Genomic DNA, 288,358 nt, shown 5'->3' with positions numbered 1-288,358 from the left:
AAATGCACAACCACGTATGAGCACGCAATGATTAACAGGAGGGCTTTCGGTGGAATTCTGGGATCGCTGCATCAGTCAGCAGTTTCGCTCCTAACCTCTTCATTTTTTTCATTTCTTTCCTCGTCTAACAAAGTCGTATGAATCATTATTTCACGATGTGAGAAATCACACACAACAAACAAACAAACAAAAAAACATACGTACGTACATACATACATACAAATAAACAGAACAAAACTGATCAATGCCCATTCTGACAACTGAAAAGTGGACGGGGGCAGATGTGGCCTTGGAAAGGAGCAAAGGAAGTATTTTGGCCGTCTCACATCTTTATGCTGTATATCATTATTTATGTTTATCATGTACAATTGCAAGAGGGTGCACCTTACCTGACAAGCGTTCGTTTCTTATAGGCGTTACTCAAAAGAAATCTCTGTAATTCTACCTTGGTTTTTTTTTTTTTTTTAATGTGAAATAAATGTGAATATGAATGTCAAGGCTTCACAGTGGTCCACTGCCTATACAAGAAACCTATTGACTCCTTCTGTGCTATTTAAGTCAATGGGAAGTGGAGAGTGAAGGAACGGGTGAAAGTCAAGGAGCATCTTACCACGGACCAAGCCATTCTGTGCCAGAAGCACGCAAGTAGCAGGCCTGCAAATCTAGCACAGAGACAGTGACTTGTTCAGTGGTCATATCTACACTTCACTGCATGACACATACTCTGCCTGAACTGGCATTCACTGTATACATGTACGTTACATATCATGTACACATAATGTCTCTTTAATATTGTTATAGCACAGCCTTCTACAATGGTTGAAATGCACGGGAAGCAGAGAGCATGAGCTTTATAGACAGGGGGCCATTGTAGACAGGGGGCCACTGTGGACAGGATACAGGTTTCTGTACTCATTGGAACTTGTTATCAGTGCACATGAGGAGTCCTGGGGGCAAGTACATGTACTGTATACACAGGTGGTTGCTTATAGACAGGTGGTCTCTCAGACAGGTTTGACAGTTATTTGTATTGGTGCCATTGATTCACCATGCAAATAATGATAATCTGAATGAGATAGTGAGCATTACCTTTATTTACATGCATAGTTTGATATTTTCTACAGCAACACGACTGTATATAGATTTGCTATGAACAAATCCTGACATGTTATTTCAGTGACATTATTTTCGTGTGTTGAACAGCTTTGCATGATATCATGATTAAATATTCATACCTTATACACGCATATCAGACATTTAAAATTAGTCTATGTTTGCTGTAGAGGTAAAGTCAGCATTCTTCTGACTGCAATGAATAAAATAATTCGTCTCTCCTCAGCCCCACCCCCAAAAAAATCTCAATAAAGCATAAAATGTAGGACTGAAAACAGGGAAACTGTTGAAGTCTTCATAAGAATCCATGTATGTGTAATGTTGTCATATATTGCAGATCTCTCTCTCTCTCTCTCTCTCAAAAATAAATACATATTTCAATGAGCAATATCACCAGTTTGATTCACGGATACATGCAAATCACCTTCTTTGTTCTAAGCCCATGCCACACAAGTGACAAAGATAATGCCATTAAACTTCCTCTGGGCACGCTGAATGCCTTCCACCGGCGGCATTCGGATTTCTGCCTGGGTTTGGGGCAAACAGTGCAGTGGCAATTACGTCCAATCTGCGCGGGGCCATAAATGAATGCCAGTAACTCGGGAAAACTAATCCGGTTTGATCCCGGAATTCAGACGAATTCTGCCATGAACGCAGACAAATAAAATCATGATTCATTCCCCGTGAATTCATGGTGATGGGCCCACCAATGCGGCAAAGAGCGCTCGGGGGTATATATACACACACGCTGTGGCACAGCGGCAAAAAGGGCCCCGAGTGAAAATGTCACACCACGCATGAATATTGATCATGCGAAGACTTTGTCGAAATGCCCACAAAATGTCAAGCGGTTATATCATGGTGGGCAGACAATTTTTGGGCAATTTCACCTGACGGGTGGGGAGGCGAAAGGCCGCTGGAAGAGACCACTGCGCCAACGGTTTCCATCGCTCTCACCGGAGCGCCTGCACGCCCCCACAAGTCCAAACCAATCCACCAGCAGACTGAATATATAAACATGATGCAAACTATATGACAAAAAGGAGGATTACTCCTATACATTTTTGCATTTGATAATGTGTTACTTTCAGCCTGCAGAGTATTAGCAGAGCATAGATCTGTAACTTTCCCTGGTGAAGAATGTACTGTGTAAAATTGCATATTTTTATTTTTGTTCCCCAATAATTGAACAGCGGGGTTGCAACAACACTTTCTCCCTTCACTGTAAATCTGCTCATCTCTAATTTATTTCATACCCCCCCTCCCCCTGTCATGTCACAGACTCAATAACCGCATCCACTCCACAGTGGAACATTGAGCATAAGGTGGGATTGTGGCTCTCTTTTTTTTTCTATCTCTCAGTCTCTCTGCAGTTGTGCTGGAATTCACGGCTAACCCATGCATAGGTTGTGGAGAGGTACGAGACAAACAGAGATCCGCGACCACAAGTGTAATTTGCCGTCACGTTCTGCGCATAAAATTCCGAGGCTGAGCCGGTGCTGAATCGCGGCTTTTCTCCTCCGCGACGAGATGTTGGGAGCTTTTCCTAAAGCTTTGCTCAAACTCCATCTGGCATAGGGGGTGGGGTTGGTGGCGGGGAAGTGGGGGGGGGGGGGGGAGAGAAATTATTTTCTCATGAAATTCTTTGCCTGAGTGTTCGTATGTACAGTACGTGTTCCTCCCCCTGGGCAAGGCTCTCCCAACATACACAGGGTGCTTTTACGCAGACAGAATGTGCAGGGCGTAATGTTATATCGTGCTGTAAAAATGCTGAGCTTTGATTGAAACTGTTTGCAATTAACCAACAAACGATGTTCAGCTTTTCCCTCAGTGATTGGGCATGACCATCCATAAGTATGGACTACTGGATAAAAACCATCATGATTTTTATAACATTGTCGTTGTATCTCCTCAGGCCTCGGCAAGAAAACACCTTTACTGCGATGTCTCCTATCTTCCCTTTCTGTGCAGACCAGCAAACAAGGTGGACGCACGTGGACAAGTAGATCTAATAACAGGGAAAAAAAATGCAGACTAGCGGTATCAGATATCACCCACTTTTCCTTCACAACTCACCCACTTTGGCAAATGATGAAAAGAATGCTCTATCCATTAGCAGACCCAGTTTTTTATGCTCATAATGTTTACATGGGGAGAAGGCATTTTCCCCTTGGCCAACAGGACCCTGCACGCTTTGGATAGGGGGCAACAACTAGCCTTTGCTCCATCCTGGTGCGCTTTTAATTTATCACACTAGAAGGGGGAAACAAAATTACCAACATAATAATTACATCTTAGGATGAATGAACATCTATAAAGAATTATGCATTTGTTCACAATCATATTGTAGCAATCAAATCTGTGACTATATCCTTTCAAACACAGATTTTACATTTTGGACATGTTTCTTTTTTTCTTTTTCTTTTTTGTTGTTGCTTGTTTGGTCTTACACACAACAGATAAAGGTTACATATGCTGAATATTGCTGTCTGACTGCTAGGTAATATGAATTGTATCCTAAGGGCTTAAGATTTTTCAAACTGTTGCAGAACACTTGCCCAAGTGTGAATTTTACTTGCCAGACAAAAAGACCAAAAATATCAAAAAATAATAATAACAATATAGCAAATCACTTGTAAGTCAGGGCTTAATAAAATGTAATCATTTGAATAAACAGCACACATTGATTCCCACAATTAAACACATTGGAGTCACAAACTTGGTTCGATCGAATGTTTCTGTAGCATAGCATTGCATCAGGGCTTCTTCACGTACAAGTTGTAGGTGTTGGAAAGTTGCTGAAATGAAATTAAAAGTGTGTTGCATCACTAAACAGTCATTATCTTTGGGCTTTTGTATGGCTGACTTTGTGGGTTTGTTGGGGGGGGGGAGGTGAAAAAAAAAGTTGGCTTCATAACTTTTTGCTGGCCCAATTCGGGTATGTATTTTTCCTCATTGTTCCAAAACACTTGCCCGACTCTGATCTTCACTTGCCCTGGGGCAATTGAGCAAGTGCTTACTAGTATGTAGCACCTTCACACTGTGATCATCATCTTACTCTGACTTTCATCAATGACAGTGTCATGATCAATACGGCTGTGATAAATCAAAACCACAAAACAACATATTTTTTTCCTGACAATATCAAAATCATACATACAACCGATCGAAACATACTGGCCAGTTCCTACTGAAGAACTTCCAAACAGCTGCTGCTGTGATTATACAATATCAAACACTGAAGTGGTACGTGAAGATTGCCTCTCAACTCAAAGCAACCACCATTGCACTGCACTCAAGTAATTGCTGATCAAATTCAGGTGAGCTTGGTGGGGAGGGCCACTGCATTCACGTAAGCCTCATTCGATCAGGTGGGGGTGGGGTTGGGGTGAGATGGAATGTAGAAACTGACATCGACGCCATGGCGGTAAAACCAAAAATCAATTCCGTGCAAATGTCACACGCATTACAGAAACATTTTCGGTTACATTAGCATTGATTCCTCCACAAACTAGTAGTGAGCCCCCATTCTTCGTATAGCACTTTGCCAGAACGCCAGCGCTGTGTGCAGATATCTCAACCCTGAGTTCCCCACTCCCCCCCCCCCCCCCCAAAAAAAACCCTGCCTTTTGGCTTGCGGGCATTTCTTGCATGTCAGCTCCAATATGGCCTCCCATCGCTGACGAGTCTGAGGGACACACAACGCACTGGCCTGCATCACGTGAGAGATATTTCACAATTTCTAAAGATTTTTTCGCAAGCGGAGTAGGGTTAAACTTTGGGTAGAACAGGAAAGGAAAGTTGTGTGGCATGTACAGTAATGTTCACAGATTGTCTATTACGAATGCCAGCAACAATATCTGCCACATCCGAAAGATATCTCTTTAAACCTTTTGCGGGACGGGCCATGTCATTTGTAGAGACGACCAATGCTACTGTACTGCATCTTCATTTCCCACAAGATTGCAAAAGGTAGGACTTCATACACATTTTCCCTGGGTTTTTTTTTTTCCTTTTCCCGACATGAAAAGTAGCAAATCATACTTCAAACAAAATACTACAAAGCCTTCACGGTATTCCCACCTACATGTACAGCTCTAAAAATGCTCAGTACAGAAAAAAATGTAACATCACAATGACTATAAACAGAGTCATCTACACAAGCGCACGTAGGCTGTTCCATGTGTGTATGTCTCCTGATGTGTCTCTTGCTATGACGTAAAAGCCGCCTTGCCATGCCAACCTCCCATGCGATGCAACAGGAGGTTATCCGCCACGCGCTGCACTTGTTTCCACGGCAATGCCCGGGTTTCTGACCCATATTTTTCCGCCAAAGCAAATATCAAAATCTTATTGACTTTTCATCAACACACGGTTGACCAAAGAGACAGAGAGAGGGGAAAAAATAGAGAGAGAGGGAGGGGAAGCGAAAAAGAGACCGACAGACAGACAGACACACACACACACACACACACAGACAGAGGGAGAGTTTAGTTCATACATATACCTGTTCTTGTCATGGTTTCAGTTCTAATATTTTGAAAAAAAACAAGGCAGTATATGAGCAGAAGTCTTTCACGGAACATGTTAGGCAGCATCAAGATCTCTACAGCAAGCTACGGACTGATATTACAAGGCCCTTTAGCCAAAGTGTGCTCTTTGTCTGTATGCCCAACAAAAAATAATACCCTCATGCCACTTTCAGATTCATGGTAAAATGTCCCATCACCAAAAGAGTGAAACAAAATTAACCCATTCCATACTGAATTCTGAAATGCCCACAGGCTTAAAACGCAAGTCACCAGGTTCCCGCATGGAACTAGTTAATTCCAATGCTGAACATGGATGCACTGCTTCAACAAATAAAGTGTGACTAATTGGCTGACGTCCATTTGTGCAAAAATGGGTTGGAACGGTCGTGTATAATGCAGGATTTTAAAGCAGAAAGAATCAAGAGTCACTTGTATGTGATCTGGAAGTACAGTGTAGATGCCTGAAAGGTTTAATACCGCTGAAAATTGGTTGGCATATGTTGATGACTACCTATTCATGAAAATTATGGTACAGAAACCCATGGGTGCATAATACATTCCACTTATATCTAGGGAGATAATAGCATCATCTTAGTTACAGTGGTGGTGCTGTGGCATAGTGGATAACACTCCCTACTCCAAATCGGAAGACCCGAGTTCGATTCCCGCCCAGTGCTTCCAAATAGGTCCTTGGACAAAATGTTTTTACCCACAATGTCCCTCTTGACCCAGGTGTATAGATGGGTACCTGGCAACCCTGGGGAAATAATGGCAGGGCCCTCTGGCAGAGCAGTGGCAACAATAAAGAGGTTAGCTGGGATAAATAAGACCTGACTATTATCATTATTATCATTATTATTATTATTATTACTGTTATTATTATTATTATTATTATTATTATTATTATTATTATCATTATCATTATTATTATTATTATTATTATTATTATTATTATCATTATCATTATTATTATTATTATTATTATTATTATTATTATTATCATTATCATTATCATTATCATTATTATTATTATTATTATCATTATTATTATTATTATTTTTATTATTATTATTATTATTATTATTATTATTATTATTATTATTATTATTATTATTATTATCAATATTATAGATACATTTTTTAATGTGTTACACAGTATCCTAATGCAGTGTGCAATCTCCATAGGATGCCTCTAAAACACCGCTACACATCATCCGCAGAATTTTATCCGTCCCCGACAACGGGTTTGCCCTCGCCGGGAAGTGGTTGCCAGGATGCGACCAAAGGCTCCAATTATCGCCCCCACCACACATCACTTTGGGCTGCCTCTGTCCACAGGGTGACCCAAACAATTGCAAACAAGCAAACAGACCGGCAGATTTAACCGTAAGATAAATGCAGCAAACTTTGGGGGGGGGGGGGGGTCACCTTTACCCTGCAGCACTGCGGTGCCATCCAAACTCCTCGTCCACACAATCAAAACGCAAACCATAACTGGTGAAGAGTGGAACACTACATCTAATTACCTGCGTGGGACTGTGCAAACTAATAATCTTGTCGTAGCTACTGTCAGTCTGCGCGTAGTGCAAAGTTCCAAAACTCTAGCAGCTGACTGGCAGCCATAACTAAAACAATCAGATATGAAAAATCAGGCTGAAAAAGAAAGTCTGAATTCAGAGTAAAGCCACAGATTACATTTTCATACCATCTAATCATCGTCAGCATCATCATCACCTATACGAAAAGATTCTTGTATCTGGAGCTTACTCTTCAGAAGAATATTATTGATTTTTTTGATAACACTGATGATATTGGCATATAACCAAAAGAAAAACTCCTAAAATTCCAAGACACTCTAATCTTAATTTGAGGTCAACATTAGCCCATTCTTTTATTGTTATGACACACAGGAATGTACATATTTCTGCAGAGAATGCTTTATAGAAACAGATCATATTCACAGATGTTATGACTGTAAATACTGAAGCCCATAGCATCAATGTTAATCCAGTCTTCTTCTCAAGATATAAACCTACTAGAGGTGTGACATGTACATTAGTCAGTCTTGTGTGAATACATACTATAGTATACATACTTGTACAATTGTATGCATAACTTTACGCCGCTCTATGTTGTATTCACTAGTATACATTTCCAAATGAATACATATGAATGCAATGTATTTTCATATAACATATTATTCAAATGCATCAAATTAGTTTTCATAATTTCTCTGCTTACAGAAATAAGGCAAATCGACATCTCTCTGTCCTCCCAATTCACTCCCACTTGTTTCCTCCTATCCCTTGGCTTGACCACACCGAACTTGGTGCATGGCACCGCATATTGAATGCCATCAAATCAATGGGGGGCAGGGCGGGATCAATACCCACATTTGAAAGTAATGGCCACTTTCCATAGGAAACAATTAGCACATATGTGCCGTCTCCAGGATGACAATGGGTGCACCGCCTGGACAGCACTCGCAATATCACGACGTCTTCCAGGTGATATTGTTGGTGCACATCGTTAGCATTACTCCTCTAATAGCATTCTGCATTCTGTGAGCAAACCAGTGAGAACTAAAGGAGGGGGGGGGGGAAGAATAATGCTATATCATTATGATAAATACACTGCGCAATAGCAATTATGCAGGTACAGATTTCTTAGCTCCATTCCTTTACCTTCCCTCCCCATTCTATCATCACAATTTTTATTCATTTATCCATCCAACTATATAATCTTCAAAATCATCAATATTCCCTAACCCTTACGCACAGGCACATCCCTGTGACTGGAACAATTTCTGTCAAGTGGAGAAAAAAAAAGAATGTCTCCAGAAAATCAGCTCACAATCCTGTGCAAAACCCAAACAAAAAAAGAAGCTCAAAATAAAACTATTATCAAACTTTGCAATTGAACAGGAAATATATACTGTAATTGAAAGAAAAGAAAAGGTTGAAATAGATTTCAGTCCTACTGATCCTCTTCATAACCTTGGCAATGCTATTAAAAATCTTAATCTTAACGAGTTTAGAACAGCCCGAGAAAGAATTGAAAGAAAGATATTAAGAGGAAATTAGAGCTGAGAAGCATGAGAAAAGTTCTGTATAATCCAAGGCTTGCGTAAAAGGGGCACAAAATCCAATACCTGTATCCATGTCAAGAGAGGAGCTACGTGAACAGAAATCGCACATCGCAATGCTGCCGCGCTAAAAATGCGGAATGCTCTACAAACGACTTTCCGTGCCTCAGCAGGCAAAATTGCCTATTTGCACAGCATTTTGTCGGCCTTAAACGATTCTTTACACTCGATGCTGAATGGGCACCGTTTCTTCGAGGGGCTAAAATGAGTGGAAGAGAGGGTGAGTTTGGTGGGGGAAAGAAAGAAAGAAAGAAAGGAAGGAAAAAAAAAAGTTGACAATGACATCTGAATGTTTAAAGTGAGGAAGCACTGAAAGAGAACTGCAGCTGTATAGGAAATCTCTCACTTGCGGTGCGCGGCGTCGCAGCTACATCAGCAGCTACGCGGATACTCTAACGTGAGTATTAATCTCTGTCGTGGCCATTTTCCCCAATGTACGGCAGGAATGGGTGGGTGTTAGGTTATTGCTTTTGGCTGTACCACTAAGGTGACTCGGCTCTGAACCATGGCAAAATATGGTCATGAAAATGTATTGGCAATGTAGTCGATGAAGCAAAACTGGGGAAGTGTATCCTCATTTGTATCAAAATGAACAAAGAAAATTGTCTTCTCTTTGTCACCCTTTTTTTTTTCTTTACAAGAAAACTGATTTCCAAAATATTCGGAGTGTGATCACCTCTTCAAAATTGGGCCACTGGCATGAGAGCTGCCCTGCACAATTCAATACCACCTGTTGCTTCTAGAGAATGCTCTATGAAAGACACCAACTTAACTTTGAGACCGATGGAATAAGTAACTTGGAGAAAAGAAAAGAAAAGAAAACATGAAAATTGAAGACAAAAGTTGTATGTTTCTCCTTTTGTTGTGCCTTGCTTGAAGCTTTTACATGATATACCGTTATCTTTCTTTAACACTATCAAGGTATCCAACACTACAACGTTTTTGCTTGTTCGTAACAGCAGCATGTGAACTCATTCTCACTGACCTCACAGTCTCACAAAACTTAAATTCTTTTATCTTTTTTATTGCTGACTTGTGGAATAAAACGCTATTCTGAGAGACTATTTTTCTTCCACGGAGAGCAAAAATCGATGGCCCTGAAATAGAATGTTCTTCATGGCGACTGATTTGCTAAAAAACCATCCATACGATGCAGCGCACCTTTGATCTTTTCAAAGGAGGAAACAATCTGATTTGCGCTGGCAAGTGACGGATCCCTGCCATGTCTACGCACGACTCGTTTTTACACATCGATGGACGGCAATAATACACATCACCTCACAGATGAATAAGTCCTCTTCAAAACAGAAAAAAAAAGAACAAGACAAAAAAAAAGAGATTGCACAAAGTTGTAATCATGAATAGTCCCCTGGATACAAGCACGTGCAGGACCGGTGGAGGGAGGGGTGGTAGTGGAGTTGTGGTGGTAGGTGGTGGTGGTGGTGATGGTGGTGGTGATGATGTATGTGTGTATGTGTATGTGTGTGTGTGTGTGTGTGTGTATGTTGGGGGAGGGCAGAGGAGGGAAACATTGAAGCATTGTCAGGAAGGGAAAAGGAGGACATGGGTTAAGCAAGAAAAAATAAATAAATAAAAGGCTTTGATGACGAGGGTTGCCATGGCTACGGCAGCTTCCAGACCTCATTCTTGCGCTGCCCTACAATGGAAGGTTTTTGTAAGTGATAAGTGATGCAGTGTTCTGCTCAATGTGTTGATTCTCCCTCTATTTTTTTTGTCTCATTCTCTCTCTGTCGTTCTCTCTCTCTCTCTCTCTCTCTCTCTCTCTCTTCCCACAGCAGGATTGAATGCCTGTTTTTGATTTCATCTTATTACATGTGGCAGCTTCCTTTTGGCTATTATTAGGGGGCACATTAGTCCATGAAATGTGCGGCTTTATTTCGCATCAAATTTGGTGATCCACACCTGCTCTCATCACCAGAGAAAACAAACCTGGGCTGACGATGCTTTTTTCAGTGAAGAAACAGTTTGTTTTCATACATATATATTTTCCATTCTGTTTCTCTCTTCTCTTTGTTTAGCTCTGCCAATAGGAAAGGAAGCATAGCCCCCGGAGAAAATCAATGATATGTAATGACTTCTGTCAGATGACACAGAATGCAAGTTATTTTGATGAAATGAAGATCACACTTGTGATCATGATAACTGACTGATTGAAAAAGTATCAAACAAGTATCAAACAACTCATCCAAGATCTTACGGGTAAGGTACACACATGCACATGGACACACACACACACACATACAAGAACTTTGCAGTATCTAAACATTGAATCATTACATCCTCAAAATGCCCTGGAACTCAAATTAGAATTTCATTTGTGATGATCAACGGTACTTCCCAATTCTATTGATGCATGGGGAATAATGTAAAAAAATGCATTGAATCTTAAAGCACAAAATATTTTTTTTCTTTATCTGTTCAGCATTAAGTTCTCTCTTTTGTCATTTGAAATAATCTATAGGAAAGCTTATTCATAAGCACAGCATGAAAGAACAATTTACATTTCTACAAACAAACACAAACATATACACACACACACATCTATACATACATGTATTTATACAGTTGTATGTTTTACATATATATATATATATATATATATATATATATATATACATGTATTTATATGTGTATATATATATATATATATATGTATTTATGTGTTATATATATATATATATATATATATATATATATATATATATATTCATTATATATTCATAATAATATTTTACGTAAGGAGGGGTGAAGGGAGGAGAGGATGAGAAATCTCAATGGCACAAGCAAACACAGAGGAGAAAGAGAGAGAGAAGGGGTGAGATCAGAGCCGGAGAGCGGGACGGAGCATACAGAGAAACAAGCCACACGCTCTCTCGTGGCCACACAAGGTGCGGGCATCAAAATGGCAGAGTTCACGAGATGCCTCTACACTAGTCTCAGCCCATCAGACCCCAGCAAAAAATGTCTTATTGAATAAAATCAATCTTCTTTTCAGAATGAATCTTTGCAACAGAGTTTGTTGAAAAGAAAGCAGAACATGCACTAAATGCAGTATCTTACATGGGGTTCAGTAGCATATGGGGGTGGGGTCTCATGAATTTGAAATGCTTGGCACTTACATTTTGTATAAATGTTTGTTTTCTAATCAATGTAACAGTATGACGTTTATAATTCCTTCAACTAATCATTTTAATGACAAGCAAAAAATGCTAACCATGATCATTATGTAATGTGATTATGATTTACAAGAGCTTTTATATATTAAGAGCCAAAAACATCTTCCCAACAAGCAACCATTTTTGCACATAGAGAAACACATGCGAAAAGATTTGGTAAATTGCAAGAGCTCCATGCTGGATCTCATGATTTTTTTTTTTTTAACTTCATCCTAGTACAACTTTCTGGAGTCCATGGACTTTATGCGAATTAAAGTCTGGACAGAGAGACTATCTCGTGACAGCTTGTAAACACATGGGCTGCCTCATGTACAGCGGTGTAGACTGCGTGGGTGGAGGTTATGCGTTTGGACATATGCATGTGTGCATTTGTATTTACAATATGCCTTCAAATTAGGACAATTTCCAGCGACAAAAAGTTGCTATACACGGATAAAGAGTAGTCAGCGAGAAGGGCTGTCCTATAAAATTGCTGGATAGGCACAGAGAGCTGTGGATCTGCAGTGAAAATCTGCTTTAAAGATGCGACTGCATTTTAATGGTATGTACACAGCCCACAGTGTGACCATGTAAAGAAGAGAACTTTTGGTGGGTCTGTAATAAGGTCCATAAAATCATTGTGGTAAATGTCTGGTCATCAGGTCAATTTTATGTACTATGGGAAAGTTATCACTGTAAAAAGCTTGATGTTTGAAGGCATATATGTGGGAGTATGTGAATGTGTTTGTGTTTGTGTATGTATGTGTGAGCGCATTTTGTGTGTGTGTGTGTGTGTGAAAGGGTACATGCACGTACATCCGTAAGTACTATATGTATTTTGCAAATTCATAGCATATGGAAATATTATCCTCTGTGGAGTTTGTACAAACACAATGATATGACCAGGATAAAAAAAAAAATCATAATGCATCATAGTTTTGAACACAAAAACACATACTGGTAGTACAAACATACAATCCGACATGCAGACACCTATTACACAGAAACAGACACGCAGACAGACATGCACACACACTCACACCCTCACACTTATCCCTTTAACCATTGCACTACTACTATGTGCATAATTATTTTGGCTTTAAATGTCTCTGCACAAATACACACACACACACACACACACACACACACACACATACACACACTAATACATAATGCATAAGCAGTCAACAATCACATCAAAACTCACAAAAACAGCACAGGCACATACATACAATCTTACAAGTGCGCTTTAACGATATAATGAAATGCCCTATATAGCAATGGCCTGTCATTCTAGTCTCCTTCCCTCTTCCTTTGTGGTCAACCTCGCTGGCTAATGAAAACTGATTCTCTTTTTTTTCTCCCTCTCCTCCCCCTCATACCTAGATAGACAACCGCATCCCATCTGTCAATATATCATTTCATTGAGAAATATGCTTTCTCTCGATATATCTCTGTCCATGGCCACCATGCATAATATGTCTTCCCTTCTGAGTAGTGCTCTCTTTCTCTTAATAAACTACACATACACATACAGGGCTCAACAGTAGAGGTGGCCCGATGGCCCGGTGGCCCAGGGCCACTAACAATTGAATGGGCCACCAAATCTATGTTTTGGTGGGCCAATCGCGCAACTAAGTTTCAAAATGGATTGTTATGTTTCCTTTTATTTCGGACCACCAAAATGTCAAATTCAAAGATTCTAGTGGCCCAAAAGGGCCACCAGAGTGTCAAGCCCTTATATATATAAAGGTATTTAGATATCTCTGTAGTTGATTACATAAATAAACTTGAAATATTATAATCTGTAAAGGGGTATCAAAGTCATAATTAGATGGAGTTTATCAAGGATTATGTGTTACATACAGTGAACATAATCTAAAATTTTAACATACAAAATAAAACAAGAGTTAACCAAAAAAAAAAAAAAAACCAGTTATCACACACACATATGCACCTATACACACATAAGATATAAAACATACAATTTTATAACATATGAAAAAATATTTGGGCTTAAGGATGCATTGTGATGGACTAGCTAACTCTGATTTATTAAACCATGATTGTAAATGCTGCTTAAAAGCATGAATCTTACTTTATGGAGATTCATCTGTGTATTTTTTTTTTTGGGTCTTTCAGTCACTTTTCATCTCTTTTCCAGACAAAGCACATCTATACCACATAAATCATATGAAACATATAACAGATTATCATTCTTAAATTACATTTGACTTGCATTTTTGGTGGTCATATTTATAATTGGCTTGCTACCTCCCCCCCCCCAAAAAAAAAGAAAAAAAAAAGAAAGGGACAACAAAATTGATTTGCTCAGCCCTGCTGGGGTATATAAACAACAATGACATTTTGACAAGATACATGCACAAACAGATGGATAGAGAGGGAGAATAAAGGCCTGGCGGTCCCCTGGGAGCTTCAAACGACACGTGCCTCCAAATCCCGCACACTGAGCTGTTTGTTTCCGACAGACCGAAAATGGGGAGGTGAAATCCAGCCTGCTCTATCAACTGATTTCATATTGACACACAGGACTTGCCCCAGACAGCCTCGCGATTCCAACGAGCGGTTATGAATAGGGAGGCTGGGGAGAGAAAAAAAAAAGAATGTGGGGATATTTCGCTGCTCACTATCTAGTTGGGCCCAGGGTGGCTGGAACACACGGAAATAGTTCTATGTGTACTCTCACAGTGTTTTTTGACCGAGAAAAAAAGGAGAAGAAAGAAAAACAGTAAAAAATGTGACACCACTCAAGGCCATGGTGCCAGATTTCTCAGGTCTGAATAACTTTTAGTTGATCAAAAAAGAACTGGGGTGAGGGACAAATATACAGATAAACAACTAGCTATATGGAGAGAGAGAAAATGTGTGTGTATGTATGTGTGTGTGCATGTGTGTGTGTGTGTGTGTGTGAGTGTGTGTGTGTGTGAGTGTGTGTGTGTATTGCATGTGTGAGAACTGCTTGTGTGCATATAATGAAAATGGGATCGCAGGCAATAACCGCTCTTTGCTTTACACGTTCATCTTCGAGAACAAAACGGGTTCAGATACATGTCAGCAGATGGCTGTATAACCTAGACCCGATCATTACTCTGACAGAGTTCACCCAATATTGCATACACATCAAAATCCTGCCTTCTTAAAAGAAATAAATACCTCAGGGTGACTAATATATATTTTTCTGTCCAAAGACATCGACATCAGCTTACAGACTGTATGATGTGTTCCCATCATGAAATGAAAGGCACTTGGCCAATAATAAAGCTAATGTTGGCAATGAATCATTGTAGCTCAAGGCAAAAAAAAAAAAAAAAAATCACTGTTACAGAAAATGGCAAAACAAATCACGGAATTCCACTCCAAGTTCTATTCATTTCCATCATGTTGCTTTACATGTAATGAGATTGTATATCTGTTCTTTAATGAAATAAGAGGTGATATTAACAATAAAAAAAAACAACTTTTTGTTTATTGATATATCCTCATTTCCCTGTCAATAAACAATTTTTGAAAGTAACATATATGTGCTATGTACAATGTAATTGTCTATAATAGAATTTAACATGTATCATGGAAACAGAATGTACTACAATATGTGATATAAGAAAAATGTTACATTTAAAAAAAGGTCTAAAAGTATGTAAGACAGTGCCAGAGTCAAACTGTGCTATATTGCAATCTTCCTTAGATTAACTCATGCGTGCCATCAGCTGGCTTTATTGCAACATCCCCTGCTCGAGTGAACCTCAAATTGGCACGGATTGCTTCGTCCCATCGCTCCACTCCATTTTGAACATGCTCCTGATGTTTTCCCCTTCTCTTATCAGCCACACCACTGCAAGACTCCATACTTGCAATGAAAGTAACACTAAGAAGTTGACCTCTCTCACACATAGCAACCAAAGAAAGAAGCTGGGGGAAATACATTATTATATCAGCATATTAGTCTTTTTCAGAAATGCTTGTCTAGTCCATCTTTCTCTATTTTTCCATGTATAATTCATCATCTCTTATTTTATCAAGGTATCTATATTTTGTTCTTTAGCTGGTTTAAATCACTTTACTTTATCTCTGTATACATTTTATACTCATCATATTCACAGGTAACTACATTTAACAAAACAGCCAGTTCAAACCATTATAATTTACCATCTTTGAGTCTATGCAAGTATGTAGTTGTTGTTTTTTAATCTTCAGTTGATTTCAAGTATTTTAAAATTGTTGTCTCTTACTGTATGCATGATGTAGCAACATTTTTTTCTCTAAATTTAGACAGATTTAAACTGTTTTTATCTATCATTTCTCATTCTTTACTGGTATCTACATTTCAACTCTTTAGCTAGTTTAAATGCTCCTTCCTGATACTCCTCCTCCTCCTCCTCCTCCTCCTCCTCTTCCTCCTCCTCTTCCTCCTCCTCTTCCTCTTCCTCCTCCTCTTCCTCATACTCTGCTACATCCCATCTCTAAATCATTTTCAATCTCTATCATTTCTTGATATATATTCCGCATTATTGTATCCCTCTCGTTTTCTCTTTTCTTTCTACCCATCTATCTATCTATCCTTCTATCTATCTATTCATCTCTCTCTCTCTCTATATATATATATACATATATATATATATATATATATATATATATATATATATATATATATATATATCCTCTTTTCTATTGCTGAACAATATCCTCATACATTCTGTATACTGCTATTACTAATTTTTTCTTCTAATTTGTATCCTCTGAGCTTTGCTTCCTTTTCCCATTTTGATTCTTATGTACGCTTAATTCATCTCATTAAAAATCTCTGTCTCTCCCTTAATGTCCATTTCAATTTACAATATAAGCTTCTTTCCCGTTCTCTTGTCTCTGTCCTTTTTTTTTTCCCGCAAGGGTTCCATCTGAGGTGTGGGGATTGGGCATTCTATAGATGCTTAATGAACCACACAAGGTCCTCCAAGGTGTTCTATAACAGCATGTGCCCGCATTCTGCTGCCAGTATGCATGGATAACTCATCCCGAAGGTAAGCCCGTATCGTCTCTCCTGCGCCCCCTTAATCTGATGTGCCGAAGTGGCAACGGCCAAAGTCTATTTGAATATCTATACTTTGGTCGCTGAGACGGGGGTTAGAAGTGCCATGCAGAACATGCCCTACTGTCCTTGAAATATCTGTCTCACCAGTTGAAAAAAAAATGTCAAGGATTATTATAATTGTTTGGAGAAGGGTCAGTGTCTGGTAAACTGGGCTTGATTACATTTAAACTTACACGCATTATACATTGTGATGCCCCCCCCCCCCCATCGAGGTTGGGGTTACTCTCTCTAATAAAAGCACTCTCATAACCCTGAAACCAATTCCATATTGTTGCCGCATCCAGGTCAATATAGTGCCAATGGTATACCATATGATTGGATGTTACAATGTACCATTCTCATTCCTGTGTGTGTGTGTGTGTGTGTGTGTGTGTGTGTGTGTGTGTGTGTGTGTGTGTGTGTTGTGTATGTAAATGTATGTGTACATGCAGGTGTGATTACACATTCTGAATCATCACTTGTTTCATTATTCAAAAAAGATCACATCTTGTCTTCGTGTATTAATGTATATCAATGACACTGGAGTGGGGGGGGGAGGAGAAGGGTGGGGGAGGGGGAAGACTTTCTTACTAGCTCATGGCACACATTTTGAGACCATCTTGCTGAAAGAGTGATGAGAGAGAGAGAGAGAGAGAGAGGAACCAGAAAATGAAACCTGTAAGGGTTGGGAGAAGGGCACCATGGGGGTCTTGTGCACTTCTCGCCCCAGACCGCACTTTATGGATGCAGGTTTGCTCCTGATGTGCGTCATTCCTGTTTATCCAAGGAGTGCTAAATGAGACAATCCGAATGCACGGCCTGCCCCCCGCCCTGGCATCACCGCTTACGCTGCACTGGCACGCGGAATCGCCCTGGCAGCACCACACTCTCTCGGCTTACTGGTCATTAGCTACATTGCTGACTTTGATGGGGAGTCAGTTGGTTTGTTGGGTGGGGGGGGGAGGGGTGGGGGAGGAGGGGGATAAAAGAGACGGGAGACTCTCTTTAATATCATGTCGTTGTTCTTTTGAAAGAGGGAGGCATTCTTTTGCAAATATTGCACAGGTTCCTTGAGCAGAAAATCAGGAACACGGACTGAAATTCAGTATAACCCGTTCTATTCAAGAAATAGACTTTCTACATTAGTCTAAAAAATTAGACTGATTTTGCTAAAAACAGGTGCTCAAAAAATGGGAAAAACAGTCTACAAATGATCAAAATTTTAAATGTTAATCTGAAATTGTGGTGCAAGGTTTGGCATAAACAAAATGAAATTAACAAACCTGTCCTTCATTCTTTTCAGAATTGCATCAGTCATAGCTGGATATGTCAATGTTGGTCTTCTGCCAAACCTGCTGAGCTGGCAAGGTTCGGCTTTTGACGAACCTGCCCAGCTGCCCAGGTTCGGCTTTTGACGAACCTGTCGAGCTGGCAAGGTTCGGCTTTTGACGAACCTGCCGAGCTGTCCAGGTTCGGCTTTTGACGAACCTGCCAAGCTGGCAAGGTTCGGCTTTTGACGAACCTGCCGAACTGACAAGGTTCGGCTTTTGACGAACCTGCCGAGCTGGCAAGGTTTGGCTTTTGACGAACCTGCCGGGCTGCCCAGGTTTGGCTTTTGACGAACCTGCCCAGCTGCCCAGGTTTGGCTTTTGACGAACCTGCCGGGCTGCCAAGGTTCGGCTTTTGACGAACCTGCTGGGCTGCCAAGGTTCGGCTTTTGACGAACCTGCCGAGTTGGCAAGATTTGGCTTTTGACAAACCTGCCCAGCTGCCCAGGTACGGCTCTTGACGAACCTGGCGAGCTGCCAAGGTTCGGCTCTTGACGAACCTACCGAACTGCCAAGGTTCGGCTCTTGACGAAAGTGCCCAGCTGCCCAGGTTCGGCTTTTGACGAACCTGCCCAGCTGCCCAGGTTCGGCTTTTGACGAACCTGCCAAGCTGCCCAGGTTCGGCTTTTGACGAACCTGCCGAGCTGGCAAGGTTCGGCTTTTGACGAACCTGCCGAGCTGCCAAGGTTCGGCTTTTGACGAACCTGCCAGGCTGCCCATGTTCGGCTTTTGACGAACTTGCCCATTTGCCCAGGTTCGGCTTTTGACGAACCTGCTGGGCTGCCAAGGTTCGGCTTTTGACGAACCTACCGAGCTCCAAAGGTTTGGCTTTTGACAAACCTGCCGAGCTGCCAAGGTTCGGCTCTTGACGAACCTGCCGAGCTGCCAAGGTTCGGCTCTTGACGAACCTGCCCAGCTGCCCAGGTTCGGCTTTTGACAAACCTGCCGAGCTGGCAAGGTTCGGCTTTTGACGAACCTGCCGAGCTGCCAAGGTTCGGCTTTTGACGAACCTGCCAGGCTGCCCATGTTCGGCTTTTGACGAACTTGCCCAGCTGCCCAGGTTCGGCTTTTGACGAACCTGCTGGGCTGCCAAGGTTCGGCTTTTGACGAACCTACCGAGCTCCAAAGGTTTGGCTTTTGACAAACCTGCCGAGCTGCCAAGGTTCGGCTCTTGACGAACCTGCCGAGCTGCCAAGGTTCGGCTCTTGACGAACCTGCCCAGCTGCCCAGGTTCGGCTTTTGACGAACCTGCCGAGCTGGCAAGGTTCGGCTTTTGACGAACCTGTTGAGCTGCCCAGGTTCGGCTTTTGACAAACCTGCCCAGCTGGCAAGGTTCGGCCTTTGATGAACATGTCGAGCTGCCCCGGGTTCAGGTTTTGATGAATGTGCTGAGCTGCTCAGGTTCAGACTGGGACAAACCTGCCAGGCTGCCAATGTTCTTTGATGAACCTGTCATGATGTCAATGTTCATCTTTGGCAAAATCTTCTAAGCTGCATATCACCCCTTAACCCTAACTAGGCCGGGCTATTTAGGTAGATCATAGAGCCAGGGGGGGGGGGGGGGGGGGGGGGCCTCCCAGGCCCCCCCTCCAGACCTCGGCCGTTGACTGCACGATCGCAACGAAAATTCGCACACACGTTGCTTATGATGTAATCTAAAGTACCATGAAGTTAAATTTTAAAAAAATTATCATTTATGCTTAATTATGCTAATTTATGCATAATGATGCATGAAATCAGACAATTTGGTATAAATCACTAAACAAAGCTCAAAATGGGCACATTTTTTGTGTAAATATTCTTTTTAGTGTCCTGAGCAAATATAAGAGAAAAAAATTGTGCCATCGGAAAAAATTTCTTAAGGCCCCCCCCCCCCCCCCGGCCTAGTTAGGGTTAATGATCCTGTCAGGCTCCAAATTTTTCATCTGTTGCAATGTCCCTTTGCGAAGATCACAAAAATAGGGATTAGAAACAGTTAGTTGCAGTGAATAATACGCAGAAATACATCTTAAATGCAGTTCAGTTTAATCAGTTTTCAGCGAAATGCTTTTTCATTGTTGAAATGCAAAAACATGCACTTCTATCATGCCACATTGAAAGGTTCATTCTTGTGTTGTTTTGATTATCCAGTACGCTGATAACCACAAGAAGCTACATGGTTCATGCATACCAATTTGGGGACCAAACTGCAGTGAAAACGTGATATTCAAACATGAAAATGAAACAATTTTTATTCACTAGCTTAATTGTGACATTTTCAATTGCTAGAGTCACAAAATATCTGCAGAAAAAAGGAGAATATTCCACAAAGGGTAAGATAAAAATTTGAGGAACATTAATTGCTCATTTGACTAAACAATGTTTTCATTATTAACTCTTTATGTGCCACGTTCGCACGTCCGACTCAGTCGACGGCGTGCCAACTTCGCATATTCTGCTCAACACACAAAGCCGCCAAAACCGATCGATAAATCGCTAGTCCCGCGGTACAATGAAAGCGTTTCTAGCGCTTTTGTTCCTCTCACATACGGCTTGCATTCTATGTGGTGATTGACTGTCAAGCGGTGTTCCCACCCTTACAAAAAATAACCATGAAATTTAAGGTATTACCATGGTAAAACCTCAATTACCATAGTAAAACCATGGTATCGATGGTATTACTACGAGTACCACAGAAAAACCATGGTGATGCATGGTGATACCACAGAAAAACCATGGTAAAACCTCAATTACCATAGTAAAACCATGGTATCGATGGTATTACTACGAGTACCACAGAAAAACCATGGTGATGCATGGTGATACCACAGAAAAACCATGGTAAAACCTCAATTGCCATAGTAAAACCATGGTATCGATGGTATTACTATGAGTACCACAGAAAAACCATGGTGATGCATGGTGATACCACAGAAAAACCATGGTAAACTATCATTACCATGACACAACCATGGTACTGATACGTATACCATAGAATAACCGTGAAGTCTATGGTATTTCCATGGTGTTACCATATGCGCCACAAAATAACCATAGTAATAGTATGTTATAATTTTTATACCATAGCACTACCATGATATTACTACCAGTACCATGGAAAAACCATGCCATCTAATGTATTTGCCTGGTATAACTATACAGGTACAATAAACTAACTATGGTGATGCCGGGTTATGGCCATCATACCATGGCGTCACCACGGTATTACCACTTGTACCATAAAATAACCATGGTATATATCTAGGGCATTTCCTCAGTATCGCTGCACTAATTAACCATGGATATACCATGTAATAACCATCATACCATAGCACGGTTATGGCACTACTAGGCCTACTTGTACCATAGAATAACCATGGAGATACCATATAATAACCATCATACCATGTACTACAACCACAGGGTCTTTAATTGTACCGCAGCATATATAACCATAGTCTTTATGTTATCTTCTGTATTTCTAAAGGTACACAAAAATACCCATGGTGATACCGTGGTTCAACAAAAAAATATCAATTATGATATTCTTATAGCTGAAAGGGGTTGTACAGTAGGTACTGGTTGAGATGAGGATTCAGATTTATAACTTTTTTTTTTCATTCAGATGATAAACCTCTTATGAAATATGAAAGAGCATGTACAGCTGTAATTTCAAGAAGGATTCAACGTTTTGAAGAAAATTCGTCTTGAAATGGCTGAGATTACCAATCCCTTCCCCCCCCCCCCAAAAAAAAAAAATCAAAATGAAATTGACAGGCCCCATCTTTCACTATAGGAGCTCTTTGTTTTAATTTGTTTTTAGATATCTCAGTCATTTCTCAGCCTGTTTTCATTAAATAAACGTTTGAGTCCTCTTCTGCTCTTTACCATTTCAAAGAGTGGTTTCTAAATATCTCGCAAAACGTTACAAGCTGAATCCTCATCTCGTCCAGTATTGTATACTCCCTTTAAATGTCAATTAAAGACAAAAAAGGTACATTCTCTACTGGTATCACAAGGAAAAAATGGTCCCATTATAGCTATCCGTTTGACCCAACTTGTTCAAATAGTTGCAAACTGGAAGTAGGCCGATACTCGTTCACATTACCATGGTGTGAATTACCATACAGTTAAAGATGAAAATTAATACCAACTCACACCATTCCAACTGACACTAAATTGAATGAGCTGGCACACTCTGAAAAACACCAGTAAATTCCAGCTGAATATATGGCCTGGCTCTAAATCATTGATTATGAAATTTTATTTGTACCAACTGGAAAACATGCCGCTCAACTGGCAGATTCACTAGTTGACTCCACTTAAACAAGTTGACTCCAAACTAACATTTCATTCCAACTGACAGACTGAAACAAATGAAATAAACTGCGCAATTGTCTACCAATTAGAATTTATTGACATAACCTACAGATTCACCACTGGATTCCAATTGCAAGAAACGGAATAAACTGTCATACTGAAATATCAACTACCCGATTCCTGTATAAATACAGCTGGACATAAACGGGCCCTTAATAATTGTATTGAAATTGACTATAAGACACAACTGGCAGGTTTACCAGTTGATTCCACTTGAAAGCGATGGAATGGACTGGTACACTGAGAAAACATAGCTGACTCCAGTTTGAACAAATGGATCAAACTGTGATGAGTGAGTTAATAATAACACACGTAATAGTAGTAGCATAGTAGTACTGGTGATAATAATAATGATGATGATAACAATAATAATAATAATAATAATAATAATAATAATAATAATAATAATAAGGTCTTATCCAGGAGAGCCTCTCCACTGTTGCCACTGCTCTATACCACAGGGCCCTGCCATACCACTAACAGTTGAACTGTTCTAATGAAAATGACAGATTAAAAAAATTAGATGTATTGTGTGAACTGGAATATTAAAGCCTATTGGTTGATTCCAGTAGGAAGAGATAGACCAAAGTATGCCCTTTGACAAAGTGGGATCAACTGGACACAACAAGCAGGTTTTTCAGTAGATGATCCACTTGAAAGAAATTGTGTGAAATGGCATACAACAACCAGTTGATTCCAGTAGAAACAATGAGTGCACATTCGAGTTCAACACCCACAAATCATACAGCCAACAAATCAAACAACCCATAAATTTGACGCCTAGCGAACAAGGCCTATATGACTGCGACACTAGGTAAATAAGGCCCACGACACTTTTACAATAACGTAAGCCCCATGATGCAATGTCGAGCTTGTGGGCCTTATGACTTGTGGGATGACCCCGAAAAATTGGACCAATTTGGTGCAGGTTGACTCGACTGGACACAACTGGCAGATTTACCAGTAAAAACTGGCATACTAAAACATCAACTCCATGAATCCAGCAGATTCAGCTTTTTTGAACCAGGCTCTTGTATACCTGTTGCAAATGACTTGACACAACTGATAGATTTATTCAACTTGAAAGCAATGCAGATTTAACCTACATGCACTTTGATAAAGTTTAGGCCGTAACAGTTCGTAGAACCAAGCCGGGATAAATGGACCAAACTGGCATGACTGGGGAAGTTCATACCAGTTCATCAAATCTGGCAGTTTTACCAGTTGATTCCACTTTTTAAACGATTATAAACGTACCAATACATTACAGTCAAAATTATTGGACCATTATGAGTATACTTGCAACAAATGGGAAAAATCAAAATATATATCAACTGATTCTAAAGGTAAACCCCTTAAACTCTAAGGGACGTGGCAGGAGAGGGAAGGGCGGAATCCACCCTCAAAGTTTCGAGTCTGCGATGGAAGAGACCCTGTCATGAGACATTTTGACTTTTTTTCAAGTTCAACTTCAAATTCATTGTTGTTTTTTCCACAGCAAAATAATATATTTGGTGAACATAAATCTCACTTTCTTCAATGAAAGTATAATGCATGTAATTTGCACAGAGAAAGCAATAATTGAAAACCTAAAGTAGGGGTACAATGCAATGGTTGCTGAGGTAACAAAAGTGAAATAAATGAAATATGCATTGTATGAAAAAAGGAGGGACCCACTAAAAAGACAAAGCTTGTGAAGTGCGGTCCCTTCTCCGATTGAAAAAAAAATCGATGCAAAGATTGATTGAAAACAGCAACAAAGAAACTCTTGAAAAATCTGACTATTCTTTAGCGGAGCGGATCCAGGAATTCCGTTAATGGGGGGGGGGGGGGGGGGGGGAGGGAGGGATCTGTCATGGTGCCACTTCCGAAATTAAAGGGGGCACACACGCCCATTTTCATTTTGTTTTCTTGTTATTTATTTATTTTTATCTTATCAAAAATTAAAGAAGGGGCCCCCTGGAGCTATCACTGCTGTAACATTAATCACTGCGATTGATTGATCTTATGCTAATTATGGTATAAAACAAGGCAATCGCCGAATTGTGTCTCGCCCATTCGCGTACAAGGAATCAATATTTTTTATAACTCCCACAAGTTAATTGACCTGCTTATGACCTTTGACCTTGTGGTGACCTTCAACACCCTAAGGGACATTCACCATCCAAGTTTGGTCACAAACGGACAAAGGATCAAAAGTAATGAGCCATAATCGAAACGCGCCATAAAAACTTAACATTGGGCCCTAAAAATTTGTTGACCCCTTTCTGTGACCTTTGACCTTGTGATGACCTTTAACTTCCCAGGGGACATCTACCGTCCAAGTTTGGTCACAAACAGACATAGGGATCAAAAGTTATGAGCCACAATCAAAACGCGCCCTAAAAACATAACATTGGGCCCTAAAAGTTTGTTGACCCCTGTCTGTGACCTTTGACCTTGTGACGACCTTCACCTCCCCAAGGGACATCTTCCATCCAAGTCTGGTCACAAACGGACAAAGGGATCAAAAGTTATGAGCCATAAACGAAATGCGCCCTAAAAACTTAACATTGGGCCCTAAAAGTTCGTTGACCCGTCTGTAACCTTTGACCTTGTGGTTACCTTCAACTTCCCAAGAGACATCTACCATCACCCAAGTTTGATTGCCATTGTAGCAACATGTGCTGAGTTACATGTGATAAGAGTCTTGCAAGTAAACTTTAACGTATGACCTCAAATGACCTTTGACCTTATCATGTGACCTCTTACGGCACCATAACATGAAGGTACCCCCAGTGCATCCATCACCCAAGTTTGATTGCCATTGTAGCAACATGTGTCGAGTTACATGTGATAAGAGAGTCTTGCAAGTAAACTTTAACGTTTGACCTCAAATGACCTTTGACCTTATCCTGTGACCTCCAACGGCACCATAACATGAAGGTACCCCCAGTGCATCTATGACCCAAGTGAGGTTGTAATCCAAGCAACTTATGTGAAGTTATTTGTCAAAAGAGAGTCTTGCAGGTAAACTTTAACATAGAAAAGAGAGTCTTGCACATACTCTTTAATATATGACCTCAAATGACCTTTGACATCATCACATGACCTCTGACAACACCATAACATGAAGATACCCCTAGTGCTTCTATCACCCAAGTGTGGCTGCCATTGCTGTAACAGATGCCAAGTTATGCATCATAAGAGAGTCTTGCAGGTAAACTTTAACATTTGTGACGGACGACGGACGACGGACGGACGACGGACGACGGACGGACGACGGACGGACGACGGACGACGGACGGACGACGGACGGACGACGGACGGACGCCATTTGGATCCCTTAGTCTCGCCTTCACCTCCGGTGGGCGAGACAAAAAGTGGTCAATGAGAATCTCCAATAAGAAAACAAAGGAAAAAATTAAAAAACAAAGAAATACATTTGAAACTCCAAAAACAATTATATACATTAAAAAATGGCTTTTGGAAGTCCTTTAATGTGTGATGCATACAGTCTTTAAACATGTAAAAACAGACTTACAAATAATTAAGAAATAGACTCTTAATGCTTTTAATTGGGGTAAAATAAGATGCTGGGCCTAATTTGCACAAATAATTAATTGATGAATTAAAATTAGAAATTGACAATCAAAAAAATTCTTAAGACATGTAAGACATAATTTTGTAGATTACAATGTGGTTGTAACACGTGCCAAATTTCGCTATAACGATCGTAATACTAATGGTCAAGATCTTGTGGGGGGGGGGGGTGAGGCAAAATTCCCTCCCAAAATGCAAATTTTAGCATTCATAGCCAAATAAGCCCGGCCCGTTAAAAATAAGCAAACTAATTAATTCTTTATAAATATATAACAGTTCATTTGTTTTGGAACTAATTCACATTGTGTGTTATCTCATACAAATTCCAAGTACGACCCAAAATATATACCAGTACGTTCATGTAATAAATGTACAGCCTGTATTTAGTATATGTGTGAATGTGTGTATGTGTGTATGTGTGTGCTTGTGTGTGTGTGGGTGTGGGTGAGTGCAAACACCCGGTTAGTACTAATATATCCACGAACACAACTGACTTCTTCCCATGCAGTTTAAACCTCATCTACCCAACTGGAAAATGTAACACAAGTTGATTCAAGTTGCACGATCCTTGTTTTGACTTGGTTTCTGTATCGCTCATGAATATTCATGAGAGAGCATCTAACATACAAAAGGAGAGAAAATTGATAAAAGACATAAAATCCCAAAGTATATAGTCTGGGTTTAAACTTTGAAGTATGTTGGGAAATTTCTCTTTTGTTACCAACTATTTTAACTTGTGTTATAACAATGCATATTCATATTTTGATAGGACTAATATTATGTATGACATGTAGTTAGTAACCATGCCTTAAACCTTTTCAGATATCAGCCCATATATAAAGAACTGATACACTAGCAATGTATCTAGGAATAGGAAGTATACTCTAGGTATACAGATAGGTACACCTGTGTAGAGTAGGATGTAGGTTTTATACAATAGTGTAGAAACAGGTGTATGCGATTCGAGGCCATATTAAGTAGGCAACATACTAGTACTGCATGTTGGAAATACACAATCATTAATGTTATTTTTCTTTTCAAATTGTAATATCATGGTAATTTTACCATGGTAATACCATGGTAATACCATGGTAATACTATGGTAAAACCATGGTCAAATCACCACAGTACATGGTAAATTCACCTCAGAAATACCATGGTATTGTACCATGGTACCGGTACCATGGTATTTGGTAAGCACAGTAATACCATGGTAATATACCATGGTACATGGTAAGAGCAGTAATACCATGGTATTTTGCCATGGTAATACCATGGTAATGTACCGTGGTTTTACTAGGGCAAAATTACCAGGTTTCCATGGTTCATTACCATACCATGGTATTACCATGGTAAAGCCATGGTTCTTTTTTGTAAGGGCAACTATAGATTTGTGTGTACATTCTAAGTTTTTGTCACGGTTTCATGTGCAAAAGTCATGCCTTCACAGTAATGTAGCAAACTGGTCATTCAAAAGAAAATTGAAAATAGATTTGTCATACAATTTATATCGAAGCAAAGTTAGGCATTCCTCTAAACTTTGCTCACTATTATGTCAAAGCTCAACAGCTGAAATTTGTAGAAGTTACACAAATTGGAAAAACAGAATTCTTTCTCAGAGCATGTCTACCTTCGTGTCCCAGAATAACGTGGCATACAGGGGGTTTCCACCATGGCACATAAAGAGTTCATATTCAGCTTCAGGAATGTTATGCTCCAGCACTATAACATATGAAACATGTGAAAAACACATACGGTATGCAAGCTGAATAGTTCAGTAGAGTACAGTTAAAAGTATTTCAACAATAAGCATAGCATATCGTCTCTTTCTGGAGCTCAAAAAGACTGCGCACATCGGTACTCAATCCTGTGAATGGCATTTTAAATCAGTACAGTGTATTTCAAAACACTGATTCTATTACATAGCAAATTGAGCATAAACACAGCCCATGTAAAAGTAATACAAGATCATAAAGTAGTATGCCATTGAATCACAGAGAGTTAAGATGCATTATACCTGTTTGATGGAGAAGATGACTGATGATTCTTGATGTATGGTATCCTCCACTTGTGGTATAGGAACATGTGCACTACACTAACCTCCTTTTCTCCTTGTGCAAGATAATATGAGTCAGGGTGGGCAATTCGTATAAGGCTTTGGCTGGCTAGTCCATGCAATGAGGTTATACCTGTATACTTTTATAAAACAGGCCCTTGCCAATAAGCTACACTGAGCAGGCAATCCTAATAAATTATCTCCTTATCAGAGACAATGAAAACTCTCTTGTGCGCCTCCAAGATCAGATTGTTGATATAGCCAGGGAGGGGGAAGAGATACAATGTATAGCCCTAATGCTCTGCTGGTTTGGGGAAGTGCCAAGCCCTATGGTTTGTTTCTCACAGAAGTGCTTTGTGGTCTGCCAATTAACCACAGTCAGCAAACAATGTTTGGGCAGTCTGTGGTTGAAACTCAAAGCTCCTTGGCATTCCTCTCAGCCTTCATTGAGAAAGTGAACTGATGCTCCATCCATACCAGCTGTGTACTCTGGTTAGATAGCACATTCGTCAGCTGCAGATGTTCCTCTGGACAACTCTCATTCTAATTTTCTTACAATGGAGACGAATGATGGAAATATCAATGAACTTGATATCTCAGCTCAGTATTGATGATGATGGAGATGGTGCTAACATTTTGTCCTAAAAATTATCAACAAGAACAAATACCAATGGAGCTTCTGACATGATGGATTTATCTCACCTGAGCTTTGATGAGCTCATATTAGACATGATGCTGAAAGATCAACTCCTACAGAGGAGTTTGCATGCCACATTAAGATGAAATTCGCTTGCCTCATGGAATATGCACCAAGAGAGACATAACAGTCAGTATCTTCGTGGCAAGGCAGAAATACTGGATCCTACTCTTGGCCGAGCTGAATTCTACAAATCATCGTCAAAGTTCTTCTGGCAAGTGAGAGTGAAAAAGGTAAGTTTTATGCAAACATACTTGCCAATCATGGGGAGTTTTTGCACCAACAGAGAAGGCTCAACATGTTTATTTTTCAACAAGTGCTAATGAATTATTTGGGAATACATGATACATAGAAAACCTATCCATATTCTTTATAGTGTCACAATTAAAAATGCAGATATATCTCATTACCTTGTATTAGCTAATCGCAGCTCTATAAAATCATTGAAAATGTAATGTTCAATTGGATTCTTTCTTATTTTCAGATATGGTGCTATATGAATTAATGACATCACAATTGATGATTCAGGCATCCACACAATTGTGACTGTTGTGAGGCATTTCGGTTGTATGTTCTAAGTGACACTTGAAAATATAATAAAATAAATTGAGAGTGCTTCAGAAAGTTTTTGTAGACCTTTGAAGTCATTTTATTTTGTCTTTCAAACATATAATTTTCAATTTCTTAATCAAGGGGTACATTTGGAAACATCTACAGTGTACATGTAGCTGTCATTCAATTACTGGTGGGATTTGAATGTGTGTTCTGGCTAACCTATGCACACTTGCTTTTTAATATCCCTATATTCTAATGCATGTAATTTTGTGCACTGCAGTACTTTGATGGGAGTGGTGATTTGATCATGCATAAAAAATTTCAGATTTAGAGTTTGGTGTAATTGATATTCTAACTTCATCAGTTTTCATTTCATGCAGACTGGAGATTTCTTCAAAATGCCAGAAATGTATTGTCCTGGAGAAGACACTAGACAAGGAAATGAACCAGACCAAAAAGGAAAGAGCTTGAGAATGCAATGATGATGCACAATGAAAGCTAAATGTAAGTGAATTTCAGGAAACTATTATACATTTCATCTGTGTACCAGTAAATGGTAACTCGATCTACTGCTTGATGGTAAAACTGTCACATAATCACAATCCCTCAAGGTCTATGTCCATCATCTTCCATCATCATGGTGTTTACATCTTTTTATACCATGCCATGTTATTTCCCAAATATAATATGAAATTTATATTGATGTGCAACATCATATTTCATGAATTTTTCTCCTTTCCACAGAGAATTAACTCGCAGTTTGGGTTTCCCTTTTTGTAGCACAGTCTGCATAATGTGTACCAAAAGGGGTGTGAAAGCATTTGTGGGACAAATTCAAATAATCCAAAATGCAGAAAAATAATGTTAGTACCGCAAAAATATCAATGCATTCAAAATCTGAAGAACAGTGTTTTGTTTAGAGTAAAACGTCTGAAATCAGATAAAAGAACAAGTCCATCTTCATGTGACAAGTGGAGTCTGTGAGAAAATAGAGCGCTATCAGAAGAGCACATTGACAGTTTGAGGAAAATCAATAATAGTTTTGAGGAAAATCATACAATCTGTTCAATTTGTTAGCAATTTTTTAAACTTTCTGTACAGTCACTGCCTGATGAAAATTACTACAGTCTGTGATGTCACATGTATAGAATGATATGTAAAGAGAAAACATTTCTATTAAGAGAATTCCACAAAATTTCATTTTGAGAAGAAAGTACAAAGGATTCCCTTAACTGGTACTGATGTATGTTTAGAGTAATATTATTCCCTGATCTTCTGAATGAGACAAGTCAATTGTTCTTGTCATATACATAATGCTGCAAAGTGAAAAATACAATTGTATGTTGATTTTTCTTTATATTTTCTTTATTTTGTTGTACACATATGTGACATCACAAGATGTTTTAGTCTTCTTATCCTGCCATGGAAGCATTGAAACTTCACAAACTCATAACTTTTGAACAGATACAGTAGTCAGACTTTCATCAAACGTGCATTGATGTATTGTACTTATAATATTGCTACTTTCTCTCAATTCACATGCATATTAAAGGGATCGTATAATTTTGGTTGAGACCTAATTTCAGGGTCTAACATGTTTTGGTGAGATAATAAGAAACCTCTTATGAAATATGAAAGAGCATGTAATTCCATGAGGAATTCAACATTTATTTGATGAAAATTGGTTTTGAAATGGCTGAGATATCCATAACAGAGCAATTCTAATTAAGTTAATTAAATTACATCTACGCATTAAAACTTGTGTATTTTTCCCCCACTCCTCACTCCCTTCCTACAATATCCTTACAGCACCATGGTCATAAGCTCTGTTTCATGGGGGCTCATATTCATTTGCTTTATGTCATTCATTACAAATTGTACTTTGACTATGTGTGATTTTCAATAAGAAAAATTGAAATGGAATTAAATTGATATGGTCATGAGATTTTATCAATGAACTCTCTGCTCTGCTGTAGTGGTTGTCAACACAATGGAATGTGCTGGTCAGTAGCCTGAAACAAAGGGGCACATAGAAGTGGGCAGAACAGGTCAGTGGGGACCGAGTGCTTTCCAAATAAACCAGAGGGTCATAGGGTAGTGCAAGGACATTAAGCATAGGAGGGAAGTGAGGAGTGGGGAGAATTCAGTACACAATTTGGGGTCTAACATCTTCCTGCAAATGATTGTCTTTGACTTTAGAATAACTAAGTATCTCAGAATGATAAGGGGAAAAAGTAGATGAAATGGCAGTTACAGAGAAAAGATACTGAGCTGATGTGATGAATATACCTACTGGCTGGTTATCTACTGGGGATAAGACAGTGGTCAAGGCCAATCACCTTTCTGTGTTTTATGTGGTCTTTGTAGCAGAACAAGAGGGTAATATATCTCTTTGAGTTGAAGAAGCCTTCAATCATCTTTAATAGTTTATCTACCTACTAACTTTCTAAGAAGCAGTTTGTGCAATTAAAGGATGCAGTGCTTTGTGTCAGTGGGTGATTGCATACAAGTACATTCAAAGTATTGGTGTCTAGGATTAGGGTTTAACCCTAATCCCACTGGGTTATTTGAGGGACAAACTTTTTTGCCCCCCCCCCCCCCCCTTCAGATCTCGGTCGTGGATCGCGCGATCCTCGCGAAAATTTGCACTAAGGTAGAGGCCAATAATCTAAAAGATTGTATAGTTAGATTTTTCAAATTTTAATTTATGTATTTTATAATAACTTTATGCTAATTTAAGCAAATATAATTTTTTGCCTATAAATCCAAAAGTAAAGCTCCAAAACTTCTAATTTTTGGTAAACATATTTTTTCATTATCCTCAACAATAATATTGAAGAAAAAATTCAGCTTCGTAATTTTTCTTATGTATTTTATTGTTCATAGAATTTCTTATGTATTTCTTTGTTTTTTTACTTTTTGTTTTAGTTGTTTTTTGTTGTCAAAATTTGTCGCAGAAACTTTTTAAAGCATAATCAAGCTAAAATGAATCATTATCAGCCACTGAAAGTAAAAATATCTATTTTTATATATAATGAATTAATTGCAAAAACACAATTTACATTGGATTTGTACATAAAATCATGTTTTTGAGCAATTTTTGGGTCGACAAATTTTTTTCAAAAGGGGCATGGCTTCAAAACGGTATGGCCGGGAGTGACAAATTAGGTCTCAAAAGTTGCGCGATATTTGAACGAAAAAAGTCATAAAATGTCGCGGCGAGAGCATCGCACGTTGCAAAATAAAACACCAAATGCGAATTCAAACACCATATCAGCCAGCTCCTTTACTTTTAACGGCACAATTTGTCAATTTGTAATCCTAAAGTAAAAAGCTCCCCAACCTGTATCGTGGGGGAGCAAACTCCTGCCTTATGGCCCTTCCTCACCCCTCCTACTGCAGTTCCACCTTGGTAGGAGAATTCACTCAGAGCCATGCAGTAAGAAACACTGGCATCTTTGCATGCAGTTGATATTCAGTGTATTGGAAGACCATACAGTGGGGATATCATGAAAGTATGTATGATTGTGGCCAGGGAGCCAGTGAGTTCACAGCCCTGTGGTGGTTGTTGTTTGTTTGCTTGCCTCCCTGTGCCACATTCCATTGACCACCAGTGAAGGGCATGAGAGCATTTTCCACCTCCCTGATCAGTGTGTACATAAACAAGATTGAGCAGGTAACTCCAACCACTGCATTTTCTGGGAAGCTAGTGGCCAGAAGAGTTGGTATCACACCAGATAGGCAGCTTGCAGCTTGTGTCTTTGATCCTAACAGACAAGTCAACCTTTAATACATGTGGATTGAGTGATTGCAACAATATTAGTAGAACACATTAAGTGAAAGTTTGGGGAAAATCCAACACTCCGTTCAAAATCACTGCTGGATTACAAGACTACTATAGTGTATAATGTCATATGTGTAGAATGATACTATAAGCAAAATGAATAGAGAATTTCACAAAACTTTACTTTTTGAATAAAGTGCACATTTCTTTGACTTGTCACCGATATAAGGGTAATATAATTCCCCCTGCCTTCTGAAAGAGAAAAGTGAAGTGTTCTTTTGTTATGCAAGAAAAGTAAAAATATGTTGAATTTTCTTTATACTTTCTTTATATCGTACACATGTGACATCACAAGCTAAAGTAGTCTTTTCATCCAGCTATGACTAAGCAGTAACTTCAAAAATTGATAACTTTTGAACGGATTGTTAGACTTTCCTCAAACTCTCATTGAACTGTTCAATTTCTACTAATATTGCTGCATTCACTCAACCCACATGTCTATGAAGGTGATCCGAACTTGTTCTTTAACAGGTTGGGGCTTTTATACTTCTCAGTGTATATTGGACTGCTTAGCCAGTTGTTGATAACAGGACACTGAACTTGACTATCAGCTAGCTAGAGCTGGACAAGTCATTGTTCTTTATAACAATGTTTATGATAAAGGTTCTAATGTGATATATTTCAACCAGACTTAAAACAAGTTTTGAATGTTCATACAGCTAAACATGGATTGTGACTGCATGACACACAGTTAGGATGGAAAGACACCCATTTATGCTGATAAAAGTGGGCCGACAACACTTCTGTAAATAAAATCTGCAAGCTGATCACCCAACAGATATATGATGATAAGGATTAAATGCCCTAAAAAACAGTACTCAGCAGTCACATCTATGTAAAATACATGCAGCTACAAGAAGCATTTTGAGAAAGTCTGTCACCAGCCTTGTCAACAAACTCTATAGACTTTTGCTTCATACAAACTTTTGATTCATACAAACTTTTGAAACCAAGTTCATTTCTTGATATTCATGACATGCATGATTGTTGTAAGTGTCAAACAACTTTATTATAATAATTAGTTAACCTAATTTGCTGACATATACATGGTATATCAAGAATTAGTTCACAAATTGAGAAAATGTTTCTTGCATGAAAAACGAAATGAATATTTTCCCTTCTATGTGTCTTCTTTTTTTTTACAGGGTATCAATGATACAGAACTCCTCAAGACACATGTGACTGGTGTTATCCTTCATGAACAACAAAAGAATTTGACTTTTAGATATTGGACAACACAGCTATGATTCAAATCTTACCATCAATATCCTGCTGAAGTATTCCTAGGTGTTAAAGGTAAGTTTTTCATTTGCATCAAAGCAAAAAGTAGGCATTTTATAGTAAAGTAATTACTGCTATTCCGCATGATGCATACTGGTCTTAAAAGAGGTCTGGCACTCGGACAGTTCCATTCTTTGTAGTTTTTAGTAGTAATCACATTCAGCCAGTACTTTCAACTATTTAAAAAAATAAGTCTACGTTGAAAGGAAATGCATTTAATCCCTGTCTCCATACGATGGCTGATTGCCTACATCACAATGTATAGATTCCTTTTAACAACAGATAACCAATTACTGTCATGGTTATAATATCTGGCAATAAACACAAAGCAATTTCAAAATATTATAATACTGTTCAATTTTGGAAGGAATAATAATCAGTCAGCTCATTTGACATCCCTTTGTCATATGCAAACCTTTATGTATGTGCACTTCCTGCCTCCCATTCAAAAAATGCGATGCAATTCTATTCTGTTGAGATGAAAGGAACCAAAATTGTTGTCGAGCAAAATTTAGGCAGACAATGACAATATTGATACTGAAAAATATGTGTATCGTTTCTTCCAAAATGTAGCAATGTTAAATTCAATAAGGCAATAAGAAGGAGCAATGGACTGGTGTGTGAAAATGAAATATCCCAATTCATTGTTATTCAGTATAAAGTAAAAAGATATATACAGTTGTAGGTACATCGAAACTTACACAACATTTAAAGAAAAAAAAATGTAGTAGAAGACTTGACGGGTCTTTAAATGTACTTTGAAGGGTAACGTTTACAGATAGGCCCTGATCATCATGTAGTAATCACACTGCAGTTTAGAGATAGAAAAATGATACATGACCGAGTACAATGTACATTGATAAATATTCCAGAAAGAAGGTAAAATTCGAAGAGGCCTCATATGAGCAACAAAGAAGATAACTCAAGGGAGGAGAAAGATAAAGGTGTTGAAGTATGTGAAAATCTATCTTTACATCCTCGAAAATGAGAGTACAGATTTATTATGAAAATTTGTCTGAATAGTTCATACAATGTACATGCTAGGGATGACAGGAATGGTTCATCCTCAATTATTTGAAAATATACTTGGCATTTTATACTATCATCGCTAGCTCAAGTACCCTATCGACAATACAATCGGATGAAATAAGTGCTATACTACATGACTGTAATAATGAGCCTTTTACAATCCAGTGTGAGGTCAGACAGTTCACACTACTGGTGTGCTTCCTATGCAATCACAGCACGTATACTCCCCATATAATAGTCAAGAGGCATTTAATCCTAATTCTGCATAAACTTGGCCCTCTAAAGAGGTGTGGACAATGTAGGCAGTTTAAGAAGTACATGTGTGGTCACCAAACAGGAGATTTGAAAAGTCAAACAAAGCTCAAGAAAACAAACACCTCTGTGCTGCAGCTAAACAGGAAACACCTTACTATCTGTGTGTTATACTTTCTCAAGAGTTTGTGTTTAAGTTTTTAAATCGCATATTTTTGTTTATATTCTTCCTTATAGGGTCATGTCACCAGACAGAAGTAACAACAGCACTAAGACTTCGACAGCACTCTGCAGGATTCAGAATGGCATTCATCTCCGTGAAATTCAACATAAATAGGCATATGGATACATACAATTACAATTAGTAATGTACTCCTGTGTGCACTGGATGAGAATGCTTCTGCTATTGCCATAGATGAATGTGCTTACAGCTAGCAGCAGCAGTACCACTGCTCCTCAGGAACATTAGTAGAAATGGCTCAATGTGATGTGGACATCATTTGTGTCAAATGATCATGGAAGCTATACATGAAGTATGGACAAAAAGTGCTAACAGACTTAAGTTAACAGTGTGGGATTCAAATTTCCTTGGCTTGTAAATAAACTGTTTGTCACATGATATGTTTTGGAAGCTAGATACTCTGTAAGTAGAATCACATCAGCTCAAGGCTTGCCTAAATTACTGCACTCAGCCCCATATTTTCATATGTGTATAAATACATTTTACTGGCCTGCCAAGCTGTACCAGGGAGAGAAGTATCCTTTTGTATATTTCTTCTGCCCCCCTTTTTTTTTTGGGGGGGGGGGGGGGGTTGAAATGGTGCTCTAAATACATTTGAACTAGATGTATGTATTCAATAATGTTTGTTTTGTTTTGTTTTTGTTTGTTTGTTTGTTTGTGTTTTTTTTTTTTTTTTTTGGGGGGGGGGGGGGCAGCCCAAAATTAATATCGCATTGTTTTGTGTGTTCTTTGTTTTTGTTTGTGTGTGTGTGACTGTGTGTGTGTGTGTGTTTGTGTGTAACAAGTGTCTAAGATGGTTTAGCCTGAAATTTTGGTGGCCAAAAAAGGAAATGAGTACTGGCCCAAAATAAGACCAACAAAACAACCCTAACAAAAAAGTCCTGTGGTACTCCCTGTGGTACTTGTCGGTACCACACAATATACCACACACTTGTAATGTTACCACAGGAACTGTGTGGTACTGTACCACAGGCTTGTAGGGTACTCCCTGTAGTACTTGTCAGTACCACACAATGTACCACATAAATAAATGTTACCACAGGAACTGTGTGGTACTGTTTTACAGGCTCATGTGGTACTCCCTGTGGTACTGGTTTGTACCACACAATGTACCACACAAATATATGTTAACACAGGAACTGTGTGGTACTGTGTCACAGGCTCGTGTGGTACTCGGGGATGTACCACAGGGCAGTACCACAGGACATTACCACAGGAAAGTACCACAGGACAGTACCACAAGACAGTATACATACAAATTGTCCTGTGGTATTCTGGGACGTATACCACACGACAGTACCACAGGACAGTACCACATGAATTGTCCTGTGGTATTTTGGGACGTACCACAGGAGAGTACAACAGGAAAGTACCACAGGACAGTACCACACGACTTGTTCTGTGGTATTTTAGGACGTACCACAGGACAGTACCACAGGGCAGTTCCACAGGACAGTACCACAGGAAAGTACCACAGGATAGTACCACAGGACAGTACCACAGGAATTGTCCTGTGGTATTTTGGGACGTACCACAGGACAGTACCACAGGATAGTACCACATGACAGTACCTCACGACTTGTCCTGTGGTATTCTGGGACGTACCACAGGATAGTACCACAGGACAGTACCACAGGAATTGTCCTGTGGTATTTTGGGATGTACCACAGGACAGTACCACAGGATAGTACCACAGGACAGTACCTCACGACTTGTCCTGTGGTATTTTGGGACGTACCACAGGACAGTACCACAGAGCAGTACCACAGGACAGTACCACAGGATAGTACCACAGGACAGTACCACACGACTTGTCCTGTGGTATTTTGGGACGTACCACAGGGCAGTACCACAGGACAGTACCACAGGAAAGTACCACAGGATAGTACCACAGGACAGTACCACACGACTTGTCCTGTGGTATTTTGGGACGTACCACAGGACAGTACCACAGGGCAGTACCACAGGAAAGTACCACAGGATACTACCACAGGACAGTACCACACGACTCGTCCTGTGGTATTTTGGGACATACCACAGGACAGTACCACAGGAATTGTCCTGTGGTATTTTGGGACGTACCACATGACAGTACCACATGACAGTACCACAGGATATTACCACAGGACAGTACCTCACCACTTGTCCTGTGGTATTTTGGGACGTACCACAGGACAGTTCCACAGGGCGGTACCACAGGACAATACCACAAGCTAGTACCACAGGACAGTACCACAGGAAAGTACCACAGGATAGTACCACAGGACAGTACCACACGACTTGTCCTGTGGTATTTTGGGACGTACCACAGGGCAGTACCACAGCACAGTACCACAGGATAGTACCACAGGACAGTACCACACGACTTGTCCTGTGGTATTTTGGGACGTACCACAGGGCAGTACCACAGGACAGTACCACAGGAAAGTACCACAGGATAGTACCACAGGACAGTACCACATGACTTGTCCTGTGGTATTTTGGGACATACCACAGGACAGTACCACACGAATTGTCCTGTGGAATTTTGGGACGTACCACAGGACAGTACGACAGGAATTCCTGTGGTAATTTTCGATGTATACCACAGGAGAGTACCACAGGAACTGTCCAAAATCCCACAGGAAAATCATAATATGGTGCTATTCCACACAGAAGTACCACACAGCAAATTAAATTCGTAAGTACCACAGAAAAATGCTACAGGATATTCTTCTTTTTTCTTAACATTTTATACCAGAGGACTATCACATCAGGAGAATATCAAACAGCAGTACCACACAGGAGTACCACACAGGAAAATTGTAAGGCAGAATCAACTGAAATTTATAACAAAAATACAAACAAAAAAGCACATATTAATATTCCTCAATTAATTGATAGATGAGTTATGCTGTGAATTATAGCAATTGATTTGCCATTTTATCCTGTCCTATACTCCTACAGTATTAGCTATTTAGTGAAAGTGCTGATGTAAAGCATGAGAAATTTCATAAGGACTTCTGTGGTACTCCTGTGGTACTCCTGTGGTACTCCTGTGGTACAAATTTTTACATAGCTCATGAATATTCATAAAAAGCACTCTAGATTTTAGAAAATACATATATGACTTAAAAAGTCAAAATATTAATGATGGAACTTACTTTGAACTTTATGAAAGATTGTCTAATTATGTTATGTTATTCCCAATATCATAGATATTGTTATGAAAGTGTAATTTCATATCTTGATAATAAAGTATAATCGAGTTAGTAACCATGCCTTAATGCTTTACGGATAGACGGCCATATATATATGTGCTGATACGATCGATGGCTACCTAGGAATAGAATATGACTATATAGATCTATTATAGAACTAGATTGGCACTTGGCCGTTAGACTCCTTTGAGGTTATATGTTAGGAGTAGGACAGGTTATTAAGTAGGGCCATGTTTGTCCTGAAATCCAATACTCACCTATCAGGAATATTCCTTGATATGTGGCTAAAATTCTCCCAGATTTTTTTTTTCGATCTATCCTGTGTGGTACTCTCCTGTGGTACCATGGAAATGCTGTGTGGTACTGCCCTGTGGTAATGCTGTGTGGTAATGATCGACCTGTGGTACTGTCCCAAAATACCACAGGACAGTTCCTGTGGTACTGTTCTGTGGTACTAGTCCTGTGGTACTGCCCTGTGGTACGTCCCAAAATACCACAGGAATTCCTGTGGTACTGCCCTGTGGTACGTCCCAAAATACCACAGGAATTCCTGTGGTACTGTCCTGTGGTACTGTTGTGTGGTACCGGTCCTGTGGTACTTTCCTGTGGTACTGCCCTGTGGTACGTCCCAAAATACCACAGGAATTCCTGTGGTACCGTCCTGTGGTATGTCCCAAAATACCACAGGACAATTCCTGTGGTACTGTCCTGTGGTACTGTCCTGTGGTACTGTCCTGTGGTACTGTCCTGTGGTACCGTCCTGTGGTAATTACCACAGGAGTACCACAGGACTTTTTCGTAAGGGAATCTATTTTCTATGATAGTTGCTTGCTTTGGGGACAACAGATAACTTTTTTCTTTTAAATTGATGGTCCACAATTAATCAACCTAAAACCAGGCTAATGGGCCACAGTTAATTTTTGACCCTGCATACTGCACATGGACCTGCAAGCAAGAGTTAATTATCCTAACTTGGTTAAAAACTTTTGAGTACCTTTTTCTATTTCAGTGTTGAGTAATGTTATCCACAGAGAATAACTTCACCACTTTCTGAGGCTACTTTAAACAAACTAAAAAAAAATACAGTTCAAGACTCTTCTTTTCTTAACAATCATGGATTCAATTTTCTCAGTACTCTTTTTGTACTGGAAATCAATTGAAGTGTGCCTATCGCTTGACACGGTAAATTTGAAAAGTCTATTTATTTAGTGTATGTTGCTTCACATATTAGAAGCTTCAGTTACACTGCATGCTTAATACAGCCATGTAGACTGCGTCTGTGTGTGAAAGACAATATTATGAGCCCTTATGTCTCCATCAATAACATTTTTTTTCAGCAATTAATTAAGACCATTTCTGAAAGACATCGAAATATAGAGCATGTAGTTGGCCTATTTCTTGCTGAATTGAGTAGTCTTTTATACAATTGATCATACAAATTGATTCATACAAATGAAGTGAGTATAGTATATGTATCACAGGCATGGCTGTTTTCTGATTTGAAAACTATTAAATAACATGCAATTTCATATATTTTTCTATATTGGTATAGGATTCCTTTCAAACAGTTAAAAGTGTAGCATATCCCACATTAATATGTCTGAACACCTATTACTATTTTTACGCAAACTATACATTACAATTCTTCGCAATAATTTTTGTTTCATTTTCTTTGCTGACGACACCTCTCACACAAAGCTGGGAAGGTTCAGCAAAATCCAAACCTGTGCATCTAGGCAAGTTTGTCAAAAGCCAAACCTGAGCAGCTCAGCACATTCATCAAAAGCTAAACCCGGGGCAGCTGGGCAGGTTCATCAAAAGACGAACCATGGGAGCTTGGCAGGTTCGTCAAAAGCCGAACCTGGGCAGCTCGGCAGGTTCGTCAAAAGCCGAACCCGGGCAGCTCGGCAAGTTCGTCAAAAGCCGAACCTGGGCAGCTCGGCAGGTTCGTCAAAAGCCGAACCTGGGCAGCTCGGCAGGTTCGTCAAAAGCCGAACCCTGGCAGCTCGGCAGGTTCGTCAAAAGCCGAATCTTGCCAGCTCGGCAGGTTCGTCAAAAGCCGAACCTTGGCAGCTCGGCAGGTTTGTCAAAAGCCGAACCTTGCCAGCTCGGCAGGTTCGTCAAAAGCCGAACCTCGGCAGCTCGGCAGGTTTGTCAAAAGCCGAACCCTGACAGCTCAGCAGGTTCGTCAAAAGCCGAACCTTGCCAGCTCGCCAGGTTCGTCAAAAGCCGAACCTGTACAGATTGGCAGGTTCGTCAAAAGCCGAACCTTGGCAGCTCGGCAGGTTCGTCAAAAGCCGAACCTTGGCAGCTCGGCAGGTTCGTCAAAAGCCGAACCCTGGCAGCTCGGCAGGTTTGTCAAAAGCCGAACCTGGGCAGCTCGGCAGGTTCGTCAAAAGCCGAACCCTGGCAGCTCGGCAGGTTCGTCAAAAGCCGAACCTTTCCAGCTCGGCAGGTTTGTCAAAAGCCGAACCTGTACAGATTGGCAGGTTCGTCAAAAGCCGAACCTTGGCAGCTCGGCAGGTTTGTCAAAAGCCGAACCTGTACAGATTGGCAGGTTCGTCAAAAGCCGAACCTTGGCAGCTCGGCAGGTTCGTCAAAAGCCGAACCTTGGCAGCTCGGCAGGTTCGACAAAAGCCGAACCCTGGCAGCTCGGCAGGTTTGTCAAAAAGCCGAACCCTGGCAGCTCGGCAGGTTCGTCAAAAGCCGAACCTGTACAGATTGGCAGGTTCGTCAAAAGCCGAACCTTGGCAGCTCGGCAGGTTCGTCAAAAGCCGAACCTTGGCAGCTCGGCAGGTTCGTCAAAAGCCGAACCTGGGCAGCTCGGCAGGTTCGTCTAAAGCCGAACCCTGGCAGCTCAGCAGGTTTGTCAAAAGCCGAACCTGGGCAGCTCGGCAGGTTCGTCAAAAACCGAACCCTGGCAGCTCGGCAGGTTCGTCAAAAGCCGAACCTTAGCAGCTTGGCAGGTTCGTCTAGAGCCGAACCTTGCCAGCTTGGCAGGTTCGTCAAAAGCCGAACCCTGACAGCTCAGCAGGTTTGGCAGAAGACCAACATTGACATATCCAGCTATGACTGATGCAATTCTGAAAGAAATGAAGGATAGATTTGTTAATTCCATTTTGTTTATGCCGAACCTTGCACCACAATTTCAGATTAAGATTTAAAATTTCGATCATTTGTAGACTGATTTTCCCATTTTTTGAGCACCTATTTTTAGCAAAATCAGTCTAATTTTTTAGACTAATGTAGAAAGTCTATTTCTGAAATAGAACGGGTTGTATGCTGTGTGACTGTTATTGTTGAGCATGCGAAGAATGCCAGCTTGTTGCCAACTGCCCCACCCCATCTCCCCCCCCCCCCAAAAAAAAAAAAGGAAATACACATCAAACTATCAAGATCTGCTTCTTGGCTAATTGAAAGAAGTCTGCTGCATCAAAGGCAAGTTGCAGGGTCACAAAGACAAGCTCTGTCCTTCACAAGCACACAAACATAGATACGCATAACTTTACAACAGGGGTTATTATGACTGGTAGCTAGCTTGCTGGAGGCTTGTCCACCACAGCTTCAGCTGATGCCAGCAAAAACTGGATTTAAGTATTGAAGAACATTCAACAGCAGCAGGTTAATTGAAAGACTTGTTACTGAGTCCCGAGGGGAAAAAAAGCACATCCATAAATGTATACATCATAAAACCAATTACTGACGAAAATGAGATGTGGGCTCACATACAAAATTCATCAAGGGCCACGTTGGCAAGAAAACATCATTACCAGCACATGAAATAATGAAAATGCACTGTATTACATTGCACACTGGCTGTTTCATACATTGCTGTCCAAAGTCCTAATATATGTCACCCCAAAATGACTCTGTTTGGTATTGATACACATTTTTAAAGCAAAGCATTCCTCAATCCAAAATGCTACATCTGGGATGCTACAAATCCTGCATGAACTGGGGGTTGTTCCACTGTATGTGCTAAAATAAATCTTAAGTCCAATTCAACTGATCTTGTGGACAATTTTAAGATCAATCAGTCCTTGGAAGTTAAGACTTGTTTCTCTAATCCATTTGGGAACAACATCTTGTGCCCACCTTACCACATTCTTGAATTCATCTTGAATGTCTATGTGTCCTTCCCAACTAGATCTGATCTTAATCTGTCCCAACTTTGAGCTTCTGTTCAGCTCAATACAGTTCCCATGTTAGTGGAACAGGGTTCTGGTATATCGCATCACAATCAGGTCCAACCCCCAACACTTTAATCCCATATACCGTACTCACACTCTGTACAAATGCCACACTTTTATGCTGATAGGATGCCGATCAAGCAGATGGTAGGGTTTATACACTTTCCATGCCTAAATTAGATCTTTCCACTAGTATGTTTTGGTTATATAGATAAGTGCAGAATGTAGTATTAAGGAGATTGCAAGATGGCATACATGTACACTTCTCCAAGGTTACTACAAACTTTAGAGGCTTTGAATGGCAAGTCACTGAATTCCCAGTTCCCACCAAGATTCTGAGCACTGCATGTTACATTCCCTCTTGGCTATAAAATTAACTAAATCTTAACTCAAACTGCATTTCCTCTAGATTACAATGAAATTGGACCTTCTGATGTACTGTATATGCCATATATTTAGCAAGTCAAAATTTTGTGAATCGAGACTTCCCCGACAATTTTGAGAGTGGTTAAATTTGCGATCATGGGGTACTGTACTGAACGGAGAAATGTACATGTGTGTCACATTCATATCGGGATCAGTCATTATTTTTGTGTCTTTAATTTCGCAAATAGCATCTGACTCACGAAATTCGCGAAAATAAAAACCTCGCAAAATAGTCAGCATATACAGTAATTGCAGATGTCACAAGTACCAACACATTTACACAAGCACACACACACACATACATACAGACACACATTATAAGCTAGACAGAACTTGTAATACATGTGTACATTTTAATATATACTGAGGATAGGTAGGTATCAGAAATACCACCATAAGTCATTGAAGCTCATTTTTTGATCTCTTAAATTTTGCTCGCCTTTTCTTTGAACTACCAACATTGCAGACAATTACAAGGTAATGGAAGATTCCTTCAGAGTAGAGTAACCCCTGGAAAACTGGAGCGGACTTGCACAAAACATAGAGTTGAAACATTCAAGCATTTTCTTGGAAACTTCATCACTTGAAAGGCAAAGACTAAAACCTCTTCTTGTGTTCCTGTGGCTTATTCTACATCACACCTCGTCATTAAAGTGAAAAGGCATGGCAGGCATCCCCAACTGTCTGATGTGAGTGTTTTTTCTGCTTTGGATGTTTTTACTTTTCTTTCTTTCTCTCTCTCTCTTTCCTCTGTGTGTGTGTGTGTGTGTGTGTGTGTGTCTGCCCTTGCAAACTTTTTTTCTTACCATTTACTTTTTTCCCTCTCTCTCCTCTGTGTGTTTGTGTATTACTGTTAGTGCCTGAGTGTGTGTGTGTGTGTGTGTGTGTTGTGCATGCTCTTACAATTTTTTTTAGTGTTCACTGTCTCTCTCTCTCTCTCCTCTGTGTGTGTGTGTGTGTGTGTGTGTATGTGTGTGTGTCCTTGTTAACTTTTTTCGTAACCATTCACTCTTTGTCTTTTTCCTGTGTTAGAGTGTGTGTGTGTGTGTGTCACTGTTATAGTGACTGTGCATATATGTGGGTGTTCTCTATGGGGGCTTCTTTCTATCTTTCCTTGACATGTGTGTGTCTGTATGTGTGAGTATTATTTTGTGTATCTTTATTGGTGTGTGTGCATGTCCATGAATTTTTTTTTAATGTTCACTCTTTTTCTCTCTTGTGTGTGTGTGTCATTAGTGCATGTATATGAGTGTGTGTGCATGTATGCAGGTATTCTTTCCAACTTATTTTGTATTCTACTGTAAGATATTTCTCTTTCTCTCTCTCCTGTGTGTGTGTGTTTGTGTGTGTGTGCGTATGCGTATCATTGAGGATGTAATAAAGGATGTTAGGGGATGGATAACGCTATGAAGGATGTCCCTTCATTTTTTTTTTCACTGTTCAAATTTCTCTCTGTAGAATGCATGTGAGGCGTGTGTGTGTGTGTGTGTGTGTGTGTGTGTGTGTGTGTGTGTGTGTGTGTGTGTGTGTGTGTGTGTGTGTGTGTGTGTGTGTGTGTGTGTGTGTATGTGTGGTTGTGTGAGTGTGTCACAATGCTTTTTTTTTTCTTTTCTATTATGGGGTGTAGCTGTTCACCGTTTCCTGCCACTACCATCACGGCACATAGTATATGGCAAACACACACACACACACACACACACACACACACACACTCACACACACACACACACACACACACACACACACACATACACACAATTGCTGTAGGAATTATTTTTTTAAACTAAAAAGGGCGTTCCAGCGGCCGATTCTAGTGGCACTGAATACCATTAAATGCAGTAGTCGATTAGATCCAGATATAGTCCATGGGCCAAGACCCGAAAAATAGGTTATTGGTACCACCTGAGGTGGCAAAACCTTTTTGGTGTCATTTTGTTTGTCGGACATAGATACGCTTATCAAGCTATGATAGCATTTCCAAATGAGTAGCTTAGTCATAATACATGACTTTTTAACCAATTTGGTCTCGTTTTTATATCCCTATACTTCTTAATCGAAACTAACAAATACAAATACGAGCACTGCCTCCTGTATGTCCACAGGTGTTCTGTTGTAAACGCGGTGCGCTTAGTCTTTATTCAAGGCAGCGAAGGGAATATCCAAAGGGTTATGATGTCCACAGCTGTCACGCGGTGCGCTTAGTCTTTATCTAGAACAATGTACTGTTATCATATCATTCTAAAGTTCCTAATAAAAGGGATTATCTATACTGTTTTTATACCACCCTCTCAACAAACACATCAGTTTTAAACAAAAATCACTCTGTTCATTTACAGCATTATTAATTATAATGTATTGTAGTGTACCGGTACATTGTTTTTGCATAATCTTTCATTGTTGGATGGAAATAAAGCGACATTGGCGTGGTATTAGTGTTTTCACAGTAGCGTTTTCACCGGAAAATGATAAATGATTGAAAAATACGGTAAAATTCACGAGGAATTGCTTTTTTGTTGTTGTCGTTTTTAGATAAAGGGATATACACTGTGTTATAAGCTGTGGATATTCCCTTCGCCGTCTTGAATATTAGACTAAGCGCTGTGGACATCATAACCCTTGGATATTCCCTTCGCTGCCTTGAATAAAGACTAAGCGCACCGCGTTTACAACTACACCTGTGAACATACAGAAGACAGTGCTCTTCTTTGTATAGCGGTTGGTCTCGATTCAGAAGTACAGGGATATAACAACGAGACCAAATTGGTTTAAAATTCATTTATTATGACTAAGCTAATCATTTGGAAATGCTATCATAGCTTGATAAGCATATCTATGCCCGACAAACAAAATGACACCAAAAAGGTCAGATGGTACCAATATCTGGCCTGGCCCATGGACTAATAGCTCATGAGTGATGAAAGGATTGCGCGCACACCATGCATGCTTTCATAGCGGAAAGCGGGGAGTATGCGGAAATATAAGTTCTAAGAATGTTGGAAAATTGAGACGATAAACTTGACCTAAATAGCGCTTGTTTCCCTATGACTATTAATGAAAGAACACTCACCAAACTGCCACAATAACACCTGATGCAACTCATACTTCCTCCTATCAATATTCTGTACAACTCATAGAACAACGCTCACGGTAAGCTTGTGCGTGCATGTGTATCGATATGTGTTCGTCTTTGTTCTTTTTTTTTTAAATCACATGTTGACACGAAAAGCAAACTGCAGATTTTTTTAATGTGAGATTTGTTCTGCTGATAACTTGAAATATGTTAATAACCCCTTGTATTTATTAGGAACATTCCTGCATAACCTAAAGGGGGGGGGGGGGGGACTCGTTCGACAAAAGAGCTTTAAATCTGGTATGATTTCAATGTCAAGCGCATGGAGTTGGTGCGAGAAAAAAAATCGTTTGGTGTTCTTTGAAAATAATGAATTTCATAATTCTAATTCACAGACGCAGCACACTAGCAAAGTAGATTCTGATGGATTTTATAATCTGTAGTGTGTGTGAGCTCCCACATGCTGATTTACTTCACTTCTGTTTTAGTCTTAAAGTCCTTAAACTCCTGTAAATTGCATGATTAAATTTCATGTCAATCTAATTTATGTTGATTCCTTTCACCTTTTCCCCAAATTTCCATTCTATTCGTTTTCTTGTGAAATTAACTGAGCATCAAGTTGCATTCTGGGCTCTTCATTGCTTAATATTAGTCCTACATTTATAAATATAATGAATGCCTGTACGTAGCTTTTATGACCTCTATTATGTTATGTGATCTCTATGAATTCCTCGTCAATTTTCTTACCTTCCCGTGACGCATAACTTCCTTAGAGGTCAGGAAATAATAAAAAAGGAAAAAAAAGTACCATGATCTATTTACCCACGCAATTTGTAAACAAGATCAGTGTACATGAGGTAAGACGGCCCTTGGCCCGTTTTAAACACCCAAGGGAGGGTCATCCTTATACCCCACAGTGGCATTCATGCATATAAAGACACGATGCTACTGACGTTTACAAGAGAGCCGATTATTTTACCACATAGTGCGATCACAAATACCCACATTATCTATTGTAATCGAATGGCACAGTTTGCTGTAGTAATATCTATATGAACCTTTATGGTGTGTAGGCACTTTCCTTACATCATGTGATAGTTGAAACAGACAATTGTTTGTATTTGTGTGTGTGTGTGTGTGTGTGTGTGTGTGTGTGTGTGTGTGTGTGTGTGGTTGTGTGAGTGTGTCACAATGCTTTATTTTTTTTCTTTTCTATTATGGGGTGTAGTTGTTCACCGTTTCTACCATCACGGCATATAGTATATGGCAAACACACACACACACACATACACACAATTGCTGTAGGAATTATTTTTTAAAACTAAAAAGGGCGTTCCAGCGGCCGATTCTAGTGGCATTGAATACCAAAATGCAGTACTCGATTAGGTCCAGATAGCTCATGAGTGATGAAAGGATTGCGCGCACACCATGTATGCTTTCATAGCGGAAAGCGGGGAGTATGCGGAAATATAAGTTCTAAGAATGTTGGAAAATTGAGACGATAAACTTGACCTAAATAGCGCTTGTTTCCTTATGACTATTAATGAAAGTACACTCACCAAACTGCCACAATAACATTTGGTTTGATTTGATTTGATTTATTGGTTTCTGCATCATCATTGTACATATACACATTCATGTACAAACATAAATATGATAATATATACAAGTATTTTCTTGTTCATTGCCTGTGTACAATGTACAGCAAAAGTACAACAAAACATACTACAATGAATAATACAGAGGGGCTACAGCATAAGCGTAGCCTGATTTGCGTGCAGCCCCCGTAGCATAACATTATAATACATCGGAAGGAGAATAGGAGGGAGGGATGACTTGCATAGAGATAGGATAGTTGAAAGGAGAAAGGAAAAGGAGAGGTTTGTCTGCTTTCACTAAAGGTTTATACAAAGTAAAGTCACCTGTATCACTGATTAGCAAGACATGACAAAATATTTCCTCAACGAGGTACAGGTGGACAGTTGATACAGGTCATGGTCGGTTACATAATCATTATTACATAATAGATTAATTGTGTCGATATTTGTACGAAAGAATTTCGTGTATATGACAATGACAATGGAATTACTGATATTCAGATAACAACATTGTTTTGATAGCCTTCCTAAAAGAATACATGGACTTTAAACTTCGAATTTCAGAAGGAAGAGAATTCCAAACATCGATTCCGGTGTGTCTGACAGATTTCAGAGCCATCACTGTTTTGGGATTATACAAGTGAAACTTATCAGATTGTCTTGTTGGATAAGAATGTATTTCCTTATTTAATTGAAATAGTGAGTAAAAAGAAGATGGCAACTGACCATTATGTAAGCGAAACATAAAGGGTGAGTTTTGCAAAAAATTAATGTCATTTACCTTAAGTGTTCTTAATTCTGCGAATAAAGGATCTGAATGGTCTCGATAACCTGAGTTGGTGCATATACGTATTACTTTCTTTTGCAAAAGTAATATACTATCAATGTGGCTTTTTGAAGTTGCCCATACAATGTTGCAATAAGAAATGTGCGATAATATCACCGAATTGTATAACATAAATAAAATATTCTGAGCGACATAATACTTTAACTTTTGAAGTATACCAACATTACGAGATACTTTATCAGAGATATATTGTACATGAACGTTCCATTTCATATTTTCATGTATATATATTCCGAGGAATTTAATACTCTCTTTTTGTTCCAATAATACACCATCCACCATAATATTTAAATGTTGCATTTCATTGTTGTGCTTCTTGTTATAGAAATACATAAAATTTGTCTTTTTCAGATTAAGTGATAATCTATTACTCTTAAACCACATCTGATGCAACTCATACTTCCTCCTATCAATACTCTGTACAACTCATAGAACAACGCTCACGGTAAGCTTGTGCGTGCATGTGTATCGATATGTGTTCGTCTTTGTTCTTTTTTTTATCACATGTTGACGCGAAAAGTAAACTGCAGATTTTTTTTAATGTGAAATTTGTACTGCTGATAACTTGAAATATGTTAATAACCCCTTGTATTTATTAGGAACATTCCTGCATAACCTAAAGGGGACTCGTTCGACAAAAGAGCTTTAAATCTGGTACGATTTCAATGTCAAGCGCATCGAGTTGGTGTGAAAAAAAAATCGTTTAGTGTTCTTTGAAAATAATGAATTTCATAATTCTAATTCACTGACGCAGCACACTAGCAAAGTAGATTCTGATGGATTTTATAATCTGTAGCGTGTGTGAGCTCCACGTGCGTATGTTCGCTATTTTTTTCATTAATATACGAGGTATAAATGTGAGAATGTGCAATTGTAGGTGGGATAAGACGGACCCTTTTAACTTTGGACGCTTGTCATTCTTAACCTAGAGGAATTGACATATTCTTCTTTGATGTATATGATGTGATCGCATATTCCTACCCACCTATGCTGACGAAAAAGTAACATCCTGATTTATTTCACTTATGTTTTAGTAATTAATTCCTTAAACCCCCTGTAAATTGCATGGTTAAATTTCATGTCAATGTAATGTGTGTTGTTTCTTTTCACCTTTTCCCAAAATTTTCATTCTATTTGTTTCCTCATGAAATCAACCAAGCATTACATTGCATTCTGGGCTCTTCATTATTAGTCCTTCAGTTATAAATACAGGTCTCTATGTAACCTTAATGACCTCTATCATGTTATGTGATCTCCATGAATTCCTCGTCGATTTCATTACTTTGCCGTGACTTATGACCTCGTTAGAGGTCAGGAAATGATTTAAAAAATACCATGATCTATTTAACAACGCAATTTTGTAAACAAGATCAATGAGCAATTGAAGGGGTTGGTGCAATATAGTTAGCATGCCTGTACAGTGACGGGGCATTAAACTGCACATTACTTGAATATGAGACCGTTCTGAAGCAAAATTGAGTTACATGCAATTTCATAATTTTTATCCTTCACTCTAACCTCTGTGAAAATATCATATTTGAATTCAACTAATAAGATGGTGAAAATGCACAAATTCGTGTTTTATTCACGTGCAATGTATGGAATTTCCAAACGTTCAACAGCGATTATCTCAAAATGACTACTGTGTGGGTTAGCAATATATTGCACCGACCCCTTCAATTGCTACATGGGGTAAGACGGCCCATGGCCCGTTTTGAACACTCAAGGGAGGAGGGCTATCTTACCCCACAGTGACATTCACGCATACAGACAAGATACAACTGAAGTTTACAAGAGAGCCGATTCTTTACCGCACGCTGCGATCACCAATATACCCACATTATCCATCGTAACCGAATGACACAATTTGCTGTGTTGATATTTATATGAACCCTTATGGTTTGTAGGCACTTTCCTTACATCAGATGGTAGTTCAAAACAGACAGTTGTGTGTATTTGTGTATGTGTGTGTGTGTGTGTGTGTGTGTGTTTGCTTGCCCATAACGGAAAAGTAATTGGGATTGGTGACATACCTTCGAGAAGATTTATGAGCATTTTTTAACTGATTTACATCAGTTATATACATTGGAAGTACGACATCGACAGAGTGATTGTGCGAGAATACCATGTGTGTTAAAAAGACAAAAAGCGGATTTCGTTTCTTTGGTTAAAAAAGAGTCGCAATGTAAGTTTGACATTATTTTGCACAATGTTTGTGTCACTGCATTTGGTCTTTGTATAGTGTAAGATTGACATTATTTTGTACAATGTTGTTTATAATGCTGTTTGTTTTTTCATAATGTTTTGTTTTTGTTTCTGTGAATGTAAATTTTGTGATATTAAACAAAATTCGAATAAAGAATTAAAAAAGATAATGCTTTTTTGTTCATCCTTCTTCTCTGTTATGGAATTGACCTGTTCATCGTTTTCTCTCACTAACATCACGGTATGTAGTATATGGCACTCACATACACACACACACACCAACGGCGTAAATCCGTGCTGAGGAGTGGGGGGGGGGGGGGGGAATGATTGGCGATAGTCACCATCACGACGATTACAAGCCCATAACCGGACCGGCGCGGCGCAGCCCGGGGGGGGGGGGGGGGGGGGGGGGAAGCTTGCCCTCCCCCCCCCCCCCCCCACACACACACACACGCACACACTTTACAGGGATCAAATGTCCCACTCTTTTCCTTGCAAAGTGGGAGGGAAGTGGCAGCAAAAATATGACGACTTTTTGTTCTTGTTTTTTGTTTGTTTGTTTGTTTGTTTGTTTGTTTGTTTCTTGTCAGCTGACTTTCGGCGGAAAATCAGACCTTAAAAGTATGAAGACTTTTTTGTTGTTGTTTCTCTTGTCTTTTGATGTTCTTTCTTCTTGACTGACAGGCGATTTTGCCCCCCCCCCCTTTCAAAAACGTAGCGCAGCCCTGAATAATGCCCCAATAAATTAAATCAAATGCTAACAAGGATATCCATTTCTTGAATAACGTAGTAGATATTTTCCTGTAGCTATTAATTGTATTCTTCAATTTTCTTGATTTAAGTCAGTGAAGCAATCATCACAGGGGCATCGTTCCGTTTTAATGATGGGGGTAGGGGAGGAACTTTGAGTTTGAATATCTGTGCGAGGGAGCGGAGCGGCCTGGGGGAGGGTGTGGGAGGGGGGTATCCCCCTCCCACACGAGGAAAATTTGGCATTTTCAGACCTCAAATTCAGCGATCTGGTGCACACTTTTGGTGAAATTTGGGATTTTTTTCCTATAAAAGAAAACAAGTAAGAAAAAGACATATTCATAGATAATTGAATGACTACATCGTGGTATTTCAGCTCTTGCTCTGCCTGTGCGACATCACTGTGAAGCCTACTAAATAGTGGGGCCTATCACAAGCGTAGCCAGGATTTGATCTTAGGGGGAGCGGTTAGATGCGAGGGAGAGATGCGAGCGAGGGGGGAGGGTGTGGGAGGGGGTTTCCCCCTCCCACAGTGAGAACTTTTTGCATATTGATGTTGTAAATGGTGCAATTTCATTCACTTTTTTTTTGCATGTTCTATCGACTTGAAACAGTCCAACATGTTTAAGGTAGCAGTACATTTTATATAGATTGTTATTGAACAATTTTGTCTATAAAATGATATCATTTAGAAAAACTTCTTGTCTTAATTCTTACACTGAAGATCATGAACGCGATCATGAATTCTGACATTGTACAGTCCAAAAGCGGCCGTTTGTAGCTATATTTTTTTTTTCGCTTTGGAAATTAAGGGGGCGCACGGGGCGCATTTGCTGGCAATTTAATACTGGCAGCAACATCAGGAGAATGACATAACGATTAAATGCGAGCGAGCGAAGCGAGCGAGCTTGAAAGTTTTGACATTTTACAGTCCCAAAACTGCTTTTTGTAGCTACATTTTTTCGCTTTGAAAATTAAGGGGGGGGGGGGGGTACCGGGCGCAACTGCTGGCAATTACCCGGCAGCAACATCAGGAGAATAGCATAGCGATTAAATGCGAGCGAGTGAAGCAAGCGAGCTTGAAAATTTTGACATTGTACAGTCCCAAAACGGCAGTTTGTAGCTATATTTTTTCGCTTAGGAAATTAAGGGGGATGGGGGCGCACCGGGCGCAACTGCTGACAATTACTGGCAGCAACATCAGGAGAATGACATAACGATTAAATGCGAGCGAGCTTGAAAATTTTGACATTTCACAGTCCCAAAACTGCCGTTTGTAGCTATATCTTTTTCGCTTTGAAAAATAAGGGGGGAGCGCACCGGGCGCAACTGCTGGTAATTACCCGGCAGCAACATCAGGAGAATGGCATGACGCGGATTAAATGCAAGCGAGCGAAGCGAGTGAGCTTGAAAATTTTGACATTTTACAGTTCAAAAACTGCCGTTTGTAGCTGTACTTTTTTCGCTTAGGAAATTAAGGGGGGTGGGGGCGCACTGGGCGCAACTGCTGGCAATTACTGGCAGCAACATCAGGAGAATGACATAACGATTAAATGCGAGCAGGGAGGTGTTTCTCTTCCCACCTCCCTGATGCGAGCGAGCTTGAAAATTTGACATCTTACAGTCCAAAAACTGCCGTTTGTAGCTATATTTTTTTCGCTTTGAAAAATAAGGAGGGGGGGGGGGGCGCACCGGGTGCAACTGCTGGCAATTACCCGGCAGCAACATCAGGAGAATGGCATGACGATTCAATGCGAGCGAGCGAAGCGAGCGAGCTTGAATTTTGACATTTTACAGTCCAAAAACTGCCGTTTGTAGCTGTACTTTTTTAGCTTTGGAAATTAAGGGATGGGGGCGCACCGGGCGCAACTGCTGGCAATTACTGGCAGCAACAAATATCTCGTAAACACAGTTATGATGTAAACTGGGGAAATTTCAATCCCAGAAGTGTATACTATTTTTTAGGGGGGGGGGGGGTCCTCCGTTAATTGAAAGTATCTAGATATCTCCTTCCACCAAAGGAACATTTGCATTTCTTTAAACTGAAGTAACAGACCTAGTGCACACTTTGGATGAAACATTTTGAAATCTGTCAATCTAAAGTGTATTAAGTAGAAATGATTGAAAGGGGAGGGAATGGGAGGGGTTAGGCCTATCCCCCTCTTACGCGAGGGAGATTTTGTATTTTCAGAATTGAAATTCAGCTATCTTTGGGTGAAATATTTAGACAGTCTTCTATCAAAAAAAAGTAAGAACATTTCCACATCTCGGGAGTTACAAGGAGGAGCAAAATGATCTGTTTGTCCCCAATACTTTTATGGGGGAACCATCCCCCTCTCCCTCCATTGACGCCTCTGCATATGAGGGAGCTTTTGTAAGTGAAAGATCTGCTGCACACTCTTTGATATATATAAGGAAATAAAACGTCAATATCAAAAGTGTACAAAGTCTATCGAAAGGGACCCAGTAGCTTTCGCATATTTATGATTGCAATTCAGCGATTCGGTGCATAATTCTGGCGGTAGTTATCCAATTTTCCATAAAGAAAGTTCGAGATTTGTCCTCATCTCGGGAATTGCTTGGGGGACAAAATGATTTGTCTCCCCCAACTTCATCCACTGCACACGATTGAACTTTTAAAGCGCTCGGTTTCGCGCACTTGCGCTTTTTTTTCGGGGGGGGGGGGGGGGGATATAATGGTACTTGGCACATAACGAAGAACGGTTTCCACAGAAGTCGAGTTGTAGTGGCAAGGTATAGTAACAGCTCTTCATGTAACCCGGGATAACTTGTGACATGCGACAACTAACACACTAGTTTTCCTCTGATCAAAACACTATTGAGAACAAATTGCTGGATAAAGGTGAATATATATATAGTTTTATTCGCTTGAATGATTTTTTTTCCGCGAGATCAGTTGTGTACATTATGTGTTAAAAACCTTAACATAAAACAGTAACAAAGCAAACAAGGTTAAACAAACAAGCACAGTTTTTTTTTTTCTCCGTATGTGTCTCTATGACAATCTTTGTGGACTCTAATCACATATTTACGTTCCGTAATTCCAATCGACCATATAGAATATTATCTTTTATGTCTAACCCCATTCCTTTGGAGAGTAAACAATAAACATTATCAGAAACGCAAGGTTATATAAGGACCGTATAGGCGGAGAATGAAAACTTGAAAGTTTCAAGTTTTGAAGGAAATTTTACCTTTTTACTTCAGTTACCTCACAGGAATAGATTAAGTAAACCGTACTTTAATTGAAGACAACCCAACGTTTACTAACTATAAATCTCGCAACATAGGCCTACATATCAGAGCACTTCTGAAGCCGAGGTCTATCAGATGTTATCATACTGTAGCCTTTGAAAGTTCAAACATAATTGGGCATATGTTGCCGACAATTTGAATAATTTCCTGAGATTTTTTCTTAAAGATTCTTTAGTATATTTTATTACCATTTAAACACCATTCATATTTGCAGAAATCAAAATGAGTTCAGCCCTTCCTTTTCGTAGAGAGAGTTCTATTTATTTTGCTCACCATTTTTCCATCTTTGTCAAGTTAATGGCTTCATATCTGGCCCCTACTAAGCACAATGACATGATAAACAACGTTATTTTCCAACAACATAACAGGCTCATAAATACAGTTGTAAAATGCATTCTGGATCACGGCACACTTCAGGTTTTATGCATTCTTACCAACGTGTGAAAATGATTTGGTAAGGTACAATATCCGTTTCAGTACTCAATTCCAAGTATAGGTCCTATTCACTGGAAAAAAAAAGTGATAATCTTTTCGTACTATTCTGGCAAACTGTTAGAATGTCCTGCCTTTTCTGTGGGATTAGGGATTAAAGAATCCATTTTTCTGTTCGTGAGATGAATGTTGCATATCAATAGAATTGGCTGCGAATAAACTTGTCTTATTAATCTATTGATGTATGTTTGTTACCAGGTGAACTTTCTTGCGTTTTTTGCACATCTCCCATGAAAACAAAAAGAAATCTGGTTAATAGGTCTGAACCATTAATCTAAAGCAGTGTTGATTAGATTAAAGGAGGTATTTGCATATGGCAAAATATGGGAATCGACACCCGTTCCTTTTGGTTTTTCTGGAGGCAAACGAATTATACTAACTGAGCAAAATCACTGCCAATATGGAGAGGGTAAATGTGTTGCAATTCCTACGACTGAAACTCGTACAAGGCTGTTAACGAACTCGTTTGTTATCTAGATCTTTGGGTAACTCATGCGGAGCTCGACGTGAGTCGTATCGCGCTGGGCATGGTGCACTCGTTCACGCCTACGTCCATGGCCCTGTGTTGCATCAAGGAGGTGGGAAGAGCACCTCCCTGCTTGCATGCAGCTAGTTGCCATCTGGTTGTGTGGCTACTATAGTAGTTCAACATCCGAAGCATGCATTACGGTCGATATTGCTCTACATGCATTGGCGTGCGAGAGAAGTACGCGAGCGCTGCTAGCACTGTTCAGCAGTATGCTCTCGTCACGAGGCGGGCGTGCGAACGTCATGGCTCATGCATTACAGTATGTAGCCTATAACCTAGGTGGGGATGCGACGAGACTACGAACAGTGGATGCGCGCGAATACACCGCCTATTATCCAGTTGTTTGTCGTTGCTTTCTCTTTAAAAAAAAAAAAAAATCGGTAGCAGTCTTCTCACACGGAAAAAAAAAAAACTGCCACCGATCGTGGCGCCTAGCGGACGCGCCCGGTAGATGCGTCCATTGTTCGTAATCTCGCCGCATCAGATGTATCGCTTGGCAAGGACAATTATCTCGCTGCATCCTACGTTTAGCTTAACAGCAAATTCCAAAGACAATAACTGCATTCTCCGCCTAGATTATAGGCTATGCAATAATCCATCATGCTGAAATCAATATCACCAAATTTCTTTTTTTTTTTTTTTTTTTGTTCCTACATCTTTTTCTTGGGAGAATTTCAGGGGGGATATTTGTACAGGCCATCCCCCCCCCCTCCTTCAAAAGTGGGGGGGGGGGGGATATATCCCCCTCCCCCATCCCCCCGGGATTTACGCCCATGACACACACACACACACACACACACACACACACACATACTCACAATTGCTGAGGAAATTATTTTCTTAACTAAAAAGGGCGTTCCAGCGGCTGATTCTAGTGGCATTGAATACCTACCCAAGTGGGTCCAAAGCTCATGAGTGAGTGAAAGGATTGCGCGCACACCACGCATGCTCTCAAAGCAGAAATCAGGGAGTTTGCGGAAATATAAGTTCTAAGAATGTTGGAAACTTGAGACGAACTTTATCGAAATAGCGCTTTTTTTCCATATGACTATATTAATGAAAGAACACTCACCAAACTGCCACAATAACATCTGACGTGACTCATACTTCTTCCTATCAATACTCTATACAACTCTAGAACAACGCTCACGGTAAGTTTACGCGTGCATGTGTTTGGGTGCTCGTCTTTGTTCTTTTTTTTTTATCACATAATGCATGGCTCCACACTAACTTTTTTGTTTGGTGGCCCGACGGGGCCACCAAAATCCTAAATTTCAAATTTTTGGTGGCCCGAGAGAAAAATTTGGTGTCCCGAAAAAAGAAACAATAAAAAAACATTAAAAGTCCTTTTTTTCTAATGAATCAAATATTTAAGTTTTATGACAGTAAGAATTAGAAGTTGGACATATCTACTCATAAATAAACTTCAACAAACTTGCAATACTCACTCTCGGGCACTCATTCAGTCCTTTTCATCCATCCTTTAAACAGATTTAACTGCTAATTTCCGGCGCAAAAAGTTACGAATTTATTGACATACTTTTCAAAAAAAATTTCCACCAAATTTGCCCTTTTTTGAAATTTGGTGGCCCGACTTTCATTTTTGGTGGCCCCAGGCCACCGGGCCACCGTTAGTGTCGAGCCCTGCATAATGACATGAAAAGCAAACTGCAGATTATGTGTGTGAGATCTGTGTTGCTGATAATTTGAAATATGCTAATAACCCCTGTATTTATCAGGAACATTATTTCACAACTAAAAGAGGACTCGTTCAACAAAAGAGCTTCCGATACTGGTACGATTTCAATGTTAAGCGCATGGAGTGGAAATGACCAAATTGGTTCAGTGTTCTTCGCAAATAATAGATTTCATAAATCTAATTCACTGACGCAGCACACGGGCAAAGTAGATTCTGGTGAATTTTATAATCCAAATTGCAGTGTGTGTGAGCTCACACACGCGTATATTTACTATTTTGTTCAGATGATATACCAGGTATAAATGGGAGAATGTGTAATTGTTGGCTTATATCTTGTTATAGGATTGAGAAATATTTAACAATAGCTAAGTGCATGAATCACTAACCTGGCAAACAAACCAAGAAACGAACAAAATTGTAAAAAAAAAAATGACCTGCAATCTTAATTTCTGAATTGCTTAACCTTCATTGTCATTCCTATCTATTCAAACATGAAAGACTGGAAAGAATGCATAAAAAGTATAGGTAACGAGGCTGATGGCCATGTCCTTAATCACTGAAAAAAAAAAAAAACGTTGGTAAGAGAATGCAGACGTGTTCTTATCAAAACTCTGTTGTTTGAACAGTTTTTATGGCAAGGAATTCACTGTTTGACATCAGGTTCTGCCGTACTTTCCTCTTTTAGCTTTTACAAATAGCAGCCAGATGAGCACGTCTTTTTTATTGTTATTATTTTGCAAACTAACCAAGAAGCATTTTGCGTTATTTTATCTCGATATATTGCATTCAGGAGATGGTTTTAGTAGACCAGCCAAACCTCAAAAAAGGCTCTAGATAAGGATTCGACGGCATTTTTTGTTAATGCTCCGTTCTCATACTGAAAGTCTTGCAAAAATACTAAGGAATAGCTTACAGCCGGATGTCAAGCGCGTTTTTGCCGAAAAATGTCATTTTTAGCACAAAATTCAGAAGCATGTCAAAAATTGATATTTGAAAGATCATGAGTTTCAATTGTCCCTTTTAATGAAATTGCAATCTAAATGTGTTTCCTTAGCATTTTAAAAAGTCATTTTGTACAGCCATATATGGAGCTCTCAAATGTTTGGGTGTTGTATTCTCGAAATAATATTCACAGATTAATTAACGTTCTGCAAAGTTTGTTTTTCCAAGCTAATTAGATGATCTTCCAAAAGTAATTCAATGTTTTATAAAACTACAAATGCTTCTTTAATTGAATGTGTCAATATTATTTCTAGTTTTCTTGAAAATCTTTTTACTTTTAATCAAAACTCTGAACATGCAGGAACTCAGAAAATGCATTTTCGAGCATTTTCCAGTAGCCCCGCGCTGCTTGTGTGCGCGCGAATACTTTAAATACGTGTGCGTAAGTCTACCCCTACGCTATACGAGCTAGCTTCAGGTAAAATCTCTCGCGCGAGAGCTGCATGTTTCGGTCGTTGAGTTGGAAACGTGGTGACTGAAGGGACTATTTCCTTCGAATGTAAGTAACTTAGTAAATTAATACATAGTTCTTTATTGCACTGCATAAGGGAACTTTAAAATCTGTTTTGATCTAACAGTTAGATATACAACTTTGATCTGAGACTTGGTTAATATCAACGTTCAAGCGCTAGTAGAATCTAACGTTTAGGCCGATGTCTTTAATTACAGTATTTCGCACCGACCCAGTGGGCATGCCTACCAACCCCCGGGCCGCAGCCGACCGTGCCGGCGATGCTTGTTAGTGGAACACCGATTATTCCGTAAAGCACGTCTTGACACGGTGCAAAAAGAGACCTAAACAAACATTAGGTCTACGTCTAGATTTAGGTGTCTTGTTCGTTCGATCTAGGTTTGTAATCTATGGCCTCATCACATGCAGTTAGGCTGAATCCTCGTCTACTGTTAGATCTAATCTATCGAAAGGTGGTTACACTCTCTCTAACTGTTACTACTAGTGTTAGACATTCTAGCTAGGGGTTACTGTTACTCTAACGTTAGTGAATAGTGTTAGAATGTACGGCTACGCCTGTCATTATGCCAAAACAATTATAATCACAATGAACTTAACACCTAACGTTAGCACATTGGCAGTTGTAAACGTAGACAGTACAGGCCCACTACTACTAACGTTACTGCCCTGGTTAGATGTATTTGTAGAGCAAGAGCCAGGACGGTCCAGGGCAAGGGGCTGTAGTCTATACAGAAGGTGTAGATGTAGATCCACCAACGTTTAGAGTCTAATAATACTAGACCCACAATATAATATCTAGCTAGGGCCGGGGGTCTGAAGTATAAATAGCTGGCGTCTGGAATTAGGATCTATTCTAGGTCTAACCTTAGTCAAGATCTGGGCCACTGATTCTACCTAACGTTAGAGGTTTCTAGTAATCTACTACTCATATCTAGGCAGTTTTGTTGTAAAGACCCAGCTAACAAGGCCTAGCTAGACCTAAGTTTAGACATCTAGAGGTTCTAAAATCTATGCATATACTATATTATGTGGGCTAACTTTGATCAAAAAGTTCATGTTAGATCTAACATTAGAATATCCTAACATTAGCTCTAACTTGAATTAGCACTAATACTAGTCTCTAGAGCAGAGGTCTAAGGTTGACTCCACTCTTTCTGGTATTGTAGACCTATGGGTTCAGAAAAAGAGTCTAGGATTTAGGCCTAGGTGTTTTATATAAAAGCTAGTCTACAACCAAGTGATCTTGCCATTCGAATGTGCTCGAAAGAGAGAGAGAGAGAGAGAGAAAGAGAGGGGGGGGAGGGAAAGTGTTCAGTCCTGACTGCCAACCTCTCCTAATCTGTGAATCATTTAATGTACTCTTCAAATTTACAAATAGATCTAGTCAAAGAGGAACTATTTAGAACTGTCTTTACTCATAAGTACCAACTTCTCATGTTAATGTCTCAAAGAATAAAGGTTCATTTGAAAAAAAAATGTAAATATTACAATTTTAATGGATCATTTATACCGACTCACTGAAACCTATATATCTTCCTTCTTCTTTTTTAACTTTTCAAAAGCTTTAAAAAAAATCTCAATAAAAGAGATATATTCATAGTTATAATTGATTTGCATGGGGAATAAAGAAAATTCGGTCAATGTCAAGATGCCTTTTCAAAACAATCAAATTTCAAATTGATTTTATTTTTTTTAACTGTTAGCTTATAATGCTCTGCTTTAGAGATGAAAAAAAATATTTGAGTCATGTTGATTTCTGTTTTCAGCTAGATGTACCAACAAGTGGACAGACAGAGTCTTGTCTTCAAACTTCGCCAGAGAGAGAGAGACATAGGCCTATTCCTGACTTGCCAAAATCTAATTGTAAAGACTGAGCTCTTTCTATATACCTGCAACAAAGTGCAGAACAACCAGAAGGTAAGAAACGGTAAACGTCTTAAATATATTATAGCGGTCTAATTTGAAATATCTTTTAAATACTAACTTACTAAGTGTTTGATTATCAAATGTATCACTTAAGTGCCCAGTTGAAAATAATGCCAAATCTAAATACATTGTACATTTGAATAAATTGTAACAAGCATGTTTTCACTTTGACAGTTGCATTACAATGCAATGTACAAGTACTTTGCAAACAAAGAGAGGAGAATACTCTTATACAAGTGTATCTCCATTTATATAAGAAGGGGAGCAAATCTATGACCAAATGTGTATTTTTTTTTTGTAAATTCATTGCATGTTCTATTGTAGAGGATCATTTGAAAGAACGGCATTCTATCTACTGAAGATGAGATCATATAAAAATCAAACATAAATGTAATCAAGTAAGATATTATATGTAATGAAATATTTCTCAACCATGTCAACTGGCACAAGTGTTTAATGTGTGCACAGATGAAAATACGTCTGTAGTCTCAAATCAAATAACTTTCCATTATTATTATGTTGCGTTAAGTATGACGTAAGGGTAATATGCTGTTTGTTTGTTTGTTTTTGTTTGTTTGCTTTTATTTCTGCATTCAATCAGATGCAATTTGAATGCAAACTTCAAAAAGTACAAAGACAAAGAATAACAAGTGCAGTGAAATGAGTCGATAACAGTACGCAAATAGATACACATAGGTGATTGCATTGAGCAATGTAGATACACAGAAACATAAAATAAGATATACAGTATAGAGATCATTGAATGCAGGAGACCACCATCATAAGCGATTAAGCTTGAAATGGATGGAGGCCTCATAAAATGACTATCCAACGACATAACTCTCTTGGAGGAAGGTGATCAGGTGAGTGCAGTGCAGTTGCAGGTGAGAGTGCAAGATGCAGTTGAAGGAAGAAAATAGAGATTGACAATAAGATGACAATCTATACTACAAATATTTGTTAGCTCAATTGGTTTGGGGAATATAATTGTATCAAATATCGTTTTAGTGAAGCTTTCAAAGAATAAATACTTGAACAAGACTTTATATTATCCGGGATATTATTCCAAATGTCCGGACCCGAATGTCTTATAGATTTATGTGTCACTAATAGTTTGGAATTCAAAAGGTGGAAATTTCTACATATACGAGTAGGGTACGAATGGACAGAAGTATTGAACCTAAACATGTTATCAAACGATGATGGAAGTTAATCATGTATATATTTAAACATAATTACTGCTACTTGAATAATATTCAAATCAAAAACCTTGAATGTTTTAAGCTCATGAAATAAAGATTCAGTATGAGCCAGAAAATACGATCCTGTACAAATACGTATAACTTTCTTTTGTAATTTGAATATAGAATGTATTTTGGTAGAGCCGCAAGTACCCCATACAACATTGCAATAACTTATATATGGGAGAATTAAGGAATTATATAATAGAAATAAAGTTGAACGAGGAAGAAAGAACTTCAGCTTGGAAATTATCCCTATATTTCTACAAATACACGTTGTAACATAATGTAAATGCTCATTCCAAGTCAAACTTTCATCTATATACACTCCTAAAAATTTTGAATTCGTTTTCTTGTCTAATGGGATATCATCAATGTTAATATGTATCAACGTATCTTCATTATGAGAATGACGTTTGAAATAAATGAAGCGAGTCTTTTTTATATTCAAAGAAAGTTTATTAGACTTAAACCAATTTGATACTTTACTAATTTCAATATTTTAAGTATCATTTAAAATCTTAAGATCTTTATGAGAATAAAATATATTCGTATCATCAGCAAATAGAGCAAAAGAGAGAAGAGGGGATGTATTTGTGATATCATTAACATACAGAAGGAATAATAGTGGGCCCAGAGTTGAGCCTTGAGGAACACCACATTTAATTAAATTAAATTATATGCTGTGATGTATTGTTCTTTATCTTTATCAAGGTGTCAGCAACAAATGGACATGCTGAGTTTGAGATCACATCCACTAGAGTGAGGGGGAGATAGATGTCTTGACTGCGATGTGAATGCCCTTTCCAGCTCACTAGTAAGTGTCAACGATTTGAAAATAGGAATATCATCTCATGAATACAAACCGATTTATGCAAGGAAATCATATCCTAATCCACATACAAATGAGAGCATGATACAATCAAATATTTGTGTACAGGTATTACTGGTGTCAAGATGACTTCCATCCTATATAATTCATTTTCAGTAAGATATGGCTTTAGAGCATCAAAGGTGATAATAACAATGACATGATTAATGTATTACATGTAATACAAATTAATGTTGACAGTGATCTGAAGATCCAAAATCTCATACTAAGGGATTCATGACATCGTGATGATTAATTTCAATTCATGATGAATGTGTTTGTTTTCTGTTGCAGTATAATCATCCTGTTTCACTCATAAAAATGATAATTATTTAAATTTTCGTTAATTGTATTTTCGACCAGAATTAGCACAAAGTGGACAAAATGGACCCTGCAAACCACAGCCAATTACGGACAAGAGAAAAAAAGAAAGATACAGATGTCCTGACTACCAACTTCTAATCTGTGCATTCTGTACTCTATTTCTAAAGGAAATATGGGAGGTAAGCAATAATACATGTGAAATGTAAACCCCAAATATGTTGGAATAATTTGTCAAGCCTTTGACATCTTGACCAAATTTTTGACTGTCGATCGTTCATTGGGCAGAAAATTAACGCATGTTTTGCTAAATGAATGCAGTACTGCGTATGCATGTAGTCAATCACTCCAACAATGAAGATTTACATGAATTAACGCTGATTATTTTTTTTTGAGCCTCTGTCAAAGCTGGTTGCAGGAGTTTTTATGTTGTTGCAGTCATCCATTCACACGCACATCTGTCATATTCTCATCTGCAATAACTTAACATTTACTCAGCAGATCATCTTCAAATTTGGTTTTATTTAGAAGAGATGATTACCTGGGCCTTGTACAAGTAGCATTTTAGTTTTTGTTGTGATTTTGCTGCTGATTGTAAATTACAGGGAAACCCTGATTTTTATTGACTGTAGAGCATTGCTACCATGGTATTGTATTTACCTTCGGATGGCAAAGTTACCATACCCTCTAAGCAATTTGACTTTGATTAGTTATGAGGGTATTGATGTGAAAGGTCACGGGGTTATTATAATTATGCACGAAAGTGTTGAATGTATCCAGTTGCAGTATCAGGCAAGCACTACCTTGAAATTCTTCTGAATGGAATAAAAAGCTTAATGGAAAGAATTGGATATTTGGATCATGACAGTTTCCTACATTTTATATTTCATTGTGTACTCGCGGTTAAGTAGCTACAGTTTGGATCTACTGTATAATAATTATTATACTTTACCGTTCTAAGGAAACACTACGTATAGAGGAAATCAAGTAACCGTATGTCTTTATTAGCGTATATGTCACTGTGTCTTCACCAAAGATTAAAATGCCCATGTCACTTTCCTCATCAAGTAAAGACAGATACACTATTCTATTTTCTCTCTCTCTCTCTATCTCTCTCTCTCTCCAGAAACAACCCTGCCAGGCTATCCGGTCCGCATCCAGATTCCGTATGAAGGATGTCATTAGAACCTGAACTTACATGTGGAATGCATCCATCTAAACTTCTCAAATGTAATCACAATGTGCTTTCAGGACTATCATAAAAGTTGAATATATAAAAGACATGTGTATATATTAGAAATTTCTACTAATCCAGATTAAATGCTTCTTTTCTAATCTTTTTTTGTTCTTTATTTTCCTTAGTGATGAAGTAAAACAAGGCCTGATATCAAAATGTGCACAACACTACTTGGCAAACAGCATTTACAATTATGATTTGATATAGATCTACTTCCAATTTTGATGACAGCATTAAAGGGATGAGAGATGGTCTACTTTTGGTTGAGATGGGGCTGAGATGGAGATTTTGTAAAATAATGAGAACCCTGTTATGAAATATTAAAGAGTAAGCAATACCAAGAGGAATTCCAAATTTATTTGTTAAAAATTGGTTTTAAAAAGGCTGAGATGTACAAAAACAAAGAGGTCCTAATAAAAGGTGGCACCCACTTCTAATTATTATCATTCTGTGTCACTTTTTTAAAAATTTCTCGGCCGTTTCAAAACCAAGAACTTTAATCAAACAAACTTCAAATTACTCTAAGAATTTGATGCTCTTTCATATTTCATAAGTTGTTTTTTATTTGCTTGCAAAAAGTTAGTCTGAATCTCCATATCAACCAAAACTATACCATGCCTTTGAGACTCAGAGTTATAAGCCGCATACTAGTAGTTCATGGAAATTGATCCTGGTATTTCCTTTGAAGCCCAAACGCCAACATTTTAATCCTGTCAGATTGGAATGTCTTTTGTTTTTTTGTTTTTATGGGGGGCCAACAAAAGGGAAGTGAACTTTGCCTTTCTTCATCAGATGGAAGAAAATATGTGACATGTTAGAAAAAAAAGAAAACTGCACGTTGAAGTGCTTAGAAATATAAAACTTCACAGAGGAACAGTTGGTGAATCTGAAGGGAAATAGCATAGAGCATGTTTTTTTTTTTTTTTCTAGTTTAAGATATAAAAGAATAGTATGTAGCTTAAACGAACGAACATACGTAAAAGGTTCCAATCCAAACACGAAGTACAAGAAGTATAGTGAAAAGAAAATGTACTGGTCAAGATGTATGTTTTGCCAGGTTTCTTTCACATGTGTCATAATTGTCATGATGTTGGTAATACTGTAATATATGTTAGCTATTGAGGGCCCCAGCAATGTATTCTGGTACTTGGAATAAGGGAAAGTATTAGAGGGAAACATTACCCATGCATTTTGGAGAGGTGATTTTTTTTTTCTTCACTGAGAGACGAGTATTCGGTACAGATATCTTATCACACTGGTCTGCAGATCACACCAATATCAGACTAAAAGTAGATTTTTAAAAATTTGGCAGTCACCATTCTAATTTAGTTGTACATTGACGAAAGTTCAATGCAACAGCGTACAGTCATAATTAGCTAGTATATGTAACCAGAAATTGTGAAAAAGATAGAGATATTGAAATATTGCTTAAAGAGAATTTTTTTCTAACTGGTGTAACGTCTGTGATGGTGGACACATTATAGTATATGTCACATTTCAAAAATTGAGGTTATCAATGCAGTTAATGTAGTCAGCGCAATTTGTATTGTTGATTTTCAAACTCTTTGGATGTATGTCACAGAGATTTGTTCATGAAAGACATTTTCACTGAGGACTCGTTCTTTTTCAATGCTTGTAATCATTCAAGAAGATTGCTTTCAGATGGATTTTTTTGTTTGTTTTTAGATGTCCACAAATCGAGACTGAGGTTCTTTACCTTTCAAAGCGAAATACTGTTGAAGAGAAATAATTGTATATATTTTGGAGGATTCAAGCATGTTCTTACTGTGTATGGTATTTGTATCAGCATTTTGGTAACCAGCAACATAGATGTTAAGTGCTGCTATTCTAGTAAATGTACGCTAATGGCAAATCATTGTTTTAAAAAAGAGAAATTGCCTCGTTTACTGTTTACTGTATTTCATTGTGTGTTGATATAGTTCGTGAACGCTGTTTGAGACGGTGGTTGCGGGCGTGTGCACATTGTGTAGAGCGTTTTGTTGGTTGACTGGGAATTTAGAGTGTTGGTGATAACTGAAATGATTTTTTTTTTCACAAAGTTGTGATAATTATAGAAAAAAAAATCGAATTGCAAACAAACAATTTGTTACATGTCTGCTCCAAGGACATAGAATTTGGCCAAGGATGAATATAATCTGCGATATAGACTCGATGATATAACCGACTTAATGATCGGAAGGGAAAATGAGGCTGTTATTGCATTGTACGCATTTCACTTCTACTTCCTTTTTACTTCTTGTTTTCTTTTTTGAGGGTGATATTTGCCTTACTTTTTCACACAAATCCGGGATACATAAACATTCTTATGTCGCCGACTAAGTGTGCGTTCCAAACAACGTTCATGTAAACAATCAACCATCATAAAAGAAACATTTAGTATAAGTCTTCTGCGGGAGGATAGATCAAAATAAAATGCAAACACCTCGCCTTAGAACATTACAAAAGTAAGAGTGATTTCGTGCCTATCCCTTGCAGGGCTGCGTTTCAGGGACTGAGAATGCAAACTATATAGCATTATGAATTCCAAAGCATTCTCGGGGGAAGGGGTGAGTATGCAGGATGGGAGATTTGGTATCGTAATTTTTCCCAGTAACACGTGATTTGTTATCACGGTTTCCATGACAACCATTTCCGAACATAGTAAATAATTTATATATAACTCTTAGGTTTCAATGTTAAACATAGATTAGTTAGATTGATACATTTTTCACACACACAAAATGTTTCAACACTTTCGTACGTTTTACAATCATGAATATTTGAAATTTTCAGGGAGTGACCTAATAATGATCAGTTGGCATGGTAACAACACTACTGATTTTATTTTTTATTTTTTTTTTTTTTTTTTTTTTTGGGGGGGGGGGGGGGGGGGGCAAAGAAGCATATTTCAGTCATATCAAGGTGCCACAAATGGTTTTTGCAGTCAGCTATCCAACCTGTCCATTGACTTCGCCAATTATGTAAGATAAATACCTATACGCACTATACCATGTACAATAATGGGCCTACGCTATACATTCGATTTTTCATTCAAAATGCGCGTCCGGTAAAAATACATCGTCCCATTTAGGATAACATAAAACGAGTTATCTTTCGCCTTATCTTATAACTTCTTTGTGGCATAAGATATCAGAACATACATTATATATCGAAAAAATAAAAACTTTTGAATGGATTGATTTAGGTAGTTTAAAAAAACTTTGAAAAATTGGTAGATTTTACAAAGTACAATTTTCAGTAAATCACGTTTTTATGTGTAATTGCGCCATATATGTGCGTGTAATATTCTACATTCAAATGTATATTAGTCAGGTTCTAAACTTGAAATGGAAGATAACACATTTCTAGTTTGAAAGGCACTTATCAACCATTACTTATTTTGGTAAAAAAATATAAATCGTGATTTTTGACATTCTTTCAAATGTTGTGCTAAAAAAGGCATTTTTCGGCAAAAACGCGCTTTCAGCTGGAAAACTTAGCACTAACAAATTTTGCCGTCCAAAGTAAAAACAAAAATCGTCTTGGCTGGCCTAATATTTCTTGAAAAGAAAATTCCGAAATATTACGTATACAGCTAAGACAAAATACAAAAACGTGTGAACAATCAAGAAAGTTTGGCATACTATCATCTAGCTCACGGTAGTGATAGCACAAATTTGTTATAACGACGAAAATTGACATCTTAAAGGGAATTTCCAGACGATTTTCATAATTTCACATCATGTAGTACATAAATGGGGGTCATCGCACGAGACCGACACCCGGTCCATGAGTTCGACATTGAAAAAAAAAAGGACCACGAGTCATACAGCCCATGAGCTCGACACTAGGCAAAAAAACAAACAAACAAACAAACAAACATGACTTTGATACTAGGCAAACAAGGTCCACTAGTTCGACACTAACCCCAAAACGGTCTACGAGTTCGACATGACAACAGGGGGCTCAGTGTCAGTGCCAAATTCGTGGGCCTTGTTTGAATATACTGTTGGACTCATGGGCCTTATTTGCCTTATTTCGAGCTCATGGGCTTATGACCCGTGAGCTACATTACTCGTAGGATGTATGAATAGTGAACTGTATGACTTCATGGTGTCGAACTCGTGACGTACACCTAAAAATCAATAATGTCATGTATACATTAATTTTGTAGATTTCATTGTGGTCCTTCAGCAGATAGACCTATACTCCGAAATGAAAAAAAAAATAAATTACACTAAACATTGTTAAACAAAGATGATGGCATAGGAGGCTCGTCATATTCCAGTAATAAAGCAATGTAATCCATAACCATACCACTTGCTTAAACAACTTCACCTCAGTAAAAATCATGCATGCTTCTTCTTTTGTTCTGCTTCCTTGAGCATCCAATCATGCATTCTTATGTGAAGCTGCTATGTCATCATATCATCCTCCTCCATTCCGATTTTTTAATTAATTTTGAAAACATGTTTATATCATCGACATTGCTATTGATTCTAAAACTCTGTACCGAGTATAAGGAATTTATAGGTGTTATTGTGCTGAATTATATAATTACATGTAGCATTAATTATCGGGAAGTCTCGTCAATTTTAGCCGGAGCAGTGACTAGAGAGATCATCATGAAATAGGAATGCACGCATGAATAAGTTTCATATTCACCATTGAATAAAGTGTATTCAGTTAAACCTATACAAGGTCCAATACCAGGTTCGTCAAGGCATAATCATTTGCTTTCAGGAGGAAAAATCTCGGCGGTCGCCTGAACATGAGTCCGTTAGGAAAGGCCTCACTCTTCATCGTCGCGACAATGCTCATCTACATGTTCCATGAAACCACCGCCAGTGATGGGAACTGCACAATCTTTCGAGAGTGAGTTTGTATTCAAAGGAAGCTCCCAATTCATCTTCATGTTGCCATGACAAAACATGAGCAGAAACAACGAAACGCAGCAGGGAAATTTAATAAAAATATCACAACATGGCGAAGTGTCGGGTTTTACCAACTTTTGCATGGTTCCAAGTGTAATGATATCAGAGAGAGTCGCATAAAAAGTGAATTATATATTTATAGTTCAAATGCTTCGGTTCCATGAGTTTCGCATTATCTGCTAGGTTTGGACTGCCCACTTATATCTTGTATTTTGTCACAAATTCAAAAAGAGGAAATTTTTATCCTCGGCTATCTATCTACTTGCATGTAAGGATGGCGATATGATGACACAGTTAGGAACAATGAGATTGATATTGATGAATTTTTCGACGATGAGAGTGATGTCATTACATTTTATGTATATTGAAATCAATGGAAGAGAAGTTTAGATTACATGATTACATTTTCTATCTTACGTAGACCAATGTGATTGATTGTTCTCTTTCTCCAAAGCTTCTTGAATTTGAACAAACGAAATCTGTCGATTTTCTTTTTCCATCTGAATTTTATAGGAACCTTTTCGTCAGCTGTAAAAATGGCTTCTCTCCGTCTGTTTAAACTAGGATTTTTCTGAAAACTGCCCGGACCTTTTATAGTATTGTAACTGGTATCATTCCACGCATCATTGAAATAGTAGAATCTTTTAAATCATGTTGTTCTTTCTTTTTTTCCATATTTTTCCTACTGGTTATTCTGACTTTGATCTGATTATAAGAGTCAACTCGTATAATCATGCTGCGTTAGCCTTTTGATTCCCCTCCACCCTTTTTTTTTTTGTGCTACGCTGTATCTTTTGTGTATTTTGAATGTATCATGGTCCTTTTTTAACAATGTCTGTAATTCAGCCTCCGGGCTTCGATTGATATTGATGAATAAAACACCATTTCAGTTCAATTCAGTTCAATTCAATTCAATTTAAAAGTAATTCTAAGTGATGCTTAATTAGGATTTATGTTGCACTTCACGTACTTTGCTTTCATTGATAGAGGCAGGAACATGCAGAAATAAAACATCCCAAGTCCAGGACTTACAGAGAGAAAGGGTCTAGAATTATCCGCTTCTGTACTTTCTTCTTGTAATTCAATGCTTTTAATTGTAAATTATCTGTAGTAACAACTCTTTTTTCTTTGCATAAAGTTGCCCCTTTCGGGATTTCTTTCTTTCTTTTCAGAATCACCTTGAAAAATAAGTTTGAAGTTTTCAAAGTTATTTGGAATTGAAATCCTCTCTTTGCATTACAGGCAGGTTTTCTCCCAGACAATTAACAGACGGTCATACAAGAGAATAATTGTCACCTACAGGGAATGCTCTTGGGGTTCGACATGCACGGAACACCGGTGTGTACTCTATCGAGTATTAAAAAAATGATATCCAGTAACTTCTCTGGTAAAGACACAAACAAACAAACAAACAAACAAACAAAAACCAAAGAAAAACTCGAATTCAATACGTTTCCTCCGGCAACGACTCTCTTACGGCACAAAAAAAAATTAAAGCAATTGTGACCATGCATCACAAAACCAGCAAAAAGTCGCATCCCTTGATTTAAGTGAGGACTCAAAGAAGGTGAAACGGGTCACCCAAGACAGATTTGAGTTTTCCATATTTTCTGAAAGAGTTCTTCTTCTTCCACGTTATTCTTGACCTTGTGATCACAAAATGAATGGGAGAGAGAGTTTTCATCAGTTTTTTCTACGACCATTTTTTCTAATAACGTTTGAAAGGATAATGCTACTGCTTTGAAGGTTGGCATTAATCACTGACGAATGTGTCGATAAATCATGCTCAATGGTAGCTCAATCTGATAATCCCTTCATTGTTGCTACTCAAACTGTGGTTTATATCCTGTTTTTATCCCGTTCATCGCATAGGTAGCACCGCTTAGTAAAGATTATGCGCTTGAATGGACTGAAATTCAGAGCCTCTTTTCTTATTTCGCACTTATCCAGACAGCGCTTTCTTTCCAATTTTTAGAATTTAATCATACATCGTTTCAAAGTTTAGAGTCTACTCTAACTAAAAATCGACGTCTGGCAACTTTTATTTGGTTTTGTGATGCAGGGTAACAATTATTGATGCCATGGAGTGGTATATCCTATCAGGGAATGTGAGTCATAAAATCTCTTGAGCGTGAAGAACCATTATTACTGCCTTGCAAAATGGCTTTAAAACTGCTAATTGATATAATGGTTGAGAACAAAAGTCATCATTAACATAAAATTTATTGCTCAAGGCTTCAACAGTCTGTTCCATTCAATTCTTGACTTTCTTTTGTCCGATAATTTTGTTACTACCCTTGACATTTTTTTTTTCATTCAGTGTTTATACGTTTCTTGTTTGGTTGTGTGTGTGCATGTGATTTTTTTTCATAATAATTGGCACTTGTTTTTTACTTTGTTACTGAAAGATAAAAAATTCAACGTGATTTTTTTAAAACAAAAAACAGGATGACAGCTTACAAGGCTGCAACGATTTCCTCGACTGAGAGTGAAACAGCATGCTGTGAGGGCTACACATGGAACGACTCAAAATGTGTGAAATACTCAGGTTTGCAACACTAATCACAGCTTTTTCGTAAAAGCTAATTTTTTTTCTGTAAATATTATAGGGTAATTACTCGCAACGTGTATTGATTGTACAGATATGTATATAACGACATTAATTGCACAAGACTTTGGAAAGAGAAAGTATCATATGAAACATTAATAACAAAAAAAAAACAAAAGTACTTCAAGATCTGATATATGCCAATGTGCTGACATGGTATCCCATAGAGAATCTAAAAAATCGATATCATTCAAATAATATCACTGTTCTCACAATGCCTTGAAACTTTATCACTGCAACATAAAAGAAACAAAGATAAAAAAAAATACAAGGAAAACACTACATACGTGTACATAAATAACGGCATTTCAATTGCCTCTTAAAACAAAAGTATATTCACGGTTTGAACAGTCGGTTTCGGCAATATTCTGTTATAAAGTAGAATCACAAAAGTGAAAAATTAATTGCCATGTTCAACCGTAGCGGTGCCAGGTAAAAATGGCAGAGGTAAAAATGGCAGAGGTAAAAATGGCAGAGGTAAAAATGGCAGAGGTAAAAATGGCAGAGGTAAAAATGGCAGAGGTAAAAATGGCAGAGTTAAAAATGGCAGAGGTAAAAATGGCAGAGGTAAAAATGGCAGAGGTAAAATTGGCAGAGGCAGAAATGGCAGGGATAAAAATGGCAGAGGTAAAAATGGCAGAGGTAAAAATGGCAGAGGTGAAAATGTCAGAGGTAAAATGTTAGAAGTAATGAGAGCGATTTCGTCGGAGATAAACGTATGAAGAGGTTTTGAATGATAACTTAGCCAGAGCAAACTGTATTCGTCGAATTATCAAATCCAAACTGCAGATTTGAAGAATGTTTATTGAATTATGTTTTAAAAAGATTAGAGCACAATCATTATTCTGAGTTTGATACAGCATGACATTCTGATGATACATCAGAAGCAGGTACACAGTGAATTGTCTTATGACTTCTGATAGTGAACAGTTTTTAATGGTTGCTCAGCAATGTGAACGCAGGAGGGAATACAGATCATTCTTATTGATACACAGAAAATGGGGAAAAGTGAATATGATACCACTGGCAAATTACGTCCCGTAAAACCATACTGTTGGAAAGACATGCATTTTTCTTCTCTTTTTTAATGCGGGGCGTGGACTTTTTCTTGTCTGTATGGTTGAAGATCACCTATTGGAAAGCAATACGTGAAGTACCTGGTTTAGCAAATATTTAATCAGAGATGATATAACTTTTGAGCCCAGCTATTAGTAAAATTGCATTTACATTGAACATCTTTGATTAAAAAAATAATGATGCGCAGTGTGGGGCACGACATATTTCAATCTGTCTTAACGGATAACGTACTATTATGTTTCTTTGGAAATATAGATATTTCTCCTTTAATCATGCTATTAATGAACATCTTTAATTATCATCACACAATGAAGGATTGAAAATCTAGGGCAGCTAGTGTTACTTTATCGGATTGTATACCATGTTGTTATCATGTTGTTCTCGGGGTGAAACCCGGAAACTGTGGTATCATAAAGTTTCATGAGTAATAAATATAAGTTCATTTTGCACTACGATATATTCATAAGCATTATGCCCTTCAGCATGGTGTTGTGGAGTTTGCCTGTTATATCAAAGAGGTTCTCTCGCCTTCTTGATGATTATAGTTTACCTCGTGATGGTTACATGCCATCATCATAATGCATGGTGAATATCAGAATTGTATAAAATCCGCTAGGTTTGTTACATGCTAAATAATTCTGGACTTAAAAATTACTTATATCTGGCTTACGTTACAGTCAACGGGTTTTCCTACGAAAACATTCAGGTTTCCTAGAAGCCTATTTATCTCACAAGGCCTGATCACGACATAATATAGAAGTAAAATTACAAAACGCAAAAAAAAAAAACTACAGCAGATGTATCGGCAGACATAAGTAAGCTCTTGCGAAATATTTTATTACATTGTTCAAGTATCACATGGCGCAAAAACAAATATCTCGAAGTTTGATGAACACTTTGTGGTCACTTTACAAACTTATGCCTATTAAAACTGGAGACGAACTTTAGCAATACACTGTTCTGTGAGAGTAAAAACCGATAGTTTGCCATGGGATTTCTTGCAATCATTGTTGAACGAATCTGTAAATGTAAATGTTTGATGCCTTTCAAACTTAGCTGTTGCCCCAAAGCATGGGCGTAAATCCAGGAACACATCAGAATCAGGTCAATAGCACCATGAGACCCAGAGATATTCGCAATTGTAGATTTCAAATGGCGACCATTTTGAAATCCAATATGGCGGACATAAAGAGAGAATTCCAAGTGGCCCAACATCGGAAAATGTTTGCAATATCTTAATGTACATTTGTGCCAAATTTGGTGCTTGTATCACAAAATGCACGATAGGTTTCCTAAGCTGCCCCACTAAGAGTATCTAGTGATACCCCTTTATATATAAAACATTTTCGTGTAATTAATGATTTGTTTAACCCCTAATTTTGGGGGATTGGGACATCAAGCGGGGAGAAATGAGACAACCTAGAGAGAAATTGGATAACCATCATGACCAAAGTAGGATTTACATGTCGCGGGGAGAAATGCAACACTGCCCTATTAAATGGCTCCCAGTGGTAACAGAAACAGTAAAAGATCCCTGCCAATTTTTCATACCTGCGTGTCTGTTATCAAGCAATTTTATTTTCAGAAGTTTGCACACTTATTAAAATGCCTATTAACATAGTATAGGACCTACCAGATCTATAGTAAGTTTGATATTTTACTGACTATACCTGTAGAGCTGTATAGTGGTTATAATATGTCCATTTTCAGGTGTACCGAGGCTCATCTTTTTACTGATATGCAAGCATTTTTCAAGTTACTTGAGTGTCCCATATTTCTCCCCGTGTCCCATTTCTCCCCGGTCTCCCCCGTGCTTTATTACAGAAGGCACGAAAAGCGCGTATATTGCGAGAAAGGTGTCAGAAACATGAAGAAAAAAAAATATGTCACTTTTACCTCGTCCTAAACAACTAAATTTTTATCAATGGTAATTTTATCTCTAGCATTTTGACCTCTGACATTTAGACCACTGACAACTTTAACTCTGATATTTTTACCACTGACATAATTATTTACCTCTGCCATTTTTACCCCTGCCATTTTTACCTCTGCCATTTTTACCTCTGCCATTTTTACCTCTGCCATTTTTACCTCTGCCATTTTTACCTCTGCCATTTTTACCCCTGCCATTTTTACCTCTGCCATTTTTACCCCTGCCATTTTTACCTCTGCCATTTTTACCTCTGCCATTTTTACCTCTGCCATTTTTACCCCTGCCATTTTTACCTCTGCCATTTTTACACCGAACCGTAGTAGCAACCCCCTCAGAAGAAAACACTGTTTTAAGAATGATCCGTAATTGAAGAAATGTATTCCGATACCACAAACGGAACATAAAGAAGGTGATACCAGCTAAAGGATAAGATAGAAAGGTTATAATCATCTTAACTGGACTTTACGTTAAAACAAAAGAAAATGATAATAATTAAGAATGATTATTACGCAATTGTATACCCGTCCCAGAATCTCTTAAAACTTCAACAACCACTTTGAAGACAACGTTCTCGAAATCAATCACTGACTCGTCAAGGAAAGAGACTTCCTTTCGTGCTTCTTTGTCAGTTAATCGTTCACAAATGACATCGCTCGCAGGCGTCGTCGTCAGCAATTCCACGCAGCAGCTGGTCACCGTAGATCAGCACCGCGGAACGTGGACAGCCGTCTCACCGGGGTCGACAACTTTATCGAACGCTGGACAGTCGTCAACCACGGAGTCGTCAACAAATGAGACGGTCAAACAAGTTCACTCGCCGAACCAAGCACGTATGTGTAGGACAATGCTGACAGTTTTTGCCATATTACTGTCATGCTGTATCATCGCTGGATTCCTGGTATACGGGTGTATACGCCAAAAGAGACGTCTGAGGAAGATCAGTAAGAATACGAATGAGTAAGTATGATGACCTGTAACACTAGCAGCTGTCCTCCACCGCATTCTCAACGAGTTTCCATACCCTTGGTTCTCATGAAATTGGGTTTTAACAGGGAGGTGGAACCACCTCTCTGGCTTTAACAGCTTACTAATTTTGTTTTGTTTTGTTTTGTTTTTCATTTGAAATACTTCTTGCTGCATTGCCTTATATATGAGACAACGGGATAAAGTTGATTCGGGTGTAATCATTATCGAGTCCACATGAAGTACAGAATAATTGATTTTATGAATGGTTGGCAGCTCATTTGAATTGAAGCAAACGGATTCTTTGGGGCCGAAGGGGAGGGGGTACAGTATTTGTGCCAAAAAAATATGTATAGAATCATTTAAGAATGAAATTGACCTTTTACTCCTTGTATTCATCATTTTATTTATCCAGCATTCCTATGGTACCTATCCGAAACGTTACTCTCCTCTCTGACACAGGTAAAGTATAAAAACTCAATTGTTGTATTCTTAATAAAGACAGAAGAAAAAGGATTAGCCGTTGTGACTTTTCTTCTTTCTTTAGTATCATGTTAAAAGATAACAGATCAGCAGAGTGAAAAAATGGGCATCTATCGAACAACCTCAGGGATAGGTGCATTCGTGTATTCCTATATTGTTGTTTTGTTTTTTGTACATTGTTTCACATCAGGCAAAAACTAAATGCCCGAGTCATTTTGTTTTTTCATGTTGAATGTACAAATGATATTAATCGATGTTTTCTCATAATGCCACAACAACTGGTGCTCGACATGGGGTGTTACATATTATCAAAAATTCGATCAACCTCTGGTATCTCTCCCCAGTGAAAGAGGCTATCGTACATAGTAAATTGTTCGTGTTTGGTTAAGGTTTCCTATACGTAGAAACAGGGAACATTTCAGTTGTGAAAACAAAACGGAAAAATCAAGAACGTAATCATTGGGTGGATATATCAACTATGAAATTAGATTAATAATACCTAGATGAACAAATTATACGATATCACAAAATGCACAGAACAGATACCGCTTGTAATGTAGCAGTTTCTTATCTTGTCATTCTCCATTCAACAGCGAAGAGCATCCGATGACATTATTATCCGGTCTGAGCATCCGACGCTTCAGGCCCACCCTACACGATGTCGTGGGAAAGGGCGTACAGTCAGACCATTATGTTATGTTACTCCCGCACGCAGTGCGCACGGGGCTGCTTCGTGCGGCGTAATTCTGATCATTCTTTCTTAGTATAGGTGATCCCGATGAGCCGTAAAATCCAATCCATAATCTCAGGGCCGCCAACATTGGAAACTAGTAGTAGATCTAGTTGTAGTTCAGTGTTAGACTCCCATGCTATAATTTGGGTGTCAAAATGAGTGAGATCAATAGAAATGCATGCAAATGAAATGAAGCTTTAGACGTGTAAACTGAGCAGTCAGTCTGAGGATGATGAGGTGAGTGAGCTGTGAGAAAGGACCAAAATGAGCAGAGTTGAGCGAGTCTCACTCTCAATGTGAGTGAGAGTTGCAGTTGGCATGAAATCTAACCTACTACTACTAGTACTAGATTCTAGTACATCTTTGCACACTGTACGGCTAATGAGCAGCGCTAAAGTAATTGTAAATTAGATGTTCGGTCATGCCATCGCCACATAGATTACACATGTATGCAAATATCACACATGATGTCCCCTGTCCCCCTATTCCCACATCCTCTCCCCCTATTCCCAATACTGGCAATAGTCAATTCTGATGTCTGGATGTGGGATGAGCAGTAATTAGGCGTACCAGCCTGTCTGCCTTGCCTTTTTTTTCTTTTTTTTTTGAACTGACGATACAGTGTAGATGAGGATAGACCTGGAAGCTCGACTGCTGCTATACAGCAATCTTCCAGTATCTTCGGTAAAGGTTTAGTAGGTAAATGATCACGGGCATGGCACCACGGGCCACGGCCATCGCCGGCCACGGAGTTTCATTTGACGAATTAGCAACGCTAATTTCAATGTATGGGACTACCTCCGCACAAATCGTCATCATCAGCAGCAGCACGGATAACTACAATACACAGCAACAGAACGAAAGTTCCATTACGCTGTGGTCAGGTGGAGATTTGACTTACAACTTATTTTAAGCGGCTTTGAATTTATCTGTGGATGGCATTGATGTATCATAGCAAAGGGCAGATCTGATCCAGAGTCCCGTATGGTTTGCTAACGGTGCATTTGCGGTCAGTCCTAAAGTCGACCCGCCTTTTGTTTTAGACGGTACAGATTGGGGACCCTAACTCTAAACCTAACCCTAACCATCAAACCCTAACCCTAACCCTTATCCTAACCCTGGCCATAACCCTAACCCTAACACTCAGACTCTTAGGCCCTAACCCTTAACCCTAAACGCTAACCATAACCCAACGTATTTCCCATAGGTCTAATATGCGCCATGCCCCAATCTGTGCCGTCTAGGGGAAAAAAAAAAAAAAAAAAAAAGCAGGCGGGACACAGAAAAAATGCCTTCGTTCGATCCAACCCGGTACCCGCAGAAATGGTTTGACTGCATGGGGTGGTCGGTTGGACCCTCTGGAACACCCGTAGGCAGTATGTGATTCCAAATTATGGTGTTCATGAAATTTTACAGTCCACTTAGAAGCGACAAGATCAAGATCTTATTGTTCGAAAAAAAGGTCTGCGCATTATAAGACTACTACTGTACACACAACAGTGGTACCCAGTGAACCGTTTTTTTCTTTTTTTTTTTCTCTTTTTTTTTTTGTCCTTGTCGCAATCACTGGCTAGCTATGCGCCCTCACTCGGCTTAGAGCAGTTGATGTAAGAACAGAAAACTGTTGATCCCAACATGGACCTACAGGTCCATGATCCGAAGGACTCCTTTACAAGGTTACAGCTTGTTATTCCAAAGGCTCTTTATTCCTAAAATTCGTTATTCCAAAGGTTCATTGTTCCGAATTTCATTTTCGGATTAACTAATCTTCAGAATAACGAACCTTCGGAATAACGAACAGCACCCCTTTACAATGGGAGGCCATTGTACACTTTCTCTTTTCTACTACAGGCAAGAACTCTAGATACATTACTACACATGCCATATTCTCATAAATTAGTAACTTCCATACCGTTACCTTCTTTTTTCATTAATAACAACAATTATCTAATACATGTAGGTGTTGACAGAAATACAGTGCAGTTTAGTTTCAAGGTACCCGGTACTAGAGTCTATCCATCAATCTTCATGGCAATGTATCACACACATAACAAGAATAATACGTACACTACTGAAAGTAAGAGCTGTATAAGCATTCCACAGTTTTATCTATTTTTTTTTTTAGCAGTATAACCAAGTGTGGTTTAAACTGTTTTTATTGATTGATTGATTGATTGATAGATGATTGATTGATTGGTGATTGATTCATTGATTCATTGATTGATTGATTGATTCATTCATTCATTCATTCATTCATTCTCATTTACTCATTTATGTTTGGTGGTGGTTTGGGGCTCAGTCTCTGGTCAAGGGACATGTAAAAGACCTATGAAAGGTACAACTGTCAGCGGTCTGGTGAATAGGACAGTGTGTCTCAACTACAATAGTACTGAGTAATGTATAGTAAACATTTCAAAAGATAGTTCTTCTAGTGCAGCCCAGTATCAAGACAAAAGTAAATGCTTGTACCAGGTAGTTTGAACAATACCATTGCAGATCTACAATATGTTGAGTAAATACATGTATGTACCAATAATTGATGGACTGCTGTTTATGTGGATCCCCGATCACATGTTTTAGGTCCACCACATACACACACACACACACACACACACACACACACACACACACACACACACACACACATACACACACACAGTATCAACTGGTGCGCTATACCGCTAGCGGGAAAATTTCCCAAGTCAGAAAATAGCGCGCTATCTCGAAACATCGGGCTGATGTGAAAACGCCTAGTGTTATCTGATATATAGTTTATGAATTATTAAGAATCACGAGTGGAAGATGTTTTCTGAAACACCTAGTACAAGTTTCCAATGTATTACAGGCACGACAGGCGCACCAGGCAGAAACCCTTGTGTGTAGTAAAGTCTGTGTGCGCCAAGACTATTACACGCTCCACTGCACTGCAGCCGCTCCCAACAAGAAAGAGATAAGATACAATGCACGGTAAACATGATAATAGGCATGAATGTTTATTGATTCATTGAGCTATTAAACATTTTGAATAAAAGTGCACATTTTCCAGAACGACTGAAATCTAAATCTTGCGTAAGCTAATTTTTAATTGAATTCATCGACCCTTGCAGGTTATAGTTGATCATGTGTCTAAGCTCCTTGATGGGCCCATTTGCAAGTATTTTGCTGACATTTTAAAAACTTCAAGTTTGAATCAATCTGTATAATGATGAAAGTGCTAATAACCTACATACGTACGTCTGTAGGATAAGGATGTAGGCTTGTAAGGTGATCTTTGTTTGATTGTTTGATATAATACTATTTATTTTCTGCAAATCAGCATACCTAACTTACATAAGCAGTAACATATTGGAAATAAATGATTATACAAAGTAAATTTAATACAGAGTCGTTTGACTTGCATAAACAATGGTAATAAAAGAAAATTAATGATTTGATTTACTATACAGTATGCAATCCTATGTAGCGGTGATTACAATAACAATGTAGCTAGGAAGCGGTTATGCAGAGGGCCGTCATTCCTTCCGCAATTCTCTGGGTGCTTACATGAAACAGGGAGGCGATTTCCTCTCACCTCCCTGCATGAAACGAGACCTTTTTGCCCGTCGATAAGAGGCAGACAGGTTGGTAATCCAGCTGTGAAGGTAGTCAAGCGGTACATGGCATCCCCCTATCCACGGTCAACTATAACATGTGCCAATGAACGATGGAAATATCGACCGGGTGCGAGGTATGAATAGAGCGTGCGCTGATGAGCCCACAGAATCTTTTGTTCTACACAAAACCAGGTACCTGAAAGAGGTGACTGGGGAACTAAAAGCGAACCCACATATCTAACTGATCTCAGCCTTGATCGCTATGTGCATGTTCGTACGAGTTCACATCAGAACAAGCAAAAAACTAAATCAGGAAAAGGCACATAATACTGTGAAACACGCAATTTTCAAACAGAAAGAGAACAAATGCTAATAGAATTAACTCTAATTTTTTTTATTAAACCCACTTTTCTGAGCATTAAAACACAAAGAAACATGACTTTAGGCCACTAAAGCAGGCACCCTTGTCTTCATTTTGGGAACCTGGTATCAGTTGCTCCCTCGGGAACCTGCCTTACCAGGTTCCAGTTATTCTTCCCTGAAAAGATGACCTGCCCGAGGAAAAAAAAAAAGTTACGTATACTAGATTCATTCAGCAGAAGGATGGATGAAAAGGACTGAATGAGTGCCTGAGAGCAGGGAGGTGAGAGTGAGTGTTGCGAGTTTGTTAAGGTTTATTTATGAGTAGATATGTCCAGCTTCCAATTCTTACTATGATAAAACTCAATATTCTACACATCAAAAAAAAAAAAAAAAAAAAGGGGGGGGGCAGGAATTTTAATGTTTTTCATTGTTTTTTGGGGGCTACCAAATTTTCTCTCTGTCCACCAAAAATTTGACATTGATGATTTTGGTGGCCCCATCGGGCCACCAAATAAAAAAAAAGTTAGTGTGGAGCCCTGTGTTAGGGCTCTGATCATGGAGTTACCACTGAATAAAAGATGGACGGTGGTTCGAACCCCAGTTTGGGTTTTGCACAACATCTTGTTTTCGTTTTTGCTAAGTTTGTAACGCTGTATTCCGTCAGGCTTAGAGAGAGTAATAAAGTCAAAGACTTGATAGTTATTCTCTATCCAAGTCACCAAGACTAATAAATTCTTTTCCCATACTGGGGAAAACAAAAATCGCGACCCGCACAGTAGCGTGCCAGCTAGAACCTCTTTGGCCAGCACCTAGCGTGTTGACAAGGTCTCGTGGCTGAAGATCGAGTCTAATTCGGCACACCGAGAACTGCGAGAAAACGGATGAACGCAAGAGAGAGTAGCGCTCGGTCTCACCAGGGAGGTGGGTTCCACCTCCCTGGTCTCACGTTCATCCGTTGTCTCGCTGTTATTCACAGCCACAAGGCCTTGCCAAAAAGTCTCGCATTCACCGGTTCTCTCGCAACTAGTCTCTTTCACAGCCACGAGGCCTTGCCAAAAGGCTAGCCAGCACCACGCACGGTAGCCTTTTGTCAAGGCCCTCTCGCTGTATGGTGTAGCGAGCCCAGCCGAGTGGGTTATAGTGGCTATTGATATCATTCAATCATGAAAGAATTTTATTTTTGCGGATAGCCTGTAGTCACCCTAATCATGACTGCAGTGCATACATCGCCGGCAGGTAAGTTGGATAAGTGGATAAGCAACCCACAAGAAGATTGGGAACATCAAGGAGAAAAAATGAAGAACAAAGAACAGGCATACACAAATATAAAAAAAGGACAAATGAGAAGAAAAAGACAGACGGGCTGAGTAGTCCAGTGTTATTGTTCCATTACTCATAGCAGTGGTGGATCTAGAGTAAGTGCGCACACAGAACTCAGTGCTGTGGGTGCACCGGGCGGACACTCCTCTTATTTTTGGTTTAAACAAAAGAAATAAACACGAAGGACCGATGCGACCGCGCCCCTTTAATTTTGCAAAGGCGTGATCCCCTGTATGAAATTCCTGGATCCGCCCCTGAATAGAATTAGTATTTCGAGTGGAAATTCTCATCACGTGTAACTTTAACACTTATCCATTCATGACTTTGATAAACGTTAACGAACATTTTGTTTCTCTTTATAATAGTATATCAAAAGTGTTCATTAGGCAGTATGAACGTACATTAGCGAACAAAATTTGTAGTTCGAATCATTCAATTATTAAATGGTACATGTTCCCAAGATTCAGTCCTCTATGTTTGTTTGTTTGTTTTGTTCTATTTTGTTTGTTCGTTTGTTTGTTTTTCTTTTGCTTTTGGCGTCCGGACATAAGTACCGATTATATAAATAAGCAGTTGAATTGCCGGACGCTGTAGATACACGTGTACGTTCACCTCCATTGTGAGGACGGTAAAGCGTGCTACCTTCTCGCGAGTACACGTAAGACGCGATAATTGATTTATTTTTGTTTTACTCGCTTAGGCTCTTATACTGATGTCGGACACCGAAGAACGTATTCCGAATCACTTACCATTTCAGTGTATTAAAGGGAGAAATAAAGGTGCAGCATCTTAAGTACAGCGCTAATTGACCAGCTTTGGGACCGACTTAAACTAAGACGCTTTTGACTTTTTTTTTTTTTGCTTTGTTTCACCAACCACTCACCAATGAACTTTTATAGTGATGTCGGACACCTAAGAGCGTATTCAAAATCAATGGCCCATTCAGTGTATTAGTATGACGGAGTATAAAAAGTGGAGCTTCAAAGCGCTCATTGTCCAGCTAATTGTTGGCCGTCTTACACGTAAGACGCTATTGATTCTTCATCTCTGCTTTATCCACCTTTTAACAATGGATTTTTCTCGTGATCTCGCACACCTTATAAACAGCGTTTTCAAAGTCAATTGCCCTTTTACTGTATTCGAGGGACAGCGCTAATTGGCCAGCTTGTAAAAGCCAGTGTGACTATAATATGTGTCATTTTCTCAGCTTGTTTAAGCCAGCGTGACAAGTGTATAATTACCGGGATTTTGCTCAGCTTGTAAAAGCCATCGTGACTCGTTTATTATTTACTCAGCTTGCTTAAGCCAGAGTGACTCGTGTATCATTTTCTCAGCTTGTCGCCCAAAGTGACTCGTGTATCATTTTCTCAGCTTGTCGCCCAAAGTGACTCGTGTATCTTGTTTAAGCCAGCGTAACACGTGTATCATTTGCTCAGCTTGTAAAAACCATCGTGACTCTTTTATTATTGGCTCAGCTTGTTTAAGCCAGCGTGACTCGTGTATTATTTTCTCAGCTTGTTTAAGCCAACGTGACTCGTGTATCATTTTCTCAGCTTGTTTCAGCCAGCGTGACACGTGTTTCATTTTCTCAGCTTGTAAAAGCTAACGCGACTCGTGTATAATTTTCTCAACTTGTAAAGAAAAAGCCGGCGTGACTCTTTTTTATTATCTGGAAGTCAGCGTGCCTCGTGGATTATTTTTCCTTGCTCATCGAAAAACGCAGGGCGAGTGACGTGTACTCTGTCGTTTCTATGTTATAAACATACTCTACTTTTATACGTGGCACCGCCATGCCACGTCTGAACAATGCCGACCGTGAGAAGGTCATACACTGGTGGCACGAAGGATTGACGGCCAAAGAGATTTTTCAAAAACTAAGAGAATCCCTGGTCGAAGTGAGCTCAATGACAGTGCGGAGAACCATCAAGAGGTACCTCGCGACCGGGTCAACTGGTGACCGTCCAAAATCCGGTGCACCCTCAAAGTTGACGGAGGTGCACAGGATGCTCATCGACGAAATGATGGGAAAAGATCACGAAACTTCCGCTAAGGAAATTCAGCGTAAGTTGGAAGTTGATTTCGGGGTTCGTGTCGCTGAACAGACAATTAACGAGGCCAGAAAGAAACTTGGCTGGAAGAGGACCCGCCCATGTTATGGTCAATTGATCCGCCAGAAGAACAAGGCTGCGAGATTGTCATACTGCCTGAGAATGGTGGAGACGCAGGAAACTTTCAGCAACGTTGTGTTTACAGACGAATGTACTGTGTACATTGAGAGGAATCGCCCCGGGTCGGGATTTTACTGGCGCAGGGGTACAGAGGCCCCAAGGAAATTTGATCGTCCAAAGCACATGGGCAAGGTGAACATATGGGCAGGAATATCGTACCATGGGGCGACGCGACTGGCAATCTTCACAGGGATAATGAGGAAGGAATTTCTCATCGAGAAGTTATATAGTGAGTACCTGCTGCCATTCACCGAGGCAACATTCCCTGACGGGAATTTCCGTCTCGTCCAGGACAACGATCCGAAACATCGGAGCAAAAAGTCCGTCGAATTTCTCCGCACAAACCACATTTCATGGTTCCCTACCCCACCCGAATCTCCTGACCTCAATCCAATTGAGCATGTTTGGGCCCACATGAAGTGGTTTGTGCGGAGACACGTCAAGGCGACAACAGAGGAGGAACTGAAAGTTGGCCTGGAGAGGTACTGGCAGCAGGTACTCACCCAAGAACTCATCGATCGGCAGATCGGGAATTTACGTCATGTAATTCCCGAGGTAATACGATGTGGTGGGGATTCCACCCACTACTAGGAGTGTTTTTTCCTTCATTGTTCCTTGAGAATATTGACGGGGGAGGGGGTGTCCTCATTTTCAATTCTAAGGGACAATTCGCGTAGTTAAACGCATCTACACAATTGTACTTTGCACACATTAACTGACGTGAATCATTTATACTTTTCGTGAATTTTTCTTGTGGAATGTATGATTTTTTGCATACACTTTGTCATGACGTGTTACCGCATTGTAACTTTGTACGCAGTCAAAAGGCTGATGTGAGAAAACTCCGTCGAGTTGCAAGGAATCTTCTAGTTTTTTTCTTTATTATAATTGTTATTGTTGAAATTGATGTCAGTAGTTATGACATTGTGATTTTATGCAATTTTTATCATCAAATTATTAGTATTCTTATCACGTTTATGGTAATTTTGATTCTAATCTTTATTATTCTTATTATTGCCATTGAAAGACGATGTGTATCTTACGAGTTTTCATTACTGTTCTCCTGTACTTTTAATGAACTGTAATATACTTTTATGACGTGATTCAAACTTCATTCGCAGTATGCATTACATGTACGATACCAGCAACGAAGGGTGCGTCCAACAGTGTTTGTAGACGTATATTGTTATACAGTGTAATGAAACATATTTGTTGTTGTAGGGAGGTGGCTCCATAGATGGATAGATAGAAAGACATAATGTATAGACAGATACACATGTAGCTGTATGTCTTGAACCTGATTAGGAAATTCATGTACACGTGTAGTGCAATATGAATTTCAAGTGTACTTTACAATGTACATGTAGGCCTACGATATACTTCTGCTTTCGAACCTGTTGACTGACCAGGAAAAGCGTTTTGTTGAGTTGTAAACTAAACTACGACGTATGACGTGCAGTGTAAGCCTGTACTATAGTGTACAATAAGATGTTCATTGTGGATTGTTGACTTTATACAGCTTACGATGAGTAAAATGTAGTATACTGTGTACATGAACGTGTTATCATTTATGTAGCATTCTTCCATCACTCCTCGAAAATTTGGCATAATTGTCTGTTGAATTTTACAATGCTGCTTTTGCACTTTCGAATCTGTTATGAACGTAATTTTCAGTGAAACATAATGAAACTTTGATACAATTTATTTCGCATGCGATTGATGAATGTGTGGATTGTTTACATTTCTGTACGTTCATGCCCGGGAAACTCAGTATCAGGCTGACCAGGGTAGCTGTGTTTGCATGAGTACCCAACGTTTAGTCCATCAAAATACAGAACATTTCTGTCGGCATGTTACAAGACTTTAGCCATTGACAGGCGGAAGTACTGTACATGTAGAAGTTTCACAACTGCAAACTGTTATGTTTACGTATACATGCAATGAATGACAAGAAATTGCTAAGGTAAACATCAATGCACAAACTACTGCAAAGACTCATCGCATTATACACAAGTACATTCACAATAGTAAAGGTGCACATGAGTTAAGAAGAAGTACCTTTGTGTACATGGAAAAGCCAACGAAATTGCTTTCACGAAATCAAGTTATTTAGCATTAGTCTTGTGTGTTTCTACATTGTACACTGTTCATCTGCGCACGAGCACTGAGGCTACACATGACATGTATATAACAAAACTACTGTACATTTATCGTGGATATCTGTTCGCTATGACACTGAAATTCACATGTATTATTAGATAAAGTAGCACGTGCGGGTTTGAGAGACGAGGTTGGGATGTTGCCCGTACTTGTATTTACTTGTGATAAGTATTGGAATTGCCTATGTCACTTAAATCATATCCTTCATTACGAAACTTTTTCTTACTTTGGATGAGAGACCTGTGCTGCATATTGTATATAATTATGTATCCTCACTTTGAAAATGAAGCAAACCTTTCTTTAACAATATCGATATAAATTTGAGATATAATTCGAAACCTCTTTCGTATAAAGTAACCTGTGAATCGCAATGGTTGTTCCTGAGTTAATGTTTGTGTACATGTAGATACTCACAATTCTTACTAGTGGGTGACTTAGACAGAAGTCCTTTGAAAACATGTTCTATATACTTTTCTTTATTACACTGTAGTTGTTTAATGGACGTTTTATGAAGAAAACATGAACAGAAAATTAACATGCAAGTACATACATGTATGTAGCCTACATGTACAAGTCGAAATGATAATATGTGCATTTGAGATTTCAGGCACATTTCGAATTCATTATGAAATGATATGAGAAAAATAAATACCAATCAACTAAATTGGTGGAGCCAAGAAGAAGGTTTAATAATTACGAGTATACATCTCTGAGTCTGTTGGGTGTAAGGTCGCATGCACTGAATGTCTGATGTGTTGTGTGTGTGTGTGTGTGTGTGTGTTGAGGCAAGATGGGGGAATGCTTCATCTATGGTTAACAATGAAGGTTAACATACCGCTGAACGTTATATATATATATATATATATATATATATATATATATATGAATATATATATATATACATATATATATCGATACATATATATATAAAGCAGAGTATACGCATACACAGTCATATATGAATACACTATAGGTATTTACATACAAAATTCTCACCCAAATATATATATATATATATATATATATATATATATATATATAAAGATGAGTAACAAAATTGCAACAAAGTTCATGCTATATTCCCCTACGGTTTATTTCTTGACACAAATTTTCGAGCGTCTCGCCGCCCTTTCTCAAGTGTTGATACTTGAGTGCTAGAAAGGTCAAAATTTGTGTCAAAAAATAAACCATCGGTGAATACAGCATGAACTCTGTTGCAATTTTATTAATTATCTTTTCATCTTCATTTCATTTCATTTCATTTTTATTTCATTTCCGGCCAAAGCATATTATATGACAATTTCATATAAACAAATTTAAAAATTTTGCCAACACGTGGAGTATATATAGTATATATATATATATATATATATATATATATATTGTATATATATATGTATGTATACATATATATACATATATGCATACATGTACACATATTGTTGCATACGTATATATATATATATATATATATATACACACATCTATATATATATATATATATATATATATATATATATATATATTTGCAGTATCGTCTTCTCGCGATCACTTGCAGGCAAACAGGCATGGGCACGGAGCCACACGCAGGCGCACACATACTAGTAATGCAGATGCAGATGCAGATGCATTCTTACTCCAAACACCCAGAGTAAAACATGGGTATGGTGATCGTGCTTTTTCCGTTATGGGACCAAAATTGTGGAATCAGTTACCTCTTCAGTTAAGGGAACTGTCATCGACAGAGTCATTCAAATCCAAACTTAAAACTTATCTGTTCCTTTCATACTGAGGACTGTAATTGCTGTATGTCATTAATATTGGATCAATATTGTATTTTTAATTGGTATATGTTGTATTCTTTATTTGGTATATATGGGATTGTTTTTGTTTACCATTTTCTTATTTGTTGAAATGTTTGAATATGTATATGCATGTAAATATATGATATCTTTTCATTTTTGAAGCGCCATGAGCACTGAAAAGTGGACCTGTGCGCTATACAAGTAGCCACTATTATTATTATTAGTAGTAGTAGTAGTCATGATCATGAGCACACACTTACAAAGGGGATATTTATGTACAATGCATGCACGCACGGCCCCCAATGGATTCGCACGCAGGATGCTAGTCCACTACCAGTACCTGGACTGCCTTCGTATACGGTGTGTACTAGTATGGTGTGTATGGTATGAGCAATATCGCACACGGAAATACCGTCGTTGAGGGCGTGTAGTATAAGGAGAGACCCCGTGCAGATCTTTTTTTTTTCGAGGGCAGCAATTAGGCCCCCCCCCCCCCCCCCCAAAAAAAAAAAAAAAAAAAAAAAAAAATTGTTGTATTGGCGTAACACACCCGACCCTACTTTCTTTATTATTATTTTTTTTTGCTATCGATATCAAGTATCTTGTTGATTGCGATCACGATCGCAAAAACCCGGAAGTGGAAAAGGCTCCGGGGACATCGGATGTACGAGGAAGAGATCTAGCTTGCGACTCGACTCGCATAGCCTCGCTTGATCAGTACTAAGTACTAGTATGTCATCTGTTTCCCACACGGACGCGTATCTATATATATATAATACGCGAAGTTGTTGTTGTTGTCGCGACCTTATGTACATTGTATTTCCTGTTTTATTCCGGCGTTGCTGGTTTGTCTATCTCCTCCCGAGCCGTCGGCTCCGGGCAGCTGCGACCGGTGCCGTCGGCCGCAGGAGAGTATCCTGCATCGAATGGCGCGGGTTTCGTCCCCTCTCAGCCTCCGTGTCGACGTCGAGGATGAAAAAGAAAAATTAATCAGATAGATGCATAATGCATTTTTGTGCGTGACGAAAGAGCCGAATGTTTTAATATTCACCAATCCTGCGCTGGACTCCTACTTTCTCGATACACAGTAGTGCATCTTTTAGCTTGCAGAGACAGTGGGATACTAAAGATAATGGGTGCAGCGAAATTTCTGACATCTTCCGGCGGACACGCAGGCATGCACACAATGTACTCTCGGGTGGGTACGGTATGCCAGTGTGTGGCCTGCGCCTGTGTATGTATTGACGATGGTCACACGAAACACTATCTGGGTGCGCGTGATATGTACACTCATTATGGTATAATACACGGCGCGGTCATACAAGTACAAGGGCATTTTACGTACAGCGACGTTCGCCATTATTGGCGTGCCCAAATGAAAACAACGAACGCTGTTATTTTATTGTATTTTGCACAACTGCAGGATACTATGCAGCTCAGGTATGTCATTTTGTTCACTCTCAAGTCGGGTATCATTGTACTCAGACTGTTCAGGACGGCTAAATATCCACTTAAATTTTGTCCTTGCCGATCGTACCCTTCCATATCAGAGTACACGCGCCGCTGTTCTTTCGTTTACTGCATGCATGCATGGCTGCTGTAAACATGAATATTCATGAGACAAGCGGACGCGGGGGAAACCCTCGCTTTGCTGACCGCCAATTTTTGAAGTTACAAGTGGACATCAAATGTGTGGTTCTATGGTGCATCAAACCAAGTTTTGGTGACAAAAATAAAAAAGAGGGAGCAAATGACGACAAAAATATTCTTCTTTCTCCCATAACGTGGGAAAAGAAATATTAAAGAAAAAATATGAGGCCCTGAGACCCACGGATTCCAATGACAATGATCTCTCCCTCCTCAAATATAACAATGATGATTATAATGATGATAAGTATCATAATAATAAAAAAAAAATGATAATAGTGATAGTTATAATACTAATAATAACAATAATGATGATAATAATGATGATAATGTACAGTCTGAAGCAGAAGAAGAAGGACATTCATGATTATGATAATAATGATAACAAAAATGTACAGTCTGAAGCAGATACGCGGGTGGTTCTATGATCCATCAAACAAAGGTTTGGTGATAAAAACAAAAAGAAGAGAGCAAACGAAGACGAAAATATTTCATTTCTCTCAGCACAATAGTAACAAAAACACTAGGGGTCTATATATGAAGTAGTCCTCAGCACAAGATTACGTATGTTAGTGCAGTGAGCAGTTTTGGACAGTTTGCGCAGGACTGTCTTCAGAAAAGCTTTTTATCAAGAGCAGAAAAATGGGGGATACAGATTTTTACAATTCTTAACAAATTAACATTTCCGCCTCCTTTGGTTGATCATTCCTATGTTATGACTCTACCATCTGTCTACTCTCTCCTCTCCCCTAAATAATATTAATAATTTTAGTAATAATAATGATAATAACAATGACAATAATACACTGAAATAATGATGATAAAACAATAGGCCAATGCAAATGAATGGGGAGGGGATGCTATGATCTATAACTTAAGAGTGGGCGGAAGAGACACAAACAGGTACAGGATTGTTTTGATGTTTAAAATGAATTTGCAATGATAATGAAGCTATTTGAAATGTATATCAGTCGTAGAGTAACCTTGACATGACGGAAAAAAAGATATTCACTATCCTTGACCGATAAACTTTTTTCCTTAATTCCCTTGATTCATCCCCATGTCAATGAATAATATAAAATGATAAAACCGAATGACTATGATCTCCCCTCCCACAAAATAACAATAGCAATAACAAGAACAATAATAATAATAATGATAACTATGATAATGATGGCGGGAACGATCCCAACCAATGGACTGGATCGCAGGGCACGTACTACAAATGTAATATTAAATTTTTGGGAAGGGTGGTCATTTAGAGGACAGCGCGTCACAATTAACGAAATGAGAAAACTTTCCTTTTTCAATTTCTTCAATAAAAATGTACAAAATCGTATCATGAGAAAAAAGAATAAAACCACTCAGACCCGAGGATTTCCACGGGTGCTGCTATAATAATAATAATAATAATAATAATAATAATAATAATAACAATAATAATAATAATAACAATAATGATAATAATAACAACAATAATAATAATATAAATCGTAACAATAATAATAATAATTACAGTAATGATAATGTACAGGGTGAAGGAGATAAACGGGTTAGAATATGTAGACATACATATTCATAAGACATGTGCGGACGTGGGGAAAAAAGGGGGGTGTTCTATGATCTATTAAACCAAGGTTTGGTGATAAAAACAAAAAGAAGAGAGCAAATGAAGACGAATATATTTTATTTCTCTCAGTACAATAGCAACAAAAACACTAGGGGTCTATATATGAGGTCCTGCTCAGCTCAGCTATACCGTTTTGCTTTTGTCGTTTTGGTTATTTTTCTCTGAATATTTGTTTTTGTATTTTGTTCGGGGGGGGGGGTGGAAATGTGTGTGTGGGGGTGGTGGTCATGGGTAGAAGAGAGCACACTTTACCAACGAAAGGATGAGAAAACTTTTCTTTTATTTCATCAATAGAAATGTCCAAAATCGTATATAATCCTTATTATGAGGGGAAAAAATAATAAAACCCCTAAGACCCGTGGTTTTCCACGGGTGCTGCTAGTTCTATCAAGATTTATACAGTGTATACTTTGCATTCAGACTGCAATGTACTAGTATTGTGCAGCGTTTCGCCATAGGTTCTTCTGTGGAGAACTTACGCGCATCTCTATATGTGGGACTGTATAGAGATCGCCGTGTGCGATGAAAAGATCGTACACATGAGGTCAATTTGCACCTATCTTATCTCATTCAAAATAGTAAAATATGAAGTGATAACATTCAGGATAGGGATTTCAACATCTTTTAATTCTGTGAAGGGGTATAATTCCAGTAAAATCGGCCCCATAAATGATTTGTAGAATAGAGGAACGCAGCACATTCGGTGCGGCAGTTGTGACTGTTTACTGAGCACGAGTTGTACACGTAAAATGCACGTAAAAAAAAAATCAGCCCGCCCGACCCTATTTGAAAATCTCATGTTACGCCAATACAACTTTTCTCTCTCTCTCTCTCTCTCTCTCTCTCTCTCTTTTTTTTTTTTTTTTTTTTGGGGGGGGGGGGGGGGCCTTAGTGGACTCGCGCGATGCGAGGACTGTCGCGATCGAGAAGACCTCGCGCTACCGCCAATGATGGCGTATGAGAGAATGAGAAAAAAGAAAAGAGTCCCGCATCGGGACTAGCAGGATGCTGGATTCGCACGGATTCGCACGGTAGCGTGCCAACACCACGCACGGTACCGTGCCAACACCTCGCACGGTACCGTGCCACGCACTCGACGGTGGCACGCAGCTGCACGGAGGCGCACTGACTGGCACGCAGCCGCACGGAGGCGCACGAGGGCGCACGAAGGCGCACGAGGTCGCACGGGGTCGCACGGGGGCGTACAGAAGCGCACGCACCCGCACGAGGCCGTACGAAATGGCACGGAGCCGCACGCACCCGTGCGAAACCGCACGAAGCAGCCCCGTGCGCACTGCGTGCGGGAGTAACATAACATAATGGTCTGACTGTAGTCGAGCCACAAGTAGTCATCCAAGAGGGTTCGGTAATCTACGAGAATGCTGACGTCAGCCAGGTCGTGGTCAAAGGCGGTCCTTCTGAGTGTACTAAGCGAGTGCCTTCTGAGGAATCACATCCTGCAAAAGATGACTCCGTTGATTCTAACTTCGAAGGGTGCTACGCTGAAGTTGGCGAGAGCAGCCTTGTTGGAGGAATTTGTCCTGCCTACGATCAGACCAGTGATCAGACTACTGGGGAAAAGGAATCGCTCATGACAATCCTCATAAACAAAGTAAAACCGAAAGGAATAAATCGTCTCAAGCACACCTACATGGAGGGCCCTTGTCCTCAGCAGGCCTGCGAGAGGCAGCAGGCGGGGAGGGCTGCTGAAATGGACGATTGCTACACGGAGATCAAAGAAGTTATGAAGGGAGTGGACGGCAACCAAGATGAGTACGAGTATGTGGTCGTACGTTAACGATATGATACCGGATTTCGTGTACGGCAGCATCGATCGCGAAATATCGGAAGATGGAAAGGGGAAGTTGGTGTAGCCAGCGATTTGAGATTATCCAACACAAGGGGCAGTGCCAACTGCAATCAAATTGGGTGAATCGAGGAGGGTGTACGAGAGCACTGAGTCCCCCAAAGGATCTGGCGATCAGTACAGCGGCAAACTGTACACAATCCAAAACGCTCAAAACTGATTATCACTTGTCACAAAACAAAAATGAGTACTGCTTTAAAATTTAGCACTAGCGTCACACACACACACACAAAAAAATGTTGACATGAGTCAACGACAAATTTAAATCAACGTCAATATCAATGCCAGTGGTGCAGTATTGCTGAAAAAAATAAGTGTCTGAGATGTCATGTTCTGGGATTGTTTGTTTTCTTGTCCGTTCGTCGTGTTGTACGTTACTCCTCTGAGCTCAATACCAGAAGGCTAACGCCATCAAAGGAAATGAGTTCATCGTATTTCTTTTATACCTGACTGAAGAAAAAAAAAGTACAACATTAAAGGTATATCTGCAGTAATTTGATTTTTGGCATAATTGAAAAAAAAATATATATATAAAATAAAACAATAAAACTCTTAAAGCTAAAATGTACAATGTTCAGTGATACTACGATTTAATGGGGAAGGCACAGACATATTATATGGAACAATATTTACAAGGACTGATCGTTGAGAAAGATAAAGGCCAGACTCATGTGTCATTGAAATGTAGTCTTTTTTGTAGTCATTCAACTCGGTTTGTTCTCTGGTACGTGGTTTGTGTGGATGCTGGAGATAAAGTTTCTGCATGAATATGATTGTGGGAATAATTAGATCATAATTCATTATGAAATGTCAGTGCCGACGGTCTTTATACTTTGGTTATGACATTATTATCCGGTCTGAGCGTCAGTATTGTATATAAGAATTGAATTCTTATACATTGTGTCATCATGAAATAGCCTCTAATTATTGGCGTAGATTTAGGCATTAAAATAATTTCAATAAATTGTGAAATTGGCATGTTTGAAACGCTATGTTACATCGCTTTAAAAAGGACGTGTTTTTTATGACAGTTTCCAAATAGGCCTACAAATAGTACATTGTTTGTGCAAATGATGTCTCAGCTAAACTTGAGACGAACTAACAAGTTCCCAGTATAATACGAGTATTCACCGACCGAAGGGAGAGAGCGAAGGCTTTCCGTGGGCACGGAAACCCCAACTTGCGGTATCACGCCTATCACGTTTTTCAAATTCAGATGACTAGTTCTGTGGCCCGTGGCCGGATACCGATAGAGCGGAAGCTTTTGTTAGGACATTATTGATATTTCGTAAGCAAGTTAATTTAATCGTCTGCTCACTGGTAAGATGATGACCTCCTGTAATAAACGATTTGGTCAGTTTACTGACGAAAGTTGTATAATTTCATCACTGGAATAGACAGTGAAAACTTCCAAAACAAATCAGAAATGGACTGTCAGTTTTTCGTTACGGAACGGTAACTTGTTCCGAGGAGGAAGTTAATTTTGAGCATCTAAGCCTCAAAGGTCTTGGGGAAATCATGTCATAGTTCTACGCCGGTGAATGAAACAATAAGCATGGTAAGAACAAACTGTGCACGATAAACAAAAAAAAAGTCAATGCAAACAATTCGGTTTGTCAAAACTAGAAAAATGGACATTTTGTTAGGGGTAGGCAATTTCCTGTTCCTGATAAGATTTTTAAGGGTCTTCATGTAAAAATAGGGACAAGCGGCAAGGCCAACGTTAAAAGTAGCATCCACTCTGTCTCGATTTAGATACTGCGCAATGAAGATAGTGCAAAGACAGGTGTTTCTTGACACAATAACACTTTACAAACCGCACAGTATGGAAAAAAATATCAGATGAAAACCATTAAACTGATGAAGAGGAAATTCAATGGGGTCTAACGTATGATCCCAAAGGATGTAAATGACATAAATATGTTAAGACAATTATTGTTTGACTTTTCAATTGAATTTGCATATGAATTTATGAGCACAAGACTACAAGACAGAATAATAATGGTAAGTCGTTATTTTTTTATCTCCCCCACCATTTGTTTAAACTTATTTATCCAAGGTATACAATCCATGATTTATACTCTACCAGATTTCGTGATTTTAATCGTGTGTGTGTGTGTGTGTGTGTGTCTGCTAAAAGTAAGGGCAGTCTAGCTACTAGTACGTAGTGTCTATAATCAATGTTATCATTTGTTTGTGCAAATTTATCAACCTATGTGTATCATATGGCGGCCTATGAACAAAGTGAATATTTGCTTTTATGTTTGTCAATGCAACCATGCCTAATATTACATGGTAGTCATGATCAAGTATTTGCTTGTATATTTGGAAGTATAATCATAAAATCATTTGGTATGCGGTGGGATATGATCGATGTGATCAATTATAAATTGCTTGTATATTTGTCAGTTTAAGTTACATTGTACTTAATTTTTTTATGCGTAATTGTCATATTATATGCTTTGGCCGAAAATGAAATAAAAATGAATGAATGAAAGAATGAATAATAGTAAGTTTAGTATGTGGTACTCTATATATAGGCTCCAATCAATGCGCATGAGGGAAAGTATGTGTGCACATGATCCTCCAGCACATCTCCGTGATAAAGTGGCATAGATAAAACTCCTTTTAAATAAATGATTGGGTTTTTTTTTCGGGGGAAAAATAAGATATCTAGTACTGCCTAGAAGGTAAACCGCGAGCTTAACATTGTAACTGCTTTGTAACTACTACATTGTTACTTCTACGCTGTAATTGCTAATTTGTTTTACCCATCTTATGAACTAATATATTGTATGAATATTCAGTATTGTGTAGTGTACTGAACATACTTTTACAGATCAACATTATCACAGCACAACGCACATTTCACAGCACTGTGCACCATGAGCACTGCTATTCGCTATTCACTATTATATCGTGAAGAGCTGTATCTTAATCTTAGTTTCAGTTTATGTCGTATTGACTTTATCTCGGGCCATCTTCCTAGTTTTCCTATGAAGATGGCCCCCTGCATTTCCAATATATATAACATTGTATAATTATGGTATTCTTTAAACAAAATTTGAACTGTTCCTTATCGTACAATTTACATTCAATTTGACATTGTTATATATTTTTCTCCCCATATATTTCGTTATACAATCGTACCCCACAATAAGTATCAAATACATATATAACGTTTTGGATTCCAAAGTTATGATAATTCGCAATATCAATTTACTGCAAAAAAAAAAAAGTTTTCTACCATATCCGGGCCGCCACAGCCAAATCCATACCTAAAAAAAAAAAACACACACACACACTCACACACACTCACACACGCTCAAAAAAAGAGATGGCTCGCAAGTGGAATAATATCTTTTTATATATATTTTTCCTCGTCTTGCCAATAGATCGTGGAACCTACCCGCAGAAGAAAACAACGGCTTAAAACGTTATGTGGGTAGATCATGACAATTCATCGACATCATTTTAAAGGCGTGGGCGCATTGGATGTTGTATCCTCTCTGCGTTCCCGTCGTCGGTAGGCCTACATGTTATGTTAGACAGAAATGGAACTTTCGGAGGTGTACGTGCCTTGTAATGATGGGAGTCCGTGTGGCATCGGAGGTTTTAGTTTGATGTTGTCATGTTAGTATAGTCATTCTCTACTTCTCTCCCGTAATGGAATATCATTCTCCAGGCCAAACCTCTTGAACTACACCGAATGTGGGCTGCAATTTTCAAGACAAGTCAGTCGTGTAGCATTATAATTATAGCTGATAAAGTGAATAGTAATGAATACGCTGCAGTGAATCCATATAGGTAACTCGAAGAGATAGTAAAACGCGCTAATAGCAACATTGGGATTCGTTTTGTTCTGTTTTGTTTGTTTGTTGAGTTTTAGCAAAATCTCCTCACTATGGAGAGATACTTTTTTAGTTCTTAACGGAGAAAAGGAAAAAAAGTCTCATGTGCATATCTATATCGGGCTACCCTTCTCAATCTGCTCCTATCCATGTTTCATATTGAAAAAAAAAAGGTGTTAAACAAAGGCGTTAGAAGGTTACTCTTTATTTGATCTGGCCTATCGTCATCTACGCAGTGAACCTCGTGTTAAACCTTTATCAGATTTTTTAGGAGTAGTAGTAGTTTAGTAAGTTTTATTTCTCCACTTGTACATAACAGGAAATAAGTACAAGAATATCGAACATATTATTCACAAGTCATGAAAATATAAACAAAATTTCGCATTACAAATATATAATCATGTGAAATAATACATAAATATCATTTCAGATCTTTAAGTGTACAGGTGGAGGAGACCGTTATCAATAAGCATAACGCTTGACTTGGACATTGGCCTCTGAATATAATATGCCATGTAACAATTTTTTTATTTAGCTAAAGGAAGGAATGGAACAATTATACACACGTAGAGCAAATAAATGTAAATCTTTAAAGTATTTTAAATGTCATTTGACCAAAAAGGACAACACAAGGTGGAATGTATAAGGACGAAAGAAGAACAAAACAAAACAAAACAAAATCCGAGAATAAGGCACATTACCCGAATAGGAAGAGTAGAGGAAAGAGAAAAGAGAAGAAAATCAATGAGATACAATGTTCAGGAGTTGGGAACTATAACAAAAGCGTAATTAATTTTCTAATTCAAGTGGTACATTGCGAGAAGAACGTTTTTATAGGATAATTTAAAACATTCTAAACAAGAACTGCATTTAAGGTCATCGTGAATTTCGCGATTTCTCGAATACCTTTTGCAACGTCCAGTATTCAACTATAGTGTTTGCCAAAAAATTCCATTCATTCACAGCGAATCAGTGGATTATACTTTTAATGGTGGGTCGCTCCACTCCTCAACGTCAATTCAGCATTTTCCCTGGGCCAGACCTGCCGCAGCGCACGTACCAGATTCCGCCTCTTCGAGACGCGATTTCCTGGATTAGTTCGGCTGTTCCCGAAACTTCTTTCTTTGATGATTTTGTAGGAAACGGCCCTTACTTCCCATAGACATGTAAGACGAGAGAAGATGGTGGAAGAATGATTTTTTTTTTCTGTTCGAAAAGCAGAGCTGAAACATTAAAGATCAACATCATTGCAATGACATTTTAGTGTGACCTCCCGTCCCAAAGTGTTGGTAACTTTGTGGTTGCCCCGTATTGACTAAGTAAATAAGGAGTGCTTTATTAAGTCCGACGCAGTGACGAGAAAAGAGAGAGAAAGAGAGAAAGGGAACGGGTTAAGAATGACAATAACAGTTCGTTTATTGTTATACTCAGCACTTACAATCTTGGTTTCATTATCTCTAGCTCCCTCTGTTTCCTATACTAGTAACCGACTTTGCCAAGAATGCATAAGGACCTTTTCCTCCTATGGCAAGGGCGCCACCACTTGCTCTGCGTACTGCATGACGACGCGTACGGTACGGATTCACACCGCTGATCTGTGTACAAGGTTAGGTATCTAAATTTAGATACATTGTATCTTCTAGGCCAATGCCTGCGTTCAATGATGTGGTACACACAGGTTGAAATCATGGCACATAACGATTTAAGATATTGCACAATATATCAAGGCGGACCAGGATGTAACTGAGATCACACCACCGTCTGCCATACGGAAGTACTTGTCAATATTGCTGAATAGATTCACAAATTTTATCATCACAGCGATATCCATTACGACCTAATTGATATCATCAATGATAATAATGATAACTGAGATAGTGATATTGATATTTTTAACCTGACACAATGACGATAACAAAGAGACTATCATTTGATTTCTATGCGTCATTACATTCGTGTCTTCTTCAATTCATCTATAACTGTTAGAATTGTGACTACCTGATCGTCTATTTCCATCGCTCATGTGGGTACTAATTATACAATAGTACGTACAGTACTGGCTCTAAGAAGTCACATAATAATGCATTCAATTGAGTCGTATCGAAACAGATCACACCCCGATACATTACTCTGGACGCGGTATCTATCATTAGATCACTCTCAGCGGTACTTTCAAAAAGCCTGACTACCGTTTGGTTTGGTTTGTTTGTTTGTTTGTTTGTTTGTTTGTTTGTTTTTATTTTCTTCAAGATGATTTCACACATAAATCAAAATTCTTTTCAGTAATATCACAGAAAACATCAATGTACAGATTACAATGTACTTTATTCAAAAAAGAAATAATGTGTGTATTAATTCCATTACCAAAATAATTTTGTAATAACATAATAATGTAAAACTGAGAAATTAAACAGAAGAATGACCGCCACTTAAAGCGATGCTTTCCCCATTCTGCTGATTATAAACGTACTGTGTTTAGCAGAACGGGGAAAAGAACTGAACATAATATTGTCTATTGAACACATAAGGCAGGGTTCGACACTAACGGTGGCCCGGTGGCCCGGGGCCACCAAAAACGCAAGTCGGGCCACCAAAATTTCAGAAACGAAGAATTTTGTGGCCTGTTCGGGCCACCAAAAAAGGTCGGATATTTGCCTTTGGGCCATCAAAAATAATAATAGTTAGTGTGGAGCCCTGCAAAAGGTTTTATAATCTAGTACATAGACATTATGCTAAATTATGATTATGATGATAACGGAGTGATAATGACAAAAAGCAAGTGGGATACTGAAGATGATAGAGATGGCGGTGAGGATGAAGGTATAAAATGAAATGGTATGTACAGAAACATCGTGTATTATTTGCAGTAACTACAAATTTAATTCACAGGAAAAAAATCTGATCAAAATAAAATCAGTGTTTACAAATTGTAGTCTGACAGTAACAATTTGTTCAATCAAGCCTTAAAAGAATACCGCAATACCTCAATAGGTTCCCCCGTCTCTCTACCTACCTCTCTCTGCCTCTCCCTCTCTCTCTCTCTCTCTCTCTCTCTCTCTCCCTCTCTCTCATTCTCTTTCTCTCTCCCTCAATAAGTAAACTGCAAGTTTTCATAAAGTCAGAATTCGTAGCAACAACAACAACAACAACAACAACAGCAACAACAGGTTTCTACATTCATTTGCATGGAACCGTATAACTTGTCACAGTGGTTGGTGGGCCATGTATGTGACTGGCCGTTCTTGTTCATGTATGTGTTATCACCTCCACCTCCATAGTGCTAAAAAAGTAAGGCATATAATGAAACCAGGAAATTTCAGTCTAGCATACAGTGACAAAGCAATTTTTGAGAAAAGGACAAAAAAAAATCTATCATTGTTTACAATTTCCAAAGAATGGAACGCTTTCGTGACAACATCCATTCTGACTGGGAATCCGCATGAATAAATTTCGAACAAAACGAAGAAGCAATCAACCATGCTTGATTTCGTGTCTGGGGATTTTGATCTTAGGGAACGTGAGCGTTCTCGATTTTTTTTTTTTTTTTTAAGGAGTTGTTATTCTTTTAAAGGAGTTGTTAGCGACAAAGAAATTGTCTCATTGGATTTTTTCCCCTATTTTATACTTGTTAATTTGCTTGTCGTTATTTTTTTGGAAGAATATAGGAACATTGCAGGTTTTTTTTGTGTTTTTTTTTTAATATGTATTGCCCTTTGCTCTTTGCTGTGTATCATCGAAGCCAAAACCTTGCGAAGATTGCGACCACTTCACTCATTAATCGTCGTGACTACCCGTGAAATGTCTAGATTATTATACGTTAACTGAGAAAAAAACTAACTTGAGATGGAAAAAAGAAAATACAATGTTAAAAAGAGCACTGTTTAATCTTATTCTGTCTAGTCTCTGACTGATTTCTTTTTCAATGCACACTCATGATTATAATTATACATTATATACAAACAAATACTGGTCTGAAATGACAAATCAATCATTTAAAAGTCCTCCCCCCCCAAAAAAAAAGCAAACTAACAACAAACAAAACAAAACAAAACGGAACAAAACAAAACGATACAGAACACCGGCTATTGCGTGTTCCTTCTATTGATCGAAACCGAATGCTCCCGCACTAAAGCCACTGTGTGTGCTTCTTCACTGTTGCGCAACAACATCATTTCAGTCTCTGGCGTTGAAGAGAACGAACGCGTTTGCTGCCACTGCTTGCTGAACCGATTTTTATAAAGTAAGTGCGGTGACACTGTTTTGTGTTTTGTATGTAAGAATGCATGTATGTATGTATGTATGCATTTTATGTATTTATATATATATATATATATATATATATATATATATATATATATATATATATATATATTGTGTGAGTGTGAGTGCGTGCGTGCATGTGTGTGTGTGGGGGGTTGTTGTGCGTGTTTGTGTGTAACAGTTCACGCCTGAGAAAAGCGACTTGGCATTTTGCGGTCATAGAATTGAAATTTAAAAAAAAAAATTACGCGATCGAAGTCAATGGTCGACGTTCTAATTTGACTGTGAACTGAACATCAATGGTCACGTATTCAGATTATCCAATACTTGCTTGAATCAGCACGTATCAAAAATATGTGTAGATGAACTTTTTTTCTGGCAAGAGAAAGCACTCTCAAGTGATTTAAAGGTCCAGTTTACCTTTGGGAGCAGTGATTTTAAAAATGTTCAAGATATAACATTTAATGCATATTTGTAGATCAGTTGTATCACAAAACATCCTACCGTATTAAATTTTCACAATAAAGCCTAAAACATAAGGAGATATCAGTGTTTTTCTCAATAAACCATAACTGTATACGGTTTACTCTGGAAGCATCCCTATTATAGATATTGTTCACATTTTGTGTATTTAACTATACTTAACATCGAATATAGGGATTCAAATTTTTACAGTGGTTCTTTCTATTCCTAAGTCACATTTTAGAACTATTCTAAAGCACTAATGCTGGGTTTTTGTTTCACCTGCAAATGGTAAATTATGCCTTTAACCACCTACCCCTGCACATACTTTTTTTTTTCCTGACCACAAATTTCTGAAAACTAAAAAAAAAAAATGTGATCTTTTCAACTTAGCCAGGTCATCACCAGTACAGCACATTTCATCGAAATGCATAATGTTTAGCTCCACGTACTGTACATGACTATCCTACGAGACCGTCCATTGAATTTCCTCTTCCATTACTGAGAACCCCAAAACACAGTACATTCAGAACCCAAACTTTGGTATAAGATAACAGCTTAATATAAGAATCTCGCAGCTTCATTACGTCACTTGTCCTGGTGAGGGAGAAGCGTGTTCTATCAGACGCTCCTCTCTCCTTTCTTCTTGTTTTTTCTTTGTTGTGTTATAATGTCTTTGTGTTTTCTTTTCTGGTGCAATGTCGCTTATTTTGTGTACATGTGCATAATATGAATTTGGATGGTATGTCCTTTTGCATTGTCATTGATTTACATTTTAAAAGCTCTGATTTTGTTTTAAATCACTTTGTTCATCATCATACTCTTTTTTTTTCTTACGTTGATTGTCTTAATAGCTAATTCATGTTTATACCATTCTTTTTTTTAATCAATCTTGTTCTAAACGTTTTTCTTACAAATTGCTCAAAACGAAATAGTTTGTGATTTCTTTTTACGTTTAATATGATGACAACTTAAATTGAATTAATAAAAAAAAAAACACAAGTGAATTTAGAGCAAATCCATTCTACATTTAAGACTAACAATTCATTTAAAGTTTTGACCAGTTGATGAATTCACTGTGCCAACATCTTTCCATGAAGCAAAAATCATCAAAATGATGTCAAGTTGTTGTAATATAGTAATGTTTGATAGAAAATCTACACTTACTATGATGACTTCCTTTCGTTCCCTTCCATAACAAATCCTCTTCCCTTTTACATCAATGCTAATATCCTTTTCTTTGCCTTCTGAAGGAGGTTAAAGGTTCGGTGCCTCCCTATAAATATATCAGAAAAATACCGTCCTATGAACTTTCTTCGTTATTTTGCATGATAAACTCTCTTGGCGTATTGTGACATCAAATTTGATGTAGAGTTCCCATAATTATATGTAAAGAAGGCAGAATATGAAACAAGCCAGACCTCCAGAGAGTCATAACTTTTGATTGAATTGTCTATTATTTCGAAATTCTCTGTAGTGTCCTTTAAGCAAATGTTCGCATTACGGGAAATTTCTAATTAGTGTATTATTTTAAAAAGTTTTTGAATATCTGTTTGCCGAAGCCTGTTTACTATTTAATAACAACACTGATGATGATATACCTGTATTAAATGATGATGACATTGATAATGATGATGGTGGTGGTGGTGATGATCATGATGGTGATAATAAAGAAAACAAATGAAACAAGATTACAGCTGCCCGTGTTTGCACACACATATCATACAACACCTCACGCTCCCACATACACCAACACCGTTGATACAACTCAAAACCCAGGCGTACCACCCTTACCATGCGTACCCGATTGGTCACCTAAGCCCTCCCTCTACATGCTCTATGGAGGAATCTACACACTTCAATGATAACAAAATTAATGACACACAACAACGGTCACCTGTGATTGTGAGTGTGACCAGCGTGAAAATTGGATTGTGCTTGAGGCGGCCTGAAATTATACTAAATTGCCATGAAATTATGTCACATCATATTCAACTATTAAATTGTGGCGCCTAAGTAATCCGCTAATAACCCCCCCCCCCTCAAAAAAAGGAGTCCTCACACTTCTTTTTTGCTACAAATCATGGTGCCCAATCAGCTGACAAGCAAAAAAAAAGTCCTGTTTTTGTTTTGTTTTGTTTTGTTTTGTTTTGTTTATCAAATTGTGGTGCCCAATCGGCTGACAAAAAACAACAACATAAGACCATAAATAAAAATACAAACAAAAACTTAGATCCTCCAATTCTATGCTCCCAGCTGTGGGGCTCAATTTCGTCCACAAATCAGCTGACAAACTAACTAACAAATAAAGTACCACAGTGCACAAAACGCATAGAGATTTCCTTTCTGTAACAATTACGCAAGAATTATGCTAAAAACAAATAAATAATGCCCAGCATAATGATTGATGCTGAAGCGTTGCGCCAGAGAGCATAATCATGCCAACTCTGGCAACTTAAGACATAATGTCATTAGTGTTTCTTTGTGTCGTTGCTCGCCCATGATTTTAGTTTTCTTGTTCATTTGTTTATTTATTTGTTTGTTTGTTTGTTTGTTTGTTTGTTTGTTTGTTTGTTTGTTTGTTTGTTTGTTTGTTTGTCTGTTTGTCTGTCTGTCTGTTTGTTTGAAGCTCCTTGGGGGAGGGAAGTCATACAGTACAGTCTAGCAGTCTCGTTGTATCCCCCGCCAACCAGTGAATATCCGTGGGCAAGTTGTGTCTTCCGTTTTTACATTCATTATGACGGTCTCTTGCAGTCGGGCAATAATTTGACCCGTACATGGCCTCTGGCGTGTGTAAAAGCGGAAAGATTCTGCCGTGTATCGACTAGGAAAGTACATAAAATCCGGGATTTCTGAACAGATGATACCATGTACTCATTGTATTCTGGTTCTGGTGTGAACTTATAATTGTTTGCCGCTTGCGCTTTTTTTAATGACAGACACATCGTGCCGATCTGCAGCGTTTGACGATGGCTGTTGTGATGATCCTCGCTACTGTTTGCCTCGCCGGACTCTCTGGCGTCCTAACTCTGAGCGGATCGAACGTTTGCACGAGAACAAGGTAAGGGTTTTCACCACAACTTGCATGGTCTTGTTTTGCGAAATTTAGTTTGAGTTAGGTACGATGTCTTCTTCCCTCTGTCTCTCTGTATATTTCTGTCTGTGTGTCCGTCAGTCTGTCGTCTGTCTGTCTGTTTCTCTCTCTCTCTCTCTCTCTCTCTCTCTCTCTCTCTCTCTTATTCACACACACATACTCAATTTTTGTATATCTCTCGAAAGGGAATACTGTATGCGCTGCATGTTATATTCAACATGACGGACAGAGGAAAGCGCGTGTTATTAGGTGCACCCTGGACGGAATACTCCAATCGTCATTTTAGCTGTGTCGAGACGCTCAAAATACATGGACAGATATGCTTACACGGACAGGTACATACACTCTTTATTGGATGAACAAGTGGTGTACACACCTATAGAGAACACTATGGTTGTCAGCGAGGATTGTTGTTGTTTTGTTTTTGTTTCTGCTTTTTTCAAAACTACACTTAACTTTTTCGGGATTTATAAAAGGCGCCTTGGAGCGGCCATATTCAATGCATGCTTATGCAAATTGAGTAACAATGGGGGTGAGTATTTCCAAGGGGGGGGGGGGGTGTTCTTGAAGGATTGTTAGCATGTAGTTAGCAGCACAATTAACCCATAGGATTCCAATCTGCGTGAAAACGTGACAGGCAATGCACAGAGTCAAAATGTCTTTTGAGAATCTCGGAGGGGAGACGGGATAAACATTAATAACACCTATACTGCACCCGATGAATTGCTTTGATATGTAGGCTAAGTGCTTACAGTGATAACCATATGTCAAGAAATATCTCATGGAAAATAGATGGCGGGCTCGGGAGGAGGGGGTGAGGAAGCATGGGTCTATACCACATGCTTGGCAGACGATCCGATGGATATGATTCATAGTGTAGAGTGTGCAAACATCATGGTAACCTTTCAAAAGTGCTGAAATTGTATATCCAACGCAAATCTTCGGGCTTTGAATTGAGTCAAGCCTTGTTACTCATCCGCCAGAATGAACGTACTCTTTCAAAACAGTATGGGATTGTGTTTCTCCCGATGTATTTATAAAAGCCGTACGTGTCTTTTTGCCTGCCAGCTAGTGCAAAAAGGACATGTTCCCATGCTTAAAATACCAAAATACATCGCAGTACAGTTGCAACATAACAACACATCCATTTAGGGTGGGGAAAAAATCATCAAAGGCAGAGAGGTCGTCGTTGGTTGACCCCGCGGAAGGAGAAGAGTTTCCGGTGGTTACATCCGATGACATCCGGGATAAATATTGAGAGAATAGGATATTCTAAAGCGCCTTATAAACCCTACGCAGTCTCAGCGCCACTGTGGCTGGTTATTAGGCATGGTAAGAGTAGAGTACCACCTATAATTTGTATTTAGATTTGGTAGAATAAACCAATTAAATTCAACAAAGAATATCAAAGATTCGAAAATAAGACCTGAAATAAGAAATTTATAGACTTCAGCGGTTATGATTTCACACAAACACACACACACACACAGGCAAACAAACAAAACACGGTAGTATCAGTGTCAACCAATGCACTTTATGCAAACATTTGGTAAACTAAACGATATCATGGTATTATCACCCCACAACTACCATATCTGTTTGTACACAAAACACTTAAGTATGTATATAACATAAGATAGATGCAACTTAAATTATTGTAACCCATGCAAAATAATATGCCATGACAGCGATGACACCAAGCATCACGAAGCGTGCCACCCATACCATTGTGGCATAAAGAGATTCATAAATTAAAATCCATAAACAAATCAAAATGGCCGGCGCTTGAATGCAACCTGATATGAATCACTTTACATGTTTCATGTGATAATGACGCTTTGGTGAAGGCAGATAGATCCGATCTCCTGTCAGTTAATTTGTAATCAGGAAAGACTCTGTCGTGACCGCAAAAATATATCCCGTGGGAAAAAACAAGCGATAACGCAGACGATTACCAAATGCCATTTACTGGTTACTGGGTCCTTTGGAGGGCATTGTTGTAATATGGAACCGCCAGACCACTCGATGTTTTTTACTTCTTCCTGTCAGAGTCACACTTCCCTCGTGTGCCACCACTTTTTTTTTTGAGGGAGGGGGGATGGGAGAAGAAAATCTGCAGAAACAACAAACAAACTGATTTGCATCCGTATTTGTATAGCGCTGTGCCTCCTGTTTCAGCTTTTTTTTTTATCTATACCAAATAGAATAAAATAATAATGTATAATAAAAAGATAAAGATAAAGGTAATATTGTATAAAATAAAGTGACCGTGCATCACAAAACGAACAAAAAGTCGCACACACTGTTTTTGCGTGAAGACTGAAAAAAAGGTGAAATGGATCAACCCAGCCGATCTTGACTTTTTCATATTTTCTGAAAGAGCAAGTCTTCTTCTATAACCCATCATGCTAAATTTTGGGATCATAAAACGGGCAGGAAAGCATGCTTTTTTTAGTTTATCTCGAATATTTTTCAGTAGAATAGTGTGATTAGGTGTGTCTTTAGAGTCCCTTTTAATTTCTTTAAAAAAAATGAACGCTCTCTTCATTTTCAACTCTAATAACTTTTGAAAGGATGATGCTACTGCTTAGAAAGTTGGCATTGATTATGGACAGAATGTGTTAATAAGACATGCTCAATTTCATTTTAATCTGATAATCCCTTCATTGTTGTTACTCTTGTGGTTTACATCCTGCTTTTTGTCCCATTCATCGCACAGCCAGCAAGGCTTGGTAAAGATTAATCGCTTGAATAGACATTGTACGTCAGAGCCTCTTTTCTATTAATAGTTCACACTTTTCCTGAGTGTGTGCTTTCTTTCCAATATTTAGATAGGTTAGGAAAGTCCATTGATTTGAGTTATACATCATTTTCAAGCTTAAAGTCTGCTCTTTCAGAAATTGCTCTTAACTCCAATTTCATGTTTGGCGACTTTCTGTTTGTTTTGTGATGCAGAGTCACTTAAATAATGATAATAACAAAAGATGATAAAAAACATAGTCATAATATTATCATTACTATCTTTACTGCCACTTTATACTACTTCAAAGTGGAGAAACTGTTGACGATAATGTTGGAAATGAAATGAATTGAATAATTAATGACAACAATAATAAAATAACGATAATGATTAGTAATAAAACAAGATAATCAAACTAACCTTGTCCATAAGGTACTATAGGTTATTAAACTATTCGATTCACTGAATGTAACTGACAATCTTATGGAGCGGGGACAAGAAAGTCGAGAAAATCTTCGCTTGCATTTGATGTTTGTATTTCCATCAGCCGACATTATAAGACAGGGGTACTGAGGGTGTCGCTATCCCTAATGGTATCATTAGTGTTGTTAAGGGTGGGTTTTTTTTTTTTTTTTTTTTTTTGGTTAGTTTATAAAATCCTCAAGGACTTCAGAATCAGAAGCCGCCACCTTTCAGCTGCTATAGCACATGGTCAGGTTCAATTCAATTCAATTTAATTCAATTTAAATTCTATTTCTTTTTTTTCCCACAAGAATGTACATATCACTATCTTTGAAAAACAGAGAGTTAAAGGTATGAAGCAAAACAATGTGAAATGAACAGAGCACACAATAATATTGTGGAACTTTATAATTATAAAGTAATGATATTATACATTGTCATAAATACTGAAGTGATCAAATTAAAGTAAACAATACAGCAAGTGCGAAAAAAATGGAGGGATCCACTGAAAATGCAAAGCTTGCAGAATGTACATGGGGCCCTCTGGATAAGAGGTTTGACTGCCCTGCGTTTATCTTTGTAGATGCAAAGTGTGCATCGTACCAGAAATTTAAAAATCCTTAAGAAACAGGGAATTTCTGGTCAGGCAATTGCAAACATGGCACATTGCACAGTGTTTATTGAACGTACATCTACTTTTTGTTTTCATTCTCTTATTTTTTTTATTTCTTTTACCCCATAAGGATAACAAAAGAGTCAATTAGATCATCAGAACAGTGTCATACCTCTTTTTTTTAGGAATAATGTCATGTTCGTAAACAATGCTATTGTGTTACACGTATAGGGAAAACCCTTGGGTTCACCAAAGTTGTTTTATTTCTTTTTTATTATATGGAATTATGAAACTTTCGTTGACTTGCAATGTACTTCTCAGTCTTATATATTGTGCTCTCTCTCTCTCTCTCTCACACACACACACACACATACACAATTAACCTAAAGCGATAGATTCACTTGAACAATGAATTACATTGACATTGATTGATGATTAAAACGAAATGAATAAAACTGTTTTTCTTGATGGTACAAAAGGACTTCGATCAAGTGTCTTTCCGCATGAAATGAATTACAAGAATTGCAAGAATCTAAAGCGATAAATGACATACGTGATTTACAGTAATTATCATTGACATATCATGGATCATTAAACTTGATATGTAATTACGCTTCATGCGAACAAATAAACACCCTTAAAATGTCTTCAGACTGGAGAATGCATACTAATGCGTTTCAAGTCATATTCATTATCTCATAACGAGTTTATGAGTTTTCCTGGTCTGTGGTTTGTATGCGTGACAGGTACTCCGCTTTGACTGAAGTTTGGCAAGCGTTACCAGCATGAACTACTGAGGTGTGGTAAGAGAGAAAGAGAGGAAGAGAGGGAGATGGGGGGGGGGGGGGGGTCCGGAGAGGAAAGAGGAAACCGAAACTGAAAGATTTGTTACCAAATTGAGAGAGAATGTGTCCACATCAGGTCATGTTACATGACATTGAAAAAGCAAAGGCAAAATCATTTCGCAAAATCCGCTGCAAGGTAGATCAGCCTGTCATTAATTAATCTTCATTCATTTGTTTCCATATTCAAATAACACAAAAAAATTTCAAAATAGCATAATCGATTTGTAAAAGAAGGCAAGCTACAATTTAATGTATAGTGCATGTAGAGCTGTCTATGCAAATCGATAATTGACGAAGAAAAGAAAAAATAAGAAAAAATGGAGTTGTGCGTATGGTAGGCGCCAACAATAACACCTAATTCCCTGCTCTCTGCAATCTAAGCGCTGTAAAACGGTACCTTGTTCGTTTAACCCGCTTTTTTTTTTATGCCAGTGTTTAAGTTGTATTGTCTGCACATTCCCTTTTAATAATGGAGAAAGCTATCTCTGCCAGGTACATCTCGAAAGGAAATTCGATTCCAAGTAATTTTGAAACGCACAGTGATGAGTTTGTACTATGGACCGAATGACTTGTGAGGTGGAGGTCCTCAAGTGGAAAAGCAAACTAAACGGTGGATTTGACTATCCTATGTATCAGAATAGACTTGTTTGTTGGCGACGGAGACGGGAATTCCCCTGCTATTCATGATCGTCGTTGCGCAAAATGCATGCATTCAAAAATACCCCTTGACGCTGGTGACAAACTAAAGGCGAATAATGAGAGAATCTAATCCCTCTGAGGACTGAGGAGGGAGGATATTAGTAATGGTACTGAAAACTGTTATTTCACGTGTACGAACCTGGCGTCTGCGTAGCAAAGCCTGCATACCAATGTACATATCCCACTAGAGTCTCTTTTGTTTACAGATGAACCTTTCATCCTATAACATACACCCACACACACTAGGCAGGCAGGCACACACACACACACACACACACACACACACACACACACACAAACATATTAACAATGCAAAGTGTTGTGACATTAAAAAAAAAGAATGTTTCTGGTAACCAAATAAGGATATTTGTAAGCTCTGCGATAGCACCTACCCGTACGAGTTGGAAGAACTTATTCGTTGTTTGTTACACAATGGCTGGATCCTTTTATCGCCGTTATTAATATGTTTAAAGCTGTGTACTAATATGGCCATTATGATATCTTTCAAGAAAGACATTGGTGTGTTATGCCTATAGATCTGTATTGGTACACGCTTGTCCACTTCGTCTATGCATAATACATGAACAAAATAAAGAAGCAAAAAAAAAAAAAGACCCACGTTAACTGATGTATTCATGAATAGATAAACGGATCGTGATTACAAATAAACGAATAATTAATACACGTAAGTGAACCTGTCCATGTATAGCCATGGTATGTAAGCAGTGGTCCCCTCTTAATAAATGTTTTCATCGCACCAAACAAGAAGATCGAGTGAAAAGTAGGAGGGGGGGGGGGGGGAGAAGAGGTTAAGGAAGAACAACGTAGGCCCAGATTTTTTTTTTTCCAAAGCGAAGAGGGATCAGTTGATCCAATCTTGTATTCCGCTCAGACAAAGCAAAGTGCGAACCACTATAGTTGTTCTTTCCACAATCGATTTCATTTAGGTATCTACTTTACACGTTGCGTCATGTTGTCTAAAATCTTTCTAGCAAAAAAGTTAAAGCCAAATTTTCATCTCCACCAATACTGTACCATCCCTTTAAAGACAAACGATCTAATTCTATTGAGTTGCCAGCAGGATTTGATAGATTTAATTGAATCACATCACCATGCACATTAAACTCTTATTTCTCAGGCTCCTTTCTCCTCCCATTGCTATATCATTCATGTAAAACCGCTTGCCTGCTATCACAACATTCCAAACAAAATATCCGACATAAATAATTTATTATTAAAAACAAACGAATGTTTAATTTATCAATCCCAGACGCCAGTTTGGTTTGATCTAGTATTGTTCATCAATTTCTTTGCAGTCATCCATTAATTAGTATGACAGCGTTGCACTACATTCACGTAATCTTTTTATCCCATACAGGCTCGTTCCCTCGACCAGTGTGCATTCGTTAGATTACTTGCAGTCACATTGCGAGCTCGTCGGATTTACGGCGTCAGCGTGTGAAGCGGCAAGGTACTTTTTGTCCGTTTCTATACATAGTATGATAATTATTTTGATATTACCTATCAAAAGCGACATAGAGGAACTGAAACTTCTGAAAGGAAAAATAACATTGTCTGCATTTATGTATCATTTATGCTTAAAATTCAAATCATTTTTCTATTGTCGTTCACTTAAAGGTTCAGATAGCCCACTAGAAGGAGCATTAATTAGGCTTATGTAAGTAAGGCACGAAAAGATATAACACTGTGATCATGATGACATGATGACACTAAAAGTCTTCAAATTCATGAAATTCTTCCGTCGAGATGTTTTCATTGCAACTGATTGACAAACTGCCCTACCTCGACGTAAATAACCACTGAATTGATCAATATTTTAGTATAGTATAGCCATGATAAAAAATAGTCTTGTTGCTTTTGGATGTGTGTGTGTTTGTGTTTGTGTGTGTGTGTGTGTGTGTGTGTGAGTTGTGGTGTGTGTGTGTGTGTGTGTGTGTGTGTGTGTGTGTGTGTGCGCGCGCTCTGACAAGAATGACAAAAATCATGACATTCTAACAAAAAAAGATCATTTTTTTTTTATTCAACTTCAGGCATAACCAATCCTTTTTAAAACCAAATCCTACATTAAAATTGTGTGTTCCAAGGCCACAACAATCAACTTTCAGGCCACCGCGGACAAAACAGGATGGTTGTGAGACAAAGCGGGGGAGGGGGGGGGGGGGGGAGGGTGGAGTGGGCAAACATATGAGCCTAGTCCTGGGTGGTGGGCAAAACAATCAAAATTATTCAAGAATTTTCACGACATTCACGGTGCGGAGGAGAAACCCAAACCCTGAATAATGTGGCCAAAATGAGGTTTGATGCAAAGGAGACTGCAGTGGCCACATGGACCAATTCGGGTATTCCATATTAGCAAGAAATTTGAGCAATTTTGCTTTTGTTTTATGCGAAATTTCTCGAATTTTAAGTAAATTTCTTACAAATTGTACAGAACATCAATATTGAAACATATTGCAAGCCAAGCATACCATTTGTGTCATCGTCATACTCGTTGATTCCTTTATTTTACAATCAGGCGAGTTTTTGTTGTAAAGAACAGCAGATTGATATGAAGGCATAATCACCTTATTTCTGTGGAACGTGACGAGGAACAGCCTCTGCAATAATAACCCTCTCTCAATCTGATCATTATGATCCAAATGACATAAGCGTCGCATAGTTGCATATGGTATTTATTGACGATACATTTTAGCATACATTTGTAAACAGTATATTTCTAACCATTAAAAATTTTGAACTGTACTTTCAGCGATATTTTGATGTTAAACCTCACGCAATAGTAACGAATTTCGCCGTTTTCTTGAAAGGAACAATGAAATACAGTTCAGCGCCCTCTACGTTGCGGATCAAGAGAATGTTTGCTGTGAAGGCTATCAACCCGTAGGAGACATTTGCACGGGTAGGTGTTCACGTTTCTTTTTCTTTCTTTTTTTTTTCTTACTTATTTGTCTTCAGGGTAAGATAAGGATCAGATGAAAGAGGTAAGTCGAAGTAGTTCTAATGCTACTTTCAACATTTTTTTTTTTTAAAGATACTGAAATACATACAAATCATTCCAGATTGACGTGTCTTTCACACTTTTGGACTTTCGGAATGTGATTAGCTTACATGATCATTTTTGTTTGTCCATGTAACGTTAGGTGAAAAACTACAAACAAGTATCAATCCAGCATAGTATGCCTATATCATAATATATGTATCTGAAAGTTTTCACCGTGACTGCCGTCGCTGAACAATCACATGTCTGGAAAATAATTAAGCATTCATGAAAGCTATCATTATCATTTAGAGTAAATAACTTACATCTTCCGTGATCGCGTGAGCAATTTCCAAAGTATTCCATCATCAGATGATCTCCAGCTTTGCTCATCTGTTACGAGTGGACGTTTTCATCTAATCGCCCATGTTGATTATATACCACATTAGAGTAATAGTTGTAGAATGTGAACATTACCCTAGACAAACCTAAAAATGTATCACTCTCCCTCTCTCCCTCTCTCTTTCTACACACACACACACACACACACACATTATGTATTTATTTGTTTGTTTATTCATTTATGTATGTATGTATGTATTCATTTATTTATCTATCTATCTATCTATCTATCTATCTATCTATCTATCTATCTATTTATTCATCTATCTATCTCTTGATTTGTCTGCCTCTGTTCAGCTTGCCCCGGTGGGAGATACGGTGAGCAGTGCTTATCGTCTTGCCAATGTTTCAAAAGTACAGGATGCGATCACGTGACCGGTGCGTGCAGTTGCTCAGCGGGCTGGAAGGGGGAACATTGCGAACAGAGGTAAATACATATATACTTATAAATATACAAATATATAAATGTATAAATGTGTTATATCTAATGTGATATTCTCAACCATCCACAAGGAAAAGTTGACAAAGTCACCCAAGGCATCTCGTTTTAGTCTAATCAATTTATCCATATTATACCCTTATCTTTCCAATTATACATAACTCAATTCTACAATAAACTGTATGATATGACAGAAAATTGTGCGAGAATAATAAATTCTGCTGTAATAACTTTCAGACGCAGCATAATCTTGAGCAGAGATTATCTATAAAGAATATTTCGCTCAGAAGGCTAGAAACACTATTCCCATCAATCAATGGTTTTATATCATGGTGATGATACAGACAATGATGATGACAATAGAAACAACTGAACAAGATAATTTTACCATGTCTGTGATGATTTTTTTTTTCGTTTGACATTATCATTACTTTTTTTTTTTCGTTTGTGGTTATGTAGCATTCGATAATTCAATCAAGATAAGTATACGGATTACGAAAGATCCCATTCCAAATTATGAGGAAGCCACTCTGCGTCTGACCTTCTATTATACAGTGACACTTAACAGATATTTGGTTTACAATTATCAATGAACTTGTTTTTGTCTTTATTTTCTGTGGTATCCTTTTGTTGTTGACGGCATGTTTGGTCGTTTGTTTCTCGCCACATAATCTACCTGTTATCAACAGCCATGTATAACAGGCACAGCGTGGTTTTCCTTTTACCGCACTAAACGCAGTGTTTTTGGTTGTTTTTGTGCGTACGTTTTCTGCTTTATCTTGATCCACACACCGATAGATTTGCTAAACCATACACTAACCACTTCCCATACAATCGGAAGGTGAACAATAAATATATCCCATACAGCTGGCACGCAACATTAGTTTGTCTGGTTTTAACCGCTGCACGGTTGGAAGAAATAAATTGACAATCAAAAGGAGAAAAATCCCAGATATTCATAACGTAAACTAAAGATAATGACTGAATGTCATCTTTCGGGGGGGGGGGGATTGAATAATAAATCATTCTAAATTATTGATATCAAATTAATCGAAGCAATGGTTTGTGTGTTTGTTTTATTTTGTTTACAGTGACCATTGCTTTAGAGATGCACGCATATTAAGAAAAAAAATGAATAGAAATTCAATTCGTCCATCCACCAAATCATCATTGATGCAGTAGATATTGTTTTCAGTGTAGCAATGTTGTACACAAAACTAAAGAGTAACACATAACTATAGAAAGTAATGCCTAATTATCGACATGTAAAAACATTCAGACATTTTTATATTGTATCCATGCACGCTTTGGACAACTTGCAATATTGTGTGTTACACCATTACATTATTTTCAATGCGTAGTACGCCTTCTTGGGCTCTCCTATATCAAACACAAAGTCACAAAGCTTTGATTGGAGCAGGCGTCAATATCCATTATCATATAACGCCTGAAGAGATTCTCATAAGTTGATTGGTTATTTGACATTGATCATTTGTCCCATTTCACTATGACGTCATTTTCCGTGCAATTGTGGCTCCATTTACCGTGCAATTTTGGATCCATACGATTTGCTCCATTGCACGCTCGCCGAGAGCCCGGCACACTACGCGTGTAAAACGCTTGCGTTTGCAGTGTAATATGCGACAGCGCGCTGGCGTAAAGCGCTCAGTGAGCACTCTCTCGATCTCAGATTCTCTCTTCTTTCTAAATTAATTAATCATCAAATGACAATGATCTTTTTTAGGCGTTATATAAAACAAATAGTAAATGTTTTTCATTCGTGCAATGGATAGAATATTTCATTCAGTGAAAGAAGAAATGTTTGATCCATTCAACTCGGCTGCGCCTCGTTGAATGGATCATTTCATCTTTCACCTCATGAAAATCTGTCCATTGCACTTATAAATATTCATTATTTGTATACCATTAATATGGATCATTCTTACGTCTATTCGGATATTTCTCATTGACAGGTGCGCCGTCGGAGAATATGGTACAAATTGCGCCCTCACCAGTTTGGATTTGTGCGAAAATGATGGTGTCAGCCATCCCTCGCAAGGCCACTGTCTGTGCAGCTGGACGTGGATGGGAAACGTCTGCACAGAACCGTGTAGCTCTCGCGTGTGTCCGCTGGAAAGCGATTCTTGTAGTAATGGCGCAACTTTCGATCCTACAGGTGCGTTCTGCAACTATCATTTGTGACCGTGCACCTCAAAACGAACATAAAGTCGCACACATTGATTTTGCGTGAGGACTGAAAATAAGTGAAGAGGGTCAACCTAGCCGAACTTGACTTTTTCATATTTTCTGAAAGAGCAGGTCTTCTTTTACATTGTGCTAAAATTTGGTATCATAAAACGGGCAGGAAGGTGTGTTTTTTAGCAATTTATCTCGAACATTTTTGGTAGAATAGTGTGATTAGGTTTGTCTTTAGAATCCCTTTTTCATTTCTAAAATACCTTGTCCACACTCTTCGCTTTCAACTCTAATAACTTTTTAAAGGATAGTGCTCCTGCTTTGAAAGTTGGCATTAATTATGAACAGAATGTGTTAATGAGGCATGCTTAATTTCAGTTTAATCTGATAATCCCTTCATTGTTGTTACTCTGGTGGTTTACTTCCTGTTTTTTGTCCCATTCATCGCACAGCCAGCACGGTTTTGGTAAAGATTATGCGTTTGAATAGACACTGCACTTCAGAGCCTCTTTTCTCAGTTCACACTTTTCCTGAGTTTGTGCTTTCTTTCCAGTATTTAGATAGGTTAGGAGAGTCCATTTGATTTGAGTTATACATCATTTTAAAGCTTAAAGTCTGCTCTTTCAGAATATGGTCTTAACTAAAAATTCATGTCTGGCGACTTTTTGTTTGTTTTGAGGTGCAGGGTCACATTTTATTGCCCTAACCCGTATTTGGCTTGAAGCAATGATTTGAAGGGATTGTAGAATTTAATCATGTGTTTAATTTTATGTGAGTGTCTTATTATTATTATTATTTATTATTATTATTATTTATTATTGTTATTATCATTAGTAGTAGTAGTAGTAGTAGTAGTATTGTTATTATTATTATTATCATTATTATCATTATTATTATTATTAATTTCATTCAAAGTAACTTATAAACTTTTTTAATACAAGGGGAAAGAGTGCGTTTTGTTGTGCATCTGATTTTATTCAGAAGTGATTGTAATGTACATTTTCGAACTTTTTTTTTTGCATTTTTTATAAAAGTTCATTGTTAGTCCTGCTATGTTCTTCTGTTCTTCTGTAGGTTATATGATTTATAGGATGAGAGAAAGTAAAGATGGGGACTGAAGGGAAGAGTGACGGAAAGAGAGAAAGAAAGACAGACAGGCAGACAGATAGACACACACAGGCACATACACAGATATAGATGCATATCATACACATCATGGAAAGTATAATCTTTTTTTTCGTATGCTATCTTCATCCCACTCAGGACATTGCCTGTGTGCGCCCGGCTATAGGGGGCGCTACTGCACTGAGCGATGCAACGAAACGTTGCACGGCGAATATTGTAGCAATCAATGCCAGTGTCAGAACAACGGGCTGTGCAACTGGGAAGATGGATCGTGTCTGTGCAAGCCAGGATTTCATGGTGAACGGTGTGAGCAAACGTGCGCGGATGGCACGTACGGAGCGGACTGCGCGCTGACATGCGATTGCCCCGGAAGCGGAAGTTGCAATCACATCAACGGTTCCTGCATCGAATGTCCGACAGGTTTTACTGGGTCGAGGTATGCTGAGTTGTGTCATAATCACAAGAAAGATTAGAGCCACAATTTCGTCATGTAGGTGGAAATGTGATCACTGCGTCGTACATTGTATGCTCATCATGATCATCAAACTTCAAGGATGTTCATTTTCTTCTTCAGAATTTGCATCAATTATAATCGTGCACAACGATGGATTTTTGTTTCACTTATATTGCCCCGAATTACATACTCACAATTGTATAGTCAATCACCTGACTTTGTAAATTTCTCCTATCTTCAGGCAGAAGTTGGCTTTCATGCAGGGTAAAACTCATGAAACATGATGGAATTAATACAGAATTTTTTTTTTCTTTTGTATAATGAAACACTTAAAACACTTGCCAAATCGATATATAACATAACTTGAAAGAGAAAGTGAACGTGTGGTTTGTCATGTTTTTGTCCAGAGTAACTTCCACTGGATCAGGTTGTTACTGTAAGTCCCCCATCCTCCCCCCCCCCCCCCCCCACTTCATCTGTCTCCCCTACATACCTGCCTTCCTGGCTCTCGCTCTCTGATCTTGGTGTTGACAGAGCCTCAGTTTAAAGGGATGGTACAGCTTTGGTTGAGATGGGGCTTGAGGTTTCAAACGTTTTTTTGTGATGATTTCTTGAGGTAATTAGAAACCTCTTATGAAATATGAAAGAACACGGAATTCTAAGAGGAAGTAAAAGTTTATTTGATGAACATTGGTTTTGAAAAGGTTGAGATATCCAAAACAAAGCGGCGATCCTAATAAAAGAAGGGACGACCCACCTTTTCTTAAGATAACTTTGTTTTTACTTTGTTTTTGGATATCTCAGCCATTTCAAAACCAATTTCATCAAGTTGAATAAACTTCGAGTTCTCTTAGAATGGTGTGCTTTTTAATATTTCGTAGAGTAGTTTCTAACTAAGTATCTTGCAAAAAAAAAAAAATCAAGCTGAAATCCTCACCTCAACAAATATTGTACCATCCCTTTAACCCTACATCAGTAAGTAATCCATAACCCTTTTTGTGCCAATAAGTCAAATGTATACGAATTTTGCACACATACTTTAGGACAATAGATTAGTGTCCCTGCTGGAATGGACACAGTGTCTCACAGTGCGTTCACAGTGTGTACACATCGGCGACTATGTAAAAACGCTCGAATTTTAACAGTCTGATAAAGATGATGTCACACTGGGGTGTGCTTTTTCACAGAGAGAATTCACATAGTGATGTGATGTTTCACACAGTGAATTGATGATCATCGATGTGATCGCATTGTTAATTTTAAAACACTCGAATTCAACAGTGTGAAGAGATTTCACACTGTGCTCACAATGTGTTCACAGTGTGCTTCACACTCTGTTTCACACTGTGAGGCACCGTCTTCTTTCCAGCAGGGATTTGCACGCAGAGAGTTAATACGGTACTCAAGTGGGATACAGTGGCTGAACGCATTGATTCGTACGATGTTTCCATGTTGAAATGTCTGTAGTGCATGGTCCTACATGCAGCCAATGTAAATTCAGCTATGATAAAAGTTTGGTTGAAACTACAACTCCGATGTTTCAAAAAATGAAAACAAGCGTGACCGGATTTACCACACTCAATGTTTCTCATCAGAAATATATGAATAGGAAAAGCTTTGGTAACCGGTTTGGCGTGGTAATATTTGTTTGTAGATGTCTTGTCATTGAAAGCATATTACATAATCGCCATAGAGGTTGTTGGTTTCATGCTCTCACAAGCATTAACACATAATTCCATGAAATTCAATTTTTGGCAAGTTTTGGTAAGGAACTACCGCAATACCAATAACATTGTCTTTAAAAGGAGATGTTCAGGGATTCGAATCCAGGATTATGCTGTTGAGATTCCAGTGCCCCAGCAACTACATCCATTCATTCATTCATCTTGTCACATTTGCCTCCCAACCCCCTCACTCCCCCCGCCCTTTATCAGGTGCTTAGAACATTGCCCAAATTTGTGGTATGGCCCATCCTGCAACACACCGTGTGACTGCCAAAACGGACTTTCGTGCGACCGTTTCACGGGACACTGCCCTGGTGGGTAAATTGATCATTTTATTTTTTTTATCCCATTTTCTCTCTCGGTGCTTATGTCTCCCCCACCCCCTTATTTAATTTAATTGATATAAGTAAGATAATAGCCGTTTGCAAGATCTTAGTCGTTGAGATGTCGTATTGAAGAAATGGTATATTTCATGTAGGCGGAAAATGGAATTCCCAAAGAGTAAATGTCGTGGAATAGCTACCCTTTGCTATGTCTTTCATCAATATCAATTCTACTACGATACGATAACAGTCAGTAGGATAGAAAATAAAGCCAAATCAAAGCCAAAGAGTATAATAGATGTGATCATTATTCCTACTTCCCTGGTACAAGGAATTAATGAATGAATAATGAATACCCCTATTATTTGTTATGGAGACCTCTAATCTGTCTTTCTGTCAGTATAAATATCATCAACCAAACAACAAAAATATTCAACGAAAGAGTATTTCAATGTAAGATAACCATGTAAAAGTGTATCTACATGCTTGTTTTTTTTTTTCGTTTTTGTTTTTCATGTGACATCGTTGAGCACTTATCGAATGGACCAAACTATGATTTGAATTGGCCGAGAAAATGAAGACAGTACTCACTCTGTTCTTGTTGGTTTGTTTTTTCCGTGGATGTGGTATAGGGGGTAGCCAAACAGAGTCGGACAGCGGTCCATCATCGACTACAACGTCCCCCGCCGCACGAGCATCGCCGATCGGAAAACAACATGATGGTCCCGGTCGGTCAACGACACAGTCTCAAGTACCAGTGCCAATAGACAACTCGATTGGCGGGGGCGACACGTCGTCGAATAATGACACATTGGTCATTTTGACTGCCGCGTGTGTTTCTATTCTGACCTTCAGCGTCTTGTTCTTCGTCACCATTTACGTCATCAAGAATAAGCCGTAAGCATTTTAAATCAATATGTTTAACTAAAATTGTGTCCTTTAAAAACAAAAATCAAAAATAAACAAAATTTATAGGAGCACAACAAACACAGTCACAACAAACGTACACACATGGAACCCAAACAACCAATAGGCAGATAGGAGATTAGAAATAAACATGAAATAGAAATCTGTTAAAATTCTGTAAAAAAACAAAAACAGCATTACCCTGTAGTCTTTTCCATTACTATCAAAATCCCTGGTTTCAAAGACCTGTAATTTCAAAGCAAATCACTTGAAGCATCAATATTCCTTTGTTTTAGTCTCTTGCTTTTTGAAGTTACTCAAATACAGACCTAATCTTCCTGTGCCGCAGGTTTGCTCAATATTACACATTGGTAAAGACGATAACAGTTACAACATCACAACAACCTCCCCTTTCATAGTGGACTGATTGCATAAAAACGAAATTGATCCTTATTTCTCCCACTGCCTCACTCTCTTTATCTCTCCTTCTCTCTCGCTCTCTCTCTCTCTCTCTCTCTCTTCCTGTCTCTCTCTCTTCCATATCAAAGTTGCAGGCGAGATGACAGCATCAAGCCCGACCAGCAGCCTGTGTCACAACCAAATCAAGTTCCCATGGAAATGTGCGGCAATGAGCCACCCTCACGTAAGAAACAACACTTTTCATTGTGCTCTTGTTGCCTTGATAATGATGTGATTCCAGTTGTCCTATTGTGTGATGTGCTTCATGACATGCCTGCACAATTGTTATTTTTCTGTTCCGTAATTTTCTATTCTGTTTTGTAATTTTCCGCTCATCATTTGACATGCCCACCAAAGTACGAATATCGCACTTGCACACGTCATCAATACTGTTTGAATCTAACATTTCACCATTACGCAATGAAAAGCTCATATTTTTAAGCCACATACTAATAGTTATGACAGACAGCGGTGAAGAGAGTATGCATGCCTCTTTTCTTATCGCCCATTTCTCTTTGCAAATGCTCTTGCCTCCAGATGAGTATGCTTACGCTTGTGATGTGAATGTCGTAGACGAAATCCTAAACAACAGGATAGATATGCGTGATGGATATGCGATCCCAAATTCGTTGGCTGAAGGGAATCGATACGAGCGTCATCCTGACTCTTCGACCATCACTGCAAACACAAGCCAGCCGGGACCTAACAACTACATGGAACTCTACTCGGATCCGCCGCCGGATTACGAAATCGTAGTACAAAATGTTCCCGCCAACACACGCGCACAACGTCTGTTCAATTAAAGTGGTGTGATGAGATATTTTGTCTCTTTCTCTATCCCACTGCCAACAACGCGCCAATTCGTACTATTCGTTATAAAAGGCGTAAGATGTCGGGTGTTAGATGAACTCAGTCTAATCTGAAATGAAACATTTGAAAAAAAAAATCATCTAATGCTGCCATCATAATGATATTTTGTATAGAATGTGATGTTGTTGTTCTTTCGGGTTATTATGTGCAAATTATACGGTTGATATCGCTTGAATGCGAACTGATAGAGAGAAAACTTAAAATGTCAAATTACGTAGGGAAATCAACATTTTTCAAACGCAACATTCTAGATCTTAAAATCGGGATATCGGCCGGAGCCGGTAGTCACTCGTGAGGTCTGATTGGCCCATTTTATTCAATCATTTTCCAGCTCTATCTACCCAGATATCCCAGTGCTCTTCACTGATCTATGTTGGAGATATGCGTATAAACTAGACCCCTTGCAATGACCACTACCCTCGCCATCTCACTAGACGGCGGTTCCATTACGATTCTACAAAAATCGACAATGCGCGGCATATCATGGCTTGATCGCTTCAAATCTTCTCCAGCGTATCTTGAGTGGTTCAGAAGCGCAGAATGCAGCGCGTCTCGGCGTCGGCCTTGGAAAGTGGCTACAACGTGGCAGAGTCGTGCTATTAACGTGGCACGATCGCCTTCAGCGCAGGTTTAGCGTGGGGAAACCGTAATGTAATCGCCTTGCAGGCAAGAAAAAAAAATGGAGATGGAAGGCGATTGTGCCAAAATTTGTGAATTCTTCACAGATCACTATGGTCGCCATGAAAATAAGGAAATTTATATTATGGGCGACTATAATATTGACATGACGAAAATAGATACTTTAGCGGTAAAATTAAAAACTATTCTTTTTTCATATGCTTTCCATTCCCATATTGATAACCCAACAAGAATATCCCAAACATCTAAAACCTTGTTGGATAATATTTTTTCTAATAACTTTTCTGTAAATAAATTCATTAATGGTATTTTATATTATGATATATCTGATCATTTACCGATATTCATTATTCTTCGTTATTCTGAAAACGTCAAAAGTATTTCAAAACCCAGGCCGATAATGTACAGAAAAGAATCAGACGAGAATATTGAATTACTTAATCTTGATTTAGTGAAGGAAGAATGGCAAGAAGTGTATCTTCAAAATAACGCCGATAAAGCTTATGATATTTTCCTAGATAAAATTTTATATTATTATCGAAAAAACATTCCTTTAGTTAAGAAAAAAACACGCAGAAAGAACAAACATCCCTGGATTACAAAGGGAATCATCAATTCAATAAAAACCCGTAATAAATTGTATAAACTGGCGATTACTACCCACAATACAAAACATTTTACAGATTACAAAAAGTATAGAAATATACTCAGTAATTTGATTCGTATTTCTCGTAAAATGTATTATTCTGATAAGTTTGATAATCAAAAGGATAACGTAAATGGTTTATGGGAAACTATATATGAAATAACAGGTAAAAATAATAAGGAAACATCGTCCGTTTTTTATAATGACAACAAAGAACTCATAAACCCTGATGAAATATCTGATGCTTTTAACTCATACTTCGTAAATATTGGCCCCCAATTAGCTTCAAAAATAAAAAACAAACATGTTCATTCAAACTTTACTGAATTTCTTCCACCAAACTGCGACAAATCCCTTTTCTTTACCCCAACAGATGAGGAAGAAATACTGGAGATTGTTAACAGATTAAAGCCAAGTAGATCTAGTGGCCATGATGAAATAAGTGTTTATATACTGAAGAAAATCATCAAACAAATAACCACACCTTTATCTTACATTTTCAATCTTTCACTGTCTTCTGGAATATGCCCAAACTCATTAAAAATTGCGAAAGTAGTTCCAATTTTCAAAAGAAAAGACGACCCTTCTCTTTTAACAAATTATAGACCAATATCGTTATTACCTAGTATTTCTAAAATTCTGGAAAAAATTATTCATAAACGCCTGTACATTTTTCTTCATGTAAATGACCTACTTATACCTAATCAGTTTGGATTTAGAAAGGGCCATTCCACCGATTTAGCTATAATTCAATTGTTAGATAAGATTACTGAATCTTTTGCAAATAAAAAACATTTTATAGGAATTTTCATGGATTTATCAAAGGCTTTTGATACCATAGATCATGATATATTAATTTACAAATTAAAAAGATATGGTATTCGTGGTTTAGCACTTTCTTGGATTATTGATTATTTATCCAACAGAAAGCAATATGTACTATTTAAGTCATCTAAATCTCCGAATTCTAATATTGTATGTGGTGTTCCCCAGGGATCAATTCTTGGCCCCCTACTGTTCCTTGTATATATTAATGATATAATAAATACATCAAAAAATCTTAAATTTATACTTTTTGCGGATGATACTAATATTTTTTACTCCCATGAGAACCTTGAAACACTGTTTAATACTCTGAACACGGAAATAGACAAAGTCTCCCGATGGTTTATATGTAATAAATTATCCCTTAATGTCTCTAACACAAATTTTATACGTTTCAAACCTACTGCTTCACAGAACATTAACAGCAGTTATAATATCAATATTGATGGATTATCTTTAACTGAAGTAAGATTTACTAAATTCTTAGGAATCACAATTGACTCGAGTTTAACTTGGAACGATCACATTCATAATATCCACACGTCTGTCTCAAGAACTGTAGGAATTTTATATCGACTGAAAAACTTCATTTCTCAAAATTCCCTGACTATTCTATACAATGCATTGATCTTACCACATATCACATACTGCAATATCGCTTGGGGAAACTGTGGCTCAACTAAAATTAATCCAATTTTTACTCTCCAAAAACGTGCTGTACGTTTGATTACCAATTCCCGTTACTTATCCCCATCCAATCCCCTATTTCGTCAACTAAAAACATTGAAAATTGAGGATCTTCACACCTTTCAAACTGCTGTTTTTATGTATAAATATACATTTAATTGTCTTCCAAAAATTTTTGATGGCTTCTTCACTCCAAATTTCACCGTTCATTCATATCCAACACGTCAGTCGTCCGATTACCATCTCGAAAACCCCAGAATCATTTTAGCTCAAAAATCATTAAAGCACAATGGACCAGATATTTGGAATTCTTTACCCCCTAATTTAAAACAACGTACGTCGTTGAACATTTTCAAACGAGAACTAAAAAACACCCTCATAATCCAGTATACTTCTGACACATAAATATTCATACCACCTGGTCAACAAACACCCTAAACAATGAGTTCACGGCCATAACTGAAGTAACATTCACCTCATCACACTGATACACAAAATAACACTCAACGTACAAACCAAGATTCATCCCAACACAATGCACACCGCACTGCACCGCACGCCCTTCGCACAATTACTTCCCACTCAGTGAGTGGCAAGATTTTCTTTATGTATCTCTTCGTTGAGCCCATCGCACAATTACCCCCCACTCAGTGAGTGGCAAGATTTTCTTTATGTATCTCTTTACCTGGGGCCATCATCCTCGTCAAGCTTAGCTTATGATGATGGTCCCCTGCATTTCATTTTTATCATTTCCTATTGCTTCCTTTCATATATGATATTCGTTCTTGAAAAAAAAAAAGAAAATGTATGTAAGATCCAAACGTTACGAATATTAGCTGTGTAAATGACTATGTAAGTATTTTGTTGATTTGTTGATTTGTATTGATTTTGAAATGCAGAAATAAAAACTGAACTGAACTGAACTGAACTGATCGCCCTCCTAGTGAGATGAATGCTGCAAAATTATATATCATCTCGATATGTCGTCAGATAAATAGACACACTATGTTGGACCGGTGAAATCTCTAACGTACTTCGTCCTCAGAAAAGGATAGGTGAATATCAGTTGGACTTCAACTGATAGATAAGTCAGTGAAGTGATGGGTCGATGCATAAACAGGGAACAGAATATCAGCCAGGGAATTCTGCCTTCCTCATACTCAACGAGATGTGAACATCAGTCAAGCAGGATTTCATAGGCATCTTCCTAGATCTTTTCACTTCAACGGCGATATTTATTAGCACCTAGCTCTGGAGACTTCTCCATTTACATGTTGGAAATAGTACGTCTTACAATATTTAGGCCTATACCCTAGCTGCGTTTTCTCTTCTTTTTCATTAGATTACCCCTCTCCTCTCCCTTAAAGAATACTTGATTCCAATTACACTATTTTCCTATAAAAATTCACATTTTTAAGGCCAGCAAAGCTTGACAGCACCGTTTTTTGATTGAGCCTATTTATCATTTCCCTTCGGATACTTAATTATCTTCTAGAATGTCCAAACACAATTGTGTGGCTCAGTGGTATAAGAAAGACGTATTGCCGTGTACTTCACTCTTTCCATAGGTCTCGATCTATTCAAATTACTTTAGAAATTCTTGCATCGACTCATTTTGAACGCAACATATTGCGTGTTCAGTAGTTGATATGATTAAAAAGCAAAAATCATAAGCATATTTTTGTAGATTCAAACTTGGGAGTAGCTGATACCTCTCTATATTCATAATGATTTTTTTTCTATTGTTGGGGCGACAATTCTGTCCCTCAAAGGTATCATTACGATCATGACGATGTTGGCAAATTTTTACTGTTCTTCACATTGTAACCATGGTTCTACACACATAATCAATTATTAAGGAATCTAATCATCAACAAAATATTTGCAGTAAACAAATATATATATATATATATATATATATATATATATATATATATATAAATATATAAATATATATATATATATACAATTCGTGTAATAAATACCCCGCGCAATGACATTAACAACAATTTCCGCGAAGTGTAAAGAAGATTCATCTCTTGGTTTATTAGCAGGAGTACCATAATTACCACGCCCACCATTCAAACACTCTTAACTATTGAAACCATCGTGCTTCTCTGAGGTAGTGACGTATATGATAACAAAAAAAAAGAATCTTCTATTTGTGGTTGTACTATTTTTCATCTAGAATTAAGTATTCATTCTTTGTATGATAACTTCTCTTACACGAAGGCGATCATTCTGTGTCTTTGTTCTTCCAAAATGATAAATATTTATGCTATCTGTTTATACCTAGACTTGGAAAGTAACCAATTAGCTCGTAATTGCTTGGTAAAATACTTGGTGAAGTGTGTACTTATGTCCTTATTGTAGTCTCTTTTAATAATGAGTTCCCTTTTTTATTATCAATGTGAAGCTAACAAATACTCAGTTTGGAAAAAAAATGAGTTGATTGTGTTCCTTTTTCCTTACATAACAAGATAATAATTTCGGGGGAATGTACATTACGGAGTATAGACGGGGTGTACGGGTATCATCGCTTGTATTTCTTTTCTCTACACAGATTTGTTTCCAAAGATAATGAAATTCTACTTGAGATATATATCAAAAACAAAAACTTTGTTACTTTTGCGTAGTATCACTCTAATGGGAGAACAAGGATTGCTACAAAACTAGGAATGATATTCAGCCATGGTGGAATACTGGCCATTGCGCCATTTCTGTGTGAAGGTGAACGAAGGCGATAAATACAGTTAGCAAAAAACAAACAAACAAACAAACAAAAAACAAAAAATAAGCACTTTTTCGAGTTCATATTTTTCACACAAGATCTTGTTGAAAATCAACTTATCATAATAGGATACAATATCACAGGTAATTTAATTGGCTATCAAAGTAGTAGGTTAGTACAAGGGATAACTTTACGCATGAGTTAGTACATTCGTTTTTGTCCATCCAACGCTCAGAAATAAAAATTGCACAAAAAATGACATGCTGTCATTCATTTGCAAATGCCCTTCTATAGACAATGACAACAAAAGAACAGTTGACACAATGAGAGACATGAATGAAATAACAAAAATAAGTTTTTTTGTTCTCTTTATTTCTCTATCACTTCTACAAAAATAAAGTGGGAAACTAAAGGAGAAAGTATGAATTTTCTGTCAACTCAAACTTTAAATAACATAGGGAGTGGTATATATAAAGGTGATTGAACTAACAGAATTCCTTTATTTCGTTCCTTTGATTCATTGATTTAAGAATTCATGATTCATTGATTTAAGAATTCATGAGACAAATTTAAAAACTAAATGCTATTTACAACATTCCTAAATTGAAATATATATATATATATATATATATATATATATATATTTACCATTTTTTGTTGATATTGCTTCTTTTCTTCGAATAGTTCATTTGAATTTAGATTTGACAGAAGATTCTTCATCGATCTCTCGGGCCGTAGAAATAATAGGTTTATTTTTCAACTTAATTCATGTTTCTTTTCGTTTGAAATGTGTTGTTTGTTCTTGTGTTATATGGAAGAGCACTTACACGCATGAATGACAACTTGCTGAGTTTTGCAATTTTTACTTTTGTGCCCTAGAAGAGAAAACAAAGGTGTTCACTCATACCTTTTCATTGACCTACCAGGTTGAAAGCCAAATTAAATTACATTTAATATGGTCTGTTGGCCAAATATTCTATGAGAAATACAAACTTGAAAAAAAAAAGTTCTTACTTTCTTTCCTTTTGTTTTTGCTGAGTGTTTAAAGAACGCGCCAAAGTTCACGAATCAACAATTAAAAAATACAAAACAAAACAAAAGAAAACAATTTCATGACTGCCATGAAAGTAGGATTTACCATTTGTTGTCCTCGTTGGGCAGACTGAGCTTTACTCAGCGGATATTCTTTTTTCTTTTACGAATGTTCCTGAACCAATAAACTTAATTGTATACACTGTAGATGTACAAGAAAATATATTAGTATGCAGATTGCGAGATAGAGAGAAGGAAAAGAGAGAAGGAAAAGAGAGGGGGAGAGAAAGGTGGAAAAAGACGTGCGCTCGAATTGCTGCTTAAGATATACTAGAAATTCATATTTTCTTTCATTAAAATTGTCGTATTATATCGACAACTTGATGAATGTTGCCAAAAAATTATGATGATATTTTGATATGTGATTTTCGTAAACGTCACATATTTATTATTCTTTAAGGTAATTCGTCATGTTAAAACTGTTTTGTTTTCATTATCATTGTTAAGCATTAACAAACACTGCGCCATTACACTTGCATTAATATATTCTTTGTATGATATGACGTTACACATCTTTATGAAAATATTATAATAGTATGCAGGCACCTTCGAGTGGGTGTTCAGTGTTTGTATATCGCGCCATTGTATTTAATGTACAATAATATTACTGCAATAAGACTCATATCAGGGCTGGCGCATTGTGAGTTTTTGTCGGTCATTGTGACCGAGGTGTGGAACCCAGCAGGGCTGGGATGTGCACGGGCGTATTGGATGTTTATTAAACTGATGAATAAAATAAAGATATATATTTCTGAGCTGAATCTCCTGCTTTCATCGAACTGGGATACATTCGCGAACACGTGTGCAAATAATGACAGAGAGCCCAAACTCTTTTGCTCGAGATAGTATTCAATTCGATACACTTAAAGGGGCATTCCAGACAATTTTAATAATTTCACATCACGTACACTGACGTAGTACATAAATCGACATCTCCATATACACATTGTAGAGATTTATGGAATTTATTGTAGTCCTTGAACAGAGAAACCGATGCTCTGGAAATCATCAAATCAGTAACACTGAACAATTTTGATGATATAATTGTAGGAGACTGATATAATTTCAGAAATGTAGCAGTGTAATTTCATTACAATACCGCTTGCTGACCAAACAAGTTCACCTGTGTAGAATGTATGCATGCCTTCTTCTTTTGTTCTGCTTCCTTCAGCCCCAACTCATGCGTTCTTATGGTGAGGCTGCCACGCATCATCCTTGTTCACTGCAATTTGTTATAAATTTTGAAAACATTCTTATTCCTCTGTATTCAGTAGTAGTTGTTCAAACGTAAAAACAAATTGAATCATTATTTTTCCCTTGTTTTTAGATGTATCAGCCATTTCAAAGCAGATTTTCATCAAATCAACTTTGAATACCTCTTACAATGGTATGCTTTATACTAATTCCTAAGTAGTTTCTTGGTACCTTGCAAAAGGTGAAAAACCCAATCCTTATCTCCACCAAAACTATGCCATCCCTTTTCACAACTTGTCACGTGACATGAGCAACAAAATAGAGAAGAACATCTCATGCTTTACCTCATGTAAAATTTTGAATATTTCATTGAAATTATGTTATTAAAAGTGGGAAAATCGGAGCAATGCTAGCAGATTTTACTAAAGCGTTATTGATGTTTTAGATACAGAATTTTTTTATTTGAGTTATTGGTTATTCTTAGGTGAATCATTTTGTAGATGAATTTGTTTTGTTTACAAAAAAAAAATATATGAGTTCGGTAATGATCAACGGTTGGCTATCGAAAGGTTTTGATATTGAAAGAGGTGTAAGACAGGGCTGTGCTTTGTCATGATTACTTTTTTTTTTTCTGCAGCTGAATTCATAGCAAACAGTATCAGGGAAAAACATAAATAATCGGTCAATGGAATTGGCAGATTATGATAACAACCTAAATTGTTACAATATGCTGATGGCAATTCATTTTTTGTTCAAGATTCTAAAAAGAATGTTGGAGGAAAATTTTTAAAAAGTTAAATTTTTTTTAGTCAAGTAGCAGTCCAAATATTTATATAGACAGAATATTGATAATATGTTTGGGTGATTTAGTTCACATAAAAGCGAACGCTGGAATTTGGAAAAAAAAAAGGGTGCCTTATTTTAGAGTATCTAATAATTATAACAATAATAATAATACATTACATTTATAAGGCGCTTAATACAGATGTTTCCAAGCGCACAATCTAATAATTTATATCGAAACGAAGTGAAATTAGTTATCATAATTTTTTGTGAGAAATTTTAGAATAAGAATAGTAATGCAATGTCGTATGAAATAAAAAAAGAACTAAAGGAAAAAATGAACAAATATTACCAAAATAGTTGAACCTTCTGTATTGCAAGGTTGTGTTTGCATCGCTATGTGGAATCCTGAATAATCATCAGACGAGGAATGAAAAAAAAAAGGATTGTGATCAAAATGAATGTGTCCTTTCTATCATTTTGTATGCATATATTTGTATACATAATAAATATGCATATACATTTTTGTATATAGATATACTCCTCAAAAAAAGTTCTGCAAGTCCAATTTGACGTATCGTATTTCTCTCAAAATTATGTAATTTCATTCAAATGTGACATCACAAGAAAGCCTGATTACTTATCTTTAAAATGACACCTCACTTTCTATGATTGGGTGTTCTTGGAATGTGCAAAACAGCTGAGTATGGGGACAGATCAAAAGTGAAAAGTCGCAACAATTCTGCTATTGATATTGTACAGTTTTGATGAAAAAAGGCCACTGGAACAAGCAAATGCTGAAATGACGGCACTTTCAAAAACTCCCATTTCCTAGACATTAGATGACTGTTTGGTCAACCTTTATGTTTAATTTTAATCTGCAGATACTACTGCATTTTCTAATTCATGGATGAAGCCTGGAATCTAATGATAATCTCACAATGCATTCTTTTCAAGCACATTCCTTCCCTGAAGTGACAAAGCAAATGGGAATTACTCTGTTTGACACAACACATTTGCTCTATTTTACAACATTTCACATTTGGCATTTCCTCATTCTCAGTCCTACTGCGCATTCCAGGAATACCCAATCATAGCAAGTGAGGTGTCATTTTACAGATAAGTAATCAGTTTTTCTTATGATGTCACATTTGAATGAAATGATATAGTTTGGAAAGAAATATGGTACGTCAAATTGGACTTGCAGAAATTTTTTTCAGGAGTTTATATATACAAGTGTATATAGATATGAAGAGCTCAAGTTCAAACCAAATCCTCTTAATCCATTGAAAAATGATGGATTTAGCGCCTTTTGGAAGCAAGCTCTTCATATATATAGATTGTATATACATATATATGTATATATATATGTATATATATATATATATATATATATATATATATATATGGAGAGAGAGAGAGAGAGAGAGGGGGGGGGGGGCGTCGTATTATCTTTCCAGCCGTGTGACATCACGAACTGATATATGTTACCGACTTACCGTGCATCACAAAACCAACAAAAAGTCGCACGCGCTGATTTTGTGTGAGGATTGAAAATAGGTGAAATGGGTCAACCTAGCCACACGTGAGTTTGTCATAAAGTTTGGAAAAACAAGTCTTCGTCTACATTATACGGAAGTTTTGGTTCGTAAAACGAATGAACATTTTTTTTTTCTACAGTTTTTTTTTTCCTCGAACATTTTTTTTTTTTTTGGTAGAATAGTGTGATTAGGTGTATCTTCCAGTGTCCCCTTTTCATTCCTTAAAAACCCTGTAGGCCTACACACTTTTCACTTTCAACTCTAATAACTGATGATGCTATTGCTTTGGAAGCAAGCATGGACAAAATGTTTTGATAAAGCATGCTCAATTTCAGCTTAATATGATGATCCCATCATTGTTGCTGCTTCGGTGATTTACTTTTTTTTTTTCTCATTCATCGCACAGCTAGCATAGCTTGCTAGAGATTTTACGCATGAATGGACCCTGTACTTCAAAGCCCCTTTTCTCAATTCACACTTTTCCCGAGTGTGTGATTTCATTCCAATATTTAGATTAGGTTATGAGAGTCTATTTGAATTGAGTTAAACATCTTATTAAAGCTTAAGAACAGCTCTTTTAGAATTTGCTCTTATTAAAAAGAAAATCCATGTCTGGCGATTTTGATGCAGAGTCACATATGACCTCACAAAATAAAAAAGATTTTGGTCACGTAACTAGTGGATTGATGATCCGTGGAATCATTGACGATGTTTTCTTTCAATTATTAGTTGATCAGCAGAGTGTGATTTCAAGTTAGCATATATGTTATCCCTCCCACCCCCCCCCCCACCCCCGTTTTAAGTCAAGTTTGACCGTTTTTGTCTCGCGGAATGATCCATGTATACACTCGTTGTAAGATCGCTATAAGTACCAATATAATATTGTACAGCTGTATTGTGTTGTATTGTATTTTATTGTATTGTATATGGTATGATATGATTGCCTCAAAACGCATAAGTATTCTAACATTCCTTTTCTACTGACATACATTCGAGAACTCATACCCTCCCGTCAGTATCGGATTGTTCCAGACTTTTCCAGATTGTTCAAGATTTAAGAATGATTACCTGTATTTTTTTATCTATTCAAAAGGATAAGAGGTTCATGGTATCATTGTTACCATACAAATCAATTCATGTCAGAGTTGTCAGTAGACAGCATCGTTTTCAGCTGAGTGCGATGCTTCACAATTACGTGATGGAAATCCATTATTTTCTGTTTGTGATAACAGAGAGATGATCTCTCTTCTCATCGCCCATTTCTCTTTTTCCCCCTTCCAGATGAATATGCCTACATTCATGAAGACCACACGTTCACTGACTCAGGAGAGTATGTGGACATGAGGGAATCCGCGTATGAGATACCAATGACAGTGGATCTAGGAAAACCGACGGGACCGCCGAACAGTCCGAACTCGTTTGTCGAAGGAAACCGATACGAGCGTCATCCGAACTACGCAACCACCATTGTGAACACAAACCAGCCGCTTGACATTCGACCGGGACCCGACGGATATTTGGGCCTCGACCACGCCCGGGGTCCGCCGCCGGCGTACCACAGCATACATGCTCCCGCCAACATCTAGACACGTAATACCGTCTGCTCAGGTGGTGTAGTGAAACATTCTCTCTCTTTTTCCACTGCCTGCAACAAGTCAATTCGCACTGATCGTAATGCAAGGCGTGAGAAGTCATGGTCTCGGATGAACTCGGCGTAATTTGAAATGAATCTCTATTGGAAAAAAAAAAATCAACTAAAGCTGCCAATGTCACTACTCTGTTTAGGCTGCGTTTTATGTGTTATGTCATAATGATACTCTTCACATCAGTAGAACGCGAACTGCTAGAGGAAAGAACGAAAATCCCAATTTTTAGGTTGGGAAATTATTTTTTGATTTTTGAAAATCGAGATTGTAGGTCTTGATATCGAGACATCGGGAGTGAGCAGTCACCCGTATCTAAGGTTTGATTGGTGCGTCTCAGTATTTCAGCATCCCCCAGTTCTGTTCACCTATAGACGCCTAGACGTTTCACAGTGACACAAAATGCTCTTTACTGGTCCTTGGTGAAGATAATACCAAGACCCCTTACAACGACCACAATCTTATTTTTTTTTTCGGTCGTAGGATGAATACAATGATGTGTCGTTCTGGAATGACGTCCAATTATATTATGCAGAGTTTGATGGAGAAGTAAAATCAATAATGCACGTTGTCCTCTCCTTAAAGACTGCATGAATGCCAGTCCGACTTAAATAATATAAAATTATATTATGTTTCAGTGAATTGAGATGAATAGTTACGATTCAAATAAATTTGAATTTTGAATTTGAATCTTGAATCTTGAATGAATTATTATACGGGAAACGTAAAATCAGCCAAGAAATTCTACGTTCTTCAAACTTACCGAGGTACGAACATCCGTCAAATAGGATTTATTTGGCACCTTCTTGGCTCCTTTTCACTCAGAAGGTGACATTGAATAAATAGCGTCTAGCTCGGAAGACGGCTCCATTTAACCCTCTGCGCGCTACATTGATTTCCTGTGAAATTTGTGTACTGAACCATTGGGACAGAAAGAGTTGAATATTGGAAAAAGTACGTGTTACACCATTCATATACCTTTCCTGCATTTTTTCTGCGTTTTTTTTTTTCTTCAGGGATTGTCCCTCTTACCGCATAAATAAGTTATTTTAATTCCAATAATTGTACTCTATAAATGTAATATTGTATACTTTGTAGGAAATGAAATAAAATGAAATTAAAATGAATAATTGCTTACCAAAATTCAAACTCATCCATGTCATGCATCGCTTGACGACACCATACTTTGATTGAATAACAGTTTCCTTCTGTACATCAGTCTTTAAATAGCTCTCTACAATTGCATCTATTCAAATTAGTGAAATTCTTACGTCTAGTTGTTGTTTTTGTCGTTGTTGTTGTTTGTTGTTGTTGTTGTTCGTTTGTTTGTTTTTGTTTTGTTTTGTTTTTTTAATGCAACTGATTGACAAATTGGCCTACATCGGGCACTGGATTGATCATTGTTTTACTAGTTCGAACCTACGACTGTCTCATAGCTTTCTATATGTATCATGATTATTTATTTTTTCTGTAGTCGGGGTATCAATTCTATCCCTTAAAGGTATGGTTATGGTCATGATGACGAGGACGATTTTTTTACCGTTCTTCATATTGAATCGGTGTGATCGCGGATCTATACACATGATCCATCTTTAAAAGCGTTATCGACAACAAAATATTTGTAGGATGAGGGTAAGCGATAGGGATATACAATTCGTGCAATGAACACTGTGTACAATGACATCAAAGCGACATCCGGGAAGTACAAGTTTGTGAGGTAAGAGGAATATTTATCTCCTCATGGTGTGTTGACAGGACAACCATGGTTCCCCGCCCACCATTTCAACACTCGTAACCATGGAAACCATTCTACTTCATAGGCCCGAATTCATGACGGTGGTACAATCTTGTCCATGGTTTAAACCATGGATAAAACCATGGGGCGCAAAGTGTCGCGTGGAATATTTCTTTACTAAATTATCATTTCGTCGACGAAATGTTGTCATTTCGTTACAAAAAAAAAAAAAATCATTTCGTCGACGAAATGTCTGATTTCGTACCGAAATATTCCATATGCAACACTTGGAGCCCCATGATCTCTGTCCATGGTTTAGACCATGGACAAGATTGTACCACCTTCGTGAATTCAGGCCTTTGAGGTATAAAGTACGACAAATAAGAGATCATCCATTTGTGGTTGTACTATTTTTTTAAGTGGAAAATTGAGCAAAGAAAAATGGGAATTGTTTTATTTAAATCTAGAATTAAGTATTTTTTTGCATAGTAATTTTCTTACACGGAGGAGAACATTCCGTTTCTTTGCTTCCAAAATGTTGAGATTTGTTGCGACCTGTATAATTTATTTTTGTTGATACCTAGACTTAGTAAGTGGGCCATTAGCGCGTAACTTCGCTAAATTTACTTGATGAAGTGTGTATTTATATCCTCATTGTATAAATAGTCTGTTTTGACATTGAGTTCCTTGTTTTATTGTCAAAGCCACGTTTATGTGAAGCTAACAGTTACTCAGTTTGGAAAAAAAAAGGAAGAGTTGTGTGTGTGTGTGTGTGTGTGTGTGTGTGTGTTATTTTTTTTCTTCCATTATAAGTGAATCATTTCGGGGAATGTGTGTACATTACGGAGTACAATCGGAGTGTACGGGTATCGTTGCTTGTATTTATTTTCTTTGTAAAGATTTGTTTCCAAAGATAGTGAAATTCTACTTAAGATATTGTTATCAAAAGCAAGAACTGTGTTCCTTTTGCGTAGTCTAGTCACTCTGACGAAAGAACAAGGAAAGCTCCAAAACTAGGAATGACATTCAGACTGTGGCGGATTACTGCGCATGGCTTCATTTCGGTGTGGAGGTAAATGAAGCCATAAATAGTATAAAGAATGGCCCAAAGTTCAGGAATGAGCGATTAGAAAAATACGAAACAAAACAAAGCAAAAATCATGATTACTATGAAGCAATGAATACCCTCTGTTGTCCTGAGCTCTACTCAGCAGGAGTTTTTTTTTCTTTTACGAATATTCATTCATTTTTTATTTCGTGTACGTGAACCAATTAGTTGTATACATGTATGTATATGATTATATATATATATGTATATATATATATGTATATATATATATATGTATGTATATATATATATATATGTATATATATATATATATATATATAGAGAGAGAGAGAGAGAGAGAGAGAGAGAGAGAGAGAGGTGGAACAAACGACACATCAATTTGCTGCCTAAGATATAGTAAAAATTTAAATTTGCTCTCAATGAAATTGTCATTATATCGGTAACCTTGTAAATGCACACTTATATTTTGATTTGTCATTGTTGTAAACGTAGAAAAAAATAATTGATCATAGCAGCTTTTTGTTATCATTTATTAAGCATCAATCAAGACACTGCTCCATTACATTTGAATATTTTCGTTGTATGATATGACGTTACACACATTTTAATCAAAACACGTTTTTCGTTTTAGCTTTGAGGTTGGTAGATGTCAGCGTTTGTATATCGCGCCATTGTGTTGAATATTACAATTGATAATTACTGCAATAAGGTTCCTATGTCATTGTGAGTTTTTGTTGTGTGCCCAGGGTGTGGAAACCCAGCAGGGCTGGGTGTGTGCCCAGGTACACTTTATTTTCATTAAAATGATGAATAAAAAAATGTCTCTGTCGTATCTGTTGAAGAAAACAATGACTCCCTAGTCACAGAAATTAAAAAAAAAAAAACTGGATAAAGGATCCATAGACTGATCGCAATTATTTCAGCTAAACATTCGATGCCTTTTTGTCTACGATATAACAAAGGCTGTTCCTGCCAAGCAGAAAGCTTCTCCAAGGCTTGCCTGGCATGGCATTAATTAATGAATGCATACAGGATGCCACGAATATCAATACCGTTTTCATATACAAGCTAAAAGATAGCTTGTTACCAGGCTCTCACAAAAGTCATCTTGATGAAAACAATACGCATAAACTCAAGGCGTAAATCAATAAGAAACCATTAATGTTTGGAAGATTGAATTGATATCATTGGATAAGGTAGTTCTCTATTTCGTGTCTCATATTCTAGCTTTAAAATAAATCACGTGTCTCGTTATTTTTTCTCTCTTTCTTTCAAACTGGTCATATGACAATAAATCATGAAGACATAGCAATGGAAGTTCTATACAAACTGACGGAGAGCTATGGAATCTACATGATTTCTCCTGCTTTTACGGTGATAGCATTCAGGGGCATACCATGCAGTCAGGTTCAAGATACACTGAGAGAGAGCCCAAACTGTTGCGCTCGAGGTAGCATTCGATTCAATACACGCTTATGTCCACCTACGAGGGAAAACATATAACATAATCTAAACACACTAAAGTTTTGAACAGCTAGCAATCAAAAATGCATACTAATGCAGTTGCAACTTATTAATAATTGTCCTACATCGACCTAAATAAGCACTGAATCAATCAGAGTTTTAGTAGTAGCAATGATAAAAGATTTTATAGATTCCATTAATTTGAACAAATACGCAGTACCCGCTACATGCTATGAAGATTAAAAACATCACTGGCTGAAGCTCGAAGGTATTGTCTGGTGATCAGGAGTTCGTGGGTTCGTATCCAGCCCGCGCGAGCATGTATGCCCATGATTTTAATCATGACTTTTACTAAAACAATGATTAATTCGGCGCTTATTTATGTCGGTGTATAAGGCAATTTGTCAGTCAGTTGCAATAAAAACAACTGGACGCAAGAATTGAATTAATTTGAATAAATGCAGAGAAAACACCACCTAGTACTTGTAATCTGAAGTTGATTATGACAAAATAATAAGGCGAAAGAAACCAAATCCAAGCTAAAAAAAGGTTCTCAATGAGTTGTATAGATATCACTAGTTTTAGCAAGAGAAATTTGCTGAAAAGCCAAGACGTTCAAAAAAAAATAGTATAGTCGGTCCACAAGGCATTGCAAGGAGAGAGAAATATAGAGGCAGACAGAGATAGAGAGAGAGAGAGAGAGAGAGAGAGAGAGAGATAGTGTGTGTGTGTGTGTAAGAGAGAGAGAGAGATAGTGTGTGTGTGTGTGTGTAAGAGAGAGAGAGAGAAGTAGAGATGAACATATAGAAACATGCAAAGGAGCACATGCAGAAACATTAATGCGCGTGATTGTAGACCGTACTACAGACTATACACATCATTCAACTAAACTTTTATAACATATTACGTGGTATGCGAAGAGACGACACGCATTAAAGAGGAAATTCACCCCAAAAATAAGTAAAATTCAAAAGAAAGGGAAGGAAAGCCCTACAGAATGACACCAAAATGACCAAAATCGGATAAGAATTAAGAAAGATGCGACACTTTGAAATTTCACATTTTTTCGGAAAACATTTCTTTATCAGTCCTTTTGATTATTCATATGAGCGAGTTGATGATATCATACCCTGACAAGTTTTCATGAATGGTATATGAAATTAAGAAAAATGATAGCCAATACAAGTAAAGCATGTGTCCATACCAAGATATATCAGAGTAAACATTTATGTTGTTCTTTTATATTTTGGGTGGTTTTAAGACAAGCTTTATATTCATACAGTTGTACTATGAGATTGTTGTCATTTGTGTATATACAAAATAAGAAATTGCGAGAACAAGAACACGTTCCTTCTTTCTTTTGAAGTTTATCTATTTTTTAGTTGAATTTTCTCCTTAATTGAGCGCGGACCTGATGATGATAGAAAGTAAACAAGCAAACAAACAATGAATCATTCATCAATGATGAAGCTTCACTGTTTGTTTGGTTTTTTTACGAATACATTGTATTATGCTTGTAGCATTCTCATCATCGGAGTGTCATCAACGCACTCTGGTTTTGTTTTGTTTCACCAATATCATAGTCATACATCATCAAGTCGAGTCACCGAGTTCATCAAATTTCGAAGCCGAAACAAAGTAGTGAAATTAACAAGATGGAGCGCCAGGAAATGACAGGGGTACTTTGTAGCTACGATGAATGTACACTTTCTCCATTTAAGATTTCTAAAAACAGAAACAAAAGTAAGCAAAACTCCCGAAAGCACAAAATCACAGCCAGTCACTCGCCTGGCAACCGTCAAAAAAGAAAACACTCCATGCATGTAACCCAGTTTTGATACTACGTCGCGCTCCAGTTCTTGCCCAAATATTTCTAAAAATATTGCTCGACAGTTTATACTTCCGTTAGACAGCAAAGAGTGGGACGATGCTTCCGGATTGGCATTGTTGCAGGCATCACATCCGGTGTACGTCTGCAATGAGACCGGGATACCAAGGGTTTCTGGGGATAAATACGCCACCTTGACGGTGTCATGGCACCAGAGTCTCCGGCCTCAGAGAAAACGAGATTGGGTGTGAGTGAGTCCAGAGTCTAGCTGCGTTCGACTCGATTCCAAAACACTTTCGGAAAGACGGTCCCCCTGCTCCAAGACTCCAATACTTAAAGACTTCAAGCTTCCTCGAACTGCAGGTAAACTCTCCAACCAGTTCTGCACAATGTACCTTGATTCAATGTTACAGCATGGAGATACAATACTGTAAATCCATCATGTCCATGGTTACCAGCTTACAAAGTATTTCATCAGTTGTATTTATCCGAAGATCGCAGCGCATTTAGTGTTACGGAATCCATGTGGTCATCATGATTGCTATCCACTTTTCTGGTCCTATGGGCGTCATGAAGATGGCGATTCACCATAGTTTGTAAGCTTTCTTGGCTCAGTTCATTTCATTACTTATTCTCAACTAATGAAGTGCTCACATCTTCTTCTTTCTTCGTCAAATTTTCATGCAAATACGATTGAAAAGCACAGAATAAAAATCCGTTTGGGTTTTAAAAAATGACCTTTTTTATCGCCCTTCTTGCATAATTACTATTACAGCTTTGTAAGTCACTGATGAGTTTTCTCTTCGAACATTTCACTAAAGCCTCCCCCCCCCCCACCCATCCTTGTTTCTTTCTCTTATCTAGGCCTCACTGCTCTCCGTTTTAATCAGTCGCTGAAAGTAACAAAAAAATGAGGCTTCAGTTGACCGTAATCTCAGCCATACTTATTGTGGTCATCGTTGCCACCGTTGATGCTGGTCCTGGTCCAGGAAGTCATGGCCGCGATCGCGGCCCAGCTGGGCACAATCACGGTCCCGCAGGGCACGACCACGGACCTGGCAGACACGACCATGGACACGATCACACACATGATCACGGTCATAGAGGACATGACCACGGTCCAGCGGGACACGGTCGAGGGCACGACCATGGTTACGATCACGTAACCCTTGGGCCTGATCACGAAACCCCAAACAAGCACGATCGTGAGGAGCGGCAGGTTACTGTATCGCCATCCCTGGAGCCTGGTCGATGCACGAAGATCGTCAGGTAGTGAAACTGGCATTATACCATTACTCTTTCAGGGCCTGTAGTATGTTATTCTACACTTAACGTTGCTGCTAAACGACAGTCTCATTTCTACCCAACAGTAAGACATATTAATCGCTTGCCTCCTGAATTATCATTTTCCGTGAACTTGATAAAGATAAGCCATGCATGACTTATTAATGACTGTTATTTGCTGTTCTTTCCAATCCTTTCCCTTCTATCTCGTGAAGTGTAGTTATGCCAAATTTCACTCCCTATACCCAACTTTATAGTACAGTGAACAACCAATGAAAGCACGATACAATAGAGATTCTGGATGCAATTTTTATTTTCTTTCACATTAATTTTTTCTCCTTCTATCTTCTATATCCATCTTTTATATTTAACTGATTTTATTTCCACATCAAATATGCAATATTCATTAAAGTGATGCAATTTTTATTCTTTATTTATTCATTTACTTGATAATTTTATGACATTTTTTTTCTTCAGCGTGACTCTGACTGTGAAGGAATCTTACAAAGCCACGCGGAAGGTTGCGACTCGAACTCGATGCGGCTGGTTGCATTTAGCACACTGCAGAAAGTACAGGTGGGTATAACAACAACTGCACACCTCGAAAGTCTGTTAAAATGCTTTCACTGTGCATTAATTTCATCGAAGTGCAAGATATTAATGACAGTTAAAATGCATTGTTTTTTCAGCTATATATTCATTTGTTTCTGAGTTTCTTTTTCTTTTTCGTGAGTGTGTTTCAGATTATAATCATTACGCCCTTCCAGTCTAATGTGCAATCCCTCTGTAAATATGTTCGTTGTTTCTTGGGTTTTACCAGGTTAGCCTACGAACTCGCGTACCGCCAAGTGACAAGACTGGCCTACGGCAAGGTGCGGAAATGCTGTCCGGGTTTCATGGAGGTTGACGGCGTCTGCGAGCCGCTAAGTAAGTTATTACTCTTTCGGACGTAAATAACCACTAACCCTTTTCGTGCTAATGAGTCGAATATGCGCAGATCTTACACGCATACCTGTATGGACATGCAATTAATGTGGGACGCAAAGGGTTAATTATGATAAAGGCAACCTCCCCTGCAAGACGACTGATATATGATATGACAAAGAAATAAACATTCATTAGAAATAACTCTCTTCCCCATTTCATGAAATGTGTGGCTTACTTTAAACACTGCTGAATGTCTAAACTGTTAACCCAGTGCCAATCTGTTAGTGACGTATGATTACGTGATTTTCACTACGTGCCCACTATCTATATCCTATACATGGCATTTCATAACATAAACTGTGAGTGATCTTCTGCCAGGGTAACGTAGGCGAAATGTCAAGCTTTACCTTACGGGCATAGCGGATTATCCTCAGGTATAGTGAGCTGTATGCATTTGCAGAGTAGGCTGCATGTTTTCTTACCTTGAAATGATATCCAGCGTCACAAACCAAACCCTTCACTCCACCTGTCCTTGCGCACGCGCAGATGGCAGGACCACACCCCCGCCTCCTTCCAAGTCCACAACCATCATTGCTCCTCCCGAGGAGACGACCGTCGACCCCGTTCCCCACGACGACATGATGATGATGGATGATACCCTGCAGAAGTTCGTGGCCGTGGTCATTGTCGCCGTGGCGGTGTTCATCACAGGTATCTGCATCGGAGGGGTCGTGGTCTACCTCTGCGGCGGAAGAAAGGAAGTCATAAGGAGGTGAGTACCGGAAAACGACCGTCAAAAAATCGTACCATTCAAACTTTCCTTCTTTTGACAGAGATGACAGATAATCACTTAAGAATACAAATATATATATATATATATATATATATATATATACATACATATTTATATATACCTACATTATATATGTATAAAATTCTTTGAATACGCAAATTGACACATTTATCTCACAGTTAATTCTTAAAATCAATTTTAAAAATGCTCTTTCGTTTTGGGATATAACGTAAAGCAATCTTGACAACACGGGCAAAGTAGATTATCAACAGTCAAGATGCTGATTTAAATGTTAGTATTAAGGTTTGTTCATAAATGAAAAACGTGTTTTTCTTTTTTTTGGGGGGGGGAGGTTGTTCGTAAATAACAAGCATGTTTTGTCCCTCTAATACGCCAAGCAATAACAATTTGCTTTCATTTCTCTTCTCTCTATTTTACTTTTTGGGGGACAGAATATCAACGCGGAGATTCACGAGGTCGAAGAAAAACACAACACCAGCAGACAAAGGTATGTAGAAAGGCTAAGTTTGACACAGAAGCAAACGCGCAACACATGAAAATCGGGCCCAGTTTTCAGATATTTGTGAGATGAAATAAAATGAAGCATTTTCACTGATACTTCACCTGTTGAACAGGGAAATATTCTTTAACTTAGGATTGAAAATATCCCATATATCATGATAGGGCCCTACCATTTTCCTCGGTGCTTTAAGCAAATATCTCAAATTAACATGAATGGAATTGACTCGTTTGACGATCGTACTTTTCAAATGCATTTTCCGGGGTACTTTCCTGATGGATTTCAATTATCATACATCATTTGTTCGCATTGTTAATAAGCGCAATACATTCTTTGACAGTAACTAAATGGCAAATTGTCATTGGGTGCCTGAACGTTCTGAATTAAGATTCGTACTAACAAATTAAGAATAAATGATGGTTTAAAAAACAGTGCATAATCTTCCAGCAGAGAAAGCGTCATAATAATTTGAGAGAGTGAGAGCGCAAATCTCGATTTCATTGTTTTCTAAACAGCATATGAACTGATGAAGATATTCATCATGACAACGTTGTTGTTGTTGATAGTAGTTGTGACTATGGAGGGTTTTTTATCATTCGTTTTAACGGGAAGTAAATATTCAAATGATTTCAGGTAAATCTACGCACACGAAAGACTCTTCTGACGCACCACCTCGCTATCACGACTTCTGCAAGCCGACAACCACCACCACCGCCGCCGCCGCACCCGCCGCCACCCCCCGGCCGTTCACTACAAGAAACCCACGGCGCCGCTCCACGAAGACGGCTACGAAGATCTGACCGCGGGCAAGGCTGGCTTGAAGGCGAGGGACTCCGGAAAGAGCGGGGAGGGTTACCTCGAATTTCATCCCGACGACAACCCTCCCGTCCATCACACGTCCAAGGTCCATGGGTACTAGATTGATATAAAGCACAACGCGGAATGCTTTCACCCATAATAGACAGAAACCACTTGTGACGATGAAGAGGACTCGAGAGCAATGGCATTTCGCTTTGAATAGTGTTTGTCTGTCAGTGACAAAAGTGTTAATCTCCTGCATTAGTGCCGAACAAAGTAAACACTCGGTGAATCTGAAGAGAAAAGTCTTAGCCTATCACAGCTCACTGTTGTGTTCGTGTTAATCTCCTGCATTAGTGCCGAACAAAGTAAATACTCGGTGGAATGAAACGGTAAAGATGTGTAATTCTCTTAAACAAATTAAGACATGATTTATGTTCTTGAGTTATGTTCTGGCAGATGTTGTTCCTAATTGATATCTTTATATTATGTATTTATATGTATATACAGATGTCTGCTCATAATTTTTGCAAAATGATAGCAACTATTAAACAATTTCTCAATAATCATTGCTAACTGAAAACGGTCCAACTTCATCATTATGTCGTTCCGATGAAAAATAGGATCGGGTGTAAAGCAACTTCTCAGATTCTAGAATTCGTCTTGCCACAACACAATTTTGATGTAAGGTATAATAAAGTTATATGTCATACATTGCATTTACATCTGGTGTAAACTTTCGCATGTTTCATTTTTTCTGTATTTTGATGATGATGGAGAAAATGGAGATTTTACTGTGTGTTGCGTTTGTATTTGTGTGCGCCTGCAAAGGGCATTGTGTAGACAAGCTCGATTAGTCATTAGATGGGTTGATATTCGAGATAAAGTTTGTAGTGGTAACGACAATGGTGATGATTATGACAGTGTAAATGACAATGCTGATTATTGTCATTATCTTAATCATAATTATCATATGTCCTATCATTGTAATTAATACCATCATGTCATTATAATTAATCATCATCGTAATATCAACAACAGAAACAATAGAGTAATTATTTACTTAAGCTACAAACACACAAACGCAAAGATAACAACGACCTAAATCAAAGACATCAACTTTCTTCTGCTTAATAAGTTGTTGTGATGATAAAGCAATGTTAATTGGTAATTATTTTGTCTTTTCACATTATTGATTACGAATGATAAACCACACCTTTTAGGTAATGTGACCGAAGCGACACGTTCTTCAACACCTACTTTCTACGAGAGTAACGGTTACAGGCAAGCACGAATTATATAATTCGTCCTAAAGCACTTCAACTTATGATAGATAAACCGCATCCGCACTACAAGGGTCAGAATTGCTCTCCAAGTACCCTGTGGTTTAAATTGGCAAAGACGAGTGAAATGTTCTGCAGATTTCCACTTGTTTCCTTGGGAATGGATGCAGGCGCCTACAAGGATATAGAATACATTTATATTAATAAAAGGAAATCATTATATATATATATATCCGTTGGGTATATATCCGTCGGGAATATATGGTTTGTTGAGGGTCGAAAAGTGCTCAATGCTGTAAAGCAGAGCATATTAGGCGTACCTGTGTTTTGGTGCCTTGTCTGCTACCGGCGGTTTCACGCTGTCGCGATCTTCAGGCAGACTGACAAAGTGGTGTGTTTCTGTGCTCATGTGGCGCGGTGGATCGGTTTGACGCATGGATGGTTTTTCTTTTCCGGTGTCTGCATTTGGATATAAGTTCGGACCTTTTGTTGAGTGCATTTTGTTTCGGATGATGATGGCCTTCTCATCGAGGCAGAGGTTGCACATGCCACTCCTTCTTAGAGTTAAGCTTGACTTTTTTTGGATGTCCCATGTCAGTGTGAAGTTTGCGCGTTTGTCTTTCAGGCTCCAGATGTATTTTGAGAGTTGGGTTTCGTTTTTGTATTTCTCGTTCTTGATATTTACACCTATATCTATATCCGTAGTAGCACTTTTCCTCATTGTCATTACTGCTACTACTACTACTACTACTACTATTATTATCATCATCGTTATTATTATTATTATTATTATTATTATTATTATTATTATTATCATATGTATATATAATCCCCTCCCAAACCTTTACCCACTAGGGGTACGTATTTTTTTTTTCAATGGCTTTGAAGATTGACGTACAATGTACCAGCCATGAATGAGTGTGGGAGGGTTATTCCCCTCTCACGCTAGGAAGCTTTTTTCATTCTTTTTTTATATTGAAACTTAACGGTCTGGTGCACACTTTTGTGGAATATTTGGGCAATTTTCAGTCAATACGTGGGTTAAGTGCGTTATAATATTTAATTTGCAAGAAAAAAGTTCCAAACAAACTTCTGTAACTGCCATGACTGATGTTGCGGGATTTTCTCATTTTTTATTCTAATCAAGCTATTCCAAGTTGTGTAGGCGCAACAACCGAGCAGAAGAAGAAATGTATGCATGTACTGATTTAGAGGATTTGAAGACAAATCGGTTTAAAATTTTTTCCAGCACGAGGAAGCTTTTGCATTTTCGATCTGGAGCACATTACCGTGGGGGAATACTTGGAATATTTCCCATCAAAAAAGTAAAACGATCCTTGGGCTATTTTATATAATTATTTCAGTTGTCAAAAAAAAATACAAAGTAAGTTCTGTTATTGTTTTTCTTTTTAATGATCAGATTAATTGAAACTCTAAAATGCTAAGTGCAAAGACCTAGAAGGGAAGAGACGGAAGAGGGATATTCCCCCTCCACCAAGAGGAGGATTCTGCATATTTGAGAATTGAAATTCAACGATTTGGTGCTCACTTTTAGTGAAAAAATAATAATATCAAGGGACATGTGAATGGGTAACCTGTTGTGTATCTGTCATCTCTAGTTCGACATGTGCGTCTCTATTATAACTCAGTCTATAGAGATGGATGGCACTCACCAGTAATTACAAAATCAAGGGTGCACGTCACGAGACCGACACCCACGAGTCATACAGCCAATGAGTTCAACACTAAGGTAACAAGGCCCACGAGACCGACACATTAAGCCCGTGTTGTATCTGTCGAACTCGTGGGCTGTTTTTACCTAGTGTCGAACTTATGGGCTTTATTTGCCTAGGTCTATCTCATGGGGTGTATGACTTCTGGATGTCGGTCTTGTGGAATGACCCCAAAATAAATGGCAGTGAATGAACTGGTGACGTTGCAGATATCACCGATAACGCCATGTGTGTTCTCTCAGTAGGATGACGAGAAATACAATTGCCAAAGCAGAAGAAAAAAAAACCTAAATTCTGTCATTTGTTGCGTGATTTTCTTATTTGCCATGTTTACTGATCAAAATTATATTGTGAAATCTATTATCCGAATCTAGGAAATCAAAATAGGTGGAGGGGGTGAAAAACCCTTCCTTACAGGTACACATCCATGGTCGAGTTTGGGTCATGGCTCAAGACAGGACGATTCGAGACGAAGGATGAGTGGGCCGGGGGGGGGGGGGGGGGTCAAACTGTTAAGATTATTTGTATGGATTTTCATTTAACAATGATGATACTATTAATATATCATGAAATTCTAAAAAGAAATTCTCTGTCGCATTATGAGAAAAGAACACCCTTATTATTATTTTGTATTTGTTCAAGTGGCCGTGCTCGTTCCTTCGTTCGAATCCCCCCCCCCCCTCCTAGTTAAGGATCTGGTATGAGAAGTACGAGCCCTATACCTTTGTGTCGATGTGGCATACACTTGCCAGATGGACTGACGTAACGAACATTGATGTTGCACTGAAAAAAAAAACATGTCCAAATGCAGCAATATAATACATAGCTCCTATAAGAACAAAAATATGCAAGTACTGGTTTTGAGGATATGAAGGCAAATCAGTTTAAATCGTGCATAATTATGTTTAACTAAAATGAGCATATATAAGCCTACCCATTTGAGAAAATTTCCACTCCGTCAAAATTAAGTTTGTCTCCAGATGAAATTCATTCGATGTTTCAAAGCTCTGGTTAACAATGAATAAAATCTAACGAGGACACAATAAAATCCACGTTCCTCAAGTTCCCGCTGCATACTAGCTCTGCATAGACCTGTTCGGTTTGGGTGCTTTTTTATGTTGATGTGATATTGTCTATATCAGCTATACCTGGGGGTTCAGTATGCTTAATAATAGTTGATTTAAGCGCTGACATAACAGTTCAGATTGCATAAAATTTATTTAATGTTCCGTTGAATCATTTTCTTCCTATTTCTGAACCCCCCCCCCTTCCAGTTATGGCAAACACAGGTTAGTGCTTTAAAACGCAATAGGTCTATAAAGGGAGGTGGTGGTAAGAGATGGTGAAATAACTACTACTCTCCTTAGAAGTCCTGCTCAGCACAGTTTTGACAGGTGGTACACAGGTGTTTTCACAAAAGAGACTTTTTGCGATGTAGGATCACATTTGGACCTATATTTTGTTGAAATAAATTCTCTTTAAAAAAACACACACACAAACTAAGTGGCGACGTGTTTTGTGATGCAAGGTCACATACATCGTGCAGTTACTTTTATCTTGATGCAATGTTTTCAAATATTTCTTTTCTGGAGACAGGTTCTTAATCCACCCGAACGAGTCCCTGCTGCCTTCAGACGTCTACCCGGACAACGACAGCACCACGTGAAGCACCCCCAACAGCCTCGTCTTCAGGTCCCATCAGACAACAGCGTATCGAGCCAGCAAATGCCCAGTGAAGTCTAGAATTTGAAGATACGTTCGCATCCGTTGCTAATGCTGGGATAGTTCGTGACAGGTTTGACGTTCTTTGTATTTATTAGCAATTCGTAGTGATTCGCAGAGATATTCGAACCGACTTTCCAAACTAAATGTGAATCCCTACGAAAAGCTATTAAATGAACATGAAAGACGTCAAACCTGTCACGAACTATTCTGGTATCAGCAACTGATGGCGTTAGATCTTCAAATTTTCGAAATCGTTGAGCATTCATTGGCTCGATGCGCTCTAAGTGTAATGCCCAACCTCTGCGGGACAACATGTTCGACGATGCCAAGAAGCCCTGGTCCAGCAATAAATTCTAGTAACAGAAAGGATATTTTACAGATTCATGCTACATGTTAAGTTGAAAACTGCATTAAATAAAAGAAACTAAAAAAAAAGTTCCACAAAATGAGAATAAAGTTCAATTTTCACACCGGCTGTTAAGACTTATCATTTCAGAGTAGACTGGAATATACTTAAGTATACTAAATAGGAAAAGAGTACGTAAAAGTATGTATGTGCAGTGGAGGTGTATGCGCAATACAGGTGTGATAAACAAACTTCCAGTGCTACAACACAGCACAGGTCACATCATTGTACGGTTACTTTTATCTTGATTCAATATTTTCAAATATTCAAATATTCAGACCCAGGGCGTGCAGGACCCAGGGGGTGTGGTGTGACAAGGGCGTGCCGGACCCAGGGGGTATAGTGTGACGATGCTTTTATTTGTTGTTGGGGGCGGGGGCTTTGGTAACGGAGAGCTAGTGTGCCAGACCCAGAAGGTGTGGTGTGACGATGCCTTTTTTTTTCTGTTTTTTCTTTTTTCTGTTTTTTTGTTTTGTTTTTGTTTTTGTTTTTTTTTTGGGGGGGGAGCCTTTGGTAACGGGGGAGAGCTAGTGTTCCAGACCCAGGGGGTGTGGTGTGACAAGGGTGTGCCAGACCCAGGGGCTGTGGTGTGACGGTGCCTTTTGTTGTTGTTGTTGTTGTTGTTGTTGGGGGCGTGGGCTTTGGTAACGGGGGAGAGCTAGTGTGCCAGACACAGGGGGTGTAGTGTGACGGTGCCTTTTTTTTTGGGGGGGGGGGGGGGCTTTGGTAGCGGGGGAGAGCTAGTGTGCCAGACCCAGGGGTGTGGTGAAACAGTGCCCCTTTTTTTTCTTTTTGTTGTTGTCGTTGGGTTTTTGTTTTTGTTTTTGTTTTTGTTTTTTTGTTTTGTTTTTTTTTTTGGGGGGGGGGGCATTTTGTCACGGGGGATAGTGTATCTAATGACGTCTGAAATGTGAAGATACGTTCGGATCCATTGCTATACGGGAATAGTTCGTGACAGGCTTGACGTTCTTTGTATTCATTAGCTATACGTAGGGATTCGAAGATGATACTGGAGCTTATTTTGAACATGTCCATAATAAATGCGAATCCCTACGAACAATTAATGAGATCAAAGGACATCAAACATGTAACGAACTGTTCTGGTGTTAGCAGCTGATAGGATTAGATCTTCAAATTTTCGAAATCGTTGAGATTTCGTTGGCTCGATCTGCTCTAGTGTGATGCCGCCCTTTCCAACCTTTGCGGTGTTCGACGATGCTATATCAAGCCCTGGTCCAACAACAAATCTTATGAACAACATGGACATTTAGGAGTCATACTAATTTGATAACTGCCATAAAGAAAGACAAAAGACAAAAGACAAAAAAGGCAAAATGAGAATAAAGTTCAATATTACAATGAAAAGAAACAAGCTAATTAACTTTGTGGTGGTTTTTTTTTAAGAGACCTTTTTTTTTTTCAAAAGAGACATTTTTTTTTTGCGAGAACACAATAATTACAAATTCGTTTTTGTACTGTTGTAAGGCGGGAATACAATGGGCAACACGTCTCCTTAAGAGTCTTGGAGGGAAACGACTTTTGACCTGCTTTACAAAGATCTTCATTTCTCTGTGGCCACCGAAGCAAATCAAATGGGATTTTCTGTAAGATGTAGGCAATAGATTATATTTTGATACTCTGAATTGCATTTTGATTGGCTCACTATTTTTAAAGTTGTCATTGCTGAAAGTCCGATTGTATTTTTTTTTTTTTTTTTTGGGGGGGGGGGGACGGTGCATACGGTAGTGCATGATAGAGCATGCACGATTCGTATAATATCAATTTAAAGGGCTATGGGACGATAGCATTATCATTGCCTCATTTGCAACTGTGAACCACATCAGCGCTAATGTGTGTCAAAACAGGTGAATGTCATGTCCCTGTTAAACTACTATCGTGGTGTCCGAATAATTAACGTCGAATTATTATTGAACTAAACTTGAACATGAACCGAGTGATTTTGCATAATGGTGGGATGAAGTGAAAGAAGCAGAAAAGCTGGAACAACAATGAGTGACAACAGGATTTAGATGCTTATGGTAACAATGATACGCAAAATGGATTCTGAATATTGCGCAACTCATCATGTAGTTAATTGTCAAGCATATCACACTAATATTTGGCATGCATCTTTGTGTATGCTTAATATCAAGCCTCAGTGAATATGCTTGCCAACGGAGAACCGATGGGAAATTGTGCTCACCCACAGTTGCACTTTTCTTTATAGAAGGCATTTCTCTTCTGACGTTGTAGGATCTCACATGTCGCAAAAGTATCAGGGAAAAAATGCGATTTAAGTTTGAAAGGAAAAGTGTGATATCATTGAGCACCATCTTCCTTTATTCAAACGCCGGAAGAAGCTATCAAACGAAATCCTGGGATATCCGTTCGAGTTTTGACAATCTGTTCGATCCTGTAGCAATAAACAGCGGGATCATGACTTCACTATTTTGTAAACGTTGGCTTCTCCGAGCTCTAGACTCAAAAGTTTTTTTTGTTTTTTTTTTTTTTTTTTTTTTTGGCGTTGTGGAGATGTGTCCGAGCTAAGGCTTATAAGCTGCCAACAGGCATGACTGGAAAGGGGGAAAACTAAACCAAAAGCAATAAACTTTCTTCTCTTGGAGATGTTTTCGATTCATTATCTTGTTGCCTGTGGGTGACAAAGCTTTTTCTCCCTTTTTCTCCCAATTCTATAGTATGTTCACTTAGTGTTTTTAGTTAGAGAGATCTCGTGAACAGAACGATAAAGGTTTCATCATGATTGGAACTGCCATAAGAAAGTGACGGAATGTTAGACTTAGAAACGGTTAGATTTAGTCGGAACCGCATGCTCAAATTCGAGGGGAATGAAGAGAGTTATAATTTCTAAAATCTCGAGTTATCGTAAGGGAATGCATTTTTTTTTTAATTGTCCTACTTGATTAGGTTAAAAGAAAAATAATATCCAGTCTTCATATAACAAGATTATAGTGGTGACATTAATTAACATTGACGACTGTTTCAAAGTAAAGCAGTTGTTGTTGCTCACTTATTTTGTAGAAAAATAAATAGATATAGATATACATTCGTGTACACAACAGAGGGAGAATTGTAAAGTAATGACTCTGTCGCTTCATTTCTTATTTGCCTGTGGTCGTGGTTGGTTTTGACCAATAGCATTTTAATATGTATCCCGTGAAAAGTGCGATTAATTTTTGAATTCCACTAATTCCCCGTTGAATTCGAGTCCGACGAAGTATTGACCATCCAATTTTACCTTGTTAAAGTCAGCCTTACTATTTTGTGGAATTGTACTTTCAACGAAAGTCTTTTAGCGCTTATCATTCAAAACCATAATATACACTGCATTATGTAGAAGCATGACATAGTTTATTTTAAGTGAAGATGATGATAGTACAGGCCGCACATGAGGTTAGCTTTGTTCCTATGCAGTTGCCATTCGTCTGAACATCTTCTTTTCATGGCGACAAGTCTTATTCACGTGTCCTCCTGGAACGATCGCCGAAATATCAATAAGACTGTTCTGGTGGCTTTAAAATAGTTGATATTTTACAGGACCTTAACACAAGATACAAAACACTATGAGATGGCCCGATCGCGTAACATGGGCATGATAATCGCTTTCCTTCGATAACCCACTAATGTAGCAATTTCTCCTATGTAAATAAAATTGTTTCACTTGTTTTCAGCCCTTCTCAGTTATCTAAACATGATGAATATGCAACTATTGAGAGAGTTTTGTGACTGGTTTTCAATTAGTTGGTAATTATCTCGCAAAAAGTCAAAATCTAATTCATCATCTCAGGCAAAACTATACCATCCCTCTAATTACTTTTCTATGTAATCACTTAACGGAACTTTAATCATTGTTTCCGGAATAACATTTCTTGGGTAACAGATAAACCAACTATTAAAGTGCCCTTATGACAGCAAACGTCATCGGTGTTCGTTGGCCTTTGTCCGAAACGTACGTTTACATTCTCTCGAAATGTCTGGATTTATCTCTAAAATTCCTGTGTGACCAACTCCATTTAAAGAAACAATCGGGACACGCTTTAGTTGGAACCCCTCTCTAAAAGATAAAGTGCAGGAAAACTTGATGTAACAATTTTTTCACATGCTATTTACATCGCTTAATCGGCAAACAATCGGGACAACTCTGGCTGAAACACTTCCATTCATTAATGTCTAAAAATGCAATGAATTCATAGAAATAATAACACACTAAAAAAAAATCCGGGTCAGAACTGACCCGGAACTAGGTCCGTTGGGGTCACACACCGTTCACGGGTCAGAAATGACAAGGAATGGTCAGATATGACCCCATCCAGAGTCATGAATTGGGTCAGGGTGACCCCATTCCGGGTCTTCATGACCAAATTACAAGTCATTTTTGACTCGGAACGGTGTGTGACCCCAACGGACCCAGTTCCGGGTCAGTTTTGATCCGGAATCTTTTAGAGTGCAGAGATTTCATTACCTCACAAGAAGGGTCCAACTCGTAAATTCCCAACACCAAACGGTTTTCCTGGGAGAGGGAAATTGACAAACAAAAAGGAGTCCAACAGAAGCAAAAAAAAAAAAGAAAAAAGATTTTAAAGAAGGAGAAAGGGCTGAGCAAAATGACGTCAAAGGACACCAACGAGAAGCATGACTACGGTGTTCGTTTTGTTTTAATTTTCATATGTGCTAGTAGCCACCTGGACTGATGCTAGAGTATTCTTTTTATGATCAGTCAAAACGAAAATAAAAATGGGAACTTGCAAGGGGGGTTATATTATGATACTTACCTGCCATCAAAGCAATGTGCCAGCATAAGATTCACTATCTGGAGGAATGATAAGCATACAATAAGGGGGGGGGGGCGGTGGTTCGATTTTCATTTATCATTATCTCTATTAATCCTCACTTTCTAAATTCAGCGATAAGATAAACAAGAAATTGCTTAAACTAGCTGAAAATGACATGGAAAGCCTATTGTTGGCGTCATGACGCATTTTGCAACAAGCTGCATCAATGCAGCAGAAAAAGCAAAAGGCAAACGACAAACAATATAGTGATCACATTTCTAACTGTTGTCATGCCAAAGTATGTTGACTATTTAGGAAGTAATCGATGTTCCGGTTTCTAAGCGACGGAGCCATTTAAGGGTTGCCATTAAAAAAAAAATGACAAAAAGAGACAGAAACTCATCGTGAATCGTGATATGAGCTCTTGTCCCTGATTGGGGCATGATCTCCAGAAGTGGGATGGAACGAGTTCCGGCGTGAAACCAGACTTCACGTCCGGAGGGGAAAAAGAAGTAGAAAAACAGGGTCACTTTATACTTGTTTAGGTTCACGCTGTTTTACACGCTGGTTCCAAAGTGCATAAAAGCGATCGTGGGTTGCAAGCAGTACATATACATGGAGCTGAAAAGCCAACCTTCTGCAATCCATCAGCTTCATCTCAGGTACCAGAAAAAAATCCGCGGAAATTTTGGGAGACTCATTGATGAAAGTATCCTTTCAAACACGTCAAACCCGGGACCACGCAGCACCATTGACAGGTCATAGGCATACTTGTGCAGAGTACAGTGCAGTTATCTTATACCTATCACAGCACTGCGATTCACCATTCGAACGTGAGTACTATTAGGGTTGTTAAGTTCATATCTGTGCATGTAATCATGGTAATTGAGCTCGCTCGGCAGATTCACTGTTAAGTAAAGAGTACTAGTAGTTTATTTCGCCATTGTGTGAATCCATTTTAAACGGACGCTCTCTACAAAGACAAAATTGTTTCAGGGCGACGCGGACGTAATGGACAACCATGTATGGTTTTCTATTATGGTTTTCCATTATGTATATATCATCTAACTCTGAGGGAATTTGTAAAGTGCATTGTAATTCAGAGAGTTAATGAAATAGTGTGTTGAATGGTTACATGACTATAATGTCATTTTTGTAGAAATCATAACTTCGTTTGCACATGGTTGCACATTATTCAGACTTTGAGCCACCATTACATCTTATGGAAAATTAACGAAGCAATATTCTTGAATATAGTTTATAGAATGTAGAACACAGTCACGTCGCAACGCGTCGGTGGGTTATGTGGGTTTTTTGTTTCATTTTTGTTCTTGTGGTTGTTGTTGTTTTGTATTTTGGTATTTTTTTTAGATGAGTAAGAATGAGGTCACAAAACAGCTCACTGCATTCAGCCAGGGTAGGGACTAATACTTATGTTTCAAGTAGAAAGGCGCACTTATTAAAGGGATCATAATTAAAGGGAGGGCATAGTATTGGCGGGGATCAGGACTGAGCATTACAATTTTTGCAAGCTACTAAGGAACCACTCATGAAATGTTACCGAGCATACCAAAGTTTATTTGATGAAAATCGGTTTAGAAATGGCTGAGATATCCAAAGACAAAGTAAAACAAAGAGATCCTCATAAAAGGTGGGTCCTACCTTTTATTTAATAGTATCGCTTGTTTTGGATATCTCAGCCATTTCAAAAACCAATTTTCATCAAATAAAAGTTGAATTCCTGTTGAAATTACACGTTCTTGCATATTTCATAAGAGGTTTCTCATTATGTCACAAAAAAATAGAAATCTGAAGCCAGGTCTCAACCAAAACTATACTATCCCTTTGAAATCATACGGAATAGCAGAGGCATGCTAGAGACAGCGGCCCAAGGATGGTAAGTGGCCTGTAGTATACAGTAGTAGCTATGTATGGAAGGTTACAAATCCATGCATGCACAATTTAAGAAATGTCATACAACAATTAGAACAGGGCTATCATTTCCTTTCATGATTCCAGGTAATAACCGTCACTAATATGAAGCGCACAGTATTCTACCTCATGCTTCTCGTGCTGATGGCACTCATCGTTCACATCGAATGTAAGGGCAGGAAACCTAGCAAGCATAGCCGTCACGGACCTGGTGGTCGATCACCTCACCATCATCACCATCATCATCACGGCGGGAGATCGAAGCACGGGCACGGACATCATGGTCACGGTCACGACCACCACCACAGAGTCCATGACTACGGCTATGATCACGGACATGGGGATGGATATTATGACCACCACAGTTTAAGAAAAGATTGGGGTGCTGCTGGCAGTGCTGGTTCCAGTCACTACGAGGCAGGGTACAGACATCGGCGAGACATCATCATCAACGGGACGAATGAAATGAATGAGACGGTTCCTTCCACAAGTTCTCCTGGATGGTGCAGTAAGGTTGTAAGGTGAGACGACTATTTAAAGGGACATTCCAGACGATTTTCATAATTCAATTCAATTCAACTCAATTCAATTCAAAGGTTATATCATTTGTCCCATCATGTAGTACATAAATCGACAACTCCATGTACAGATTTGTGGAATTTATTGTGGCTCTTTAGCAGAGAAAGAATACTTCGAAAAGTTTTAAACAAATTACACTGAACAAGGATGATGACACAGGAGGTTCACATATTTCAGAAATGTAGCAGTGTAATTCCATTACAATACCGTTTGCTTGCGGGTTCACCTGTGCATAAATTATGCATGCCTTCTTTTATTCTGCTTCCTTTAGCCCCAACTCATAAATTCTTATGGTGACTCTGCCATGTCATCATCCTTGTTCATTGCAATTTGTTCTAAATTTTGAAAATATTCTTATTCTTCATCCAAATTATCACAAATTTTGAAACTCTGTCCTCAGTATAACTGATTTATAGTTGTTCAAATGAAAAAAAATTGAAAATCATCCGGAGGTCTCCTTTAACAACTTCCATACAGTCTTCCCCACCCCCCCCCCCCACCCCACACACACACACATGGAAAAAAGGCGGGGATGTCAACAGCTGTGTGTCTATCAATGGTGTCGATTAGAGTGATCGAAAACTTAGGTAGAATCGTGTCATAAGCTGCATGTGATCATAAGTTTGTGCTCCAAATGCCCGATAAAAGAATTGTCAGTTCATTTTCTAAGAGTCACAGCAGGTCCCATAGGTAGTAGCGAAATTTGTGTAATTTTTGTTTTTTCAAACACAAGTCTACACAATGAAAGTTTAAAGGTCCTGTTTACCTTTGGGAGCAGTGATTTAAAAAATGTTAAAGATATCACATTTGTATCACAAAACATCCTACCATAACATTTTCGCAATAAAGCCTAAAATGTAAGGAGGTATATCACTCATTATTTTTCTCAATAAACCATAACTGTAGACAGTTTAGTCTGGAAACGTTTTTATTACACGTATAACTATTGTTAACATCGATTATACCGGTTCAAATTTTTACATTGGTTGTTTCTATCTCTAACTCACATTTTAGAAATATTTTGAAGCACTTATGCTGGATTTTGTTGTTGTTGTTTTTTCAATCGCTGTCCTCAGTTGAAAGTTCAGGGGAAACATTGTAAATCAATAATTGTTGTAGATGATTTTTTTTCTTCTTCATAACAAAACAAATAAACCATCACAAACAATGCGCATGTAACGGGACATTAGAGTAACTAAACAAGAAGGTGCTGCCCCGTATTAATCATCAGTCACCTGTTTGAAAACAAACAAAATTTAAACGATTGTCCTGATGCCATGTCATGCTTGTCGTATATTATCTTCAATTAAGTTTTGTTCTTCCTTTTGTTGACGCGGTGTTTTTGTTTATCAATTCTGAATAAAGTCCAATGTTATATCTGATAAATATTCTTCTTCCAACCCTCACATCATCATCATCCCCTTCCATCTCCTCCTTTCTCTGTCTTTACAACATACATTGTACAGCGTTACCACAACTTTTGCCCAGTCCTTTCAAAAGTCACGAAAGGTTCCTGCGATTGTCAAGTGCGGCTGGCTGCACCTCGCCAAGTGCAGGGTTTACAGGTAAGTTCGTCTGGTATCCGAATTAATGATAATGATGATGCGTTTTCTTTTCTGATTTTCTCCGAGTTCACCACTGCAAGGACGCCCTCCATGTGTTGATGGAAATTAGGAAGCTCGGAAGAATCTTGATAGGCACCGTAAAAAAAATGGTAAAGTAAATAGTGTTATCATTATAGGCCTACTTGAAATTCAAGATGATGACAAAATATGATAATGATCAGATGATGACGACTATAATACTATTGTTGATACTGCTGCTGCTGAAAACAATGGTAATGCTTATTGTGGTAAGATAAGAATAGTACTATTGATTGCATTTCATCAGAATGCCGAGAGAAAGGGCGTTTTCCCTAAACACGCAGCTGAAAATGCGACAATGATGTCACATGTCATAAAACAAGCAAAGTAAAAGGGAGACCAGCAGCAAAAACAACCAAAAAAGACAACACTGGAATTGATTGTTATGCTGGTTTTGTTTCATTTTTTCTTCCCTCCTCCCTCCCTCCTCTTTCTTCCTTAACCCTCTTTTCTCCACCCCCTAACTATCTAGTATATTTCCGCATGCCTATCCATCCATCCATCTATCCATCTATCTATCTATCTATCTATCTTCATCTATCTCTCTTTAATTCTATATGTTTTTGTGTATCAATTCCACTCCTCAGGATCGGCTACGAGCTCGTGTATCGCCAGGCGACACGGGTGGTTTACGCCAAGATCAAGAAGTGCTGCCCGGGTTTCATGGAGATCAATGGCATATGTGAACCAATAGGTCAGTCGATCCATCGTAGTCCGTATCAATAACAGACACCACTGATCAATACATGCCTATGACTTTTATTGAGTGTGTGTATGAGGGGAGGGGCTTTTGTTGGCCTTATTGCTATTATTTTTTATTTGTATGTGGTAATCATGATAAAGTTTGTTGTTTCATGGAGATGCAAACCTATCCCGAGTGGTAAAATTTTTTGTTGATTCGATACTGTTAATGTTGCATAAGACGGAAGTGCGTCATAAGTAAGCAAACTATCAGTTTGAAGTGGTAAAGACATAATAGTTAATGTGGGAGCACCATTGTACAGCATCGGCGAGGCTGTAGATTTGCGTCTGAAACGGACAGACTAGTCGACTTCGTCCCGACGCGACGCGTTCATCATTGGACGATACATTTTTTTTTTGTTTCAAACAATATTTTATTTCGATTTCATCATCCATCATTGATTACAATTCAATATTTAATTGTGTTGCTTGCAGCGTGACATTTCAAACGTATATCAAAATATTACAAAATAATTCTTAGGACTGTCATTGTGTAAATTTCCGATTGTTCTACTACTAGTATACAATACACAGTAACTGCTTCACAACATAAATCATCCCCGCAATAATTATAAAATCAATTGTTAATGCCTAATGGGTCAGCAAAACCGTATGTACAATACACATTACAAAATATACCCATTGACTGCGTCCGTATACTCGTCACAGCAGTGATTATACATGAGATAATGAAATCAATATTGTTATAAGGGGTCAAACACAAGGTCTGCATACCTATGCATCAGGTGTCAACAAAAAGCCTACATACCTATGTACACACAATCCAATATACAAACATTTTACAAATCTTCATGATCAATGTCTGTACATAATTCATACCTATAAACATTACCCCTTCATCGCTCACCCGTATAACCTCAACAACACTCCCCCCTCTAAATAGGCATACTCCAGGTATACCTCACTCCAGCACAGATACACACACATATTTGCGCGCACACACACACACACACACACACACACACACACACGCCCACAAACATCGAAACTGTTCACCAAACACTCAACAACAAAAAGCACAAAAAAGGTATCAAATAGTAGTGCAGTAAGTATCCCGTGTCATTAATTGATTCCATTTCCTGCTGTGCAGGGCCAGCGTACCTCGTTTCATTGCTAATTTCCTTTCTTCTTCTCTACTTTCTAACATTCTTTCTCTAATTTCTCTTATCAAAGGGGGCCTGCTCTTTTCCTTCGAAAATACAAATATCATCCATTTTATCAATAATATCAAATGGTTTATGAGTTGTCCTTTTCCAATATCCTGCGTTTTAATACCAACATGAACAGATTGCCAATCTAACTTTTGCATCTGGGGTAAAACAAAAACTTCACTACACAATTTCCAAATCTGATTGACTTTCCTACAATGAAAAAACAAATGTTCATAAGTCTCAACCTCAGAATAACAAAATGTACATTGATTATCTCCTACAAAACCAAAAGAAAATAACTTAGCTTTTGTATATATTAAACCATACAACATTTTATATTGAAATTCACGCAGTTTACAATCAAGAGTAGACTTCCGATGCCTCAAAAAAATCAATCTAATATCTATTTCCTCAAAATTATATAAACCAACTAAATTATTATATGCTGATGATGTTTCAATTCCATCCCTCATCAATGCTTTATATATACGTTTTGATGTTATATCCTGTATATGATATATTTTATTCTGCAAATATAATTCAATTTTCAGTTGAGTATCCTCCATATATTCATTTCTCGCTTTAATGTACCCTTCCATGATGACGGTAAAGCTAAAAATATTTCAAACATTTTTCCAATCATTTCTTCGCTAAATCCTAATCTTAAAAACTCCCTTCTCCCTTTAAAGTCCCCATTTACATCTACCAAATGATGAACGTTATATACATTCCTAAGAAATAACTCTTTATCAAATATTGTATGTCCATCAATCAAAATGAATTTATTATTAAAAATTACCTCATTCCTTTTTGAATCCTCTTTCAGAATCAAACTTCTACTTCCCATCCAAACCTGCAACATATCATTATAAAATTCTGGTAAAGTTAGCCTCAATAACCCTAAAATTGCCTTACTATAAAAAATCAAAATACCTCCCACCGATTTAGTGAAAAACTTAAAACATAACTTCCACTTCATACTATGATCCCCAGAAATCAAACGCTTAATCCACATAATTCTTTGTGCTTTAACAAACACTCGAAAATTAATTAACTTTAATCCTCCCCTATCATAATCTAAATACAAAATATTCCTTTTTATTTTATCTCTACCCCTCCAAATAAAATCAAATACCACCTTATCTAACTCCTCAAATACCCAATCAGGCGTTACCATGAGTGAAGAAATATAAATCAGCTTTGGTAAAACAAAAACCTTTACCAATTGAACTTTCCCCATCAGCGTTAAATCTCTCTGTTTCCACCATAATAATAATATCTTTATCTTACTCAAAATCTCCTTATAATTCATAACTTCTTTAACATCAGGGTTCAAAGAAAAATATATTCTTAATATTTTTACCACCTGTTCTACTCTACCAAAAGGCAACACACAATCCTCCCTCGGAATACCTAATAACAACACATACGTTTTATCATTATTAACTTTTAAACCCGAAATTTGATAAAATACATCAAATAATCTTTTAACCTCCTCAACAGAATATCGATCCTGAAGAAATAAAGTAACATCATCAGCATACAGAATTTGTTTAATTTCAACATTATCAACCATTAACCCATGAATATTAGAATTCTTCCTTATTGCCTGAGCCAAAATTTCAATACACATAATGAATAAATACGGGGATAAAGGATCTCCTTGCCTTACCCCCTTCTGTATTGGGAAATAACCAGTAGACTCCTTACCATTTATAACACAACTACAGCTATTCAAATACAATATTTCAACCCAATTACATAACATTGATCCAAAACCAAATATATTCAAAACTTTCTGCAAAATGTATGACGGATCGAATCAAAAGCTTTCTCAAAATCAATAGCAAACATATAACCAGGTAAACCACAGCTCGATGTATAAAAGATCATATCATCAATCAATCGAATAGCCTCTCCAATATTTCTTCCTTCTATATATCCAACTTGATCAACATTGATTATTTCATGCAAAACATGCTTAATACGGTTTGACAAAACTTTCGCAAGTATCTTATAATCTACATTCAATAATGAAATACAATACATTTTGTTACAAGACATCGATCATCATTTTTAGGTTATACTGGACTACTTTTAAAGTAACCAAATAACACTTGACAGTATACTACTGTATGTGTAGGGCTTTGAGAATAACAGTGTTTGTAGCTACTGACAGAGCTACCCTACTTAAACGAAACAGATAAATAAATAAACTGAACTAAATAGCCGAGCATACTATCCCCATTATAGGGCTTTCGTGAAAGTCATCAACTCTCCTTCCTCCGTTCGTTAAATTTGAACAGCAGCACTGCTATTACTAATATTTGCTTTCTACAAAGAATTTTGTGTTATGAACCACAAAATCGCATACATGTAATACAATACCAAACTATGAATCCAGCTTTAGGAAGAAATAATAATCCTACTTATTATGTCAAAGAGAAAATCGATCTGAAGGAGACAATTTGTGTTTAACCTATACAACTATTGTCACTGCATCTCATTAAATCGCATGCTTTACTGCTGACACTGTTTAGTACACATTTCCCACGCACTGTCTCCCTAAATCCGAGTTATTATACACTGTATATAATTATATCAGGACTCGACATAGACGGTGGCCAGTGGCCCGGGGCCACTAAAGATTGGTGTAGGGCCACCAAAATTTCAACAAGCATCTCTTGTGGCTCTTTCGCCCAACGTGGTTTCAAATTAGAATTCTCTTTTTCTTTTCATTTATACCGCCACATTTCTTTTTTCGGGCCACCAAAATTTAAAATGCATTATTACTGACCTGAGCTGGCCTCCAGAAAAGTTAATATATCAATAATAATAATAATAATAATAATAATGATAATAATAATAGTAGTTTCGAGCCTTGAGTGTATATAATATTACCTTTTTATATATTTTAGCAACTTTCGTTTCTCCCTTGGCTTGAAAAACATAAAACTGTAAGATATACATCTAACCGACTCGAGATATCACAAACAAGCAAATAAAGATGAAGGAATTCCCATTCATGTTTTTTTTTTTCAGGGGGAAGAACGACACCACCTGCACCTACCACCACGGAGATGCAACCAACCACGCCCGACATGAATGCGACAACGACCGCGATGATGACGACGACAGACGGTATTCCCGATGACTACATGGAAGTTATGGACGACAAGATTCAAAAGTTGGTGTCAGCTATCATCGTTCTCCTTCTTCTCATCGTGACCGTTGCCTCCATCGTCGGATGCGTCATCTACATGTGCAAACTCTGCCACAAGCACAAACAGTAAGGATACCCAATGTATGCCTTTTACTCTTTAAAGTACAATTTCACCGAATACTCTATGGTTAGCTCGAAAACGTTGATATCAAACACATACGATGATAATAGTGTCATGAAAAAAAAATGGACAATTTTAAGATTAGAAAGTCACCATCACCTTTTTGGGTGCATTTGATGAAATAATGACGTTTTCGCCGTTGAGTTTTTTTTTAATCTTGTTTGTGGACATGACGCCATTAAAAAGGCTTTGAATATTTCAAATCAAACAGAGCTGTCATAAAATAAACTGACTAGTATAAAGAGAAAGGGATGTAGTTGCTAGACTCTAAACAGACAAACACATCTTTCTCCCCATAATGACATTTCGTGTAATCTGTTGAGAGAGGTCTTACGTAAATGATGAAAATTGTACCAATTTCTCATTAAGAATTGATTTTGTGTGTGAAATCCGAGGCAAAAGTTGCATTAGTGTTTGGGATTCGGTTATTATTCATCACTAACTTTACATCCCATACATACACTGCTACTAAACCCAAGGGAGAAAACTCTCTCTCCTTCGCGCGAAAGAATGGGACATCGTTGTCAAGTGCTTCTCGAGATAACAGGAAGAACAAAACTATTTAAAGATTTCTTGACTTGAAATTCTTTTACATTAAATCTGCTGATGATATCATAACTTCATTATAATTCTTTTCCGCATCATTTTGTCAGCTTCTTTATGTTTCCTCTTTTTTGTAATCTGCGAAAATTTGAGAGAGGATAAAGCCTTTTACCATAATCTATAAGATATGACGTATACCACAGCATAGTAATTTCAACTATTAACAAGTAGACAAACACAAGAGGAAAAAACCAAAAACCAAAACAGCCAGTCGTTCATCAAAATTGGAAAGGAACTGGTGTGGAAGAAGGTTCTCCGAATGACAAAAGGGATGTTCTGATATGAGCACAAGAGGGCGTTTCGCTCTACGATCGAGTTTGGATGTGAAGGGAAAATACTCGACGGCCTACAGCCGGTTTTACAATGGGTGACTTAATGAAACCCTAAATAACAAGCTATCAACTAAGAAATGATATGTGGAATCTGATGACATCGATAATTTGACATGCTTGTTTTTTATTTGTCTGTCCGTCTGTTTGTTTGTTTGTTGTTGTTTTTTTTTTGTATGTGTTTTTTTTTTTTTTTTTTTTGGGGGGGGGTACCTAGAGGATATTGATTGCTTTTGATTTTCTGATACCGTGTTCTCGAAACTGTCCATTTCCTGAAGTTTTCTAGAAGGCTACGAAAATCAAACGGGGAATAAACAGGCAAACGGAATCAACAAAACCGGATGTTTTCTCCGTGAACGATTCGAACTTATTTCAATATCAAAATGTATTCGTTCCTAACGTCATGTTGACCTTGTGTGTGTATTTTCTTCTCTTCACTCCAACAGGGCGAGATACGTCTAACACCATGGTCATGCTTGTTTCGTGTCCAACAATCAAAGACTGTAATGAAGTTCCAGCTGCGAAAGAAAGTATAAAACCCCCCAAAAAGAGTGTAAATTGGCATCATCTAATCGTGTCAATGATCATAAAAGTATAGTACTAAAAAATGAATGCAAGAAAAGAAAATGAGGGTAAATTCAGAATCCGTTAGACATCGTACACAGAATTTACATCCTTTTAAATAAATGGTGCAGAAGTTTTGGCGATATGCAATATTTTATTGCTGTAGCCGAAATCCTCAACTTGTCAATTAAAGACAGAAGAGATAGAGAGAATAGAGTTCGTTTTCATTGGCGAAAATCTGGAGGGTCTTCTTTAGGAAGCTCGTATTACACGAATGCAGTCCATCTGAGATGAACGAATTTGTATAGCATGAATTCTTGGATGATTTACTGAAACAATCAATTATTAGGGGCAAATTTGTGCATTGTATTGATAAACGCGTAAGTGCTCGAACAGATAAACATAAACTTTTACAATGATTGTGACATAGGTATTTGAATTTGTTTCTGAAAAGATACACAAAAACTTTTACAATTTTGTCATATGTAAGGTGTTTGAGTTTGTTTCTGAAAAGGGCCTTACAAGTACATTTGTAGGTTTTATTTTGTTTTGTTTCGGGTTTGTTTTTGTTTTTCTTCCTGTCAGTAATGACATAGGGGATGACAATCATAACTCATTAGTATGATCATCTTTGGAAGAGAAGGTAGTTTGGTATCACTTTGCAGCTTCCTTGTATCTACTATGTGTTTGCAATACGTGTACATTATACTGTATAGTATAAGGACTCAGAAAATATAATGCCATAACTCGAGGGATGGGGGCCAGAGATTCACACCCTTTCCCCCTCCTGCGTTGATTAACGTTCGTCCTGTTTCCTATTACGCTGTAAATATAATCACCTGTTCCAACGCAATGAGAGGACGATATGTCACCTGAAACCGCAATCTGACTGATAAAATGTCAGTACGAGGAATAATTTCTCTAATATGTAAGGACTGTTATTTTTGTTTGTTTGTTTGTTATTTGAGGTGTGAGCTAAAAGGAGGATAAAAATGTTTTGAAAATAGAAAGCAGTACATTTAAAAAAAAGATGCAATAAAAACGTACGTCCCTGTTAAAATCACATGATGTCAAACACATTGTAATGCCAAGCATGACAGAAAGTTGGGTTTGGGATCGTAATGTGACATTTTCATCGAAGATAGACGCTATCATGTCGGAAGAAGCCCCAAGAATCCAAAGATAACGTTTCAAGTCAAAATAATGCGAGACGCATAAAGATTCCTGTCTCTTCTACCACAGAACCCCGCAAACGGTTTCGCAAGCTGTTCTGAAGCAAGGTTCCACCTCCCTGTGGAACCGCCGAATTTCTTTTTTTAGAAAGTCCGCCCACACGCTCATTGAGATCTTCATGCTATAATTGTTACAAGGGCTTGTTCCCCTACGTCCATGTCATGATAGTATCTAGGATACCTAGACCTAATATAGAATTGATATGCCAACAACTCGGATGGTAATACACTCTACCCTGTGCGTTAACCTTGTCAACGGGATCCACCTCACCATCCGTTGTCTATCAAGGCAGCGGAAATCAATAATTAAATAGGCCTATACTATTTTTCGACAGTCCCTTCTGTACAAAAACAAACAAGCAAAGCAAACAAAAGAGACGAGACTCATTAGCTTTATAGTTAATCGTTTCATTATGTATATAATATATTGCATAAACTGATATATTTCCAAATTTAAACTTGCACTAAAAAAATAATAAATGAGAGGGAGAGTGAAAGAGAGAGAAGAAGAGAGAGAGTGGCAAAAAGCAATAGAGAGGTGAACAAAACAAAAAAAGTACTTTTTGATGTATCTCTTTCGTAGAGCATTCTCCTCTTATTTGCTAAAGTATATTCGTGCTCACATCGTGAAAGTCTGATTACTGTGGCAAGTAAAAGGGATTTCTCTCGAAAGAATATGAAAGCTTCCGAATTAACTGAAATAGCGCAAATCGTTGTAGATATAACTGATCGACTGTTGATACCTGACCTAAAATAATGACATGTAAATGATAATCATCTTCGATTGTTTTCGACAAAATACTTTGACTAGAAAATGTATAATGTAATAAAGAAATTATCGGTATATGTTCATAGAACATTCGTAACTTGAATTGCTTGTTGTTTCATACATACATTGTTTTGTGAGTATTGCGTATTGTGAATGTTGTTGCAGTGGTGGAAAATGATGCTGCTGGTCATACTTTATTGAAATGCTTCGATGTACGTAGTATGAAACATCAGTGAATTTCCATGTATAGCGCCAACATCGGAAGAGTGAGTAGTTTTTTGATCGGACATTGTCGGAGAGTTGTCTAGTTTTGAATATACAGGGAAATGCTACTCTATGGTCACAACTTAATTCAATTGATACCATATATTGGACATAAGAAAACTGAAGAAAAACTGAGGGAATCTCCCTAATATCAAGCATGTGATAAAAAAAAGGAATTTGAAGTTTCTTAAAATGTCTCCACGAAACAGTGATTTTCCTTATTATTATTATTTTTTTTTTACTATTAGGCAATCCCATATTCATATTGAACCCGGCGAAAACGTCATCGCCTTAGCCAGTTAATCCTGTGCAAACAAAAATTACCAAATCTATTTTGTTTGTTTGTTTGTTTGTTTGGTGTCTGTCTGTTTGTTTGTTTATTTGTTTGTTTGTTTTGGGGGTTGTCCATGAGCTGCAGCTTCCAAAATCCCTACAAGACTATAACGACAAAGTCGTCACAATCTTAAATCAAAGTGATGTGGTGGCTAAGGTTTTGTTCTTCTCCCTTAAAGGGATGATATAGTATTGGTTAAGGTGAGGATTCAGCTTTTAACTTTTTGCGAGATACTTGGAAACCACTTTATGAAATATTAGAAAGCATACAATTTTAAAAAAAGAATTCAAAATTTACTTGATGAGAATCGGTTTCGAAATGGCTGAGATATCCAAAAACAAAGTAAAACAAAGCGTTCCTGATAAAAGGCGGGTCCCATCTTTTATAAGGATCTCTTTGTTTTGGATATGTCAGCCATTTCGAAACCGATTTTTATCAATATAAAACTTTGAATTTCTCTTAGAATTGTAATCATTATTTTTTTTCCTCACTGGGATATTTATTGTTCTCTTTCATCTGTACACGTAATACATTATATTTCAAATAACATCATACTTTTTCAAATACAATGCAATAATTATAATGTACATCAAGAAAAAAGGTGTCTAAAGAGACACCATTTTTTCCGAAACACTTATGATTATTTCTTGCAATGAATTTCTCTTTATCATAATATTCCCTTATACTATATTTACATAAATCAAAACGAGGAGTCATTTTTCTAATTTTACAAACATAAATTTCATATCTCACAAGCATGGTAATACAATTCAATGCCGAATTGTTAATACCCCAAAGCCCAAATAATTCATTTTCCGTCGTAAATGTTATTTCTAACCCCGTGTTAACATTAATCCATTCTCTTACTTCAACCCACAATCTATCAACATATTGACACTCACTCAAAAAATGTATAAGAGTCTCAACATACACATTACAAAATGAACATTCTTTTCTTTCAACCAATCCAATTCTATTCAACATCTTATTTGCATATAAAATTCTATAAACTATCTTAAACTGAAGCCATCTTAAATTAACATCCTCCGTGCTCTTGAACGGGGCCAACGAAAAAGATTGTCATTTCTTTTCTTCAAATTGTATCAGTTGTCGCTATTTTAAAAATCCTTTACATTGATATGCATGATTTCTATTCTTTTACAAAACAGCATAAATATGTGAACATCCTACACGATGTTTTATAACCAATTCTGAAATATCAGGTATAATTAGTTGACAAATCTTCTCCATATTATTCATATCTCCATCACAACCTGCTTTTTTAACTGCATGACACATTCCTAAATAATCTAAAAAATTAACGTCAACATCATATTTCCTCTTAAAAGCAGTAAATGATAATACATTTCCTTCTTCGTCTAACAAATCATTAACAAAACGAATTCCTTTTTGATACCGCTTTCTTTTGAAAACCGACACATTCCCTATAGTAATTTTGTTATTTTTCCACAAAGGTTGGCACTGAAAATTATTACAATAAACCGAAAGTAAATCGCCGTTAAGCTGTGAATACTTCTTTCCAAAAGGGATTACACGTATGTGAGGCTTGTTCAAATAAAAAACCATTTCCGAGACTCATATCTAATTGATTGGTCTGGGGTAAAAATATACTCAATAATTTTTCTGACCATTTATCCGTTGTAAATAACAATCGCCTAATCCATGATATTTTCAATGCTGTAACCTGTGTGTAAATATTCATCATTTTCACTCCTCCTCGTGCATAGGTCTGAGATATTTGAATTCTGTTTATTTTATCCGGCTTCCTTTCCCATATAAAACTATAAAACATATTATTTATCTTATTCAAAAAATTACCTTTAGGACTTGGCAAAGACGAAAACAAATAATTCAATTTTGATAACAACAATGACTTAATAACTACAATTCTACCAAGCACCGTTAGGGAGCGTTTACGCCAAAAGTTCATTTGTTTCCTATCACTTCCATTTTTTCATAATAATTATACTGAAAAGTTCTCTCTAAATCAACAAAAAAATGTATACCTAGATACTTAAAACCTCCTTCATACACCAAATGAAGATTCCTTTCAGGCAACATTCTATCTTCTTTATTCTTACATTTCCCTATCCATATTACTTTTGTTTTATTTTCATTGATTTTTCAACCAGATATATTTGCAAATCTATCAACAATATTCATTGCTATTTTAATAAATCCTTCTCTGTACCATTTAATGTCAACAGTGTATCGTCTGCATATTGAACTATTCTATGAAACATAATCATCTATTTTTATCCCTTCAAATGAATTGGGTCCAGAAATCATCAAATTCAATTGTAATAATTGTAATAATTATGCTCTTTCATATTTCATAAGAGGTTTCTCATCATCTCGAATAATTGTTTTCAAAAGAAGTTTGAAACCTGAAACCCCATCTCAACCAAAACTGTACCATTCCTTTGATTTGATATGAAGATTTTTTTTAATTCAGTGGAGGTTTGCGAGTGAAAACAGACTAGAATAAAGGCCATAATATCCTCTAAGGCTGCGTACTCTATGCGACTTTAACAGATAAAAATGTAATGTAAAAACATAGTTATAGAAACACTGCACTTCAGCAACTTTCTTTTTTACTTTTCAACTTTAGCATGTTTAGTCCGATTTCTATGAATCTTTCGCAGTTATCCTAAGTTGCTTTTGCTCCTGCTTTTTTTTAATCAACTTGTAGAGGCAGAGATTTTCTCTTTCGGACGAGTTCATGTTCCCACTCACCAATTTCGCCGATGAAATCAGAGCGCTTTTCCTCTTCACTTTTTTTTTTCATCAGTTGAAAGAAATAAATCGGGAAATCGTGATGAGAGTCAGAAAAAAGAAGAAGAAGAGAGAGAGATAATACAGCTGAATTTTAGCAATGTGATTATTTGCATTTGATCAATGCACAAAGGATTCATCTACGAAATGTCATATCTTATCCTACAATCTTTGAGATGTCCCCTAGGCTTGCGGAGGTTTTGATTCGATTGATTTGATTCCTTCATTTTTCACAAAGTGAATATAACGTCACAATAAATTGTCAAAAAATGATTATACATGAAGCGTTAAAAACAATATACATAATATACATATCATACGGTATGCGTGAATTGTAGTACCCGTAATACACAAACAGTTCGAAAACCACTGATTACTATTTATAGCCAATCAAATTATTACGAACAAGGACAAGTGCAGGAGACCTCCACCTTAACTCGGAAGCCTGATTTTGATTTATTTCATTTTTATTTCATTTATTTCATTCCTTCTTTCTTTTTCGTCAAACATAACACGAAATGAATCAGAAGATATAACATAGGCATGTATTCGACTTTACATGGTAGATAATGGTTAACAAATAGGAAATTATACATGCATACCGGCAGAATACAAAGTTATGTTTGGAGGAAAAAAAAGAAAGAACTGGGAGGTTCACTGAAAAGCATGCTTGTAAATTGTGAACCACTCAAAGGATTCTTGTGAATACATTAAACTTTTTTTTTTAACAAAGACAGGAGAGAACAAGACAGGACAGAACAAGACAGTAGAAACACAACGACATTACATGACTTTACGGTAGGGTATAGCATGACAGTAATAAAACACAAAAGAATAATGGAAAGGAAGGAGAGAAAGAAAAGGGAAATGAAAGGAAAAGCCAAACATCGGGATCGTAAGAGGGAATTGAGGTGTTGCAGCTCAATCAGCCGAGCAAAGTTTATACAAATAAGATAATGTAAAAAAATACACAATGATGAAATCAATGGTTGACGATGAACCCTTAGGCTGTAAAGACCAGCTAAGTAACGAATCGTATATATCTTAATATGAGTTCAACAAAAAATATTTTAACTTACGCTTAAACGAATTCAAAGATAAAGAATTTTTTATATCACAACTTAAAGAATTCCAAAATCTAGGGCCAGTGTATATAAATGTATTTTGAGCCAATAATGTTCTCAGAAGGGGTAGATGAAACTCATTTGATCGCATGGTGGGATAATTATGAAAAGATTGATTTCGTGGAAACATTGAATCAAAAATGCTGGGAAGTGCATTTGTGTTATAATTAAACATATAAACTGACCCAGCTGAAAGAAAAACAAATCTTTGATTTTTAAAATCTTATATCTAACAAAAAATGGATCTGCATGGGAACGTGAAGAAACGCCACAAATAATACGAAGTGCCTTTTTTGTAATAACAATAATCTATCTAATAAAGTTTGATGGGCACTACCTCATGCTAAGATTCCATAATTTAGATAAGGTAATATTAATGAAAAATAACACGTCAGCAAAGAAGACAACGGGATATAAGATTTAAGTCTATTAATAATACCCATATTACGCGAAATTATTTTACTAACATTAATAATATGAGGCTTCCACGAAAGTTTATCGTCCACTGTAATACCGAGAAACTTTGTATGAGATACTCGCTCTAAGTGAACGTCATCAAAGATGATATCTGTGGGTAAAACTTCTATAGACTTACTGAATAATATATAATTAGTTTTTTGAAGATTCAGTGATAATTTGTTGGCTCTTATCCATTGAGTCACTTTTTTTAATTCGGAATTAACAGTATGGACAAGAGTGATTGGATTTTGGTGGGAGAAGAAAATATTTGAATCATCGGCAAAAAAGTATAAAAGAAAGTATGTCGGATGATCTACAAAAATCATTTATGTACATGATGAAAAGTAAAGGTCCTAATATACTACCCTGAGGGACGCCACATTTAATAACTTCAAGACTAGAGCTGTGCTCGTTCAAGGATACATATTGTTTTCGGTTTTGCAGGTAACTCCTGAACCACTCCACTCGCTCGTATACCATCAATGGGACAATTTATGAAGTAAAATTTCGTGATTAATTGTATTGATGACGGCCTGTGAAAAGAATACAGTACATAATTGTCAACTTATGATTGCAAACCATTTCACATGTATACTAAATCTTATTGTGGGGGTAGAAAATGCATCAGTGCAACGATGAGGCAGGGTGCGTGTATGGAAGTGCAGTTGTAGTTAACGTTGTCGTCGTCGTCGTCGTCGTCGCCGCCGTTGTTGTTGCTGTTGTTGTTGTTGCTGTTGTTGTTGACTTTTTACAGAGGATTCTGTGTGGATGTAGACATACATATGATAAGGTAGAATTTAAACTCGGTAAGAAATGATAATGTTCTAGATCTAGTTACACTATGACCTACTCAAACTTTCTATGCGAGTCTTGTTACCCTTATCATAGGAGTATCGACATTGTAATTGCAATTGCAATTACAATTACTTTTCAAGTACAATGACAATTGCAATCAAAGTAATACATTGTAATCCATTGCGACTTACATTGATAATGACAATGACAAAGACGATAATTACATAATCAACCATGCAGGAAAATACATTACGACACAATTACATTGCAGTATGTAGGATTCTCTTTTCTATTTTTTTCTGTCAATGTATCATCATAATCATTGTTTGTATTTCAAGGTGTTATAAGTGTGTGTTTTTTTTTCTGTTATAGTTATAGTAAACATAAAAACAGTAAATTGAATTCAAATAGATTCGAACCCAAGTTTTGGTGGAAACTCACACGTAAAAGCGACTTTGGAGGACGAATAGTTCATTTTTATCTCATACGTTGGAATCATAACAGGACCTACTCTAATTAAAAAAAAATACTTCCGAGACGGCTTTACTACAGAGTTAGGCTCCATAGCATTACAATGGGCTTTCATGGCTTGACCTTTGTGTTAAAAAAAAAGGAGAAATGATAATAATATTCCCTTGAGCATTCTCTTAGAATTTTGATGTTCACGGAAAGGTTTAGGGGTGCCTCAGTCTCAAACAGGTGAGCGGATTATGAAGTCATCAGATGCCAAGAATAGGTGAGACATGAGACAATGGCCGCTGATGGACAGACTCTGGCCATACGCTTGGTCAAAGTTGGACATGTGACAATAATCCGCCCTGATCCATTTCCCCTTAAAACTGTGAGCAGTGGTCATGCATGATATAAGTAGGTGATTCTCACTATTCTGTATCGACTGCGGCTCTTACAGAGTCTTATGATATCACACATGACGCTATAGTATCGGTATACCAAAGTTCTTTACACTTCATTTTGCCTGCACCTTTTATCTATCTCATACGCTTCTCTTCACTAGTATTGCTTTTAACAATAATCTTTATTCCTAGCAAGTGTTTGTATTCTGTTTAGAGTGATCACATTATGAAGCTTTGCTCACAGTGACCTATCATACCATAACGTATCATTCTGTGTTAGCTTGTTGAGCTATGCCTGTAGACGATTAATGTAAAGCGCTGTTTTCCTTACAATTTCTCCAATCAAATCTCTTCCGTTGTTGTTGTTTTTTATATTTTAGAATATGTCTTTTTTGTTTGTTTGTTATGTTGATTTGTGACAGAAATTAAGTAATTTTTGAATACACATTGTATTCTGTTGTATTTTAAATGAAGAAAATGGCGTCGCACAAGTAAGTAATTTCTGGTAGATATTGAATAAGCTTTTTTGACCTGTTTTCTTTTTAATCTATATCATAATAGCTCTATCCACTGAAATTACATTGTTAAAAATAACAATAACAATACTAGTAATATGAATGTACATGTAGTTGCAAACGCCTCAGGATACATGCCTTGAACATCCAGGCATATACGAAAAACACCGAATTTGAGTAAACTCTTGCGTTATTCATTTGAGTATCCAGTGAGGGAAATACCCATTAAAGAGCAGAATAACTCATTTCCCGATACATTTCTCCTGGTCCATGTTGTCGATGCAACAGTGTATTTCAAGCTTTGACGTCTGAATCATATCAGCTAATCATTCCACTTCCACCCCTCATATCTTCTTTTTTTTTCTTTTTTCTTTTTTCTTTTTTTTTGGGGGGGGGAGTGGGGATTAAGTGCGAGATAGAAAACAAAGTTCGACTGTTACGAATCTGCTACAGTATCGAATTAAATTTACGTTTGTTCATTGTTCTCTTCAAAAGTAATTAAGAGTCATATAATAATAACAATTACACAGCCAGTTCACTCTTGTATCAAGAAAGTGGACAGTAAACACTTTCCCATCTGCCTGTTGAGAAAAGTTTGGGCATATAATTATAAGAAAACTTCCTGTCGCGCTGTGTGAGAATTTGGGCTGAATACACAGACTATAGCTTGCAACAGAAGTAGGGAACGGGGGTGCCTCTCCTACCTCAGCGAGGCTGAGCTCTTCTTTGATCAAACTCAAACGTTCGCTTGCCGAGGAAGCTGAGAGAGCTCGTGCGCTACTGTCGCAGTCTCGCATTCACATTCGTGCTGTATGATTCGACGGGCAGAAGAAGACAGAAGTTGCAAATCTCTCTGAAACCTCTCCTCTCTCGAGTCTAATCTTTTCCAGAGGTCAGAAACCCAAACTGCCCTCAGACGAAGTTTGCATTATTATAATACAGTGAGCGCTCCTTCGGGCCAGTAGCCGACGCAGCACATAGAGTTGTCCCACGTCACGTCGATGACAAATCTGGGTTGTTTCGGATTCGATCTTCTCATCGCAAGCAGCCTCTTGCATTACTTGTAACTTTTAGACATACCTATACCTACACGTTTGAACGCTGGGAGTAAGAGAGCGGCGCAACACGTTCCAAATTGATTAGCGCTAAATCATCAACAGTAGGAGGAACGTGATCAACGCAATTGTGCCCTTGTGGTTAACCTCTTCTCGAGCCTGTTTAACACCTTCGCCTCGCTGGAGTCGATTCCTTGTAAGACGCGCAAATCGCTGGGGGTGCTATAGATGACACATACACCTCCACCTTACCCTTTAGCAAGCTGTACTGAGATTCTGGAATAAGCTCAACGCATCATCTCATCCATTATCGGTATTACTAGATGGTTATATCGCTGGTGTTCTCCAGGACTGATGAAACGCCTTTGGTTCTGCATGAGATCTTCATCGTAGCTGAAGTAACAGGTGAGTGTGGTTATAGAACTGTCTCTCTTTGTTTCTTTGTATTTCATCGAGCAATATTGTATTGACATACACAATATTCTCAGAAGCTATGGGTTAGACGCATGACCCAACACTATCGAAATTACTTGCTACATAGTGTACGTTTTGAGTTTTATCGCAAACTTTTTATCTTCTAAAAAGGGTGATTAACTAAAGCTTATTCAAAGTAAGTTGTCTCTAAAAGACATTTACCTGCGGACGATTATCATCATGCTTGATGTTCGAATGTTATGGGCCGGGTTATATTCTTGACAAAATATTCAGCAGTATACTGCTTCTTTTAGAATATTTAATCTTTTCTGTGCCAATGAACCAAAAAAGTGTGCAAATTTTCCAAGTATACCTTTGACGATTAATATGGTAGGCAGAGGGTTAAAGGGACTGTACAGTACTGGTTGAGGTGAGGATTCAGGTTTATAACATTCTTAAGTGAGATAATGAGAAACCTCATATGAAATATGAAAGAGCATGTAATTTTAAGACGGATTCAACCTTTTATTTGATGAAAATTGGTTTTCAAGTGGCCGAGATATCCAAAAAATCGGTAATGATAAAAAGCGACAGGCCACGCCTTTTATTGGGATCTCTTTGTTTCACCTTGTCTTTGGATATCGCAGTCATTTCAAAACCGATTTTCATCAAATAAACTTTGTATTCCCCTTAGAATTGTATACTCTTTGACATCTCAAAGAGTGGGTTCTGAATATTTCGCAGAACGTGAAAAGCTAAATTCTCACCTCAACCAGAACTGTGCAGTCCCTTTAAGTAACTCTTTGACACATAGTTTGAGGAAGCTTCGGTTGATCCTGCCACCTTATTCGGCAAGATTCATCTCTTCGCAGGACTGGTAATAGTAAACACACATCGTATCATCCTAATCAAATACTTTTGGCGCTTTTCGTCGCTGCCTTCTCCACCGGTAGTCATTTACTATTTTTGTATTGCTTTCCATTCAACGGTTCAAAACCTGCTGAGGTTTTCCACTGATTGTCGATATGCTCAATTTGCGAAAATTGGCAAGTCCTTGACAAAATGTAACACACCTATTCTCGGATAATAACATGTAACGCTAATTAAGTGCATGTGAAGTTTATCTATTTCAGTTTTTCAGTGAGTGACAGGGGGAATTCGACCTTCATAGGTCTGACATGTTGTCTTTGTGGATTAAAAAATGCATTATAGGTACCGAGAGGACTGGTTGAGAAAAATGGTGGGGGGGGGGGGGGGGGGGAATGGCAAAAGACAGCAAGTAGGCCTACTTTACTGAGCCTTTTATCAAGTACAAGCACTGCAATTGCTGCGAATCCTCATGTACATGTAGCTTTCAGCCGTTATCTCTCCCTCTCTCTCTCTCTCTCTCTCTCTCTCTCTCTCTCTGAGATACAGAACATTGTCATTGTGCCCATTGCACTAAAGGGGTGGTATAGTTTTGGTTGAAGTGGAGGCCTCAGATTTCAACTTTTTGCAAGATAATTAGACACCACTTATGAAATATTAAAGAGCATACAATTAAGAGGAATTCAAGTTTGTTGTGAAATGTCTAAGATATCCTAAAACAAAGTAAAACAAAGTGGTCCTAATAAAAGGTGGGTCCCACCTTTTATTAGTACCTCTTTGGTTTTGGATATCTCAGCCATTTCAAAAACCAATTTTCATCAAATAAACTTTGAATTCCTCTTTGAGTAGTATACTCTTTCTCATTATCTCACATAAAGTTGAAAACCTGAAGCACCATCTCAGCCAAATCTATTGTGGCTTCATGAGGTAGGCAGATTCTGCACATACTGTTGTATACGCGACCATCATGACCATGTCATCGGGCCTTCAGATGGGGTTCCCCCCTCGACCACACGCATCTCAAACAACAACAACAACAACAACAACAACAATAGCAGCAGAGCGATAAAAACAAAAATAAAAACGACAATGACGAAGTGAAACACATCACGTGACCCCCTGTGTATCTAATAATATTGGCAGCTATTTATTTATGGAATTATTCCCGGAACAGTGCGCGGAAGTTTAACAGGTCAGTGATAATTGGTTGCGTTTCCCCCGCACGAGCGGGAAGTTGGCGAATACTCGCAAAATCTGTTCGGGGGTTTCGGCCTCCTTCTCCGTCACGAGTTCTGAGACAATAAGCCTGCCTCGGAACCCCTATTCCAAACACGGTAAATAACACCGTCGTTGTCGCCATGGCAACGCGGTAGCGAATTAATGGAAAGTCAGTCGGGATGCTCCGCTTACGTCAGAAGATTGACAAGGGTATGAAAACCTACAGTGTCGAAAGCCAAATGCAGTTTTGCTTCTGACGATAGTTCAAGGAAAGACACGCGGTTTTAAGGATTAAAACGCCCTGACCGAGTTATTGTTTGTTTGTTTGTTTGTTTGTTTGTTTGTTTGTTTGTTTGTTTGTTTGTTTGCTTGCTTGTTTGTTTGTTTGGGGATTTGTTTTATTTAACTTATTCTTTCGATAACTGACTCTATCGTGGTCATCTATTTCAAATAGACAGGCCTGAGAGTATAGAACAGTATCAAATTGGAGTCTCTCTCCCTCTCTCTATTCATCTGTCTGTCTATTATGTCTTTTTTTATATTATCATTTTTTTTATTACGTCTCTCTGATTTACCTCTTCCTCGCTCTGATCCTTGCATTAGCGTTTTTGTTTTGTTTTGGGTTTTTTAAAGGAAACACCGAGGTTACTTAAAGTCAACCAAATGTCGCTTTCTAAAAACAGGGCGCCACATCCGTGTCTTCCTATCAAGCAATGCTTTATCGCCATTTTAGGGCGTCTTTCCTAACCTCATTCCTGAGGGAGATTACAGACGACATTGATCGGCCGAATCGAAAGCGCTAGGTCATGTTCAGATGGTGTTCGCTCATCGTTCATCAGCAGTTCATAAAATGATTTTCATGCTCGCTCCCTCTCTAAGATTTGAGATTCCAAACCAGAGATGCCAAACCAGAGGAAGTTTGTCCTCACTCTTTGACCATCTATGACAAAATGCCAGCGCAAGTAGTATCCATGGCCATGATGAAGTAAAAATGCTGTACAGATGACAATGGAGATTGGTTCCCCTAAACCCATGAATGGGATTCGACTAGGGCGCCCCTCGCGGCCTCTTCAACAGCCTCCCAATTTCCACGGACACGACTTACTCATGGTATTTAAAATAATCACTCAGATTTAAAGGGAAGTAATCGGTTAAACAATGAAACACGAGGAGAGATTAGACACTGGATCATGGTAGCTGTACTTCCATTTACTCAGTACCCGATCATTAGTAAGTTCATCATCAGTAGCAAGGTAATTATTTGAACTCACAATATGACCAGCATATACAGTGTGATTAGATGAATTATAACACACATGCGAATGTAAAGTAAAGACGTAATAAATCAATGAGTATTTAATATTGAATGATAGTAGCTAAACGTAGAAAAAAAAGTAGATCAATGAAGATGTAAGTATATGTAAGATGTATGTAAGATGGGTGGGTATAGGTAGATAGATAGATAGATAGATAGATAGATAGATAGATAGATAGATAGTTATAGATAGATAGATAGAGAGAGAGATAGATAGATAGAGAGAGATTGGGACAGGTAATAATCATAGTCGTGGCACAATATATAAGTTGTATAAGTATATTTAGCTGTGAGAACATGTTCTGTCCGGTCTTATACTATTTTTGGAAAAGAGACACACCAAACAGTCAAGAACAAAACAAGTAACCTTCATGTGCCCATAAAGGGGCGTTCCCCACGAAAAGGGAAGGCAAAGGGAAGGCCTTATACGTGCTCGAGATACTATCACCTAGCTTTCTTCACCAAGACTCTTCATCTGGAAACAAAGTTGAAGAAAAAAAAAATCCCCTATTCTTACACGCACCATGGGACATTCCTATCGGGAGTGAGCTAATTTTGTTGAGGGAATGCGAAACATCTGTCTTCATGATCCCGATTCTTTTCAGGCATACTGTTCGATTTCCAATAAGGATAACATGATAATGAAAATTATCCGAAATTATTACGTGACAGACATTATAATCATGGGTATGAATATTCAGCATTCATTTAATACAGAGAAGAAACAGATTGCATTCTGCTTACTCTTATTTCACGCGTTTCCTCTTTCGCTTTTTCCTCGTTAATTATCAAATTTCATCTGAAGGAAATGTTATTTTGCATCAAATTGCAGTGAAGCAATTTCTGCAGTAAAAGTCCTCTGGTGAGGAATTTTGATAATGATTTGAAAGGTTATCATGATGATGATCTCTAGATCTTCCATTTCGGTATTCAAAAGGGGAAGTGTTTGGCGGATTCCTGCAATGAGCGCAAAAAGATTATTTTTACCACTTGAGCAGTAAGAGTTGAAAGAAAATTGGCAGTCCGTTCAAAATTGTATTTTGCAAAGATGTTCTTAATTCCATGTGTCGCTCTCTCTCTGACGATAAGAACACTACCACATATTTTGATGTTACGATAGTTAACAACGAAAAAATAATGTTACAGAAGTTCACTTTTTTTAAGACATCGGAGAGTTTACAATGACTAAGTTTCAGTTTCCGTTTCAGTTTTAGTTTGTTTTGGGAATATGTTTTCCAATAAGCACTGAGAACAAAACATATTTGAATGGACACGATATCTCAGTAATAAGGTAAGGCAACATTGCGTTTCATTTTACAGCATGACACTATAATTTGACTTGATTTAATATCTGATCTGTACTGTTGTGTTTCCTTTCAGTATATATTTTGCAACCTGCTGTGTATACATAGCAGGTAGCACATAAAAACAAACGAACAAACAAACAAAAATACCAGTATGCCAATGTTGCGTAAGAAACAACACCGATTCCCGTTTAGTATGAGAGGGTTGCAATATTTGAAGAGTCTGATTGCAAATTAAGTTAACTCCAATCTTGTGGATTTAAGATTTTTGGAAAAAAATTGAAATTGAAAATGATAAAGAAAATTAGATATTCTTAATCATAACCTCAAGAATAGTTCTTGTTACCGGTATGTGACACGTGAGTTATCACTGGAAACGTTTCGTTTTGCTCTATCTGATGATAAATTTACAGTCAGATGTTTAAAAATAACACTCAATCCGTTTTGCAATCAAATTCTTCACTTGTATCCCAATTGAATAATATACCACAGCACTATAGCTTCGGCGCTTTCCGATTATCACCAAAGCAACCGGAATAATCGCAACTTACATACAATCACCGAAACAGTTGCAAGAACCGAACTCCAGAACCGGTTAAATAGTGGACTTAGAGGTGTGAAAGCTTTTGAATTCATGCTTATGGATGTGTTAATGTTGATTTTGATAGTATGCAGTAGGTCCTACATGTATTTCCAATGACGTCTTTATAGGTATACGTGTGCGCAATTTTGTTGTCTGTCTGTGCATGGTCGCTTGTTTGTTTGGACGTACTCGTTGACATGATATCTCTCTTTAGTGTGCCTGCCCCTCCATGGCGTATACCTTAAAAAAACAAGCACAAAGATTTAATCCTCTGCATGTCACGTAAATTTACTGCCAATATGTATGTGTGTGAAATCTGTGCACGTATTTTGACTCATTGCGACAGAAGGGGTTAAAGGTCATTCAATAGTAGGGCGCCGTGCCAATGGTGTCCTGCCGTCGGGAATGATTAATCAAATTGGCAGCTCTGCAAGGTCACGTAATCTAGTTTCGTTCCATTTAAAATGGCTAGGCATGACAGTGACAGTGAATACACGCCTTCACGCACATAGATTTACACATAATTATATACATATACACACATACATACGTACATACACACACATACACACACACTCATACATATACATACACATACGCACACACACACGCACACACACACACACACACACACACACACACATACACATACACACACCTGCAGGACTTACATACATACTCGCACACTTACATACACAAACAATTAATAAATGCAGTAGTAATTATCAATTATTAGCGTGTGCGTAAACACCAAGGGTGCTTGCCATTATTAGACCAAACTTCAGATATGAAAAAAAAAACCAAAAGCATGATATATCTATTAAAATACTCAAGCGAGAGAACTCAGTTACAAATAATTATTTGGGTATTTGTGCATTGCTGTAACGTGAGGCGGGATTTCACATTCTATAATGTTGCTCCGTGTAGCCATAATGACTACAGGTATTTAATTAAACTGACGCAATATCATGAACGATACTTTGATCTTTCTTCTTCTTTTTTCCTGTGGAGACGTTGATACGCGTAAAAGTTTATAAAAAGTGACGACCCAAGGAGATATTCGTTTGTTGATGCAAAACAGTGCGATAATCGTACGAAAGTCGGATGTACACGGTCTGCATGTTGGAGGGAATCCTGGCTCAGACCCTATGCAACATACTAGTAGACAAGGCGTCACCAATTCTGGGTCAATCCTATTGTGTGCATGTCCACCAAAGGGTCCATTGTTTTTTGGATCAAAAGAGGGGGGTTGAAGGAGGGAAACAACAGAGAGCAAAAGGGTAAATCGTGCCAAACTTTCCTCCTTTCTGTTCTTTATTTTTTCTGCGCTAGCATGACGTGACCAGTAACTTTTTTTCAACTGAACATCACATGCACATTTGCTTGAGGCATTTCAGTGAGAAGACACGCTCTAATTGTGACAGAGTGTGATCGTTTTACTTGTTCACCATCGGCGCTCACTTCCCTGAGGATCAGCGATGTGTATACGATAAGGCCACCTGCTGACCTGGACACCAGAAAGTCGAGCGGACGGTGTCAAGAGAACAGGGCTGGACTGTGAAGTGAAGTTTATAGAAGTGATGTCATCGGGACTGTGCTCTTTCTTTGTTTGTTTTCTATACTTTTTATCTTCTTTTTTTTTATTTTCAGGTGCGAAATTCATGGTGGCATTTCTGTCATGACACAGCGCCGCGACTGCAGGTGAGACTCACGACTCACCGGAGAGGTCACCGTGCGGTCACCGTATTATGATATTCGGCAGGAAAAGTCACCTGTTGTACGTTAGACCGAATCTTCGGCGACTTTGATTTCCATCAATGCATCTTGTCACCCCGCTTTCCCCTTTAGCTTGCGCACACTCTGAGCTAGCTATTCATCGATCCGATACTCCCTTAGGACAAGTTCATCCAAATAGGTGTGAATTGAATGAATGCAGCAATATTTAATAGTAGAATACATCAGTGCAAGTTTGAGGAAAATCGGACGATCCGTTCAAAAGTTATTATTTTTTCAAGTTTCAGTGTTGCCATTAGTGGATGAGAAAGCAGGGGAACAACATTACCCTTCTTCCCCAGCAGTGACTGCACAGATACTTTAAACATTCATAACTTTTGAACGGAATGTCAGATTTTCCCCAAACGTTCACTGATGTATTCTACTAATATTGATGCATTCACTCAATCCACATGTATATGAAGATGAAATTGTCCTTTAACATGTGTCACTAACAAGAAGAGCATGCAGAGGGGATGCAAACTTTTCCTTTAATCAGACAAATGAAATGTGAGAATGTCTTTTTATATTGTCGATTTTATTAGCTGTTGTAGGTTCCCTAATCTTCTCAGCCAGCTATATGGCGGCACTGAAACTTTAAAAGAATTCAAAACTTTCGAACGGATTGTCCGATTTTCCTCAAGCTTCGCTGATGTGTTAAACTAATTATTACTGATAAGCAATAATCCTAAAATAAACGTTCAGAATTCTAGCTGAATTTTGTAAACCGGGCAGCATGATTTCAAGTGTTTAACCCCTTTTTGCTGCTGTTAAGAGTCCTTAGTGCGTTATTGCAAGTTCAGCATCATCCTTATGGGTTAGGAACCCAAATTTGGATGAGTAATTCTATGATAATGTTATCATTTTAAACTTATTAAGATGGCCATCTTGGCCATCTTAAAAAAAAAAGCAGAAGAAGAAATCCGAATAAACCCCTTTTATGTGACGCTACCTGGGCTGATGGTGTCTCATGTGAATCCGAAGAAAAGGCAATTTTCCCTTATGCGAAGAGCCATGCCACTCTGGGGGTTCAATCGGCCAATGCACTCACCGCAAGATTACTTGTGCTGCTTCCACTGAATCACGATGTAACGTTATCTATCTCCGATATCATGATGATACATTTGTCCGTTTGTTGCACAATAAAAAGTAATGTTGTCTTCGTGACAGTGACGATTTGAGAAGTGACTCATCCCCTCCCGTGAGGCCTGTCTTTAATGAGTCTTACCTTTCTCACCTGCCGTCAATAACCTATAATGAACACCGTCTTAAAGGATTGTATAGACACAATTCTGTACTTTCTCACCTCTATTGCGTAAGCCCCGCCACAACTACACTTACTCCTACAGTGATCTAACTTAATCGCATATTTAATCCAGACATAAGTCATATATGTATAATATATTCATGTAATAGACCAAGGTAGACCCCAATCCCTGTTATAGCCATTATGCAGCATATCGGATTACGTGACCAATTTTTTTTTTTATAGTGACGCCATGGCCGCCTGTCACAGACGGGAGAGAAGCAAACATATGCTATCAAGGAGATGTAATCAATTTTCTACGAGATTTTGAAATCAACCATGGCTTTGTACAACATCGATCATGGGTCACAACAGGCGACGAGTATATAAAGTCAAATATACCATTATTTTGGATTGCTGACCCAGAAAATCATGGCTTAAACAGAAACAGTTATGACTTATTGGTTTGCATTTCCTTAAAACACATCTTACGAACCCGTCCTGCTCGTGATATTGGTTTCACTTACACAAAGCCAATTCGGCCAACCTTCATTAAATCACTCGACAGTCTCTACCATTACAGCACTGTCCTATCAGTAAATATTTCCTCCTCTAGTTTCGTAACAAACGAAGAGTTCGTTTCCAAAACTACTTTTCATCATTTTCACTTTTTTTTTTTGGTGTAATCTATGCTTTATCACCATGCCCACAATCTGACACATCCAATTTAATGAATTTTCATTAAGAAACATGAAAAATGTTGTTTCCTAAACGTGATAAATCCATTTCTGTTTGTTTCCAAAACGTGCTAAATTCAGTAGGACGACCCCTCCCCCACTGACCAATCAGCAAACAGCATTATGACCTATTCTTGACTGCCCCGGGATGGAGTGTGTGTCTGTGCATACATTATTGGAAACATGCTTTATTGTGCACACTGCTAAGTGTAAGCAGAACACGTTTGCAACAGCAGCAGAAAGTGCGTTGCTATGGTAACAGTGCATTACAGCCTAATAAAAGTCAGATGAAATATTTGCAGATCCAACTACTTCTATGGTTTTCAAGCGAGTGCTATGAAATTTGGCACACATGTTGATTTCACGGTAAAGTTGTGCACAACCCAGTTTTCAACAGCAGGAGAAATGCGTTGCCATGGTAACAGCACATTATAGCTCCAAAATCAGATAAAAATTTGCAAATCGAACTACTTCTACAATTTTCAAATGATTCATAATTATATGGAACTTGGCAGACTTGTTGAATTCAGTATGAAGATGTGCAGGACACACCTTCAACGGCTGCAAAAGTATGTTGCCATGACAACAGTACATTATATCACCAAATCAGGTAAAAGACCTGAATACCGAACTATTTCTCCAGTCTCCAAGCGATTCAAATAAAATTTGGTACATAAATTTGATAAGTAGCTTTGCAAGACACATTTTCAATGGTAGGTGAAAGTATGTTGCCATGGTAACAGCGCATTATGGTCTAAAATCAGGTAAAAAGTTTCCGGATCGAACTGCTTCTCCAGTTTTCAAGTGATTCAAGAGAAAATTGGCACATATAGAAAACTTGATGTAAATATGTACAATTCACACTTTTCAACAGTTCTGTAAAGTACGTAAGCATAGTATACAACAGTGCATTATGTCTTCAAAATCAGGCAAAAGGTTTGCAGATCTAACTATTTTTGTTGTTTCCCTGTATGTTGCTGCCTGTGGTAACGGCACATTCATTACCAGTACAGAAGTGGTATAAAAGCGGGGATACTAATCACTTTCAATTGATTCTCCTTGTTCACTCAGTCGTCTCACTGTAGCAATAATACACTCACTGAAATAGTTAGCTAAAGCATTTCTTAAGTTAAAATAAATCAATAGTACACACTATATTCCTACTGTGTGCAAAATGCTTTCAGTATCTTGAGACCATGGTCATTGAACTTTAATCCCTCCATCTGAATAGAAATATCCCTTCTAAAGTTCAGCATCATTGGATAATCTTAGTTTGACCTTTAACCTCTGACCTCAAGTGGATTTCATTCCAAACCTAATCAGTTCATCTACTCGTCATGATACGCCCATGACCTACTTTGATTGATATTTTACCTGGGGTTCTTAAGATATCGCTTTAACAAGGTAAAAAAAAAAAACAATTATTCAGACAAAGTTCAATGACCTTTGACCTTCAGCAAATCTCGCCCAAAATTTTATTGGTTCATATACTAAGTACTTCTCATTGTGCACCTTTGTACTAAGTTTGGTGAATATCAATGCAGAGGTTCTTGTTATGTTAGATAGATAATTGCGATATTTATACAAGGATCATTGACCTTTGACCTTTGACCTTTGAGCGAATCTCGCCCGTTCATATACTTCTTATTGTGCACTCGTGTACCAAGTTTGATGAAAATTCACCGAGGGGTTCTTCAGATAACAGGATAAAAAAGGTAAAAAATAATTATTTAGACAAGGTTCATTGACCTTTGACCATTGACCTTTGATAGACCTCACCCTAAATCTAATCACCTCATCTGCTCATCATGCTTCATTCCTGAGCCACGTATGAGAAAGATTCCTAAAGGATTACTCAAGATTTTGAGTTCACGAGATTTCCATACTGATCAGGATGTTCGTTGTTTGTTTCCAAAACGTGCTAAATCCATGTTTGTTTCTAAAATCAGATAAATCCACAAAATTTAAAGATTCAAATCGATATTATTATTTTTTTTTAATCATGGAATCTAGAAGTTTTCGAAGGGTTGTTTTGCGATCATTTGATGGAGGTACATCTTGTCCTATAATAACTTCACGTAGAGAAATTGCAAATATGTGGAAAAAAAAGTCTCCACTTTGTCTAAAGTGGATTTAGCACGTTTTGGGTGTGTAAAACGTCTACACCGCGTATTTATGTGGTTTTTCTTTATTAATTTCCCACTTTTTTTTAAAGAGCGCAGCTATTCAAAGGTGTGGTGTGACGCAACAGTCATAGAATATCAAATAATTAAACAGGATTTAAGTCCCAGTTTTTAGATAGTAAGATAACCTAAGCCCTATATATTATATACACTTTTATGATGGATTTATTCTTATCATATTACTTCATCTATTTTTTTTTCATTCATTCAGAGGAAGTGCAATTACCTCTAATATATCTGAAGGCGGGGAAGTACAATGACCTCTTATACATTGGTAACAGCTCTGCAGGAAATGTGCCCTTTTCATAACAATTGCTTTATGTTAGCATTCTTGCGTCATCGACGAAGAGGACCAGGTCTCATCGTGCGTTTTGTGTTGCCTTTGTTTGTTTTGTTTGTTTGCATTTTTGTTTGTATGCGCGCAGTGCTTGGTTAGTAGATTTTTTTTATGACAGTTACTATCAGATTCCCCCCCCCCCCACCACTGTTTTGATATGAGGGCAACCAAATTATGCTGTTCTTTTTAGTTTTGATATAGTATGATATATTATACTGACATCAAAGGACTTAACCACAACATGGCGGGGCGGTGCAAGAACAGTAAATCTATTGACAGCAAATCTTGCACATATAGACGTGGCTGGTGTTGGGTAGCACTCCTTTAATCATCGAGCTTTCGGGCGAAAAGCCCTTCTTCAGGATCTATACAGTCAATGACAACAACGTACAAATAAAATCAACCTAGGTATAAAATCATACTAAACTCAACTAGCCTCATATACTATAAATTTCAAGATATACTCAACATAAAACATACCTCAATTCAGCGCATTTTATAACAAAAAACAAATCAGCATACTATTACTAAATACAATCTCGAAACAAAACTTACTGTGTTGGTGCTGAGTGTGTCTTGTAGTATTGTCTGTGTGAAGGTTATGGTCGGGTGTATCTTATATGTATTTGTGTATATGGGGGGGGGGGCGTTCCTGTACTAAGGCTCGTTCTTAATAATCAATCAAAAACTACCAATACTAAAAATTTTCACCATCCAACAATACAGAAAAACTTCCAAATTACCATTACAACTGAGTATATTTTGAAATGTATAGTATATGAGGATAGTTGAGTTTAGTATGATTTTATACCTAGGTTGATTTTATTTATACGTTGTTGTCATTGACTGTATAGATCCTGAAGAAGGGCTTTTCGCCCGAAAGCTCGATGATTAAAGGGGTGCTACCCAACACCAGCCACGTCTATATATGTATGATATATTATATATATATATATATATATATATATATATATATATATATACATATATATATATATATATATATCTTTGACATTTTAACAAGTTTTCAATCTTTTGTTTCTTCTACTACCAAACACTGTACATTAAATCCAAGCTTGTAAGTTTTCAGGTTGACAAATGAGATTGAAAAAATAGAAAAATATAATCATAAATGTAGATAAAACAAACACAAAAACATATCACACTCAATTATACTGTTAAGTGATTAATATTGATATGGTTGTCTTTTCATGTTAGTCGCTGACATCCATCAGACGGAGAATGAAGCCCTAGGGTAGAGTGAGTTTGCCATCCATCATGGACTTTCAGCAACAAATATGGTGGTGTTTCCTGCTCATCGTAGGTAGAGTGATGACGTCACATGGAGTAGCACAAGGTCCCGGATGGTGCTGGAATACAATCAGGTGAGTGAAGGCGAAGTGTTTTTTTTTTCTTTGTGATTTCTATTCGTTTATAGCTACTTGAGTCGCGCATACACCAGCCCTCTGAAGCACATTCTCAGTCACCCCCTGTTCCATTTCCCTAGTTCAGTGTGTAGGCATTCTCTTATTCTCTTTCTCTTTTTTTTTCTTTTCCTTTCTCTCTCCCCATTCTTTCCGTCTTTTTTGTCAAGTCGTGTCATGTCTTTTGTATTTCTCCTGTCTTGTTCCGTTCTGTCGTAAATTATATCTGTGATAAGTATTTGTAAATAAGTAATTCATAAGCTTGTTCATTTTTTGAGTGGTTCACAACATACAAGCTTGCTTTTTAGTGGACCTCTCAGTTCTTTGTTTTTTTTTTCTCAACTGAAGCATAACTTTGTACTATTTTGCCAGTATGCATTCTTTTGTTTATTTGTATCATTTATCTTTTACAAAGTCGAATGTTTATGTTTATGATGTAATTCCAAATATATTATGCGTTATGTTTTGTTGGAAAAAGAATAATGAAAAATAAATGAATTGAATTGAAAAAAAATTGAATTAAAAAAATGCATCTTTAAAAATTAAAAGGAAAGAAAGGAACTCAAACTTATTTCTATCAAAGTACATAGATGCATTGGCTGATGAAACACTAAGTTCTGTGTATGTATAATGCATGCCATAATTCATCAGGCAAATATTCGGATTCCTGTGACTACACCAACGAGAGTGTTTTATTATGAAACTATAAGCATTTTCTAAAATCTTCAGATTCAAAGTCTCAGGTTTTTAATGTTCATGGTGTGTATGTGTTGGTGTGTGTTTTTAAAAGACAGCTGTTCATTAAACTCATCAAAAGATTGCTGTAGGAACATTCATGCGACAAGCAGGAAGCGCACGCTCACACACACACACACACACACACAACCATACACAATCGTACGCACACATGTCTTTATCTGTGGGGAAAACATTTGCTCGTGATGTGGGATGTACTCAAAGAGTTGGTTTCAATACCCTATAAACAAGACGAATTAAAAGCAAGCAACCCCCCCCCCCCCCAACACACACACACACACGTATATTCCAATGCACTCGAATTGTACTTGTCTGTACAGGAAGAAATGCTTTGAAGTATCAGTTACAGATGATGACTTACTAAAATACATTTTAAATGCCTTCCAGAATCAAGATCCCAGTTGTAGTTGTCAGTAATATTCAGAGCAGCTCCATCGACGGTTTCTGTCTTGCCTTACTCAGCACCCCCCCCCCCCCTTGTGATGTTTAACTTTCTTTTCCTATACGTACATTATGACTTGAATAAGCTAAAGTTTGCTTATCGTTCGCGGCAAGAGTCAACATAACGGGAAGCTACAGCAGTAACCCGTTTAGTTTAAAGTCAGGCTCTAGTATTTCATGTTCAAGAAAACGAGTCGCTTTCTATCGGAAATACTAATTGAGGAATAACTTCCTTCGATAAGCTGAGTGGTTGGAATGGTTGCGGTGCCCCCAAGTTTCTAAATCTGATCCGAGCAGAGCATAATCATGCAATTAGATAAAAAACAGGGTATAGACAGAATATGTTCCATCGTGAGAGTAACCCGCAAGCCTGGGAGGGTTTGGGAAGGAGTGTTTTGGGTTTTTAGAACTAAAATTCAACGATCATGATGGACTGGATGGCATATGTGGAAAGTTTACAATAATACAAAGAAGGTAAGACGATCAAAAAGGCAAAGAGAAAACATATACAAAATGAATTCTGTAACAATAAATGTGATTTTCTCATTTACTGCTTGAATTATTTGAAAATCGAATACCTAAGCCCAGTGACGGAGCAGGGGAAAGGGGAGCGAGAGGTGCGTTGGAGGGAGTAGGAGGGTCTGGAGGTATCCCCCTCCCACACAAGGAAACTTTTGCATTTTTAGATTTGATATCCAACGATCTGGTGCCAATGTGGAGTTGAGATTAGAAGAGAATTTCAAACAAACTGATAACCAAATGTTCCACTCCTATCCTTCCAATTTTCTTAAAGTTTTCATATCTACACTCGTATTCATTTTTAATCTCATTTTCAATTCTCAATTTTCAGTTTTTCAGTTTACCATCTTTATCGCTCATTTTTTCGTTTCTTTTTTCCGTTTTTCTCACTTAAGTTTCCTGCAAGTTTTGGCAAGGTTATTCTTATAGCTACACGTACCAAACTTGCAAATGTCGTCCTTGCTTATACACTTTCTCCAAACAACTGTAGTACCGTAGACACTAATAATTATGCAACACCCCTGCTGGAAAGAACACAATGTCCCACAGTGTGAGAACCACAGTGTGAAAACAGTGTGAAATCTCTTCACACTGTTGAATTCGGGCGCTTTAACAGTGTGAATAAAATGTGAGTTGTCAGTTCACAGTGTAAAACAAAATATTACTATGTGAACACTCTGTAAAAACCACACCACAGTGTGAAATCTTCTTCACACTGTTGAATTCGAGCATTTTCACATAGTCGACTATATGAACACACTGTGAACACACTGTGAACACACTGTGAACACACTGTGGGACACTGTGATCTTTCCAGTAGGGAAGATCCAAACATTCGAAGATTAAAGATTTGAGACAAATATGACAAGTATCGCGTAGAGTGAAAATGAGTCAAGAGGAAAGAAAGAAACACATTGGTCCATGACAAAGTATTAATGTATAAATATCCCTATAGGGCAAACGTTGAACGAGATAAAACTTCCTCGGATAGAGAAGTTGTCTATGCTCATTGTCAAAATTAATTATCTTCACTTGCATACACGAGTATTACGTAATAGCCTGTTTCCCATACGAGTGTTGTAGTTTTTCTTTCCAGATCTCTTTTGTACAAGATAAAAGAACATGCAAAATGAGAGTGAATATACAAGGATGCCAAATTATACGACTCACATCCCATCGCACAAAAATGTTTGCATTCGCTTCCCGATTTCATGATTTTATACGTGCGTGACTCATAATACTGTCTGGGCTAGATATCCTTCACAGTGGAGAAAAGGCAGCCGTCACATTGAGGTGAAACCAATTTGGGGTAACGTCTACTCTCGGCATCTTAAATGCAAGGCCTTAAATTTAGCTGACTTTATTACACGCGATTCTATAATGTTTGGCTCTGCTATTGTTTATCCGTCTGCATAATAAGGTTGTGCGTCCTTTCCTGTTGTCTTACAATAATGTACTTTGATGTTTGGTTGTGTTATTGATCGATTTTGTCTTTGTTGCAATTTTTTATCACAGAAGAGATTTGTCTTTATAGATGCCCACATAACAACAAAAGTAATGATGATATTGATGATGATGATTACGATAATGATAATGATGATGATGATGATGATGATAATAATAATAATAATGATGATGATGATGATGATGATAATAATAATAACAATAATGATAATGATGGCACGGGTGGACAAAAGTTGCATTAACTTGTTTCTCCGTTCTTTTATTTTGCTTTAGTTTGTTTTCTTTTTTGCCAATTGTCTCAATCCATACATATATATTTTTTTGTTTCATTTGTTGTAATAGCCTGCGGCCTTGATGTTCATTGTTAAAGGTAGATATGGCAATATCAGCAAGAGTAATGCTTGTAGTAACTATAACAACAACAAAAATGTCTCTACTACTGCACCTATTATTCATATCAGTGATGATAATGACGATGTCTTAATGATAATTGTAATGGTGATATAATACTACAACTATTGTCATGATAGTGGCGATAATTGATTTTACTAAGAATGCTGTTGGGTAGGATGTAATAAAATAACAACAGGGGAGGAGGAGGAAGAAGAAGGAGGAGGAGAGGGGAAAACAGAAGACATTATATTGTATGATTAGTGCAACTGTCAATATCAATAATGTATGAAAACCTCAAGTCGTACCAAGGATTTTTAAGAGTTGTAGTTCCAACTGGCTGTAATTATTCAAACACTTCTTAGTTTTCTATTAATGTACACAAAAAAGGTGCATTTGTGCCTTTGATGATCAATGTTCGATGCCGCCGTCTTGCTGAGGGATCTGAAGATTCATCTTGGCTATATTTTTGCCTGTTTGTTTATCAAATGGAATGAAATCTCATAAAGCATAAAAAACAAAAGTCAATCCCGTCCAGAAATTTGTGCAAAAGCTTAAATCAGAGCTGTATCATGTGAAAGTGTTTAAACCTGTACCATCCAGGAAAGCCGTTTTTATCATTTTCCACCTATTTCCCCACAAATTAAACTGATGAGGAATAATCTTCAAGTATAAGCCTTTATTGAAAGATGTATCAAATTAGTGCCCGAGCATGCCCAGTCGAGTAATTTTCATTTTTGTTTCATCCTTTTTTTCGCAATTTCTTTCACGCATCCCCGTGTCTTTATCATAACCTATCTCTTATAAGTAGGTGTGGCGAAAAGTATCATGATTATCACCACAAGGACATATCTTTCCAGGTATGGTGATTATGCGATGAGACACGAGTCAATTGTCTTCCCATCTGCGGGGCAGATCCGCTTAGGCACATGCGTCAAATGATTTTTGAGTGGCGGCATCGAACCTCTAGCAAAGGAAATAAGACGGTTGTGACTCCATTCCCCTTGGTCGCACAAGTAACTGTATCAAGTAAAGACGTAATGGTACCGTGACTCGGCTTTCTTATACTGACAGTACCGGTAAGGAGTGAGGCACTGAACTTAACTTTCGTCCAAATTTCCTTTCTCATCCACCAACCAGCTCCTGGATCACAATACGAGAGACTTTCATCGAGTCCACCACCAAGCGCACTGCCACCTGCTGCGACTGGTTTTGCACCTCACGATGTTCCTCTTACAGGTATATAATTATGGCAACGACATTGAGGGTGACGTCGCACTGTCCCAAAATTGACACAAGTTGGCCATGCGAATAATATGGAATTTTCAATTTCCCACGAAGTTGGCCCCGAACTTGGTTAAAAGCCAATCAACAGCCGATGCAAGTACGATGCCTATACAAAAGGTTGATCACACGTTGACATGCAAACCACGCTAAAAGGCGCTATACATGAAGATGTGAATTTTTGTTATAAGATAAAACTGCGCAAGATCTTCGGACTATTTTTGTTTGTTTGTTTGTTTGTTTGTTTGTTTGTTTGTTTGTTTGTTTGCTTGCTTGCTTGCTTGCTTGGTTTTTTTAGCTTGCCAAAGATTTTGCCGCCGCTCACGAAGTTGCTGTCGGGATGGCTTGAGATGCCTTAAGGAATTACATGAAGTTTATACGATCAGAGCCGAATTTGAACATCTCGTTTATCGTGTGTCCATCTGTGCTCAATTTCGGGACAGTACATATGACGCCTGCAACCCTTTGTCTGAGTGCTGATGAACACAGAAGACCCCATGACGCTGTACACATGCACTGTCTACATTCCCTGGCACTGAAAGGGTTAAGATTACATTATAAAATCTGTTTTCCCGTGGCTGCTAAGGTAGTAATATAGATATTTTTAGGCAACCAACCACAGTGCACTTATACTTCAGTGAAGGGTTTCTCTTGTATAATCATGTAATCTCTTTGTGTTGAAACTGTCATTATTTTTGCGTTGAATACTGTCGGTATGTAATACATGCGGGAATAGTGAGACGAAAACAGTGTGTGTCCCCCAAGGCAGGATGCAACCCGTTTAGTCACGCACTTCCATCACTGTACCTGCCGTGAGAGTCCCCCTTATTATTGGCTCGCTAGTTGGAACGCACTTCTTCTTCTTCTTCATTTTCCAGACTCAGTCTCCGTTTTTAGAATATCTCTTAGGTTTTTTACACGACTGTACACGATAAAGTTCCCCTCCAAACCCAAGCATGTAGTTTTTGGTTTAGGATTTTCTGTCTATTTTTTTACAATTTCTCATCAAAACTTTATTTTTTTATTATAAAATATTTCCCAATTTCATACGTATCACCGGTCGCATCATCTATGTTGGCCTACTCTTCAGTCTTTTATGGATAAGCAGAGCTATTCATTATCAATATTTTGATCATTTCGTTCAGGGTTGTGTACCACACGGCTTACCGAGACGCGACGAAGCAAATCTATAAGCTAGACTTGGGCTGCTGTCCCGGATGGAAGCCCATGGAAGGCCACTGCGTGCCCGCTGCAATACCAGGTAATACTATCCCCTCCCCTGTAACATACACACAAACTCCTAACCCCCCCCCCCCCACCCCCTCCCTTCGTCTTCCATTGTCCAGCCTGGATCACACGCTGTTAAAGGCATTATTTACCATTTTGCATATATGAAACAAAAACCCAGCTTTAGTGCTTCAAAATTGTTATAAAATGTGAGCTAGGGATAGAAACAACCAATGTAAAAAATTAATGTTAATCAGTATAATCAATGTTAAATTTACAAGATGTGAACAATAGTTATGATAGCACTGTTTCTAGAATAACCCGTCTACAGTTGTCATTTATTGAGAAAGATAGCTATATCTCCTTATATTTTCCGCCTTATTGCGATTTTTTTTTATATGGTAGGATGTTTCGTGATACAATTGATCTGCACAGTCATATGCATCCAATGTGTTAACTCGAATATTTCTTAAATCACTGCTCCCAATGGTAAACAATACCTTTAACAGTCACCAGCTTTATAACAACGATGATTTTTTTTCCCCACATCATGTCAGTTTTCATTTCCGCGGGATTGGACCGAGGTAAAACTGAGCGACATAAATATCATAAACCTCTGTTTGTTACAAGGCGAACATTTATAACTTTTCCATAAACGGAAATGTAGAACTGAGTCATCAACAATGAGTGTACAGGTGTAACTCAAGTGGGGAAAGTATCCACGTGCATCCAGTATGCTGTCATATAAGGCCCTATACCCCCGCCTCCCCTGGGTCATTGCCCATTTACTATTCTAGGGGATAGTAATGTTTCCCGCGCAGACGCTGAAAGATTTATTTCGCGAACAATAGACAAAAAAGTCCCCCAAAACCAAAATAAATAGAACAAATGGAGAGAGAAAAAAAGAAATCATGTCAGATACAAATACACTGCACTTTACCACCACCCATCCTGGCTCGCTCGATGCTTATTTTGAAAAGATGAATGAATAAATAAATGTGTACAACTTATCATCACTCTTTCTGATATATTTTGTTCAATGAATGATTATTGCTCTAAGCCATTTCGAGACCTCGAGTTGGTCGATAAAATTTAATCTTATACTCTCAGAAGTCGCCCAAAGGTGTTTAATCCTGCACGCAGATCATGAACACCTTTAACACACCACATGACTAAGGGATTTGTTAATTATTTGCCGGCGAGTTCGCTACCTTCCACTGGCCGTTGCAGTAATGTTCGTATCTTTAATGTTATAGGCCCGCATCTCTTCTTAAACTTTGGAGACAAATTACCCCACTGCAAACTCATCCAGAAGGGTATAGGGCATTTAGGGCGGCGTACGGGGCTGATGTTATTGTGTATGCCTGGTTAGCTGTAAATGAGAGAAGAAAATATAACGGGTGTGGGGACATTTGTTATCCGTACCTTGCTTTTGTTTTGTTTTGTTTTTCTTCTGTCGCTCTCTCTCTCTCTTTGATTTTGATATTTTCCTTTTTAATTCGCGGTTTGTTTGGTTTTTTTTTACTTTGGAAACATGGGGGAACTTTTTTTTGTCTCCCTATTTACCAAGCGACTAACGATTTCAAAATAAATATATAATTGTTCATCAAATACGTTTGTTTTTCTTTTTCTTTTTTTCGTTAACTATATTAACCTTTATCCTTCTATTATCATGTCTTCTCTATTTCTCTTCCCCCCTTTTTTTTTGGCTGTTTTTTTTTTTGTCTTCTTCTTCTTTTCTTTTCTTTTTTCTTTTTTTTGGCTGAAGAAGTTTGATGCTAACACTTACAATCATTGCATGACCGCAATATTATGATTTGTGGGTAGGTGCATGCGTGTGTTTGTCTTGACGACATAATAAGACGGTTGAATTCTTCAGGATGCGTCAAAAAGACTCTGACCACAAAAGTGGCGCCAGGAAGAGAAGATGTTTGCCGCAGAAATACACAAGGTCATTTTCCTTGCAAAATACACTGCGTTAATTAACCGTACACATCTCTGTATGCGCATCCCATGGAGCTACAACAGTAAGTAGCTTCATGCTATAAACGTCTGCTCTGTCTTGCAATTCTGTATCATGTATTAACGCCCAGTACAGTGATGTACAGACCGAGCAAAGGACAAATGACAGGGGGGGGGGGGGGTCATTGGTCAAAAAGATTGCAGGAACACGAATTTTAAAGCCAATTCTACATGCTTACACAGAGGACAAGTAATCTTTTTGATTACTTACCCTCAACCCATACAGATTATTTTTGTTCTCCTTGTCATGGTTTGATGATTGTCAAAATTGATGTTGCTCGATTATAGATATGAAAGTTTATACTTTGTGTGTTTACCTCTGCGAGCGAAACCCATTATTTATGAATTAATGTAGGTTTTCATTGAGTTTAGTCTTAACAACGAGGTCTTTAAACAAATCACAACTAGAAGTTTAAAACGGTATTGAGTTGTTTATTTGATAATACAAACAACAGAAATTATTTTGGATAATGTCAGCAAGTGATGAAAAAGTATCATCCGCCTATTTTATATTTTCTTCAATGTGTGAAACACGAGAGTGTTCACCACCAAAGAATGGAATAATAGCTGATATCCGGAGGTCAATGTCCTGGAAAGCGATTGAGCTCAAGGACGTGTATTTGTATATTTTGGATATCTAATTTACTTCTTAACGTGCTGGACCTGTTCTAATTACTCCATGCTGCACTGGTGCTAATTATCGATCCACTCGTGCACATTGTTGCTGTACTGGTGCTAATCATTCCATTAGAGTACTATATCACATGCAGCACTGGTGCTAATTATTTCATCAGGCCACATTATTGCTAAAGGAAACTTGGAAGCGTCACAATGGAGATCATAATCATCTTAGCGGTAAAATTAATTGTCCCCGACCAGAGGCCTGACCATTTTTAGAATCCTATTCAATCTTTTGTAATGGCTTCGTTTTTGCTATTGTCGGACTCGTTTTGATTTGAACAGACGGACCGGCTGCGGCTACTCTTCTGCCTTTCGAGCCAGGTGGCCCCGGCAGCTCGGGGACCAAGAGTGCGAGGGGCAGCCCCGGAACCAGAGGAGCCGAGAATCCAGGTGAGACATATATTGGCTACGTACTCGTAGCAACGGATTTAACTTTCCAACACCGTCCAATGATCTGAATAATATGTGCACCATTTCGAATACTTCAGTTAGTAAAAACGTCAATCCAGGAAGAAAAGAATTTGAGTGTTCATTTAAGTTTTACGCATAGTTTGTAACAAAGGTTAGAATAGTTATCGTTGTTTACAAACAACCATAAAGTTTGCCTGAGGTCCGACATAGCAACAAGTGAAACAAGTATTCCAACTAATGAAGGCATGGATCAAGTGAGGGTGAATGAAATAATCCGTTTCTACATAGGACCGTAATCAGTGTACGTCCATGCTGGGAATCAGCGGCATAATAATTTTAGTATGTCAGTAAATCGGTCTATTCCGACTGTATAGTGTTTCCGCTAACAGCTATCATTCTACACAAGCGCCAAAATGCGGTCCAACTGGCGTCAAAAAACAAAATAAAGTAATTGGAGGCGTTAATTTCTGTTCGACTCGATACCCAAGCACAGCTGTTGAGATTCCAGGGTGAATGTATTCAGGCCATTCACTAGCTCGTTTCAACAGGTGCTCGTTAGTTAACATTATAGCCAAGAACCTACATGTAAAGAGCGCCCCCACAAGAGCTATCATTCTGTCCCAGGCATAATGCCGTGTACAACCAAACGTTTTGACGATCGAAATAATTGTTGAGATCAAGATCTTTTCCTTGTTATTGAAAGTCAAGTTTAATCTTTTGACGTGCACCTACGTCAGACATTAAGTATCTTAAGACTTGCAGAACGTTAGAATGCTTTCAAATATTCCAAATGCAATTTTATTCAAATCTCATTCTAATATTTACACTCGTCTAGCGCCATGAGCTGCTTGTTTTGTCATGAGACCAACGGATTTTGCGCATGATCTTATGAACACCTCAAAATATTGACACATATGTTATGCTATATTAATAGAATTATGTTTTGTAAAACATATTCGATGACTTTTTAACGCTATGATACATTATGTACGTGATATATACACACTGATGCAGGCGACCCGACAGCGACGGGGTCATCCCACGAGACCCATAGGCAATCAAGACCAACGAGTTCGAGAATAGGCAAACAAGGTCCACGAGTTTCACACTGTAACGCTTTGTTTGATTATAATAGTGTCGAACTCATGGGCCTCGTTTGCTGAGTGTCGAACATAGAGACTGTTTGACTCATGAATGGGCTGTATAAGTCTCGTAGGCTGTGTGACTCATTGGCTGTATGTCTTGTAGGCCATATATTATGATTCGTGGGTTGTATCATTCGTGGGTGTCGAACTCATGACGTGCACCCATAACCTCTATAGGTTACGACAGAAAGTCACGGAAGGCACTCTAGGTACAAAATATTATTGTTGCTAAAATCAAACAGAGCGATCCTGAAGTCAGAGCAACATAATTCATATGTTAGTTTTGATGATTTGTAACATACCTATTGACAAAAATTGTATTTTCATCAAATACTTTGATTTGGAATTCAAAATAGTGCTGGACGTAAAAGCCAAATTATAGTTTTTCTCTACCGTTATAAGTAACTTAAGTGCACTCGAGACCCGGTTTTCGGATTATTACACAAAACGAAAAAAAAAATAAAAAATCTCAAATTTTTCTTACCATTAGACAGGTCTCTCGGGCACTTCCCTCCCTTCATGATGTTGGTCTTTAATATGTAAGGTTTGGAAGCATCTAAAGCTTCTAACTTTTAGGTATTACAGGCCTGTATGGTATTAATCTTATCTCGACATTTAACAGTGGCTACGTGTTTATCCATTTTTGGATCTTTGGCATACAAAGATGACGACACTACAGACTCGCTTCTTTCAATGTCACAGTTTTAGGTCAGTATAAAGTACTAGAGATAACGAAGATGACATTTTACGACTACTCTCACTGACAGTGTTCTTCGACGCAAGGCTATACTCGCAGTGCCTTAGCGACAATTATTTCTTAAAGATAATGCGTCAATAAGTCAAGCAAGGAAATCGTGGTATAGGTCACATTCTTCTGACGCACTGGCTTGCCATGTGTCTCATAACCCCTTGTCCCCGATCTGTCATGTGTTTCAAAACTTTACACGCGTGAATCATCGTTGCGTCTAGCTGCTAACCTGAACCATGCATGAATCTATCTCGATCACAATCACTGTAGGATCTACCTCCCCCCCCCCCACCCCCACCCCACCCCACACACACACACACATTCACACATAATGTACATGGTGTCAATACAGTGAAGATGAAACCGAGTGTATTGTTTGATTGATTATACACGAGCTTCTTTTCATTTCTGCCATTTTGACGGCGACAGCAGGGAGAACAGGAAGTCACGGGCAAGGTCGTAGTGGCGCCGACAAGGGCGAGAGCCCAAGACTTCCTCACCTGGGGTCACCGAATGAGGGCGGCGTGTCCGTTATGAAGAAATCTCGAGGAGACATCTGGGCAGCGGCTCACCCGGCAGAGATGGCGGGAATAGTAGCACTGCTGGCGATAGTGGTCGTCGTCGGATTCGTTGGATGGACGCTATACAAAAGGAGGTATAAAGTTCTCAACCAAAGTCGAACAGGCCATCACTTACAGGTTATCCCACGAGACAAACATCCACGAGTCATACAGCCCACGAGTTTTGACATTGGAAAAAAGGTCTATGAGTCGTATAGCCCACGAGTCATACAGCCCATGAGCCCGACAATAGGCAAATAAGGTCCATGAGTTCGACACGAGGCAACACAGCTCACGAGTTCGACAGACATTAAAACACGGTGCGTAACATGTGTCGGACTCGTTGACCTTGTTTGCTTAGTGTCGAACTCATGTGCTGTATGACTTCTTGGACTGTATACACCTCGTGGGCTGTATGACTCATGGGCTTTATGATTCGTGGGTGTCGAACTCGTGACGTGAACCCATATCTTATCCAGACTTCTCTATCATCCGGAAGTGTTCACAAAATGAAGACGAAAAAAAATATTTCAAACTCAATTAAAACTCCTACAAAAATCACACGATTTATTTGTAGTAATTATTCCTGAGGTTAGTATGGTATGTGGTATGGATTTTATGAATTCCACTTTTAATAAAGAAAGTGTTTCAATTTCCAGAAAAATCTGACCATAATCTTGGGTAGGCTAGCATAGATTTCACCACTGTTGTTATTTACGCTAGCTACCTACCTACCACTGGATCGGCAACTACATATTGCATTGAACAAAAAGCATCGTCCACACTTTGTCGTATTTGATGTATATTCTTTCATTGAGAAATATGAAAAATTAACTGAAAAATTAAAATCGCCGGTCCCGACATGGCCGGATGACAGACGTCGGACTGTTTTCAAAAACGAAAACCATCCTTTTGAACAAGAATCAATCGTCTCAGTATTAAAATGCAAACGTTTTACCAAAATAATACGAGTTTTGCCTTTTTAATTGATTGTAGCCTGAATTTTGTACAGGAGAGAACAAAAATCAAGGTGACTCTGACGGATGAAACATATTATTGAAATTGCTTTTGTCATACGAAATGCTCATTTGCAAAGATTAAAAATAATGATACACGACGAACAGGTAAACAACATTGATAAGTCCAAGAAGTGCGCGTCGGTTGATAAGGCGTCGAAGAAGGGAAAGAAATAGAATTAAACAAAGAGAGAGAGAGAGAGAATAGGAGAATTTTAGAAAATATTCATAGATCCCATATTAGAAGGTTGCCACAATATGCCACGCATGGTAACTCTTAGGAGGCAAAATAGAATGTTCAAACATTCGTTTAAAAAAATATATATTTCTGAAAAACTTCTTCGGGAATTCAACAGTCATCACATGCACAACAACCAAACCTTTTCTATTTGTCTTTGTCACAATTATTTGTATGCTATTTTATTCTTATCATTTACAGATTGCAAAGAGAATATCCGAGAATGGTCCGAATAACAAAAGGTAAGGTGGTAGTATTGTAGTCAACTATTGGTATAATTGGTGTTGTTGCCGTCGTCGTTGTTGCTGTTGTGTGTGTTTTTTTTTTTGTCATTTCAGTCGTTGTCTCCTCGATCGTCTGTGTGTGTGTGTGTGTGTGTGTGTACGCGCGCGCTTCTTTGTGCTCTCTTTGCTATACCTGTTTTGTTTTTACTTCTTATACTTAATTGAGTATCTGAATATAAGAACGACCCAAGTCCATGGAAGACCATTTCGAGTAAACTTTAAAAAAAAAATTATATCTTTTTTATTTGTCCAATAATATTATATTCAACTGTGATGGGAAGGCAACATTGTATATATATACAAATTATAACATAATATTATGACAAAACATTTACATTAATTGTGGAGAGGCCATTTTGTGTGATGGACTTGGGTCGTTCTTTGAATCATAATGGACTTGGGTCGTTCTTTGATTCATATACATGATATTCTGCTATAGAGATGAGAGAAGGACGAGAGAGGGCGCTATAATATGAATGAAAGAATGACCCAAGTCCTTCATTATTACATTCATATAAGATTTAACTCATTTATTTCAGGCACTTCCGGAGGTAATTAGGATTTATCATTTATACACAAGACGAGTCCATGCACAAGCTACAATATCCCATGTCAAACTGAATTTGGCCAAAAATTGGACTTGGATCGTTCTTATATTCAGGTCTTCAATTGAGTGGCCCACATCGCCATAACAAGCCTGTCTTTTAGGTTATAGTCTCTCTTTTCCAAGAACAAATGCATAATGACTTCGGTCAAACAGTGTAATACAAATCATGCAATTTTTTAATTTCGTTTTTGCCTTCAAATATACGTATGCATAGTTGGTCTTACATTGACTTTTGTGAACATTACATTTGAAAGAATTTATATGCCAATGGAAATTAAATCTGATTGGAATTAAGCAATAAAGTTATATTCATCGCTGGCTGTTATCAGCTTGTCATGCACAGTAAATAGGATTGCAGTCAAATGTGTATCATAGTTTATAACAGGCCTAAAAGTAATAAATCTATTAACCACACATGCATGCTTGCGTTTGTTCAGTAGCACTGTATACTTGTGGCGCTTCTTTCCAGCACTTACCCATTTGTGTAGCATTAACCTTCTTTGCATTACGGTGAAACTGCTTGTTGTACATTTTTCCTGCGACATAGGTTAAAACTAATCTTTATGCGTGCGAAACGTATCTCGGTTTCAAATGTGAATAGAACGCATATGTGCATGTTTGTTTCGTTTGTCCATTTCTTCCTCTTCTGCTTGATTAACCTTGCAGACGACATCAGTACGTACGAGAGCAGTTTCCAATATGAAATAATTCCCACCGTCAGTGGGAAGACGGCGTGTGTTGATGCCCCCTCTACGTCCGAAATAGGAGAGGAAGCTGAAGAGCAGTACCAGAACATAGCTCCTTCGGAGATTGGCGCCCAGGCACAATCGGCATCATTACAACGAGACAGTGTCTATGAAATTGACACGCTAGAGACAGAGGCAAACCCGCGGTATACGTTGCTAAACGTTGGCAACAGAGACGTCGTCTCGGTATACACCCCGCTGCAAATTGGCAACTTGGGATCCACTCCTAGAGACAACAGATGATGAGCGTCTTATTTTTTTTAGCCTGCTCCAGCATTAACGAGCACTATGGAATAGGACAACGATACTATTCAAAGAGGAATCTACTCGAATGAACTCTTTTTTTTTTTTTTTCTCGTGGAATGTTGATGATAGGTATATCAGTATTTCAGCAAAATCAGACAGAATCAGAGAGAATCATTTTATCAAGGCTTGTTTTGAATAAAGTTAATAATGTATTACTTCATTTGATGTTGAATCCATTGAAACTGCCGCTCTCGTAGGTTGACAGCAAGTCTGTCTGCACCAGGCCTACACTTCTATTTTGAATTATTTGTAATTTATTGATAACTGGTTAGCTTAATTTCATTTGAAATTTCATTCGTAATTTTGCTTTTGTCATCCCTATTCTCCTGTTCTTTTTTTTTTTATTTGCTACTGCTGCTGTATTCTCCTGGTATTGTTTCTCCTAAGATTACTACACTGCGTAGGTGATAGTGCAGTGATTTCTTCTGCCCCTGCTGGAAAGAACACCATGTGAAACACAGTATGCACACAGTGTGAAACACAGTGTGAAATCTTTTCACATTGTTAAATTCGAGCGTTTTAACAGTGTGAACACAATGTGAGTCATCAATTCACAGTGTGAAACAAAGCATTACTATGTGAACACTCTGTGAAAACCACACCACAGTGTGAAATCATCTTCACACTCTTAAATTCGAGCCTTTTCACATAGTCGACTATGTGAACACACTGTGAACACACTGTGGTACACTGTGTTCTTTCAAGTAGGGCAGGCAGTAAATAAATGCAGACTGCCAGTGCAGCGAATGATTGCAATTGGAATCAAAGTAGTTAGACAATTTTTGAAATGTTTCTCAGATTTATGCTTGTCACCTTTTAACAGTTTTGTGCCGTCACAAATGATAATTCAATCGTCTGTGTGATTGTTATTTACCTTTCAATTTTACGTGTTGTGTTTCGATTACCGATCTATTGTCTTGTTATCATGCGTTCTTCAAAATGTTTTTAAGTTATCAATCTACCCTCTGTAAGGTTACTCGTGTGCATTCTTTGATGTCGTTCCTGAAAAAGATCCCATTAATCTTAACCAGCTATCATATCGATGGCGAGAGCCATTTGCTCTTTGCTACCAAGTCGATCACAAGATATAGACTGTCTCTACTGACGTTGCAGTTTAAGTAAATCAGTTAAATCAAATACTTGTCGTAATGTCAATTTTTATATCTATTTTGTTTCCCCCACGAAAAGCTTGTCTTATCAGCATCGTATTGTAAATATTGTTATCATTGTTGTTGTTCATATTATTATAGTTACCGTGAGGTTATCATGAACACTATTGTTGATTGCGGTAAAATTATCATGATTTTTATTATTAATGTTATTATTACTAATGATAATGATGATAAGAATCATTTTATTATTATCATCATTATCATCGTCATCAGTGTCCTTATTATTGATTTTTTTTTTTGCCATTATTACTGTCAGGTGCTGTTTCAACAGTTGAAACATCGAAGTAAAATTATTTTCCATTGGTGGTTAGTACTTCGTTTGTGTGTATATTTGTGTTGCTGTTGTTGTTGTTGTTGTTGTTGTTGTTGTCTTTCGTCTTATATCTGTTTACTCATTTAGTGGACCTAATTATATTTACATTATTCGAGACACTGCCAAATTGCAATCGTACGTTCACTGGAATAGGTCTGTTAACAAATCATTATTTTGAATCCTGAAGTAATCATGCCTACTGGCAGATGGTGGTTTTTTTTTTTTGACAATCAGGAGGATAGCGTGACACTTGCCTGACATAGCAACAACACGTTAGTGCTAACCCGTCTTATACATTCTACATTGATTGAGTATTGAAATCAGATTAAAAAGAATGGAAATATACTAAATCGGAACCCGTTAAAGGTAAATGAAACTCTAGTATACACGTGGATTGAGTGAGCGTGACAATGTTATTAGAACACGTCAGTGAAAGTTTCAGGAAAGTCAGACAATGCTTTAAAAACGTATGAATTTTAAAAATTTTGGTGCTGCCATCGCTAGATGAGGAGACTTTGCGACGTCATGTATATAAAATGATACAAAGAAAATTCCACATAATATTCCCCTTTCTAGCATAATGAAAGAGCACTCATTATTAATAATATTACCCTTAACATATTCTATGTCAGTATCAAGTCAAGGAATTGTGTATTTTTCATACTCAAAGAAAAAATGTGGAATTCTCTTTTTATTTTCTTGTTATTTTCCATACGTGACGTCACGAACTGTAGCATTCTTCCCGTCCATCCTGGTTGCACTAAAACACTAACTATCTACGTAATTCATAATTTTCAACGGAACGTCTGATTTTCCTCAAACTTCCACTAATGTGCCCTACTCATATTGCTGCATTCTCACTCGATCAGCATGTATACTTTGGCATCAGTCGCTTTTAATCAGTGTTTAAAATTGAGAAGAAAAAAATCGGTGCAGCACGGTCCAAGATTATCTGTATTGTTATCATACTATTCTCTTTGTCGGTAAAGATCAAAGAATTATGTTTTTTATCCATCAGCAGCCTTAGTGGACTGACAAAGTCCGTTTCCATTTTCTCTTCACTTCCATAATTATGACTTTTAAATAGGAATTGTTTCGTTTCTGAGTGCTTCGATGATGACAAATGTTCGGGAGAAACATTTTCTGCATTCTATGGCAAAATTGAAATATAAAGCAATAGTAACGGTATTTGAACCATGTAATTTTTGTACGTCAGTGTACATTTATGTCCCTGCGACTTCCATGCTGCATTTGTCTCCAACTTGAATAATCACTTCATTTTTAATTCACTCCAGAAAAAAAAGAAATAAAATGGAAATGAAATGAACAACAATTTTCCCATCGAGATTCGTCAATATTGACTTTAATATTCAAGACGTAACTTTTAGTTCTACGATTGGAAACGTCGTGGACCTCAAAATTACACTAATTGATCCATAAAGAAAACAAAAATATGTGAATATCGTTATCGTTTTGCATAATGATAATGAAATGATATAATGAAATAAGGGATGTTTGCCTCTTTTAATCTTTTAATGAAGTGAAGAATCTTACACTCGGTTCAATACTGGGACTTACGCTTAATAAGCTTGCTTAACAAGGTGGGTTTATCATATTTCTTTTTAAATTATACTTGGATTCAAACTTTCATAGACTGACCACCATGTTCTGTATGTTTACAATAATTCATCTTGCATCCTATTCCTAGCTGGATATTATGTACCATTACTCTTTACTTTGTTATATTTGATGTGTTTTTCATTGAGAAACATGAAAATGAATTGAAATCGAAAGTGAAATTGAATATCATTTTTATTAGACAAATATGCAGTTGTTCGACAATCTAGACAGCCATAACTGTGTGATGTTCACTGGATATGATTATTGTAACTCTCCTACAGTACGCTGCAAATCATGGGCGATGTTCTGTAAACAGTTAACTACGCTTATCTAGATCGGCCGCGGCGTTGGAATTAGCTCTGACGTGTGTCAAAGATGTGTGTATATGATATAAAACGATTATGAAGCCTGACGTGCATTGGCCAGTATTTTGTAGAAAGTAATTCAGTGATCATCCCAACGTATCACACTTGCTAAAATATTTTTCAGTAATTGCTGTTACTGTTGTAACTATGCTTCATGTCGCTTTTACTGGTGTTGATGTCGTTTTGCTTTCATAATGATAAAATAATAATTCATTATTTAACTTAGTGAGTGATAAGATAAATTAATGTGTGTGAGCGTGAAGATGAACACATGAAGATGTGGATAATTGCTTTTATTTGGCATGGTGTAGTAGATAACATGGTCTTGATGTAATTCATTTATTTCCTTGGTATTCGTGCATGCAGGGAAAATAAAGAAAAAGAACAGATTTTATTTTCATTAAAAAGAAGAAGCAAGTTTGTACGTATTTTCTTTGAAGTAATATAAATCCGCATTATGATCCGGTATTTGTAATCGAGTGTATGTTAAATTTTGTACATAACTGTCTCAGGAACAAACCATTGAATAACGTGGCATGTAGGCCCACAAAATGTAAATACTCGTTTCTTTTCGTTTTGTTTTGTCTTATCTCATTTCCAAAACATACGATTACAGCTCACATTTGAATACACATTATGATACAACAATGCAATGTAACAATCAAACTATGAAAAAAATACAATTTTTGTCATTTCAAGACAAGTACAGAGAAAATTGTTGGAAATGGTTGGAAATAATCATTATTACGAATAATCTTCGTCCTCCTTCCTCCAGAAACAAACACCTCTACCCCCCCCCCCCCTTAAAAAAAGAAGTATGATGGTAATGATAATGATAATACGAGGTGGGTGAAAGGATGACTCTGATGTGTGCTCTTATTTTCTCTCCACGCAAATGTATAAACCTCGAGGGGGAGAAACAACACAGTGAAGACGGAAAATAATAATAAAGAAAATTCAACATTCTTCCACTTTTCTGGAGTAATAAAAGAGCACTTGACTAACCGCTTTTGGAAAGTAGGGGAATGTTTACTACCCTTGTCAGTATCAAGTTGATGGAATGTGTAATTTTCATGAAATTTTGTGGAATTCCTTTTATATTTTCTTTATATGTGACACTGCACCTCAAAACAAACAAAAAGTCGCCAGACATGAATTTTTAGTTAAGACCATATTCTGAAAGACCAGACTTTAAGCTTTAAGATGATGTATAACTCAAATCAAATGGACTCTCCTAACCTATCTAAATATTGGAAAGAAAGCACAAACTCAGGAAAAGTGTGAACTGAGAAAAGAAGCTCTGAAGTACAGTGTCTATTCAAGTGCTTAATCTTTACCAAACCGTGCTGGCTGTGCGATGAATGGGACAAAAAACAGGAAGTAAACCATCAGAGTGACAACAATGAAGGGATTATCAGATTAAACTGAAATTTAGCATGCCTCATTAACATATTCTGTCCATAATCAATGCCAACTTTCAAAGCAGTAGCACTATCCTTTCAAAAGTTATTGGAGTAGAAAGTGAAGAGTGTGGACAAGGTTTTTCTGAAATGAAAAAGGGATTCTAAAGAAACACCTAATCACACTATTCTACAAAAAATGCTCGAGATAAACTGCTAAAAAACACACTTTCCTGCCCGTTTTATGATACCAAATTTTAGCATAATGTAAAAGAAGACCCGCTCTTTCAGAAAATATGAAAAAGTCAAGTTCGGCTAGGTTGACCCATTTCACTTATTTTCAGTCCTCACGCAAAATCAGTGTGTGCGACTTTATGTTCGTTTTGAGGTGCACGGTCACATATTGTTGTCCACACATGACATCATAACCTCTAGTAGTCTCCTCATCCACCGGTTCCAACACCGAAACTTTAAAAAATCATATCTTTTGCATTGATTGTCCGATTTTCCCCAAACATTTACTATCAATGTGTTCTATACTAATGTTGCTGCTTTTACTCAATCCACATTTCTCTTGGGGTTTGGGTTTCCTTTAATAGCAAATCTCTTTGTCTCGGTCAATTTAACGATTTTTTTCCCTTTCTTATCATTTCTTTCTAGTGCATTGCCTTTCTTTTTTCTTCATCTGATAACAGCAATAATAACAACAACAATAACAACAACACTAAATCTTATTTCCCATGCTCTGTACTGTCTGCCCAATGTTTGCCAAAGGTTTTCTATTAGAGCGCCCTCTTTAGTATTCACCAACAGGTTCCAAAGGAGTGCTGGACGGTTCCGACGAGACATTTCGACTTATAGTACTTATGTTAACATTTTTTTTTTTTTGTTCGTATAAGGTTGAGAGGGGGGGCTTGTAATATAGAACTTACCAGCAACTACAGCTACAACAAAAATCGTTCACTACATTAACATTGTGTATGTTACTTTTTTGTTTGTAGGGTTGAGTGGAACCTTCGCAAAGAAAAAGAAAAAGAGAAAAAATTCAATGATTAAAGCATTGTCAATTCTTTTGTAAATTAAAATGAATTTTGTAGATAACTACAATGTATGTGAGTAGGCCAAGTAGACAACGTTTCGTGTTTTCTGTCAGCCACGTTGCTTGACAGCTCGGCACAATATTACTCGAGTCAAGATCCCCGAGTCCAAACTGTAGAGGTGCCAAGTCAGTTGCTCACCAGCCTACATTTTGCTCGAAAATTGTGTTCACTCAAAACATTGAGTCACATAGGGCCATGCTCTAAACATATATATATATATATATATATATATATATATATATATATATATATATATGTATGTATATATATATATATATATATATATATATATATATATATATATGTATATATATATATATATATATATATATATATATATGTGTGTATATATATATATATATATATATATATATATATGTATATATATATATATATCACTTTGTCGAATCCCATTTACCTTGGTGTGGGTCTATCAATGATCACCTGACACTAGAATTTGTCCTTAAAGTGTTCCCCATCACATTTTTTTTTTCCTGTCTCTCCCGTTTTCTTTGTTTGTTTGTTTGTTTGTTTTTTTTTGTTTTGGTTGGTTGGTTTTACTTCTGCTTTTTCAAATCACACGTAACAAAAGAATACATACTTTGAACATACATTTTGAGCGTAAAATTAGTCGATGCATAAGGCTTAGTCTATTATAATTACAAAGTAATTCAAAGGTTATCATAAAGATATCGATTGTAAATCAGCTACATAATGATTTAATATTCATTCAAAATATGCTATGTCATTACGACATAGAAAAATAAGGTAGGAAGAGAGAAAAGGGGATTACCCATTTAAAAGAAGACATAGAGAAAAGGGGGATTTAAGGTAATGGATTTGGAAAATAGAAATGTATTTGTAGTAATTGTAAGAAAAGAAAAGCAGGAGACTGCGATCATAAGCAGCTGCTTGACATGGATCGAGGCCTCTGGGTAAAATTTGAAATAAAACCAAACAAACAAATAGGGGATAAGACTCGGCGGACTTTCGATGAGGGTTCCCCGAGTTTGAATCCGGTCAAATGCCTGTATGCGTTCTTGATGAAGATGATTTTACTCAACATGTCCCTCTCAAAGGTATAATTTACCCTTTCAGATCAAACAAAAACACAGCATTAGTGCTTCAAAATAGTTTTAAAATGTGAGTTAGAGATAGAAACAACCAATAAAAAAAATTGAACCAGTATACTCGATGGTAAGTATTGTTAATATACAAAATGTGAACAATAGTTATAATAAAAATGTTTCCAGACTGAACCGTATGCAGTTATGGTTTATTGAGAAAAATATCTCCTGACATTTTAGGCTTTATTGCAAAAATTTATATGGTAGGATGTCTTGTGATACAACTGACCTACACATATACATCAAATATGATATCTTGAAAATTTTTTTTAAATCCGTGCTCCCAAAGGTAAACAGGACCTTCAACCTAGGCGTATAAATGGGTACCTTTGCAAACGCTAGGGTAATGATTGCAGGGGGCTCTGATAGAGCAGTGGGAACATGGAAGGGGCTACCCTGGATAAAGAGGAATATGAAATCCTTATCAATGTTTAAAAAAATACAGGTAGAGACTGGACTACTACAAGGAGTGTGATTACATTGTTTCAATCAAAAGTTGCTCTATACTAGAATGAACAGGGTTTTCCTATGCAATGTCATTGGCTCATATCACTCTCTCGCATTCGAGACATATTAATTCATGTTACAGATATTACAAGATTCAAGATTCAAGATTCAAATTTACGAAAACGCTATATCATCAAATCTACACCAGGCTCAAGTTATCATTTCTTTTTTATGATAACTTTTCCTTTGTGATTATTGTTGTTTTCCAATCCGCCTGTCTTATTGCATGCATTTAAATTCTAAAAATATTGTTTGTTTTAATTAGTCATTGCAATATAATATGGACCGCAAGTTTTGAAGGAAAAGAAGAAGCAGTAATTACCCCCCCCCCCCACTTACTTACACAAAATAAGTTATATCTGAAAGAAAAAAAGAATCTTTCCGTAGGCTTCCACTATTTTCTCGTTACTCACTAGCAGACTTCATGAACAATTCATTAGGAAGGTCAAAAAACTATTTCTTTCTAAGACCGCGGGCATAAGCCCATAGAAAATCCATCCCACGTTTGCGCGACCATTCAACAACCAATCTATGCAGACTGAACGCGGCAATTAGCAGAACAGGTGAAGTAATTAGTGCATCACTATACACGCGCTTGGGTCAGCTGCGTCCATGTCGTCAACCTGTACGGTTGGCACGGTCCTGATGTAGGGAGCTCTCAGTAGAACCTCTGAAGAATACACAAGAAAGGATTGTGTGTGTCGATATGCGTATGACTGTTGTTGTTTATTTGTTTCATTTTGTTTAGTTTTACATGACAAGGAAAAAAGGTCAAAATGAATGATCCAATGTAGGTCGTCTTTCTCTCAATGAAACAAACAATAGAAGTTCGCTTCTGCCTTACCGTTGATGGCGTCAACGTGTCTTGCGGTTTTTCAAGCAGTCTGCGTACGGGTGTGTGATTTCGTCTGATGTACTGCGAAAGGCCCCGCCTCTGTGAAGTGAGGGACATCTTTCAAGCAGCAGATGTTCGTTTACAAGTGTAGCTGATTAGACCAACTTGACTGGGCTAATTAGCGAAGGAAAAGAGGAGGAGAGAAGAAGACGGAGAGACACGTCTGTCTCACCGGGCGGAAATGCAATCTTGAGAAACCGCCATTGCTCATGAACGAAGGATGAAGGGAGATGTGGAAAACAGCAACAGCTTACGGGGAAAAGTACAGCAACCTCTGAAGCCGGAGCATTCTAACGATCAGTAGCATGTCAGTCCTTTCATATTTCTTATTTGTTGGACTTACTTAACTTTGTTTGTCATAATCCAGCGCACATGGTGGGTGCACATGGTGTGTTAGTAGGTCGTAGACATACACCTAGTATCTGCTTTAATTTGTTTAGTTTCTTTATGTTGATCGCCTCCCAAATTTACACAAAAGTAATGTAGGCATCTACTTTTGTGCAGACGTAATTGCATTAAACGAAGACGATTTTACCTCATTTTTTGTTGTTGTTGTTGTTGTTTATGCACACCTGATTAAATTTTTGAAAAGGAACAAAAAAATCCACGAAAATGGTCGCTCGTATCTTTTTTCGTCTCCCTTGGTTGGCCGCTATAGACAGGTTTGACTGTATTAATCCCTTCACTGAGAGAATCTGAAGTCCCTGCAGACAGTATACAGGGACTATCATGTTCCTGAAAGTATAATGGCATATGGGGGTAAGTGAAAAAGTATGATAATCATTATGAATAGAGATGACTGAATGAAGTTGAGTATTTTTCTTATTGTTTTTTTTTTCACTTATCATTTCTGACATTTCGGTAAATCTTAATTGCACATCGTGTAAAGACGTTTCCTTTGCCTTCATGCCCTGCTGTTTAATAAATTCAAGGTTAGTGCATGGAAATGTGTCACGAGATATTATTTGGTGGTTTTTTTTTTTTCGTATTTCATAGTATTCAAACCTGCGTATGCACTTGGAATCTTGTCGTGCAGTGAAATAAATGAATAAATAAAAGAAAGAAGTAGAAAATTAATTTTTAACAAATATTTGTAAAGGAAGCCAAAACCCAAATAATGCAAATTGAGTGAAAGCAGCAATATTAGTGAAACACAGCAGTTAAAATTTGAGAAAGATCGGACAATCGATTCAAAAGTTATGAATTATTGTTTAATTTTCGGTGCCGTCATCGCTGGATAAGGAGGCTACTACAGTTTATGACGTCATTATGGACAGCAATATGAAACATTTAACACGAAAAATTTTAATTTGTGGAATTGTCCTTATATTTTCATATCTTCTTTGTGCTTGCAGTCAATTCTCATTTTTTTTTTCCTTTAAGTCCCTTGGAAGACATTTTAATTTCTGTTCAATTCATTTCAAGCGTTTGATGAATATTATGTTATTCCTACTTCAGTATCACAGATTAAGTACAAAAAAAGGAAAAAAATCAGATTTTTTTTCTCCCTGTCATTTTTTTTCTATTCTCCCGGAAGGCTAAATTGCATACATACATACATACATACATACATACATACATGCATACATGCATACAGAAATAAGGAGAGAGGGAGAAGTTTAACCTTAGCAATCATTAAGCAATTATGATAAACGGTCAGATCATGATCATATTCAAATAAAATCTCTCTCTCTCTCTCTCTCTCTCTCTGTCTCTCTCTGTCTCTCTCTGTCTCTCTTTCTGCCCTCTCTCCCCCTTTACCCTCCTCTTACCATCTCCCCTCTCCCCTCCTCCTCCCTCCCCCCCCCCCCAATTTCTTTATCTCTCTCAGAAGCTCTTAGAAATCTCAGTTCAGGGGGAAGCCCCGTCAGCCGGTGGAACATTTTAGGAGCTTCCCTCCGTCTCGACTCAGTCTGGGTATATCATCACCTCTCACCCCCTTCCCCCTCTCGTATCCGGCGCAGTACGGCTGTAAAAAATATATATATGACTGCTATTTGTCACGAGTGTGTAACAGGCATAATTATGGGGTTTCGCACTGGAATAGCAAGAGTGGTTTTTGCACGTATTGCATGAGAGTACCATGAATAGAGTATTGTGTGTGATCTTTAGTGTCTCGAAAACAAAATTGCATACCGTTGTTCCGAAACTTTAACCATTCCACTATTTCTGGAGGCACTTTTAATTGTTACTTTTGAAATGATGACATCAAACTTTTTGACAAATAACTCACTCAATAAATCACTCGAACACTTACATTTTTGTATTATGGATTGAAATGAATGACAAACATAAATAGCAACAATTACCCTCCCCCTCCCCCCCCCCAAAAAAAAAAATGAAATAAAGATTAGGTGAACTAACATCTTATGATCTGTGCAAATAAGTTTGGATATACCACACTGGCCCACAAGCTTACAACTATGCCAGTATAACTTTATGAGTATAAGGTGTGTAGCAATAAATTGATGCAGATAGTAACATGTTCTTTCTGAGACGTTTTTTTTTTTTTTTTCAATATATTCTTAATTCCCCCCCCCCCCAAAAAAAAAACGAACATGAAGAAAAGTTAAAACAAAAGAAGAACAGTAAGAACAGTACTTGCCTACTGATGGGGCTACCCTGTTGAAAAAAGACTAAATAAATAATGAGTAAATAAATAAATAAATAAGTTCGTGAATCACGCACTTACAACCTCCTCTCGGCAGCTCAAAATAGATTGTCTGTCACGTGACGTGCCGTCCAACCCCTTTTTTTATCTACGAATTGATTCACAAGTTGAATTAGTATCTCTAGCAAGACATGCCAAGCAGGACTACGGCCTTTGGATGATAAGATTGCACAGGGTATATATCACAGGTCACTCTTAATATGCGTAGAGCTCTATCTAAGGACATTCTTTCCGAGAGACATGAGAGATAGAAGAGACTCCAGTTTGCTCAAAATTATGTGACATAAAGTAGAATTGATGTTTCAGCTGGACTCTAAAAAGCGATGGCAGAAAAAAAAAAATTAATCAGTCCGTTGAGGACGGACTGATTTTGCTACAACACGCATTTGCCATGGACACCTGTCCGAGTATACTCGGAACTCGTGCTCAACGGGTTTTAAGGTCTTTTAAGAAATAATATTTCTTAAAGCAAAGGCAAAAAAAAGGTGATTGTTTAATTGTCATGTTGTGTCAATATCATAATGCATATACTGTATAATGTATCCACATTATGGTGAAACACAAACTGATAATACCTACAGAGAGAGAGAGAGAGAGAGAGAGAGAGAGAGAGAGAAAGAGAAACATAGTTGCTAGTCTATAACGGATATTAGACACAAACCAATAACTATAGACGGACACGTTTTGGATCCTGTTGCCTCTGTAAAATATTGAGTACAGCAATAAGTTGGTTTGGCAAGAAAAGACTTAAAACTGCAAACTTAAAGGCATAATTTACCATTTGCAGATGAAACAAAAACCCAGCAGTAGTGCTTTAAAATAGTTCTTAAATGTGAGTTAGGGCTAGAAACAACCTCTGTAAAAATTTGAATAGGTAAAATCACTGTTCAGTATTGTTAAATGTACAAAATGTGAACAATAGTTATAATAAAAGTGTTTCCAGACTAAACCGTCTACAGTTACGGTTTATTGAGAAAAATACATGTATCTCCTTATATTTTAGGCTTTATCGAGAAAATTTTATATGATAGGATGTTTTGTGGTACAACAGACCTATACATTTGCGTTAAATGTCAAATCTTGAAAATTTTATAAATCACTGTTCCCCAAAGGTTAACAAGACCTTTAATACTGTCGTTTGTCGATATGACACTTTGCGTAACACAGCTTAAACCACTCAATACGCTACCGTTCAAAACACCTATCAAATAGATTGCAAGATTTGACCCGCTTCTATCGTGATAAGAAACCGACTGAAAAGGAACAGCAGAAAAAAACGGATAAACTACTGTATGTGGCTGAGCATAGCACGCGTCTACCGTTGCAATATACTGGCCAGCCGCATACCTGCGAAAACTTTCAACCACTGAGCATCGCTGAAGCCGACAACCGGATCTTGACCAATCAGCGCCGACTGAGCACTCGGCCCACGCTTTCGTACATTGAAAGCAATCTCCTCTTTACGGTCGACGGACTTTCGGGGGGTACTCTCGCACCATGGACCCTACCGCACAATCCTATGGTTGACATCCGAAGCGCGCGGGTTCCGCTGTTGTGTGCACTTTCATGCTACGACTCGAGCACTGGTTGAAATACAAGGAAGCCCGCAGCCGCTTGAAGGATTTGGGTCATAATAAAAAGTACCATTCTCACCTTCACGGATACACACATTGTCACTTCTTCTCGTGATAATGCGCGGATAGGATTAATCACATTCTGCTATCTGCAGCCTTTTGGTATATAAGTCTTTGAAACTGAATAGTGATTTCCAGCTGGCTTCTCTTTGAGTGACCCCAATAATTGCCAGCTATGTCAATGGCGGGAATACTGTCCTTCGTTATCGCCCTGTCAGCGGTTCTCCTTCTTCAAGCCGGGGGAGCTTACGGCGTCGGAAGCCTCTCGCCGACCGGGATCAACGTGTGCGAGTTTCAGTGAGTATGGAAGGATATTTTTACTTATATCTTCCTCCTTCACATCACCGCTCAGTATTTTCTCTTCGTTTTTATCTCCCTCTCTCATCCCCCTCTCTCCGTCTACTCTCCAGCTCCCTCTCTCTACCTATGTTATATACAATGTACATACCTACACTGTATGGACCCTCCATTGATATTTGCGTCGATGTCTGTGTATCTGTGCCAACCGTGGTTGCTATCTACAGGTGCAACTTCTCTCGAGGTTTCTTCCATCGTCATTATAATGTCTCTTCTTTCTACCGTTTTTTTAATCATAATTTCATTCATTTTTCAATTTTGTTTCTGGATTTTGTCGATTTCAACCGAATTGGTCTCGAGTGGCCAAGGTTGAAGATGGAATTTTACGCGACACTTGCTTGAGTTGTAGTAAAACGAGACAAGAAGTAAATTGTGATGCAGGCATATCAGATGCTTGCATTATCAATCATGGTAGGAGCTTGCGTTCACTCGATGTCTTCTCAAAGGCTGTTTTCGTGGATGGCAACGTTCGCTAGAATCGCATTTGACAGATTGTATCTCAACTCTTTGTTTGTTTGTCTGAGTGTACATCAATTGATTTAGCTTTGAGTAGACAAAATTAAATGTCATTTTTCCGTTTGTAGTGTTTTGAGTTCCATGCGGTTTTTCACATCCTCTGTGATGTAAACAAGCTCCATCGGACAGGAAAACATTTGAATATCACGTGACAGTAAATAAGGGTTTCGTTAAATGGGACGATGGACCGTCAATGAGCCAAAAAACTACAACTTTGATGACCCCCTCCCTCCCCCCCCCCCCATAATTAATTGTGGAAGTATTGAGGGCTACGATTGACGAAAGGTATAACCGCGATTACCATTAATGTCAACCGGTTTATCGTGAATCCGATTTTCAAGGACCCCAGAGAAGGACTTCCTCTCGACCTAAAACCTCTTAAATGCCGAAACCAATGAGATTTGTTTTTTCTGACCTTTTTTTTGTAAAACAGGAAAAAAAAATAAAAAGCGCTTAATATTCATAGTCGTTTGCTAATGAATGAACATCGTTGAATTATTTTTTTTTCTTCTTTTACTTTTTCGATTCGGATTTGATGTGCTGTTCTATGTTTGTTTGTATGTTTATCTATTTATTCGGTTGCAACGTCATACACCATTTTTCCTTTCGTTCTTTAAAACAACAACAACAAGATTTGTCCGTAGAATAGTAGTAGAGGTCTGTGCCCGCGAATGGGAGAGCAAGCTTTTTAGGAAAGCAACGGGAAGATGGGATTAATTTTTTTGTAAAAGAACATAGAATTATTAGATTATTGCCTTGTTGTGATATAATTGGTGTCAAATAAAAAAACAGAGAATAATAGATAACAATATCTACAAATATTAATGGAAATAAAGCGCTATAAAATAGTAAATCTTTATTTAATTTTAATCTAAAATTTAATCTTTGTTTATCTATTTATTCGGTTGAAACGTCATAATATATCATTTGTCCGTAGAGGTCTGTGCCCGCGAATGGGAGAGCAAGCTTTTTAAGAAAGCAACGGGAAGATGGGATTAATTTTTTTGTAAAAGAACATAGATTACCAGATTATTGCCTTGTTGTGATATAATTGGTGTCAAATAAAAAGATAGAGAATAATAGGTAACAATAATTATCTACAAATATTAATGAAAATAAAGCTCTATAACATAGTAAATCTTTACAAATACAAGGGAGTATAAAAAGAATACAAGCTGCGGGGATGAAAGACAGTAACAGCGGGGTGGGAGGCATAACGCACTACAGACTAGATAGAGGCATAATATTGCGAACAGTCTTCATGAATTGAACTCATTTGTTAATTAGCTCAACGTCATTCAGATCCTTCCAAACACGATACCCATCCACACAATAGATATAATGGGGAGGACTTTTCAACTTTGATACACAAAATTACGCCCTTAACGTTAACCCACTTATGAATTAATTGAATAAGCTTGAGCAGCGGCGCCTTGGTGAGCAGAAAGATTAGTGTAAGGTTACCCTGATTTTTTTCTCTCTCTTTCCCTCTCTCCCCCTCTCGAGTGAGCTAGAATACTACAAACATATTATTCGGGTGCAGTAGCTTGTTGACGGGCCCACTTACAATGTGTTAATATTTTGTCCAGTGCCTCTATAGTTTCGGCGCCTGTATACATCGAGTGTAGCAGACAACATGTTTTCGTTTGTGTTTGGAGTGAGTGTGTGTGTGTGCGTGTGTGTGTGTGTGTGTGTGTGTGTGCTTGTGAGAGAGAAAGACAGACAGACAGACAGAGACTGGGGGGGGGTGGGCTGGGTAGATGTGTTTGACTGTTTGACGAGGAAGTATTTACATCCTGTGCTCAAAGACATTGAACCAAAGTGAAACAGCACAAAATGAAATGTTTCCTACTTTTTTAATCATTTCAGGCATTATAGAAAGGGAAATGGGGGATGGTTGTGGAGGGCAAAACAGACTGAGTACTCAGTCCACTTTGAGGGCCGGCTGGCACGTTCAATGCTGGCCTCTTTCCATTTCTGTCGGTAATACATCGGATGACCTCGGAATCTTTCGATAACCATTCGTTTCCACTCGAGACACTAACCAACAGAATGATCTTATTTTGGGAACTTTACGATCTTTATTAATAAAATGCTTGCATGATACAATCCACACCGCATACCACAATCCTTGCGTATTTTGCTTCGTATCATTTTTTTTAGCATCAATGCGGGCATATTTATCATTTAGACGGGGGGGGGGGGGGGGACGGTGTCCACAAAGAATAGTGTCGTAAAACCTCTTACTTGTTGATTTTTTTTTTTAAATCAAAACCAGGTGACGGGGTCGCCTATTGTTTGTACTTTGCATTCTTTTTTTTTGTATTTGTAAGAGTTTTAGAAATATGAAAATAAGTTAAAATTGATATTCAAATTTGAAAAAAAAAACTTACTTAAGCAAATTACAGATCTGTACATCTGTTTGCAGGGCTTCAATGCATTTTCTCCGAGAAATGCTCATCTGTCCTTCATCTGCACGCATTCATCAGAGAGTTTACTGGAAAATATATCGCTTTCGAATATTTTGTACTTGCGCTGAAATTATCGCGAAATAGAACAAACGAGAAACGCAAAAGAAAAGAAAAGAAAAGTAAGCACGTCACAGAGAAATGGACATGCACAAGATAAATGGTTAGAAAGTAAGAGGCGGGTACGGCAGGGAGGAAATAGTCCATTTCCCACCATTCCCCTTTCCCAGCCGGACCCTTGCCCCTTCGGTTAGATTACGGAGGTACACTTTGTACCTCCATGGTTAGATGAATTCACCTGTAACATCAACATAGAGGACGCCTAGCTTGTGTTGCGTTGGTTTAGGCCCTTCGCCGTTGTTAGCAACCCCAGTGCCTACCTAATCGGCCCCATTTACCTTTAAGTTCTAATGCCTTTGTTGTCTCCATAATTTTACATGTATCAAGGATATTACTCTTTTTTGCATCCCACCCCGTATTTTGTTGAAAGCATGCATGAGAGGGGAAGGAAGGGGGATGCTAAAAGATTTGGATAAGTCGCTGATAGAAACGCTCTTGAACTGTCAAAATCTCGCTCCTTTGCCTACATCTCGTTCATTGGAGACGCTGTAATTCCCACTCTGAGGAATTGGCGGAAAAAAAATGGTAGCAAATAAAAACCATACTATACCGAGAGTCAAAGTGCTATCGAAAGGGAAATGAGAGTGAAAATAGTGAGGTTATCAAACTATTCTAAGGCATCATCAGCAAAACTTGTTACTGGTGCAGTTCCAAATACGGATGGGAATTATGGAGACATTACAACTCCGATGTCAAAATTGTCATTATTTTCAATATTATGTCGTCAAATGAATACGTATTTTCCCTCGGTAATAAGGCATCCTCGTTGTTCTACGTTTACACTTCGTATATCAAAATGAAGTCATTTGTTCCCTTTCTTATTTTATTAAAGATTTCACTACCTTGGCCATCGATTCAACAAGTTGTTATGTGTTGAATCGACATGTGTATATCAATGCCTGCCTCGAAAGGCATTTTCTTGCAGATCAAACGAAAAAGAATAGAACAAATCGCTTTCACCCGTGAAAATGACTTATCACCGTTTTAATTGATCACCGTCTTTGTTTCTCTCAGTCGGTGACGAAGTGATTATGACGTCATAACTGACAATGAATGCTACTTATCGGACAACCCTCGGCCTCGTCTGTACGACCGTTGATTGAGCTTTAATTGATATCTGTCTCTGTAGGCGTTGCAACGGCTGTATCCTGTTGGCCCCTGTATAGCTAGCGATCTCTTTGACGATTCTTCAGGGTTAAAGTTTGACCGATCATGCACTTCTCTGATCAGTTTCACTCCTTCTTTTTTTTTTCGAGGGAATACCACTATCTGAATGACACATTTAGATTAGGACAATTATTCATTTGAAAGGACGCACCTCATTCTTAGTCATTTACTCGCATTGTAAATGCTACGATTAATATCTTTCATGAGATAAGGGGGAGGAGATTCCTGGAAATCCAGGATATTTCCAGATTTCCAAGCAGTCTAAGTTTTGTTTTCATTTCCAGGGGCTGTTACACCTACTGACATGTTACGCGAATCTGTAGGTATACTATATGAGGTTGGCGGTTGAGAAAGTCTATATCTACTTCTGTCTTTGTTTGTTGTTGTTTGGGGGTTGTCATAGAACTCTATTTTTCTCCTGTTTTTCTGTCAGTGTATAAATACAAACACACACACACAAGCCTACGCAGAATGATCTATGGGAAACTGTCTTGTCCTTTCTCCTACTCTATAATACTACACTGTAGGCCTATTTCATAACCGAAAAGCATGACAAAATTGTAGGCAATCACTCTTTAGCTGATGTGATACTCTCTCTCTCTCTCCCCCCCCCCTCTCTCTCTCTCTCTCTCTCTCTCTCTCTCTTTGTCTTAACCCCACAAATCAATCCATGTATGTAAGTACAAACTCTCTCTCTCTTACACATACACACACTGTTTGAACGATACCATTCAAAAAATACAAAGGCAATATCAGAAACTGGTACTGCCGTACAAAGTAACATTATCCGGACACAAGTAACACAAGTGATTATATCTTTCCTGTGTACATTTGTTTGTGTGTAACCGAAGTAGAAAGTATAAGGTGATGATAAACACATTGCATCTCATTTATCAGATAGAGAATAATTTAACTGAAAATATTGATAATACACATTCGACTGATTAGGAGAACGGTTGTTGAAGCTCAAAATGCAATAACATGCAGACAAACAAGATAATCCAGGAAAATGGGAATCAATGAAGTTATACCAGCGAGAGAGCGAGAGACAAAATAGACAGACAAACGAACAGACGAAGACAGAAGAGCAAGAGCGAGGCTAGCAAAATGCTTGGGGGAAATGAGTAAAATGAGAAAAAAGGGGGGACGGAAGGAAGGGTTGGGCAAAGCACGACCGAAATAGACAGAAACCATCCAGGATTTTTTGTCTGTTCCTGGCGATATTGCGTGTCAAGCTTGCCTGCTGCCCTATTTAACCAGGGAGGTGAGCGCTCATCTCCCTGATTTGACGTATGTTTTCTATTTAGGGTTCTCATGTATGAGTTTTCTTTTCTGTATATATATTTTGACATCATTGTGCAAACAACAAAAAGAAAAAATAAACAAAGTATAGCTTGATAAACATAGACTAAAAATTGGCCCAACAAAAATAGCACGATGGTCGATTTTTTTTTAAGCTCCGAGCAAGTGTTTGATTCAATCATATCATAATTTCTTTGTGATGTGGCATATTATGCACATATAGACTTTTTCAGTGAAGACTATGATCGAATGAACTATAATGAAAATGTTGCCATGGCGGGCAGATGTCCTATGGATGTGGAAATTGAGCAAGTGAGTTACATAGATTAGTTGTCTTGTCGTGAAATCAACATTGTTATGGTGAATCACATGTATTTTCCATCGCTCGAGTGCAATGAGGCTCACTGGAGTGAGATACCGTAATTAGCAACCCCTCCCCTCCCCTCCCTCTCCCCCATAATTGGACATGAACCACTGCAGTTTCAGTATCCAATGTTTTAAATCAAGAACCCCTAATGAGCAAACATCCGACACCTCAGCGTCACAACTTTTAGTAACTCAAAAGCGATCATCAGGTTCGTTGCACTTTTCTTTTTGAGATGGTTGATGTCTCTGTACGGCTGAGGAGGAACGTGTTTGAGTCAGTTTCTAAACTATCTAAAAATTAACATTATTTTGTAAAACCATCAGGACAATTTTAGCTTTCACTGCGCCTGGCACACACACACACACACTCACACACACACACACATACACATTCAAGCTGTTTCTTTTTTGTTTTTTGTTTCTGTTTTTGATTATCTTGGCCTGCTCTAGGAGATGAATGAAAGGGGAAGAGAGAGAATACGGAGAGAAAAAAAATACGAGAAAAGATTCATACATAAAGGGCGAGAGAGGAGATGTGCTGTTTTGTAAAATGGCAATTTGTTTTTCAGGCCGAGTACAATACAGTAGTATTGTACAATAGTGTTAATGGCATATTAACATAATTTTGTTTTATGTATAAGAGAATAAACCATCGTATCATGCCACAAGTATCCCAGTTTGCTTTGAATCGGCTGATAAATATCGTGATACAGAACATCCAGAACATTTGAATGTATTTTGGACTGGATCAGATTAATTTGACATTGTTGTGATATTCTTTTATTGCAAGAAGGAAATCCTGAACAAAATGAACAACAAAAAACAAAAAAGAAGGAAAGAAGAAAAAACCCGACAGACAAAATAAACAAACAAGAAAGACGATGTACACTAAGATGCAAAGCGAGAGTTAGTAGGTAGTTACTTCATGAGCATAATCATTCATGCCATATTCATGTTGCTGTTTAATACTATTGCTACTGTTGTTGATGTTGTTGACGTTGTTGACGTCAGAAGTCGCAGACTTTGCACCGACCGCCTGTCGGCAAATGTAACGAAACAAGCACAAAACAATGCAGAATAATGGGGCTGTACAGTGGTGGATGGGTATCTTTTTCATTTTCTGCTTGAGATTTGAATAAAAATTTTACTTGAAACCTGCTTGGTGAATCACAATTTCCGACGTAATCCTGTAGGGCATAAAGGAAATGAACATAGGCTGAATACATGCTGTGAAAGAAGTATCAACGTTTGTTGCAATATTAGATAGTCGCCCCCGAGCTTTTCAGTGGTTGGCACGGGTCGTGTTATACTGGTGCAAAGGGAACGTTGAATGTTGGTGTGTCACAAAACACTGCTGAATTCTCTCATGACTCTGTGTGTCATCGTGAGGTGTGAATAAATGTCGGTGTGTGGGTTTTTTTTTCTGACTTTATACGCTTGCAACCCTAGTAGATAGTTAACCCTTTTCTGTGTCAGATATTTTGGACAAGGTGTACAAGGCTTTGGGGGCTCTTCTGTGCCAATCTGCACTCAAGCACATATGGGTTAAATAAAGCGGTGCAGGTTAGCACCTCAACGCTTTTTGGAGACTCATTATAGTCACATGTACTCATGTCCGATAGGGGATGCCCCCCTTGTCGCGAATCATCCATCTCTACCCATTGCCACCCCCCCCCCCCCCCCCTTCCACCTCTGCTTGGATCTGACGGATTATATATTATTCATCACGCAGGGTGGAGATAGGAAAACCGAAGCTACACAAACAGCCGGGAGCACAAAGGCTCCCCGCTGAAACATATCATGACAACTCGACGGTCATTAACGTCACTGTTAACCTCATAAGGGAAACAAAAAAAGAAGAAGATGCCGACACAAAACAAAGCAAAGCAAACGATAGGCTCTCTAGAAGTCCGTTAAAACGACGTACAGGCCTTCACTAGAGTCCATCGTGCTATCGATGTCATCTGCTGATGCTATTTATATATATATATGTACATGTATATATATATATATATATATATATATATATATATATATATATATCACTCTAGACTTGCACATTCCGCTGCTGTATGCACAAATGCAAGCAGGAAACATTTCTATTCTTTGAAATATTTTAAGATATTAATTTCATCTAGTATGTACTGATACACGATCTCAACGTATAGGGTATTTTAAAGAAGATGTAGGGGATGAAAGAGCGAAGAAGAGAAAGAAGAAAAAGTGGTGGTAGCATTTTTTTTTATCTCTTGCCTATACCCTGTTATGTGATTCAGTGATAAACAAGCACTAATACAATTTATTTATTTGATTTTGTCGAGTTTCTAGTATCATCATTTTGTATCAACCAAGAATGGTCCTAGAGATCAGTCCGTACAGGATCAACAGGCCACCATAATGCGTATAGTGTAAAAGGACGACTTTCATTTCGGCCCAGTGAGATCCAAGGTATGAATATTGGTCAGGAGGTATTGATGTGATGACAGACACCAGCTTTTACGTCGGGCTTCTCATTGTGTGTGCCTTTTTGTTTGTTATGTTTTGACACTTCATTACGGAGAAATGTCAACAAATACGGATCGCGCGGAGATTATAGTACGGAAACTACGGTATCCAGTGGCATCTTTAAGCACACAAACAGCAGACTGCGAAGAGCATGGAAAACACCGTGACTGTGAAGTCAGTGTATTTGAGAGGGAATAAAACAACAAAACATTCATGTGTGTCTCACTCGTGAAAATCCTCCAGTGAAGAAGAAAATGTTGCCTTGGTGTAACAACGAGTAAAAAACTGTTCATCTTTTTTTCATTCATGAATTATGTTCTTTATCATTTATCCATGTTGTGTTTATCGCGTTCAAGGCTCAAATATTATTCGTCTATAATCTTGAATGAATGTCAAACTTTTCCCTTGTAAAGTGGTCTCTATCACTTTATTTTATTTGATATTTTAGAGTGGGTTTTTTTACATTATTTTTCTTGTTCCGTAAGTTCCTCATGAAATGTATTTTGTTGTTTTTGTTTTTATATTCGAAACATGCAAGTAGGCCTACGTTGGGTGGTAGAAGGCTTTTAACGGTGCACCGCGTGTTCTTTCTCGAGTATGTATGTGGCCCTGAAAAGGGGCCTATAAACCTACTCTTGACGATTCGGCAAGCATGTTCTAGCCGTTTTCAAGAGTTGCTACTCGCAGTATATTTACAAACTGAAAATATCGATGAGAAAGTCTTGCCTTTTGTGGATGCAGCAAAATGTGATTCATGTGTTTTTGAAACGCATGAGCTGACTAGCCTTGTTTAGCAGACCAGACAATTACGTGAGGGAGTATGTGCGATTAGCGAATACATTCGGGGGATGAACTGTAATGAATCTAATCGAATTATATCCGCTACGCTTTGATTCTTTTAATCGGTTTTGTCAGGTGCAACTTGATAGCGTGATAAGGCAAAATCTTTTTTAAAATAGTCCATTGAAATGCATTTCCCGCCTGGACACAAGCTGATCCAGAAGTCGTACTGCCAATTTGCGTTTCGAATCCTTTTTAAAGTGCGGTGATCAACCGCAATAGATGGACTCATGGACCCACAACGAAACCTCACGTTATACGTGTGTGAAGTGTGGATGGTTCGGGAAGTTCCGTACTGATCGTTACATTTCTGGTCTAATCTCTTCCCTCACTTTGTTCGTCATCAAAGAACGTGTTTACGTATCTTTTTGTTCTTCTCAGAGAATGTCTGGACGAGCTTCCGTGTTGAGACCAATATATATACCAACGTTGATAACACTAATTATAGAGTGGGGGTTTTACCGACAAATTCATTAAGCCCTCCAATTAAATTTCACCTTTGCCTTGATCGACTTATTCAGCGCATTATTTCCTCGCGGGGCCGAGAGTTGGCGAATTCATGATTCCGACACACGCACACACACTTTATGCGAACTCAAAATATTTGTCACATACGTTTGTTCACGTAGCAAGTCTGTAAAGAATGAATATTTGCAAGCATGCAATAACACGTCGACAGTGGGTTTAAAGGGATGGTATAGTGTTGGTGGAGGTGAGGATTCAGCCTTTAACTTTTTGTAAGATACCCAGAAACCACTTGATAGAATCATATTTAATGGCATACAATTCTAAGAGGAATTCAAAGTCCATTTATTGAAAATTGAAAAAAAAAATGGTTTTGAAGTGGTTGAGATATCCAAAAACAAAGTAGGGCCTAAAGCAAAGCGATTCTAATAAACTTTTATTAGGATTGCTTTGTTGTGGATATCTCAGCCATTTCAAAACCAATGTTCATCAATAAACGTTGAATTTCTCTTAGAATTATATGCTCTTTCATATTTCTTAAGAGGTTTCTCATTATCTCAAACAATCATCATCAAAAAAACGTTGGAAACCTGTAGCCCCATCTATACTGAAACCTTACCATCCCTTTGATGTCTTAAATGTCTTTGTTTCCTGATCAATAACACTTTTCAATATGAGAACCACACAACACCTAATGATTATTATAACGACAGTCGTTCATTCAATGTATTCATTCATTCTACTTTTTTTCCAAGACAAAGCATACAGTAATTATGAATGATCTTAAGTATACATTTGACTGTGAAACTTAATGATAGTTAACAAATGAAGATGATACATGCATGCCGGAAAAAGGCAAAGTTATGTTTAGAGAAAAAAAGAGAACTGAGAGGTCCACTAAAAAGCATGCTTGTATATTGTGAACCACTCAAAGAATCTATGAGAGTACTAATTCCAAATGCTAAACCCCAAATTATTCAAAACAGAACGGAACAAAACAGGCGAAACACAACAACATGACATGAATGTGGGGTACCAATTGAACGAAACGACCGCTAAACAAGTGCTGTTGTTTTGCTGACGGGGAAAAAAGTATACACGAGTATCATTCAGTTCGAAGTAAATTGTTTAATACGACGGAACAAAGACCTGAACTCGGCCATGACCTTACCTTGTACCCGTCTTTTCCCTTTAGGAAAGGTTGGCTATCTTCGTACTCATTGTTTTCGCGCCAATCGCATGTTTACTTGTCATTGCGCGGCTCCTTTCCGACACAAAGTGCAATGTAAATGACTTTGTTACATTGATCACCTTTTTTTTTTTTTTTTTTATACATGATGTCCTTTTTTCCCCCCAAAGAAATAAGGCATACACTAGCTGCTTCTTTGAATAAGGGCAGAAGTAACAAAAACCATGGAGAGCGCCGTGTCTGAGTGTTTGTGTGCGTGCGCGAATGTGCGCGTCTTCTTCTCAGCGTTTCGTCATAAGACGATAAATTGATATCATCATTGCAAAATCTGACGCCAGATCACAGGTTGTTCGAAGATCAGCTGTCATATTAATCTATATCATGCGAATCCATCAAACGCCACCATGCACAAGTGATGCAGGGCAGCTAGGAGATTGACAATGTACCTATTCTGGCAGGTTTTTGGTCAAAGAGAATCTACCGTTGCCGTGCATGACGGGCCAAGCTCACTGTTACATCGTCAAGTTTGACACTCGCTAGATCGAGGCCAAAACGACAAATTTGGCCGACTATAATATTTATTGTGGATATGGAACTCATATGCACGGATGAAAATTTGACGCTTTATACTCCCACAGGCTGAATTCACCTTTCTCTCTTTGTCTTTGTAATAGGAGCAGGCAAGTGAAATCAGCCACAAAATAAAAACAACGACAAAAGAAAACCCCAAGAACTTAAAGGGATGTTATAGTTTGGTTGAGATGGGGATTCAGAATTCACCTTTTGCGAGATAGTTAGAAACCACTTACATGAAATATTAACGATTATGCAATTCTAAGAGGAACTTATAGTTTATTTGATGAAAATTGCTTTTGAAATGACTGAAATGTCCAAAAACAATGAAATCCTAACAAAAGGTGGGACCCACCTTTTATTAGGATCATTTTGTTTCACTTTGGTTTTGGATATTTCAGCCACTAGTGCACAACCAAATGAACTTTGAATTCCACTTATACTTGCGTCACCTGTAATAATATAAGTGCATGGTTTCTAATCATCTCGCAAAAAAAAAAAAAGCAAAAGTTAACATCCGATCGAGTCCCCCATTTCAACCAAAACCTTTAACGTTTAACTGTCACCTCATCGCTGTTGTTGAAATATTTCGCACAATGATTGCACGATATCTTCTGGCGTCATCAATCGAGCCTAGTATTGCGTAACTAATTTAGCAAGGGTAACCTGTAATTATACCGTCCTGTCTAAAGAACATACTTTAACCTAACATGACCCTTCCGCATTGTGATATGTAAAGCTAAATGGAGACATTGACGAGAGAAAACGTCACTCTTATGTTTTTCATACATCGACTTACCGGTCATCGGTTTCCAGCTCATATAGTTTCAATAAATCAGGACAAGAATCAGTCACCTCTACCAGGATATGATATTCACAAAGCAATAATTGTGCATCCATGATCAAATATGATGACAAAGAGAAGACATTTCTCATCAGTTTTTAATTCTTTCAGTAGTTCGTGTCACGAGGACAGCTGTCTTCATCACAGCCATTCTGACAAAAATATACTTAATACAATTTACTGATGTAAGCTCTAACCGATACTAGTTAGGTAAATCCATCGAATTGGGAAAAATGACTGGATTTCACAACATTCCCGATAGACTATAATGTGATTCATCGTGTTGTGAATAAAATAGATCAGCAACCTCATGCTCATTTTTGTTTCAATATGGATACGTTTTCCTGTTTTGTATGCTTTTGGAGTAGGGTGCGCTCATGACCTATACTGTGTTCTTGGCTAATCATTTTTTTTTCACCCCCGCATCAATGGCTTTACAACAGAATGAAATTAATGATCAACACCTAATGACTCAGTCAAGGTGTAAAGGACAATGTATCTCTTTAATAGTCTAAAGCATAGAATGCACATTGTACTTACGTATACTAATAAACATAACACACATACAGACGCACGCACGCACTTATGGATTGATATTAACATGATACATAATTAACACTACATAATAGGAAAACTTCTGTGACAATAATCATGCAAAAAAAAAAAGAGTATTATCGTAACAATTATCTGCTGGTTCATGGTGTATCTTCATTCTATAAGGTTTTAAGCGGAATGAAAAAAAAAACAGGGTTGAAGTGGTCATCTGACATTTGGCAGGCGTGTTTCTTCTCCAAAATAACTAACTTGAGTGGTAGTTTTGGGGGGAAAACTTCAGTGGGAGACGATACCGCTATCGCTATCTGCCTTGCGGTTGTTGGCTTGGCCACACGGTGGGTCCGATGTCACTCTCGCAGAAATAATCCCAACCAGAACAAACCAAGACAAAAAATAAAAAATCCCTCTTGCGCCCCAAAATTGCAATATGCACGATATGAGTCAAGGTTGCAACGAAACAGATGGAACGCTTATCGCAGAGGCTCCAACGAAGGTATACCTTTGTTGTAGGCTCTGGATTTTTGGGTGTGAATGTGCATGTTTGTCGCAGCATATGGTAGGTTAATACGTTTTTGTCCTTTTTTCATAATGATCTATTCTTATCAAAGCACTAACTCATGCGCGCGCGCACTCACACACACAAACACATTAAGATACGCATATTATGATGTCAGACCAGGGAGATGTGAGCTTCCACCTCACTGCATGGTCAGACCATGGAGCTACTAATCTGTCAGACTAAGGAGGTACTAGGTCAGACTGACGAATCTGCCTAAAGACAGACACTATTTGGTCGGCGCAGATAGAAGCATTGATTAACTTTTAATCGATTCACGCATTTATTTTGTGCTTATTTTCTTCCTGTATTGTAGAAAATATTACATGATATTTATTTCACCCTCCAAAATTAAATCTAATCCCCATATACCTATTTTGGAGTTAGCATTCATGTTGTCATGTGCAATGTAATGTGTAATGTGGGGGGAAAAAAACACGAAACTTTTCAACACCCTGTAGGAGTGACAGAAAAGTGCATACGAACATATGAAGAGAAATAAGAAAGCTGGCCTGCAGCATGTGAAGTCATTATGAAACTATTTTGACTCATCTTGATGACAAGGCCTATGGACAAAGAACCACAATGCACGTCATACATTGTTGCTCCTTACACCACTTTCAGTTTTCAACCATCACAAGTCATGACAAAAGAATATGGCAAGTCTTGCCAATCTTGTCAAGGCAATTTACAGGGCCCAGCTCTAACTTCTTTTGTGGTTACCTTTTCGAGACACTATATATTTTAAGATTTCAAACATTGCATGGTGGTCCAAAGTAAAAGGAAACGTATCAAACATTTCGAATTCTAGTTAGGCCTACCCAATCGCGATACCAAAAGATAACCTTTCTGGAAATTTGATGGCCCCGGGCCACCGGGCCCACGGGCCACCGCTAATGTCGAGTCCTGCAATTAACTACGTAAGCCTATTATAAGCCACATCAATTTCAATTGCCTGACATCAACACTTTTATGTATGTGTTATCTTTCCTTGGGTGTTTGTTTGTTTGTTTCTTTATTCCTTTCAAATTGATTTCTTCTATTTCATGCATGTGGCATCGAGGCAGCATGCCAATTTGAGCAATGTGACTTCGAAAGATATCTGGTCTTTTGAATTTATTCTCAAAATAGTTCAACACACATCACACAGCTATCAGTAAATTTAATGTCTTCATTGTGCGGTTCCATTGTCAGCGTGCACTTGAAATTGAAGTGGGCTATAGGGTGCGCCGCCTGGGTACTGGAAAGTCACTTGCACCTGATTTGCCGCTGTCTTCCTGTTCAGTAAACCACGAAACGAAGCTTGGCTCTACCTGATGCGATTTACAGGGATTCTCGTTCCTGTGTTGGCCGGGCTGCACCCGCCCGGCTCGGTCCCGCAGCTCCGGTGTACAGTCACGAGACGACCAGTGCTGATTAACACACCTTCGTGGCTGAGTGAGGGTTTTTCGCAAAACCGCCTCCGTCGGTCTGTGTACTTACTGTAATATACCACGCAGACTTATCCTTGTCCGCAGTGAAAAATGTCAAGAACAAAGACTCTCACTGTACTATGTTAGGCTATTCCAGGTGGGAATCGCATCATTTTTACTCCCTTCATATCCAGTATGACTCCAGCAGCGGAAAATAAAACTAAGTGGTGGTGGTGGGGGGGGGGGGGGGGTTGATTTTAAATGCACTGATGACAGCGGATGAGGTAGTCTGGGTGAATATCCTTTGAAGTTCAACTTGTCATGCCAGTCACGAGCAGACCTGAAAGGACCTTCCTCCAGGCGGACTTGAATGGTTCATCTCTAAGCACCTCTCAGGTCTCGAAGGGGCAGCACTTAATCGAAATGTCCATCAACAGAGAGCAGCACTACCGATGCAGACATGCAGTTGACTTGCACCCGTGTGTGTGTGCCGAGCCAAATAAAACATTAGAAACCATCCTCTTTTCTTTTTCACTTCTTTCCCTTTTTCGGGTGGTCGAATATTCTAGGGCTAGACACCGCCATTTGCTCAGGGCAACTTTGCTGATAGGGTATGGCATCTTGTAATTGTCATTAAGCACAGTTTCGTTTCGAGCGCAGTTTTGTATTTTAATAGTTGGTATACGTAATTATGTCTCTTGAACTGTTTTCTAAACCCTTTGTGTGCTTAGAGCGCCGATTGGCTCAGAAAACTCCTAAAGTGTTGCACATACTGTCCAGAGTCCCTGACTCGAAAAGGGTTAATCGAATGAAATAGAACAAACTTTGCCATTACAATATCCCCGTCATCTGCTAGAGAGGCATGACAGACAAATCGGTAAAGATGGATGCTTCCACCAAGTGAAATTTTGAATTGATAAAACATCCTTTGAATTGATAAAACATCCTTTGAATTGATAAAACATCCGATAACAGTGTCAGTGATCACAGATGTGAGGACGTAAGCACACATACAAACACATCTACACAAAATACTTTAAAGGGTTAGAGCAAAGCTTATTACAGCTTTATGAGATATTCTGAAACCACTCTATGAGATGTCAAAGAGCATACAATTCTAAGGGGAATCAAAGGTTTATTTGATGAAAATCGGTTTTGAAATGACTGAGATATCTAAAAACAAGGTTAAACAAAGAGATCCTAATAAAAGTCGTGGCCCGTCAATTTTATTAGGATCGCTTTTTTTTAATATCTCGGCCATTTCAAGGCCAATTTTCATCAAATAAACGTGGAATCCCTCTTGAAATTACATGCTCTTTCATATTTCATAAGAGGTTTCTCATTATCTCACAAAAAAAAAATGTCATAAACCTGAATCCTCACCTCAACCAGTACTGTACAGTCCCTTTAAAGTTCTCCCCCTTAAAAGATAAAATAAGGAGAAAAAGAATTAGATGACCTAGAATGAGGTTATATGCGTAGCCCGCAAACTTTTAAGAACGTACAATGGATGGAAATACTGATACTACGAGGAAACCAAAAATGCGAATGGGAAGTACTGAGGGATCATAATAGAATGTCGGTTTGTAAGCCGGGGGCCCTATTACACTTTTGGTTTCTAATAATCATACGATGTCAACAGTGTTGAGTTTCCATGCAGGCTTTAATGAAGAGCTCAAAATCGATATTTTTGTTTGCGATAAACATAGTCAACGACCTTTGTGGTGACGTCAGTGGATCCCATGCGGTGAAACACTGCCCCTGTTGTACAAACTTTGCTGGGCGAAATAAGAGAAAACAGCTCTTGCATCTATAATATCGGAAGTGGAAATTATATCGTGACAGCAATCTACGCTATGTTTCAAAAGATGATTAGATGATCCATCATGTTGCTGCTATATAGTTGTCTGGTTTGTTTGCAAATACTATAGTGCAATATGTAAAATTATATTTTAAACAAGTTTTAAGGGAGAAGGTATCCTTAAATGCAAATATTTTTAGATGTGTGGTAGAACAAATGGAGGTGGATGGGTTTGTTTGTTTGTTTGTTTGTTTGTTTGTTTGTTTGTTTGTTTGGTTGGCTGGTTGGTTTGGAAGTTCAATAATCTTTTAGGTCTGAATTTGAGTAATCCACATAAAATACTGTTCGATTATTGGTCATATAATGCTATCACGTGAGAAATGCTGCAAGGATCGAAATCATTATATTGCCTGTAGTGACGTCACGTCAGGCAATACATGTACTATAATTCCAGACTTTGACTGGCTACCAATAGGGTTAGAATGAAGTGATGTGTTTACGAAGTCCATACAATATAACAAATTAATATTGCCTTGCCTATCGTTGCAATGTACACTAGACAGTCCCTCGGGAGTTTTATTTTCTCCTTGAGACCATAATATTTGTCCTTATCGTTTATACCCGCTTCGGGAAAATATAATCTAATGGGGCAAATATAACTCCCGCGGGGATGTATTACATTTCTAAAGAGGCAATATGTGTATAATAATGTTCATTTGGCCTATTTTTTTACGCTTTGCAAGACCTGCACCAGGTACATTGTATACCTACAACATGGACGAGAGCATTCTCCCTCTTCTTTTGCTGATGTCAGACGTACTGCTGTGGAATCGTCACGTACATGCACTTCCTTCATTACCTCACGTTCAAGAGAATGACACTGATTGTCAGACAGGTGTAGAACTTGATAGACATAAGATCAAGATATTTTTTTTTTTTTAACATTGCGCTGTGCCGCAAGGAGGAACAAAGCTGAAATAAAGAGAGAGAAAGCGAATATGATCAATTATGAAATCTGGGATCGCGTGCGTGATAACATTTTTTTATTCTTCTCTGACTAATCATGACGTGTATTACTCAGGTATAATTATGGAGACAAATGTTTCATTTCTGTTCGGCAGAGAGAGAGAGAAGAGAGGCAAATATGATAGGCAGATAAATGCATAGATAGATGGATAGATACAAAGTAGATGATGTGTGAGTGAGTGAGTGAGTGGGTGGGTGAGTAAGCGTGTGGTGTATGCGTGCGCGCACCTGGTTCATGATCAGGCACTGACAAGCACGCACGAGAAAACAAAGCAAAACAGCAAGGGAAAGAAATTAGGGAAGGGGAAGAGCCACTTAAGGTGAAGTAGACAGATTTAGCTCACCAAGGCCAAACCTTGCCATTGACCGTCATTATTCCTCATCAAGAGAGAGAAGAGAATTAAAAAAAAAAAACGTATCAATCAATCTTAACTCTGCGGTGACAGAGAGATTATTTTCAGGATTCGAAATAGTTTAAGCTCTATCGGGGGCAGAACCCGTCGCACAGCGTCCCACTGATACCTGCCCTTCTTTTGTCTTCATTTTTTTTTCTTTCTTTGCGCGAATACCTGAGACTATCTACAAGCTATTCCTCCTTAATTAGCCTTCATATCCTCATCATGGGTCAAAATACATCAGAAGAGGTCGCACTCTTCCTGTCAGATTTTATCTGTTTAAACCATCGGCCCTTGTTAGATGTTAACGTCGTCAAATAGCCTTTCACCGGGATCATCCCACGAGCTCTATACACCCACGAGTCATACGGCCCACGAGCTAGACATTGAAAAAAAAATGTCCACGAGTCACATAGCATCAAGTAAAAGAGGTCCACTAGCTAGACACTAAGTAAAACATGCAAATCAGGCCCAAGAGCTCGACACTCGAGCTCATCTGGGCAGTATTTGCCTATGAATAATTATGTGTCGATCTCGTGGACCGTATAACTCGTGGGTCTGATTGATGTTGAGCTTCATGACTCGTGGGCGGTATGACTCACGGGCTGTATGACTCGTGGGTGTCGAGATCGTGATGTGCATCCCTTTCGCCGACCACTGCTCAAGACACACGAGGCAAAGAATGAACGCTTCTCGAACTTCCCTGAACTTTTCCCTCCAATCATGCTGGGACTCGCCATCGTCCCACAAGAACACCACGAAAGATCCCCAAGGTTATATATTGTTTGATATCAGCTTCATGCTTCATGATGCAAAATAAAAACAACACCTTGCGGTATTTTTTCCCTTTCCTTCTCATGGAAAAAACACGAGGAAATTAGTAATTCATAGACAGAAATTCCTCTTAAGATAAATTCTGACAAGTGATAATGGCTGGTGTGGGATTACCGATTTTATCGTCGATATCATTATCATCTTCATGATGCCAATCTCATTTTTAAAAGTATCAGTTACCAAATCGTCACCAGTTCTTTTTAAAGTCAAATTCCACTTCATTTTTAACACAGATTTGAAAGTAATGGCATTTAAGAATGCAACCTGGTGTCATAAAGCGATGGGTCGCAACCACCTGATAATTGTATAAACTATAGATGACGTAATGTTGCAACTGATTGACGAATTACCCTTCATCAACGTTTACCTAAATGAACGACCATTATTCAGTGTTTTAGTAGTAGTAATGATTACAAAAAAAAAAAATCATGGGCACACATACTCGGTTGGAATCGAAAAAGCGATCGTGTGGAACATGACAGGGTGTTACCCTTTATATCCAACTGCCTGTTACAACTTAATGCAATCCTTCATTACTTCAATTTCATTTTAAATCTCCGTCCCCAATGGCCTTATACACTTTACATCATGTTACTAATCCGTACAAGGGTTCATTGAGCAGGTGACAGTTTGTTGTCCACTGAATGTGTACTGCCAAGTTCTGTACACATATAGAAGAAAAAACACGGAAAGTGGCCCAAAGCGACAGCGTTGGCGACAAAAAAAGAAGAAGAAAACAAAAAGGAGTGTTTATTTAACCTTGACTGCATGACTACCGCCACCAACGACATCCCTTTCACGCAGACCTTGAAACAACACGGAAATGTTCCGCAATGAGCGATGCGGCTGAAATTGACATTGATAGCAGAACTTCGCATTGTACCTGTTTGCCAGCGTCGAGCATGGTTTCCTGTTGTTTGTCTGCCTAACAATAACAACACACGAAACCTTTCGATTGCTGCTTTGGTCAGAGAGACACTTTAGATAAAGATTTCATAGCCAGGTGACTCACAATGAAACTGAATGATCTATTCATTTTTGGTCGCTATATATTATTTCATTTATTTGAGCGCTAAATCGTGTCTAGTTGTGACCAAGTGCTCTTCCTTCTTCTTCTTCTTCTTCTTCTTCTTCTCCTTCTCTTCTCTTCTTCTTCTTCTTCTTCTTCTTCTTCTTCTTCTTCTTCTTCTTCGTCTTCTTCTTTTATGCTGTCGTGGACTCTAAATGTTTATATACAGATATCAGAGGATTTTCATGGAATTCTCAATACTCTGTAACAAGGTTACTCACGAAAGTCCCGAAGTATACGTGTATTATATCATTGACTTTGATTTCGTCAACTTGTCAGTACCAATAGAAACGACTGTCTTTTTTACTTTATATTACGATTATGGGTTCAGTCATCTATAACACAAACCGATCCAAGTTAAAAATCCGACGACCCATACAGTTTGAAATTGCAATACAAAAAAGGTGAATAATAAACTTGAAATGAGCGTATCAATCCATAAAAGGCATATATAGTGACTACGTATTCCAAACGGTACACATATATATGACGCCTAGGCTTATCTTGTAATGCGTACACATTGTGTTTGAATATAATATTCAAACTATGCCTTTGTAACAAGTTTGAATTGAAAATCATATTATCCCCATTACCTCTCCTCCTAGCTCTCTATGCTATCCAATAACTTTTTGTCTTCATTTTTTTTTTCACCCTTTGAAGCCGCAATAGTTCCGACGGCCGACAAGAGATCGTTCATGGATGCTGTCCCGGGTGGCGACAGCGAGGGAATGAATGCCCAAAACGTGAGTAACCATACAGCGTACAGGCCACACTGTGTTTCATACAGACATATATATTATAATCTAAGCACAGACTTGGCAGATACCAATTTGGATTGCACCATATGCTCTTGTCATCATGCTAAATGGAAGAGCTGGATACGGGGAACTGATGAAGATGAAAACAGGGCGGTCACGTCATGAACTCTTGAGTGCAAAGTCGTGTCTGCATCAACTAGTCAGTCCAAGTGCATGGGGGAGGGAGGGGAGGACGTGACGGAAGGACATTGAAGATTTATGGAAATGAGTTGAGTGGCTGCGATTTGCATACAGTATAAAATTTGCACACACACACGCACACACATAGATACGCACACACACACACACACACACACACACACAGGCACATTCATACGCTAAGGTATAATGAGGATACAAGACGAAGGTTTAGGCGTAACAGAATTAAGGTCTGTTATTCTTATAGAGTACCTCTTCCTGTCTCACTCATGTAGCGAACATTTTTGGGTAATCTACAAAGTCGCTGTTTCGACAGCGGGAACGCCATGGAAAAAATCGATGTTACTGTTAGCATGTGTAATTCATATAATTTATCGCAATTCATTATACAGACATACAAGCATTATACATACATACGTATACGTATCGATACATGGACAGATATACCCGGCATTCAAATAAAAAACAACAACAAACAACAACAAATGAATAAGGATAAGAGGCGATGAGGAATAAAATATGTCGCATGATGCCTGTGCTATGAGAAGAAAGATTAAGGAATCTAGCCATGTTGTGGCTATAATGTAAACTTGGATTGATATCCAGTGATAACATTTCCGTTTCCACTTCCTTCATTTCTCGCTCAGGAAAAAAAAAATGCATTAGATTCTTGAGCATTTCCAGTCATCAAACGTATCCGTTTGTTCATTTCGTTTATGGAATGAATTTACAGGATGCTTGGTTACTGCTGCCCAAGTGGGCCTAATGTTTATCTCATATTCATTTGTGACACTAGACGTGTAAGGTGAGAAAGGGTATTCCGACTCCCTGATTGAATTGATAACAGACGGTTAATACGATCATCAAAACACAGGCTATAGGTATGTACTACTCGAACTCATAAATGCATAATAATTTCATTTCCATGAGATGAATACAAGTGCGCTGTGATTTAATGAAGCGATAGCAGGGAAAAACCGCCTAAGAACAAACGGTGACTGTCTCATGATGATTATCGTCGGCAACCCTACAAACATGACAAAGAAATGCATTCGTTCCGTGGCGACAACTCACATACTGACTAAATGACTGTGAAAGATGCGTCAGTCCCTTCTTGTGAGAAGGCACTTCGAGGAAATTCGTTCACGCAGACAGAATGCTAATCGCTTTCCCATGTCCAACGGCCCTCGTCCAAGGGCTTCCATGAAAGATCTAACCCCCCCCCCCCAAAAAAAAAAAAAGACAGAATGAAGAAGAAAAAATTAAACAAGAAATCCATATTCTTGGATCAAACCAAGTAATATTAGGAGATAATCTACCCCGTGCTTCGTTTTCGACACTTTTACTTTCCTTATAATAGAATGCGATAAACGCGTGATGACAATGGCATTGACTTCAGACTCTTAAACAAAATTAATACCCCCTGCGAAGAAGAAGAAAAAAAGAATCGTTTAATTATAGCCTAGATTGTTTACCCGTATAGTTATCAAATAAGTGGCGAATCGATCAAGTATATTCTTATCTTGATATGATTATGTTCAGTTCTTTTTTCTCTGTCATGTTTCCTTGTTAGTGCATGTCACGTTATTTGTTTGTTTATTTTTTTATTTTTGTGTGTGTGTTTGTGTGTGCTTGCGTGTGAGTGAAAGAAAAAAAAATCAGTGGTTCAGAAGCCACGGTCATTACGTCATGAGCATGATGCATGCTTGGTTTTATTATTTCTTCTTTTTTTTTTGCGCGGGAGGTTCACGTATTGCGGTCATTATCGACTACCATCTGCTATCTTGATTGACGAGAGAAATTACAGATTGCGCTTCCGCCAATTTGAGCCACTTTTGGAGTTGACTGCCAATGCAGATGTGTCCGTAATGCTATCAGTTACATATGGTATGCCGAGAACCCATAATAATTGACTGTTCTGGAATACTATGTAGTAGCCTGAGCCGCATTAATGCTGGAGAGAACGAAACCTCTCTTTCAAGGTAATGCGTGAAAACAACTAATTATCCTTTCATGCCTGGTAATGAGAAATTAAGCGCTCGTTTCACAACACGATTTTATGTGGTACTTCTAATGATTGTTCCCGAATAAATGACTAATATTTCGGGAGACTGTGATCAACAGCTATGATAATTAATTCTTTCTTACCCTTTTCAGTATTGAGTGTTATTCCTATCTATGATTAGCGGAGGTAATTGGCAGAAAACAATATATGAAGACGGAAGTGTGGTCTTCCTAACAAGGGTTTAATTATCATGGTTATCCAATAGCCCTTTGCACACAGACACAAAGTCTACAAACTCAACTCAAGTTTGGTCATGCTTTCAAAAAGAAACATTATAGGCTACTCTCATAGGGCTAGATTATTGCCGATGTGTTTTAGATATAGTGAATATTAAACATAATGATAGTCTGTTGTCCTTGCTAACTTGCTTTATACCTGATTAGAATTGGTTGTATTTTTGTGTTTCTATAATATGACCAGTGTGGTGTGCTCTTTCCTATTGTGCATTTCCTTCCACTTTAAATGTGCCTATGATTTTTTGAAGATTAAGGATTTTTGGCTTTTAAAAGCGTCACCCTAATGTATATCCATTATACGTGTGTCCTGTGTGTGTGTGTGTGTGTGTGTGTACGCGCTCGCTATGGCCAGGGAGGTGGTCTCACCTCCCTGCTATGGCAAAGTGTTGCACGAGGCGCTAAAAGTGAGTGCTGATGGTGATGCGCCGCCATTCGGCGATAAGGAAATCCCCCATTCACGGTCGTCTGCATTCTTGGCGGTTCGCATCACACGCAACGCGGCAGCTAAGAAAATGTCTGGCCCCAGCACTTTTCTCATCCGACAACCGCAAGATAAGATCACCTTGGAGGACTGACGATGAAACACACAGCGCCATCAGATAAATGGCTTCCAATGGGCTCAACGTTACATAATCCACATGAATGCAAAGATAAAGCGAAGCATCAACACATACCTTAGCTAAGGTTTGGAGAAGGACGATCTACGGAGGGAGGGACTTTTGAGAAAACACATACACACACAAGCCCTTACAAAATAGGTGTCGCATATTTCAAGGAGCATCTTGCTTGTTCTCTAAAAGCGGGCCTTAGATATTGATGAAGAATGCTCTAAAATGTGATTTACAGACAGAAACAAGCAATGCAAAAAAAAAATGTTATCGTATAATCAATTTTAAGTATTGTTAGATAAACAGAATGTGAACAATAGTTACAATAACATTGTTTCTAGAATAAAACATCTACAGTAAATGATTTGGTGATAAAAGCTAGTGACATCTCCTTATATTTCAGGCTTTATTGCGACATATTTATATGGTAGGATGTTTTGTGATACAACTGACCTACACATATGCATCAAATGTGATAACTCGAACATTTTTAAATCACTACTCCCAATGGTAAACGATACCTTTAAGTCTAAAAATGTTTCATATGTTGGAATTCCTTTTATGGGATATCTTTAAATTTCAAAAGTAGGCCTTTGCGTGTTTAAAGGACAAGCTCACCTTCATTAACATAAGGATTGAGAGAATGTAGCAATATTAGTAGAACACATCATTGAAAGTTTGACGAAAATCGGACAATCCGTTCAAAAGTTATGAATTTTTGAAGTTTTTGTGCAGTAACCGCTGGATGAGAAGACTACTGCAGTGTGTGAATAACTTAGATGTCACATGCGTACAACAATGTAAGGAAAATATAAAGAGAATTTCACAAAATTTCATCTTTTGAAAAAAGTACACATTCCCCCGACTCGTTACCGACAAATGTTATGGGTAATATTATTCCCCCTGCCTTTAGAAAGAGTCAAGTCAAGTGCTCTTTTGTTATGCGAAAAAAGTGAAAATATGTTGAATTTTCTTTACATTTTCTTTATACTGTTGTACGCATATAACTCACAAGCTGTAGTAGTCTCCTCATCCAGCGGTTCCAACACAAAAATTTTAAAAATTCATAACTTTTGCATCGATTGTCCAATTTTCCTCAAACTTTCACTGATGTGTTCTACTAATATTGCTGCATTCTCTCAATCCTTATGTTTATGAAGGTGAACTTGTCCTTTAATAATGAAAACGATAGAGATAATGAATATAGGCTATAAGCCTGTTAGGCTTCTATCGTGTTATAGTCTCATTATACTGGTCTCTCTTCGACTTATGTGAGCCCAAACATTACCATGTATACTAGGCCCCTATAGCTATCAGGTCTATGCTTTATTAGGAGACCATTTTTCGTAGCTGCCATTGGTAATATCGCATTGCTATGACTTCCAATAACGAGATGTAGAACACAGCACGGCTTCCAGCAATGATGGTAAAGTTGTCAAACAAAGCTGTTGGGTAGTAGCGGTAGTAGAGACCTTCCATGTTGACTCTCTGCAAAGTCATCTGTTAATTTTCTTCTCCCGAGGAGGTACACAAGAAATGTCATGCCATTTCAATTCAGTGTGGAAAGTAGACCCACACAGCCGAATGGATTTGGTGATGGGGAAATGGCATGATTCTCCCAATATCCTTGCTCCTTTCCTCCACTGCTTGTGCTATGTAGCCTTCAGATCAATGGAAGGGCGGGTGGGCAAGACGCAGCGTACAAGCCAGTCCAGGTATTATGCTAGAGTCAGTAGAGAATCGTGGCCTGCTAGTATAAGGTGGCGAGCTATTGACAGGGTGCCCCTTGAAAACGTACGTAGAGTAATACACATTATTTTGCTTAATTGGCGTTTGAGTAATAGCTTCCATGTGTATCACGTGACGGGATGTCGACTGAAGTATTAACGGAAGATAACAGGAAGTTCCAGGGGAACCCCTGAACATTCCCTCTTGGTGTTTTTTTTTTCTCTCTCTGTAATTTCTCGTTGTCAAAACAAGGTGCGGCTCCATTTTGCATTCCTCAGCTATATCTTATCTGATGTCAATATAGATACATGCGCATAATATATGGGGCGAAGTCGTGGGAGAATATGATGGAGAGCAAAATGGGAACTGAACGATCCTCGAACAAAATATCAGACGAAAGGAGTCGTGTTGTCGTATAAAGTTGGCATTATTTGCGTAGACACGCTACAAACAGGAAAAGAGGATCCGTGTTCGGATGGGGTATAGCGTATCATCCCAATTGATCACAGTTTACGATCGGTGACAGGACATTATAGATTTATTCCTTCCAGCCCTAGTCCAAGCCGGTGATTAACTTGACGGAGGACTAAATATAGCAGAGGGATGGGGGCGTAGGAGCTCCTCTGGCCTGAATCTCCCAGTCTCACAGCTCGAGTTTGCTCGGAATTTCATGAAGACTGAGTTTTTCTAATGATTCCATTTATTTCTATTTTCTCCGTGTTTTCATAAATTACATCAGAAATGACATTTTTATTATGAAGGTTGGCTACTACACAAACACAGTTTTGAGAAAGATAATGAAGAAATACTGCCAAGCGTGTAACGTATTAAACATGTAACGCAATTGTGAGCCGTATAAAACCATAATTATAAAACTTCTCCTTGCACAACCAAAAAAAGAAAAATATTTCTAAAACACTATTCATAGTTATTTCTATTCGGAAAATAATGTGATCCAAGTCTCAACTGTTTGCTTTGAAACATCTTATATCTGAGTTCTTCTCAATCAACCGAGTCTCCTAACTTTGCATTAATCATTGTAATGTGGAGCCAGACTGCTTTCTGCTTATGATAATACCAAAATATTACTTGCAGTCATGAGGATCCATTGTATAGTGAGAAATTATTGTGTGTGTGGGGGGGGGGGGGATGCATGAAGAGATACCCGGAATGAAATCTAGGTCGAAAACGGCGCTTCGAGACATGATAGACGTTAGGTGTTCCTGTTCTAAACTTTCAGCGTTTTGATTGCATCAACATAGTATTCGCCATGTAAGTGTCGTTCTGTTCAGGGGAATCCTTACAGCCCGACCAGACGTTGTGCGAAGCACGTCCCGCCGCCGTGCGCAAACTTCTGTACAGCGACAGGGCTTTAGGGGAATCCCAACAATTTGTCTATAGAGCGAAAGCTGTGTGGTTACTAGAGAGTGAAGCACTACCTACGGATATTCCAGAAACATAGGTGTGCGATAAATGATGAGAAATCAAGAGATAAGCCTCATTTTTGTGGCCCTAAAGGGGTTGAGTGGGGTGACCGTGTGACTCATGACATTGTAGCCCACATTTTGCCCTTTTAACCCCACGCGGGGCTTAGATAGCTTATCGTCAACAAGTGGCACATGATTTGTCATAAAAACGCGGTAGGTCTCCATGTCCAAACACAGGTCACTCGTAAGTTGACCATTATCCTAATCGTTCCCGGCAATGATAACAAAAGATGAAGGGAGAGAGGGAAAACGTGGTTGTGTAGGGTTTAATCCAGTGAGTCATTCGTACCTTGATGAAATGTATTTGTTGTCGATTTTGTGAATTTATATTCTCTCTTTGTGTGTGTGTGTGTGTGTGTGTGTGTGTGTGTGTGTGTGTGTGTGTGTGTGGATCCCTCTACTGCCACCTGGTGGTCTGATCGAATCATTCACCCAGGTATGCAGTCACCATGCAGGCTGTAAGTCCTAAGAAAATAAATTAGGCGTTTCCTCTCTGAAATTCCACCAGGCATAGAACAAAGCCACATTGTAGTGAAACGGAAAATGAAAATTGGGCTAACCTCACACTGCGAAATGCATTGACCTTTTTTTTTTTCTTTTTGGTAGCATTAGAACTCGTGTCGTTTGGTTTGGCGTTGTGTGTCTGCGTCTGTATGTGTGTTTGTATTGTAGAGTGTGTGTGTGTGTGTGTGTGTGTGTGTGTGTGTGTGTGTGTGTGTGTGAATAAGGGGCTTTAATTTGCGCCGTTGGCCGATGAGGTCATCGTTTCTCGCTCAAATCAGGTAGACAGTCAAGCTGATGAAAGGTGATGAAAGACCGCCCAAAGGTGTGTAGTAAAAAAAAAACCAAAAAAACAAAAAACAGACAAAATCCAAAGAAAAAGAATGAAGCCTCCTTGGCGGTTTATATTACTAACATGTAAATTCACAGTGGACAGATAAACTAAGAGGAGATACCACGTGACCATGCTCAGGTCATCATAGTCATATTATCGGATAGATTGAGAATATTCTCAGATGAAAGGAAGTAAGAATGACTCAAGTTTCAGCGTCGAGCCAACACTGTCTCATGACACCATGAGACGTCATCATATCGAAGACTACATTATAACGTAGTCATAACAGGCTTATCAAAATTTTCGTATGTGCCAAGCATGATGAATACAACATTTATCGACTTTCAACATTTGTTTTTGCATTTGTTTTTATTTTTCTTTTCACTCATCACCTAAGCAATAGAGTATCGGTTTCAACTGAATTGCCTTTTAAAGCGATCGTAATACTAATGTCATGTGACGTTGATGTGAGTTGCACAGACAAAATAGTTTTTTTTTCCACTGATAATGTGCAAGCTCTACTTATCACACGCACACACACACACACACACGCACACACTCATTCACACACATACTCACACGCGTGCGCGCCAATCACGCACATGTATCATATATACATTCTTATAATCAATAAGATTTTGTCATCATTATCGTACTGTCAATGATAGAACGAAACCTTAGCTTAATGAACATTTCTCCGAAAAAAAAAAAGTTTCACATTAATTTTTCTCCCTTTGTTCTCCATCGACTGTGCCTTTGTACTTAGAAATCTATTAAAATAGCCTGCTATATATCAGTCAAGTAGGGAAATGTTGAATATCTTTCATCTTTTGGCCCCCACAAGCACAAGTGTCTGTGACTAATTTAACCCTACCGACCAACATTTCCCTTTCCGTCACCTTGTTGAGGTTATTTGGCTGGATGAATATGTTGGATTTAAAAACTTACACGACGATCTGCATGAAGGCAGGTTTAATTTCGTCAATTAGCACTCATTAAGTAATTACGCCAAAGATTGTGCCATGATGTGGCTATTTTGTCGGTCATTCCAGCTTGACAAAATTTGTGTTACTGTTGTTGCTTATACTTCGCAACGGTTTGCTGGCGTTCCCACAATAAATGTTATAACACATGCCTTGTTCAAACACTTTTCAGAGTTCAAAGTTCAAATTCTTTGTGAAATGAACATTATCTGTCAATGGCGCAGGATCTTTTGTTTGTTTGGTTTTTTTTTTGATGGTTTTACTCTATCGTCTACCATGTGGATGTTATTGTTGTTATTCTTGTAGAATTAAAAATGAAGTCAAGATCATACTAAGTCATGATGAACTGCGAGACGGGTTTGATTGTTCATTTAACGTTTGCCCTCTAAAATACGAGTTCTAAAATACAAGTAATCTCCCGTCTCTGCCATTTTACTCTCTTTCGTTCCCTCTCTATCTTCCCCTTCTCCCTCTCCCTCTTCTCTCTCTCCCTTTAATCGTTCTCATTCTTTGATCTCTGTAGCCTGCTGGAGAGGAACATGGGGTCTGGCGTGTCAAGGTAGATGCAATTGTCCACCCTCAGCGACGTGCGACCGAGTGACGGGAACTTGCAATTGTCCTGCGGGAAAGACCGGAGCGCGGTGCGAGCTCCCGTGCGAAGAAGGGCGGTATGGCGAGAACTGCGCGGGAGTATGCCGCTGCCCGGCCGCGGCGACTTGCGACAGCGTGGTGGGATCGTGCCGATGTCAGCAAGGCTGGACTGGCGAACGGTGTGATGTGCAGTGTCCGGAAGGCTACGTCGGGGATAACTGCGATATCAGGTACACATCATCTTAGTTCTTTATACTGGTTGATCTCTACTTGGTCATATCTTCTTGAGTGAAGCATTATTGTATGTCTCATCTTTTTCGCTTGTCAAGTTCTCCACTGACATTCACGAAGTATTGTAGGAATACCCACCATACACTGGACAAGATAGAGCAAATCATAATCATAGGCAGCAAAACAGAATTAGTCGAAGACATTCGAGATAGCATAAAAGGGGTAAAAGTCTTGCATCGTTGCTCTGAAGATGGATTTCTGGTCTCAAGAAGACTACTAACGCGTTCACGTTCCACAATACATTGCCTTCAGTGCACTGCCAATCCGAAGCCAACTGTATATCTGCGATTAGGATTTCAGAGTGGATCCATCAGACTTCGCTAAAATGTATCTCTCTGTCACACCCACACATCCGCAATCGAGCTGGCTGTCTTGACCCTTTATATCACTGAAAACAAGTTATAAGGCATACCACCATTTCCCATCACCGGCCAAGACTGAAAAGTGATTCCTCGAAGTCTTTTCATGATGTGAATCCATTCGAAACATGTTTTTGTAGAGTGTTTGTTTCTTTTTTTTCTCAAAGAAAAGCAGACAAACAAGAACGAAAACAGACCATAATGTAATCAAATCATACTTAAAGCGGACGTCATTTCTGGGACAAGTGGAAACACCGACATTTATCCTTGCAGGATGGGTCAAAAATATCATTTAATGTTATTCCAATTGACCTAATACATGACACGTCCGCTTCCTGCAAGCAATGGTTTAAGCAGTAAGATGTAATTAATCAAGTGTCAAGGTCACTTTCTGGCTGGCGATGAAAGCTCGTAACAGTGACTAGGGGTGAAGGAATGATGTTAATGACCGACTTGGCACTCCGGCTGAGATAATCCATCATTGCTGCAGGCTACCAATACGAATGGTTCGGAGATGACGCAAATCAACTCATGGGGTATCCAGATTGGAACACATCATCTTGGAATCTGATCATGAATAAATTTGAATATCAGTTCAATGTCCCGTTGAACTAACTGTAAATGATATGCGTGAAAGGGGAACTCTTTTTTTTCGTTTTACCAGCCATGCAATTCTGAATCTATTTTCAAAACCTCATGAAATTGAATGAACACTCTTGAACTATTTCATAGCACATAACTACAATGTGTCGTCTTGTGACCATTTTGTTTTGTTTGATATTGTATACATCACTATACAAGCTGCCAGGTTTGAACGGAAGGAATAGTCGTGTGATGCAAGAGCTGGAAAGGTAGAAGAATACTTGAGCTTTCTCAATTACAGTTTAGTCATCATCGACATTGACGTCGATACCAAACCATTATGATGTGTCCCTTGTTCCCAAGGGGGGGGGGGGGGGTAGAGATATTGCTGTTCCGTTTCTGTTTGGGGGAAATCATTGCTTCTGAGAGAGTACATTGAGTTGACTGAGAGTTCTAAAGCATAAAAATGTGTCATCTTAGTATAAACAAGGTAATCCTCTCATCCATTCCTGATAAGATGAGGCTGGGTGACTAATCTTAATGTGATACTCCATGTCTTAGCTCGTGGAGAAATCATCCTGGAGCGTTTTCTTCTTCAACTTTATGCCATATCGGGAAAAAAAAAAAAACGTCCCCACTCTATCAAAAAAAAAAATGTAGTAAGTTTTAAAATACTACCATCTTTATCTTTTGCAGATGTGACTGTCTAAATGGCGGTAGTTGCACGGGAACAAACGGCACGTGTAGCTGCCCAGCCGGCTGGACGGGAGACCAATGCGAAACCAGGTGCACTCAGGGGTTCTTCGGTGAGAACTGCCTCCAGCGATGCACCTGCCTCCACAACGGGCAGTGCGACCCCGTCGATGGGACTTGTACATGTGGACCGGGATGGAAGGGTCGGGATTGTTCGGAGATGTGCCCCTGGGGCTGGTACGGACTGGGATGCGTGAACGAGTGCGTCTGCCTGAACGGCGCTGGATGCAGTAGTATCGATGGTTCCTGCTACTGCAGGTCCGGTTGGATGGGGCGCCATTGCGACTTGCCGTGCCAGGCGGGACGCTACGGACCCGGGTGTAAGCGGGCCTGCACTTGCCAGCACGGTGCTCAATGCAACCACATGACTGGACAGTGCCAATGTACTCCGGGATGGACGGGCCGCTTCTGTCACTTGGCCTGTCCGGAAGGCTCTTATGGAGACGAATGTGGGGGAAGATGTCGGTGTGAGAATGGCGAATGCGATCATGTGACTGGGGAATGCAATTGCTTTGATGGATTCATAGGGGAACGATGCGACCAACCGTGTCCCGAAGGCCTTTTCGGCCGGAATTGTGCGCATACTTGCCAGTGTGAAAACGGTGGCCGCTGCGACCCAGTGACTGGGGTCTGCGAGTGTCAACCGGGATGGGTTGGGGAAACATGCAACAGGGCTTGTGATGAAGGTTTCTATGGAAACAGCTGTCTGTCGCTATGCCCATGTGAGCAGGATGCTCGCTGTGACCACGTGACAGGCGAATGCAAGTGTCCGCCGGGACTGACGGGTCTAGAATGTAACGAAACTTGTCCCGCGGGAACGTACGGGCACGAGTGTGCTCAGCGATGTGAATGTCTACACGCAACAGGGTGCGATCCAAGAGATGGCAGCTGTAAGTGTGCTCCTGGATGGGTCGGCCAGTGGTGTCAATACCCTTGCGATCAAGGTTTCTTTGGTGACGGCTGCACGCAGATGTGCGAATGCAACAATGGTGCCACCTGCGATCCTGGAAACGGTACCTGCTATTGCACTGCAGGATACCAAGGCAGTCACTGCGAGTTACATTGCTCTGAAGGCACGTATGGCGTCGGATGCGCTGAAACGTGCACTTGTCAAAACGGGGGTTTATGCGATCCTGTAAATGGTGCATGCTCTTGCTCACCTGGATTCAGAGGAGTTCATTGTGAAATGACTTGTGATGAAGGGTACTACGGACAGGATTGTCAGAATGTATGTTTATGCCAGAATAGTGCGCCTTGTGATAAAATCACAGGGCAATGTCATTGTTTACAGGGATGGTATGGCTCCCATTGTGATTCACCTTGCCCCCCAGGTCGGTTTGGGAGTAACTGCACAGAAACATGCGCATGCGCGAACGGTGCCAGATGTTTGCCTCAAGACGGCACCTGTGTCTGTCGTCCAGGGTGGACGGGTAGGACATGTGAAGATGTCTGTCCAGAAAATTCCTACGGAAGTTTCTGCAGCGAGAGGTGTTTGTGTCAAAATGATGGACGCTGTCATCCTTTAGATGGATCTTGCTCATGTCCACCAGGGTGGACTGGTCAGTTCTGCCAAGACCGATGCCCCACAGGGTATTACGGTGAAGGGTGCGTAGCGCAGTGCGCATGCCTCAATAACGCCACCTGTGACCCTTTTACCGGGTCATGCAGATGTCCGCGCGGACTAATCGGTGCCATATGCAACGAAACGTGCCCATCCGGGTATTATGGGGACAATTGCTCCGACGAGTGCGCCTGCGAGAATGGCGGGATTTGCGATCCCGTCATCGGATGCATTTGCAAGGCGGGCTGGCAGGGCGAGAACTGCAGTCGATCTTGCGAGCAGGGATATTATGGGGTCAATTGTCAACATGTTTGTGAGTGCAGTAACAACGGGCAGTGTCATCCAGCAGTCGGATGTGTCTGCCCGCCTGGATGGGAAGGACAACGGTGTGAAAACAGGTGCCCTGAAGGGGTCTACGGTACAGGATGTTCTCAAGTGTGCCGATGTGGTGGGAATGGGGAATGCCACCACGAGCTTGGCTGCGTGTGTCACCCAGGTTGGACTGGCGTAGACTGTCAGGACCATTGCCCAGAGGGCTTCTTCGGTGAGAGATGCGAAGAGAAGTGTGACTGTCAGAATAATGGCACGTGTGATCCCATCACAGGGTGCCAGTGTGGACCCGGCTGGAGAGGCAGATTCTGTAACCAAACTTGTCCCAACGGTTTATTCGGCGCCGGTTGCGTCGAGGAGTGCCAGTGTGAACACGGGTCGTGTCACCACGTCCACGGCTGTCAGTGTGAACGGGGCTGGCGGGGAAAGCACTGCAACGTCACCTGTAGCAGTGGATGGTACGGCGCTGGCTGCCTACGGAAATGTCCAGACTGTCAACATGGCGGCGTCTGTCATCATGTAACGGGAAACTGCGTCTGCACACCTGGATATCACGGCAGTCGGTGAGTCCATGCATCGATAACAAAACATAACAATCCGTCAGATACACACACACATTATACACACATACACACTCAAACACAGGAACGATCATCCACTGTTAATCGAGGTTGCTTCCACTTCCTGAATGATTTTGTCACGGATATTACCTGCTTGTCGAAGTAATAAACATAGACAGATTGCACCGCGTTATTTCAGGTGAGCAAGGGATCTACTTCCGGACTGGAACTCTTACGTTGCAAACATGTCAGAAGATCGTCATTACTGTCAAATTTTATTTGAATTTACTCCCGGGACTGGCTGTGAAAAAAAAAATGAAACGAAGACAAGAAGTTCTGAATATCCTGTTATTTAAATTGACTGCCTATAGCGTCTTCCCGTCACCTTCATACAGCAAATACAAGAGGAGAGTTTACTTTTGCAGAAGGTAAAGTACGTCGAGATTTGTGTTACAAACAGAATAGAAGACCGTCTGATAATTGACAGAAACAAGAAAAGTGTCAATAACAAGAAAGCAAATTGAATGACACTGTAGCGTGCGTAACTTGACCTTCAGAAGGTAACCCCATTCATGAGATGTACGAACGGGATTTGTGATTTGCTAAAAGTCGTCTCCCTTTTCACGCATTAGTTTCCACTTGTCAGTTTCTTTAAAAAAGAATAAATAAAAAACAACGTTTTCATTATGATTCCCCTCCCGATCTATCGTGAAAAGGGTGCTCATATACAATGTACATCCGTTGAGGCACAGAATAAATCCCAACATACGAAATGAAAATGGGCAATTCCGCGGTTAGTAACGTTACATTTAAAGAAATTTAGATATTTATTTTTACTACTAAATCACCATTTATTCATTTCAAGTCAAAATCATTTTAGAATATGTTCATCCTTCCTAGGTCTATGATATAGAAAAGAATGAGTACAATCCAATAAATATTAGAATTGCTATGGCAACTAAAAGGGCTGGTTAGTAACGTTACGAAAAAAGGACATGACAAAAAAATCAATGTCTTGAAACAAAAAGTGTGCAAAATTTCAAGTTACTTAAAACAAAGTGTTGCATTAATTTCAATTATTGCGTCATGACAATGTTCAAACAAATATTTTTAGCAGTTCGACCGATGATTTATTAGCTAGACCCCAAATGCATGGTTAGTAACGTTACGGTTAGTAACGTTACATTTGTCCGGAGTAATTCCGCAGGCCATTTCACCCTTTTGTAATCAACAAAATGTCACATGACTTCTGGAATATTTAAATGTATTCATCTTTTACCTTTTAGCAAAAATTTGAGGAAAAAATTTCAAAGCAACCCACTGTAATTTGTATTTAAGTGAATTTCAGCATCCCCAGTCCCACATGTACATTTTAAATGATGGTTTTAGATCTCGCAAAATCAATGAATTATGAAAAATAAAATCTACTGAATTTGAAAGACCTTAGTGATTGGTGAACATCCACGGCATTAGTTGATACCTAAATTAAAGAGTAAGATAAAGAGGCACATTTCTTCTATCCATGTCATGTCCACCTAACTGCGGAATTGCCCAAATAATTATCTAAATACCCCGTTATTATCATTGCCATCATTATGGTTATAATTATTATCATCATTATAAAATTGTTATTACGGACAAAGTATATAGGCAAGGAGGATAAGGTAAACTACATCTTGATCACAAGATGAATATAGCTAATTTGAGGTATTCACAAGAGATCCTATTAAACAATCGACTGACATTGACATTTTTTTTTTTTGACAGGGTAGCCTAGATAGGGTACAGTGTTTGTTTGTTTGTTTGTTTGTTTGTTTGTTTGTTTGTCTGTTTTTCATTTGGTTCTTAAACTGAACATCTCTCCACCTGAACTAAATTTTGTGAAGTGTCTCAATTTGCTTGAATTACGATAAGTGGCAGAGTGATATTGCCTAGGAAGCATAGTTTTTAAATCAGATTTTTGTCTGTCGATCAAGCGCAAAACCGTAATAAAACTTTGAACACACACACACACACACACACACACACACATCGTTTACACAATGTATTTATTATTTGCTTCTTCGGATGACACATTATTTAAAAATGCGTCTGTTGGAGCCAGGTAAAAGACGAAAAGCTCGCCCCCGTGAAATTTAATTTGAGAGGAGGAAATTGGCTCTACAAGGAATAAAGATAATGATAATGAAAAGCAGTCGATGAATTGACCTCAAGTAATGCAAAGGCCAGTTAACTGCTGGTAGAAAGCAATGGAGATATCTCCGGAGTTATAATATTTCAACTTGGATGATGTTGATCTCAAGTCCTATCATCCTGTTGATCTCCAAGTGAACCCCCGACTTCCCCCTCAGCATCCCCCGTGTCCAGGGCGGCTAATTCGTTACGGGATGCATGTAACCTTAAAGTAGTTTCCTCGATGTGCGTTTGATAATATCGGGATCTCGTCGGCGTAGTTCCTCCTTTATAAGGAGAGCCATATGACCGTCAAGTCCAATATGTCAGATCTTTGAAAGTTGACATGACTCTTGCACAAGACGCCTCAGTTAAGACTACAAGACTTTAAATACTTACACTCGATGCCGTGTTAAGTGATGTCATAATAGTATGTACATGTATAAATATCATTTAGGTATATATTATGAATTTGAGTTTTACATCGTCAGTTGAATAATATGTTGTTTGCATCCTCTCATTGACATCACAAGGTCGTTCAATGTTAAAGTAGGCCTAAACATTAGCATCACGATTGCTAACCAAGTTACAGTGTAATTAGTTTGGTAATAAACACAGAGTATGAAAGAAAGTCAATGAGTGAAAAGCAAAATCCAAAGATGAAATTGCGTTTAGTGTCAAGGCACAGAAAAAAAAGGTAAAATGCTTGACATTATAAGAGTGCTGCACACACCGTAAACACGGACGCTAACCAGACAATGGTTTTGAATAGGAACACATGCAAGAAATAAATCATTGGAACATTATTGTATCGAACTGTTGCAATCAAAATATACTTTCATCCGAATAATCTCCTTGTTACGAGGGTATAGGAGGGCGTGACAATCGTTGATGTAATCATGGGGCATAAATGATTACCTCTGTCTTCCGCTAGTAAAGCGTCTAGACTTAACATCCTCTGCACCTTTCCCACACGGACATACACGGGGTATGTATGAAACGCAATTCCGCTCGCCAGAGATCATTTCTGGCTCTAATGGTCTGTGATCCTCTCTGAACCAGTTGCAAACACTAACAGAAAATGTGGATGCGTTTTTATTCCCTTAACCCTAACCAGGCCTGGCTTTTTGGCTGTTCTGGGGCCGGGGGAGGGTTGAATCAACCCCCCCCCCCCCCCCCCCTGCGAGATTTCGGCCGTTGATAGCGCAATCGCCATGAAAATTGGCACATACATTACTTGTGGCGTAATTTACCAAACTAAAAGAAAAGAAATTGAGATTTTCATTTTTTTTTTAGATCAATAATGCTAATATGATATGCGTAAAATACATTTTGCTCTAAATCAGAAAGTAAAGCTCCTATAGAATCCTAATTTTTGTGATAATTTTCCTTGTAGCATTCTTAACAATGGACTTGAAAAAAAAAATCTGGTTTCAAAATTATTTTCTTATGTATTGTAATGTTGTATGATTTTCTTATGTATTTCTTTTTTTCGACTTTTTTTGGTCATTTTTCCCACCAAATTTATGACAGAACCTATTTCAAGCATAATTATGATAAAATAAATTGATTTCAGCCAATGAAAGTGAAAATAATTATCTTTATGAATAAGGTGAGAAAACTCCATTTACATAAACTTTGTACACAAAATCACGTTTTTGAGCCATTTTCGGTCTGACAAGCATGTATAAAACGTCATGCAGCGTCGTAATAGTATGCCCGATTTTTGCGAAAATGGTGTCATGAGTTGTGCGAGACTTGATAGTAAAAAGTCAGCGAGCGGCGCGGTCAAAAAAAAAATTCACGCGGCGGAATGGTCGTGGAAAAATAATGTCGAGGGGGTTGATTCATCCCACCCACCCCCCCCCCCCCCGGCCGTTTTAGGGTTAACCCTTTGCCTTCAGCAACTGATGATTCGTGTGCAGAATCCGCTTTTAGAATCTCAGGTAGGAGATGGGTTAAACGCACAACCGGTAACCTGTGACGAGTGCGCACAGGGACAATAGTTAATTTCTACATGAGTCAATTTGCTCCGTTTTCAGTGACCATAAACGATTCCGTATCCGACATTAAATCGCTTGTGAAAAGATCAATAAGAGAGTGATGGTAAAACAAGAAAAAAACATTGTCACGAACACGCATTCAAAGATTTTTTTTGTCTGCCATCTGCTGATCCAAGTTTATGTTATTTGCCTTGCGGAACTACAGACATGGCTTCTGAATGACACACACATTGTCCCTGTTTAATACACCTGGCAATGCTCGACGCAGTGACTCACACGACTCATATAAATTCATGTGTTTGCTGTTATTGCAAAACTAAAATAGACAGTGACCCGTGGTATCATAAGTCTGGCATTGCTCATAGATTTAAAACAGTTTACATATACTTATCCGTTCTTTTCTAGCTTTTGTTTTCTGTTTCACACTATTTTGCTCTCTTTTTTTTTACCTCTCTCTCTGTCCGAATATATGCGTGTATGCATGTATGTATGTATGTATGTATGTATGTATGTATGTATGTATGTATATAATTCAATTCTTATACATTTATAATGTATTCTTCATTAACCTTCCTTTACCATCTTTTTTTTCCTTTTTCAAATCCCCTTAATTCCACTCAGGTGTCAGAAGGCTTGCCCACAGGGCTACTACGGGCAAGACTGCAAGCAGGAGTGCGTCTGCGACGTAGGTCAGGGCTGCGATGGGCGGACAGGTGCCTGCGAGAGTGAGTGCCTCGGAAGTGAAGCTGGGGATTAGGTTGCTATAGTTAGATTTTGTTCAGTCATTGTACAGTCATTCACGTGGCATCCTCGGTGGTCCGCTCCATAAATGCAGTACCAGGCCACACTTTAAAAGGCATCCATACGAACCCTGACATAATGAACAGGTAGCCTTGACTGGAGTTACTTGTTACTAACTACATGTACGTGTTCTCCGTAACGCCAATGTCGCACGAACTTGTACTAGAAGGCAATATTAGGTGCCTTCATTCCAAACGTAGTAGTGCTAGGTATTTTTTACATGTTCAATTCAGTTCAGTTCAATTTAAAAGGACATGGCGTTTCCATTTTTTTACCATCTACCCCCCCCCCCCATAATATTACTTTCATTACTTTCAGACTATTTTTGCAAAACGTAGTCTTCATACCTTCCTAATAGCCATAAATTATTTGATTCCTCTACAGTAACAGACTGTCCCTCCTTGTCTTCTCTTACTCTTACGTTTGTGTTTTCGTCTTGTTCTTCTTCATATCAATATTATTATCAATATAAATGGTAGTAGTAGTAATAGTATATAGCAGTAGAAATATTTCTATTGCTGCTACATTGTATAATTTTCCATCATCACCATTTTCTGCAACAGTTGCAGCTTCCGTAACAGTTGTTACTAATAATCTTTTTTTGTGTGTGTGTTTTTACGATATTGCAGTAAGATGGATGCATTTTAATTATTGGTAATGTTTTGGTTACACCACTTTGCAGAACCCTTGCTGGGAGATAATTTGACGAAGGATCCAAACGGAGATGTCCACACGCAGGAGCTGAGGGATACCAAGCCAACGCCTTTCTTTATGTACGCAATCATCGCTGGGGGCGCTCTAGCCATCATCGTTCTGATCGTCTTCACGCTAGTTGCTTCTCACAGATTTCGGGTTATTTACCACGGGACCTACGAGTGAGTGAACGTAACTCTTATTCTTAATGGTGTAGACGCAAACAGCCTGATGAGTATTGTGAATGTTTTGTTAACTTGTTTGTTTGTTTGTTTGTTTTTGCTTTGTTTTTCTTTCTTTTCTTTTCTTTCAAGCGGCAATTATTTTGGAAAAGGAGAGAATGTTATTCTCTGCAGATTATTGCTGAGCACATTGAGGCTGAGAATGCGTTTGAAGGCGAAAAACTTGCAGTGCGGTTATTTCTACGAGCAGATTAATATTTGTAATGTTGGACCATCAAAGACATTAAGACAATAATTTCCTCAAAACTTGGTAATTATATTCCCTGCAAGGAAGTAACAATACTATAGAATGGAACTGAAAATTGCGTTTCACTCCAAAAGTTTGTTATAATGGTTTGTAATGGAAAAGATCGGTAAATATTCAATGAGAAGGATTACACTATTCCAGACTGTTTTGGAATATTTAATCGCATTTTATTTTACCTCTTTTTTAATGAAAAGATAGCGCAACTTTTTAATCAGATTCTACATATTAAACTCGTTAAAAGCAACGACCTGCCTTCTGAGAGAAGAATAAACTGTGTGTTAAAATGAGTGTGAGTCGAATTGACCCAGCGTTTGGCTAATTCAGTATAAATGATTATTATATTATTGGACTCCATCGGACTCCACTAACAAAGTATTTTTTTCTACTTCTTCTTTTCCACCATGACAAGAACTCAAGAACACACTATTTTTTTTAGTCTGTGTATCCTTTCTGTTGTAAAACAAACTTACACGACTTTTTTTTTCTTCCTTTTCTTCCACTTCTTAGGACGGGCGAACGGCACGACGAGCTTTATATGTCGCGTAATGTGAAAAATGGTGACGTCAACAGAAACAGAACCAAAACAAATGGTGAGTTTGTGAAATACCGTTTATTTTTTTTTTCATAAACGCAAGGTTTTTCTGTGACTATGTTTCAACTACTTTGAGTTTCGTTAAAAAGTCACGATGACATGATAAGATTTGAATTCAATAGGCTTATCAAGCATGTCCATTAATCAATTTGTCTTGTAGGTTACTGTGTACATCGTGTTTTATTCAACACCAAGTGGAAAGCTTTCTTCATGCTTGACCAATTGTTAAAATGCTGTCGTTGCTGTCATTGCCATTATGATTAGCAGTAGTTGTAATACTACTGATGTTGTTGTTATTCTTCCTTTCAGGTTGACAGCAGTTATCAAAGATATCATTGCCACTTCTGAGTTTTTGTCATTATAACAAGCAACTTCCACTTTCTTGATTATACTGTAAACATCTATCCTGTAAACACATAAACATAATTATGGTAACCGATCCTTCACATCATCAGCTCCCGCTCTTTGGAATTCATTACCTCTTTCAATCAGAAGCATATCTTCCTTTGATTCTTTCAAGAAGGCACTGAAAACTTATCTGTTCAAGTATTGATGATTGTATATGTTATGTCATGATCGATTGTATTATGTTATGTCAAGCGCATAGAGAATTTCGTTAATTACTATGCGCTTTATAAATTTAAATTATTATTATTATACCCAACAGACAGAGGCGATGTCTTTCCTATTTCATGTCTAAGATCAATGAACAAAATCGATGAATCACAAAAGCAAATTTATCCCAGGTATATTTCTGTACATCATTCTGTGTGCCAACATGCATACCATAACCTGGCTTATGAGGTGGCTTTCTGTTCATGCTAATTCCTTTGTATAGGCGCTTTAGCGACGCGGGTTGCCGAGGAGCGACGGAGGAGTATGTCGGCATTGATCGCCAAGTCCGACAGGCAGTCACGCACCGCATCGTCCATCTTCAACTTCTCCTTCGGCAAACTATGCCTCGAAGAAGAAGAGTACGATGTCAGAAAGAGCGCGCCCTCTATCGGTACTCACAAGAAACCTGTTCCGATCCCCCGCGACCCGAGCAAGATCCGCACCAGTGCCACCTCGCCGAACCGGACGTCGTCGGAGACGAAGGCGACAACGGACGTCGCAGAGCACGCGCCACAAGCGCCACCTCCCGATGTAACTCTGGACAATGTACACGTTTCAAGATGAGCTCTTCTCTGTCGTGCGTCGAAGTCATATTAAATGACAAAAAAGAGGGGAAAATGGAGAGAAAGACTGAGAATGTCATGCTATTTGACAAAAAATAATATCTACCTGTCTGCAATACCATAATTTTTTCCTTGGTATAAGGTGTGCTGTGTAACTGTATCAGCTGAAAATTTTCCAATGAATCAGTGTTCCAAAGAACGCGAGTGTGAGGTCATAACACGCGCGGAAGGAAATTATCGTATTCACATGGCGACTGAACGATCCCAGAAAACGTTTACAAGCATGATCATAGACAAGCTCATAGACATTTAATTAATTTCGCCACAAGAGGCGAAATGAGGCGAGACCATTCGTCAGTCATTTGCTAGAATGTGCACAATAGTGTATGATTCATGACCTAATCATTGTTCTCGAAGCGATCGAACCTAGCCTCACCGAATTCATGGCACCTTGTTTCGGGTTTGTAATCACAGCACCCTACTGTAATTGCGACCATCCATTCTGTGAATGGATCGCACTAAAGACTTGTAATGGATCAATGAGGAACAAGACACACACACATACACACACAAAAAAAAAGGATTAAAGTGTTATGTTGTCGGTGTCTTTTATTCAAATTAATGTGTCCGTTGTTTTGTTTTGCTTTATTTTTATCAAGTCTCAGTTCGATACGTGTTTAGTAGGAATTTTGCGTTGTTAACTTCACGAGATACAAAATTAAAAAAGAGATAAAATTCCCATATTTTGTAAGAAAAAAAGAGATACGTAATGGGATATTTGTATTGCTACGAAAATGCCAAGCTTGCTATCTACATCCCAAGTAACGCGTGTTTCCATGATATTCCTGCAAAGAGAATGCAGAAGGAAGTACCTTTCTAATTTGGAATAAGCAATGTTAGCATCGAATCTTACTCCATTTTTATCAACTGGTGTCTTTGGCCCATCATTGTCAAAGCAAAACCTATCCTGTCAGTGCTGGGCCCTGTTTCATACAGCTGTCCGTAAAGTTACACATGACTTTACGAAAGACTGGAATATGAAGTGCCAATAATTATGTGCTCTTTTTTCCCTTACGTTTTAAGAAAGGATGACTGTATGTCAATAATTATTTCATCTACATTGGTACAAAAATACACCTTAACTAAAAACGAGTGTTAAAATGTAAGAATAATCATTATTATCTGCAAATTTCAACTTTAGCTAATGACATGAACAATGATTAGGAAACCCACTTGGCTTTACGAACAGCTTTGTGAAACAGGGCCCTGGTCTATTGGTAGTGTTTGTCCTGACGTGTACGTGCAAAGCAACCACATGACCCTGTAGGTTTTAACAGAGTTTGATTGGTTTGTTTGAAAATTGTCTTGGGCTGGCCCAAGAAGGATAGTTGTTACCGAGGACTCTTCTTTTGAAGATTGAAGAGATAGCACAGGAATTCGAAAGTAAGTCACTGCAAAATTAACAAGGAAAAAATGTGATTGGAATTCAAGCCAGGCCGTTCGATACTCACCCACTCCGGTAGCAGTATAAAGTCAGAATTCAATTTGTGCGTTATGTACATGTGCTTCCCACTGAGTAAGTGAAAAAAAAGTGTTGACTTAATGAATGTTAAAAGAGCAGTTCTGAAGCTTTGGTACTTTGGAGTGTTTTTCAAAAGATGCTGAAAACGTATTTCTGTGGTTTTTTTAACATCAACGGTACAGTGCCACGCACACTGTTTATTTTGTTGTGTATGTATACAATATCTGCTTTTGTTTGTTTGTCTGTCTGTTTGAATACGATTTCCTTCATGTCCTCTTCTGAAGGGACGAAAAACAATGCTAACGTTTAGTCAAGAAATGCTTATAGATACTGTAAAATACAAATATGCGCATAAAACCATTTGACAAGATTTCTAGGTAACGTTGAAAAAAATGTTCATATCAAGAAGAGTATTCCTCTTTGTTAATCATGTGGCACAAAAGTGTCAAATCTTGCTCTCTTGTTGTTTAATCTGCCCACATCATTTATTCATGTGGCATTGTCGGCAGATTTACGGTAATGATAGTTATACATTTGTATATTATGATAGAATTTCCGGCTGAGTTATAAGACATTCGTACTAATGTCAAATGTCAAATGTCATGAAATTATTACGAATGAATTCATCAATTTTTCTATGCAAAATATTACAAGAAAACAGTAAGATTTAGATGAGATGAACATTATTACTGCAGAGAGTTTCTAGAGAGCAATAAGCGATGAAATTGCTATATTGTGTTTTCATCAACGTAATGTTGTAGAAGAATTGATCATTCCTCGTTATTATAACGGTGTTAAGAAAAAAGAAAAAAAAAGAGTAAACATGACTGTATCTGAACGGCACTTCAAATTCAGAAAGTTATCTTACCAACGAGGTTAAGCAGCCATGCTGATGTGACCTAGCTCGAAAAAATACCTCTTATTATCATACGCATTATGTTGACTTTTTGTAGTATTACGCAATAATCACAAGTTCAAATGAACTTTCAGTGTAAAAGTGCAATGTAGATGTGAGAAGTATTAAATGTGTTGGTTTTTTTTTTTTCCTGTATTCCATCTTAGTTACGGAAATTGCCATAAAAAAGGGACGGCCCCCTGCGACGAAACGATGCAGACGTCGCTATACAAGTAGAAATATTTCTATTTCATATGAAAATGCTGTGAATACAATAGTATGGCTTCCTTATTCATAAGTGTATATATTGTACATATGATTCTTATTTAACATTTTCACTGAATAAAATATGCAATATTTTATAAAACTAATCTTCTTGCGCCTACATTTACATGAATTGGAAGTTTGCGTTCTGAAATGAATATATTTTCACACACACACACACACACATACATTATATATATATATATATATATATATATATATATATATATATATATAGACATTATAGGGCCACTAAGATATCTAAATTTGAAATTCTGGCTGCCCGAAATAAAAAAAAAAAAAACATATTCCATTGTGAATCTCAAGTCCCCGATCTGGCCACTGAAAGATATCATTCTTTTTTCTTTCCTTCTTTCTTTTTAAATGTGGTGGGACGACATTTATCTTTATTGGCCCCGGGCCACCAGGGCACAGCTAATGTCGAGACATACATAACGCACACAAGTATTGTGTTGTATAATATGGGCATAATATCTATATGTATGACTTATAATTCATATTATATACCTCATTTCTGGAATCCTCTCATCTGATTGGTTCGCTTCGGGCATAGTTACGGTTTTCACATCACCTTGGGCCCATAATTTTAACTGTGCCCCTCATAGCAGTCATTATTTGTATACTAACACACCAGGCCCACCAGCTCAAAATGCCAGCAAATGGTATTGCACAATATATGGTCATTACTCGGAATGACAATCAAAGTTTGATGCGTAGATGCCAACACACACAATGCAGCTGTGACATGTGACTGTCTTGTAGAGTTTTTGTTTTTGTTTTTTGTTTTTCTTTTGTTTTTGTTTTGTTTGTTTGTGTTTGTTTTTGTGGGGGGTTTTGTCGGCCGTTGTTGCCTTCCTGTGGATGTTGTCGTAATTCACTTATTTTAGGTGTGTAAAATATTGATGTCATAGCTTCAAATAACGCCACTCTTTTCTTCATCTACTGTACGTTGGTGGCATCTGCATTTAATTGTTCACACTTTCACAAAATGGGAATGCACAACAAATTATCAAGGCGTTTCCATCACAGGTCCTTCACATTAATTTTGCTCTTGCTATCGAACAAGGAGTTTCCTTTAATGATCACGACAAAAATCGCGTGCCGATGCAGGAATATTTCTTGGGCATGATATTTACATATTTCTATTTTCCTTCAGTAAATTCTCATATTGTATGTTACTACAGTCTGAAGCCGTATTCGACTGATGATTAAATAATACATGTACGTTGTACTTTGCAAATTAAGTACGCTTCAAAATAACACTTCAGATAAGCTATATATCTCGCATTCATTAGCATCAGTTTTCAAGATTTTTCAAGTTTCACGCTCTTTGCAAGAGCAAGCATACCATGCTTTACGTGGACATAATTTATATAAACACCAAGCAGAAGTTTGTATCACGCCTGCTTGCACTGACCATCAGAGAAGAGAAATCAACGAGTAGAAATATAATCACCAATTTGATATGAGTACTTCTTATGGATGGGAGTATAAAGTTATGTATCTGTATCTAAAATCTGACGAATCCATTTAGTATGCCGAAACGAAATGGAAGACAAGGCAAAAGCTGCTCAAAATTGCATTTGAGTACACTTTATATAAATGAAGAGTTTGTTCGTAAAAACCGATAAGTCCATTTTTCTGTCATAAAGTACAAAATAATACCTTTTAAATGATATATTTGTCACTACACATAAAGGCACATTTTTGAAGTTATGGTCAACAGAAGCAGAAAATTTCTTATTATTCTCTTTATTTGTCTTGACCGTTATTCGCAAATATCTCCATTTGGCAAATATGGACTTATCGGTTTTTGCAAACAAACTCTTCAAATACAACTTTGAGAGATCTTTGAATGCATTACACATACACTATCCTTACAATCATACTAAGCAGCCGTCTTTGGTCTTTCGGTAACTTCCTGCCCCTTTGTTGTGTCTTGTTATTGCTGTTGATTAATCATGAAAGACAGGTTCGACTTTTAATCACTTGTATCTAGGATTGCAGCTCTTTACAGGCTATCAACCCTGTCATACGTCAAACAATCGAAATGATATTAGCCAGAGTCCTAAATATCCACATCTACTACATGTACAATATGTAGCTTATCACATGATTATTATCCGTCTGTGGTATACGTTAATTTCTTTACATATTCTAGAAAACAAAAAAAAAAGTCCTCGTATCTATAAGCTAGATTCTTTCTCCTTCACTTCATCGTCATTAACGTTTACAACGCAGTCTTCTCCGTCCGCGCATTCATTTTCTGGACCTCCCTCGGTCGCGATAAGGACTTCCTTGTCACATTCGCCTTTTTCGTCTGCTAGTGCCGACTCGTCGATAGAGGGCGATACATCCTGCTGAGTTGTCGTGGATGACAGCATGGCAGATATCAAACCTGAATAAGACAAATCGACAACAGAACAGAGAGAAAGGGGAGGACACAGTTGGATTTTTTTTTTTTAAATACGAAATTTAAACAACAAAGGGACAAGCGAAATTTTTGGTATTATTGCAATAACAAAAAAATTTGGACTTAACAAACACCACCCATAAATGTCTACCTTTGCACCCATTGAAACATAGTAAATATAAGCATATATTAAGGTTTAAAGACTGACGTTAGTTTTCCAAATTGGTTTGTCACAGTGCATATTTACTCATTATTTGCTCTTGACTTTGCCAAGAAGATGCCGATTGCAGCCACACATCGAAGTCACAGAGGGAAAGAGAGCGTATGTAAATCATTCGCACGTTATGTCAGTTTCGATGGCATAGACTGACCCAGGGTCAACATCGGATTGGCTGTAGTTGTGTATGCACGACAATAAACACACACGCACACACACACACACACACACACACACACACACACTTTTTTTGATGTTTTTATTCGAATTTCGTTTGATGTCACCATTGCTTTCATAACGAAACGAATGCAAACATTCACCTTGATGAACTTGATTAAACTGAAAAACTTCTGCTCAATCGCACAGAAAGGACAGCATGACATGAAGACATGCAGTAAACTAAAATTTCATAAAGCACACGCGCGCGCACACACACACACACACACACACACAAACTTACCACCATTCTGATTGTGGTTGATCTCTTTTGGTTCCTTACAAAGCTTGAGAGTGCTCACGTCGTCGCTGTTCTCGTCGTCGTCGTCGTCGTCGTGACCGACTTTGCGAGCCGCAGTTGCCTTTGGCACGCTAGAAACAAGGATAACACAACTCTCAAACTAGAGGATAAAAAAATCACTCATCAATCTAACAATTATTCATTTTCTACATATACATATATACATATATAATATCATATACATATATATATATATATACACATATACATATATGTATACATCTAATATCTAATGTTGTATCTTACAATAAGTATGCATAATGCGAGAGATCGATCTTCACCGAAACGTATGCGGTGTCTCATTGTGAAGCATATTGTATAATGTGGTAGATATCAAGCTTGATTCGGACGTTGCTCTATATACTTATGTACAATATACAATCACATGTTGTACATGAATTAAGATATAACAAGCATGGGGTATCTTTGCACCACCACGATTATTGAAAATGTGACCGAAAACGAAGTTTACACGAGACATACCACAGACTAAGCACAATATTATTCTGAGTGGAAAAGCAGTGAACCATATCGAGATAGAGATGAAAGTATAGCACAACTATAAATTATGATACTTAGGATATTACTCTCTGATTTCGTATTGCGGAGAAGTTTGTGATCTGGCTGCAGGTTTAGGGCCTACTTCATTCACAATAGTTCACAATTCCTTCATACAAGTCCCTTTCTTGGCACCCACCTGTAGGTCGCTTGCTGTGGCAGCGTCCGGATACCTTTGACCCCGTATATGAAGAGCAGGACCAGAATGAGAGCAAGAATGATGCTACCTATCACAGAACCAACCACAACTGCGATGTCCAACTCGGCCTTGGACTCCGGCTTCTCCACCGCTGCCACTTCGAGATCTAATGAAGGTTCAATTGTTAACTGAATTGAAAGGCTAACCACCATTTGCACTTCAAAATTAGAATAGGACATAAGTTTGTCTAAAGCATCATAATTAAGATCATTTTTCTTTCATTTCCAAGAATCCATATCTCATACTGTTCATTCGTTACTGCTGATCACTGGAACAGTAACTGCCTCTCAACAATTAATGACAAGGGATCTCTTTTCAAAGACAAGAGAAAGCATTTGTGTGAGTAATGATAGTAACCGGCAAGATAAGTATTCCATATTATTCAGACAAAGAAATTGGGTTTATGACAATGTCTGTGGCCAAATCAAATTATTCCTGATGTGGATGTAATAAAATTCTTTTCTTTTTCATTACATTCTACATGAACTAGATAGTGATATGAATATAATTATACACGTAAATTCCATACAATTCCATATAAATATGTTGTTTCATAACTATGTGACATGCATTTAAGTATACCACCTTTGCAAAAGTTCTAGTAATGTGAAATCTCGTGATACTCACGAAGAGAATGATATACATTACCTTGACACTCTCCGGTAACTGGGTCACAAATATCATGCGTTATGCATTGACAGGGTTGACTGCAATTCTGCCCAAAGTATCCAGCTTCGCAGGTATCCTCACACCTGTACGAGATGAATTAGAAAAGGTTAAAGGGATCGTATAGCTTTGGTTGAGACCTAATATCAGGTTTCTAACATTTTTTGGTGAGATAATGAGAAACCTCTTATGAAATATGAAAGAGCATGTAATTTTATAAGGAATTCAACGTTTGTTTGTTGAAAATTGGTTTGAAAATGGCCGAGATATCCAAAAAAAGAGCGATTCTAATAAAGTGTGGGACCCACACTTTATTACGATCGCTTTGTTTTACTTTGTTTTTGGATGTTTCGGTCATTCCAAACCCGATTTTCATCAAAATAATAAACTTTGAATTCCTCTTAAAATGGTATGCTCTGTACTATATCATAAGTGTTTTCTTGGTATCTCGCAAAAAGTTAAAAGCTCAATTCTCATCTCCACCAATACTGTACCATCCCTTTAAACAAGTATGATAGGATTTGCAATAGCCTACAGTAACTGTTTTCCTTTTCAAAGAATAAGATTATGTTGTCACTACATATACCATCAAAATAATGTCTCCTAGCATGCTACAAGATGTGTAAAGCAATATCACAGCAATGTAAATGTCATGACTAAAAATCAATGAACAAAGAATGATACATAATATCTACCTTTCTCCTGTAAATCCAGGTGTGCAAAGACAGATCCCCAAGGCAGGATGACAACTGGCCCCATTGGCACACAGTTGACAAACCCCTGAACATCCGACTCCGTAGGTATCATCGGGACATGGTTGGCTGCAGTGTACGCCCATCCACCCGGCTTCACAGTCAACACACCCGACGACGTGGTCACACTTGCCACCATTCTGACAACTACAGGTTTGAGCGCAGTCGGGTCCATACGTATCGTTCTCACATGGCTGCTCGCAACGGGACTTCGTCCAGCCAACGGCACAAACGCAACCGTCAACGTGGTGGCACACACCATGATCCGTGCACTCGCAAACAGCGGAACAGTCGTCCCCGTAAGTGTCATTTGCACACGGGGCATCACACTGTGTTCCTTGCCATCCCCTGTCGCACACACACCCAACTTCTGGATCGCACCTCCCATTCGAGTGACAGTTGCATTCACTGGAGCAGTTCACGCCGAACCATCCTTCGGGGCACCTCTCTACGCAGTTGGGCCCAGTCCATCCTGCTTTGCAAATGCACCCTTCAACGTGATGACAGGATATGCTGTTTGTGCAGCTACTGCATTCACTGGAACAGTTTACCCCATAGCTCCCTTCAGGACATTGTACATTGCAACTCGAGCCTACCCAGCCAGGTGTGCAGAGGCAACCGTGAATGTGGTGACACCTACCCCCGTTTTGACAGTCACATACTTGGGAACAATTATCCCCAAACGTGTTTCCAAGGCAGGGGAGATCACAGCGCGTCCCTTCCCAGCCAGGTCGACATACACATCCATGAACGTGATGACATTCCGCTCCATTATGACAAGAGCAGCGAGTTTGACAGTCCACACCATAGAATCCTTCTGAACACGTTTCGGAACAGGCAACGCCAAGCCATCCAGGAGTGCAAGTGCATGAGCCGTTAATGTGGTTGCATTCTGCGCCGTTCTCACAAATGCACTCTTCACTGCAGCGTTCTCCAAAGAAACCGTCACTACATGGAGCTTCGCAAGAAACACCCATCCACCCTGAAAGACACTTGCAGCTACCGTTCGTGACATCGCACAAAGCCTCATTTTGACACGTGCAGGACATATTGCAATCATTCCCATAAAAGCCCTGATCACAGGGGAATTGGCAAAGTGTGCCCTGCCATCCTGGTTGACAGAGGCAGGAACCGTCGACCGCATCGCACACAGCACCATGTTGACATAGGCAATTCTGTGCACAGCCCAAGCCAAACATCCCTGCAGGACAAACATCGGTGCACAGATCGCCCTGCCAGCCAGGTTTGCACATGCAAGCGCCATCAAAACGACTGCAGCTCGCGCCATTTTGACACTGGCACTGCTGAAGGCACCCAAGACCAAATAGACCGTTTGGACATTCCTGTTCGCAAGTACTACCCATCCACCCAGCAGTGCATGTGCAGTCTCCTGTCTCAGGATTGCACAAACCGTCATTACAACACTGGCAATGGTACGCGCACTGTTCGCCGAAAAATCCTGGAGGACAACTTATGTTACATAATTCGCCCATATACCCAGGTTGGCACGTGCAGGTACCGTTGACGTGATTGCAACTGGCGTTGTTTTTGCATTCACACAGGGAACCGCAATTCTCACCATAGAAGTCAGTCGAGCAAGGTTCATCACACGAGAGCCCAATCCAACCCGGCATGCACTGACAGGATCCATAGACAGGATTGCACAAGGCGTCATTTGCACACAAACATTTATTTAGACAATCTTCTCCGAAGTAACCATCAAGACACGACTCCAAACAGACTTCACCAGTCCAGCCCGGTTGGCACGTACACGCACCGTCGACTATATTACACGTGGCGCCATTTTGACACCGGCATTCCTCCAAGCATCCGACGCCATAGACCCCTTCGGCACATGGATTCTCACAGCTGGTACCCACCCAACCCGGAGAACAAGCGCATGCGCCATCAACGTGATGACACAATCCTCCGTTTCTACACAGGCACTCCTCTTGACAGTTCAGTCCAAAATATCCTTCTGGACATCGTAAATCGCACAGCGGTCCAGAAAAACCTTCTGTACACGTGCAGGAACCGTCAATGTGGCTACAGTTTCCTTTGTTCTCACATTGGCACGTTCCGTTGCAATGCGCGCCGTATGTCCCTGGAGGGCACTTGTTGGCACACATTGCTCCGATCCATCCCGGACTACAGAGACAGATGCCACTGACAGGGTCGCAAGAGAAGGCATTTTCACACTGGCAAGTGGATGTACACCCTACCCCGAAGGTCCCTTGTGGACAATTCTCTGCGCATTCTTCGCCCGTCCATCCGGCAAGGCACGTGCATGACCCATTCCTCACGTCGCAGAGTCCTCCATGCTCACATCGACACTCATCACTGCAGTTACTTCCGAAGAAGCCCATATCACATGGGGCCTCACACCGTCTACCCTGCCATCCAGGACCGCAAAGGCAGCTCCCATCGACATGATTACACTCGGCTCCATTTAAACATTGGCAACTTTCTTGACATTCGACTCCAAATAGTCCAATGGGACATCTCGTAGAACAAGTGTTGCCTGACCATCCCGGAGGGCAAGAACATGACCCTGTGATGTGATCGCAAGATCCTCCATTTTCGCACTGGCAGACTTTCATGCAGTCTGCGCCATAGTATCCTTCCTTGCATCTCTCCTCGCAAAACCGGCCAGTCCAGCCGGGTAGACATGCGCATGTCCCATTCACGGGATCGCATAGACCTCCGTTGACACAGCTGCAGTTCTGCGAGCAGCCGAGACCGTAAGAGCCGCTAGGGCACGGCTGGTCGCATTTTGCTCCTGTCAATCCTGCGGTACAATCGCAGGAACCATCAGGTCTGCATGGAGAGTTGTTCTCACACGCACACTCTATCTGACAGTATATCCCCGCGTAACCCGCCGGGCAGGTGCAGGTACCATTGAACCGATCACACAATGCCCCATGCTGGCAACGGCATCTGCATGGTGTAGAGAGTTGCAAGAACGATTTACTCTTTGCTTAGATGTATCTTGAATTTTCTTGTGTAAGAAGCAATATTTATCTCTTCTCCGACAAACTCAGAAGCTGGAAAGTTTTGGATTCAATGCAATTTGTTTCCTTGACAAAAAGTTTTCTAAAGTAACGTACAAAAGGTTAAGGAAAGCACAAAACGACTTAGAGGATCGGTTGGGAATAGGAGAATTAACGTTATGAAAAGTTATGTCCGCCAATTCCATGACATTAGTCCAAGTATGACATGTAGCTGAAGTAATAAGGAACTGAACAAGACTACGAAGTATTTACACACTCAAAATGCTTGGATTCTCTCTCTCTCTCTCTCTCTCTCTATATATATATATATATATATATACCTCTCCTTGTTTCAGTTTGTTCTGTTGTTGTTGTTGTTGTTTTCTCACCTTTTTGTACAGCCCCGACCGTAAAACAGGGAGGAGCACGGAGAAGAACATGTACGCCCGCTCCAGCCAGCTGTGCACGAACATCGACCGGTGAAGCGATTACAGGAAGCTCCATTTTCGCAGGCACATCGCTATATGAGCAAGATAGTAAGCAGAAAGCAGATAGTGTGCATTTTTTTTTGTTTTCGCTGCTGGAGTTGTTACCGTTGTTTCTTTTTGTAACACTAGTTCAAAATAGTTGTATTGTTGTTGTTTTCTAAGTCAAGGTAAAATAAAAATCTTCACTGAATGTTCCCTTCTTGATGCTCCACTTGCACAATTCGTTTCCATTCACCATATAATCACATTAAGTTACAATTTCTGATCACAAATTATGTACGGTGAGTTACATATTAGTTTATTGATATGTGATCTAAAGTTCGTGTTATGTGTTTATACTTATTACATTCATCGACTGGGCATGCTGTTGTGCTGGCGCCCGGAGCAAGATCCACACTATTACTGTGAATGTCATTGTCAAAGTCGCATGGTCGGTTTTGGTTCATACCATTGCTAATCATCATAACTAACAAGCTAACACAAATCTAACTCCACCGTAGCATGTTCCTTGCTCATTACATTTCATGCACGCTTATTGACAAAAATGCCAGAAATCAGCCAATATAAGAAGATTACACTCACCCGTCGACAGCCGACACCGTACGTGGTGTTACTGCATGGTTCAGTGCAATCCGCTCCCGTCCAGCCCTTGGTGCACGCACACGAGCCTGTGACCCTGTTGCACTTCCCCCTATTTCGACATGCACAGCGATTCGCACACCCTACTCCCCATGTGTTTTTGGGACATTCTAGAACAAAAGGAAAAAAAGTTAAAAGGTAGATGACAAAGAGGAATATCCTATTTTAAAAGAATGTGCCATTTCATTTTCACTGAGTTCATTTCAGTATTTTTGTTTCAAAGTATAATTGTTTCACGCTGGTCATACATTGAACAGATAACCATTACACCAGTTTCATTAAACGTAGTATCATAGTACTAGTCTGTAACCGAAGCCAAAAGAAAACTGTTAATAAAAAAAAAGAAGCAAATTATTTGAGATACCACATTTCACGGTGTTGGTACACAAGAGACAATTAGACAGAACAAGGGAAAGTAAATGAAGCTGTGCTTGATTGGAATAGGCTTGGATAATTAATGATTAATGTTATTAAACATTCTCACCAGCTTCTCGAAATTTATGTATGAAATTATGTCTAATCTGCCCTGCTGCAGCTCGACATTATGAAGGGTCGCTTAAGATTAGGACAAGCGATCGAAAAAAAAAACAATGAATGAAACACTCTCATCATTTTTGTAGTGTAAGAATGTTGTTGTTATCATTATCGTTATTATCATTATCATCATAAATGTTGTTATTGTTATTATTATCATCATCATCATCATCATCAAAAAGAAAAGTTGTTCCTTCTGAGTGACTGTGTTAGTTAAAATTCCATCCTATTTCTGCAATTAAAATTTCTATAAAGTGCTAATAACAAAACGTAAAGAATCCTTGCAAAAAGAGAAGTTAATAACCATGTGCTCTTACTTTTGGTACAGCGGTTGTCACCCTGTAGCAGCCAGCCTGCACAGCAGTCCAGAGTGGTGGAGCCGTCAGGATTCCTGTTCAACGAGAGTGGTTCTGAGACTTAATTTTTTTTTTCGTAGTCATAGCAACGCGAAGTGTCATCACCATCATCATCATCACAAGAATTAGAATAGCCTCTCTTCAAATCGAATAACTCTTGTTGTTCTGTGATAGTTTAATCAATCAATGAAACACTGTTAATTGAATGAGAGAGCGCAGAAACACACACACACACTCATACACGTAGTGCGTAATATAACTGTTGGTCGACACACACAAAGACTCCCATGCATCATTGTTTTTGGCACATTTTTAGTTATCAAATGATTCATCTACATGTCATAAATTAAACAAACGTGAAATGTTAAAAAGGTTGGAATGCATGCAATTTAAGTCATCAACTTTGAACTATCTGGGCAGCTAGGATCAAGTCATGGAGCTTGCATGTACATTGTTTTTTCTAAAGCCCCGTTTTAACAGAGCCTTTCAAACTAGAGGTGCCTCGACAACGTCCGGGTAGCGTCCGGGTAATCGTTTGTTACTCTACCTGCTAAAACGGTCCCCGCAAAATGTTGCTCGGACGTTGTAGCGCTAATTTTTGCTTTTTGCTTTTGTAATCTCCTGCCATTTTATTGTCCGAGGCGAGGAATTGCGTTCACCGGACGTTGTCGAGACATTGCCGCGATAATAAGGTCTGTAAAAACAGGGCTTCAGGTTCGTTATTAATGTGTGATCATAAACTTGAGCATATATAACGCTGCAGAATCATAATTATACAAGCAGATCACCATCTATACAGGTGAATAAAGGTGGATGAACCTGGAGAGCTTGCTGAACCTGTCGAGAGATTTTTTTTTTTAATCTCCTCCATTTGTATTCAAGTTGACCATGTACATAACTCCGTCTGATGATCACATCGGTTGAGGTGACTTTGTGATTCTAATTGCTTCTCCTGTCATTTCATCTTGACAACCATGAACAACTAGAAAAAATATATAGATTTAAACCCGCCTTTCACAACGTGGCTCTTTTTCTACCATCCAAAATGTGTCACACGTCTGTAAGGAATCGTAACAAAAATATTAAAAAAGGGGGATGCATGGGGTCATGTTGGTTTGCGGCTTTCAGTTCAAGATAACGGCAGGTGTTGGTCCGAGAGAACCAACCGTGTGGAATGACGCGCATCTCCTCACATAGTCACGGAATCCGATCGCGTTTCTATGAACCATCCATGCTTGTATCGGGTGATGTTTTCTAACCAGGAACTGACAGGGAGGAGGGGGGGGGGGGATAGAAGGGCATGACCAATAGTAAGATCAGCGACAGGATATCAAATGTATGTATTTTATTATGTATTTTTTTCTACATATCACATAATATAGCCCTTTCCCCCGAAAGTCCTAATTTATTTGATATCATTAGAACTTAATGATAAATCGATGGGAATAAACAAACATGTGGGACATTTCATGTGATATGAAAAACATGCCAATATTATCATGATAATACACCTACGTTGTATGCTCAGCTTCACTTTTCCATGAAAACATGATTTTGAGTGTGTTTCTATTGATTCGACAAGTTTCTCCTTAGATGTAGGCCCTATTTGATTCCAAATCCAACAGAACTTCCACCGGTTAGTATGAGAGATTGTTAGTCTATCTATCAAAGTGAAATCAGGGTGGCGTTTCAACCGAAAAAAAAAAACCCGAAAATCATCAAGGAGGGGAAACTCTGGGACAAAATTGTTAAACTGTTACTGTACCGTCCGAGTTAGCTTAAAGGGATGGTACAGTATTGGTGAAGATGAGAATTGGGCTTTTAACTTTTTGCGAGGTACCAAGAAAACACTTATGAAATAGCACAGAGCATACCATTTTAAGAGGAATTCAAAGTTTATTTGATGAAAATCGGGTTTGGAATGACCGAAACATCCAAAAACAAAGTAAAACAAAGCGATCGTAATAAAGTGTGGGTCCCACACTTATTAGAATCGCTCTGTTTTGGATATCTCAGCCATTTCAAAACCGATTTTCATCAAATAAACGTTGAATTCCTCGTGGAATTACATGCTCCGTCACATTTCATAAGAGGTTTCTCATTATTTCACCAAAAGATGTTAGAAACCTGAAATTAGGTCTCAACCAAAACTATACGATCACTTTAGGAGCTATATGGTCTGGAATCACCACACTTCGAACAACCCTATTGTTACGTGAGAGTTCGATCATCGAGGTGTGAATAAAGCGAATAAAAAGCAAGGATGTGCGAATCAATAATTACCAAGACATTACATCCGAAAAGGGCCAGGCTGCATGGGCGAGCAGACAGGCAAGAAAATAAAACAAAACATACAAACATACTTAGGAAACCGCGGATCAAGTGCGCGGAAGTACTCACATGATAGATTGAAAAGACTTTTTGCCGAGTTTTATTTTCCAAGATCATGGCGGAATATGGGCGCGTTGCCGTATGAAAATAAACCCTGGGTCTCTGCGTGGTTGGTAAAGCGTAAATATTTAACATTTTCTTTAAAGGGATGAGAAATAATAAGCATCACTTTCCAGTACAGATATTCTTGAATCTTACTCACTGAACAGAGTCAGTAACCTTTTTGTGACCACGCCAAGTCCCGACACGGGAAGTATGTTCCCGACTCTGGTAAATTTATGCTGTTTTCAATTTAGTTTAATCTTGCTTCGTTTTGCTTTGTTTTGTTTTGTTTTGTTTTGTTTTGTGTTGTTGTTGTTTAGTTGTTGTTGTGGTGGTGGTGGTGTTAGGGGTGCTCTTCGAGCAAGCAGCCAATGCCGAAATCACTGGCAGTGTTATTATTGTTCTTGTTCTAACTTGGAGGAAGGTATGTGCTATGCTAGAGTGTATAATAATTGCAATACATATCATGCATGGTCTTGATTGTGAATGACCGACCATGCGCCGTTTCAGTGAACAAAATTTTATCCGGCACGTTGCTTCCCCGAGCAAGAATTATGATGCGCGACTGTACAATGAGGACACAATTAAGACTGTTGCGTGACGCAATGGACAGGCTATTATTGAGCTCTAATAGGAACAACACGATACAGGACAAAGCCGTTTGTTCTGAAATCTAAACAGCGGCCGCGAAAGACATTTTTAGGGTGTATGTATGTGTGATGGCAGGGGGAGGGGGTTCAAGGCAATGGTAACCCCTCCCTCGCTCTTCCTTGGAAAGTCGTGAGTTTTTGTCATCCATATACATATTATGTATTTACTTGTTACCATTTTTTGATCTTTAATAGTCAAAAAGGTGAGGGGATACAGCCTCCCCCCCCCCCCCTCCTTCGCAACCCCTGCTAAAAAAAAAAAAAAAAAAAAGTGTATAGGTCATACAATGAAATTGATTAATCATAAGAATGCTGAAAAAGAGATATCAATGATGACAATGAGATCAAATCATCGGGAGTCAGAATGATATTCGTGATGCAATGAAAATAGTAGTGTCAAACAAACATAACGTGTCACTAATACACATATTGGACTTCAGAGGAGCTTAGCGATTTATTCAAGCAGGAGTATAGTGGTGTGATAAATGGGGTAAACAATGTTGATTTAGCACATCTACACACAAAAAAGAATATACACAGTAGAAAACAGCTACTGTGGTCTACACGGGATGAAAACAGATCACATGTCCCGTTTAAAGCCCCGCGAGTGAAATTTTGCGTAGCTTTCTTGGTTGCGTTCCACCAATTCGGTGCAAACCAATTCGCCTTGGAGCGGACTAATCAGATACGATGCTGGAAACGAGAAACGAGTTGACCATGGGGCGAGGAAATAACCAAATGTCCGAATCAAACTCACGACTCGCCGAAAAGAGTATTATCATGATTTGAGGGCCGCGCAGCTGCTGCGTGCGAAACAGATGTCCGCATAGCGAACGCTTCGCAGACGACAGTACCACGAGTCATGGCTGTGTGTGAATGCACGTGAGTTCACTATCAAAGACGACTCCAAGGACCCCGATAACTCGAGTAATTACTTTGCTAGCAAAGTCCCTGCATGTTACATCTCAGCACCGATGAATTGCAGATCCGTTGTCCCATCACAACACTAAACTAGGAGATGTTGATAGAACGCATTCAACCATGTTGACGAGTTAGGAGCTTATTATGTTCATTTCTTGCCAATTCCTCCTCCAAAGATTTGATATAAATGTAGTTCGATTCAACAGAAATATTACGTAGCGGTAACTGAAATACTGGGCACTATCTTTTATCAAAACACACACAAGAAATATCAAATTGAAGGCAAAGAAATTCGTCCATGCAATCTTAATCTGTGGGCTTGATATTTATTATTTTATAAGGCAACATCATAGACAGATCCAATATTGTCATCTAATTGCATTGTATCAATATCTAGTATCTATACAATAATTTACGGCGATCTGATGTTCACCGGTAGCAATCTGCCAGAACTAACAGCTATACTGTTTTCAAAGTGTGTACGAAATTAATTTCCTCTTTGAAAAGCGATGATTAATTTACAATGAATGTTATGCAAATTTGATTGTGTGTGTGAGTGTTTGTGTATGCATGTGGGTGTGTGTGTGTGCGTGTGTGTGTACAAATCACTTGTGACCGCATTTTGTCGCGTAGTGAGAAGGCAAATGAACTAACAACTTACAAGAGATATTCCCCCACTATGATACCAATTTACATGACAATCGTCACCTGTTTGTTCACATCTGACGACTCGCCATAAACACCTGGGCCCTGTTTCATAAAGCTGTTCGTAAAGTTACGAACAACTTACGAGCGACTGGTGATCAGTTCTGATGTGCTATACTTATCAGAATTTCCATAATTCAGCACAAGAACTGATCACCAGTCGCTCGTAACTTGTTCGTAACTTTACGAACAGCTTTATGAAACACCCCCCAGGTCATATCAAAGAACCATGCATCTGCTCTGTGTCTGAAGTATGTGTGGAATCCGAGCTCATTAAATGTTAAAAGGCGTGCAGTTCAGTGAAAATGACTTGGATTTAAACTACACGCAAATCTACAAATTCTCCCTTCCCTCTCCCACCACTGAATACAGGTAGCTGTAATGTATTCAGATTTATGCATACTTTGTTCACAAAAGTGGCCCTTAACAACCATAAATGTTGCCGGAGACTTGCCTTACCAAGCAACAACTAATATCTGCCTCATGAACTATAGTATACAGTACAATGAATGTTTGATACACTTTTCCCACGAGGCTCAGAGCGCTTACAACATTACAAGATAAAAAACAATAGATTGTTTCACAGAAAAATGGTATAACTTAATGCGAGGGAGCAGGTGTAGGAACTGGAACAGGGAGCTGTAGGAACATAAACATCCATAAATTGTAATACATCGTAAAAACTGTCTATTCGATCACCATCTCGTTTAAAGCCACCAAGATAACATATTCACTCGGTGCCCAAATTACAGCGCTTGCTCTTTAAAAAGGACCTGTCATCCACTTATTTGAATGAAATGATTTGTTAGCATCCTGCAGATCTTAATAAGGAATCCCAGCCAAACTTGTCCTTTATTCTTTGGTTGTTGGATTACACATGCGGATTAATGAACATAGAATTGTTCGGTTCAGTTTAGTTTAGTTCCGTTTGTTTGTGTTTGGTTATGTAATAGTCAAATGAGGATCCATGCTTCTTTCCATTCCTATGAATTGGTTGCATTTCAAGCGTATTTTCGCCATTTTCTTTACACTTCACCTTGGCTCGGATTCTTATTCCTCAGTCATGTGTTGATTTGTTTTATAAATACAATATACAACAGTCGACACATTCAATCTGCTTTGCCCTTACAAATACTTCTTGAATCCATAGAGGGTTTCTTTGTTTGTTTGGGTTTGTGTTTGTTTGTTTGTTTGTTTGTTGTTGTTTTTTTTTTTACATTGATAGGTTCGTTGACTGCTTGTAATTTTACAGAAGGACAGCTCATTGCCTGGATCCGAATACATTGTAATATGAAACCGAATTCAGAGCACTGTAACTTATGGCGGCCATAAGTGGGGGCTTCCAAAGAAGAACAAAAACACTTTCAATGTGCTATTCAATGAGCCAGGTGCGTTACTTGCTGTCAGTGCATAAACTATCTTTTCTTAGACATACTTCAAGCCCGCCGTTAGAAATTACCATGAAAAACAGTACCCAAATCGAATTGGTCTATACTGTCTCACGTCTGCATGAAATCGACCCAAACTGTTACTTACATCATGAGTCTTCATCCAAATAGATGAAATACACCGCAGATCCAAGTTTATTGACATCGAAAAAAGTGCATTGTTTGTTCCAGATGGTGCGCATACCATGACTAAACGACATGACCGGCCATTTCATCTATACGGACGGGGCCAGTATCAGAGGATTCTATGGCGTGGTCTTTATTTTGTGAAAAAAAAAGGACAAATCTGCAACTCTGTACTTAGTAGCTAAGAAACACACAATCTGTTAGGTCCACGTGTTTTATGCTGTGATGGTTGTGGCATGCGCTAATTTCAAACCGTGAAGCAAGTCCCTTACTACACGAAAATGTTCATTAACAAAATATTATGAAGGTTATATAGAAACTACATCCGTCAGCTGAGCTACACACATACTGATTATACAGCGAGTTGGCTCTAAACCTGTTTCAAAATTAATACGTACATTTGTGTCGGCGGTGAGAAATGGACACTGTAAATTTTCGTGCGGAACTTTAACCAAAGCTCATCTCCATTTTTATGTGAAAGGAAAACATTCTTTACTTTTCATTTTCTCATATTTCATACGTCAAGAACTTCAGTAAAGACGTAACTTATAGGATCGCAAGGTATAGCACAAACCTCAGGCTGTGAGAGGTCATTATTGATTGTATCGAAAGTAAATCCTGGTTGAACCAAAACTATAGGTGGCTTTATTCACTCCCTGCACCCTTATCTGCTTCTTCCATTTCAAACTAGAATAGTTGAAGGTCATGCTATGTGCAAGTCTTTGTGCAAGTTTTGAAATAACATATTTAATGCTCACTATATGCTATCATCATGACCATGATAATTATCCATATAGCTCTGAAGGAGAAAAATGCTTGGATAATTACGAGTTTGGCAACGAAATGAATCTATCGTACTTACTCGTATTCGCAAACATTTTTGGCGCCTCGCTGAAGTTGTGACTGACCGCCGTTAATCATGATGGCAATGCAGAAGATAGCCAGGGAGAAGGAGATCGCTGTTGTCATGGTGATACGGGACGACATCGTGCGAGCTCGGTAACAGATGGAGAAGGAACATGCATCCAGACTGATTGATATGGAGCACGACAGCTGATGTTCCAGTGATGTCGATCACATAGGCATTTAGCCCGCGAATGGGCCAAGATTTCGTTGTTTGGCTGAGAACAACAGGACATGCGCACTCAACGTTTGCTGCGACCCCAGCTCGTATCGAACGTGGTGTTGCCTGAAAACAATCGACTGCGTCGCGAAAGACATTGCCGAGATCTGTACTGTTATCCAACCAATCAGAAACCCGCTTTCAATATGTACTGTTCCGGTCAATCCAATGTCGTCATTCTTCCTTCGTGATACCTTTAATATCTTTCTGCTTCTTTTTTTTTTCTTTTTTGCTTGTTTATGTCGCAAGATTCACGCTAAGAGTACTCGGGGTTCCTTTGGTTTACGTTGCTATCAGTGCGTTTCCTTTTTGGTTTGTTTTGTTTTATTTCTCAATGGATGGCAGTGGATGGGCTGGCAAGTCCACAAGTGAGGGATAAAGGAAAATCAGAAGGTTTTATCAAAGTTAAGGAAAGTGCATATCCAAAACACTGCACTATAAAATGAGTCCAGGACTTGTGGTGATTGATGAGGAAATACACTAACTTTTATTAGAATATTTTGACTTTTTTTGTCTTTATTTATCATTTCTATTTCTTATTGAAATAGATAAGGTACGAGTGTAAATAAAGATTTTGAGTGATTTGATGCTTGTTATTGTCATAGGCAATTCTCTATTTTGTTGCTGTTGTTGTCGCTGTTAGCCACTCGTGTTTTGTTTTCGTTTTTGTTTGATTTTTGTTTGGTTTTTGCTTGACTTTTTTATTATCACTATTCTGGCGGGGATGGAAGGGGTAGTGGGGGGGGGGATGATTATGTTGATTTAACTGAAGCGACATTGATCTCAAAGGGGTCTGGCCTAACGTTTTACTGACCAATCAGATATTGACTCTAACACCCGCTCTGAATTCAGAAAAAGGAATGAACAGGGTGCAATTTAAGATGTTTTATGTATAGAATTTTGATCATGAAGTGGCCGGTCGCCAGCTCAGAATGCGCACTGTACGCTTTCATTGCTCATTCAATTGCTGCTATTTCATTTTGTATATAAAGATATGCATCGTTCTAACACGTAGTTTTGCCATTCAAAAATTATGAATCATTTCCAAATATAGTTTTTAAATTGCGTCTAATGGCCGAGGCGTTTACCATTCTGGAGCACCCATATCCAAATAACTATCTAATCAAGCCACTACACATGTCTAAATGCTTTCGTTAAGTTCCTGTTGCCCTATAAGCTTTTAACCCGTTGAGGATGAGCAAATTTTGCTACAACGCGCGACTCCCACAGACACCTGCCAAACCAAATACGGCACTATACTATAGTCCCCAACGGGTTAATAATAACAGACACCACATTATGGTGTGTGTGCGATGAGTACGTGCGTGTCTTGTGATAGGCCTGTACATGCACGTACATGAGACTTCAATAATCTGAAACCAAGAGAAGAAAGTGATTTATACCCCGTCTTCGATTCAGAGGGCCATTAGCCAACTTCCGTGCGTTCGTTTCCTTTTCGGCGGGATATGAATCGAAGACTGTTTATATACGTTTTTCCCCCTTGGTTTCTTATGAAGACTGTTGGGGCTATTATCTCTTTACGCACGCGCATTTGAATGATCCATACACCACTCAGGATACTTGAGGATAGACAAATGGGAAGATTGACTTATTCTTTGCTCAAGTAACCCTTGTGACTTGAGACACAAGGAAATATCCCCTCTTAAGACAATGGGAGAAAAATCTATTGATAAGCGATCCCGATCGGATTTGTTTATTTTCTTTAGTTACTCAGCGCAATACTCATCCAAGGAACACTTCGCGACCCGCTGACCTCTGGGACCCATTAAATCACCAAGTTCCATCCTATAATACAGACAGTCCGACTCTAAAGGCATCCAGTGTGGGCGAAAGAAATCTAAAGATTCATTTCCTCTCCTCCCCCTCCCCCCCCCCCCCCTCAAAAAAAAAATGACAAAAGTGACTATGATCCAACACACCAGTTGTCATGTATGATCAGAACAGGAGGGATAATGAAAATTATGATAATGATGATGATAATAATAATGATGACGATAATGATAATGATAATAGCAATAATTATTATCATTATAATCGTTGTAAAAATTATAAGAATAATAATGACAATAATGATAATAATGTATAGTAATAATGATAATAATGGTAGTTTGATAATATGAATGATAATAAAAACAATAATAACGATGATGATGATGATGGTGAAGATCATTGTTATTTTTATCATCATGCGATTATCGTTTGCACTCTTCAAAATACTCTCAAAATTTAGTTTTGTTTGAACTTGGTATCCCTTTGTCAGACTTCCCACACCTCACTCCATATACACCACATCATAGAGCGTTTGAGTTTATAGGTACATAATATCATCATGCATGGTCTTTTAAAGCCAACTCTTTTGTCTATTCTCACAAGTATGATTTCCACGACCCGCTTAGATTCTTTTACACCCTCCCTCTTCAGTTCGTTTTCTCTCGGCGTCGATCGTCGTGTATCATCTCTGACAAATTTGCCATCATTATTCTCATTACTTTCAATAAATAGTCACTTATTGTTGTCATCCTGATCTCCCAAGCCTTTTCTTGTTTCAACCTCTTGATCCAGACAAATTGGTTGATGTAAACAAATCTAGAAACAGGATGTAGCTATGAATTATGAGCGATCAGGAAGTTGCATTCTGGCACATGAGATATCATGCCAACTCAGAATCGGAGGACCCTTTTTGTGGTATGATACGCGATGTCAGCAACATAAATCTCTATAACCCCCCCTTGCGCTGTTCACAAGCGAAAAAAAAAAGAGTTACGTTTCTTCCTATTCCTACAACATTAGTAATGAGTGTTACAATTTGTATTCTCTTCTTCGCCTATACTTGAAATTGATCATTAATCAAGACAAGCATGATGCTTGTAATATAAGATGGTTTTTTTTCTCTCTCTCTCTCCCTCTAATTCTCTTTTGTTATCTTCATGAATAAAATTGGTAATGTCTTAGAGCCTATGAAGCTTTTTTTTTTTTCATTTTAAGGCTCTATCTGAGGTCCAGTTGCTGCTGTTGTTGTTACGGTTTAATGTCAAATCGAAGCTTGTTCCAAGTTGAACGGTAACGACCGTCAAACCTCGTCGGGCAATATGATCGTTGGTATATAGTCAATAATGAAGATTACAACACAGATTACAACTCAGGATGAAGCTAGTTTGACTGTCTGCTAGAGAAGAAATATCAATCATTCACAATGAGTGTTTCTTGAGAGCACTTACATTCTTATACTGTAAGCCTATCACATGCATGCAACATCATATCAGTGATCACATCAAAGACAAGTCGGGTTTTTTTTTTTTAAACTAAACCACCATTTTCTGGCAGGCCTTTGCATAAGTATTATGAAGAAAAAAAAAACCCAATGTGTGTTTAGTAAAATCCTGGCCTAATAGTGTCTGTGCCATAAATGTGATATGTTATAAAGTTTATATGTTTGCCGAATGAAAGACAAATCGACAACTTGTATCGATTTGAATCATGTTCTCCTTTTCTTTTCTTTTCTTTTTTGATGATGGAAATAGATTAACTATTGAATTGAATTGAATTGAAAAAAGAAATACATTATGATTATGAATTCGTCCCTCTCATGCTTATGTTATAAACGTAGGCGTAATTTTACCACTCTTGATTGTAGCGTTCCAGTATGACAAGAAATCTTGCATCTTGTGACTTTGAGTCTTGTCATGTATGTTGACGTGACGTTACAATTGAAAAAACACAGTTGTATCCATTTATAGGCCTATAGGTATTAGTGGTGAAGTAGTAGTAGCAGGCCTATAAGTAGTAGTAGTGGTAAGTAGTATAATATAGTAGTAGTAGTAGTAGCAACAGTAGTAGTAGTATAATAGTTTTAGTAGTAGTGGTAGTATTAATAGAAGTTGTTGTTGTAGCAGTTGTTGTTGTTGTTGTTGTCCTTGCAGAGAATTGAAGAATTGTTGCACTTATAACGAAGTGACGATGTTTGCAAAATATGAGTCAATAAATGAACATAAACACAGAAATCCAATTTATTGCGCCAATCATAATGCCACAGTTCTTAATTAGTTCGTACAGTCCTGGGTCCCGTTTCATAAAACTTGTTTTCAGTGACAAGTTGTCATAGTTGTTATAAGCTACTGAAATCCTTGCATCTGATTGGCTGAGAGAAAATTTGTCACAGAAATGCGGCAGTTGTCACTGACAACAAGTTTTATGAAACTGGACCCTGATCACACACAAAATAAGATTATAATAGAAAGAGAATGAAGAAAACTGAGATATTATTTGTGTCTTCTAAAAGTCTCGTGCTGTAAAACGTGACAAAATGTACTTCTGATCGGCCTTATTGGTTGCCTTGTTTTCTGGAAATGGATCAAGTACATCTGTGAACTTTTGACAATAGGTAGCCTTGGCTTTTTTTTTCCAAACCAATTTGTTGATTCGGAGTGAATATCCGGGAGCAAAATCGATAGACAATGTTTTGAGATGCATAGCTACATGATACAGATCCTCTACGTCCTGGCTAACGGAGAATAAATGCATATACTGTACTGTAAAAGTGATGGAAGTGACTGAATATGAATGAATAAGTAAAGAATGGATGAATATACAGATCAACTCAAAGACTGATTAATGACTGAGTAATGCGGATACAACGAGTTTTATATTGACCCCTGGTTAAACGAATGAATATATCAATGAATAAGAATTTAACAAATAATCCATAAATACATTCGTACACGGGGATGAAGACATGATAGCCAAGATAGTATATAGAACTGCAAGAATGTTTGATATCTTAATACTATATTTTAAGTATCTCTCACTCGCATGACAACTTAATGTTGTCAGGCTAATCATTATTTTGGTATTGTTTTGTATTCTGAGTTCGAGTCGGCCTTGCAAATAGCGAATAGGGGTTTCCCCGAAGATACCCCTGGTGGGAAAGTTTGAAAGTTTGAAAGTTTGAAAGTTTGAAAGTTTGAAAGTTTGAAAGTTTATTTACTCACAACCCAAACTCTGGGTATCGGAGTCCAATGAAAAACATATAGCACATTATAATATCAATAAATAATAATTGCAAATAACTCTGAAAAGTGTACAAAACAACTATAACAAACAAAATAAGAATGAAATGCGATTGATGAAAAGAAAAAAAATGTACAGAAATGTACAATATATACACGATGTATAGTGAAAAAAAAAAACAAAGAAAGGGAAATATGACGAGAGAGAGAGAGAGAGAGGAGAGAGAAAGAAGGGATATATGGAGGTGAAGAGGGAGAGTGAGAAGGACACAAGACTGGTGAATTAACAAAAGATATACGAGTGACTTTTGGTTCAGGAAAAAAAGAAAAAAAAAGAAACAGAAAAAAAAAGAAAACACACAAAGACATATGGAAATGAATTCATACGCTAAGTGAACAAGAAGCAAGGAAATATGGACGAGAAGAAGAAGAAGTAGAGAGGGGAAGAAAAAAGGAGGAGAGAATGAAAAGACAAATAAGTTACAAATCAATTGTAAAGAAGGCACAGCCTGTAAAAAAGGCATGTATTATTTGCAAAAAGGATAAAAAATACTAATAATCTAAACATGTGTCATTATATAATTACAAAACTTGGATAAATTGGAAAGGACTGTTTTCTTTTGACAATTAAATAATTGATCCATCTTCATAGTGTTGGGGTATTTCCAGTAATATTTTTTTAAGTATTTCTTTCGTTGTTCATTAAAGAGTCTACACTGAAAAAGGTAGTGAAATTCATCACCAATTTTCTCTTCATTACAATGGGTACAAAATCTTTCGTTTCTTGGAATCTGATTGTATCTTCCAGAAACAATTGGCAGTTTATGATTAGCGCAACGGAATTTACATAAAATTTTTGCCTGTGAATCATTAAGGTGTCGAAAATACTTCTCAAAATGAAGATCCTGCTTAAAAATTCGATAATTTAAACATTGAGAATTTTTGTCTACATTACTATGCCACTCTTGTTTATAAATATCATTTAATCTGGTACTAACTAAACTTTTGAAGCCAGCTAAAGTGAGATGTGCTGCTTGGCTGTTCCAAATTGCAGTTAGACCTAAGTTGTTAAATATTTCTTTTATCCTAATTACCCATGTCATCGAATTTTCTTGCCTCGCCGATAAAACATATTGAAAATTATACAAAATATGCGCTATCTTTGACATATTACTGTTAACAAGTTTAAACCAAAACATTAACATCCGAAGGGTCACTGTTTTTTGTAATCTATCTTTACCTATTTCTCCGTAAACCATACAATTCGGAGTTCGCTTATGTAATCCAAGAAGTTCCTTACAATATCTACAAAAGAAAGTTTCAATTTGGGCGAGGTCTTCAAAACCCCAAATTTCACTGCCGTAAAGCAAAATAGGCATGATCAAACGTTCAAATAGCTCTAGTTTTACGTCGATTGGAAGGAGGAGAGGTAAAATGTTACTTTTCATAGAATACAACGCTCTTTTGGCTTGGGTTACTTGTTTGTTTATAGCTTTCTTAAAATTATTATTATAATTGAACGTCGTTCCTAAGTAAACATAATCATCGCAGACACAAATTTTGTCATCACCGAAAAGAAAGGTAGGAGCTGTTCTAACTTTTCCACGGGAAAAAATAACTATCTTAGTCTTAGCAGTATTAACGGTCAGATGCCACAATTGGCAATAATCAAATAAAGCATCAAGAGCTAACTGGAGTTCCTCAGCATTTTCAGCCAACACAATCGTATCATCTGCATATAGTAATGTGAATAAATCAACAAACATATTCACTTCTTCGGTAGAACACGTTTCATTGATACCTGACGAAAGAAAATCCAGGCCAGGGTATCTCTGAGACAAAAATGACGAAAAATCGTTTAAATACAACGAAAATAATATTGGTGATAAATTCTCACCTTGTTTTACACCTATGTTACTCTTAAAAAAGTCTGATTTAGAATTGTTATAAAAAACGCAGGATTTTGACTTTCTATAGATATCCTTAACGACCCGGAGTAATTTACCATTAATTCCATGGTCAAACAATTTCAACCACAGTGAAGATCTATCAACCAAATCGAATGCTTTTTTGTAATCAACAAAAGCTGTATACACCCTTTTCCTTCTCTGTAAATAAAAATCAAGAATAGCATGTAATGAAAATACATGGTCCATAGTTGAATATCCGCATCTAAAACCAGCTTGTTCCTCTCCTAACAGGCATTGTGATTCTACAAACAAAGTTACTCTATCATTTAATACTGCCGTGAATAGCTTCCCAACACAGCTCAATAATGTAATACCTCTGTAGTTGTCAACACAATCTCGTGAGCCCTTCCCTTTATACAATGGTTTTATCAAACCGTTTACCCAATCTGTTGGGACAATGCCACTGTCGAATATAAGATTAAACAATTTGGTTATCAACTTGACCAGATTTTTTGAACTATTCTTCAGAAGTTCATTTAAAATCAAATCAAGGCCTGGTGCCTTGTTATTCTTAAGTCGTTTCA

General features: G+C 38.3%; 6 protein-coding genes across 6 annotated transcripts; 5 read left to right on the top strand and 1 right to left on the bottom strand.

Annotated features, from left to right (window-relative positions):
- Window positions 1–106,517: 106,517 nt before the first annotated feature.
- On the top strand, window positions 106,518–135,777 carry LOC139724822 (uncharacterized). Its single transcript, XM_071635947.1, has 10 exons — window positions 106,518–106,609; window positions 113,380–113,472; window positions 114,830–114,921; window positions 115,699–115,828; window positions 117,814–118,016; window positions 119,300–119,597; window positions 121,550–121,653; window positions 122,295–122,559; window positions 123,117–123,211; window positions 135,317–135,777. Exons 1-10 carry the CDS (start codon window positions 106,518–106,520, stop codon window positions 135,619–135,621), a joined length of 1,677 nt encoding a protein of 558 aa, XP_071492048.1. The 3' UTR covers window positions 135,622–135,777.
- A 6,907-nt stretch (window positions 135,778–142,684) lies between these two features.
- LOC139724821 (uncharacterized) lies at window positions 142,685–150,778 on the top strand. Its single transcript, XM_071635946.1, has 7 exons — window positions 142,685–143,043; window positions 143,536–143,634; window positions 143,879–143,985; window positions 144,532–144,757; window positions 145,231–145,286; window positions 145,994–146,210; window positions 150,709–150,778. The coding sequence occupies exons 1-7, from the start codon at window positions 142,685–142,687 to the stop codon at window positions 150,776–150,778; spliced, it is 1,134 nt and encodes a 377-aa protein (XP_071492047.1).
- Window positions 150,779–158,070: 7,292 nt separating this feature from the next.
- On the top strand, window positions 158,071–202,163 carry LOC139724820 (uncharacterized). The gene is made up of 8 exons (XM_071635945.1): window positions 158,071–158,486; window positions 160,011–160,109; window positions 160,775–160,881; window positions 165,143–165,389; window positions 195,249–195,347; window positions 196,538–196,673; window positions 199,605–199,712; window positions 202,056–202,163. The coding sequence occupies exons 1-8, from the start codon at window positions 158,071–158,073 to the stop codon at window positions 202,161–202,163; spliced, it is 1,320 nt and encodes a 439-aa protein (XP_071492046.1).
- A 34-nt stretch (window positions 202,164–202,197) lies between these two features.
- LOC139724819 (uncharacterized) lies at window positions 202,198–205,320 on the top strand. The gene is made up of 3 exons (XM_071635944.1): window positions 202,198–202,281; window positions 203,642–203,682; window positions 204,998–205,320. The coding sequence occupies exons 1-3, from the start codon at window positions 202,208–202,210 to the stop codon at window positions 205,318–205,320; spliced, it is 438 nt and encodes a 145-aa protein (XP_071492045.1). The 5' UTR covers window positions 202,198–202,207.
- Window positions 205,321–218,207: 12,887 nt separating this feature from the next.
- Window positions 218,208–261,209, top strand: LOC139724813 (uncharacterized). Its single transcript, XM_071635936.1, has 8 exons — window positions 218,208–218,484; window positions 239,208–239,290; window positions 247,969–248,266; window positions 249,965–252,475; window positions 257,269–257,372; window positions 258,146–258,323; window positions 259,138–259,220; window positions 260,061–261,209. Exons 1-8 carry the CDS (start codon window positions 218,363–218,365, stop codon window positions 260,399–260,401), a joined length of 3,720 nt encoding a protein of 1,239 aa, XP_071492037.1. The 5' UTR covers window positions 218,208–218,362; the 3' UTR covers window positions 260,402–261,209.
- Window positions 261,210–265,288: 4,079 nt separating this feature from the next.
- Window positions 265,289–280,727, bottom strand: LOC139724818 (uncharacterized). The gene is made up of 9 exons (XM_071635942.1): window positions 280,577–280,727; window positions 273,393–273,466; window positions 272,485–272,651; window positions 271,804–271,934; window positions 268,368–271,361; window positions 267,655–267,758; window positions 266,947–267,112; window positions 266,193–266,320; window positions 265,289–265,500 (listed from the first exon to the last, which is right to left on the bottom strand). The coding sequence occupies exons 1-9, from the start codon at window positions 280,699–280,701 to the stop codon at window positions 265,289–265,291; spliced, it is 4,101 nt and encodes a 1,366-aa protein (XP_071492043.1). The 5' UTR covers window positions 280,702–280,727.
- Window positions 280,728–288,358: the final 7,631 nt, after the last annotated feature.

The sequence above is a fragment of the Diadema antillarum genome, unplaced genomic scaffold (genome assembly GCF_040938485.1).
Source record: "Diadema antillarum isolate AM-2024a unplaced genomic scaffold, OU_Dant_1.0 scf00000231, whole genome shotgun sequence".
Lineage (NCBI taxonomy): Eukaryota > Metazoa > Echinodermata > Echinoidea > Diadematoida > Diadematidae > Diadema > Diadema antillarum.
The sequence above is the reverse complement of the archived record's forward strand: the minus strand, read 5'-3'. Positions and strand labels throughout refer to the sequence as shown.

Coding starts and splice junctions, on each gene's coding strand:
- LOC139724822 (XM_071635947.1), top strand. CDS start 106,518: ATGGCTGTTGTGATGATCCTCGCTACTGTTTGCCTCGCCGGACTCTCT. Junction 106,610..113,379: donor AACGTTTGCACGAGAACAAG/GTAAGGGTTTTC, acceptor TATCCCATACAG/GCTCGTTCCCTCGACCAGTG. Junction 118,017..119,299: donor CGCAACTTTCGATCCTACAG/GTGCGTTCTGCA, acceptor CATCCCACTCAG/GACATTGCCTGTGTGCGCCC.
- LOC139724821 (XM_071635946.1), top strand. CDS start 142,685: ATGAGGCTTCAGTTGACCGTAATCTCAGCCATACTTATTGTGGTCATC. Junction 144,758..145,230: donor AGAAAGGAAGTCATAAGGAG/GTGAGTACCGGA, acceptor TTTGGGGGACAG/AATATCAACGCGGAGATTCA. Junction 146,211..150,708: donor CACACGTCCAAGGTCCATGG/GTACTAGATTGA, acceptor TTCTGGAGACAG/GTTCTTAATCCACCCGAACG.
- LOC139724820 (XM_071635945.1), top strand. CDS start 158,071: ATGAAGCGCACAGTATTCTACCTCATGCTTCTCGTGCTGATGGCACTC. Junction 165,390..195,248: donor CTCTGCCACAAGCACAAACA/GTAAGGATACCC, acceptor TCCACCAACCAG/CTCCTGGATCACAATACGAG. Junction 199,713..202,055: donor CAGAGGAGCCGAGAATCCAG/GTGAGACATATA, acceptor TGACGGCGACAG/CAGGGAGAACAGGAAGTCAC.
- LOC139724819 (XM_071635944.1), top strand. CDS start 202,208: ATGGCGGGAATAGTAGCACTGCTGGCGATAGTGGTCGTCGTCGGATTC. Junction 202,282..203,641: donor TGGACGCTATACAAAAGGAG/GTATAAAGTTCT, acceptor TATCATTTACAG/ATTGCAAAGAGAATATCCGA. Junction 203,683..204,997: donor AATGGTCCGAATAACAAAAG/GTAAGGTGGTAG, acceptor TTAACCTTGCAG/ACGACATCAGTACGTACGAG.
- LOC139724813 (XM_071635936.1), top strand. CDS start 218,363: ATGTCAATGGCGGGAATACTGTCCTTCGTTATCGCCCTGTCAGCGGTT. Junction 248,267..249,964: donor GGGGATAACTGCGATATCAG/GTACACATCATC, acceptor TATCTTTTGCAG/ATGTGACTGTCTAAATGGCG. Junction 259,221..260,060: donor AAACAGAACCAAAACAAATG/GTGAGTTTGTGA, acceptor TCCTTTGTATAG/GCGCTTTAGCGACGCGGGTT.
- LOC139724818 (XM_071635942.1), bottom strand. CDS start 280,701: ATGTCGTCCCGTATCACCATGACAACAGCGATCTCCTTCTCCCTGGCT. Junction 271,362..271,803: donor GGTCGGGGCTGTACAAAAAG/GTGAGAAAACAA, acceptor TACACCATGCAG/ATGCCGTTGCCAGCATGGGG. Junction 267,759..268,367: donor CCTGGATTTACAGGAGAAAG/GTAGATATTATG, acceptor CATCTCGTACAG/GTGTGAGGATACCTGCGAAG.